Source organism: Pongo pygmaeus, chromosome 8 (assembly GCF_028885625.2).
Source record: "Pongo pygmaeus isolate AG05252 chromosome 8, NHGRI_mPonPyg2-v2.0_pri, whole genome shotgun sequence".
NCBI lineage: Eukaryota > Metazoa > Chordata > Mammalia > Primates > Hominidae > Pongo > Pongo pygmaeus.
The window spans coordinates 73,420,910-73,645,136 of record NC_072381.2 but is presented as its reverse complement, the minus strand read 5'-3'; the positions used below and the strand labels follow the sequence as shown (position 1 = coordinate 73,645,136).

The 224,227-nt window shown below is 42.9% G+C and overlaps 3 protein-coding genes, 1 long non-coding RNA gene, 1 other non-coding gene and 2 pseudogenes across 9 annotated transcripts; 5 read left to right on the top strand and 2 right to left on the bottom strand.

The window, feature by feature from the left end:
• Positions 1-4,413: 4,413 nt before the first annotated feature.
• LOC129006700 (uncharacterized) lies at positions 4,414-18,174 on the bottom strand. The gene is made up of 4 exons (XR_008492055.1): positions 17,436-18,174; positions 13,727-13,821; positions 8,598-8,646; positions 4,414-5,062 (listed from the first exon to the last, which is right to left on the bottom strand). It is a non-coding gene; the product is annotated as an uncharacterized LOC129006700 (long non-coding RNA).
• A 174-nt stretch (positions 18,175-18,348) lies between these two features.
• LOC129006698 (ATP-dependent RNA helicase DDX50) lies at positions 18,349-64,847 on the top strand. Of its 4 annotated transcripts, none has more exons than XM_054436645.1 (16): positions 18,476-18,614; positions 23,684-23,795; positions 24,166-24,462; positions 27,783-27,858; positions 28,538-28,716; positions 30,622-30,739; positions 30,851-31,036; positions 31,521-31,666; positions 37,247-37,396; positions 52,082-52,243; positions 52,682-52,801; positions 53,893-53,966; positions 54,835-54,994; positions 58,927-59,061; positions 61,072-61,116; positions 64,351-64,847. In XM_054436645.1, exons 3-16 carry the CDS (start codon positions 24,274-24,276, stop codon positions 64,627-64,629), a joined length of 2,019 nt encoding a protein of 672 aa, XP_054292620.1. In that variant the 5' UTR covers positions 18,476-18,614; positions 23,684-23,795; positions 24,166-24,273; the 3' UTR covers positions 64,630-64,847. The 4 variants fall into 4 exon arrangements, with proteins under 4 accessions (XP_054292619.1, XP_054292620.1, XP_054292621.1 ...); XM_054436646.2 differs by having other exon boundaries at positions 18,482-18,614; positions 23,742-23,795; XM_054436644.2 differs by lacking the exon at positions 23,684-23,795 and having other exon boundaries at positions 18,349-18,614.
• Positions 29,123-29,229, bottom strand: LOC129006934 (U6 spliceosomal RNA). Its single transcript, XR_008492127.1, has one exon. It is a non-coding gene; the product is annotated as a U6 spliceosomal RNA (small nuclear RNA).
• A 99-nt stretch (positions 64,848-64,946) lies between the features above and the next one.
• DDX21 (DExD-box helicase 21) lies at positions 64,947-103,155 on the top strand. 2 transcript variants are annotated; one of them, XM_054436642.2, is made up of 16 exons: positions 64,947-66,154; positions 73,980-74,296; positions 77,829-78,272; positions 80,067-80,142; positions 81,288-81,466; positions 83,434-83,551; positions 85,103-85,288; positions 87,065-87,210; positions 88,282-88,431; positions 89,967-90,128; positions 91,622-91,741; positions 92,744-92,817; positions 95,612-95,771; positions 96,916-97,050; positions 99,659-99,703; positions 100,655-103,155. In XM_054436642.2, the coding sequence occupies exons 2-16, from the start codon at positions 74,210-74,212 to the stop codon at positions 100,922-100,924; spliced, it is 2,352 nt and encodes a 783-aa protein (XP_054292617.1). In that variant the 5' UTR covers positions 64,947-66,154; positions 73,980-74,209; the 3' UTR covers positions 100,925-103,155. The 2 variants fall into 2 exon arrangements, with proteins under 2 accessions (XP_054292617.1, XP_054292618.1); XM_054436643.1 differs by having other exon boundaries at positions 65,956-66,154; positions 73,745-74,296.
• Positions 103,156-106,784: 3,629 nt separating this feature from the next.
• On the top strand, positions 106,785-134,995 carry KIFBP (kinesin family binding protein). The gene is made up of 7 exons (XM_054436641.2): positions 106,785-107,327; positions 118,456-118,554; positions 123,049-123,128; positions 123,731-123,914; positions 126,815-126,899; positions 128,861-128,976; positions 133,553-134,995. The coding sequence occupies exons 1-7, from the start codon at positions 106,902-106,904 to the stop codon at positions 134,426-134,428; spliced, it is 1,866 nt and encodes a 621-aa protein (XP_054292616.1). The 5' UTR covers positions 106,785-106,901; the 3' UTR covers positions 134,429-134,995.
• Positions 107,342-114,187, top strand: LOC134740203 (mediator of RNA polymerase II transcription subunit 28-like; annotated as a pseudogene).
• A 5,762-nt stretch (positions 134,996-140,757) lies between the features above and the next one.
• On the top strand, positions 140,758-141,820 carry LOC129045053 (actin, cytoplasmic 1-like; annotated as a pseudogene).
• The last annotated feature ends 82,407 nt before the right edge of the window (positions 141,821-224,227 follow it).

The following is a 224,227-nucleotide window of genomic DNA, read 5'->3' as shown; positions in this document are numbered from 1 at the left end:
ACTAGTTTTCCTTTAAACTTAATTTTTCAGGTTGATCCTGAAAAATCCGTTAAAATAGTAGCACAAGAGTCTGGCAAGTTGGTACTGCAGAGAAAAGGGGTTAATTGAGGCTTGTTTGGAGTTGGGATTCCCCTTTCCCAAACATGCGTCTCACCACTTGGACAGCAGCCATTTGTACTTGTATACTTTTTAAACTTTTTCTTGGAATACTATATTTTATTTGACTGGTAGTCTGACATTACTCCTAACTTGTTAAATTGATCTCTTTGCAGGTAACCAAGGAGCAATGAACAGCAGCTACTACAGTAGTGGAAGCCGTGCATCTATGGGCGTGAACAGAATGGGAGGGATGTCTAGCATGTCCAGTATGAGTGGTGGATGGGGAATGTAATTGATCAATCCTGATCACTGACTCTTTGTCAACTTTTTTTTTTTTTAAAAAAACTTCAGTTTAACAGTTTCTGCAATACAAGCTTATGATTTATGCTTACTCTCTAAGTGGAAATCAGGATTGTTATGAAGACTTAAGGCCCAGTATTTTTGCATACAATACTCATCTAGGATGTAACAGTGAAGCTGAGTAAATTATAACTGTTAAATTTAAGTTCCAGCTTTTCTCAAGTTAGTTATAGGATGTACTTAAGCAGTAAGCGTATTTAGGTAAAAGCAGTTGAATTATGTTAAATGTTGCCCTTTGTCAGGTTACATTGAACACTGTTTGGATGCATGTTGAAAGACATGCTTTTATTTTTTGGAAAACTCAATATAGGGGCTATGTCTACAATTAAAAGTGAAACATTTTGGCATGTTTGTTAATTCTAGTTTCATTTAATAACCTGTAAAGCATGTAAGTTTAAGCTTTTTTTTTTTTTAAGTTAATGGGGAAAATTTGAGACACAATACCAATACTTTCGGACTTTGGTCTTGGTGTTTGTATGAAATTCTGAGGCCTTGATTTAAATCTTTCACTGTATTGTGATTTCCTTTTAGGTATATTGCGCTAAGTGGAACTTGACAAATAAATCCTCCTTTTAAAAACTGCACTCCGTCTTGTCTGTGCTTCAGTGTCATGTGGACTGTTTTGGTGCTCTGTGCCCACCTGGGGCCTAGGGCCACATCTCTGGCTGTGGCAGAGTGGCTTGGCAGTTGAGGCTGTTGTATAGATGTCTTCAGACTTCCCTCCAGCGCAACTGAAGGTAAACTAGTCTTTGGGGCCCTTGTGGAAGGGCTGTATGTCATTTGGCTGCACAGGACCTGATCTGAACTGCCTGTAACTTGTTAAGCACTTGCACAAAGCAAAGGGGGAGGCACCAGTGCCCTCACTGCATGGCCTGCATGTCTATGAGACCTTCATGCATGGCTGGGAAGGTGCCAGAAGCAAGGGAGGTGTGATGAATATGTGGGTTTCTTCTAGCTCACAGATGGTTTTTTTTTTTTTGAGGCAGAGTCTTACTCTTGTCTCAGGCTGGATTACAGTGGCGTGATCTCGGCTCACCTGCAACTTCCACCTCAGGCTGAAGCCATTCTCCTGCCTCAGTTTCCCAAGTAGGTGGGGTTATAGGCGCCTGCCACCACTCCAGGCTAATTTTTTTGTATTTTCAGTAGACACGGGGTTTCACAATGTTGGCCAGGCTGGTCTCCAACTCCTGACCTCATGTGATCTGCCCACCTCGGCCTCCCAAAGTGCTGGGATTATAGGCTTGAGCCACTGTGCCCAGCCTTCACAGATGGTTTTCAAATTGAGGTTTTGAATTTTGTATTTTTGGCTCATTCCTAAAAAATCAGTTCCACTTGGAAGCAAAATTCCGTGTAAATCTCCTGAGGTAGAATGATAGGTAGTGGTTGAGAGCTAACATGACTAGTTTAAATGAACTCTAAATATATCCCCGTTTTGGTAGTTTGGAGCTCCAATATAATGCTAGGAAGTATTCAAGCTGCTTTAAAGCAGTCCTGAAAAGTGTGGTCCCAGAGTTCCTTCAGTAGATGCTTAGGGGCTCTGCAGTTTGGGAACTGCCGCTACTCTTTCATCCCATTAGATTCAAGTCCCTGATAATGAAATTAGAATGTAGTGTCTGAGCTAGGCTGTCACATGGGCTGGTGCCCTTTAAAGCAAAGTGTGGATAAGCTTTCTCTTTCCTGTGACTACACTGAAGCTTTTCTTGAGTTTGTTGTTGGGTTAGGGCTAGGTAGGATGGACAGAGTGGCTTAGTATCGGTCATTTCTAACCATCTGCCCATAGGAGCAGTGCATGCAGGAGACATGGAAGGAGGGCTTTGCAGATCCTACCTTGCTTGCCCTACCAGGTTGCCCTACTAGGACTGGACACTAGCACAGGGAAGGGTCTGGAAGGTGTATTGTTGGTTTTGTCTTCAGCAGGTCTAGAGAGAGCAGCAGTTTTCAGTGGGAAGGCAGTGTTGAGAGTTTTTGAGCTGTGTTCTAAGCCTGGTTACTGCCCTTGAGATCTTGTGTTTAATAGAGTTTGGTACTGAGGCCCAGTATTGAGAAGGCTTGAGGGTTCCTTCTCTGGGTCCTTTAGTTAACTGTGGTACATTTAGGGATAAAGCTTGCCCTGTTAGAGAAGAGACTAGAACTAGGAACTTAGAGTAAGGTTAAACTAAATCCAGAGCCATATGGCTTTTAAGAAGTGAGTCTAGGTCAGGCGTGGTGGCTCATGCCTGTAATTTCAGCACTTTGGGAGGCTGAGGCGGGTGGATCACCTGAGGTCAGGAGTTCGAGACCAGCCTGGCCAACGTGGTGAAACCCTGTCTCTACTAAAAAATACAAAAATTAGCTGGGCGTGGTGGTGCACACCTGTAATCCCAGCTACTGAGGCAGGGGAGAATCGCTTGAACCCAGGAGACAGAGGTTGCAGTGAGCCAAGATCGCGCCATTGCACTCTAGTCTGGGCAACAACAGTGAAATTCCTTTCTCCAAAAAAAAAAAGTCTAGAAGCATTATGGTTCTTTGGAATCTTGTGCTCCATAGCTTGTTTGCAGTGACTTAACCTCCTGACCTTGTCAGTTGGAATCTGCATTTTAAACAAAATCCTGACCACTCACCCCTACCTCAGTTGACTTGGGAACTGCTGCCTTAGAACATCTATCCTTCATTTCTCAGGCTGGGTAAAGGTGGTATGGTACCAGACCAGAGACTGGAGAGTCCAAATTTAGGGCTTGGAATATGTTTGAATTTCTGAGTAGGGAAGTTATCTTGACCAGATATTGCCAACTTTGAAAATGGGTATGATAAATTTTCACTTAAAAACAAGTGACAGGCACAGAGGTGGGAACCTCATGCATGTTTTGATTGAGCTGTCAGAACAGGCTTGAAGTAGGGGGAGGGATGGATTATTCTGCTTTTGTGTGTGCAGATGAGAGCTAAGACTCAAGTGAATTGACTTGCCTAAGGCTGCCCAGCAAGTTAGGGGTCCAAACCGGGTGTATTGAAAAGGCACAGATGTCATATATGCCAGTTGGGGGTAGTGAGTGATAGGCAGTTTTTTCTGAAAGTTTGGCCCTGTATGAGATGCAGCTGCTACGGTGAGGTGAGGGAAAGGGAGGGCTGCCAATGTGCTTCCCTAATAGGGTTGGAAACCTGCTAGGACATGGCTTTGGAGCAGGGCAGACCTCGTCTTGAAGTCTGGCCGCACAGTCCTAAGCTGTATAGGATAGAAGGTGAATCCTTGAGCCTTGCTCAAGTTCCCATCTTTTCCATCTTTAGAGCGGTCTGAGGAAGGGAGTGGCAGAGGAGGAATCTCGGTTGAGGGTGCCATGCAAGCATGTACCAGGGCTGACCAGGTCGTGGGGGAGCCTGCTTCGTGGGAAGAGCCCAGAGGAGGGATGGGATCCTGAGGACTGGATTTGGTGAGGGTAGGGAGCCTGTAGGAAGGGAAGGTAGGGTCGTGGACAAGGTGTATGTATAGAAGGTGGAGAAGGATGAGGCCTAGAAGACTGATTGACTGTTGGCTGTCTGGACTTGATAATGCTGTTATTTCTACCAGAAGAGAGCCCCGGGCCATTGGCTCTTTGGAGGGGGAGGGGCCTCTGAGGGAGGGACTGGAAGCCAGTCCCAGTACTGCATTTGAAATGTAAAAAATGGCTGCCTGGCAAGTGCCTTTCCACAGGTGTCTCCATCTCCATCTGTAACCTATCAGACTCCCAGTTATGTATGTGAACTACTCTTGCACTTTGGTGACAGGCTTGGGGTCACTTCCTCTGCCTGTTGATGGCAGGCTGACCCTGCAAACAGCCCTTGGCTCACCAGGCACAGCCCTGCAGGCTCTGGGGCAGCACCAGCAGCCTCCTGCCCACACTGGGCTCGGGCACGCGGGGTGCTCTGAGGCCTCCTCCAGTAGTGGGCTGGAGGTGAGGGTGTGGTGAGCTCTTTGGAAGTTGGCACAAGCTTCTGCATGTGCCAGAGTGAAAAATAAATGATTTTATTGCAGGGCCAATGATAGGTAGTCACAAGGGCATGAAATGGCGATCTCTTGACTGAAGCAGAGAAGGCACACTGACAGACCCCATGTGTGTCAAACGCTGTGCACAAATCAAGTTTTTAGAAGGTAGGTGGGAGAGGAAAACTACTCACTAGCAGAACTGAATTGCTGTAAAATAGGTTAAATTATTTGAAAAGTGAAAAATGATAGTAGCAAAATCATGAAGTTATATCTGAACCAGAGCCGTGATGTAACCAAGACAGAAGTTTCCATCCAGAGGAGTTAATTCTGAATGAATCACGGAAAGGTGAGAGCTTCTGGTTCCCGCACGCTATCTTCTGGAGTGCCAGTGGCCGGGCAAGAAATTTGATTCTTTCCTTTGATTCTCTTGGGAAGGAACACATTTCCCAAGCCCCTGGTTGGCGCCTGGAGACCCACAGGGCTTGGCACTGTCCGTGAGGCTGTGCTCCTGAGGATGGACGCTCAGAAGGCTGTGGAGGAGCAGCGCTACAGGAGCAGGGTGTGGCAGCTGTCGCACACTCGCACTGGCTTGGGGTAGTAGGGCAGGGCCAGCTCATTGCTGGAGCAGGTGTTGCAGAAGATGTGGCCACAGTTCTGGCAGTGGTGCTACAGGATGAGAAGAAGGCAGTCACAAGACACCCAGGGAAAAGCCATCCGCACACCCTCCCTGCTTCCTAGCCCAGAAGTGCATCATTTGTTTGGAATGGGTTCTTATGTTTCTGTGGAGTGGTGAGGGGGTGAGGGGCTGTGCAAATAAGGGTCTTTTTTTCTTTCTTTTTTTTTTTTTTTTTGAGTCTCTGTCGCCCAGGCTGGGGTGCAGTGGCACAATCTTGGCTTACTGCAACCTCTGCTGCCCGGGTTCAAGCGATTCTCCTGCCTCAGCCACCCAAGTAGCTGGGATTACAGGCGCCTGCCACCGTGCCCAGTTAGTTTTTATATTTTTTTAGTAGAGATGGAGTTTCACCATCTTGGCCAGGCTGGCCTTGAACTCCTGACCTCGTGATCCACCCGCCTTGGCCTCCCAAAGTGTTGGGATTACAGGCGTGAGCCACCACGCCCGGCCTAAGGGTCTTTTTAAGACAAAAAGTTTACTTTCGCTGTACTTCACTAAGCCAGTGAGCTGCTAGTCCATGTTACAGGAAGAGTCTGGCTCGTTCTCTTTGATTGCTGCATTCCAAGGGGGTGGGACTGGGTCTTTCACTTTCTAAACAGGTTCCCTGGATGCCTGATAAGACACCTAGATGAGCACCTGTGCAGCCTCTGCTTCTGTGGCTCCACAGATGGGGACAGCCAGGCCTTGTAGACACATGTGATCTCAAAGGCAGCCTCAGGACATGGTTTCTAGCTCTGAGCTTACTGCGAGGCACTGACTGAAACTCAGATGGCGGGTGGTGGGGTGGGGGTGGGGGTAGCTGTGGCTTCCTCTTTTCCACATAGCTAGGCTGTTGATGGGAGCAGACAGAACATGGCTGTGGCAGGAAGTGGGGTGGCCCTGGCAGTGTTTCCTTTAGCTCCCAGTTTTGCTTATACCAAACTCTTCCCCTACCCAGCTGGTCTTGGTGAGACTGTTTTTTTTTTTTTTTTTTTTTTGAGACATGGTCTCGTTCTGTTGCCCAAACTGGAGTGCAGTGGCGTGATCTCCGCTCACTGCAAGCTCCGCCCTCCGGGTTCACGCCATTCTCCTGCCTCAGTCTCCTGAGTGCTTGGGACTACAGGCGCCCGCCGCCACGCCCGGCTAATTTTTTTGTATTTTTAGTAGAGACAGGGTTTCACAGTGTTCGCCATGATGGTCTCGATCTCCTGACCTTGTGATCCACCTGCCTTGGCCTCCCAAAGTGCTGGGATTAAGGCGTGAGCCACTGTACCCAGCCGGTGAGACTGTTAATAAGGCCCTGTCAACCCTGGACCCAAGGGTGAGCCCAGGACCTTGTTTCCAGAATCTAAAAGGCAGGGGCAAGCACCCTGCCTAGATCACCAGTGATTTTTGGTGACCTGCTGCCCTGTAGGTTCCCCATAGACTCTGTTTTTGCCTAAGTTGGGGCAGATTTTGGTCCTGCCTCATACAGAGAATTTTCAGTGACATTCCCCTAGAGCAGCTCTGCACACGAGGAGCCACATCTCCCCAAAACTCATTGTCAATCACTGAAAGGATGTGCTGGAGACCAGGGGCCTATGAATGGCCAAGGCCTCCCAGAAAGAGGGTGCCAGGATGGAAAGCCATCTGCACAGGCAAGCAGGAGAGGCAGGGCTGCCCATCTGCCAACCAGTGAGCACAGTCACAGGGCAGTGAGCCTGGTCTGATGCGGGCTTCTGGAACCAGAGAAAGGGGAATCTAAGTGGGCAATGACTCAGGGCACTGAGAGGGTGGGTGGAGCCCCCACATACATTTCTCCGGGAAACGGAGAACTCCTTCTCACACTGCCTACAGTGTGTAGCTTCATCATCTTTCAGCCAGGCATGGCCCTGAAGAGGAAAGGACATTCTAGAATGTACTTTCTGTCTAAGCCCCTAATGAGTGGGTAGCTGTGTTCTGGCTGCATCCATTGTCCCTCATAGCACCTGTTTCCTGGTGAGGCCCTGTTTTTTCTCCATCAGATGTGGCCTCACAGGACTGTCATCAAGGGGCCCTTTCCCGGTCTGGCCGCAGCCAGCTGGGATTCCTGCGTCCTAGCTCCGCCCTCCACCTTCTGGCTTCTACAGGCTGCCCTGGGGCCTCAAGGCAGTCTCCAGCATCCGCTCACTCAGGCGCACTCCCACTTTCAATCAGTTCCCTTTGGCTGAAGTAAGCAGAATGAGCTTCTGGTGCCTGCAGCCCTAGACCTGCTTGAGACGCTGGCCAAAGTGACTAGTTGAACTGGCAGGTGCAGGAGAAGGGCCAAATCTGAATGAAACTAGGACACTTGCCGAAGCTGATCCCTGTGGAGAGACAGAAGGTGATGGACAGCGGGCACTGTGTCCCACACGCCTGAGGAAGCCCTTCTCCATGCAGGCCAAAACCCTGATTCTTGAACAGCCCTGGGGAGCAGATGGACTCCATTCCACAGGGGAGGTGGCTGAGGCTTTGAAAGGTGGCTCTTGGGAGGGCTTTCTCAGGGAGAAGCAGCACCTGTGATTTATTCAGGCTTAGAGACTGGAGTGTTCCAGAGAAGTCAAAGGCATGAGGTACTTTTCTGACCTGTTAGCGTCTGCTGGACGTGATTTTCTTGCTGACAACCAGATCCTCATGACTGACCTAGAGTCACACACCCTTGGGGCTGCCAGTGTGTGTCCAGGATGTTCATCCTGACATCAAAGTGCTCTGGCAGCTCTAGAGTCCTGTTTTATGATTTTTATCCTCCCTCTGATGCTATGAAACTGATGTTACCTAGAAGTCCAGGCTGCTGTTAGTTGCTGCCCCTGACCTGGCACTTGGAAGTTAGATGCCTAGAGACATTAGGGTCCCTGCTCTGCACCGCGTGGAAGAGTGTGGAAAGGGACTGCTTTTGTGTTGCTGCCACGGCACAGCTGAGGCCGAAGGGTGGACGCTCCTGCAGGCAAGGCCATCTTGAAGGCCAGGCTGCAGTGCCCCTGAATGTCTGCCTCCTCTCCCACGCTCTCTGCCCTGCAGCTCAGCCTGGCACTCGCACCCGCACCTGCACCGGGCCATCTGCAAGCTCCTGCTCTCAGTGGAATGTGTCATTCTGCCCTCCCCACAAGGGTGTGGAAACCTGGCCCAACTCAGGGCTTGGCTTGAGTGGTCCCTAACAATGGCACAGGGCACTGCAGTGGGGCTGGCTGGCCTCTGGCCCCACACTTCAACAGAAGGGCCTATTTTTCACGGTTTAAAGATATCCATGGGTCTGTTCTCTCTGCCACCTGCTTCCTTCTTTAGGAATACCCATCGGGCCTATTTTCAAAGGACAGCTGATGGCAGAAGAACTGGAGTCAGAAGACCTAGGTTCAGCTTTGGCCCTGCCACCTGTCAGCATCGCCCTCAGCCGAGGGACACGTTTCTGAGCAGCGTTTGGCTTCTCTGTAAATACATCATCACTACCACTGCCTCAACCACACACTCTCACCTGACTGTTGGGATACTTAAACGTATGAGCACACAGGCAATCAGCGCAAGCTGACAGCGAAGTGGTTCTTAGCAAGCCAGTACCTTCAGTGCCCAGTTCACTTCTTTTGTATCTTCCATCTTCAGTTTGGACCTAAGGGAAAAAAGGCCATTTCACAGCAGTGAGAGAGAGTGAGGCTCTGAATCCCTAACACAGCTGGCTCCCATGACTAGCTTTGTGAGGATAACGAACTTGTAAGGAGACCCAGAACATGAGTTTTTAAAATGCCTTCCGCTCCTGTGCAATCCCAGCGTCACCTCATCACACTGGCACCCGTCTGCTGAGGGCTGAGGCTGAGCCTGGTACTGGTACTGCATCTGGCACAGGAACACACTGCTTAGCCTGCAGGGGCTCAAAAAGACTTTGAGGGAGGCTGAGGTGAGAGGATGGACTAAAGCCAGAAGTCCAAGATCTGGCCCTGTTCTGCGCTAGTCTCTACCGCTCTCCCCAGCAGGAACCTGAGTCTGCAGGCTTCTCCCTGGCCACCATTCTGCTGCCTGCTGTCTGGAAGGAGCAGGCTCAGAGGGCACAGCCATTTGTTCTTGCTCCATTCTCGTTAGTGTCAGAAGAATTCCTTTGTTTACGTAAGAGACAGGACTGAACATGGTCTAAATTGGCAGAACTAAACCAAATAAAATGAAGAAGTTTGTGCAATTTGGGGAAACTGTCTGATCCTTTTTCTTTTTGAGACAGGGTCTCGCTCTATTGCCCAGGCTGGAATGCAGTGGTGCAATCATGGCTCACTGCAGCCTTGACCTCCTGGGCTCAAGTGATCCTCCCACTTTAGCCTCCCAAGTAGCTGGGACTACAGGTGCGTGCCATCATGCCTGGCTAATTTTTGTATTTTTTGTAGAGGTGGGGTTTCACCATGTTGCCCAGGCTGGTCTTGAACTCCTGACCTCAAGTGATCCACCTGCCTCAGCCTCCCAAAGTGCTGGGATTCTAGGCCTGAGCCTTTTCCTTTCTTTATTTTATTATTATTATTTTTTGAGATGGAGTCTCGCTGAGTCGCCCAGGCTGGAGTGCAGTGGTGTGATCTCGGCTCACTGCAACCTCTGCTTCCTGGGTTCAAGTGATTCTCCTGCCTCAGCTTCCCAAGTAGCTGGGATGACAGGCACCTGACACCATGCCCGGCTTATTTTCTTGTACTTTTACTAGAGACGGGGTTTCACCATATTGGCCTGGCTGGTTTTGTACTCCTGATCTCAAGTGATCCACCTGCCTTGGCCTCCTAAGTGCTGGGATTACAGGCATGAGCCACTGCGCCCAGCCTGGCCTGAGCCTTTCTTAAAAACTGAGATTAGTCTGAACTATCATCAGATTAGACTAATCTAAGTGACCAAATGGCAGGTCTCTGGAAAACACAGGCTAGACTTCTAAGGGAGGGATTAGAAAAGAGTATCAGGGCATTTAGAAAAATCTCTGTGCCTTTTACTAAAGATTGGGAGGTAGCTCCTTCCCTTCCTGGTCCAGCTGCAGAAATAGGAAATAGGCCAGCAGATTGACAGGATCAGAAGAGGCTGCCCAGATGGACAGACCTTGGGAAGCCAGGTCAAGATAGCAAACTGAACATACAAGAACTCTGGGAAACAAAATTTAGGAAGACTCCAGATGTTCCCAAGATAATGAAACTGGAGAACTGTTCCTGTAGCTAATGTAGGGTGTGCGAAGAGGCTTTGCCATCTCTGTCATCCGGTATAGGCTTGCAAGAGGAAGAAGGGAAGAGGTGAGAAAGCACAAAAGCAACTTCTCGGTAGTCCTGTCTGGGTTTGCATACATCTGATGCTGTGACACCCACAGCACTCTCTGGGAGGGAATGGTGGCCAGGCAGCTCACCCTGGGATTCAGAAGCTAGGTTAGCCAGTAGCGCCAGGTGGCCACAAAGTGCAACAATACATTTTTTTTGTTTTTGAGACAGAGTTTCACTCTTGTTGCCCAGGCTGGAGTGCAATGGCGCGATCTCAGCTCACCGCAACCTCCGCTTCCCAGGTTCAAGCGATTCTCCTGCCTCAGCCTTCTGAGTAGCTGGGATTACAGGTGCGCTCCACCATGCCCTGCTAATTTTATTTATTTATTTATTTATGAAGTATTTATTGATCATTCTTGGGTGTTTCTCGGAGAGGGGGATATGGCAGGGTCATAGGATGATAGTGCAGAGAAGGTCAGGAGATAAACACATGAACAAAGGTCTTTGGTTTTCCTAGGCAGAGGTCCCTGCGGCCTTCTGCAGTGTTTGTGCCCCTGGGTACTTGAGATTAGGGAGTGGTGATGACTCTTAAAGAGCATGCTGCCTTCAAGCATCTGTTTAACAAAGCACATCTTGCACCGCCCTTAATCCATTTAACCCTGAGTTGACACAGCACATGTTTCAGAGAGCACGGGGCTGGGGGAAAGGCCATAGATCAACAGCATCCCAAGGCAGAAGAATTTCTCCTAGTCAGAACAAAATGGAGTCTCCTATGCCCACCTCTTTCTACACAGACACAGCAACAATCTGATCTCTCCTTCCTTTCCCCACATTTCCCCCCCTTCTTTTCAACAAAACCGCCATCATCCTCATGGCCTGCTCCCGATGGTCGCTGTCTCTTTGGAGCTGTTGGGTACACCTCCCAGAAAGGGCGGCCGGGCAGAGGCGCTCCTCACCTCCCAGACAGGGCGGCCGGGCAGAGGCGCTCCTCACCTCCCAGACAGGGTGGCCAGGCAGAGGCGCTCCTCACTTCCCAGACAGGGCCGCCGGGCAGAGGCGCTCCTCACTTCCCAGATGGGGCGGCCGGGCAGAGGCGCTCCTCACTTCCCAGACGGGGCGGCCGGGCAGAGGCACTCCTCACTTCCCAGAGGGGGCAGCCAGGCAGAGATGCTCCTCACTTCCTCCTAGACGGGGTGGCAGCCAGGCAGAGGCACTCCTCACTTCCCAGAGGGGGCGGCTAGGCAGAGGCGCTCCTCACCTCCCAGACAGGGTGGCCGGGCAGAGGCGCTCCTCACTTCCCAGATGGGGCAGCCAGGCAGAGGCGCTCCTCACTTCCTCCCAGATGGGGTGGCGGCCAGGCAGAGGCACTCCTCACTTCTCAGACGGTGTGGCCGGGCAGAGGCGCTCCTCACTTCCCAGACGGGGCGGCCAGGCAGAGGTGCTCCTCACTTCCTCCCAGATGGGGTGACGGCCGATGCCCTGCTAATTTTATATTTTTAGTAGAGATGGGGTTTCTCCATGTTGGTCAGGCTGGTCTCGAACTCCCGACCTCAGGTGATCCACCCACTTTGGCCTCCCAAAGTGCTGGGATTATAGGCATGAGCCACCACACCCGGCCATAATGATACATTTTAAAGATCAGAGGTCTATGGTCCATTAGGAGGTGACCTATGACACTGCCTTGCTGTCCATCCAATGTAAAGGGGAAAACACTGGCTGCAAACCCCAGAAGCCAGCTCCACACCAGCCTCTGTTCCACGTCTGCTTCTGGTGAGTGCTCTTGAGATGCCCTCACAGCTTGTCCATGCTCTGAGCATGGGGACAGAAACTGGGCCTTGCTTCACTCCCTGGGGGTTGGGGAGGAACAGGGGCCAGAGCATGGCAAGTTGACAGGCCAGACAAGAGCAGCTGAGTGCAGCTGAGTTGGTGGCAGGCAGAGCGGAGGGTGGGAAGGGAGGGAGCAGTGGCCATGGGCTAGTCTAGGAAGGTAAGGGGCGTAGGAGAGATGGCAAGTGGACAGCACCTGCATCTGGGAGTGGGCAGACTGCATTCCCACCAGAGACATCAGATTCCTTGACCAGCTATTTTTTTTTTTTTTTGAGATGGATTCTTTTGTCACACAGGCTGGAGTGCAATGGTGCACTCTCGGCTTACTGCAACCTCTGCCTCCCGGGTTCAAGCAATTCTGCTGTCTCAGCCTCCCCAGTAGCTGGGATTACAGGTGCCTGCTACCATGCCTGGTTAATTTTTGTATTTTTAGTAGAGATGGGGTTTCACCATGTTGGCCAGGATGGTCTCGAACTCCTGACCTCAGGTGATCTGCCCACCTCAGTCTCCCAAAGTGCTGAGATTACAGGCGTGAGCCACTGCGCCCGACCTATTTTCTTAATAGTACTAGACTCTACAAATTTCCAGACTGCGAGAAAAATTCTAAGGCTGCACGCATCTATACACTAGTGTGTTTCGAGCTGATTCTCATTTTGGTCTCCATGTGTGGACCTTTTCTGGTCAAATATATGCAATGCCGGACCTGAGCCCAGGCTGTGCTGAGGTCGTGAGCCCCATCTCCTTGGTCATGGTGCTTATGTCAGGCATGGGTACTCGGGAGCAGAGAGTCAACCTCAGGTGATCTTGGGAGCTATGCAGAAAGAAGAGGGACTTTGTTCCTCTGATAGATGGCTTTGCTGAGCGCTGTTTTGCCCCTGCAAGGTCCAGACCCACCTGTGAGGTAGACAGGATAGCAGAGGTAGGAGACAGAGATTGATTCCTGATGGCTTCTTTTGCTTAAACCACTTTGAGTTGGATTTCTGTTACTTGCAACCATGAGTCCTGACTTGAGGAGAAAAAGCTACCCACTGTTGAAAATGCAATCATCACACCAATGGACAAGTTCCACAATCCACAGTGTGATCTACCCCAAGGCTCAGGTGTCTGCAGCAATGTGTCTAGACTGGGACACCAAGGAGGGGAGCTGTCAAGTCAGACGGGAGCAGAACTACCAAGGTCTGCACCCTATCAGCACCTGTAGCAGACAGACTCTGGCAGATACAGTGGCCAGTTCCCCGAAAGGAAGGGGGCTGTGCTGTGCAAAGCCGGTGAGTGCACCTCTACAATGCCAGGCTTCCATTCTCAAACCAGCCACGCTCCCTCTGGCCTGACTGTAGGCTGACCAAGAAATCTTCTCATTGCCCATCTATTCCCTAAGGACTTGGATATGAAGCTAAGGAATAGGAGTGTCCTGGTCACTAGGAATGAATGTACTTAATGAATTAACTAAGAGCTGACTGACATCCCCATGTGGTTAGCAGAAATCAGTGCTGGGTCCCTCTGAGGCCTGGCTTCCTTAGAGCTCATCCGTGTACAGCAGGCTGGGCTCCTAAATGGTCCACCCTCCGTTCTCCAAAAGGAGGTATGTTTGGGGCCTGAGGGATGTGGTGGGTAGACTGGTGTGCCTGCAGCAGCAGACGAGGGGAGTGGGGTTCTTACTGGCTGAGGTGCAGGCCCATTTCCTGGAGGGCTTTTTCCTGCTCCTGGCAGATCTTCTGCAGCTCTACCTTCTCTTCCTGAAGCTCCCGCAATTCCTAAAATGAACAAACCAATCAGATGCTGGACAGAGGATTTCGCGGTCCTTTTTTTTTTTTTTTTTTTTTAGAGACAGAGTCTTGCTCTCGATCTTGGCTCACTGCAACCTCTGCCTCCTGGGTTCAAGTGATTCTCCTACCTCAGCCTCCCAAGTAGCTGAGACTACAGGCGCATGCCACAATGCCCTGCTAATTTTTGTATTTTTAGTAGAGACGGGGTTTCACCATGTTGGCCAGGATGGTCTCGATCTCCTGACCTCGTGATCTGCCTGCCTCGGCCTCCCAAAGTGCTGGGATTACAGGCATGAGCCACCGCGCCGGCCTTTTTTTTTTTTTTTTTTAAAGATTTAGCAATGAGAGCAACAAGCAGATCAGAATGTTCTTCGTTTTTCTTTTTCTTTTTAGATGGAGTATCGCTCTGTCACCCAGGCTGGAGTGCAGTGGCGCGATCTTGGCTCACTGCAAGCTCCCCCTCCCAGGTTCATGCCATTCTCCTGCCTCGGCTTCCCGAGTAGCTGGGATTACAGGCATGAGCCACCGTGCCCGGCAAATTTTTTGTATTTTTAGTAGAGACGGGGTTTCACTGTGTTAGCCAGGATGGTCTCGATCTCCTGACCTCGTGATCCACCCGCCTCGGCCTCCGAAAGTGTTGGGATTACAGGCATGAGCCACCGCACCTGGCCAAGGCCTTCTTTATAGATGGCAGTGAGAAGTCAGATGGCGGAGATAGAATGTGGAAATAGAAGGGAAGCAGAATGGTTACCGAATGGCTTGGGAGTAAAAGGGAGGTTCTGATTGAGAGGTTTAGAGAAAGGTGGAAGGAGTCTGGTAGACATTTAGCAATTCATCTGCATTTTGACCACAGCGCCTGGCCCCAGATCTTTTTCATGTAGCAGTGCGCACACATACACACACACACACACCCCCCAAACCAAAATGTCAAGTCTATGAGGAAGAGCAATGGAAAGAGCCTGTAGAAGGGAAAAGATTGGGAACCATGGCATTTTGAGAACCTATCTACAGCTACTAAGGCTTTTTGGGTGTTGGGAAAACAGACTATTGCTTAACAGGGGTGGGGAAGAGAGACATGAATGTCATGAAACAAGAATGGGGGCATCAAAGACAAATTCATGATTACTTTGCTGGTGTCTTACAGGACTTTCTTCCCTTTGAAACCTTAGTAACATTTGGAAAAAATGTCAGAGGTCCTAAGAGCGGGCCTGAAAAAAGAAAGGAGTAGATGTCTGGAAGAAGCAGAAGCCGCTTCCAAACATTACTTGGATAATGGTGCCCTCTTCTGGGGTGACTGATGTGACGATGTGACTCTGAAACTCTCTCTCTTACTACTTGGTTCAAAACATCCAGAAAGTAATTGACTAAAGAAACAATGAGACTAAAGGTTAAGCACTTACAAAATCATTTAAAGGTTTGAATTTAGGAGCTAGATACATGCATAAACATACATATGATAAATGTACTCAAAGATGTCTGTTTTCCAATGCTGTCAAAACCTCAAGCTAACGTAAGCACCTCTGTACCTCATTTCCATGGTGCTGTTATATCAGTGGATCCAATTTCCTGTGCTATCAGCATTATTCTCCTCACTTTACTAGCAAGATTTTAGAACTGACTTGGTTTAGGTCCCATGGCAATGGGAAAAATACCCTCCTCCTTCCCTCCCATTCTCTTTGCCTTTACTTTCTTTCTGCTTTTCCATACTCAACACTATTTTGTGACCCCAATATGTCTTAAATCAGTTGTTAACTGCCACTTAAACTATTTCCATGTCACAGCATTTAAAAATGATGGTTCATGACGAAGCTGCTGCGGATAAAGTAAAACGTTCAATTCCTCTTGTCACGTAAGATTGACGTGCAGACGCAAACTGGTTATTTGATGACTTTTACCTTCAACTCTCTAACTAGAGAGTAAAACTAATCTAGTCCTGTAGTTCTAAAAAGATTAGAGAGAGGCAAGTTTGGAAATAGTCATCTTCTTTTTATATCTTTTTTTTTTTTTTGAGATGGACTTTCACTCTTGTTGCACAGGCTGGAGTGCAGTGGCTCGATCTCGGCTCACCACAATCTCCTCCTCCTGGGTTCAAGCGATTCTCCTGCCTCAGCCTCCTGAGTAGCTGGGATTACAGGCATGTGCCACCACGCACCGCTAATTTTCTATTTTTAGTAGAGATGGGTTTCTCCATGTTGGTCAGGCTAGTCTTGAACCCCTGACCTCAGGTGATCCGCCCACCCTGGCCTCCCAAAGTGCTGGCGTGAGCCACCGCTCCCGGCCCTTTTCTTTTTATATCTTAATGGTCAGTTTAAATAAGCTGAGGCAAAGGGCAAGGGAAATCTTTATAGGACCTTGTAACAGGAGTAGCAATTGAAGCACCCAACTATTAAGTGTTGTAAAAGAAAGTATATCAGTGACTCTGGTAAGATGTTTGGAAAATAAAGATGTTCTAATACGTTTGCATCTTGAATTATTGTGCATTTTAATTATTCATGCACAGTATGCCTCCCCCAACCCCAAATCTCATCAGACACAATCTCTTGAGATTTACAGAGGGAGCAAATACGAAGAAAACAAAGTTCTCCACTCCTGCATCCCATTCCCACGTTTTCTAGTTGATTGAGGCAAAATGATATCCCCGGAGAACACATGTGTAATGTGGTACATATTTTTTTCAGCTAAGCCACTCCTTGGTCAAATTACTGACACATCGGTTTATACTTGCCCTTTCTATCTGACACAGACAGCAGCCAGAGATTTGGTTCAGTGAATTTAGGGCTTAGAAAGGCAGAGTCTGTAGTGTCGCAAGTCACAGAAGGTCATTCTAAAACACTCGTATACTTGTTAATCACTTGAATAGGGAGATTTGAACAGTCTACTCCTTTCTTTTTTTCAGGCCCGCTCTTAGGACCTCTGATATACAAATGAATGCCAAAGAGTGCTCAGGAGCTCAACTTTTACTTCATCTGTTACTAACCTTCAACCACAAGACAATAACATCTGTTCCTTTTATCCCAATTTTACGTGCGGCATTCTTAGCCATATCTACACTGTGTTTTTATGCACATCATCATACCCTATTGTAGGGCTATAAAGACCCTACTATGGTAGAATTGGGAGTGGACTGAGGGATTAGGACAAAAGGATGTAGAAAACCACAGATCTAGAGATGCATAGCTATTCTCATAACCTAGGAAGAGAGGTGGATTTCTCCGTCATCAATAGCTGAACACTCCTTGTGTTTCTAAGTATTGAATCCATAAAGTTACATGCAAACATATAGCCCTTGCCTTCAGGCCAAGCCGTAGTTATGCAGAAGGCTTGAAGCAATCACAGATTTAACATTTGTGGTTCCAGCTATTCAGGACCAATTCCCAAACTCCACATGTAACAATTTGTAATTTTGCTAGGACACAGTTTGATGCTTAGGTTTTAAGGCTGGTGTGCTAGACGTTATCAAGTGGTTTGTGAGAGTAGCCCTGTGTCTCCATTGGGTAGAGTAGCTGGGTCGCAAGGGTCATGAAGAGATGAAGAAACATCTGTGAAAAGCCAACTAGCCTCGGTGATAGTAAGCAAAGGTACAGAAACACTAAGGAAGTTACCCTTTGTATTGTCAAAGGTTTCAGTTTTGTGTACGGTGGTGATTCACGGGCAGTTAATCCCCATCACTAAAATTAAATCCTTTTTTATTCACTGCAAATAGAGAATCTGTGCAAGACATTTTGGCTTTTCTCGCTAGCAGAAAATGTGAGGCTTCTTTAGGTTTTTCCTGTTCATTATTTCATGGGAGCATATTCCCCAAAACACTGCAAAACTCAAAGTTTTCAGACTGATGTGGCAGAAAGAGCACTGATCTCGGCTTCAGGAGCTAAATTCTCTAGTCCTGACTGTGCCACTAACAGATTGTGGGACTTCAGACAAGTACATTCCTTTCTCGGGTTTCTTTTTCTGTCAAATGGACAGCGTGAGAAGGATCACAATGAACCAGGGATCAACTTCACGATTAAAGCCTAAGACTTAAGAGACGGACATCTGTCCGTTCCTGGCTGCACCTCCGGCCCATCTGGCCCACCCGAAACTGCGCAAAGCCCCTCTCCACCGACGCCAGGCTTGTGGCCTCGCGCGAAGATGTTGGTCGTTAACATCTCCCCCGCAATGGGCGGGGCGGAGGGCTTCAGCTTCCGGCGGCAAATGGCGAGGCGGCGCGTGGCGTTGCCCACTGGCCTCGGCACGGGCCTGCCCACGCACCCTCCCAGCGCGCGCCTGACCCTGTCTACCGCCGTTGAAGGGCTTCCTAGCCCTAGCAGTACATACTGGGAAGCCCCCCAGAGGTTCTCTGGGGCGGAGGAGACCATTCGGAGTGGGGGAGGGGAAGATAAACCAAACTATTTATGTTAATCGTGCATGCTTCCTTTATGGAGATTGGCCAGTGTTTTACTCTAGTAACCAATCACTTCAGAACAAGGGTGGGTCCGTTGAGATCTCTCACACTCATTGGTTGAGAGGTTGCGGCGCAATGGAAGCCCTTAAACCGAGAGTATCCGGGATTATTTTTCCGCGCCGTGCGGTGCGTGTCCCGGAAGTGACGCATGGCCAAGGCCGGGCGGCCGCCCTGCCCCCGCTTCCTTTCACGCTGTCGCTGCACGTAGGTGGTTGTGGCCACTGTGCCCGGAGGGAGGCGGCGGTGGCCAGTAATGCCTGGGAAACTCCTCTGGGGGGACATTATGGAGCTGGAAGCACCCTTGGAGGAGTCCGAGAGCCAGAAGAAGGAGAGGCAAAAGGTGCGCTGAGCATGGGCCGCGCCTCCTTTTGGGCTGCGCCGGCTTGGGCGGGGAGGGGAACTGTCTGTCCCTGATGATGGCCTGTCAGAACCGGGCCGGAGCATCCGAGGGCCTCCCTTCGCGCCGCCCTCGGCCCTCTGAGGTCGCTCAGGGACCGTTTCCACCTCCACCCTCCCGACCTGGAGAAAGATGGCCCTGGGCCTTGGGCCTCTCCCCCGCGTGGCCCCTCAGCCCTTCCCGTTGGCGCCTGAATCTCAGACGGGCAGACTCAAGCTCCCATCACCATGGAATCTGTTCTTTCTCTCCTTAAGCAGTGACGCTTGTCATTTCATTTTCATTGGCCCTCTTAGAAGATGATTAAGAAAAAATGATTGCTTTGAATATGTGTTGCTTCTGTCACCCCGTCCCCTGTGCAAGAATCCTGGGGAAAGCGATCTTAGGTTTACAAACCTCGATAACTAGTCTATAGAGGCTTAAGAAAAAGTGTCACTGAGACTTGCCAGGATTTGTCAGTGATGGAGATCGTGTGGGTTGCATTATTAATAGCCTTTACTGTCAGTATTTTCATTCAATCCGCAGGTGTTTATTGAACCTAATTTGTACCATACTCTTTGCTGAGCACCAAGGAGGTTAAACTAAATAAGTAAAGAAATGGTCTCTGCTTTCAAGGAGCCTGTAGAGGAGTTGTAGTCTTTCCTGCTCCCACCCCCCCGCCCTCCAAAAAAAAAAAAAAAAGGGAAAAGAAAAAAACATCCCGAAAACTCAGAGGACTTAGAGGATCACAGGGTGCTGAAAAATGCCCAGGTAAAATTATCACTGGAGACATTTGACCTGGAAAAAAGAAAGCAGCTGAAGAGGCTAAGGTGGCAGTATTCGAAGGCTGACATTCAACAAAAGAATGAGACTTATTTTGTATAGCCTTAGAAAGCAGAATCTACCTCTCTGACCTTATCACTAAGGTAAACTTGCCATTCCAGCTAACACTTTTATTGTGCTAAAATACACATAACGTTTATCATTTTAACCATTTTTAAGTATATAGCTCTGTGACATTAAGTATATTTACATCGTTTTGCAGCTGTCACCACCATCCATCTCCAGAACTTTTCATTGTCCCAGACTGAAACTCTGTGCCCATTAAACACTCACTTCTCATTCCTCTCTCCTTCCACTCCTGGCAACTACCATTCTGCTTTCGCTCTGTGAATTTGACTACTGAAGGTACCTAGAGTGTAAGCAGAAAACCAAGCAGGTATTTTAAAAAAGGCGTCTTTTGAAATTCTTGTCTTTTGCATCCCAATCCTGTCCACCTGTCAAGGCCTAGTTTATGTCTTTCCTGACAACCCGAATGTACCGTTATCTAGTTTCAGTGGCTATCTTTATCATTTGATTGACATTTGTTATGCATTTCTATGTAAAATTAGTTCATTTTTCCTGTATGTATCCCACATATTTCCCAAAAGTTCTTGAGGAAAATGACCAAATCTTTGTCCATCCTTATGTTTCACTATCTTGTTTAAATTGGTGGCTTTCACATTGTAAATTCCCCAGAAATACATGTTGACTGCCCTTTAACTATGAAAGATAACCAGAGATTTGGAAACAAATTGGAATACCAACTAAAAGAAATAGAGCATCAGAATACAGGTCTGGTGGCTAGCTGCAGTGGCTCATGCCTGTAATCCTAGCACTTTGGGACGCTGAGATGGGAGGATCGCTTGAGCCCAGAAGTTTAGGTAGAGTTTTGTAGAGACCCTGTCTCTACAAAAAATGAAAAAATTAGCTGGGCGCGGTGGCTCACACCTGTAATCCCAGCACTTTGGGAGGCTGAGGCAGGTGGATCACCTGAGGTCAGAAGTTCAAGACCAGCCTGGCCAACGTGGTGAAATCCCATCTCTGCTAAAAATATAAAAATTAGGCCGGGCATGGTGGCTCAGTGCTGTAATCCCAGCACTTTGGGAGGCTGAGGCGGGTGGATCATGAGGTCAGGAGATCGAGACCATCACGGCCAACATGGTGAAACACAATCTCTACTACAAATACCAAAAAAGGCCAGGTGCAGTGGCTCACGTCTGTAATGCCAGCATTTTTGGAGGCTGAGGCAGGTGGATCACCTGAGGTCAGGAGTTCGAGACCAGCCTGGCCAACATGGTGAAACTCCGTCTCTACTAAAAATACAAAAATTAGCTGGGCATGATTGTGCATGTCTGCAATCCCAGCTACTCAGGAGGCTGAGGCAAGAGAATCGCACGAACTCGGGAGGCTGAGGTTACAGTGAGCTGAAATTGCACCACTGCACTGCAGCCTGGGTGACACAGGGAGACTCCATTTCAAAAAAAAAACCAAAAAACTCAAAAATTACCCAGGTGTGGTGGTGCATGCCTGTAATCCCAGCTACTCGGGAGGCTGAGGTACAGGAATCGCTTGAACCCGGGAGGCAGAGGTTGCAGTGAGCCGAGATTGCACCATTGCAGTCCAGCCTGGGCGACAGAGCAAGACTCCGTCTCAAAAAAAAAAAAAAAAAAAAAAAAAATTAGCTGGGCGTGGTGGCAGATACCTGTAATCCCAACTACTCAGGATGCTAACGCAGGAGAATTGCTGGAACCCAGGACGCAGAGGTTGCAGTGAGCCAAGATCACGCCATTGCACTCCAATCTGGGCAACAAGAGCAAAACTCTGTCTCAAAAAAAAAAAAAATTAGCCAGCCGTTGTAGCTCGTGCCTGTAGACTCAGCTACTCAGGAGGCTGAGGTGGGAGGATCACTTGAGCCAGGGAGGTTGAGGTTACAGTGAACCATGGTTGAGCTACTGCACTCCAGCCTGGGAGACGGAGTAAGACCTGTCTAAAAAAAAACAAAACTGAAATGAATGGTGGTCTGGTATTGAGGTGAGGATAACTTTGGTTCGGATGTGTTGAGATATGGAGCTGGTCCTTAGATTCTTAGAGTTGGAATGTAGGTGAGGAAGGGAGTCTGGAAGTACGTATTGAGCCAATAAATAGTAATAAAAGTGAACATAGAGAACAGATACTCAAGGAGCATCCACTGGAGGAGGAAGGAGAGGAACCATTGAAGAAGATATGTGGTAGAGGTAAGAAGATAGAGGTAAGAAGGGAATATAAAGTGTAACTGAAACCAAGTAGACGGAGAGTGCCAAGCATTGTGGGTCTAAAGTGGAATAATTTATTTAATCACCTTGAGATGTTACCGGGCTTAGACCGAGAGGTCTCCCTTTGCCTTGCTTCAACTTCTCCCTATAGTGTAGGGCCCAGAAGCAATTCAAGCCCCAAGACTGAATCGATAAATAATCTTTTTTTTTTTTTTTTTTTTTGAGACGGAGTCTCGCTCTGTCTCCCAGGCTGGAGTGCAGTGGCACAATCTCGGCTCACTGCAAGCTCCACCTCCCGGGTTCATGCCATTCTCCTGCCTCAGCCTCCCAAGCAGCTGGGACTACAGGCGCCCGCCACCATGCCCGGCTAATTTTTTGTATTTTTAGTAGAAACAGGGTTTCACCGGGTTAGCCAAGATGGTCTCGATCTCCTGACCTCGTGATCCACCCGCCTCGGCCTCCCAAAGTGCTGGGATTACAGGCGTGAGCCACCACGCCCGGCGATAAATAATCTTATTTTTCTGTAGAACGTATTGGTTTGGAAAGATGTGGGCTAGTGCAGTTAACTGCAGATCAGATGATGTAATGTGTAACTGCAAAGCATTTTCACACATATTGTTCAATTCTCACAGCAATTCCAGTTTTATGGATGAGAAAATTATATGTGAAAGAACTCTAAAAGTTGTGTAAGTTATGGTGAACATTTTGGTGGTAGTAGTTTTTACTATCACTAATCACTGCTATCTATTTTGAATATTTGACCAGGTAATTCATTTTTTTGAGAGTGGCCGAGATTATAGGCGTGTGCCACAACACGCAGCTAACTTTTGTATTTTTGTAGAGACGGGGTTTCGCCATGTTGGCCAGGCTGGTCTTGAACTCCTGACCTCAGGTGATCTGCCCAACCTTGGCCTCCCACAGTGCTGGGATTATAGGCGTGAGCCACCACGGCTAGCCACCAGGCTAAAGTCCTAAATTCCCAAATCATTTATTGTGTTCTGTAAATATCACACTGGCCACTAGTTTGACATTTTAAAATTGAAGTTGAAAAATAGTGCTTTTTAAAAAAATTAACTAAATTTAAAACGTAAAAAAAAAAAAAAAATTCCAGGATTACTGTCCTTCCGTGGAAGTATAACAATTGGACTTCTATATGAATTATATAGTTTCGTTTTGTTTTCCTTTAACCTGTGAATTGTCAAAGTGCAGGGGGGAAGCATAATGTGAAAAGAGAATGGGCTTTCAAGTCAGGCAGTGCTAGATTCAATTTCTAGTACTTACAGCTGCAGGAAATCCCACGTGTGGATCTTTGGCAAGTTGCTTAACCTCTTGGAACTTCTGTTTCCTTGTCTATAAAATGGCAAAGGTGGCTGGGCGCAGTGGCTCATGCCTGTAATCCCAGCACTTTGGGAGGCCAAGGCTGGTGGATCACCTGAGGTCAGGAGTTTGAGACCAGTCTGGCCAGCAGGGTGAAACCTCGTTTCTACTAAAAATACAAAAATTAGCTGGGCGTGGTGGTGTACGCCTGTAGTCCCAGCTACTTGGGAGACTGAGGCAGGAGAATCAGTTGAACCCGGGAGGTGGAGGCTGCAGTGAGCCAAGATTGCGCCACTGCACTCCAGCCTGGGTGACAGAGCAAAACTCTATCTCAAAAATAAATAAATAATTAAATAAAATGGCAAAGGTAATACAGGTTCACTATCCCTTATCCAAAATCCTTGGAACTAGTTGTATTTTGGAATTCAGAATTTTGGGGATTTTTAGAAGGGTAGCACCCTGGTAGGGTTTGGGGCCCGAAACCTGTAATCAAACACCTTAATATTAAATATGAGTGGTCATACTAAGCGGGATAAATAAAGACTATAAAGAGCCTCACATTAGTTCAAGTTAAATTTTGCCATCAAATGAGTTCAGGTAAGGTTTTGCCTCCAAATAAGTTACAAAAAAACTTTCGGTTTTCAGAGCTTTATGGATATCGCAATTTCGGATAAGGGATTATGGACCTGTACTTCCCTTATAGGGTTGTTGTGAAGATTTAAACAAGATAAGCTGAAAACACATTACACAGTGCTGGGTAGGTATTCCATAAGTATTAATTTTTTTCTCTTGCAAATGTTGGAAGTTTTTGCTTGTTTAGTAATTTATAATTCTGGGGTTGTCTTTCTTTCCCTAAGGAGAAACCGTCTTAATTTTCCTTAAATCTTATGATGGGATTAGAGAGGGGCTAGAGGCTGAGTCTTGAGAATGCTAGGAAGGGGATGAGAAAGATAGCAAGAGTTGAGGCTTAGAGCTTGGCATTAGTAAGCAGTCTGGATTTCTAGCAGGTAGGTTTTCAAAGTAACTGTAGATTGAGCTGAACTGGTGGGGGAGTCACACTCTAACTTCTCTAGAGTCTTAAAAGAAAACCTCTGACCATCTTGTCATGCTTCTTTGTTTGTTCACAGAGTGACAGAAGGAAGTCAAGGCACCATTATGACTCGGATGAGAAATCAGAAACAAGAGAAAATGGTGTTACAGATGACCTGGATGCTCCCAAGGCCAAAAAATCTAAAATGAAAGAGAAGCTAAATGGAGACACTGAAGAAGGATTTAATAGACTTTCAGATGAATTCTCCAAATCTCATAAGTCAAGAAGAAAAGATCTACCAAATGGAGATATTGATGAATATGAAAAAAAATCAAAGCGAGTATCATCCTTAGATACTTCTACTCATAAATCAAGTGATAATAAACTAGAGGAGGTATGGAAGCTTTTTATTTTGCATTTGACATTATCATTGAACTATAGGTTGATTTGATTTTTTTAGGCTAATTAGAATTGATTCTATAGTATTTCTTGATTAGTGTCTAGTACTCTTAGTTGCACTAGAGTGTGTACAGGTGAAGCCTGAGCCTTTTTTCCTTTGGCCCTTGTTTATTTCACTGTATGGCCTTTTTCTTGGGGCGAGGTGGGAGCAATAGTCAAATTTAAACCTTTTCTGTACATTTGGGTTCCTAAAGTTATTCGGAATTGCTTGATGGTTATCTACTTGAATTTCTTTTCTTTCTTTTTTCTTTTTTTTTTTTTTTTGAGTCAGAGTCTCACTCTGTTGCCCAGACTGGACTGGAATGGCACAATCTCGGCTCATGGCAACCTCTGTCTCCCGGGTTGAAGCGATTCTCCTGAGTCAGCCTCTCGAGTAGCTGGGATTACAGGCACGCACCACCATGCCTGGCTAATTTTTGTATTTTTAGTAGAGACTGTGTTTCTCCATGTTGGTCAGGCTGGACTTGAACTTCTGACCTCAAAGTGATCCACCTGTCTCGGCTTCCCAAAGTGCTGGGATTACAGGCGTGAGCCACCACACCAGGCCGATAATTAGTAATTCTTTATATTATATAAATATAATTGCTGATATTCATATACATTTGAGCTTAATGCATAATCTTTGGGGAGCATTGGGAAAAAATGTTGAATCCTTGTCTTATGGCCTTTTTTTTTTTATTTGTGAATTTGCTGTTTGGCAGGAAGCACATGTGTTTGTTGATCTAAATAAGGTCCTTTAAATCTGTATTGCTAGCAGTGGAATCTATGGCTTGCTTCTCACTTTGGTGGGATTTTGCCTGGTAAAATCTGTGTTATAATAGGTTTAACAGTTTATTATTTTGTTTAGATCACATGAGAGTTTAGGAATTCTACTTAAAGGAATTTATCCTATGGAGATGATCAAGAGGTGTGCAAAGCTGTATGAATAAGTATTCTTATCATAGTAATGTTGTTGATAATAGCAAAATATTTAAACATCCTAAATGTCTGATAGTAGACAGTTGGTTTAAATAAAACATACTATAGCTGTGTAATAGAATACAGCTATCCCAAAGGGTATACAATAGAAAAGGTAGTCATTGTATCTTGTTAAAAGAAAAAAATAGGCTGGGCGCAGTGGCTCACGCCTGTAATCTCAGCACTTTGGGAAGCTGAGGCAGGTGGATCACCTGAGGTCAGGAGTTCCAAGACCAGCCTGACCGACATGGTGAAACCTGTCTCTACTAAATACAAAAAAATTAGTTGGGTGTGGTGGCGCATGCCTGTAATCCCAGCTACTTGGGAGGCTGAGGCAGGAGAATCGCTTGAACCTGGTAAGCGGAGGTTGCAGTGAGCCGAGATCACTCCATTGCACTCCAACCTGGGGAACAAGAGCAAAACTCCATCTCAAAAAAAAAAAAAAAAAAAAAGATTATAAAATGGTATATACAGTGTGATTTAATTTCTATTTTAAAAATTTTATGTGCATAGAGCGAAGATTGGAGGAGTATGTTTCAAATGCGGCTTTAGCTGAGTGGATTATAAATAATTTTTAAATTTGTTTCTGTTTCCTCTGTAGTTTTTAAAGTTGCCTTTTTTTTTTTTTTTTTTTGAGATGGGGTCTCACTCTGTCACCTAGGATGGAGTGCAGTGGTGTGATCATGGCTCACTGCAGCCTCATCCTCCCTGGGCTCATGTGATCCTCCCACCTCAGCCTCCTGAGTAGCTGGGACTATAGGCGTGTAGCACGATGCCTGGCTAATTTGTGTATTTTTAGGAGAGATGGTGTTTCATTCACTATGTTGTCCAGACTGGTCTTGAACTCCTGGGCTCAAGTGATCCACCCACCTTGGCCTCCCAAAGTGCTGGGATTACAGACATAAACCACTGGGCCCTGCCAGTTTCAAAAGTTTCTACAATGACAGTGTATTGTTTATTTTTTGTTTGTTTGTTTGTTTTTTATAGAGACGAGGTCTCACTGTATTGCCCAGGCTAGTCTTGAACTCCTGGGCTTAAGTGATCCTACCACCTTGGCCTCCCAAAGTGCTGGAATTACAGGCATGAGCCACCACGCCTGGCCAACAGTGTATTATTTTTATAATTTTTTTTATCATAAAAAGGTAACAGCAGCATTGAGGTTTGTTTAAATGGCATGCCATTTGAATTTGAAATTATTTTTTATCTAATTCCAAGTTTGAAAATTGTTAGTGTGTGTTTCTTTAAACACATGAACAATAAAGCTTACTGGGTAGACATACTGTTTTTGTTCTATGTGCACATTAGTATACAAAGTTTTTAATAAATGTTAAATGATAATCTCATGCTAACTTGTATATATGTGAAAGAAATCTTGAAGTTTACAGTAACTTTCTCTTGTATTAGCAACCTAAATAAAAAAGCTTTCAAAAACTGTAGAATAAATTTTTAACTTATTTTCAGAAAAACTTTACATTCCTCATTCTATACTTTCTTTTAGCTTAGTTTATAGGCTTGTGTTAATCTTTATAATTTTGTCTACACCTGTATGATTTAGATTAATAAATAACCTTTTTGGCTGGGCATAGTGGCTTATGCTTGTAATCCCAGCAGTTTGGAGGCCAAGGTGGGAGGATCTTTTTTTTGTTGTTGTTCTTCTTTTGAGACGGAATTTCACTCTTGTTGCCCCAGCTGGAGTGCAATGGTGCAATCTCGGCTCACTACAACCTCTGCCTCCTGGGTTCAAGCGATTCTCCTGCCTCAGCCTCCCGAGTAGCTGGGATTACAGGCATGCGCCACCACACCTGGCTAATTTTGTATTGTTAGTAGAGACAGGGTTTCTCCATGTTGGTCAGGCTGGTCTTGAACTCCTGACCTCAGGTGATCCACCTGCCTTGGCCTCCCAAAGTGCTGGGATTACGGGCATGAGCCACCGCGCCTGGCCAAGAGGATCTCTTGAGGCCAGGAGTTTAAGATCAGCCTGGGTAACATGGTGAGACCCTGTCTCTACAAAAAATAAAAAACTAAGTGAGCATGGTGGCATGCGCCTGTGGTCCTAGCTGCTTGGGAGGCTGAGGTGGGTAGGATTTGAGCCCGGAGGTTGAGGCCACAGTGAGCTGTGATGGTGCCACTGCACTCCAACCTGGGCAACAGAGTGGGACCCTGTCTCAAAAAAAAAAAAAAAAAAAAAGTGTTCCACTAATTTTCCTTGTAAGTTAATCTGTACAAAATTAAAAACAGTAAATGAGGAAGAGTTGAGTATGAATTATATTATTTAGGCCATTGATTTCATTTTTACAGACCTTAACACGTGAACAGAAAGAAGGAGCCTTCTCCAATTTTCCTATTTCTGAAGAGACTATAAAGCTTCTGAAAGGTATGCAGTTTGGTTGTTGTTGTTGTTGTTTTGAGACGGAGCCTCGCTCTGTTGCCCAGGCTGGAGTGCAGTGGGGCAGTCTTGGCTCACTGCAACCTCTGCCTCCTGGGTTCAAGCGATTCTCCTACCTCAGCCTGCTGAGTAGTTGGGATTACAGGCGCGTGCCACCATGCCTGGCTAAGTTTCATATTTTTAGTAGAGACGCGGTTTCACTATGTTGGTCAGGCTGGTCTCAAACTCCTGACCTTGTGAACTGTCCAAGTTGGGTTACCAAAGTGCTGGGATTACAGGCGTGAGCCACCATGGCTGGCCCAAAGGTATGCAGATTTAATGGATATGCAATTAAAAATCTATCACTAGATTTTGTAAAACTCCTGTGCCTTTTCTGACCAAAAGGAGAACATAAAAAGCATAGAGAAGTAGCTCTTCTTTAATTGCACTTACTTTTACATCATCCTTTTCAATATTCTGGCTTGTTTTTAGCTTTAAGATTTATATGCATACGTCAGAAGTTTAGACTAATTTTTTAGTAATTCTTGTTTGTGGTAGGAATAACTGTGTCACCAGGTATTATGTCTTTAGGCAGACATAGAAGAATCATGATTGTCATTTTCAAATGAATATATTTTTTCCTAATGCTAGTTGTAAAGAAGTATTTTAATTAAATCTCATTTTACAGGTCGAGGGGTAACATATCTCTTTCCTATTCAAGTTAAGACCTTTGGTCCTGTATATGAAGGAAAAGATTTAATAGCTCAAGCACGGACAGGAACAGGAAAGACATTCTCTTTTGCCATCCCCTTAATTGAAAGACTCCAAAGAAATCAAGAAACAATTAAAAAAAGCCGCTCACCAAAGGTAATCGTTATAGGGGGTAAAAGCTTTAAATGTTACTCTAACAGAAAGGGAAAGAAAGTTACACGAGTCCTAAGTTCTAATACCCCCAAGGTAGAGAAGTTAGCGCTGTGGCATAAAGCAAAAATATGTTGTTTTTCACAAAAAGAAATTTCAAGCAAAGTTAAAGTGAAGTAGTTTTTGCACATGAATGTGATGTGCATGGATCCGTAGATGTCTTTGATAATTTCATGAATTATAAAGCCGGTATATCTTATTTACAATTTATATATTTAGTTGACCCTTTTCTTCTCTTTTCTTCCGTCCTGACCTTTGCTTTTAAGCAAATGAATTTTCTAAAGAGGTGTTCATTTATTTGTCATTCAGTAAATGTTCAGCATCATTTATTTCAGTGTTGCCTTTTTTTCCCTTTAGTATGGAATGCGTCGTGAATTTTCATGTCATCCTTGTGCAGGGGTCATGCTAATCTTCTCTGTGTCATTCCATTTTTAGTGTATGTGCTGCTGAAGTGAGCACACACAGATGGACTTTTTAAGAAGAGTATTATAGAAATGATATTGCTAGTTTATATATTATTGGGGTACTAGATATCTGTCTTATTTTATAAATGTAAAATCAACCAACAGAGGGGACTAGTAAAATGTAAGCCTAAAATTTGACTTAAAAAGCAGTGTGCACTCAAGGTTTGTAAAAGTGAAGAAAAAATCAGCATCATAATATGAACAGCTGCATGACTAAAAGTAATTTGTTCTTTGTAGGACTCCTGAGTGGTATTATAAGAGCAAATTAACACACATAAATAAATATAATTAAATCATAATAGTGTTGGATCAGCTATCCCAAATCAGGTTGGCTGTGTTGACTTACAGGATAAATATTTTTGGAGAGTTATGTTTTTGGGGTGAAATTAGGAAAAGACTGAAATAGGACATAGGATATAATCTCAACACTGCTTTTTTTTTTTTTTTTTTAAAGACAGGGTCTCACTCTGTTGCCCAGGATGGAGTACAGTGGGGTGATCATGGCTCATTGTAACCATGAACTCCTGGGCTCAAGCAATTCTCTCTTCCTCTCAGTCTCTCCAGTAGGTAGGACTGCAGGCAGGTGCCACTACACTTGGCTAATTTTTTATTTTTTGTAGAGTCGGGGTCTCATTATGTAGTCCAGGCTGGTTTTGAACTCCTGGCCTCAAGTGATCCTTCCACCTTGGCCTCCCAAAGTGTTGGGATTACAGGTGTGAACCTCCACGCCTGGCCCCAAAGCTGCCTTAAACAGCTTTTGTATTAGAAAGATGTTAATGGAGATTCCAGCTCTGCCATTTCTAGGTGTTTGATTTTGGGCAAGACTTTAATTCTCTGAGATACAAGTCTCTCATTTACGAAAATGGTGTAATAATGCCACTCATGGGTTTTTATGAGAATCAAATTAGATAATTCCTGTAAAGCATTAGTTCCTAGCACATGGTGAACATTCATTCGTTTAACAAACATTTTTGAGTTTCCTGTACTGTACCAGGCACTGTTTGAAGTGTTAAGGAATACAGTAACCCAACCTGACATAAATTCCTGCCTTCATGGAGCTTACATTTTATTGGGTGAGATAGACAATCAGCAAATAAGTAAAATATCAGTATCTTAGGTGGTTTAAGTGCTGAGGAGAAATGATAAAGAGGGGCAGGGGGATATGAAAATGGGCTTGGGAACCTCACTGAAGAGACCTGAAGGAAGTAAGGGAGGATATAATAAATATATGCTGCTGTTCCTTTTACTATTTGTGATGTGTCTTTAAATACTGCAATATTAACGTTGAGATTCCTAGTTTTAAATGCACCTAAAAAAAGTCTTCTCGGTTTTAATTTAGATATGTCTTTAGAAAAGTATCTTTTTGTTTTTTAAACCTCTCGCTCAGGTACTTGTTTTGGCTCCAACAAGGGAACTGGCAAACCAGGTAGCCAAAGACTTCAAAGATATAACTAGGAAACTCAGTGTGGCGTGTTTTTATGGTGGAACATCATATCAAAGCCAAAGTGAGTAAATATGTATGATAGACTTGCAAAGACATATTTGATACTCATATATAAATAAATAATGTGAAAGTGTGGATTTTACATATTGGTGGCATTTCTCTCTTCTCACAGTTAATCATATTCGAAATGGTATTGACATCTTGGTTGGAACACCTGGTCGTATCAAAGACCATCTGCAGAGTGGCCGATTGGATCTTTCTAAACTGCGACATGTTGTGCTTGATGAAGTGGATCAGATGTTAGATTTAGGTTTCGCTGAACAAGTTGAAGATATTATTCACGAATCCTACAAAACTGGTATATCCTAATTCAAAATAAGCACATTAGCAATTATTCTTCAATCTTAAATGCAAATGAGTTTTTATTTAATAATTTTTATTGCAGTGTCCCCTGCGTTCTAACAAAACTAAAATAATTTGGTATCTCTTCTGTCCTTGAAAAAGAAAGTATGATAGCATCATTTTAACTATTTGCTTAGCTTTCTATGCTTTATTCTATTTTTTTTTATAGTCAGTAGTTAGATTTACTAACTCATTTTATTGATTTCTTTGTTCATTGTTCCTTCTTAAATTCTCACTTTCCTTTTGGGTTCAGTTCTCTTCATACTGTCCCCCAGTTTTGCAAGTTGAAAGTTTTAATAATTGCAATGAAGTCTGTGTGTTAAAAATTCACCCCAAGTTTTACATTTTTCATTATTTTTTTGAAGCTTGGGAGGATTTTTAAGAGCTGGCTACATCGTGGGAAATTAATAAAACATTTGAATTCTTTTTGTTTATTTAAGATTCTGAAGACAATCCTCAGACTTTACTTTTTTCTGCAACTTGCCCACAGTGGGTATACAAAGTTGCAAAAAAATACATGAAATCCAGATATGAACAGGTTGACCTTGTTGGAAAAATGACTCAAAAGGCTGCAACTACTGTGGAAGTAAGTAGCTTTCCAGCATGATAGATTTTAGCTTTTAGTTGGTATTTACTTTTGACATTTGTTGAAGCTAAACTTAAGTTTTGGGTACCTCTTCACGCCTAGTCTTCCTTTTCTGCTCTTAGTAAGACACCTATATATTTTTATAGTCTGAGACTGAGTAGCAGAATAGAATAAATAGGGCGAAAAAAAGCGTACGAATAGGCAGGTCCTAATAGGAAACACACAAGCAGCCATAGAGACAGATTTGAAGTGTTTCTTTCTCTCTTTAAAGCTGCTCAAAAACAAAAACAAAAAACAAAATATTTACAACGTGACAAAGAAGGCGATTTATATTTACTAGAAAACAATAGTGCAGAGATAATTTGTTAAAGCTGAGGTGAAAAAAAGTTAGATCCTCATCCCATTCCCCCAAACCAAAAAAATTTCTCAAAGATTTAAAAAATTAAGCTGTAAAATAACTTAAAGCAGACATAGGTGAATAAAGAGTTTTTTGATTTCAGGAAAGGGAATACTTTTCTAACAAAGAAATTGGGCCGAGCATGGTGGCTCACGCCTGTAATCCCAGCACTTCGGGAGGCCAAGGCGGGCAGATCACTTGAGGTCAGGAGTGTGAGACCAGCCTGGCCAATATGGTGAAACCCTGTCTCTACTAAAAATAGAAAAATTAGCCAGCCTGGTGGCGGGCCCCTGTAGTCCCAGCTATTTGGGAGGCTGAGGCATGAGAATCACTAACCCGGGAGGTGGAGGTTGCAGTAAGCCGAGATTGCTCTGTTGTACTCCAGCCTGGGTGACAGAGGGAGACCCTGTCTCAAAAAAAAAAAAAACAAAAAAAACCCCACAGAAGTCAGAAGAAGAATCCATAAAGGAAAAGGGTTATAATTTTGACTCCATGAACGTTAAACCAATGGCATGTTTAAAAAAATAATTAGGGCCGGGCGTGGTGGCTCACGCCTGTAATCCCAGCATTTTGGGAGGCTGAGGCGGGCGGATCATGAGGTCAGGAGATCAAGACCATCCTAGCTAACACGGTGAAACCCCATCTCTACTAAAAATACAAAAAAATTAGCCGGTCACAGTGGCGGGCGCCTGTAGTTCCAGCTACTTGGGAGGCTGAGGCAGGAGAATGGCGTGAATCCAGGAGGTGAAGCTTGCAGTGAGCCGAGATCGCGCCACTGCACTCCAGCGTGGGTGACAGAGCGAGACTCTGTCTCAAAAAAAAAAAAGGAAAAAAAAAGGCTGGGTGCGGTGGCTCACGCCTGTATTCTGAACACTTTGGGAGGCTGAGGCGGGCAGATCACGAGGTCAGGAGATCGAGACCATCCTGGCCAACATGGTGATACCTCGTCTCTACTAAAAATACAAAAATTAGCTTGGTGTGGTGACCCGCACCTGTAATCCCAGCTACTTAGGAGGCTAAGGCAGGAGAATTGCCTGAACCCGGGAGGCGGAGGTTGCAGTGAGCCAAGATCGCGCCACTGCACTCCAGTCTGGAGACAGAGTGAGACAACATCTCAAAAAAAAAAAAAAAAAAAGAACTAAAGGTAATATTTACACTATTTATGACAGGCAACTAGGTAACATGTCATCTTTCTATTTAATAGTTGCATATGTATGCGTATGTAGGAAAGACTAGGTGACTAAGTGAATAGTAGTATCTGCAGAATGTAATGCAGTGGTTAAAAACAATTAGTGATAAAAACCAAATTATACAATGATGTATAGAAAAATTACACTATTTAAAAAAATACACAAATAGTGCTAAATGGATTCCTTAGGCATTTATGTAAATATACGAACACAGGTTGAAAGAATAAACATCAAAATAATGATTACTTCTGGGAAGGGGCATGCTGGATGGTAAAAAGAAGCTTTGTGGGCCGGGCATGGTAGCTCATGCCTGTAATCCCAGCACTCTGGGAGGCCGAGGCGGGTGGATCATGAGGTCAGGAGTTCTGAGACCAGCCTGGCCAACATAGTGAAACCCTGTCTCTACTAAAAATACAAAAATTGGCTGGGCATGGTTGCGCACACCTGTAGTCCCAGCTACTCAGCAGGCTGAGGCAGGAGAATTGCTTGAACCTAGGAGGTGGTAGTTGCGGTGAGCTGAGATTGCGCCACTGCACTCCAGCCTAGACAACGGATTGAAACTCTGTCTCAAAAAAAAAAAAAAAAGAATAAGAAAAAAGAAGCTTTTTATTTAGTAATGTTTGAAAGTTTTGCAGTAAGAATGTAAAATGTATAGTAAAAAACAGTTGATAAGGACATTTTCAAACTTATAAAATTGAATAGTAAATTGAATAGAAAGATTGAATAGTATAAAGAATATGATGTACCCATTACCTATTACCAGTCTTTAACAATGATCTTTTCTTCACCCCTGCATTTGAAACAATCCCAGTCATCATTTCATCTTCAAGTAATTGTATGTATTTCCAAAATGATAACTAAGGGCTCTTTAAAACCACAGTCAGTATCACAGTAGAAGAAAAACAGTGATTTTTTTTTGAGATGGAATTTCATTCTTGTTGCCCAGGCTGGAGTGCAATGGTGTGATCTCAGCATACTGCAACCTCCACCTCCCCGGTTCAAGTGATTCCACCTGCCTCAGCCTCCCGAGTAGCTGGGATTACAGGCGCCCACCACCACACCTGCCTAATTTTTTGTATTTTTAGTAGAGACTGGGTTTCGCCATGTTGGCCAGGCTGGTTTTGAAATCATGACCTCAAGTGATCCGCCTGCCTTGGTCTCTCGAAGTGCTGGGATTACAGGCGTGAGCCACTGCGCCTGGCATAGTAATTCTTTAATATCATTAAATACCTAGTGTGCACATTGCCCTCGCTGTCTTTTTTAAATAGTTTGTTTGAATCTGGATCCAAATACAATTCTTACGTTGCTACTGATTGATATACGTCTTAAACATTTTATAATCTATAGTTCCTTTTTTTTTTTTTTTGCAATTTTCTGTTGAAAAAACTCATTTGTTGGCCAGGCACGGTGGCTCACACCTATAATCCCAGCACTTTGGGAGGCCGAGGCTGGTAGATCACCTGAGGTCAGGAGTTCGAGACCAGCCTGACCAACATAGTGAAACCCCGTCTCTACTAAAAATACAAAAATTAGCAAGGCATGGTGGCACGTGCCTGTAGTCCCAGCTACTTGGGAGGCTGAGAAAGAAGAATCGCTTGAACCCAGGAGGCGGAGGTTGCGGTGAGCTGAGATCGTGCCACTGAACTCTAGCCTGGGCGACAGTGTGAGACTCCGTCTCAAAAAACAACAACAAAAAAACTCATTTGTTTTATGAGTTTCCCATAGTCTGTTTTGCTGATTTGCATCCCTGTGGTTTTTATTTTTACTTATTTTTTTACTGTTAACACCACTCAAAAGATGTGGTGGGTTTTCTTGTTTGTTCGTGTTGTGTTTTTGTTTTTGTTTTGAGACAGAGTCTTGTTCTGTCGCCCCGGCTGCAGTGCAGTGTGGCATGATCTCAGCTCATTACAGCCTCCATCTCCCAGGTTCAAGTGATCTCCTTTTAGTAGAGATGTAGTTTTGCCATGTTGGCCAGGCTAGTCTGGAAGTCCTCACCTCACATGATCCACCTGCCTCCGGCTCCCAAAATGCTGGGATTACAGGTGTGAGCCACTGTACCTGGCCTCCCCGTAAGTATTTTAACATACATATCTTTTTTTTTTTGAGACAGAATTTCACTCTTGTCGCCCAGGCTGAAGTGCAGTGGCACAGTCTCGGCTCACTGCAACCTCTACCTCCGAGGTTCAAGCGATTCTTCTGCCTCAGCCTCCTGAGTAGCTGGGATTACAGGTGCCTGCCACCATGCCCAGCTAATTTTTGTATTTTTAATAGAGATGGCGTTTCACCACGTTGGCCAGGCTGGTTCAAGCTCCTGACCTCAGGTGATCCACCTGTCTCGGCCTCTCAAAGTGGTGGGATTACAGGCATGAGCCACCGCGCCCTGCCTATATATATCTTTAAGTAGAGTGCCTTATTTACAATTGTTTAAATTGAGGTAAAATTCACATAACTAAAACTAACCATTTTAAAGTATACAATTCAGTGTCATATAGTACATTTAGAGTACACAGCCATCATTTCTATCTAGTTCCAAACATTTTCATCACCCCAGAAGGAAACCCAACACCATTAAAGTTACTCCCCATTCCCTCCTTTTTTTTTTTTTTTTTTGAGACAGAGTTTAGCTCTGTTGCCCAGGCTGGAGTGCAGTGGCCTAATTTTGGCTTACCGTAACCTCCACCTCCCGGGTTCAAGCAATTCTCCTTACTCAGCCTCCCGAGTAGCTGGGACTACAGGCGCCCATGACTAAGTTTTTGTATTTTGAGTAGAGATGGGGTTTCACCATGTTCCCTAGGCTGGTCTCAAACTCCTGACCTCAGGTGATCCGCTGGCCTTGGCCTCCCAAAGTGCTGGGATTACAGGCATGAGCCACTATTCCCAGCCTCCATTCCCTCCTTTCTTTATCCACTGTCAACCACTAGTCTGTTTTTTGTCTCTATGGATGTACCTGTTTTGGATATTTCACGTGCAGTCATGTGCTGCATAACGATGTTTTGGTCAGTGGTGGATCATATATATGATGGCACATGCTCGATGGTGGTCCCATAAGATTAAAATGAAGCTGTCCTATACAGGTGTATCAGTTTTTATCTTTTATACCATATTCTTACGGTGCCTTTTCTATGTTTAGATATGTTTAGAGACGCACATACTTACCATTGCCTACAGTGTTCAGTACAGTAACATGCTGTTTAGGTTTGTAGCCTAGGAGCAATAGGACATACCATATAGCCTAGGTGTGTGTAGTAGGCTATACCCTAGGTTTGTGTAAGTACACTCTTTGATGTTTGCGTAATGATGAAGCTGCCTAACAATACATTTCTCAGAACATATCCCTGTCATGAAACAATGCGTGACTGTAAATGTAATCATACAATATGTGACTTTTTATGTCTTGTTTCATTCACTTAGCATAATGTTTTTGAGGTTCATTCATATAATTTTTATTATGTACAATGAAATGTAAAATCTTGTGTACATTTGCCTATTTTTGAAAAATTCATATGTGTGTAACCCAAACGCTTATCATCATATCGAAAGTTGCCATCATCCCAGAAAGTTCCCTCATGCCCCGTCCCAGTCAGTATCCCCAGTTCAGAGACAACCACTGTTTGATTTTTCTTCCACAATTGATGGGTTTTGCCTATTCTAGAACTTCATATAAATGGAATGATACGATACTGTATGTGCTCATTTTCTGTAAGATTTTATTCGGCTTTTTTTTTAAGGTTCATATTGTTCCATGTATATCAATAGTTGGTTTCTTTTAGTTGTTGAATGGTATTCTGTTTGAATATACTGCAGTTTGTTTATTCTTTCGTCAGTTTATTGATGACCATTTGTCTGTATTGTTTTTAAGTGCTGTTGAGGAGACTCTTTGTCTTACAGTCTCCCAGGAAGGCTAATTCTTGACCAGATAGAAAAAATACACAAGAGAAATTTTTTAAAATAATTTTAATGAAACAAATAATGTGGTATTTTCATTCTTCAAAGCATTTGGCCATCCAGTGTCATTGGTCTCAGAGGCCAGCAGTTATTGGAGATGTCCTTCAAGTCTACAGTGGGTCTGAAGGGAGGGCTATTATTTTCTGTGAGACCAAGAAGAATGTAACTGAAATGGCCATGAATCCACACATAAAACAGGTAAGTCTTTTTTTCATGCTTTCTCTAATTGAAATTATGGGGATGAATCACTGAACGAAAATTATATTGTCCTTTGTGGACCAGATTTGATAGTCATTCTCAAAATTGAGTTGTAAGGCTGGGCATGGTGGCTAACACCTGTAATCCTGTGACCTGATAAGTCAGGATAGAATTTTATCAGTTTTGTTTGTTTGTCTTGAGACAGGGTCTCCCTCTTATGCCCAGGCTGGAGTGCAGTGGGACAATCATGGCTCACTGCATTCTTGACTTCCTGGGCTCAGGTGATTCTCCCACCCCAGCCTCTTGAGTAGCTGGGACTACAGGTGCATGCCACAATGCCCAGCTAATTTTTTGCATATTTTTTAGAGAGAAGATTTCACCATGTAGCCCAGGCTGGTCTTGAACTCCTGGGCTCAAGCAATTCCACCCTCCCCTTGGCCTGCTGAAGTGCTGGGATTACAGGTGTGAGCCATCACACCTGACCTCTATCAGATTTTATCAGGTTTTTTTTTAAGACTTTGAAAATGTGATCTGGAAAATATAAAAGTTGAAACAAAATGAATTTCTATGGGTAAGAGAGGGTAATATTTTAGAGTTGTGTTACAAAACTACAAATTTTTATTAAATTAATAAATCAGCATACTAAATCCATGTGTTTTTTTCTTTCTTAAAAAATATCTTTTGGCTGGGCGTGGTAGCTCATGGCTGTAATCCCAGCACTTTGGGAGGCCAAGGTGGGTGGATCGCCTGATGTCAGGAGTTCAAGACCAGCCTGGTCAACATGTTGTAACCCCATCTCTACTAAAAATATAAAAATTAGCCGGGTGTGGTGGTGGGCGCCTGTAATCCCAGCTACTCAGGAGGGTGAGGCAGGATAATCGCTTGAACCCAGGAGTTCAGTGATGTCACGGGGAGCTGAGATTGTGCCACTACACTCCAGCCTGGATGACAGAGTGAGACTCCATCTCAAAAAAAAAAAAAAAGGAAAAAAAAAACTTTTAAAGAAAATGTCAAACATGGAGAAAAGTTGATAGAATCATGTAAGGAACCCCTATGTATTCATCCACCAGCTTCAGTAATTATTTTATCTATATGCTAACCTACCTCTTCTTTCAGAAGTATTTTGATGCAAACCCTAGATATCATATTATTATATCCATAAATGTTTGGGTATGTATCTCCAAAAGAAAAGGATTTTCAAAAAAAAAAAATAACAATACTGTTATCACATCTAAAAAATTAATATTTAGAAATATTCATTTCACATTATCAATTTTCTTACAAATGGTTATTTTCTTTTATTGTTTGTTTTCTTGAATCTGAGTCCAAATAAGATTTTTACATTGTGTGATTATTAAGTTGCTTTTAATATATGGATTACTCCTTTATGTATTTTTTGTAGCTTTTTTTGTTTAAGAAACTACATTGCCATAAATCTAGAGTATTGCTTCCCCATGATGTCATTTAACATGTTCCTCTGTCTTCCATATTTTCTGAATATTCAGGTTTGTTTGTTTGTTTGTTTAGGGCAGAACTACTTCATAGGTGGTGTACTTCCAGCAGGAGGTATATATGTCTAGTTCTTTTTGTGATGCTAACATCCACCAATAATCAATGCCATCAGTCCTTATGTCAGTGTCTCTCCAGTCATTTTTGTTGTTTGTGACTTGTTATTAAGTAGATTCCTGAGAAAGGGCTTATGGAAACAGTATCGCCTATTGATAAAATCTTGTTGGTGACTTTATACCTGAAAATTATTTTGGCTGTATATAAAATTCTTGGTTCACATTTTCTTTCCTTCATTGTCTTAAATATGTTACTTTACTGTTTTTGGAATAAAGCATCGGTATAAAAAGTGAGATGCCAGTCTAATCTTTTTTCCTTATATGTGATTTTCTTAAAATCTTTTTTCTAAGTGATTTCCTTTAAAAGTCAGTAGTTTTACTAGAATATATTTTGGTGGTGTTCTTTGTCAGTTTTTCTGGGTATGCAGTGTACGCTTTCAATTTGTAGTTTCATATGTATTTTTTAAAAGTTTCAGCAAAATTTTCTTGAATTACAATTTTTAGCATTTGGTTTTACAGTTGCTTTGGTTTTCTTCTTTAAGGACTCTTGTTGTGCATATGTTGGCTGTCTTTTTTTGAATCTCCCTTGTCACATCAAATCTTTTCTCTCTTTTTCCTTATTCAGTTTTCAAAATTTCTCTCTTTTTTTTTTAAGAGACAGTATCTTGCTGTGTTGCCCACATGGGAGTGCAGTGGCTATTCACAGATGTAATCATGGCACTTGATAGCTTTGAGCTCCTCTAGCTGGAACTGTAGGCATGCACCACTACACATGCCTCAAAATTTCGCATTTTTAAGAAATCTGTTGTGTTTATTCAGTCTTTTACTCTTTCTAGTATAGTCTTAATTTGTGAAAAGTTATCTTTTATTTCTACTTCTTTCTTGAGTTATTTTATCTCATTGAAAAACTGAAAAGTTTTTCTTGATTTTTGTTCTTTACTATAGCATTAAAATTTTTTCTTTTAGCAGGCATGGTGGCTCACACCTGTAATCTCAGCACTCTGGGATGGTAAGTCTGGAGGATTGCTTGAGCCCAGGAGTTCAAGAAAAGCCTGGGCAATATAGTGAGACCCCGTCTCTACAAAAAATAAAAAAATTAGCCAGAGATGGTGGTGTGTGCCTGTACTCCCAGCTACTCAGGAGTCTGAGGTGGGAGAACTTCATGAGGCCAGGAGCTAGAGGTTACAATGAGCTATATGATCTTGACGCTGTACTCTATCTTGGGTGACAGAGTATGACCCTTTATCTCTCTCTCTTTTTTTTTTTTTTGAGAGTCTCCTTCTATTGCCCAGGCTGGAGTGCAGTGGTACAATCTCGGCTCACTGCCACCTCTGTCTGCCTCCTGGGTTCAAGCGATTCTCCTGCCTCAGCCTCCTGAGTAGCTGGGACTACAGGCGCATGCCACCACACCCGGCTAGTTTTTGTATTTTTAGTAGAGACGGGTTTCACCGTATTGGCCAGGCTGGTCTCAAACTCCTGACCTTGTGATCTGCCTGCTTTGGCCTCCCAAAGTGCTGGAATTACAGGTGTGAGCCACCACACCTGGCTGAGTATGACCCTTTCTCTTAAAAAAAAAAACAAAAAACTGTGTTTGTGTGTGTGTGTATATATATAACTTTAAAAACTTTTATATATTATTTATATATTTAATATATATAATATATATTTTATTTTTTTTTCTGAGATGGGGTCTCTGTCACCCAGGCTGAAGTGCAGTGGCATGATCTTGGCTCACTGCAGCCTTCACCTCCCAAGTTCAAGTGATCCTCCCACCTCAGCCTCCTGAGTACCTGAGACCACAGGTGCATTCTACCATGCCTGGCTAAGTTTCATTTTTGTAGAGATGGGATCTATGTTGCCCAGGCTGCTCTCAATCCTGAGCTCAAGCGATCCACTTGCCTCTGCCTCCCAAAGTGCTGGGATTACAGTCGAGAGCCACTGTGCCCAGCCAATACATGATATATATGTATATTTTATTTTATTTATAATTTTTTAATTTTTTGTTGAGACACAGTTTCACTCTATCACCCAGGCTGGAGTGCAGTGGCAAGATCTCGGCTCACTGCAACCTCCGCCTCTTAGGTTCAAGCGATTCTTATGCATCAGCCTCCAGAGTAGCTGGGATTACAGGTACACATCACCACACCCGGCTAATTTTTGTATATTTAGTAGAGATGGGGTTTCACCATGGTGGGCAGGCTGGTCTCGAACTGCTGACCTCAAGTGATCATTTTGCCTCGGATTCCCAAAGTGCTGGGATTATATACGTGAGCCACCATGCCCAGCCATATATGTTTGTTTGAGTTCATTCAAAATGGTATGCTTTTATTTGTTTTGTGGATAAGCTTTTCTAGATCACTTTATTTGTGGAGATAGTCTGCTTTTTTTTTTTTTTTTTTTTTTTTTTTTTGAGACAGAGTCAAGCTCTGTGGCCCAGGCTGGAGTGCAGTAGTGTGATGTCAGCTCACTGTGACCTCTGCCTCCCAGGTTCAAGTGATTCTCCTGCCTCAGCCTCCAGAATAGCTGGGATTAGAGTAGCTGGGATTAGAGTCGCTGGCACCATGCCCAGCTAATTTTTGTATTTTTAATAGAGATGGGGTTTCACCATTTTGGCCAGGCTGGTCTAGAACTCCTGACCTCAAATGATCCGCCTGCCTAGGCCTCCCAGAGTGCTGGGATTACAGGCATGAGCCACCCTGTCTGCCAATTTTTTTTTTTTTAAGAGACAGGGTCCCGCCATGTTGCCAGCGTTGGAGTGCCTTGGCTATTCACAGACACAATAATGGCACACTGCAGCCTCTAACTCCTGTCCTTAAGGGATCTTCTCTCATCAGCCTCCTGAGTAACTGGGACTACAGGCATGTGCCACTGTTCCCAGCTTATTCTGCTTCTTATTGTTTTTTTCCTTCCTAATTACTTTCTGTGAGATTTGACTGTGATCTCTTCTGTTGCTCATTGTTAAGTTAAACTTTGAACTTCAGATGGGAAGGCATTGGTGAGAATACTTCTGGCGTCACAGCTCTAGAGCTGCTGCTTCTGTTATTTTTGTTCGTGCTTAAAAATATAGTCTGTAAATTATATCTGAGTAGAGCTGTTAAAAAAAAAAGGTCTACTTTCTAGTTCTAGCTGTGTCTTTCCTCATTTTTCTCTGTATCTTTTTTTTTCTTTGATCCTGTTATTCTTGGCATCCTTAGTTTAGATCCTCTGTCCAGCAGTTTCTCCTCAGTGTGGTGCTTTGTCCTGGAAAGTGAGCATTGGCTGTTAGTTTGGAAAGTTTTTATAGGGCCCAGCTTGCTCCAATCCCTGCAGACCTTAACTCTGGCTCCTCACAATCACCCTCAAGTATATAAAAATCCTCCCAGGTTCAGCTGCTGTTGTCAACAATTTGAGAATATGCCTTCCACGTAGCTTTTCATTATGCTTTCAAGATGGCAGACCTGAAAGACTGGGTCCCTGAATCACCTGTTCTTAGGACTAGCAAATTCCCCCACATAGATACAAGAATTATCCTTCCCTGCTCATGTTTTTTTTTTTTTTTTTTTTTTGAGAAGGAGTTTTGCTCTTGTTGCCCAGATTGGAGTGCAATGGTGCAATCTTGGCTCACCACAACCTCTGCCTCCCGGGTTCAAGTGATTCTCCTGCCTGAGTCTCCCAAGTAGCTGGGATGGCAGGCATGCGCCACCATGCCCAACTAATTTTTTTTTTGTATTTTTAGTAGAGACAGGGTTTCTCCATGTTTGTCAGACTGGTCTTGAACTCTCGATCTCAGATGATCCACCCACCTCGGCCTCCCAAAGTGCTGGGATTACAGGCGTGAGCTACCGTGCGCCACCGTGCCCGGCCTCTGCTCATGTTTTAGAAATCATGAGACCATTTTGTCAGTTATTTGTTACATGTGTCGTCTGTGGAGTTTTAGTTTTGTTTTCCTAGTTGATGTGTGTTATGTGGGAACTAGAGACTCAAAGTCACTGTCTTCCCCAGTGTCATTTTAACTAATTGTATAGCATTAGCTTTGATGTTTAAATGTCCAATATAGGCCAGGCATGCCTGTAATTCTAGCACTTTGGGAGGCTGATGTGGGAGGATCATTTGAGGTCAGGAGTTTGAGACCAGCCTGGGCAGCATAATGAGACACCATCTCTATAAAAAGTTAAAAATTAGCCAAGGCCAGCTGCAATGGCTCACGCCTGTAATCCTAGCATTTTGGGAGGCCGAGGTAGGCAGATTGCCTGAGCTCAGAAGTTCGAGACCACCCTGTGCAACATGGGGAAACCCAGTCTCCACTAAAATATAAAAAATTAGCCAGGTGTGGTGGTGCACACCTGTAGTCCCAGCTACATGGGAGGCCGAGGCACGAGAATCACTTGAGCCAGGGAGGCGGAGGTTGCAGTGAGCCGAGATTGCGCCATTGCACTCCATCCTGGGCAACAAAACAAGACTCTGTCTCCAAAAAAAAAAAAAAAAAATTAGCCAGTTGTGGTGGCACGTTCCTGTATTCCTGTCTACTTGGGAGGCTGAGGCAAGAGGATTGCTTGAGCCCAGGAGTTAGAGGTTGCAGTGAGCTATGAACATGACACTGCATTCCAGCCTGGGTGACAAAGTGAGACCCTGTCTCTTTTTTTTTTTTTTTTTTGAGACAGAGTCTCACTGTCGCCCAGGCTGGAGTGCAGTGGCGCCATCTCGGCTCACTGCAAGCTCCACCTCCTGGGTTCACACCATTCTCCTGCCTCAGCCTCCTGAGTAGCTGGGACTGCAGGAGCCCACCACCACGCCTGGCTAATTTGTTGTATTTTTTAGTAGAGACAGGGTTTCACCATGTTAGCCAGGGTGGTCTTGATCTCCTGACCTTGTGATCCACCCGCCTCGGCCTCCGAAAGTGCTGGGATTACAGGCATGAGCCACTGCGCCCGGCCTTTATCTTTTTAAGAGACAGGTTCACCGGGAGCTGTGGCTTATGCCTGTAATCCCAGCACTTTTGGAGGCCAAGGCGGGCGGATCACAAGGTCAGGAGATCGAGACCATCCTGGCTAACATGGTGAAACCCCTTCTCTACTAAAAATACAAAAAATTAGCTGGGCGTGATGGTGGGCGCCTGTAGTCCTAGCTACTCAGGAGGCTGAGGCAGGAGAATGGCGTGAACCAGGGAGGCGGAGGTTGCAGTGAGCCGAGATGGCGCCGCTGAACTCCAGCCTGGGCGACAGAGCAAAACTCCATCTCAAAAAAAATAAATAACATAAAATAAAATAAATAAATAAAGTCCTCTATAAACAGATAGATGGTAAATAGTGAAAGAGTGGTAGAGGGTAATTGATTTACCTTTCTTTTCGTTGCTTTAAAATATTCAGTAGCAGTTCTCTTGCAGAAGCTATTGTTTAATCTTGAAGAAATTGTCTTGCTACAAAGACTGGGGGAGAATTCCCCTTTCAGTGGACAATAATCTGTTTCTGTGATTTGGAGAATGGAATTCTCCATCCTCCATTCTGCTGGGTGACTTTGCTATTTAGATAGAAAGTACTAGTAGTATCTCATTATGAGTTATATGGGATTTTATGGATTACAGAACCCGAATAGTTTTTTGTTTTTATTTTTAAATTGTAATTTACTTGTAAAAAGTCAAGTTTTACTTGGTTTCCCCCAGAAACAAATGCCTTCTAAATTCTAAACAGCTGGGTTTGGTGGTGCACCTGTAATCCCAGCTACTCAGGAGGTTGGGGCGGGAGGATCGATTAAGCTCCAGGCAACACAGCAAGAACCCCCTCTCTGAATGAAAGAATCATTAAACAGTCTCTGTCTCTCACACAGAGATACACACACACACACACACACACACACACACACACACACTTTTGGAAAAAATAAATTACTCAAAAGTTGGAGACCTGGAAACCATCACTGATATCATGAATGTAGTATGTTCCTCTTAGGACAAATTATCAAGTAAAAAAAAACCCTGTGTTCTTTTTTTTTTGAGACAGGGTCTTACTCTGTCACCCAGGCTGAAGTGCAGTGGTGTGATCACGGCTCACTGCAGTCTCAATCTCCCAGGCTCCAGTGGTTCTCCTACCTCAGCCTCCCAACCAGCTGGGACTACAGGCATGTGCCACCACACCTGGCTAATTTTTTATTTTTTGTAGAGACAAGATCTCCTTGTGTTACCCAGGCTGGTCTTGAACTCTTAGCCTCAAGCAGTCCTCCCACCTCGGCCTCCCAAAGTGCTGGGATTACAGGCATGAGAAAAAAACCTGTGTTGCAATTTAAAAATTCACTATGAAAAACCGTCCCACTTATTTAAATTATGTTTGTTTATAACTTTTTTTCAAAAATTAGATGTTTCTTCTCTTGAAATATTTTTCTTAACTTGGGTTATATGATAACCACGCAGGTTTATTTTCTTCTTTGGCTAACCTTTCCCAGTTTCTGCTGAGGTCTTTTTGTATTCTTTTCTGTACTTTAAATATTGGTATTCCTTACAGATCTGATTCTTACTCTACATATTTTTCATGGAGGAAAAAAGAATAGTAATTAATAGCACAGACTTGGGAGTCAGATTGGGGTTTAAATCTCAGTTGTGCTACTTACTAGCATAATTTTGTACCTACGTACATATGCACACATACTTACGTACATATATTGTCCTGCTTTTAAGAAGTGGTATTTCAAGTATCTGCTTTTGGTGAAGAAAAAGTAAATTAAAAAATATATATATTTGCCAAGCATGGTGGCCCATGCCTGTTATCCCAGTACTTTGGGAGGCCAAGGCAGAAAGATTGCTTGAGCCCAGGAATTTGAGACTAGCATGGGCATTTTATTTATATAGTAGATATGTTTTTAAAGGGAGTCTTATGCATGAATTAAACATCTTAAAATGTATTATGGAAATTGTATTAATTAAGCTTCCTATTTAAAGGGATACTTTTGAGCCGGCCGCCATGGTTCTTGCCTGTAATTCTAGCTACTCAGGAGACTGAGGTGGGAGGATCTCTTAGCCCAGTATTTTGAGGTTGTAATGAGCTGTGATTTTGCCATTGCACTGTAGGTTGGGCGACAGAGCAAGATTCCATCTCCTTAAAATAAATGAATAATAAAAGGATGTTTTTGTTAACAATTTCCCTGGGAAGCCAAGACAGGAAAAGTTCTTGAGGCCAGGCATTCAAAAGCAGCCTGGAAACATAGCAAGAATCTGTCTCTACAAAAAATAAAAAAATTGCCTAGGTGTGGTGGGACACACCTGTGGTCCAAGCTACTGAGCAGGCTGAGGTGGAAGCATTTCTTGAGTCCAGGAGGTCGAGGCTACAGTGAGCAATGATCATGCCACTGCACTCCACCCTGGGCGACAGAGTGAGACCCTGTCTCCAAAATATATAAATAAAATTAAAAAGGTGGTATTAAAAATTACTTTCTTTTTTAGCATTTTAAGATTTAGGTGGGCCAGGCACAATGGCTTACGTCTGTAATCCCAGCACTTTGGGAGGCCAAGGCAGGAGGGTCACTTGAGCTCAGGAGTTTAAAACCAGCCTGGGCAACATAGTGAGACTTCGTCTCTATATTATTTAAAAAGAAATTGTTTATTTAAAGCATTTTGCATAGTGCATTTCTTTTCTCGAAGCAAGGAGTCAATTAGTATAGGAATATGGAAGTATAGATATGTATAGATAGATCTAATCACTCCTGTGGCTCCAGTCATTGAGTATATGGTAATGATACCCAAATCTTTTTCTCACTGGGATCTGCCTCAAGAATACTAGACCTACTGGGTACAGACACACCAACCTTTATGTTCCTAAACCTAAATTAATTAACTTTCTACACTCCTATACCCACTCTGTCTCCAACATTCCCTAGGGCTAAATAATACATCTACCCATTGCTTAAACCAGAAATTTATGTATCACTCTTGAATTTATTCCTTACCATCCAGCCAACTGCATAATATTTTTGGATTATATCTCCTATGGTTTAAAGTGTTCCATTTATTTCCTTTTTCTTTCTTTTTTTTGAGATGGAATCTTGCTCTTTCACTAGGCTGGAGTGCAGTGGCGTGATCTCGGCTCACTGCAAACTCCGCCTCCTGGGTTCAAGCGATTCTCCTGCGTCAGCCTCCCGAAGCTTGTATTACAGGCGTGTGCCACCATGCCTCGCTAATTTTTGTATTGTTAGTGGAGGGGGGTTTTGCCATGTTGGCCAGGCTGGTCTGGAACTCCTGACCTCAAGCAGTCCACCCACCTCTGTCTCCCACAGTATTGGGATTACAGGTATGAGCCACTATGCCTAGCCTGGTCCCTTTCTTTCTTTCGTTTCTTTCTTTCTTTCCTTTCCTTTCTTTCTTTCTTTCTTTCCTTTCTTTCTTCCTTCCTTTCTTTCCTTCTTTTCTTTCTTTTCTTTCCAGATGGAGTTTCACTCTTGTTGCCCAGGCTGGAGTGCAATGTTGTGATCTCGGCTCACTGCAACCTCCACCTCCTGGGTTCAAGTGATTCTGCTGCCTCAGCCTCCTGAGAAGCTGGGACTACAGGCGTGCACCACCACACCCAGCTAATTTTTGTATTTTTGGTAGAGATGAGGTTTCACCATTTTGGCCAGGATAGTCTCAATCCCTTGACCTCATGATCCGCCCACCTTGCCCTCCCAAAGTGCTGGGATTACAGGCGTGAGCCACTGCGCCTGGCCTCTTTTTTTTTTTTTGAGATGGAGTCTCACTGTGTCACCCAGGCTGGAGTGCAGTGGTGCGATGTCGACTCACTGAAACCTCCATCCTCTGCCCCTGGGTTCAAGTGATTCTCCTGCCTCAGCTTCCCTAGTAGCTGGGATTACAGGTATGCAACACCATGCCCAGCTAATTTTTGTATTTTTAGTGGAGACGGGGTTTTGCCATGTTGGCCAGGCTGGTCTGGAACTCCTGACCTCAAGTGATCCGCCCACTTTGGCTTCCCAAAGTACTGGGATTACAGGTGTGAGCCACTGTGCCCAGCCTGGTCCCTTTCTTCCTTCCTTCCTTCCTTCGTTCCTTTTCCTTTCCTTTCCCTTCCCTTCCTTCCTTCCTTCCTTTCTTTCCTTTTTTTTTTTTTTTTGATGGAGTTTCACTCTTGTCACCCAAGCTGGAGTACCATGATGTGATCCCAGCTCACTGCAACTTCTGCCTCCCGGGTTCAAGCGATTCTCCTACCTCAGCCTCCTGAGTAGCTGGGATTACAGGTGCCTGCCACCATGCCGGGCTAATTTTTGTATTTTTAGTAGAGATGGGGTCTCACCACGTTGGCCAGGCTGGTCTCAAACTCCTGACCTCAGGTGATCCACCCGCCTTGCCCTCCCAAAGTGCTGGGATTACAGGCGTGAGCCACCGTGCTCAGCCTTCATTTATTTCTTACACCAGTTGCAGAAGCTAAACATCTGAGAATCATGTATAATGTCTCTCTTTCCTTTATACATCATTTCTGCTCCCTTGAGTATGTCCTTCCAATTTCATCAACTAGTTCTTGAATTCAGTTATGGTGTAACCTCTACTTACCTTTCCAGCCTCATCTTATACTTCCCTCTCATTTTTTCGTTTTGTGCACACACTCCATACATGCCATGGTTTTGTTTTTTTTTGTTTTTTTTGGGGGTGGGGAGACAGGGTCTCACTCTGTCCCCCAGCCTGGAGTACAGTGGCACAATGGCTTATTGGAGCCTCAACTGCTTGGGCCCAAGTGATCCTCCCACCTCAGCCTCCCAAGTAGCTGGGACGACACGTGTGTGTCCCTACACCTGGCTAACTTTTTATTTTTTATAGAGATGGAATATCCTTACATAGCCCAGGCTGGTATTGAACTCCTAGACTCCAGGCATCTCCCGCTTTGGCCTCCCAAAGTGCTGGGATTACAGGCATGAGCCACCATGCTGGTCAGCTCTTGAATTTGTAGTCTACCTTGCCTAGCAACTCCTACTCATCCTTCAGATCTCAGTCCAAAGCATCACTTTTTAGGGAATCCTTTCTTGCCCCAAGCTAGGTCAGATTGTGCTCTTATAAAGCCTCATTGCCTCTTAGACCCGTGCATCATCCATTACATTCATTGTCTAAATTTATTTGCATGCCTAATTATTTGATTAATGTCCATCTTTCTGACCGGGATATAAAGACTATGAGGACAGAAGCAGTCTTATTTTTGTTCACCTTTTTATCCCTAGTGCCCAACATGTTGTAGGTCATTATATATTTGTGGAGTAAATAGGTGGTCATTGTCACCATCTTAGTGAGGCCACTGATAACCTCTTTATTTCCTTTTTTAGAAACAGGGTCTTGCTGTGTCACCCAGGCTGGTGGGTGGGTGATGGATCATTAAAAAAAAATATATACCCACACACACACACACACACACACACACACACACAATTTTTTTTTTTTTTGAGATGGAATTTTGCTCTGTTCCCCAGGCTGGAGTGCAGTGGCACAATCTCGGGTCACTGCAACCTCCGCCTCCCGGGTTCCAGTGATTCTCCTGCCTCAGCCTCCCGAGTAGCTGGGATTACAGGCGCCCGCCACCACACCCGGCTACTTTTTTAGTAGAGATGGGGTTTCACCATGTTGGTCTCGAACTCCTGACCTCAGGTGATCCACCTACCTCGGCCTCCCAAAGTGCTAGGATTACAGGCATGAGCCACTGTGCCTGGTCATATAATTTAATATGTTCATGATATTTTTCTGCTTATAATCATTCAATTGTTTCATATTGTCCTCAGGGTGAAGTTCATATTCTATTCCAATCTCATCTCTCACTCCCTAACGCCTCACCCCCGCTCCCTTTTCACGCTGTTTCAGCAGTGCTCAAATATTTGTAGGTTCCACTCCCCATTCTTTATGTATGATATTTCTTCTACCAGGAACTCCCTAGCCTTCTGCTCCTTCTTTTACCTACTAGTTTCTTATGATGTCAGGTCTCAGCTTCAGTGCTGCTTTCCCCTCAAACAAGACTGAGTTAGATTTCCTCTTAAGTATTCCTGTAACACTCTGAACCTATACCTGTGATAGCACACATCATACGGTATTGAAGAGCCTGTCAGCTGGTTGTCCCAGAGCCGTTTCTTTATGAATGTTCTGGAACCAGGTATAATCCAGGCAGATAGCAAGTGCTCACTGAATTCATTCATGTATGCATTAAGCTATTTAGATACCAAGGCTGAAATACTGTTGGGGTTAAATTACTGTTTTGAACTTCTGTTTTTTGAGACGGAGTCTCACTCTGCCACCCAGGCTAGAGTGCAGTGGAGTGATTACGGCTCACTGCAGCCTTCACCTCCTGGGTTCAAATGATTCTCCTGCCTTAACCTCTCGAGTAGCTGGGATTACAGGCATGCACCACCACATCTGACTAATCTTTGTATTTTTAGTAGAGATGAGGTTTCACCATGTTGGCCAGGCTGGTCTTGAACTCCTGACTTCAGGTGATCCACCCACATCAGCCTCCCAAAGTGCTGGGATTACAGGCATGAGCCACTGAGCCTGGCCTGATCATTGTTATGAACTTTTTGACTTTAATATAGTGGCCAGGAATACTAGGAAGTGTATTTATAATACCAGGAAATTAGCAGCAGAGATGAAGATCTACCTAATATAAATAGGTTCAGTGTCACTAATGCAGCAGAGATGAAGCTCTATCTAATATAAATAGGTTCAATGTCACTAAAAATTACAGACATGTAAATTAAAACATCATTGGGAAATTATTTTTGCCTATTAAATTCACAAAGATTACAATGATTTATAATATACAAGCTGGGTAGGATATGTTGAAATAAATACTCATAGAGTATTGAAGAATAAAAGGTACACAACTTTTTTTATAATACAGTTTTTTAAATAATACAGTTTCTATTAAAATGCTACATGTTCATAATTTTTGACCCAGAAATTCAACTTCTAGATATGTATCCTACCGAAATATACAGATACTGAGGCATTCAGAGATACAAGTACAAAGTTACAAAGTTGTTCATTGCAACATTGTTTGTTTTTTTTTTTTGGGGGGATGAAGCTTCACTCTTGTCCCCCAGGCTGGAGTGCAATGGCACGATCTCAGCTCACTGCAACCTCCACCTCCCGGGTTCAAGCTATTCTCCTGTCTCAGCCTCCCAAGTAGCTGGGATTACAGGCGCCTGTCACCACGCCTAGCTAATTTTTTGTATTTTTAGTAGAGACAGAGTTTCACCATGTTGGCCAGGCTGGTCTCGAACTCCTGACCTCAGGTGATCTGCCTGTCTCGGCCTCCCAGAGTGCTGGGATTACAGGTGTGAGCCACCGTGCCCGGCCCATTGCAGCATTGTTTCTAAAGGTGAAAATGTGAATACAGCCCAAAAGTTCATCAGTAGGATATTGCTAAAATACATGCTGGTGCATCCATATGAATAAATTATATACAGTTTAAAAAAATTAAGTAGCATTTTATCTATAGATGTGGATAGCTAAGATACACTAAATTTATCAAGTAGGTTACAAAACCCTACCTATGTAATATCCGTGTTATAAATAAATACATAAAGTCATAGTATATGCTAGTGTAATGTGAGTATGTGTGTAGTAAAAAAAAAAGTGGCCGGGTGTGGTGGCTCACGCCTGTAATCCCAGCACTTTGGGAGGCCGAGGCCGGCGGATCACCTGAGGTCAGCGAGTTCAAGACCAGCCTGATCAACATGGTGAAACCCTGTTTCTACTAAAAATACAAAAATTAGCTGGGCATGGTGGCAGGCACCTGTAATCCCAGCTACTTGGGAGGCTGAGATAGGAGAATCGCTTGAACCTGGGAGGTAGAGGTTGCAGTGAGCCGAGATCGCTCCATTGCACTCTAGCCTGGGCAATAAGAGTGAAACTCTGTCTTAAAAAAAAAAAAAAAAAAAAAAAAAAACTGACAGAATATTTACCAAACTCTTAGCAGTGTATTATTTCTAAGTCACTAGTATTAGGGAAGCTTTTACATTTTATGTTAAATATTTTCTGTCATGTTTGACTTTTTTTTTTTAACAGTAAGCATGCATTGTTAAAATTATCAAAGTAAGATTTAAAAACATGCAAACAGAGCACAGACTAGATGATGTTGTGGTGCTATCAGTTGCATGAGCTGTACACTTAATTTTCTTCCCCTTTCTCAAATAGAATGCCCAGTGTTTACATGGGGACATTGCACAGTCACAAAGAGAAATTACACTAAAAGGCTTCAGAGAAGGTAGTTTTAAAGTTTTGGTGGCAACCAATGTGGCTGCCCGTGGTTTGGACATTCCTGAAGTTGACCTGGTGATTCAAAGTTCTCCTCCTCAGGTAGGAAATGGGATTTGATTTGGGAAAAATAAGAGCAATTTTATAAATTCCCATTTAATTTACAACATATTGCTTGGGATGTGAAAAATATGTCATCTCTTCTTGCTCTTAGCCATTTTTTGTTAGTGTGGTATTAAATTTATCAGATTCTGATATCTTTGCAGATGATTAACTCTATTGCTTGTATTTGAAGCATGGAGCTACAAAATCAGGCAGAGAATTACAAAAAGTTGCCATAAAGAAACCTGGGATGAGGTGGATTAAAAGGTTTTAAATCATGTTGCCTTTACCCCAAAATCCACACATATAAATTGTTTGGTATGTTGAAAAGGGCAACAGGATTGAAATAAATATATTATTATTAACATTATTATTTGGATTCCGGAATGACTGGAACTTGCTAGATTTTTTAAAAGTATTACCTTTTATAATCTTTAGGATGTTGAGTCCTATATCCATCGCTCTGGACGCACAGGTAGAGCTGGACGGACAGGGATTTGTATATGTTTTTATCAACCAAGAGAAAGAGGTCAACTAAGATATGTGGAACAAAAAGCAGTAAGTAGAGTTAAATTATTTCAGGCTTATTGTCTAAATGGTGCCTTAAAAGAGAGCTCTTCTTATATTTATTCTTACAAGTAGGTCTTCATAACTTTTCTCAGTTTAAGCTGCATTTGGATGTGAAGCCTGCGGAGATCTAAATTTATATTAGCTTCAAGACTTTAATAAAGCTTTTATTGTGAAGACAGTGGAGCTGACTTTCTCATCTTTTCCTTGAATTTCTCTCTTTATACTAAAATCAGAAGTGCATTGTGATTTCAGTACTTCTTAGTCCAGCATTGTAAATGGGTGACTAAAAGATTGTCTTGGTATAATAGTTAAGATTCTTTTAAGTATGGTACAATAGACAGTTTCTAAAGAAAGTGTACATTTTCTGTGGTCTGGATTTTTTGTGGTATTTCACATTTTTTCCTATTTTTATATGTGTTTTTATATGCTATTTCATATACTTTGTAAAATGAGATAGTGTAATAAGGAAAAAAGCTGATAAATTTAAAAACCTGTTTTTTTTTTTTTTTTTTTCCCAAATCAGGCTTGTTTTACAAGTGAAATTCCATGATTGTAACTAAGGGGCAATTCAAAAAATTGTTTTTCTCTTTCTGAAATTTGTAATTGATGATTTATGAGAAAAAAACAGATCTTGGCTGGGTGCAGTCACTCACGCCTGTAATCCCAGCACTTTGGGAGGCGGAGATGGGCAGATCACTTGAGGTCAGGAGTTTGAGACCAGCCTGCCCAACATGGTGAAACCCCATCTCTACTAAAAATACCAAAATTAGCTGCGCATGGTGGTAGACACCTGTAATCCCAGCTACTATGGAGGCTGAGGCAGGAGAATTGCTTGAGCCCGGGAGGTGGAGGTTGCAGTGAGCCAAGATCACGCCACTGCACTCCAGCCTGGGCGACAGAGCAAGACTGTCTCAAAACAAAAACAAACAAACAAAAAGATAAAACTGATCTTTTAATCTGCTAGGGCTGTGAAATATTTAAATGCAAGAAATAGAAATTCAACGAACTATTAAAATATTAATTTAGGAATTAATTGTAAAGACTTCCATTTTTCTTTAATGTAACTCTTTCATTTTCAGGGAATTACTTTTAAACGTGTAGGTGTTCCTTCTACAATGGATTTAGTTAAATCTAAAAGCATGGATGCCATCAGGTATGCTTTCCGAACTTGCTGAATAATTGTTTCTTTTGTATTAGGCTATTCATCTGTAAGCTCTCCCAGTTCAAATAGCAGAAAATTTTACCACCAGTTTTACCAGCAGACATTTAGTTATATTAAAATATAAAAATGTCAGCCGGGCACGGTGGCTCATGCCTGTAATTCCAGCACTTTGGGAGGCCGAGGCGGGCAGCTCATGAGGTCAGGAGATCGAGACCATCCTGGCTAACACGGTGAAACCCTATCTCTACTAAAAAATACAAAAAATTAGCCAGGCGTGGTGGTGGGCGCCTATAGTCCCAGCTACTTGGGAGGCTGAAGCAGGAGAATGGTGTGAACCCGGGGGGCGGAGCGTGCAGTGAGTCGCGATCGCACCACTGCACTCCAGCCTGGGCGACAGAGCAAGACTCCGTCTCAAAAAAAAAAAAAAAATATATATATATATATATATATATATATATATATATATATAAAAATAAATGTGGCTGAGCACTGTGGTGCATGCCTGTAATTCCAGCACTTCGGGAGGCTGAGGTGGGCAGATTGCTTGAGCTTAGGAGTTTGAGACTAGCTTGGCCAACATGGCGAAACCTTGTCTCTACAAAAAATACAAAGATTAGTCAGGAGTGGTGGCGTGTGCACCTGTAGTCCCAGCTACTTGGAAGGCTGAGGTGGGAGGATTGCTTGAGCCCGGGAGGTTGAGGCTGCAGTGAGCCAAGATCGTGCCAGTGCACTCCAGACTGGGTGACAGAGCAAGGCTCTGTCTCAAAAAAAAAAAAAAATTACTCCTTCTTTTTCCCATTTATCTTATCTTTTATTGTTTCCCTGTGTCTTGACCAAGAATACTATTTTTAAACCATAGGTCTCTGGCTTCCGTTTCTTATGCTGCTGTTGATTTTTTCCGACCATCAGCTCAGAGACTGATAGAAGAGAAAGGTGCAGTGGATGCATTGGCTGCAGCTTTAGCCCACATTTCTGGTGCATCAAGCTTTGAACCACGATCTTTGATCACCTCTGATAAGGTAGAAATCTGTGAGAAAATTGTACATGAGTGGGAAAAGGTTAAAATTGAACATAGTAAATATTGTATAGTGAATTATTGTGCTTTTTGTGCAGAAAAAAACTGTTTTGCTCTATGAGAAACTGGTCTCCTTATTTTGCTCTACTCCCTAATAAATCCTTTTTTGACAATCACCTCTTCCAAATTTTTCAAACCCACAGAAAAACTGAAAGAATAATGCAGTAACCACATATGATCCACCTAGATTCAACTGTTAAAAGTGTGTATCATTTGCTTTATATCCTTTTTTAGCTCTAATTTGTAATTTTTAAAAAAATATGACATGTAATAATTGTACATATTTATAGGGTATGTAGTGATGTTTCAGTACATCTGTACATACCATGTATAGGGATCAGATCAGGGTCATTAGCATATCCATCATCTAAACATTTATCATTTGTTTGTTTTAGGAACCATTCAATATCTTCCTTCTTGCTTTATAACTTTATAAGTATTTTTTTTTTTTTTTTTGAGATGGAGTCTTGTTCTGTTGCCCAGGCTGGAGTGCAATTACGTGATCTTGGCTCACTGCAACCTCTGCCTCCCGGGTTCAAGCAGTTCTCCTGTCTCAGCCTCCTGAGCAGCTGGGACTACAGGCGCACGCCACCACGCCTGGCTAATTTTTGTATTTTTAGTAGAGATGGGATTTCACCATATTGGTCAGGCTGGTCTCAAACTCCTGATCTCAGGTGATCTGCCCTCCTCAGCCTCCCAAAGTGCTGGGATTACAGGCGTGAGCCACCTCACCCGGCCTGTATTTTTTTTTCTAAACCATTTGAAAGTAAGTTGAAACACCGTGATATCATCCCTAAATATTTCAACATGCATCCTCTGACAATAAGGATATTCTGCTACATAACCACAATATAATACGCTCATCTGTGAAAATTAATGATAGTTCTGTATCATCATCTAATATTTAGTTTATATCCATTTTTTTCTCATTATCCTGAAAATGTCTGTCTGTCTGGGTATTTGGAGAGAAATATAGGAAATGCTCACTTTGCACAGACCTTTGTTAACTGAAACTTGTATCCCAGAACCTACATTTCATTTTGTAAGTTTCCATGGAATCCTGCAAAGTAAGAAATAGACTCTGCACAATTAACACAGTAGCATGCAAAGAAAGAAATGCCTGTGTGTGTGGAGGGGTTGTGTAAGTGTAACACCATCTGAACTGGCCTGCTGCCAGATTTGTATCACATGTCAAAACATACCACACCAGAACCATTGGTGCAGATAGCTCAGAGATTTTTTACTTATTCAAGTATAAGTGAGGGGAGTTTAAATAAGAGTTCTGTTATGTCTGAGTGGAGAGAGTGAGTGAGCGAACCTGGTCCTGGAGACATCTATAAGATTAGAGCCTGCTGGTGGATTTTCAAATAATAACAAAACAGACTAATTTTGGGCAGCACATTCCTGTGATGGGGAGGAGGAAACAAAAAGGGCAGGGCAGGTTCACTTGGATGTGACTTATTTGGTGTAGCACAAATGAATGTTGCTGGGGTATCTGATGGTTTCTACCTGGTAGGTGTTAATAGTTTAGCTAAATGTCATTTTGCTTCGAGTGACTTATTGGGCTCCATTCCATTTATCCATATGTATACATATACCTGTTTGTATGTATCTTTTTAAAAATTCAGGATCTAGTTAAGTTTTACATGTTACATTTGGTATTATGTCTCTTTAGTCTCTTTTAGTCTGGAACTGTTTTCTCATCTTTTTAATTTTTTCTGATATTGATTTGGTGAAGAGTCAAGGTCGTTTGTTTGGTGGAATATCTCACTGTCTGGATTTGTCCGAATCTCTTCAAGCATCATTTAACTTTTGCCTTTATCCTCTTTTAAACTGGAAGTAATATCAAAGCTTGACTTTTATATTTAGGTGAAATGTTTTTGGCAAGGGTACTTTATAGTTAATATGTACCTCATATTGCATCACATCAAGAGGCATAAAATGTTAGGTTGTTCCAGTACTAGTAATGCTTAATTTGCATTTGTTTAAGATGGAAACTGCCATATTGTAAAGGTGTATTTTACTCTCTGTAATTAGTAACTTGTGGGGTGATACTTTATCACTGAGCAAATATCCTATCCCTAATAACCCACCAAATGCTTCTTAAGACAATATTTAAAACATATTTCTTTAGAAAATATTGAGATTTGAGCTAAGAAGTACCTAAGAAGTTATTTAGTCTCAAACCTCATCCAATAAAGAGTCCCTCTTTGGCAGATGGGTCATTCAATCTCTGATTAAATATCTTAGAAACAGGGTGTTAGTGGCTTTAAATTTCTTTCATGGGTTAAACCAAAATCCAGTCTTTATCATGAATGTCCTATAGGCTTTTCTTCTTGCCATCTCCTTGACGTCATCTCTTATCACTCTCCCCTTTCTTATTTCAGCCATCCTAACCTATTTGGTTTTCCTCAGACATAAACTTAACTATTACACAAGGCCTTTGTACATACTTTCATTGTCTTGAATGTTTTTCCCCTCTAATAACCATGTTGCTTCCTCCTTCATTCTGGTCTCTGCTCAAATATCATACCAGAGAGGTCTTTCTTGATCACTCTAAAATAGCTTACTCCTCCCTATACTCTTTGTTCCCTAAGCCCTGCTTTATTCCTGTTCGTGACGCTTACTACTATATGATATTCCATATATTTGCTTATTTGTTTACTGTGTACCCCCCCACCCAACCCCATATACAGGTGTAGGTACATGCACATGCACTAGAATTTACTGTCCATGAGAGAAAGGACTACTTAACTGCTGAATCTCTAGCACCTAGTACAGTCTGTGGCACATATGTAGGGGGCACTCAATAAATATTTGTTTGCTGAATGCATCCCCATATCTTCTTAATGTTGATTCTTTTGCTATTAGTGAAGCTTTACAGAACAAATAATTTTTGCTTATGTAACACTCCTTCAAAAGTTTAAAGAAATTGGTCAGGCATGGTGGCTGATGCCTGTAATCCTAGCACTTTGGGAGGCTGAAGCAGGCAGATCACTTGAGTCCAGGGGTTCAAGACCAACCTGGGCAACACTGTCTCTATTAAAAATACAAAAATTAGCATGGCATGGTGGCACGCACCTGTAGTTCCAGATGCTTGTGGGGCTGAGGTGAGAGGACTGCTTGAGCCCAGAAGGTTGAGGGTGCAGTGAGCTGAGATTGTGCCACTGCATTCCAACCTGGGTGACAGAGCGAGACCCTGTCTTAAAAAAAAAAAAAAGTTAAAGAAATTTATGTTGTATTTATTTTTTATTTTTTTTGAGACAGGGTCTAGTTCTGTCACCCAGGCTGGAGTGCAGTGGTGCAATCTCGGCTCACTGCAACCTCTGCCTCCTGGGCTCAAGCCTCCCAAGTAGCTGGGACTGTAGGAGTGCGCCACCATGCCTGGCTAATTATTTTATTTTATTTTTTGTAGCAATGGTTATGTCACCATGTTGCCCAGGCTGGTCTTAAACTCCTGGTCTCAAGTGACCCTCCCGCCTCGGTTTCTTAAAGTGCTGAGATTACAGGTGTGAGCCACCACGCCCAGCCAAGGTTTTCATTCCAAGCTGACTTTGACTTCTTCAACATTTCCTTAATTCTTCACTACCTTGTTGTCTTTCTTGGCTCTGGTTTGCTTAATTCTTAATTCTCTCTTAAAGCATAATGGTTAGAATTAAATAGAGTCTTACAGCAATACATAGGATAGTACTTTCAATTATCTATAAACACTATTCTTCTAATAATGTAGTTTCAAAAAAATTTTTTAGCTGCAATGTTATACTTTTGGCTCATAAGAAATGCACAGTTAAGTCTTGAAGGATTATAGAGTTAGAATTTCATTGTACTGCTGCTGCTGATTTATTTCCAAACATAATGTGGTTTTTATTCCTTAAGGGGTTTGTGACCATGACTCTGGAAAGCCTAGAGGAAATACAGGATGTCAGCTGTGCTTGGAAAGAACTTAACAGAAAGCTGAGTAGTAATGCAGTGTCTCAGATTACCAGAATGTGCCTCCTGAAAGGAAATATGGTAGGCTTTTCTAGACAATTAAAAAGGTTTTTAATCAACTACCCCAAATGTTTACAAACACTAGCAAATTTTGTTCTTTCTCTTTGAAGCCTAATGGCATGAATAATGCTGTTTTTTCTCTGTGTTAGTTTGTTTCCAGTTATAAATTTGGGGCATTATATATGTAACCCATTCCTCCAGAACTGTAAGTCATTCTGTTCATTTTGACTATCTAATACCCAAGTTATCTAAGTTTCTGCCACATACTGTATGTGGTTGTGTACATGTGTTTATTCTCTTTTTATTTTTTAAATTTTATTTATTTATGACTTTATAGCGATGAGGTCTCACTATTTGCCCAGGCTGGTCTTGAACTCTGGGGCTCAAGTGATCCTCCTACCTTGGACTCCCAAAGTACTGGGATTATAGGTGTGAGCCACTGCACCTGGCCTTTTTGTATTATTATTATTTTTTTTATTTTTGAGACAGAGTTTCACTCTTGTCGCCCAGGCTAGAGTGCAGTGGCACAATCTCGGCTCACTGCAACCTATGCCTCCTGGGTTCAAGCAGTTCTCCTGCCTCAGCCTCCCAAGTAGCTGAGATTACAGGCACCCGCCACTATGCCCCGCTAATTTTTGTATTATTAGTAGGGATGGGATTTCAGCATGTTGGCCAGGCTGGTCTCACACTCCTGACCTCAGGTGATCCTCCCGCTTCTGCCTCCCAAAGTGCTGGGATTACAGGCGTGAGCCACTATACCCTGCCCATGTTATTATTATTATTATTATTTGGTAAAGACAGGATTTTGCCATGTTGCCCAGGCTGGTCTTGAACTCCTGAGCTCAAGGGATTCACCTGCCTCAGCCTCCCAAAGTGCTGGGATTACAGGCTTGAGCCACTGCACCTGGCATGTGTGTTTATTTTGTAAGACTAAGTAGCTTATGATTGCAGTAGTTAAACAGCTCTGTAATTTTGAGGACATGCAGTTTGGTTTTTAAATGGCCTGCTCTTCGTTGTTAATGAATTAATGATATGAATTAAATACTTTAATACATTTATATAGCAAAATTAAAACTGTAATCTTGTGATTGATTTCTTCTAATGGTTTTGAAAAATGATGTTATGTTATTAATTTAACTTTACTGCATAGGTTCATTCTAGCTTGGAATTTATTAACTAGATTGTTTATTGCAAATAATCATCTCTCTCAAAGTTTAATATTACTTGCCTTCTAAAAGGATGTGGGGCAAGTGTGAGACAAATATATACTTTCAGGAAAAAAATGTAGAGGGGAGGGAAAAAATAGCAAGATCCATAGGCCAAACTAGTTGCTATACTTGAGTATTAAATTAACTTTCAGCTTATTGACAACTAAGACCATAGAAGAAACATCTTGGGTTATATAATTCTTATTATCTAACAAACATTGCAGCTTTTTTCTTTTTTTTTTTTCAGACAGGGTCTCACCCTGTCACCCAGGCTGGAGTGCAGTGGCGTGATCTCAGCTCACTGCCACCTCCGCCTCCCAGGCCCAAGCGATCCTCCCACCTCAGCCTCCTGAGTAGCTGGGACTACAGTCATGCATCACCACACCTGGATAATTTTTGCATTTTTTTTGTAGAGATGGAGTTTTCCCTATGTTGCCCAGGCTGGTCTTGATCGAATTCCTGGACTCAAACAATCTGTCCACCTTGGCCTCCCAAAGTGCTGGGATTACAGGCATGAACTACCACACCTGGCCCATTGCAGCTCTTTGTAAATGAGACTTTGTCATTAAATTTTAAAAGAAATTTATTAGAAGGATCATTTTACAAGGGACATGGAACAACATATAGTGTCTACACAAACTCTTCTAGAGGATACTGTAGATTCTTAGCAGTAGTTGTAAATTCTTATTGGATACTGTGTTTAGTTACTTTTTAAATTTAGAAAATACATTAAGCAGCCACTGAGTCATGCATTATTAGTAAACCAAAAAAAATCTGCACATATGCATCTAATTTAAAATGTTCTGCTTTGTTTTGCTTTTAGGGTGTTTGCTTTGATGTTCCTACAACTGAGTCAGAAAGGTTACAGGTATTTTTAAAATTTTATCTTTTAAATAGTTGAATACATTCTCTAACATTTAGATTGGGATATTTTGGGAAACATAGTCACAATGTCATTATCATGCCTAAATCAATGAGGAATTCCTTAATATAAAATAACCAGTCTGTCTCAAACTTAAATTTATTTTTAAAGAGATGGAGTCTCTCTCAGGCTGGAGTGCAGTGGCACAATCATAGCTCATTTGCAACCTTGAATTCCTGGGCTCAAGTGATCCTCCCACCTCAGACTCCCAAGTAGCTAGGACTACAAGGCATGTGCCACTATGTCTGGCTAACATGTGCCACCATGCCCGGATAATTTTTTTTTTTTTTGTATTTTTAGTAAAAATGGGGTTTCTCCATGTTGGTCAGGCTAGGCTGAAACTCCCGACCTCAGGTGATCCACCCGCCTCGGCCTCCCAAAGTGCTGGGATTACAGGCATGAGCCACCGCTCTTGGCCCCATGCCTGGCTAATTTTTTAAAAAAATTTTTGTAGAGACAGAGTCTGTAGCACAGGTTGGTCTTGAACTCCTGGCCTCAAGTGATCCTCCCACTTTGACCTCCCAAAGTGTTGGGAATATTGGTGTGAGCCACCATATCCAGCAAAAAATTTGTTATTATAAATCATTTCAAACATATTTTTTAGATGGGGGACTTGTATAATGAATCTCCACATACCCAACACTCAGCTTCAACAATTATCAGTTCATAGCCAGTTTTGTTTCACTTCTGTGTCCATCTACTTACCCACTTTTCTGCATTCTTTTGAAATAAATTCTAGGCATTCTATCATTTCAAGCATAAGTATTTGCATATTTCTAAATATTAATGACTTTAAAAAAGACCTTATCATAATACCGTAATTAAACTCCCCCAAAATAATTCCTTAATACCATCCAATTTTATTTAAATTTTTCCATTTGTTTCCTAAACTTTTTAAATACAGGGTCCATAAAGCTCATAGATTGTAATTTGATGTTTCTTAAGTCTCTTTTAATCTATAGGTTCTTCCTCCTGCCTCTCTCTCTTTTAAAAAAGTATCCCTGTGTTTTATATGTTGAAGAAAGAAGTTGTCTACTGGATTCCCATAATGAAGAATTTGTCTATTGTATCTCAGTACATACTTATATACCTACTTTGAAACAAAAATGAGTATTTTGCTTTTGAAGTCTTTTTAAAAATTCAGAATATATTAAAGACACATTTTTGTGTCAATAACACAGTTCTTTTTTTCTTTTCTTTTTATATTTTAATTTTTTGTTTGTTTGTTTTGAGACAGAATCTTGCTCTGTTGCCAGGCTGCAGTGCAGTGGTGTGATCTCAGCTCACTGCAACCTCTGCCTCCCGGGTTCAAGCGATTTTCCTCCCTCAGCCTCCCGAGTAGCTGGGACTACAGGCAAATGCCACCACACCCAGCTAATTTTTGTATTTTTAGTAGAGACGGGGTTTCACCATGTTGGCCAGGATGGTCTTGATCTCTTGACCTCATGATCCGCCCGCCTCGGCCTCCCAAAGTGCTGGGATTACAGTCTTGAGCCACTGCGCCCGGTCTTTCTTTTTATATTTTTAAATAGAGATGGGGTCTTGCTATGTTGCCCAGGCTGGTCTCAAACTCTTGGTCTCAAGTGATCCTCCCACCTCAGCCTCCCAAAGTATTGGGTTCACAGGTGTGAGCCATTGCACCCAGCCACAGTTACTTATTTTTAATGACTGCCTGGCATTTGGCCATTTGGGTGGCTGGTTTTCTTAACCAGTGTCCTATTTTCTGAAATTTAGATTATTTCTAATAATTTACTATTATTAGGACTGCCCTAAACATTGGTATAGCGAATTCTTTATGCATTGCCATGTTTATCTCTTTAAGATGAGTTTTTAAATGTGATTGCTTGGCCAAAAGGTTTGTGCCTTTTTTTTTTTTACTTTGGTTATATATTGCCAAACCCACCAGTGGAATGTTCATTTGTCTTTTCCCAAAAAGTACCAGTATTGGAAAGAAAGATAGCCTTAGCAACAGGGTGTCTTAATAACATATATATATATATATTTTTTGACACAAGAGTCTCACTCTGTTGCCCAGGCTGGAGTGCAGTGGCACGATCTCGGCTCACTGCAACCTCTGCCTCCCAGGTTCAAGCAATTCTCCTGCCTCAGCTTCCCGAGTAACTGGGATTACAGGCGCCCACCACCACGCCCGGCTAATTTTTGTATTTCTGGTAGAGTTGGAGTGTCACCACGTTGGCCAGGCTGGTCTCGAACTTCTGACCTCAAGTGATCTGCCCGCCTCGGCCTCCCAAAGTGCTGGGATTACAGACATGAGCCACTCTGCCCGGCCAATAACAACTTTCCTCATGATCACAATAAAGAACAGTTAGTGTAGCAAGATGTAAAACAGTGATGCTCTTATGGGTTACTGATTTGTATATCTTCACTTGTTTACTCCAATATCAAAGTGTTTCCAGTGGCTACATTTTTTAGTCCTTGGCTGGTGTTGACTTGTATTTAATCTCCATCGTGGGCTCTTTTACTTTTTGCTTGTCAGTATACCTGCTGAAAACAATGCACTACTTATTAATGGCCTGTCTGCTTTGTGCTGAGATACCAAATAGTGCTGTTTTAGAATGTATAAACTGAGTATAATGTATACTTTTGTACATTTATTTAATTAGTATATTTATTTAGTAATACCTAGTATAATTTTAGAATGTATATTTATTTAGAATGTTAGAATTTATTAGATAAATGTGCTGAGATACCAAATAGTGCTGTTTTAGAATATATAAACTGAGTATAATGTATACTTTTATACATTAATTAGTATATTTATTTAATTAGTAATACATAGTATAGTTTTAGAATGTATATTTATTAAAATAGAATGTATATTTAGAATGTGAGAATTTATTAGCATAGAATGTATATTTAGAATGTTAGTATTTAGAATGTATATTTATTTAGAATGTATATTTATAAAATGTATTTAATTAGTACATTTAATTAGTAATACATAGTTTAATTTTAGAATGTATAAACTGAGTATGAATTTATGATCTCGAAAATTGAAAATATTTTTGCTTATTTTCTGGTTTTCATTTTTGTTCCAGATACTTCAACAGAATAGATGGCCTTTAGCTAACAGATATGAAAAAGGTGTCTTCTGTACTTACATGTTTGCTTATGGTTTCTATTTTGCATTTATATTAATCCTGTAAATTCCCCTAACAGGCAGAGTGGCATGATTCCGACTGGATACTCTCAGTGCCAGCCAAATTACCTGAAATTGAAGAATATTATGATGGAAACACATCTTCTAATTCCAGACAGAGGAGTGGCTGGTCAAGTGGTCGATCAGGCCGGTCAGGCCGGTCAGGTGGTCGATCTGGCGGCCGGTCAGGTAGACAGAGTCGACAAGGAAGTCGCTCAGGAAGTCGACAAGATGGTAGAAGACGAAGTGGGAATAGAAATCGATCAAGAAGTGGGGGCCACAAACGGAGTTTTGACTGAGTATTTGATAGTTAATCTACCAGTGTGAGCTTGCCTATTTCTGCCTAATCATGTACATTATCCACCAAAAATTAGGTCATCATAGTTGAGGTATGTGTCTGCTATTTGCAAAGAAGTTGGTCGTATTTTTTTAAAAAGTATTTCACAAGAATGGAACAAATCTACTTATCCAGTTATACCTTTGAATAAAAAAACCTCCTTTTATTGTCTCTTTTCAATTATGTGTTAAGAATTTTCTCAATGTAATCTCAAAAATTTCTTTAAAAACTTGGCAGTCAGGCCAGGTGCGGTGGCTCATGGCTGTAATCCCAGCACTTTGGGAGGCTGTGTTGGGCGGATCACTTGAGGTCAGGAGTTTGAGACCAGCCTGACCAACATGGTGAAACCCCAACTCTATTAAAAATACAAAAATTAGCTGGACATGGTGGCACATGCCTGTAATCCCAGCTACTTGGGAGGCTGAGGCAGGAGAATCGCTTGAACCCAGGAGGTGGAGGTTGCAGTGAGCCAAGATCGTGCCACTGCACTCCAGCCTGGGCAATAGAGTGAGACTCTATTACAAACAAAACTTGGTAGTCAAGCTAATCATAACATAAGATTACTTGTATTTTACAAAATGTGATGTATTTGTATTCATATCATTCCTCCCATAAGTTATGTGATAAAAATAAGAAATTCCCTTCTACATTAAAATGGGCTGTGTAAACTGTTGACATGGTTAGTTAGGTGTATCATTTTAGTCTAGACACAGTTAATTAAAAGGGTGTGCCAACAGTGCATACTCATTAATTTATTCCACAGATATTGAATTTCTACTGTTTCCATCACTATGCTAACCACTGGGGAGTATAGTTGTGAATAAGGCATAATCACTATCCTTAAGGAACTTAGAGTCAATTATTACAGACTAACAAATAAAAGCTAAGACAGTGGTAGGTATGGTATGCTAAGGACCTACTTGGGGTACACCTGACCAGTTTTAGGAGTCAGGAAGGCCTTTTAAAAGTGATACCCAACAGAGAAGTAAAGAAGTATCCATTTAGCCACATGTATGTACAGGTGGGAAGAGGAGTTTAGAAGGGAGAGGGCTTGCAGGCGGAGAGAACAGCATATGCGGACCCCAGAGGCAAAGAATAGCATGGTAAGTCTGAGGTTTCCATATGATAGAGAACAGGAATAAGAGACTGGTTTAGTATTTAACAGGGACAGATTTTAAAGGCCTTATGTACATTGTTAAGGAGTTTAAAGCTTTTCTTGAAGACAGTGGGTAATCATTTAAGGGCTTAAAGTAAGGAGTAACATGATTTGATTTACATTTTAGAAAGAATGCTGGCCACACTGAAGAGACTGGATTGGAGAAAAGCCAGACTGGAGGCCTGGAGACCTCTTAAGATGCCATAGGAGTAATCTGTGGTAGAGATGCTGGTGATCTGAACTAATGCTAAGTAACATATTTTGAGGGATGAGAATTGAGGCACTTGAGAGGTTGTTACTTGTCCAGAATCATGCAGCTGGATGATGTGAGGTAAATGAGGATTTGAACCCAGAAAAATGTCTAGCTTCTGAACCAGCACTCTTAACCACTGTACTAAATAGTGGCAGTGGACATTGAGAAACATGGATAGGTTTCAGAGGGTTTTTTTTCTTTTTTTAGACGGAGTCTCGCTGTGTCACCCAGGCTGGAGTGCAGTGGCGCGATCTTGGCTCACTGCAACCTCCACCTCCTGGGTTCAAGTGATTCTTCTGCCCCAGCCTCCCGAGTAGCTGGGACTACAGGCACGTGCCACTATGCCCGGCTGATTTTTTGTATTTTTAGTAGAGACGGGGTTTCACCGTGTTAGCCAGGATGGTCTCAATCTTCTGACCTCATGATTTACTGCCTGCCTTGGCCTCCCAAAGTGCTGCGATTACAGGTGTGACCCACCGTGCCCGGCCGGTTTCAGAGGTTTTTAGGAGACAGAATTCTTAGGACTCAGATAGTGGATTAAAAGATGAGAGGGAAACAGAATAAAACCTAGATTTTTTTTTTTTTTTTTTTTTAAGATGAGATCTCACTGTTGCCCTAGCTAGAGTGCAGTGGCTCAATCCAGGCTCACAGCAACCTCAACCTCCTAGGCTCAAGTGACTCTTCCCACCTCAGCCACTCTAGTAGCTGGGACTATAGGTGCATGCCACCAAGTCCAGCAAAAAACCTAGATTTTGTCCCTGAGATAGGGTACGAGGAGGAAGAGCAAGAAAAGTTAAGAGGGGTTGGGAATATGATTAGTTCAGGATTAGATATATTTTAATATTAAGTAGCTCATGAAATATGTAAAAGGAAATAAACAGTAGATAATTAGATTTGTAAGTCTGAAGCTCAGGAGAGATATTTGTTCTAGAGATAAAAGTTTGGGAATGATAGACCAAAAAATGATAATTGTAGTGAAGCTAGTAGATGAGATTATCCAAGTATGGTAAGAGCGGAGGACTGAGGAGGGAAGCCAGAGGGCTACCAATGTACTTAATTCATAGTAGAAGAAAGAGGACTCCATTGAGAAGAGATGAGGAGGACAGAAAGCCCAGGAGTGTGTGGCTTTTAGAGGAAACAGGACGAACTGGAAATGGTCATTGGATGTGGCAAAAGAAACTTCATAGGGAGCAACCATAGTAATAAGAGTATTGAGAATAGAAGCTAGTTAGCAGTGGGTTCAGTAGGAAATGGTAGATGAAGTGGTGAGAACAAACATGAAGATCTCATTCTGAAATTTGATTGTGAATAGGGAAGAATAAGCAAAAGCTTATTCTTTTGCTTACAAGGACATGAAATTCTGGCAAGGATTTTCTAAAAGTGTATGTGTGGGAGGTGGGGTATTTAAGCATGTTGAAATATGGTAGGAAGAAGCCCTAAAGGAGGGAGGGCAACATGAAGTTTCAGGACAAGGAATATATGGGATCAAGCACACAACTAGAGATTTTAGCTTTATTTATTTATTGTTTATTTTTTAAAAGTTTACTTATTAGGCCAGGCGCAGTGGCTTATGCCTATAATCCCAGCACTTTGGGAGGCTAAGGCTATAATCCCAGCACTTTGGGAGGCTAAGATCACCTGAGCTCAGGAGTTCGAGACCAGCCTGGCTAACATGGGGAAACCCTGTCTCTACTAAAAATACAAAAATTAGCCGGGTGTGGTGGCAGGTGCCTGTAATCCCAGCTACTCAGGAGGCTGAGGCAGGAGAATCGCTTGAACCTGGGAGGTGGAGGTTGCAGTGAATTGGGATTGTGCCAATGCACTCGCAGCCTGGGTGACAGAGCGAGACTCTGTCTCAAAAAAAAAAAATATATTTATTGATTGATAGGGTCTTGCACTGTTGCCCGGGCTGGTGTGCAGTGGTGCATTCATGGCTCACTGCAGCCTCGATCTCCCAGGCCCAACTGATCCTCTCACTTCAGGGACTACAGGTGTGTGCTACCATACCCAGCTAGTTTTTGTGTTTTGTTTTTTTTTGTAGGGATCGAGTCCCACTATGTTGCCCAGGCTGGTCTGAAACTCCAAGGCTCAAGCAGTCCTTCCATCTCAGCCTCCCAAAATGCTCAGTTACAGGTGTGAGCCATGTGAGCCACTGTGCCTAGGCATTTTTTTTTTTTTGGCTGTGTTGCCCAGGCTGGTCTTGAACTGGACTCAAGTGATTCTCTTGTCTCAACCTCCTGAGTAGCTAGGATTACAGGTGCATGCCACTGTTCCTGGCTAGAGATTTTAGCCTTAGATAGCATAACATTTTGTCAGGGAGAAAGTATGATTATCTTGCAGATGTTAAGGTAACAACTATAGGTGGAGCAATTGAGTGATTTCCTATATTAACACAGCATTCTGTTGTAGGAGTGGAGATGAGGGATAGTTGATTGACCCAGGATTGGAGTTTTACTTTGTGAGTGAAGGGATGACGAGGTAAAGATGCCGAAGACTCTGGCAAAAGTGATTGGAGTAATGGTCCATGGAGTCTAGACTGCCTAGGGATTGAAGTGGAGATGGGGTTGATAATGGAGAATGTAGAGGAGGCAAGGGACTGAAGGTCCATGAAGGCTGTCTGAACTTGAGATTTCAAGAATGGAGCAACTGGGGAGAAGCAAGTGCAGGGTATGACCTTTGTTTGTTGGGACAAAGGTCACTTCAGTTGCGGTGGTCAAAGCAGTGGGTATGTGGGTGGTACTCAAGGACAGTGAGGTCTCCTACGATGAAAACAAGCCAGGACTGCAGTGAGGAAGACTAACCCGATTCGAAAATATCAGTGAATGGTGGAGGCTAGGAAATTACCTGAATGAGGAGGGGTATAGGGTGACATTATGCCTTATCTTCAAAGGGATGAGAGCTTTTACATGAAAGTGGAGTAATGGTTTGGAAATGGATTTGAGGAAAAGAGGACGCTGACATCAACTGGGATATGTGGAATTTCAGGGAATGGGCAACATCTTGTGTGTGAATCCTGCAGAGGGTGGGTTTTCAGAAAGAGCCAGATTTCAGTTAAGCCAAGGAGGCAGGGAAGGACTTTCAGTGCTGGATTGTGGAAGGTGGAAGTTTTGATTTGGGGGGCTAGTGTTGCAGACAGACACAACTCGGGGGAAAATCGCAGTCTGCTTTGCATTTGAGCAACTGAGTTGTAGTATAACCAAGATGAAACGGGCTCCATTCATATTAAGTTGCATGAGTACTAGTATGTTCAGTCAGAATATGTTGTGTGCCTACAGTGTCCCAGGCAATATGTTTTGGGTTAATAAGCAGTGCCCAGTCTCTACTCTGGAGTTCAGAATCTAGTGAAATAAGTGGACAAATAAACCTATGTCCATGCGAATGACTAACTACAATGATTTGTGAATACTGAGCAAGGGCACCTGGCCCTGGAATGGGAGGGGGGGTTCAGGGAAGGCTTTTTAGACATGATGGCTGAGCATTAAGTAGGTAAAAGAAACAGGAAACCTTGCATCCAGGCAAAGGCATAGAAAAGCTGATGAAACAACATGGTCTTAAGTATGGGGAACTATGAGTAGCTCTTGTTGCTGGGATCGTGACTGTGAGGAAGGCAATGGTGAGAACAAGGCAAGATGTGTTATATCTTGGAGGGCTTTGTAGATCTTGTTTTGGATAGCCATTGGAGGGTTTCAGGGAAGAGTGAAAAAGATAAGTATGTAGGTAAATGCCAACAGGGTGGATGGGTTTAAGAGAGTCTACCTGCTAAAGGTCAGATGCCCTATTAGCAAGGGTCCTAACAAAATTAAATAATAGGTTTCCACATGTTTTGAAAGTAGGATGGGGCCAGGCAAATTTCTCATCAAATTCTCAGCTTTGGGCTGCACTCGGCCACTGGTATCTTTACTGTTCTTCCTTTTAGAAGCCAGTACCTTCATGGATCCCTTTTTTGGCTTTTGGCCTCCTGTTTGGTACTCTGTGCTCTAGTCATTTAACAGCTATTTGAACTAGAATCAGTTACTCTGATCTTCAGTTTTTGAATTTATAAATTAAATAACATCTGCTTTATTCTCTCCAGCTTTAGAATTATGAATTCACTTTTAGGTTTAAATATCTTGAGAGTCTTCTCATATTGTTTTTGTTTCCTATATTTTGGGGATAGTGCTTAACAGTAGTTTTTAAAAACCATATTCCTTTTTTTTTTCCTTATAAGTATACATGTCAGGCAGGGCGCAGTGACTCACGCCTGTAATCCCAACACTTGGGAGGCTGAGACAGGTGGATCACTGAAGGTCGGGAGTTCGAGACCAGCCTGGCCAACATGGTGAAACCCCATCTCTACTAAAAATACAAAAATTAGCTGGGCGTGGTGGCAGGCACCTGTAATCTCAGAGGCTGAGGCAGGAGAATTGCTTGAACTCAGCAGGTGGAGGTTGCAGTGAGCCAAGATCGCGCCACTGTACTCCAGCCTGGACGACAGAGTGAGACTTTGCCTCAAAAAAAAAAAAAGATACATTGTCCATTGTTGGGAATCTAAAAAAGTAGAGAAGCAAAGGGAAGAATATAAAAACCACCCACAGTCACATTACTCAGAAGTAATGACTGCTAACATTTTATTTTGTAGACTTTTGAATTCGTTGCGTGTGTGTGTATACATGCTTTTAAAAATACAAATTCTCCCTCTAATTTTGTGAAAACATTACATCATCCAGATCAGAGGAAATGGGCCTGGCAAAATATTGATATTTAAGCATTCAAGGATATTCAACATTTCCTATCAAATTTTTTCTCTATTTCCTTTCTTTTTTTTTTGGAGATAGGGTCTTGCTCTGTCACCCAGGCTGGAGTGCAATGGTGCAATCTTGGCTCACTGCAACCTCTGCCTCCCAGGTTCAAGCAATTCTTGTGCTTCAGCCTCCCAAGTAGCTGGGACTACAGGTATGCACCACCATATCCAGCTCCTATCAAATTTATATAAGCTATTCTTCCTCTTGTTATTGAATTTTATACTGATGACAAGATAATTAATTGGCCACCTTTTGTCAAATGGGCCTTTTGCATGTTTCCTGGTGGAAATTTGGGTTTGTCCCTATATGCAGGTTACAAAGGAACTTATTTTAGAAGCTTTGAGAAGTTTTCCATTTAGTACCATTCTGGGGCTTACTCTCTTGTTGAATATCTCTTGATAATAAACATGTCCCTGTACTGTATGCAGTAGTATCATGTATATAGCAGGATCATGTAGTGTTGTGGTTTGTCAACCAGACTGCAGGTTCTTTGAGGTGGGGACTGGGCCTCCACTTAGTATCTAAACTACATGATACAATGGTGAAACCAGAGATGTTAAGCATTTTGTTGGCTAATTAGTTGACTGCATTCATGCTTGCTCTCCTTTCTTCCACATCTAACACCAGGATGACTCAAGTACTTTTGCATATAGCTGGGCATATAGCTAAAATTTATTTCAAGGGGTTCCCCTCCAACACTGCCATGTTAACATTTATTAAACACTTAATTACAGATTACTATGTACCAGGCACTGTCTGAAATTTTGAGGACACAAAGATGAATAAATCAAGGCTCCTGGCTCAGGGATATCAGAATATAAGTTAAAGCACTGTTGCATATTTTCACAAATTGTTAAAAAAATTTGAGACCATGGCTGGGCGCGGTGGCTCACACCTGTAATCCCAGCACTTTGGGAGGCCAAGGCGGGTGGACCACCTGAGGTCAGGAGTTCGAGACCAGCCTGGCCAAGATGGTGAAACCTCGTCTCTACTAAAAATACAAAAATTAGCCAGGCGTGGGGGCGGGCGCCTGTAATCCCAGCTACTCAGGAGGCTGAGGCAGGAGAATTGCTTGAACCTGGGAGGCGGAGGTTGTGGTGAGCCGAGATCGCGCCACTGCACTCCAGCCTGGGCGAGAGAGTGAGACTCCATCTCAAAAAAAAAAAAAAAAAAAATTGAGACCATGAAACATCAAATAATAGTTTAGGTGAAACAAAATTTTTCCTTGAAACTCTCAGATTAAAAAATGTGCAGTAGACCGGGCGCAGTGGCTCGAGCCTGTAATCCCAGCACTTTGGGAGGCCGAGGCGGGAGGATCATGAGGTCAGGAGATCGAGACCATCCAGGCTAACATGGTGAAACCCTGTCTCTACTAAAAATACAAAAAATTAGCTGGGCGTGGTGGTGGGCGCCTGTAGTCCCAGCTACTTGGGAGGTTGAGGCAGGAGAATGGCATGAACCCGGGAGGCGGAGTTTGCAGTGAGCTGAGATCACGCCACTGCACTCCAGCCTGGTCCACAGAGCGAGACTGTCTCCAAAAAAAAAAATGTGCAGTAATCAGAAATACAGAAATACTTTTCCAGCATTTTCCTTTATCATAAAATGTAATATTTTAAATTGTGTTTTCAAATCCTTGTGACACACTAAGTTTTAACAGTTTTCATTGATTGTGCTCTATGTGTCAGGCACTGCCAGACCATTTTCTGCCATTATCTTATTTAATTTTCTCAATCGATGAAGTAGGTTTTGTTATCCTCATTTCATACAAGGGAAACTTGGGTTCAGATTAGGTAATGTGTCCAAAAATAACAGAGCAGACTGGGTATGGTGGCTCCTGCCTGTAATCCCAGTACTTTGGGAGGCGGAGGTGGGAAGATCACTTGAGCTCAGGAGTTCAAAATCAGCCTGGGCAACATGGCAAAACTCCATCTCTACAAAAAAAAAAAAAAATTAAAAAATTAGCCAGGCAGGGTGGCACATGCCTGTAGTCCCAGCTACTCAGGAGACTGAGGTGGGAGGATAGTTTAAGTCTGGGAGGTCAAGGCTGCAATGAGCCGTGATCACGTCCTTACACTCCACTCCAGCCTGGGCAACAGAGAGAGAACCTGTCTCAAAAAAAATGAAATAGATAAAGACTGGGCGCTGTGGCTCATGCCTATAGTCCCAGCACTTTGGAAGGCTGAGGCGGACGGGTGGATAACCTGAAGTCAGGAGTTCGAGACCAGCCTGGCGAAGATGGTGAAACCCCATCTCTACTAAAAATACAAAAATTAGCTGGGCGTCGTGGTGCAGCCCTGTAATCCCAGCTACTCAGGAGGCTGAAGGATGAGAATCGCTGGAGGTGGAGGTTGCAATGAGCTGAGATAGCACCACTTCATCCAGCTTGGGCAACAGAGCGAGACTCCGTCTCAAAAAAAAAAAGGCCGATTTTCAATGTCAGATATTATTCTATGATTCTATCCCATTTTTGAAATTTATTTTCTCTTTTATATATATGAAATATTTTATTTATATATAATATATGTGTGTATATATAGATATAGATATATAGACATAGGGGTTTTGCTATGTCGCCAGGGCTAGTCTTTAAGTCCTGGCCTCTGGAGGCTGAGGCAGGAGATTCGCTTGAACCCAGGAGGCAGAGGTTGCAGTGAGCCCAGGTCACGCCATGGCACTCTCCAGCCTGGATGACAGAGCGAGACTCTGTCTCAAACCCACAAGACACCTCTCTCTCGCTAGTCTATAAAGCTTCTTGAGGATAAGGCTTTTGTGCTTGTTAGTGAATACTAGTCCTGTTTCTCCTACCTGACACAGTGAACGCTCATAAGATGTCTGAGTGCTCGCATGAATGAACGACCAGACCCCACTGAATTATTTTTTTCTTCAGGCTCCTGAGTCTGGCCGACATTTTCAGAGTAGACGTTTCCAAGAGATGATTAAGGATACACATCCACGCGTCTGTACGTGCAAACTCGAGCAATACAACATAAAGCACTGAAGATGCGCCACTCAAAAGCAACTAGAAGCCTTCATTTATCAGGCTGGGGCTAGGGAAAATCTGGCCAGTGTTGGAGAATACAAAGCTAACCTTTGCAATTCCTTGCGGTTCTATCGTTCCGTAGGTGCCTTCTAGACCAAGGGCCGCAAGCGGTCAATTCACTAAATCCAACCAGTCACAGGCCGCTGCTTTGAATTTACCACGCGGAGAGCAGCTTTTCCTGTGCTTCCTGCTTCCCCCGGAAGTGCCTTGCTACGGGAAGTGACGAGAGCCGGGTGGGCCGAGGTTGGGGAAGTACCTTTTCCTCTCCACGCGGTTGAGAAGACCGGTCGGCCTGGGCAACCTTCGCTGAAGATGCCGGGAAAACTCCGTAGTGACGCTGGTTTGGAATCAGACACCGCAATGAAAAAAGGGGAGACACTGCGAAAGCAAACGGAGAAGGTGAAACGGAGGGACCTGGGGCCAGGAGGGACGCTGAGTGGAGCGGAACCCCGGGCTGCGGGAGAAGTGCCCGGGCTGGGATGGTGGGAGCGCGCGGCGGGTAACAGCGCGTCCAGACACCGGGCGTGGGTCTTGGCGGGCGGTCGCCCAGGAGTGGTGCGCTCCCCGGGCAGTGGACGCGTCGTTTGCCCGACCAAGCCAGGTCCGCCGCGCCCTGACCTCTTCCTTTGAGCTTATAGGCATCCACATGTCCCAGGAACTCTGGTAGAGAGGCCCTATTGGAGCTCGGGAAAGGGCCGGGTGTCCCACGTGGTCCCCGGCGACTTGGGCGCGCCTCACACAGTGCGCAGAGTTGGACCTTCAGTCAGGCTCCACGTTGTTGGCTAAGACATAACTCCCGGCATGAGCGTGCGCGAAGGCAATTACAAGTCAAGTCAAAGTGGGGACTGGAGGCCGGGTGCGGTGGCTCACGCCTGTAATCCCAACACTTTGGGAGGCCGAGGCGGGCGGATCATGAGGTCAGGAGTTCGAGACCAGCCTGGCCAACATTGTGAAACCCCGTCTCGACTAAAAAATACAAAAATTAGCCGGTCATGGTGGCGCGCGCCTGTAGTCCCAGCTACTCGGGAGGCTGAGGCAGGAGAATTGCTTGAACCCGGGAGGCGGAGGTTGTGGTGAGCCGAGATCGCGCCACTGCACGTCAGCCTGGGCAACAGAGCGAAACTCCATCTCAAAAAAAAAAAAAGAAAAAAAAATGTGGGCACTGGAGCTTTAGAGTAGACTGGAGAGATCTTAACTTCATCTGCGCACGTGGGCCGCGTCTTTAGTGACTTTTTAAACTCTAGTAAGGGAAGTAAAGTTTGTTTTCCGGTAAGCCGCCCTGAGATGACGTAATTCAGTTCTTCTTAAGAAAATCTGTTTTACAACTGTTTGACCCACATGAGTTGACTAGATTTCCCATGGAAATGTAAAGGCATGTGTTGCGGTGCTGAGTGTACACCATATTTTTTATATAGGCCAGCAGTGTGCAGTAGTTTTAACCTTGATAGCTGTCCGCTGCTTTGCTGTTGCTTCCTAGTGATTTAACTTGTGACTGAGTCTCTGTTCTGAGATCAAGTCAGTGGAAACAAAGATTGTCCTTGAACTTAGGTTGTACGCTGCTTAGAATTAACTTTCCTTGTTGGTTTCTCTGTCTTTTGATATGGAGTTCTTACAATAGCAATATTTTAGAATTGTAGGAAGCCGCGGCAGATTTGTACTCAGGTGCAAGAAGGTCGTGGTCCTGGTTTACATTGCATCAGTCAGTTGCGTTCAATTTGGCATGCTCAAATCCAGAGGTACATGACCAAACTCTGTTATATTCCAAAAGAGACCACCAGGATGGGAAACTCAGTCTTATTTGGTGGAACCAAGGGATGAAAACGAATAAAATTTTGGAAGGAGACTAGCTTGTTTTTTGTTGGCAAGGAGATTATTCTTAATCTATGATTTGAGAACAGAGACCAGGCCTGAAATTTCCAGGAGGCAGAATTCAGCGTAATATGTACTTCCAAGATTGTTCTGGGGCTCTGCCAGAACAGGCTTCTAAGGAGGCTACAACACATTTCTAATTGTTTTCAGTAGCATGAAAAGTTGTAGAGGGTCAGAAAGTTCAAATGGGAGCCACAGTCATCTGTCTTACTTAGTTCTAAGGTGTCACTCCTTCCATATTCTTGTTAACTTACTTATTTTATTTTAAATTAAATACATCTTTTTTACACATGGGTGATAGACTGTGAGTTTTTATAACTTTTTGTTTCATAAAGTGTCTCTTTATTTTATTATTTATTATTATTATTTTTTGAGATGGAGTTTTGCTGTCGTTGCCCAGGCGTGTTCTCCATGTTGGTCAGGCTGGTTTCAAACTCCCAACCTCAGGTGATCCGCCCACCTTGGCCTCCCAAAGTGTTGGGATTACAGGTGTGAGCCACTGTATCCTGCCCTTTTATTTTTTGTAGAGACAGAGTCTTACTGTCACCCAAGCTAGAGTGCAGTGGCATGATTATAGCTAACTGCAGCCTTGAATTCCTGGGCTCAAGCAATCCTCCCACCTCAGCCTCCTAAGTAGCTAGGAGTATAGGTGTGCCGCTACACCTGGCTAATTTAAAAAAAAAAATTTTTTTTTTTTTGAGACAGTCTTGCTGAGTCACCCAGGCTGGAGTGCAGCTCATTGCAACCTCCGCCTCCCGGGTTCAAGCAGTTCTCCTGCCTCAGCCTCCCGAGTAGCTGGGACTACAGGGGCGTGCCACCATGCCTGGCTAATTTTTTTGTATTTTTAGTAGAGATGAGATTTCACTATGTTAGCCAGGATGGTCTCCTTCTCCTGACCTCGTGATTCGCCCTCCTTGGCCTCCCAAAGTCCTGAGATTACAGGCATGAGCCACCTCGCCCGGCCTAATTTTTAAACTTTTTCAATAGTGATGGGGTCTCGCTGTATTGTCCATGCTTGCCTGGAACTGCTGGCCTCAAACAATCCTCGTGCCTTGGCCTCCCAGAGTGCTGGGATTACAGGCATGAACCACTGCACCTGGCCCTAAACTGTCTTTGTATAAATTCATTTGCTCTTGTGAGATAGGCAAAGCGCAGAATTCCTGTTTTGGAGTTAGAGGCTGCAGTGAGCTATGATCATGCCTCTGTACCACAACCTGGGTGAAAAAGTGAAATTGTCTCTTAAAAAAACAAAAAAAATCCCTGTTGTTTTACCTGGGATTTTAGCAGGAAGAAAGAAAAGAAACCTGCTTAACATCATCAATCTGTAGATACATGGCCTTATTCATTGGAATTGAATTTGGACTTTTTATAGTATTGAGTTTGGAGCCTGTTGGAGTATCCCATGAGCTTATCCAAATCCCTTATTTCAAATCCCTTATGAAAATCTCGTTTATAGGCCAAGCATGGTGGCTCATGTAATCCTGGCAGTTTGGGAGGCCGAGGTGGGTGGGTTGCCTGAGCTCAGGAGTTTGAGACCAGCCTGGGCAATGTGGGAAAACCCCACCTCTACTAAAAATAAAAAAATTAGCTGGGTGTGGTGGTGGGCACCTATAGTCCCAGGTACTCAGGAGGCTGAGGCATGAGAATCACTTGAACTCAGGAGTGGAGGTTTCAGTGAGCTGAGATTGTGCCACGTTCACTCCAGCCTGGGCGACAGAGCGAGCGAGACTCTGTCTCAAAAAGGAAAATCTGTTTTACAACTGTTTGACCCACATGAGTTGAATAGTTACTAAGGGGCACTCTTCATTTTCCAAGATAGTGAAACTACTGATATATACCCGTCTCTATATATAGCTAAGAAGTGATTTTAGAAAAAGCTTACTATTTTGATTTTTACCTTATCACAGCGTGAAAGTACAAATGTCGAAATGCCCCAAAATTGTATTTTTTAAAGTTGAAAATGATCTTGAAAATGATCTTGAAATAATCCAGAATTGATGAATGTTGCAAATGTATAAATGCCTTATTCAGTGTTTGTATTTTCCTTATGAATTTTTTTTAGAAAGAGAAAAAAGAGAAGCCAAAATCTGATAAGACTGAAGAGATAGCAGAAGAGGAAGAAACTGTTTTCCCCAAAGCTAAACAAGTTAAAAAGAAAGCAGAGCCTTCTGAAGTTGACATGAATTCTCCTAAATCCAAAAAGGCAAAAAAGAAAGAGGAGCCATCTCAAAATGACATTTCTCCTAAAACCAAAAGTTTGAGAAAGAAAAAGGAGCCCATTGAAAAGAAAGTGGTTTCTTCTAAAACCAAAAAAGTGACAAAAAATGAGGAGCCTTTTGAGGAAGAAATAGATGCTCCTAAGCCCAAGAAGATGAAGAAAGAAAAGGAAATGAATGGAGAAACTGGAGAGAAAAGCCCCAAACTGAAGAATGGATTTCCTCATCCTGAATCTGACTATAACCCCAGTGAAGCTGCCAGTGAAGAAAGTAACAGTGAGATAGAGCAGGTACATTTGTACTTCATTGGGTAGAAGATATCTTTCATTGTTGTTTCAGATAAATAAGTAGGTAACTGCTATATGTACTCTTTAATAGTAGGAGAAAATGTGATGTGTCAGCACCTTGTGGGTTGGGGGATACCTTAGGCTGAGTGGGACTTCATCTTAAAAATTAGCATACGACAGGGCATGGTGGCTCAGCTAAGAGTACTCTTTTTTTTTTTTTTTTTGAGACGGAGTCTCCGCTTTGTCACCTAGGCTGGAGTACAGTGGGCGATCTCAGCTCACTGCAACCTCTGCCTCCTGGGTTCAAGTGATTCTCCTACCTCAGCCTCCTCAGTAGCTGGGATTACGGGTGTGTGCCATCATGCCTGGCTAATTTTTTGTATTTTTAGTAGAGGCGGGCTTTCACCATGTTGGCCAGGCTGGTCTCGAACTCCCGACCTCAGGTGATCCACCCGCCTGGGCCTCCCAAAGTTTTGGGATTACAGGCATGAGCTACTGTTCCCAGCGGACTCTGTCTTTAAAAAAAAAAAAAAAAATTAGCATAGTGTCACAATGCCTCCTTTACAAATAAGCAGATACTGCTTAAGCTTAGGGAGAGTCTTGGTCTGCTTATTTGCAAGTCAGTCAACAGAAGAGATACAGTTTTGTAAATGGGCCCTAGTTTCTCTCTGAGGGGTTTAACCAAATAAATTATTGGAATTACTGAAAAGGTTGATTGCATAAGTCCTTTTGGTTAGGCCATTAAGTAATCATCCTGGAGTTGAACAGGATGATAAAATGTCTGTCCAGAACCTAATTCTGTTATCTTTCAGAAACTCAGTTATGAAAGAAAAATACTAATTGTATTAAAAAAATTTGTTTTAGACATGGGATCTCGCTGTGTGGCCCAGGCTGGTCTAGAGCTTGTGACCACAAGGGATAATCCTGCCTAAGCCTCCTGAGTAGCTGGGATTACAGGCACAAGCCACCACACCCAGCTGAAAAATACTAATTCTAATAGATTTTCTTTTTGCTATAGATCATGGTCAACATTTGTATCTTTTTTCCTGATTATAAAAAATACGTGATCCAGAGAAAATAGAAAATGCAGACATTTTGCAAAAAGAAAGAAATGCTTCCTGGAATTTCACCATTCATTTAGTAAATATTAATACCTGTACTTTTCAAGTACAGAAGTAATCTTGTTAATTTTTGGTGTTTCCTTGTAGTACTTTTAGTATATGCATCTATTATTTTAAATTAGATTAGGATTGTACTGTGCAATCTTGTATCTTTTCTGTTTCTATCTAAGCATTTTCCTCATTAAGTATGCTTAATGGTTACATAATCCTTCATATAAATGTCTTGGATCTACTTACTACTTTTATTGAGCATTCAGATATCTTACTATCAAATAATGCCACAGTGACTGCTACCTCATAAAATGTTTGTTCATTTTCTATGGATGTGTGTATACAAGAGATGCTGCTTTGGAAGAGGGCTAATGACATTTCCAACAGTATATTGTTGGTTATGGTTATGGAGTAGATCTTAGTTGAGATCTAGTCACACATAATATACCCAGTTTATATTTGCCTCAGATTTTTCTTTTGTTAAGGTTTTATAGATTTATGACAGTGTTTCCTTTTCAGATCTCGAGTTACCTATCAAGGTTTTTGTATATTTTTGGTTGATTTTTAAAGCAATGTGTTTAGAAGAATTGCTTTAGGATAGCTTGTTTTGTCTCTTTCTCAGAAGGTTCTCTATTAATTTGTGTAGGTGATTATTGATTTCTTTCTGTGGCCCTTTACTTGATAGGAAATACCTGTGGAACAAAAAGAAGGCGCTTTCTCTAATTTTCCCATATCTGAAGAAACTATTAAACTTCTCAAAGGTAATGTTCTTGGAAATATCGTATGACGTTAGAACATATTATTTTAACAGAAGCACTCCACTGTTTTTGTTAAGATGAACCAGGATGTATCCTTATTGTAGGCTGATATATGCGGAAGAAATGTATTCAATTTAGTACTATAGTAGTGATGGTACTTAAACAAGTGGTTTACTTGTTTAAGAAGTACCATGCTTCTTAAACAAGTGGTTAAAATTTCTTCAGGCCCTCTGTGGTGGCTCACACCTGTAATTGATTGAGGCCAGGAGTTTGAGATCTTCCTGGGTAACAGTGAGAACCTGTCCCGACAAAAAGTTTAAAAATTAGCTGGGCACGTGGTAACACACATCTATAGTCCTAACTACTCCAGAGGCTGAGGAAGGAAGATCGCTTGAGCCCAGGAGTTCAAGGCTTCAGTGAACTGTGATCACACCACTGCACGCCAGCCTGGGTGACAGAATGAAACCCTGTCTCAAAAAAAATTGTATTTAATACAGTATGTATTCAGAAGTGTAATGACTAATGGTGCTGGTGAAATTAAGCAATTAGGTGATGCCATGTTAATGTTTTATCCCTTTCACTTCTGAGGCATCTCTAGATTAATGAGCCTAATTTATAGGCGTAAACCCAGAATTCATTTAATAATCTGCTTCTGAAGTAGCTGGAGTCACAGTTACTCAAGTAGGTGCTTCCTAAATCAGGAGCAGCACAGTTGGATTGCAAAGCACCAGATTTTCAGGCTTATGGATGAGACTTCAAATATTTACTATAATTGGATGCTTTAAAGTTTGTTGATATTTTTCAGTCAAGCAGATTCTTTACTATCAGAATATTTCTGAGCCAGGTATGATGGCTTGCACCTGTAATCCCAGCTGTCCATCAGGCTGAGGCAGGAGGATCACTTGAGCCCAGGAGTTCAAGGCTGCAAGTGAGTTATGATCACACCACTGTACTCCAGCATGGGCGACAAAGCAAGACCTTGTCTCTTAAAAAATATATATATTTGAGCCTAACTTTGTAGATGTTGACCAGAAGGTAGAATTCCTTAATTCTGCAGGACCAGAAGCATGAGTAGTGTACTTCAGTATGTCAGTATGGCTAATATTTTAAGAATGCAGTGTGCGATAACACAGTTAATTTGTTCATAGGCCGAGGAGTGACCTTCCTATTTCCTATACAAGCAAAGACATTCCATCATGTTTACAGCGGGAAGGACTTAATTGCACAGGCGCGGACAGGAACTGGGAAGACATTCTCCTTTGCCATCCCTTTGATTGAGAAACTTCATGGGGAACTGCAAGACAGGAAGAGAGGCCGTCCCCCTCAGGTAACTGTCTTAAATACAAGGGCTCTCAGTCAGCACAGGAAAAACCACCACTTGGGCATTGTGTACATATCCTACTATTTTTTATTGAGTTCTTATAGTCTCCCATTCTATTTACTGTGGATCTTTATGTGAAAGTAATCCAGGACAATCCTTTTATATTTAATAATTAATATATACAGATCATTCTCTGTATATTTCAATATTTTAATCTTTCCCACAGTTTTGATCATCTATATAATTAATGCTCATCATATTTCCTTCAAACCATTAGATGTCCCTGGGGCTCATAGCTTTGGTCAAGTGTCTGACCATTTTTGCCTAGATGGAGAAAGCATTTTTGGTAGAAAAGCATGAATGGGCGGTGGCTCACACCTGTAATCCCAGCACTTTGGGAGGCCGAGGTGGGCAGATCACGAGGTCAGGAGATCGAGACCATCCTGGCTAACACGGTGAAACCCCGTCTCTAATAAAAATACAAAAAATTAGCCGGGCGTGGTGGCGGGCGCCTGTAGTCCCAGCTACTTGGGAGGCTGAGGCAGGAGAATGGCATGAACCCGGGAGGCAGAGCTTGCAGTGAGCCGAGATCGCATCACTGCACTCCAGCCTGGGCGACAGAGCAAGACTCCATCTCAAAAAAAAAAAAAAGAAAAGCATGAATGGAAAGAAGGGCAAGTCAGAGGTGAAAAGTCCATGCCCCCATATTAGGGTGAGTCCATTGGGTTCATTTCTAGAGAACTTGACATTTAACAAACATTAACCTCATTGAAATGACTGTAAATGACTGTGAATGCCCATGTTGTCACTTTGGCTGTGGGTTCTTGCAGTTGTCTTTCTGGCCTAACCTCCCTTGCTCACTGGCCTTCCAGTGTCCATGCTCCCCCTTTGTTAATTTGTTTACTGCTGTATCCCTAGCATATAGAATAGTGCTTGGCCAATAGTAGGTAGTCATTAAATATTTTTTAGATGAATGTATTAGGTGTTCTTGAATCATATTAGTTTCATACCGTTACCCTATTTTGAGGACCTGTAGCAGTTCAAGCAGTTCTCCTGCCTTAGCCTCCCAAGTAGCTGGGATTACAGGTGTGTACCACCATGCCCGACTAATTTTGTATATTTAGTAGAGATGCGGTTTCACCATGTTGGCCAGGCTGGTCTGGAACTCCTGACCTCAAGTGATCCACCCACCTCAGCCTCCCAAAGTGCTGGAATTATATATAGGCTTGAGCCACTGCACCTGGACTTTTTTTTTTTTTTTTTTTTTGAGACAAAGTCTCGCTTTGTCGCGCAGGTTGGAGTGCGGTGGTGCAATCTTAACCTCTGCCTCGCAGGTTTAAGTGATCCTCCCGCCTCAACATCCCAAGTAGTTGGGATTACAAGTGTGAGCCACCACACCTGGCTCATTTGTATTTTTAGTAGAGATAGACTTTCACCATGTTGGCCAGGCTGGTCTTGAACTCCTGACCTCAAGTAAGGCACCCACCTTGGCCTCCCAAAGTGCTGGGATTATAGGCATGAGCCATTGCGCCTGGCCAGCAGTTTCATGTTTTATATATATAGAGATGAAACTCATATTGCTTTAGGATTCAAAGCCCCTTACATTGTTGGCTCTACCTTACTTCTCTGATTTTGTTCTGCTTCAAATTTTCTCTACTGTAGAGGTTAAGACTATAGGTTTTGGAGCCCAACTGCTTGAAGGCTCTGCTCCTTCTTAGCCTTTGGGGTTTAGTCAAGTTATTTATCCTCTAATACCTAGCTTAAAAGGTTGCGAGAATTAAATCAGAATAATATATATAAAGAATTTAGTAGAGTCTAAGATCTATTAGACAAAAATATTAGATAATGTTATCGTCATCAACAGTGTTAGACCTTGTTCAAGTCGTTCTTTCCCTGGAATGCTGTTCTTTAAGGACTAGATTAAGAAACAAATACTACACAGTAATTTGAATTCAATTATTTTTCTTTATCAGGTACTGGTTCTTGCACCTACAAGAGAGTTGGCAAATCAAGTAAGCAAAGACTTCAGTGACATCACAAAAAAGCTGTCAGTGGCTTGTTTTTATGGTGGAACTCCCTATGGAGGTCAATGTGAGTACATTCAAAAAGTGAGGGAAGTATAATGCCACCCATTGTTGACTGCTCTGATTGGATTTCTTTTCACCTTGACATCTGGCTTCTCTACATAGGACAGTCGTTTATGGGGATTTTCTTTTGCCATTGTTTAAACGGGGTCAAGAACATGGTCCTGCTTGATGATAGGCAAATCCTGTATATGTTTCTTAGGACTTTTATCTATTTATATTTATCTAGGGGCTACAAAAGTAACTTATTATTGAACCCAAAAAGACAGTCCATTTGGGCTCTAGGAAATAGGAAGTCAGAATTCAAGGTTACTCTTGTCTGTCAGGACCTTGGGTCTGTCCCTCTTTCTGCATGGTTGCTTCTTTCTTGATGTAGGCAGGCTTTCTTTCCTTGGGGCTCAAGGGCCAAATGTTACAGTCTCTGCTCTTGTATTCCATTACTTCCCAGTTCAAGGCCTTGGAGCTTTATTATTAGAGCAGATGTATAAATTAGGAAGGGATTTAAGGAATTAAAAAAATCATAGTTTTGGCCGGGCGCAGTGGCTCATGCCTGTAATCCCAGCACTTTGGGAGGCTGAGGCGGGCGGATCACGAAGTCAGGAGATGGAGACCATCCTGGCTAACACAGTGAAACCCCGTCTCTACTAAAAATACAAAAAATTAGCCGGGCGTGGTGGCAGGCACCTGTAGTCCCAGCTACTCAGGAGGCTGAGGCAGGAGAGTGGTGTGAACCTGGGAGGCTACCACGCCCGGCTAATTTTTGTATTTTTAGTAGAGACAGGGTTTCACCTTATCGGCCAGGCTGATCTCGAACTGCTGACCTCATGATCTGTCAGTCTCAGCCTCCCAAAGTGCTGGGATTACAGGCGTGAGCCACCGTGCCCGGCTGGAAGTAATTTCTTTCCTGGTGCTGTCGTCTTCCAGTAGTGCATATTTCTTTCTTTTTCATTTATTTATTTATTTATTTATTTATTTATTTATTTATTTATTTTTATGTGTGAGACAGAGTCTCTCACTCTGTGGCCCAGGCTGGAGTGCAGTGGCGTGATCTTGGCTCACTGCAACCTCTGTTGCCCAGGTTCAAGCGATTCTCCTGCCTCAGCCTCTTGGGTAGCTGGGATTACAGGCGCCCGCCACTGTGCCTGGTTAATTTTTGTAGTTTTAGTAAAGATGGTGTTTCACCATGTTGGCCAGGCTGGTCTTGAACTCCTGATCTCATGATCCACCCACCTTGGCCTCCCAAAGTGCTGGGATTACAGGCGTGAGCCACCACGCCCGGCAGCATATTTCTTTTATGTCACTTTGTACACTAGACTGTCACTTCAAATATTTACTATAATTGGGTGCTTTAAATTTTGTTGATATTTTTCACTACTAATGTTTTTCCCACTAGATTAGGAGTGCCATGAGTATCTTTATCATTATTACTTAGCATATTACTTTGTACTTGTAGGTATTTAACAAATATTTTAGAGTAACAATACAGTTAACTGTGGTACCCCAGACAGATAAAAGTACTTACTAAAAACCCAGCAAATCTTGTCATTGTTTTTTATAGTTGAACGCATGAGGAATGGGATTGATATCCTGGTTGGAACACCAGGTCGTATCAAAGACCACATACAGAATGGCAAACTAGATCTCACCAAACTTAAGCATGTTGTCCTGGATGAAGTGGACCAGATGTTGGATATGGGATTTGCTGATCAAGTGGAAGAGATTTTAAGTGTGGCGTACAAGAAAGGTAATCCACAAATTCAAGAAGCCGATAAAAAAGACCAAAGGAAGGATGGTAACTCTGTCTCCTGGGTTCAAGTGATTCTCATGCCTCAGCCACCCTAGTAACTGGGATTACAGGCACCCGCCACTACGCCTGGCGGATTTTCGTATTTTTAGTAGAGATGGGGTTTTGCCATATTGCCCAGGCTGGTCTCAAACTCCCAGGCCCAAGTGATCCGACTGCCTCACCCTCCCAAAGTGTTGGGATTAGAGGCATGAGCCACTGCGCCTCGCCTGGTGACTAAGTAGTTTTCTAAGAGATGAGTAAAGCCTTGGGAAATTGGAAGGGGGCTTATTTTATCTAGAAACTTGGATTTAAAAAAAAAAGTCATTACTCTAGGATTAAAGCTGGTGAGGAAAAAAAAAGTTATGATTTATCATATTACCACAATGGGGAAAACTTGGGAAAGTAAAGAAAAATACCATCTTCTGTCATCTTGATGTGGTCTGCTTTTGGTTTATTCCTGATGTTTTGCATTTTATTGTATATATGTGTTGATTATACTCTTGACTATACATATAAAAATTCAGCAAAAATACTGTATGAAGTGGTTGGCCATGACTTAATTCTACCATCTGCCTATTTTGATTTTTATTCAATATAAATAGTTCTGTTTAGCCACTTTTATACAGATAGCTTCTCACCTCAATATCTAGAATTGTTTTTTTTTGAGACAGGGTCTAAATCTGTCACCCAGACTGGAATGCAGTGGTGGGATCTTGGCTCATTGCAGCTTCCACCTTCCAGGTTGAAGCGATCCTCCGAGTAGCTGGGACTATAGATGTGCGCCACCATGCCCAGCTAATTTTTCTGTTTTTTGTAGAGCTGGGTTTCACCATGCTGTCCAGGCTGGTCTTGAACTCTTGGACTCAAGTGATCCTCCCTCCCACTTTGGCCTCCCAGAGTGCTGGGATTACAGATGTACTCTACCGCGGCGCCCTTTTTTTTATTTTTAAGATAGGCCCTCACCCTGTACTGAGGCTGTAGTACAGTGGCACCATCATAGCTCACTGCATCCCTAAACTCCTGGGCCTCAGCTTCCTGAGTAGCTTAGGGCTACAGGCATGCGCCACCATGCCTGGCTAATGTTTTTATTATTCGTAGAGACAGGGTCTCACTGTGTTGCCCAGGCTTGTCTTGATTCCTGGCCTCAAGTGATCCTCCTGCCTCCACCTCTGAAAGCATTGGAATTACAGGCATGAGCCACTGTGCCTGGCCTGGAATTGGTTCTTTAGGATAGATTACCAGAAGTGGAATTACTGAGCTTGAAAGTGTAAATAATTCATGCTCCTCAATATACATTGTCAAATTCTCTCCAGAAGGGTTCTATCACACTTCTATTTGGAATGTTTGAGAATGTGATGACACTCTTAAGTAGAATTGAACAAACAAAAATAGTAGCTGGACTCAATGATTGGACAAGAATTCTAAATTCATAAAATATTGAGAATAGAAATCTTAGAATAGATTTCGTTTGTAATTCAAAAGCCTAATGGTCAGAAAGCAAAATAACTTTAAAGTACTTTCACTATTTTAAGGATCTTTTAGATAAATTACCTAGCGGTATTTCTTTGCCCATTGGGAAACCTCTGTCTTCCAGTTTTGTGTCCTCAGTGCCCGACTTGGCTTCAGGTGGTTGCTGGTGAACGTTGATGGACTGTGGAAGTATTAGGTTAGGTGGAATACTATGTAGGCTTGTTTGGATTATTCATACTGACTTTTTTTTCCCCCTCCTCAAAGATTCTGAAGACAATCCCCAAACATTGCTTTTTTCTGCAACTTGCCCTCATTGGGTATTTAATGTTGCCAAGAAATACATGAAATCTACATATGAACAGGTGGACCTGATTGGTAAAAAGACTCAGAAAACGGCAATAACTGTGGAGGTAAATTATTTACTTAGTTGCCAGAATATAAAATTGTATATATTTTTTTCTTGTCTGTTAATATTAGGACTGGTAAATACTCTTTTTCCAGATAAATACTAAATCCATGTGAAAAGCCAAGGAAAGATATTTCTATTTGAGCTGTATATGATATCTGTGTTTTTATTTTTATTTTTTGAGATGGAGTCTCGCTCTGTCGCCAGGCTGGGGTGCAGTGGCGCAACCTCACTGCAACCTCCACCTCCCAGGTTCAAGCGATTCTCCTGCCTCAGCCTCCTGAGTGGCTGGGACTACAGGCATGCGCCACCACGCCCAGCTAATTTTTGTATTTTTAGTAGAGACAGGGTTTCACCATGTTGGCCAGGATAGTCTTAATTGCTTGACCTTGTGATCCGCCCACCTCGGCCTCCCAAAGTGCTGGAATTACAGGTGTGAGCCACCACGCCCGGCCCGATATCTGTTTTTAAATTTTCATCATCGATGGCCTCATTTCGTTTCAGAATGATTTGGAACTTAAATCTATCTGAATTATGTAAACATAAATCACACTTAAAATTTAAACATTAGAGGGCAGCAGAGAAATCTAGTGCTTTGTGTTTAAGCTTAAAAGTGTTGAAGTTTAAAATTTCACCTTCGATTCTGATAATCTAGATGAATTAATTTCACTGAGGAACAGACCTGTATATTAATCTACTACAGATTGGGTTTTTAAGTAAATGAAAGGGCAAAACATACAGAAATTTGTTGGTTATTTGGTTTCCTGTAGAAAGCTAGGGAATGGCATTTCCTTTCCTGCATTTTTCTGGTTGTCAGAAAATAAAGAAGTTAGATGATCTTTAGAGAAAGGGGAGAGGCATGGGGAGATGGGCAGATCCTGTTGCTTTCTGCTTTACTGGCTTATTTAGGTTTTTTTCTCTCAGTGGTGGCTGCAGACAGCTCTTATCAGGCTTGAGTAGTTGTTTCCAGGAGCAAGACATTAGAACGTTAGTGTTGTGCTCACTGATCATTGTGTTGTGATTTTAGTTTCCAGCAAAGCTTTACTAAATAGATGTTTTTTTTCTTTTATATAAGCATCTGGCTATTAAGTGCCACTGGACTCAGAGGGCAGCAGTTATTGGGGATGTCATCCGAGTATACAGTGGTCATCAAGGACGCACTATCATCTTTTGTGAAACCAAGAAAGAAGCCCAGGAGCTGTCCCAGAATTCAGCTATAAAGCAGGTTGGTCCTTCCCCTTATGCCAGCAAAACTGGGGATATCAACAAATCTTCACCTTGGGCATAGCTGCTCTTGGTCTGATTTTCATTCATTCAGTGAATACCAGTTAGTTTAGTTTAGAAATGAGAGGGAGCTACTTCTTTTTTTTTTTTTTTTTTAATTGAGGCAGAGTCTCACTCTGTTACCCAGGCTGGAGTGCAGTGGTGTGATCTGGGCTCTCTGCCTCCTGAGTTCAAGTGATTCTCCCACCTCAGTCTCCCGAGTAGCTGGGATTACAAGTGGGCACCACCACGCCTTGTTAATTTTTTTTTTCTCTTTTTTTTTGAGAGGGAGTCTTGCTTCTTCGCCCAGGCTGGACTGCAGTGGTGCGATCTTGGCTCACTGAAACCTCCACTTCTTGGGTTCAAGCAATTCTCCTGCCTCAGCCTCCCGAGTAGCTGGGATTACAGGCACGTGCCAGCACGCCCAGCTAATTTTTGTATTTTTAGTAGAGATGGGATTTCACCATGTTGGTTAGGTTGGTCTCGAACTCCTGACCTCAAGTGATCCACCTGCCTTGGCCACTCAGAATGCTGGGATTATAGGCATGAGCCACTGCGCCCAGCCAACTTTTTTTTTTTTTTTTTTTTGGAGACAGGGTCTCACTTCCTTTGCCCAGGCTGAAGTGAAGTGCATTGGCGTGATCTTGGATCACTGTAGCCTCAACCTCCAGGTGGCATGCACCACCATACCTGGCTTTTTTTTTCTGGATGGTGTTTTATTATTGATATAATTCATGTGCCACATATTACCATTTTAAAATATACAGTTCAGTGGCTTTTAGCATAATCACGAGGTTGTGCCACAGTCACTACTATCTAATTGGGAAGACTTTTTTTATCTTCAACTTTTAGGTTCAGGGGTACATGTGAGGATGTGCAGGTTTGTTACATAGCTAAATGTATGCCAAGGTGGTTTGCTGCACAGATCATCCCATAACCTAGGTATTAAGCCCAGCATTTATTAGCTATTCTACCTGATGCTCTCCTACCCACCTTCTGCTAATTTTATTTTTTTAAATTTTTTTTAATTTTTAGTAGAGACCAAGTCTTGCCATATTGCCCAGGCTGGTCTCAAACCCCAGCCTAAAGCAATCTGCCTGTCTGGGCCTCCCAAAGTGCATGAGCTACTGCACCTGGCCTCACTTCTTTCTAATGACCAGAGTGTACATGTTAGAACTCACTTAATCTGTCATGGCATCTCATCGCACAAATGAGGAAAGGGTGGCTCAGACCTAAGGTTACACTGACAAAATAGGTTTGATCACTCTTGTCTCATTCTCAACTTCAATAAGTAAAGTCGGATACAGTTGGAATTGATAACTGAGGATTTGGAAATAATATTGAGGCTTATCCATTCAAGACACATTTTCCCCTTTGTAATGTTTTCAACAGGCATATCACCAAAATATGAATGTCTTTTATAGGCCTAACTGATGAAGAGAAAAAGTACTTGTATTGTTGGAGCTGGTGTTCTTACATCCGTTTATTTATTGGCAGGATGCTCAGTCCTTGCATGGAGACATTCCACAGAAGCAAAGGGAAATCACCCTGAAAGGTTTTAGAAATGGTAGTTTTGGAGTTTTGGTGGCAACCAATGTTGCTGCACGTGGGTTAGACATCCCTGAGGTTGATTTGGTTATACAAAGCTCTCCACCAAAGGTATGTGCTTTATGCTTAGATTTTATTTTGTTTTGTTTCTTTTGTGTATTAAAACAAATTGGAAATTGTATTATTTACTTTCATATCATTAGTATATAGCTATCTTTTGAGTGCTGGGATGCTAAGGGTGATTTTGAGAATGAACCTGTTATGAGACACCCACCTCAGAAGACACTTGAGTAGAAGTGCAGTCAGCAGACAGAGGTTCAAAAGGTGACTTTGGGATATAGTGTGATTTTTGAGCCAAACCTTGAGGATGGGTGGAAAGACTGAGATGGGATAGGGGTAAGTAAGATAGATAAATGCATGAGCCTAGAGGACAGGGGAGAGAAAGGGCCTGTAATTAACCTCTGTGGTTAGAGATGCTTAGGTTTGCGAGTTATAGGAACCTCTCAAGGAGGACCCTGAAGCATAGTTTACTTGATATGGATAGTTCTTCACGTAAATAAAGGTTGTTCTAAAGGTATTCCAATCACTTCCAACATGAGGACCCCAAAATCTCACCCAAATTGGCAAATCCCCCATGGTTAAAGGCTGCTTACAACAATGGGGAAAAATAACTAAGACTATGAATTCACCAATTCTTAAAAAGGAAGTCCCATGAGTGTGTGGTATAAACATTGTTTCATGAGCCTTTAGACTTTTTGATATGGTAGCCACTAGCTGTGTTGAGCCAGTAGCTGTGTTGAGCACTTGAAATGTAGGTGATCTGAATTGATCTGTGTACTGCAAGTGTAAAATACATACTGTATAACTTTTTATTATGCGGTCTGGATTTTGAAGACTTATGAAAAAATATAAAATATTGCATTGGTACCCTGGTTTGTATAGATAGTATATTGAAATGATAAGACTTGGATATTTTGACAGGCGTGGTGGCTCATGCCTGTAATCTCAGCACCTTGGGCGGCTGAGGCAAACAGATCACTTAAGGTCAGGAGTTCGAGACTAGCCTGGCCAACATGGTGAAACTCTGTCTATACTAAAAATACAAAAATTAGCCAGGCCTGGTGTCAGGTGCCTGTTGTCCCAGCTACTTGGGAGGCTGAGACAGCAAAATCACTTGAACCCGGGAGGCGGAGGTTGCAGTGAGCCGAGATCATGCCACTGCACTCCAGCCTGAGTGACAGAGCGAGACTCTGTCTCAAAAGAAAAAAAAAGACTTAATATATTGAGTTAAAATACATTAAGCTTCTTAAAGAAATCTTTTTGGTATGTCTACTGGAAGATTGAAAATTGGAATTACATATATGCCTCTAATGGACAAGCACTATTTAGACAATGCTCTTTGTAAATTTGCCTGCAGGACAGGGACCACTGTTCTAGAAGCTTTAAAAATTGCCAGAGGTCTTTAAATTGAAGTGCTAAGGGACCTTCTCCCTCATGTCCCCAGGTTTATAACCACAATTGCTAGTGTTCACTGAACTGCATAGGCTACTCAGGTGTTTGTCTCTTTTTTGGTTTAGTGTTACTCATGTATTTTACTTCAATAGGATGTAGAGTCCTACATTCATCGATCCGGGCGGACAGGCAGAGCTGGAAGGACGGGGGTGTGCATCTGCTTTTATCAGCACAAGGAAGAGTATCAATTAGTACAAGTGGAGCAAAAAGCGGTAAAACTATTCTTACCTTTCATTAAGCAAATGTTGAGTTCTAAAGTCAGTCTTTGGTTTCTTCAATTTTTATCCACTTTAAAATATTTTTATTTCTAGTGTGTGGCAATGACTGAAAGCTTATTGTTAGGTACATATGTTGTCCTGTGATAAAAGGCCCATTCTGAAGTAACTTTGCACTTGAAAACAGTGATTTTGTTTTCATATGTTTGAAAGGCAGTTTTCAGACAATGATAATATGAACCAGAGATAATTAAGATTGAGGGGCTGTAGGAATTGCTTGAAAATCAAATGAATGAGGGTATGTCAAAAGGATAAAGGGGAGAAGAGACTAATTTTTCCTCCAGGAGAATTGGAATAGTGTATGTAGATTCTTGCCCGTTCAGGAGCTTAACTCGTCTCCTTCCTCTTGAGTGGACTGCACTTAGGGACTTGCTTTCAAAGAATAGAGTAAGGTGGGGAGTGAGGACTTTACCGTGGAGAGATGAACAAACACTACCTAGGCCAGCTGATCGTGGGTCACATCATCAGTGATAGGCACATAGGCATGTGCCCCTGATAAGAGGTGGTGAGGCGAGCATTCACGTTGGGTATTCCTCCCCCAAATATATAACCCTGAGCATGAGGAAAACACAAGACAACCTCAAACTGAGGGACATTCTACAAAACTGTTGACCAGCACTCCTTAAAACTGTCAGTCATGAAAAACAAGCAAAGAAGGAAAGACAGACATGGAATAAAGTCTGGGGTTCGGTTAATAGTTTAGCAATGTTGGTTTCTTAGTTGAAACAAATGTACATTAACAGTGTAAGATGTTAACAATAGCAGAAACCTAGAGCTCTCTGTACTGTCTTTGTAGCTTTTCTGTAAGTCTAAAATTAAAAGTTCATTTTTTAATGTAATAAATACATTTGGCCTATATTAAAAAATTAGGGGACTGCTTATCTTATTGGAAACAATTGATGGCCGTTGTACATTAAACTGTGGTTCATTTTCCTGTAGGGAATTAAGTTCAAACGAATAGGTGTTCCTTCTGCAACAGAAATAATAAAAGCTTCCAGCAAAGATGCCATCAGGTATGTTCCCTACCACTGCTATGGTCTGTTTTAGTGTTTGTTCAAACACTGCATGTCTTTGTACAGTAATAAGATTTGACTTTAAAAAAAATTTTTTTTTAAATTTTTGAGACAGGGTCTCACTAGGTTGCCCAGGCTGGTCTCAACTCCTGATCTCAAGCAGTCCTCCCACCTCAGCCTCCCAAAGTGCTAAGATTACAGGCATAAGCCAGCATGCACAGCCTATTCTTTTTAACTGATAACCTGTTTTATCAAAAAAAAACCAGACCGTGCTGAAGTAGAATTTCACAAAGTGGATATCCTCGTTTCTACTCATTCCTGTCCTATCCTGTTTACCAGAGGAAACCACTATTAAAATAGTTTGCTTTGTCTAGGATATTTTAAGGGATAATATCTTAGGTATAGTATAAGTGCTTCTCACCCACTGGCTGATTAGACCACAGATTACATTCCAAATCTACGTTAATCCAGTTCCTTGCCTGGTAGGATGAAAGTTGATTGCTTCGTTAATAGTAAATGTCTAGATGGTGAGGATTGAGTTAATTAACAGTTTGTCAAATGGAGGTGCTGCTGGCATTGGAGGCAAGAGAATTATTTTTTATGGGATTGTCCTGCAAATGGAAGGATATTTAGCTGTTTAGGATCCGTAGCTGATTCCCCTGTGCCGCATACTCAGGGTAAGTAGGGTTGGCATTATAAAAACCAGAAACCATTTTCCAGATGCCTCCTGGTGGTGGCCTACATTCTCTGTTAAAGAACCACTGAGTTTGGGCATCATTTTTATAGTGGTTTCCACAATTACTGTAAATGCTTATTTAAAAAACAGACACAGGGAGTCCATGATCAAAGGAAATCCTGGATGTCAATCAGCATATTAATAGTTCAGGAAAGTTTTGTAAATGAAAGAGTTTTGGGCCAGGCATGGTGGCTCATGCCTGTAATCCCAGCACTTTGGGAGGCTGGGGTAGGCAGATTGCCTGGGCAACACGGTGAAACTCCATCTCTATAAAAAATACAAAAATTAGGCCGGGCGCGGTGGCTCACACCTGTAATCCCAGCATTTTGGGAGGCCGAGGCGGGTGGATTACCTGAGGTCAGGAGTTCAAGACCAGCTGGCTAACATGGAAAAACCCCGTTTCTACTAAAAATACAAAAAAATAGCCGGGCGTGGTTGTGCACACCTGTAATCCCAGGTACTCGGGAGGCTGAGGCAGGAGAATCGCTTGAACCCAGGAGGTGGAGGTTGCAGTGGGCCGAGATCACGCCATTGCACCCCAGCTTGGGCAACAAGAGCAGAACTCTGTCTCAAAAAAAAAAAAAAAAAAAATACAAAAATTAGATGTGGTGGTAAGTGCCTGTAGTCCCAGCTACTCTGGAGGCTGAGATGGGAGGATTGCATGAGCCCAGGAGGTTGAGGCTGCAGTGAGCTGTGGTTGTGCTAATGTACTGCACTCTGGGTGGCAGAGTGAGACTATCTCAAAAAAAAGAAAGAGAGGGAAGGAAGGAAGAAAGAAGACAGGGAAGGGAGGAAAGGAAGGATGAGTGTATTTTTTTTTTTTTTTTTTTTGAGACAGAGTCTCGCTCTGTTGCCCAGGCTGGAGTGGAATGGTGCGATCTCATCTCACTGCAAGCTCTGCCTCCCTGGTTCACACCATTCTCCTGCCTCAGCCTCCCGAGTAGCTGGGACTACAGGCGCCCGCCACCGCACCCAGCTAATTTTTTGTATTTTTAGTAGAGAGGGGTTTCACCGTGTTAGCCAGGATGGTCTCGATCTCCTGACCTCGTGATCCGCCTGCCTTGGCCTCCCAAAGTGCTGGGATTATAGGCGTGAGCCACTGCACCCGGCCTGGAAGAGTGTATTTCAACTGCATTTTTCAAATTTATTTTAGCATGGCATGTTTTTTTTAAGTGTCCTACAGACAGGGTTCCCTTGGGTGCCAGTTAAGGAGAGTTGGGGTTAGATGGCCAAGAAGGGGAATGGGACAAAGATGCTGGTGGTATACAACAAAACAGCCTCCAGAGCGCCAGCCCTGACACGGCTGCATGTCACTTTCTACCCTTTTACTGGGTGATCTTTTTCAACTTTGAATGGGACATTTATTATTGCCAAGATAATGGTGACCCCCTTAAAAATGTACAAATAGTCCCATAAAGGTCCTTATCATTTTTTAAACTGACTTTGGAGGTCTTTTTCTTATTTCTTTTATTTTCTTTTTTTTTTTAAAGAGACAGTTTCTTAAAATGATTGTGTGTGGCAGAGTCATAGCTCACTGCAGCCTCAAGCAATCCTCCCACCTCAGCCTCCCAAGTAGCTGGGACTACAGGCATGTGCCACCACACCCAGCTTTTTTTTTAAACTTCAGAATGGAAATAGGTTTTTTCTGATCCTAAAAGGTAACACATGCTTCTTGTATAAAAACTCTTGACATTATTCATCATCACATCTAATGGTAGTATGACATTTTATTATGTCTGTTTTGTGGCTTATATAAGCAGCCCAGATGATGCACATTTTAAAATTGTTTATACTTTTTGTATATTATAAGTAACATCGTGGTGAACTTCTTGTTTTATTATTTCCTTAGGATAAAATGGTGGGGTAGGTGATAAATTAGAATTACATACAGTCAAAGGAATGGATTTATTACTATAGAAATATGATTATTATACACTGCATCAAAATAAATATGTTGCACATGTGAAAGATTTGGAAAGTTACTCATTTATCTTGAGATGTCTTAGAAATGAAATCTGTCCACTTCTAGTATCCTTTCTCCTAACACACTCTCAACAGGCTTTTGGATTCCGTGCCTCCCACTGCCATTAGTCACTTCAAACAATCAGCTGAGAAGCTGATAGAGGAGAAGGGAGCTGTGGAAGCTCTGGCAGCAGCACTGGCCCATATTTCAGGTGCCACGTCCGTAGACCAGCGCTCCTTGATCAACTCAAATGTGGTAAGGTTCTGCAGCACATTTCTGACACTTCATAATTTGGGGTATGAGCAGGATATGAAAGAGTTTCATTTAAGCTTCCCAGTTGTTTTCATTTTCTCATGAAGGTAGTAAAGTATTAATTGTATTTTACAATTTCTGGCCAGACACAGTGGCTCATGCCTGTAATCCCAGCCCTTTGGGAGGCACAGGCGGGAGGATGGCTTGAGCCTACAAGTTTGAGATCAGCCTGGGCAACCTAGTGATACTCTGTCTCTACAAAAAAATCAAAATAAAAAATTAGCTGGGCGTGGTGACATGCTGTGGTCCCAGCTACCTGGGAGGCTGGGATGGGAGGAGGGAGGATCACCTGAGCCCAGGAGGTTGAGGCTGCAGAGATCCATGATGGTGCTACTGCACTCCAGCCTGGGTGACAGAGTGAGACTCTGTCTCAGAAAAGAACCAATAATTGCCATGTTTAAACACACACACACATACATGCAAATCCATAGAGGCAGAAAATATGAGTGGTCCTGACTGGCTGTGTGGAGGGAGGAATGGCAGTGGCTAGTAATGGATGCAGGATTCTTTTGGGTGGATTATGCCATGTTCTGAAATTTTAGATAGTGCTGAATGGTTGCAGATCTTACAAATATACTAAAACAAACAAAAAAAACACTGGATTGTATACTTTCAAATGGTGAATTTTGTGGTATGTGATTTTTAATTGTTTTAATCCTAAAGTAGACCAAACATATATATATGCATAAATGCATATCATACATTTAGCCAGCATACCTAGAAACTTTAGAAGGTATATGCTTTTTTTTTCCTGTAAATTCAAATTTTTATTGAGACAATTGTAGATTTACATGTAGCTGTAAGAAATAATACAGAGAGATCCTTTGTATACTCTGTCCAGCTTCCCTAAATGGCAATATTTTGGAAAACTATAATACCACAACCCAAGATATTGACATTGGTACAATCAACCAGTCTTACTCAGAGTTCCCCAAGTAAAACCAGGGACTGTTTGTACTAATTGTTTGTGTGAGGTGTATGTTGTTAGGAATAACTTTTCAAGAAATATTTTAGAATCACAAAAGCAGGTATTTATCAATTAGGTTTATTTTCAGCACTTTAATTTTATTCTCCTTTCTTGTGTAAGGGTTTTGTGACCATGATCTTGCAGTGCTCAATTGAAATGCCAAATATTAGTTATGCTTGGAAAGAACTTAAAGAGCAACTGGGCGAGGAGATTGATTCCAAAGTGAAGGGAATGGTTTTTCTCAAAGGAAAGCTGGTAAGGCTGGGGTCTCTGTTGTAACCTTGATGGGGCTTTATGTGGGCAGGAAAACAGTGTGGTGTGGGTTCTTCCTGTTCTGTGGGGATGCTGCGTCTCTTCACTCGCTCATCTTCCCTGGGTAATCTTATCCGTGATCCTCAGATGCCACTCTGCCACTGACAACTACTGTACCTCTATCTCCAGCCTGAACCGTTCTCACAATGCCAGACTTGATCCAGCTGCTTCCCTGACATCTGTACCTAAATAGCGTATTTAAAGTAACTTTTTCAGAATCTTTTTTTTTCTTAGCAATCCTATTCTAGCACTGGACTTATTCAGAATCTTGAATTCAAATTAAAAATGAAAAATTTTGCCTCCCAAACCTGGTGTTCTTTCTTCTGAGGCCTTCTCTTGGTTTATGCCATAGACTATCACAAGGATTCTCAAACATTTTGGTTTCACAATCCCTTTAGCAAATGTTAGGGACCCCCAAAAGCTTTTGTTTACATGGGTTATATCTATTGATACTTACTGTATTAGAAATTAAAACTGGAACTCTAAAACACAATATCATGTTCCATTAGCCGTCAGAGCAATGATTTTATCACGTCATATAGTGTCTAGGAAACTCCACTGTACCCTTAAGGGAATGAGTGTGGAAAGGGCTACATTATTATGAAAATAATTTTGACTTGGCGAAGCCCGTAAAAGATCTCAGGTTTCCAGGTTTCCACTGGCCTAGTGAACCAATCAGATTTATCTTCAACTTATTGCATGTCTAGCCATGTTGTTTACATGTCTAGCCATGTTGTTTATCTCCTTAAGCAACTCCACGAAACTTGCGGGATAAAGTCTCAATCCTTTCATAGGAGGATAAGATCCTTCATGTCCTGGCCTCTGCTAGCCTTACAGCTTAATTTCTACCTCATTGCTACCAACACCATTTACTCCAGCAGTGCCCAGTACACCACGCTTTATCTCATCCTCAGTGCATGCTGAACCTACTATTTATAGTAATCTTTAGGCTGGGCGCGGTGGCTCATGCCTGTAATCTCAGCACTTTGGGAGGCTGAGGTGGACGGATCACCTGAGGTCGGGAGTTTGAGATCAGCCTGACCAACATGGAGAAAACCTGTCTCTACTAAAAATACAAAATTAGCCGAGGATAATGGCGCATGCCTGTAATCCCAGCTACTCAGGAGGCTGAGGCAGGAGAATCACTTGAACCCAGGCGGCAGAGGTTGCGGTGAGCCGAGATCGCGCCATTGCACTCCAGCTTGGGCAACAAGAGTGAGACTCCGTCTCAAAAAAAAAAAAATATATATATATATATATATATATAATATAATATATATATAAATCTTTTCCTCCAAAGTAGCTTTTATGACTTTGCTTAGCCTTAAATCTTACCAGGCAATGTTAGGGGCGTCTTTATCTGTACTTCAGAGTCTTTAGGACACATGTTTATGCAGGTAAACTTTTACCTTGCTGTGTTTGCTAATGGAGAGGCTCAAGAACACTCAAAGGCAAAAACTGTTTTCTAATTACCTCTATACCCAGTGAATGCCTGGGATTATACTCTACTTCGTAAATATGTAAGCGAAGATTCCCATGAATGGCAAAATCCACCAGTAGGTGATGATACCTATGTTATGATTGGGTAAATTTTGGGGTGAAAGGGGTGTTCCTTATAAAATATCGCAGTTGAAGACAGCAGGGAGAGGAGTGCCTGTATTAGTTAACACATAGTTTGACTATATTTTTAGACGATTTCCTCGATTGGAGAGGATGGCACTTAATATTAAAGATGGTGTGCTGGCTAGGTGCCATGGCTCACACCTGTAATCTCAGTATTTTGGGAAGCTGAGCTGGGAAGATAATTCTTGAGACCAGCCTGGGCAATGTAGTGAGACCCTGTCTCTGCCAAAAAAAAAAAAAAGCCAGATGTAATGGCATGCACCTGTAGGAATTCAAAGTTACAGTGAGTTGTTAATTGCACCACTACACTCCAGCCTAGGCAGTAGAGCAAGACCCTATCTTAAGAGGGGAAAAAAAAAAGATGGTGTCCTGTACTATTTTTTTCATACTCTTACAGAAGGCTGAATTAAGAAAAACCAGAAAATCAACAATAGGAGATCACTTGTTTTTCTGCGTTTAATTAGGTCATTCTGAATAGCTGGCATTGCTTTTCTGATGGAGGCAGTATATAGTTTAGACTATAGGTTTTAGAGCCATACAGACTAGATTTTAAATACTTGCTCCATTTAATAGCTGTGGGGCCTTAGATGACAAGTCAGCTAACCTTTCCAAGCCTGTTTGCTCAGCAATAAAATGTAGCTAATAGCCACTAGGGGGTTAGCACAGTGTAGTAGCTAAGACTCTGTCTCTAGTAAGAAAGTTCTAAATCGTTTGGGGTTCTTTTTTTCAATATTCCTTGTCTTTCTGCAGTGTACTTTTGGCAGCTATAATGTATTAGCTTTGGTCTAAAGTTCATCTAAAATTATACCTGGTGGTTTTTTTGCTTTATGTTTTTTGTTTTCTTTTTTTTAAAGAATACGTGGTCTTTTAAAGGGAGTATTTTTCATGTGCGTTGGTTGGATTAACTTCCATTTGCTTTGATTTCCAGGGTGTTTGCTTTGATGTACCTACCGCATCAGTAACAGAAATACAGGTATTCTTTTCCCTTAGATTTTAAAGTTAACGTACCTAAATTGTAGAATGTTAATTACGAAAATAGAGAATAATAGATTGGGAAACAATAGTTCTGGTTCCTTTAGTAAGAGATAATCGATAATTAAATTTTGGAATATTCCCCCCTAACTTTTTAATTCTGATATTTTTGTAGTTGAACCCACCTGGTTTCTATATTTCCTTTATACAAAGTTGTGAACGATATCCAGATCTCCCCACCCTTTAACACTTATATATGGTATACAGATTTTGTGTGCGTGTGTGTGCGCGTGCGTGTGTGTTTTCAGAGTCTTGCTCTGTCACCCACGCTGGAGTGCAGTGGTGCAATCTCGGTTCACTGCAACCTCTGCCTCCCAGGTTCAAGCAATTCTCTTGCCTCAGCTTCCCAAGTAGCTGGGATTATAGGCCCACCACCACCCCCGGCTAATTTTTTGTATTTTTAGTAGAGACGGGGGTTTCGCCATGTTGGCCAGGCTGGTCTCGAACTCCTGACCGCGGGTGATCCACCCACCTCCCAAAGTGCTGGAATTACAGGCATGAGCCACAACGTCCAGCCTACAGGTTTTCATAGACATTTAAAATTGTTACATCTTTATTCAGTACTGTGAGAAATGTGTGCTTAATATATTTGTTTTATTACCTTTGGCTGTAGATACCCTGTAGCAATTGAGTTGAATAAATGGTTTAATAACTTAATAAATGAAGTAGTGATGAGGGCTATTTTTCATAATGAAACTATATTTTCCCACACTTCAGTGACACTGGCTTTTGGACCATGATGGTTGGCCAGTGTTATTTTTGACCAGTGACTTGTTAAGCACTTATGTTATCACCTTTTCTTTGAAGAAATGGCAAATATTTTGTTTTTCTCATGCTTTTTAAAAATTGAATACTAATTAAAGCACACAAAAACAAAACATTCTCTCAACAGGAGAAATGGCATGATTCACGACGCTGGCAGCTCTCTGTGGCCACAGAGCAACCAGAGCTGGAAGGACCACGGGAAGGATATGGAGGCTTCAGGGGACAGCGGGAAGGCAGTCGAGGCTTCAGGGGACAGCGGGACGGAAACAGAAGATTCAGAGGACAGCGGGAAGGCAGTAGAGGCCCAAGAGGACAGCGATCAGGAGGTGGCAACAAAAGTAACAGATCCCAAAACAAAGGCCAGAAGCGGAGTTTCAGTAAAGCATTTGGTCAATAATTAGAAATAGAAGATTTATATAGCAAAAAGAGAATGATGTTTGGCAATATAGAACTGAACATTATGCCTCCTTTTGACCACTTGCCGAGTGCCTGTCTCTTTCAGACACAGACAAGCTTCATTTAAATTATTTCATCTGATCATTATCATTTATAACTTTATTGCTACTTCTTCATCAGTTTTTCCTTTTGAAAGGTGTATGAATTCATTACATTTTTATTCTAATGCATTATCTGTAGATTAGAAGATAAAATCAAGCGTGTATCTGCCTATACTTTGTGAGTTCACTTGTCTTTATACTCAAAAGTGTCCCTTAATAGTGTCCTTTCCTGAAGTAAATACCTAAGGGAGTGTAACAGTCTCTGGAGGACCACTTTGAGCCTTTGGAAGTTAAGGTTTCCTCAGCCACCTGCCGAACAGTTTCTCATGTGGTCCTATTATTTGTCTACTGAGACTTAATACTGAGCGATGTTTTGAAACAAGATTTCAAGCTAATCTGGGTTGTAATACAGTTTATACCAGTGTATGCTCTAGACTTGGAAGATGTAGTATGTTTGATGTAGATTACCTATACTTATGTTCGTTTTGATACATTTTTAGCTTCTCATTATAAGGTGATTCATGCTTTAGTGAATTCTTCATAGATAGTATATATAAAAGTACATTTTAATAGAAAGCCAGGGTTTTAAGGAATTTCAAATGTATAAGGTGGCTCCATAGCTTTATTTGTAAGTAGGCTGGATAAATGGTGCTTAAACGATAATGTACTCCACTTCTTCCTATTGGAAGATTAACATTATTTACCAAGAAGGACTTAAGGAAGTAGGGGGCGCAGATTAGCATTGCTCAAGAGTATGTAAAAAAAAAAAAAAAGAACCAAACCAATGGAAATAATCAAATGCAAAAAGGTAACAAATTCATAACTGGAGAGCAAAGAGAAGAACAAGTGTGATTTGCATGATAAAGCATTGTTTTAATGGTGAAAACTTCACAGACCACTAATGTTTCTAGAGGTTAACTTCAAGTGGGCAAGCTGGGGTTTTTAGGTAGTCAGTGGCCTAGTTCCTAAAGCCACAGTATAGGATCTGTTTGTTAAACTGAATGTCTGTTGAAAGTTTGTTTTAGCTGCTTGGAGGCTTCCTTTTAAGACAAAGTGTATGTGATTAAGTTGTTTTGAGGGAACTGAAGAACCTGATGTAGCCCCTGGCCAGATAACTGCCTGATTTCTCAGATATTATTTCTCTGGGAAGCATTCTACATAGCACAGGAGCTTAAGAGTGGCATTATCTTCTCGCCTTAATTTCCAGAGATTATTTCTGTACTGAGAATCCTGGAACTACTATGCTAGGAAATTTAAAGCCGCATGGTCTGTCTTGTTTTCATTTAATAATTGTGAACACCTAGAATCTTTCTAGGTCCTGATTTCTCTTGCTTAATCCAGTCTTTATCTCTAACTGCCCCTTATTTGATCACCATGTACTAGACTAGGAGCTCTGATAGCCAGCTCAGCTCCTAATCCTTGAGGCAACATCCTTTTTCTATTTGAACTTCAGTTCTGTCCTTGAATCCTGACTAGATATTTCTTGCCCTCTGGTCTCAGAATTCTCTTGGCTTTTATTCCTTGATCCACTTGCCAGTTTTATCATTTACCCTTGTTCCTCATGGCTTCCCATCAAGCCATGGATATTAGGTGACAGTGTAATTTATTAGATTCTGGTTTTGCCCAAACACTGGGCATGCTTTAATAACAACTGAACCATTTCGTTATTTGGATAAGCATGGGTACCTTATCAAGCAGATTAAAAGGATATGGTACCCGTCCTTTAGAAAAGAACAGCTAAAACCTTGTTGTGGATTATGGATTTAGCCTAAAGAAAAATAATCTGGCATAAATTAAGAGTAAGAGGGAAGATTAATAGAAATTTTACTTCACATAACTTAAAAATGGCTATTTCAATAAATGAAACTAAAGTTTCTCTTGGATCCCAGAATTCAACCTGTATTTATAAATGTATAATGTATTTAGCTACTTTTTGGTTTAAATGAACTTGTTGGGTTAGCTTGGTAAGTGTTATAATTTTTACTATTTTCTACAAAGAAAATATTTTCTAATTTAAGTTGGAGCTATCTGTGCAGCAGTTTCTCTACAGTTGTACGTAAATGTTTTTACTATAAAATGAGCTAATGTATAAAATACTGATCTATACCATAATAAAGATAGTAATACTTGATTTTGGTGGCTTTTGTTTTCTAAAATGAAAATAGCTTGAAATATTTATTATAAAAATAATAAAAGCTAGATATAAAAATCTAAAGAAAAAAAAAACAGTCACCCTTATCTAATATTTTAGTGAGCAGTCTTCCACATGTTCATTTATAAAATTGGAATCATTTGATTTTGTGTATTGCTTTTCCCCCCTCAGCATGTTGTGCACAATTTTGTACAGGCTTACATGGACATTTTTGATGACATGTTATCTTGTATGGATATGCCACTACACATTTAACCAGTACTCGATGTCCATGTTGGTTATTTCTAATTTTTCACCATTATAAACAACCCTAAAGTTAATATCCTCATATATGTGTTTGCATACTTGTCTGTCACCTTAGGATACATTTTCTAAAGGTAGAACTACAGCTTTGAACTCCTAGGCTCAAGTGATCCTCCCTCTCAGCCTCCCAAGTAGCTGAGACTACAGTGGGGTACCAGCAAACCTGGCTAATATTTAAATTTTTTATAGAGATGGAGTCTCATTCTGTTGACCAAGCTGGTTGTGAACCCCTGGCCTCAAGCAATCGTGCTGCCTTGGCCTCCCAAAGTGCTGGGATTATAGGTGTGAGCCACCATGCCTGCCCTCTTCTAATTATCTGTCATGAGATGGATCTCCAGTCATTTTTGAGGTTTATGTATTTAATATATTTAGTGTTTTGCCTATACCGGGTCATGGATTTTTGTCTTTCTTTGAGACAGGGTCTCTATCTGTTACCCAGGATGGAGTTCAGTGGCATGATCATAGCTCACTGCAGCCTTGAACTCCTGGGCTCCAATGACCCTCTTACTTCAGTCTCCCACTTAGCTAAGACTATAGACATGTGCCGCCATGCCTGGCCAATATTTCTTTAAAAATGTTTTTTGTAGAAAAATTAGCTGGGCATGGTGGCTGGCGCCTGTAGTCCCAGCTACTTGGGAGGCTGAGGCAGGTGAATGGCATGAACCTGGGAGGTGGAGTTTGCAGTGAGCCGAGATCATGCCACTGCACTCCAGCCCGGGTGACAGAGCAAGACTCTGTCTCAAAAAAAAAAAAAGTTTTTTGTAGAGCCAGGGATCTCACTATATTGTCCAGGCTGGTGAATTTTTGTCCATTTTTTACTGCTGAATTCCCAGCACCTACAACAGTACTGGCAAATAATAGATACTAAATATTGAACAAGTGAACAAATTTTTGTTTTTTTTTTTTTTTTTTTTTTGAGACAGGGTCTCACTCTGCTACCCAGGTTGGTGTGCAGTGGCTTGATCACAGCTCACTGCAGCCTCCAACTGCCAGGTTCAGGTGATCTCCCATGTCAGCCTCCTGAGTAGCTGGGACTACAGGCATCCACCACCATGCCTGTCTAATTTTTGTATTTATTTATTTATTTTTTTGTAGATACAGGGTTTCGCCATGTTGCCCAGGCTGGTCTTGAACTCCTGGGCTCAATCGATCCTGTGACCTCGGTCTCCCAAAGTGCTAGGATTACAGGTGTGAGCCACTGCGCCTGGCCCAAATCATTTTAAATGTACTGGGAGATGCACTGATAGGAGGCCAAACTGGCAGCAGGACTGCCTGTTAGAAGTAATCAGATGATGGTGGCCTAAACTAATGGAGATAAAAAGATGTACACAGAGCTCTTTAGGAGGTGGACTAAGCAGTACTATTTGGTTTTAGGTTTAATGACAGAAGAGGCCTGGTGCAGTGGCTCACGCCTGTAATCACAGTACTTTGGAGGCCAAGGCGGGCAGATTACTTCAGGTCAGGAGTTCGAGACCAGTATGGCCAACATGGTGAACCCCCACCCCCACCCCGTCTCTACCAAAAATACAAAAATTAGCTAGGTGTGGTGGTGCACACCTGTAATCACAACTACTCAGGAGGTTGAGGTTGCAGTGAGCTGAGACCACGCCAGTGCACTCCAGCCTGGGCAACAAAGCAAGACTCCGTCTCAAAAAAAAAAAAAAAAGAATGACAGAACAGGCTGGGCTTGTTAATCCCAGCACTTTAGGGGGCGAGATGGGAGGATTGCTTGATAAGCCTGGGCAACATGGCAAGACCCCATCTCTACCAAAAAAAAAAAAAAAAAAAAAGTGCAGGAAATCAGCCTGGTGGATGGTGGTGCCATTCACTGACATGTAGAACTGCAAATGTGGCAAATTTGGTATGGGAAGGAAGGGGCATGTGAAGAGGAAGATCATTTAGACTTGAACATACTGATACACAGCAGCTATTGAAACATTCAGGTGTGATTGTTCTAGCTGTATGTTGGATATTCCAGTCTGGAGCTCTGGAGAGCCATCTGGTCTGGAGACAAAGTGGGAGTGAGCAGCGTGTGTAATGATAGACCTGGAAACGGATGAGATCTCCCAGGGATAAGGTTTAGGAAGGACTTTTTAGGAGCATTAACACTTAAAGGATAGACGTTTAATTTTATTTATTCTTCAGAATAATTCTGTCGAGGTAAGTAGTAGTATCATTCAGATTTTACTATGGGAAACCTGAAGCTTAAAAAAGTTAACTTGTCAATAAGAAAGCTGGTCGGTCTGAGGTTCAAACCGTATGTCTATGAGCTCCCAAAATCAATGCTCCTTTGTATGTCTCAAAGCATTGTACACAGCTGGTGCTTAATAGTTAAAATCTTCTATCACCCCTCCCCATTTGACTTGATAACTTGGGAAGGTAAAAGGCATGAGGTGGCTTTCACAGCTGTGGGACTTAGCTCTTGTTACCTTGGGCAGTTGTACAGATTCCTACAACTTGTATTTCAGGGTCGAAGTGAAAAATATTTGTCTATCACTGAGTGTTTTGTATATTTATGGCTCTCGATCAAGAGATTATGTGTTAATGATAATAATCAGCTCTTGGCTACATTTCAATTTTTTTTCTTTTATTTTACTTTAAGTTCTGGGATACATGTGCAGAACGTGCAGGTTTGTTACATAGGTATAACATGTGCCATGGTGGTTTGCTGCACCTATCGACCTGTCAGCTAGGTTTTATGCCCCGCATACATTAGGTATTTGTTCTAATGCTCGTGTTTTCTTTTTTTCTGAGGCAGTCTCGCTCACTGTAACCTCCACCTTTTGGGCTCAAGCCATCCTTCCGCCTCAGCCTCCATGGTAGCTGGGACTACAGTCGCGCGCCACCATGCCCGGCTAATTAAAAAAAAAAAAATTATGTAGAGATGGGTCTTGCTATGTTGCCCACTCCAGTGGGCATCCCAAAATGTTAGGATTACAGATGTGAGCCACTGCGCCTGGCCTTTTTTAAAAAAAGTTTTATCCAGTGACAGGCTGGGCTATACACTTAATGTCTAAAGGTTTTTGCCTTTCAGTTCATACCAACGCGAGTAGAGTTAGCTAGCTATGTTTGTAAACAATATTCCGATATGCTTCGTTAAAGTAAGCCGATATTAAACGTTTATATAAACCCATCCTCACAGGGTCAATCTGGAGATAAACTCACCGCTGCAGGGGGCGGGGAAGGAGGCGGGAACACGCTCATTGACAACTTCATTTCCATGAGAATGGTTGCTGTGGTGATTGCTACGTCTTCCCATTGGTCACTGCCGAGCGTATTGCGGTTCTCCGGAAGGGTTTTATTGGTTCCCATTCCACAGCGACCGCAACGTGTCGAGAGCCGTAAGTAAAGTGTCGCAAAGCAGAAGGAAGGCGGGAGTCCCGCCTGCAAACATTGAGGAAAGCCAGGCAGTAGAGGCCGCTATGGCGAACGTTCCGTGGGCAGAGGTCTGCGAGAAATTCCAGGCGGCGCTCGCTCTGTCGCGGGTGGAACTGCATAAAAATCCGGAGAAGGAACCGTACAAGTCCAAATACAGCGCCCGGGCGCTACTGGAAGAGGTCAAGGCGCTGCTCGGTCCCGCGCCTGAGGACGAGGATGAGCGGCCTGAGGCCGAGGACGGCCCGGGTGCTGGTGACCACGCCCTGGGGCTGCCGGCTGAGGTGGTGGAGCCCGAGGGGCCCGTCGCCCAGCGAGCGGTGAGGCTGGCAGTCATCGAGTTCCACCTCGGGGTGAACCACATCGACACGGAGGAGCTGTCGGCGGGGGAGGAGCACCTGGTGAAATGCCTGCGGCTGCTGCGCAGGTACCGGCTCTCGCACGACTGCATCTCTCTCTGCATCCAGGCGCAGGTGAGAGCGAGCCCGGCCAGGCCGGCCCCTGTCGGCAAATGGCGAGGGATGGGGAGGAGCCCCTGCCAAGGCCAAGGGCAGACGTTGTAAGGCTCAATTCGTCCCCACGTTTTGGAAGCTCTGGACTGAGTCCCAGAGAGCGTCTGTGGTCTTCAAAAAAGCCAGTCTTAAGGACTTATTGCCTTGTAACTAGATCTGCCGCAGTCGTCCGTCCCCAAACTCCGTGTCCACCCTCGTCGCCCACACCAACATCGCTTGCTGCTGCTTCACTTAGACGTGGCGATGCATTGGTGTCCGAGACCCTCCTACATCGTCATGCGCTTTCCTCTCCACCAGTCCAACTCCTGTTCATTCTGTTAAGAAAATCCAAAGTAATTTAAATCATAACGTCTCAAGGAAATGACAATGACCGGAGTACATTCTTTTTTGGTTTTGTTTTGTTTTTGTTTTTTTCTTAGAGATGGGGTCTCACTGTGTCGCCCAGGTTGGAGTTAAGTGGCACCATCATAGCTCATTGCAGCTTCCACCTCTTGGGCTCAAGCATTCCTCCTGCCTCAGCCTTCATAGTAGCTGGAACCACAGGCGCATGCCACCATTCTTGGTAATTTTTAAAATTTTCTGTAGATGGGGGTCTCACTATATTGCCCAGGCTGGTCTTGAACTCCTGGACTCAAGTGATCCTTCTGGCTCACCTCAAAGTGCTGGGATTACAGGCCTGAGCCGCTGTGCCTGGCTCGGAATACATTCTTAATTCAAAATAAAATGTCCAAAATTTTCAGCTTCCTTTCTTACCAAATTCATTTGTTTGCATCTTAGGGAATTCTTCCCCATTCTTGAAAACCTATCTCAAGAATCACTTCCTTTAGTATTAATAACTTTCTTGGGACCATTTTGGGCCAAACTGATCTCTCCTTCCTACCTTTGAATTCTTATAATACTTTTTGTTTCCCGTTTATATGGTACTTGGTTTATTAAATAAATCTGGGCAGGGCACAGTGGCTCCCATCTGTAATCCCAGCATTTTGGGGGGCTGAAGTGGGAGGATGGTGTGAGGTCAGGAGTTCAAGACCAGCCTGGGCAACAAAGTGAGATTCTGTCTCTTAAAAAAAAAAACCAAAAACCCACAAAACTAGCCAGGCGTGGTGGTACACGCCCGTAGTCCTAGCTACTGGGGAGGCTAGGCTGAGCTTGGGAGGCTCACTTGAGGCCCTGGAGGAGCCATGATCATGCCACTGCAACTCCAGTCTGGGTGACAGAGCAAGACCTTTTCTCAACAACAACAACAAAATCCACATCAATATTCTAAAGTAATATTGGTCAACACCTGTGAAAAGAAGGGATGAAAAAAAGAAAAATACTTTAAAAAGTTAAAATAATATTGAGATAGGTGAACATGGATGTTTATCACAGCAGTGTTGATTATTAAAGAAGGAAAATCGCAGGGCTGAGGCAGGAGGATCGCTTGAGCCCAGGAGGTCAAGGCTGCAGTGAGCCAAGATTGTGCCACTGCACTCCAGCCTGTGCAACAGAGTGAGACCCTGTCTCAAAAAGCAAAGAAAAGGAAAACAATATAAATGTCAGTAGGAATATGATTAAATTCCATTACATCCAAACAGAAGAACAGTACACAATTATTAAAAATAATAATTTATATTAACAAAAATTGGCAATATGAAGAGAGAGGGAGAAGACTATAGGCCATGTTTAGAATTATGTAGAAAAGGACGGGTGTGGTGGCTCACACTTGTAATCCTAGCACTTTGGGAGGCTGGGATGAGATGATCACTCGGGCTTAGGAGTTCAAGACCAGCCTGGGCACATAGTGACACCTTGTTGCTACTAAAAATAAGAAAAAAAAAATTATTCCAGGCATGGCTGCTTTGCTAGGCAGTATGTTCTTTGGGCAGCCATCGGGGCCCTGACCACAACTGGGGCTCTGGGGCCAGGCTTCCCTTACTTACCAGCAGCTCCGGGGGCTCTGAGACCTTCTAACAGTACTTTGGTGGACGACGTGGAGTCATCTTTCCAGACTTGCTTTGCCTCTCCGGTAAGTCAGGACTATGTCAATGGCAGCAATCAGGAAGAAATTGGAACTGCTGTTGATCAGTGTATACACAAGTTTCTGGATATTGCAAGACAGACAGAATATTTCTTTCCTACAAAAAAGATTGCAATTATCGTCCAGAAACCAGAGCAAGTTATCAGTGAGGATGTCGATGTCTCCAAACTAAGAAATGAATAACATTGGAGACACGCACTGGTCCAGAAGCACTTGACAAAGCTAAGACATTGGCAGCAAGTGCTGGAGGTCATCACGTGCAGTACAAAAAGCTAGCCGACATCCGTCAAGGCTCCTTGGTCTACCTTGAGCAGGCATTCAATATCCCTGCACTTCTGAAGTGCACCTGAGCAAAAGGGTAAAGGCTGTGGGCCTGAGAGTGGGCTGGTGTGGGAGAGCCCCATGCAGATGGTTTGCCACACATCCCTTCTCGTAGACTTGGCATTTTGGAAGAACTCTTTGACAGAGAATGAGTTGATTTTAGTTTTATGCTCCCACCTAAAATTTTGTCACTATTTTTATAAGATGTTAATTTCTTGAGTACTTTATTTATAACATGCCTGTACCTTGGGTAAACCAAGTAAACTTTTTGTCTTAGGCAAAGTTTAGACTGTTCGTATGATGATACACTTGCTTTTTTATGTGGGGGTTTTTTTTTTTTTTTGCTTGTGTTTTATTTTTGAGACAGACTCTTCCTCTGTTGCCCAGGCTACATAGCAGTGGCACCTTCGCAGCTCACTGCAACTTCCACCCTCCTGGCTTAAGCGATCCTTCCACCTCAGCCTCCCAAATAGCTGAGACCACAGGTGCATGCCACCATGCCCAGCTAATTTTTGTATTTTTAGAGAGACGGTGTTTCACCGTGTTGCTTGGGCTGGTCTCGAACTACTGAGCTCAGGCAATCTACCCACCCCAGCCTCCCAAAGTGTTGGGATTACCAGTATGAGCCACCGTGCCTGGCCTTTTAAAAATTTTTGCATGACTTTTCATCTTTTTATGTGTGTTTCCCATTTGTTTGATATGAGGGAAAAATTTCTAATAGCTTAAGAATCAAGAGGATGGGGATTTTGGTTGTAGGCATTTTATAATAATTACCCCTTAGCAGTGGTGTAGAAAAATAGGTAAATTTTTTTCTGTTTCAAGACTTAAAACTACCTCAAGAAGAACAATCTAATGCAACAGTATTTGTAATGCTTCCAGAGGTCTCAGTTGAGGAATTTTTTTGTAAATGGGTTGGAAGAAGATTAAAATATCCTGGGTTAGTGTAGTAATATTACGGTAGGATCCTTAGGTTGATGCTGACTTTTGTTTGGGGTAAGTTTATATTTTGTGTGGTGTTTATTTACTTTTTTTGAAGAGGAGGATGTAGTAGGAGCAGTGTTACAAATCAGTTTAAGTAATGGAGTAGACCCTGTTGTCAGTAGAGCATAGGTGAGTTATAAGGGCTAAAGCTTGCTCTGATGGTCTCTTTTTGTTTTGTTTTCTTTGCTTTTATCTTTTTTGTTTTACATTTGGGGAGGGGAGAGATTTTCCATTAAGGAAGGTTATTGCTAGTGGATTTGATTCCAAGGGCCTGGGGTATCACAGTAGGGTTGGGGAGGGGCTGCAGGGTGATCCTTGGCTACTGAACCTCCACAAAGAGCATGTGGTGCCCCTGTCCTTTGAAGATAATTTACTCTCTTTTTAGTTTTGCAGGCCACCTCAGATTCTCTGTTGAATTGCTGTTAAGAAATACAGACCAGTGTTGTTTCTGGGCTCTTGTTGGGTGAGGTTTTCCTGAGTTTTATGTCTCTTCTTAGTTCACATCGTGTTACCCAGAACACATGCTTCACTGTCTTCTGAACAGGCAGTACTCCTGTGGCTCTGTGTCTTGGCTCGTTTAGTTTTCTTCAGCCTTGAAGGCTCCTTCCCACACTTACTGACATCCACTCATGTTCCTGGTATGACCTGGATTGCTGCCTGGTCCCTGCAACCTCCCAGTGCCCTTTCTGCTGCATTCCCAGAGCACAGGACTTTTCTCTTTTCTACTGACCTTGCTTGGTTCTCCCTTGTGGGTTAGTAATTTCTGTCTGTCTCTTTGCCCCTCACTAATTGTTCATCCATGAGAATTAGGTATTATTCCTTTTAAATATACAGGGACCATATAGTCTTTATCTTTTATACATGATACTTATTACTCAATTTTGTATGTGCAAGGTATCTGGCACATGGACCTGTGATTAGTAGCCTGAGGTCAACAAATCTTAGTTAGAATGCATAGGTTAAACAAAGCTTTTTTTTTTTTAATTTAATTTAATTTTATCTTTATAGAGATGGGGTCTCACTATATTGACCAGGCTGGTCTCAAACTCCTGGCCTCAAGTGATCCTCACATCTTGGCTTCCCAAAGTGCAAGGATTACGGGCATGAGCCACTGAGCCCAGCCTAAACAAAGCTTTTAAAAGCTCCTGCAACCTCAAGGTTGTTAACCTGGTCATCTCATGGTAATTAGAAACTCTGATCGGCTGCTTTAGATTTCTTGATTAAAAACCTAAATAAACTGATTAAGTTTTAGGCATTCTTTCAAAGGTTTCTCAGTGAAAAGATTGGGAACTATTCTATTTGGTGCTTTGTGAAAATATTTTGAATTAGTATATGTGCCAGTTATTGCCATTTCTTAAGTCCAAAATGTTTTTCTGGTCAAATAAATAGCAGTTTTTCAAAAATAAAAATTAGCTGGATGTGGTGGCATGCATGTGTAGCCCCAGCTACTCAGGAGGCTGAGGTGGGAGGACTGCTTAAGCCTGGGAGATCAAGGCTGCAGTAAGCTAAGATGGTGTCACTGCACTCCAGCCTGGGCGACAGAGTGAGACCCTGTCTCAGAAAAAAAATAATAATTCGTAGAATGATCCTGTTTTTGTATAAGACTAAGTATACACACACACACACATTTACATTATATATACACATATAATAAAAAGTTTATATACATGTGAATATATACAAATACGTATATATGTGTGTGTATATGGAAGAGTTTTGCAAGTATCAGTTAATGGGAATTCATGATATTCTAACTGCTTTGTCTTAATCTGGTGTCTTCTCCTTGGGGAACTGCAGAACTTGGCTCTATATTATTTATCAAAAGAGATTGATATTACATTAGATTATCGAAAGAGACTTCTGTCTTCTCTGGGTTCCAGGTGACTTAGGAATAATTTTTATCTGGTATTCCTTCTGATTCTTGTTATCACCAGTACACACTGGCACTATCATCTTGATTACTTCACTTTAGTAAAATTTCCTAGGAAATTAGTAGATTGCTGTCCCCACTCCAGGTTATATACGCATAGGAGTACTTTTTGTTGTTATTGTTCACAGATTCATTGAGTTGCAATTGGCATATAATAAACTGCACATATTTTTAAGGGTACGGTTTGATGAGTTTTGACATATGTATTTATACCTGTGAAACAATCACTGCAATCAAGATACGAACATATCTGTCACCACCAAAAGTTTTCTTGTGCTCCTTTGTAGTCCCTCCCTCTCTGCTATATTCTTTTCCTCCCTTCTGCTTGCCCCCAACCCTGCGTTTTGTAGAATTTCATTTTATTTTAGAGACAGGGTCTTACTATGTTGCCTAGGCTGGCCTCAAACTCCTGGGATCATGTGAACCTTTCACCTCAGCCTCCTGAATAGCTGCGACTATGTAGAAATTTTATTTTTGGAGACAGGGTCTGGCTCTGTCACCCAGGCTGGAGTGCAGTAGCGGGATCTCGGCTCACTACAACCTCTGCTTTCTGGGCTCAAGCCATCCTCCCACCTCAGCCTCCTAAGTAGCTGAGACTACAGGGTCATGCCACCACGCCCAGCTAATTTTTGTATTTTTTGTAGAGGCAGGGTTTCGCCATGTTGCCCAGGCCTCAAGTGATTCGCCTGCCTTGGCCTCCCAAAGTGCTGGGATTACAGGTATGTGCCACTGTACCCAGCCTACATAGAATTTTATATAAATGAAATCATATTGTATATACTCTTGTTTTGGTATACCTTTTTTCCACTCAACATCGTTATTTCATTCTGTATCTACTGAGCTGATCGTGTCTTTTCATTTTCAGTCTGTCAATAGGGTGGATTACATTGATTTTTGTAAATGTTAAACTAATCTTGCATTCCTGGGATAAACTCCATTTGGTCATAACGTATTGTCCTTTTTATATATTGTTGAACTGAATTCACTAAATTTTTGTTTAAAATCTTTGCATCTGTGTTCATGAAGGATTTCAGTCTGTAGTTTTCTTGTTATATCTTTGGTTTAATATGAGATGGGAAGTGTTCTGTCCTTTTTTCTGGAAGTGTTTGTGTAGTGTTGGTGTTAAACTTCATTACATGTTTGGCAGAATTTACCAGTAATACTTTTTTAGCTGTTTTTATTTTATATTTTACTTTTCTCCTTACCTAGTTTGATAGTGGCAAGGATATGATATGTGAAAGATGCAAGACCTTCCATTGTAGCTTTTCTACCCTTAGTAGGATTTATATTGTATTTAAAGAATAATTCACATAAAGGCTGGGCACGGTACCTCATGGCTGTAATCCCAGCACTTTGGGAGGACGAGGCGGGTGGATCATTTGAGGTCAGGAGTTTGAGATCAGCCTGGCCAACATGATGAAACCCCCTCTCTACTAAAAATATAAAAATTAGACAGGTGTGGTGGCAGGTGCCTGTAATCCCAACTGCTCAGGAGGCTGAGGCACAAGAATCGCTTGAACCCAGGAGGCGGAGGTTGTAGTGAGCCGAGATCATGTCACGGCACTCCAGACTGGGCAACAGAGCAAGACTCTATCTCAAAAAAAAAAATGGTAATAATAATTCAAATAAAATGTCAATAGTGGTTATCTCTGTGGAGTCAAGCTTTAAAAAAAAAATCCAAGACACCAAACCTAATTTAATTTTAAAAATAAAGGTGGGCCGGGTTTGGTGGCTGACGCCTGTAATCCCAGCACTTTGGGAGGCTGAGGTGGGTGGATCACCTGAGGTCAGGAGTTCAAGACAAGCCTGGCCAACATGGCAAAACCCCGTCTCTTCTAAAAATACAAAAATTAGCTGGGCGTGATGTTGGGCGCTTGCAATCCCGGCTATTCTGGAGGCTGAGGCAGGAGAATAGCTTGAACCTGGGAGGTAGAGGTTGCAGTGAGCTGAGATTGCGCCACTGCACTCCAGCCTGGGCGACAAGAGGGAAACTGTCTCAAAAAAATAAATAGGCTGGGCGTGGTGGCTCACGCCTGTAATCCCAGCACTTTGGGAGGCCGAGGTAGGTGGATTGCCTGAGGTCAGCAGTTCGAGACCAGCCTGGCCAACATGATGAAACCCCGTCTCTACTAAAAATACAAAAATTAGCCGGCATGGTGGCGCACGTCTGTAATCCCAGTTACTCAGGAGGCTGAGGCAGGAGAATCGCTTGAACCCAGGAGGTGGAGGTTGCAGTGAGCCAAGATTGTGCCACTGCACTCCAGCCTGGGCAACAGAGTGAGAGACTGTCTCAAAAAATAAAACAAAAAATATTTTGGCCAGGCGCAGTGGCTCATGCCTGTAATCCCAAGACTTTGGGAGGCTGAGACTTGAGTCCAGGAGTTTGAGACCAGCCTGGGCAACATAGTGAGACTTTGTCTCTATTTGAAGAAAAATAAAATAAAAGTGATTTGATCATTCCACTGGAACATAGCACTTTGGTCTTCTGGCTTTACAAAATATATCCATTGTATATATATATTTTTAAGTGACTTGATCAGTCCTCAGTATCCAGGACTATAGGTCATACTGATAATGTTTTGAGATTGGATAGTTCTCTCCTCTATGTTACTTATGAGGTCCTTTCCAGGACCTCATTAAACTACATAAGTAATAGAGGCTTGACATAATAGAGGACGTTATTAAACCTCATAAGTAATAGAGACTTGAAGAGTGATATGGTTTGGCTCTGTGTCCCCACTCAAATCTCATGTTGAATTGTGATCTTCAGTCTTGGAGGAGAAGCCTGGTGAGAGGTGACTGGATCATGGGGGTGGATTTCCCCTTGCTGTTCTCATGAGATCTGGTTGTTTGAAAGTGTATAGCACTTCCCCCTTTGCTCTCTCCCCTTCCTGCTCCAGCCATGTAGGATGTTTGGGCTTCCCCTTCACCTTTTGCCATGATTGTAAGTTTCCCGAGGCCTCCCCAGCCATACCTCCTGTACAGCCTGTGGAACTGTGAGCCAATTAAACCTCTTTTCTTTATAAAGTATCTAGTCTCAGGTAGTTCTTTATAGCAATATGAGAATGAACTAATACAAAGGGCTCTGCCTTCCTAATAACTTGCTGATTATAATTTCCTGATCTTAGACCTACAAGCCACCTTTTCCTTACTTTTTAGTTCAACTTATTTCTCCTTTGATGATAGACAGTGCTTGGGAAACTCCTTTGACCATGACACCAGTAAGCCCCACTGCAGCACACTGCAACTAACCTAGGTAGTCTAGAGACTCACCTAGTACCAGAAACTGGTTAGTCACACTCTATTTTTGGGACAGGGTTGTGTTTGGCCTGCTATATCCAGGGTAGACTATGCCACAGAAAGCAACAATTCTTGGTATGTGACAAATCTGAAACCATGAAACCATGATTGTAAGTTTCCCGAGGCCTCCCCAGCCGTACCACCTGTACAGCCTGTGGAACTGTGAGCCAATTAAACCTCTTTTCTTTATAAAGTATCTAGTCTCAGGTAGTTCTTTATAGCAATATGAGAATGGACTAATACAAAGGGCTCTGCCTTCCTAATAACTTACTGATTGGTCATGTTACATGTTAGTCAGGCTGGTCTTGAGCTCCTGACCCCATGATCTGCCCGCTTCAGCCTCCCAAAGTGCTGGGATTACAGGCGTGAGCCACCGCACCCAGCCCAAAAGATTTTTAAAACAAAATGTATGATATAGTAATATATATGCTTCTTTATTAACACATTATATAATGTGTCTAATATCGATGATGATTTTAAAGTAATGATGAGCATAAATGATATTTTGAGATATCAGCAAACTAGCATAATAGAAAGGTTTTTTTTTTCATTTCTGTTGTTCACAAAGTCCCAGGTCCTATAATACTGCTACAATTTATTTCCTGTGTTCATAATGAAAATAAATGCTGTATTTTAATAGGAGATTGGTGAAAAGAAATTTGTATTTTTTTCCCTGTCCAAATTCATGGACTCTGAATTCTCTTTATGGATGCCTTGGGGATCCTTAGACTTGAGGTTAAGAATTTCTACATTAAAAACTTCCTTTCCTAGTGGCAAAAGATGGTAGAAGGCCAGCCTCAGAAGTATCCTTGTGCCTGAAGGACTGACTATTCCAAGGGAAGTGAGGTAGACTAACCCTACTACATACATATATATATATATATATATATATATTTTTTTTTTTTTTTTGAGACAGAGTCTCAATCTGTAGCCCAGGCTGGAGTGCAGCGGCACGATCTCGGCTCACTGTAACCTCCACCTCCTGGGTTCAAGCAATTCTTCTGCCTCAGCCTCCCAAGTAGTTGGGATTACAGGCGTCTGCCACCATACTCGGCTAAATTTTTTTTGTATTTTTCAGTAGAGATGGGGTTTCACCATGTTGGCCAGGCTGGTCTCGAACTCCTGACCTCAAGTGATCTGCCTACTTCAGCCTCCCAAAGTGCTGGGATTACAGGTGTGAGCCACTGTGCCGGGCCCATATATATAATTTTTTTGGTTTTGGTTTTGTTTTTGAGACAGAGTCTTGCTCCATCACCCAGGTAGGAGTGCAATGGCACGATCTCGGGTCAGTGCAACCTCTGCCTCCCAGGTTCAGGCAGTTCTCGTGCCTCAGCCCCCCAAGCAGCTGGGATTACGGGTGCACGCCACCACTCCTGGCTAATTTTTATGTTTTTAGTAAAGATGGGGTTTCACCATTTTGGCCAGGCTGGTCTTGAACTTCTCGCCTCAAGTGATCTACCTGCCTCGGCCTCCCAAAGTGCTAGAATTACAGGCGTGAGCTACCACGCCCGGCCTATTTCTTTTTTTTTAAAAAAAAGGTCTCTGGAAGAGTGTAGTATTTTGAAGGTATTATATGTTTCTGATCCATCTTTGTCTAATATCTCAGAAATCTCAGCATGACTTAGCTGATTGTTCCTTACTCAAAGGCCCACATCATATTGTTGACCTGCTGGGGCTCGCAGTAATACTTGAAGACTGGGACGCCGGGAGGATCCATGTCCAACTTACTCTCATGGTTGTTGGCAGGATTCAGTTCCTCACAGGCTTTTTGATTGAGGGCCTCAGACTGTTGACCTCTCTCATTTCCTTTCCATATGGGCCTCTCCATAGGGTGGCTCACAACATGGCAGTTGGCTTCCTTAAGAAAGAGCAGGCAATTGACCAGGTGCGGTGGCTGAAGCCTGTAATCCCAGCATTTTGGGAGGCTGAGGTGGGTGGATCATGAGGTCAGGAGATCGAGACCATCCTGGCTAAAACGGTGAAACCCCGTCTCTACTAAAAATACAAAAAATTAGCCGGGCATGATGGCAGGCGCCTGTAGTCCCAGCTACTTGGGAGGCTGAGGCAGAATGGTATGAACCCGGGAGGCGGAGCTCACAGTGAGCCGAGACCATGCCACTGCACTCCATCTTGGGTGACAGAGCAAGACTCCGTCTCAAAAAAAAAAAAAAAAAAAAAAGCAGGCAATAGATAGCATCCAAAATGGAAATCAAGGGTTTTGTTAACTAATCTTGGAAATGACTTTCCATCACTTCTGTGATAGTCTAGTCGTTAGAAGCACATTACTAAAACCAGCCTGTACTCAAGGGGAAGAGGTTACATAAGAGCATGAATACCCTGAAGCAGGGATCATTGGGGGTTAATTTTAGCAGCTATCTGCTGCTATACATGAGGTCAGTATCATTGTGAATAATTAATTCATTGGTAATCCAACTCTACTATTTGGTTGGTTATAAGTATTGACTTTAAAACTATGAAAGTTACTTTAATTGGAAGTCTTATATGATTGTTTGTTTCTCTTTTTCTTTATTTTCCAGAATAACCTGGGTATCTTGTGGTCTGAAAGAGAAGAAATTGAAACTGCACAGGCTTACCTAGAGTCATCAGAAGCACTATATAATCAGTATATGAAAGAGGTATATTACATGTCAGATAAGTTTTAAGTTTTGATTGAAACTAGTCAAGAATTGATAGTAAGAATCCCTCATTCGTAATATTGGTGTGACTCTTCACTGTGCCCTAGAACTTCTCTATAGAGCTATCTGGGAAGTCACCTAATAGCTGAAATTATTGCGTGTTAAAGACTTCAGGGTTTTAAAAAAATAATCCTTGGATAGGACATAATGGCAACCTAGTCTAAATACAATTATAAAGGAAATATTATTCTAGTGTTATCCTAAAATACTATTTGCATGTTTTTGTATTTATAATCTAAACATTCTATTTTAGTTTTCCATGAAAATAGCACTACTTGAAGGAAACAAGAACTACTATAACAAAACATCTGAAATCTTTGAAGCAATGGTTCTCAAATGTTAGCACCCGTCAAAATCTGGAGAGCTCGTGAAAGCACAGCAGACTGGGTATCCAGGCTCTGATTTAGTAGTTCTGGGGTGGGGCTTAGGAATTTGCATTTTTAATAAGATCCTGCATGGGTGATGCTTAAATGCTGCTGGTCTAAGTACCATACTGTACTTTGAGAACCACTGCTTCAGGGCAATGGTTTTTCAATGAATTTTTTTTTCTAACCCATGAAACACTTCAGAAAATGCAGCATATAAAAATTGATTGAGTTACTCTGGTTAAGCAGGTTAGAAGGACCCAGAGCCCAATCCACTACAGATTCTTCCTCCTCCCCACTGCAGTAGCACAAAAGAGATGCTGTAGAACTTTTAGGGGTCTGGGGAGCCAACATTGAAAACTCTCACTTTAGGGGTCACAGCCTGCAAAGGTGACAAGTCACTGTGTTACCATCTGTTTCCTTAATAAACTTTTTTTAATCTGAAAGGGAGATTATCAGGCACAATGTTTTCTTGTGGATTACTATTTGTCACAGCTGTCTGCTTTAAAGATCCATTAATACGGCTGAGCATGGTGGCTCATGCCTGTAATCCCAGCATTTTGGGAGGCCAAGGCAGGTGGATCACTTGAGATCAGGAGTTCGAAACCAGCTTGGGCAACATGGTGAAATCCCATCTCTACTAAAAATACAAAACAGCAGGTGTGGTGGCGCACGCCTGTAGTCCCAGCTACTTGGGAGACTGAGGCAGGAGAATCGTTTGAACCTGGGAGGCAGAGGCTGCAGTGAGCCGAGATCACGCCACTGCACTCTGGCCTGGGTGACAGTGAGACCCTATCTCAAAAAAAAAAAAAAAAAAAATCCATTAATAAAGTGCTTTTATAACATTAAAAAACTTGAAATAACATTAGATATCACATAAAAGAGACTAAACATACAAAATTATGTTTGCTAAATTCATGTGTCAGAATGCTTGACTGCAAAAGGATATAAGAAGCTCGGTATGCCTGTAATCCCAGCACTTTGGGAGGCTGAGGCTGGAGGATCACTTGAGCCCAGGAGTTTGAGACCAGCCTGGGTAACACAGGAAGACCTCGTCACTACAAAAAATTAAAAAATTTGCCAGATGTGGTGGCACACACCTGTAGTTTTAGCTACTTGGGAGACTGAGGCAGGAGGGTCGCTTGAGCCCAGGAGTTTGAGGTTGCAGTGAGCTATCATCGAACCACTGTATTCCAGCCTGGGTGACAGAGCAAGATTCTGTCTTTTTTTTTTTGAGATGGAGTCTCGCTCTGTTGCCCAGGCTGGAGTGAAGTGGCGTGATCTCGGCTCACTGCAAACTCTGCCTCTTGAGTTCAAGTAATTCTCCTGCCTCAGCCTCCCAAGTAGCTGAGATTATAAGTACCCGCCACCATTCCCAGCTAATTTTTGTATTTTTATAGAGACTGGGTTTCACCGTGTTGCCAGGTTGGTCTCAAACTCCTGACCTCAAGTGATCCGCCCACCTCAGCCTCCCAAAGTGCTGGGATTACAGGCATCAGCCACCATGCCCGGCCTCGCACCTTGGCATTTTAACTTTCTTCCTGAAGTACTAACAAGAGCAGAGTGCCACAAAACCAAATAGAGATATTAGTCTACCCTTTCTTGCTTTTAGGCTCACAGTCTTGTATGTGAAATTGTTAATTTAAAATGTAAAGTCTGAGGCCAGGCACAGTGGCTCACGCCTTTAATCCCAGCACTTTGGGAGGCTGAGGTTGGTGGATTGCTTGACATAGAAGTTCAAGATCAGCCTGGGCCACATAGTGATACGCTGTCTCTACAAAAACTAAAAAAAAAATTAGCTGGGTGTGGTGGTGTGTGCTTGTGGTCCCAGCTACTTGGGGGGCTGAGGTGGGAGGATGGCTTGAGTCCGGGAGGTCAGTCCAGGAGGTCAAAGCAGCAGTAAGCGAGGATTCTGCCACTGCACGCCAGCCTAGGTAACCAAACAAGACCCTGTCTCAAAAATAAGTAAAATAAAATGTAAAAGCTGAGTGCGGTGACTTACACTTATAATCCCAGCACTTTGGGAGGCCGAGGTGGGAAGATTGCTTGATGCCAGGAGTTCAAGACCAACATGAGCAACAAAGCAAGAACCCGTCTTTACAAAAAAAAAAAAAAAAAGTTACTGAGCATCAATAGTATTTCATTAAAAATAGTATTTATATGGAAACATAACACATACAGTGAAATTCCTTGTGCTTAGTTGTACCTCTGTTTCAGTTAAGAGACTGATTTGACTGTTAATATTACCTATGACATGTGAAAGCCATAACAGTGAAGTATGTACATAAAATAATATATTGATTAATTCCCCTCATCTAGACAGGGGTAAGCATGGTAAGCAGCCCTCGGAATTGTTGAAGAGTTCTCTGAAGAATTACTTATCTATTGTGTTTGCGTTGGGCCTTGCTTCCTGTCTTAGTTGTTTTTACTTTATGTGAATCCCAGGAGCCCACGTTGTGATGCTTTTAGTGTTTACATCCAGAATGTAAAATCATATTTTTATGAAAAGCATTGTTCCTTTTTGAGTTTAATGAATTCAGTTAAAAGCAAGAGTGTGTTTGTAGATGGGACTATCCTCATAGAAGTAGAATGAGGGAGAGGTTAGGTAGTTCTGCTCTTTTGGAAGACGTAAGAGGGGGGTTGTAAGTGATTTATAAATATTAACTCACTTAATCCTCATGAGATAGATACTGTTATTACCCTTATTTTACAGATGACTAAACAGAAACACAAGAGATCAAGTGACTTGCCCAAGGCAATAAATAATGGAATCTGGTTTTAATGTCCCTGTATTGAAAGGGGGTAATACACTTTTGTTATTTCCTTGAGAAAAAAATATTAGAATAAATATTAAAATCTCTCATTTGATTTTTATTAGTGGTCAGTTTAGAATAGTACTACTGTAGAAATATATACATTTTTCCTATTTGTTTTGCTTATGCATGTTTTTAAAAGAGCCCTTTTACCAGACAAAATTGCCATTTGAAATACTTAAAGAGGGGTCGGGCACAGTGTCTTACACCTGTAATCCCAGCACTTTGGGGGGCCGAGGCAGGTGGATCATGAGATCAAGAGATCGAGACCATCCTGGCCAACATGGAGAAACCCCATCTCTACTAAAAATACAAAAATTAGCTTGGGGTGGTGGCACATGTCTGTAATCCTAGCTACCCAGGAGGTTAAGGCAGGAGAATCGCTTGAAGCCGGGAGGCAGAGGTTGCAGTGAGCCGAGATCGCACCACTGCACTCCAGCCTGGCGAAAGAGTGAGACTCCATCTCCAAAAAAAAAAAAAAAAAAAACTTAAAGAGGCTGGGCACATTGGCTCATGCCTGTAGTTTCAGCACTTTGGGAGGCTGAGGCAGGAGGATCACTGGAGGCTAGGAGTTCAAGACCACCCTGGGCAACAGAGCAAGACCCCCATCTCTAAATAAATAAATAAGAATTAAAAAAAGAAAAAATACTTCAAGAATTATATATGTCTAAAAGCAGATTGGTGGATTTTTTGCATATTTGCAGTTTAACTGCAACAACAGTAAAATTTTGTCAAATGTGAACTTACAGGGTATCTTTTATTTGTTTGACTCAGATTTTATGGTTAAGAAAATTACTTGTTGAGCCGGGTGCAGTGGCTCACGCCTATAATCCTAGCACTTTGGGAGGCCAAGGCAGGTGGATTGCTTGAGCCCAGGAGTTTAAGACCAGTCTGGGCGACATAGCGAAACCCTGTCTCTGCAAAAAATATAAAAATTAGCCAGGACTGGTGGTGTACACCTGTGGTTCCAGCTACTTGGGAGGCTGAGGTAGGAGGATTGCTTGAGGTGGGAGGATCGGGAGACGGAGGTTACAGTAAGCTGAGATTGTGCCACTCCACTCCAGCCTGGGTGACAGAGACGCTGTCTCAATAAATAAATAAAAATTTAAAAAACAGAAAATTACTTCTTGAGTAACATAAAAATGAACTAGGAAAAAATGAAATGTATTTGGCTTGTAGAAGTTGATTTCTCCAGGTCCTCCAGAAGAGGGCACTTGGTGTTTACATTAAAGAGCTTTTGTTTTTCTTAATTGTAGGTTGGGAGTCCTCCTCTTGATCCTACTGAGTGTTTTCTTCCTGAAGAAGAGAAACTTACTGAACAAGAGAGATCAAAAAGGTGAGTAGGTATAGAAATCAGCCCTTGCAAATATTTCCACATATCATAGATTAGTGATTGTTCAAAAAGGCACTTATAAAGGTTATAGAATGTGGATTCTGACAGGAGTAAAACCTCCATTTACCACTTGTTACGTGACCTTGTTCAAACCTGAGACTCAGTTTCCTTATCTGTCAAATAGATACACTAAACAAATCCAACTCAAAGGGTTGGTGGGAGGATCAAAATAAATATATATGAAATTTACTTATAAAACGTAAACCATGGTCCGGACACGGTGGCTTACACCTGTAATTCCAGCACTTTGGGAGGCTGAGGCGGGTGGATCACAAGGTCAGGTGTTTGAGACTGGCCTGACTATTATAGTGAAACCCCGTCTCTACCAAAAATACAAAAATTAGCCAGGCACGGTGGCAGGCGCCTGTAGTCCCAGCTACTCGGGAGGCTGAGGCAGGAGAATTGCTTGAACCTAGGAGGCGGAGGCAGTGAGCCAAGATTGCGTCACTGTACTCCGGCCTGGGCAACAGAGCGAGACTCCGTCTCAGAAAAAAAAAAAAAAGGTAAACCATTACACAAATATTGGTTTATTTTTTTCTTTACAGATTTGAAAAGGTTTATACTCATAACTTATATTACCTAGCTCAAGTCTACCAGCATCTGGAAATGTTTGAGAAGGCTGCTCACTATTGCCATAGTACACTAAAACGCCAGCTCGAGCACAATGCCTACCATCCTATAGAGTGGGCTATCAATGCTGCTACCTTGTCACAGTTTTACATTAATAAGGTAAGCTTCTTGAAGTAGTTATCTAACAGAGTACCAATAGTGAGTATAAAAATAGAACCAGTAGTACCTTGAAAATACTATCTTTTAAAAACAGGTAGCTTGTATTTGATGATGTACAACTGAACCCGAAAATGCAGCCCAGTTTGCCCATGTACTACAATTTTGTAGCTTTTTGTTGTATGAATTATTTTGAGTTTTAAAATACCGAGTTTTATCATTGTTTTACATGTTACCTAAGACCAATTCTTTTTTTAACATAGGCACGCTATCTCAACTCATTTTAGTGAGATGTTACCTTAAATTGCAGATTTTACCTTGTAGATAGCTTTATCTTTATGTAATGGTAATCTCATAACTCTGAGAATTTGACTGAGGAAGTTGACTGTTAAATGTGGGCTTTGATAAAAGCATGTGACGCATTTCAGTTATTTTTCAGAATTAACTCTGTAATAATTTTTTAATGTTGGAAATATATCTGCTGAGTTCCAAAGTTCTAGGTCTTTATACCATACTTCTTTTGGATTGTTACACAGGGACAATGTTTTTGAGCTTCTTAGTTGTTTATCAGAATTTCTCATAAAAATTTTAAAAAGCATTGCTCACATCATGTTGGTGTACTCTTAATTGACCCATTTATTCCTTTAATCCCTGAGAGTTTTTAATGCTAAAATAATTTTACACCACCTTTTCTAACCAGATTTTCCTATTAATCCTTAATAAGACATCTCGGCAATATAAATTACTTTTATTTATATTTCGAATTCGCACCTCTCTGAAATTTTGGTAATTCTCTGCTTATCAGAGTTCCTTCTTTCATCTCTCTGGTAACTGCTGCCTTATCCTTGGGCCTTTATCCTTTTTGAGCATTTCGTTAGCGTTGGTTCTGTAAATGCGCCCGATGATTAAAGTATTGTCCCACAGAATTTCATTCAGAAAAGCTATTAGCAGGAGAGAAAGGGCTGTGGTGACTGCAGCATCGCTTCTAGGACTTTGGTCTAAGATCAAGTGTGTAAGTAACGCTACTGCATATATCAGAGCATTCAGTTAACTAATTCTCATGAATCCATTTCATTGTCCTCATCCAAAGTGTTATCCAGTGCCTCTGCTTGTGACGTCTTTTTTACAGCTGTTGGAGGCCCATTATTCATTCTGTTTAGCAACTTTAAAATTACATATTCACTGTGACTTTAATTTATACTTAAAACTCCATGGATATTGGCAGTACTAAGATATCTAGATATTAAAGTGTGATTAAAATTTAAAGTTGTTAAGCATTACTTACGTGGAGCATGCAGTAATTTTCATGATATCTCCCACACCCTGCACTTTTATTTTTTTACCAAAATCTTTTTTAAGTTTTTGTTGAAACCAACTAAGTCATGTTGCAAAAAGAGGGATTTGAACCATGTTTTTACAAATGCAATTGTCATTTATATCATTGTCATCTTCATCTGATTCCAGTGATGAGGTTTTGCTCCTTGGTGAATCCCTACCTGGCAGCTGCTAAAGTCCCACATTTACCAGCCACCTAGAGGGCATAAGACACTCACTGTTCTAGCAGTGGTTGCTCACAGGGAGCCAATCTGGACAAAGCTGAAATGACGATAATGATTAAGGGATCGGATTATAGAGAGATAATTAAAGTTTCATTATATAAACTCATTATATAACTTTCTTTTGGCTTTTAAGATTTAACACATTTTTATCTATAGATGTTGCTGGGCTAATACTATACGTGTCCAGCTATTCTCAAGATGGCTTCTGAATTTGCCATAATGGAAAGATACATTTAATGCTGCAATTTTAAAGTTATAGCCAACCATTTAAAGCCTTTCAGGTATTACTAATATTAAGTAGACATTCTATTTAATGAGGGTGGCTTCCAACTAAAAGTTGGACTTTAACTTTGAACTTCTGCTGGGTGGTCCTTTGACTTACATGACAAATACAAAACATTTCTATTAACAAGGAGATCTCTAATTGTTTGAGAAGTTTGCCATGCCCGGAATTGAATTATGAAGTCTTCAAGAGTGTTGGTAAAGCAGTTCCATAAGGTTAATCTGTGGAAGTCTGTTGACTTTAAAACTTGGTGGGAAGCCTTATTGTATGTAAAGTTTAAAGATTTTAGAACACAGGAATATCTTCTTACCTGAATTTATTCTATTTGCCTTTGTATAGTAGGATATAAAAGGGCTCTCTAAACCTAATAAAAATTAAATCCTCAAGCTGGGCAAGGTGGCTTACATCTATAACCCCAGCACCCTGGGAGGCCAGGGTGGGAGCATTGCTTGAGGCCGGGAGTTGGAGACCTGTTCAGGCAACATAGAGAAACCCCAGAATTAGTCAGGCTTGGAGGCTAAAGGTGGGAGGATCCCTTAAGACCAGGAGGTTGAGGCTGCAGTGAACTATGATTGTGCCACTGCACTCCAGCCTTGGGCCAGAGTGAGACCTCTGTCTTGTAAAAAAAAAAAAAAAAAAATCAGTCCTCTGACACAATGTAAATAGTCTAAGAATTTATTGTGCATGGGATTTTGGTTATTTAGACCGAACCTAAAGGACTTTTTGAGATAGTTTAAGTCTAGGATGACAGCTATTCCTGTATATCTATTGATTATATAAGGAGAGCTAACTTTCAGTTGGCAGTTGTCTTTCAATCTGAGTGGATTATTATTAAGAGTTTGGGGGCATTAATATTTTAACCTTTGAGGTTACATTTTAACCAGATAATATGATAATATATCTTTTATACCTTCTGAATGATCTGCAACTCTACAGGGCCTCCTTTGTAGTATTTTTATCTGATTTTATACCTTTTCCCATATTAAAAGAAATTATGCAAGTATCAGTTGCAAATAAAGCTATGTGATAGTTGCATTCACTGTTGTTTATTTCCCCAATAGCTATGCTTTATGGAGGCCAGGCACTGTTTATCAGCTGCTAATGTCATTTTTGGTCAAACTGGAAAGATCTCAGCCACAGAAGACAGTAAGTTTACCTTTGCATGTTTTACATAGCTTTTAAAAAAAAGTTTTATTTTGAAATTATTTTAAACTTTTGAAAAGTTGCAAGAACAGAAGAGCTATCATATGCCCTTCTCCTAAATGCACCAATTTTTAGTATTTTCCTTGCTTGGAATCAAATTTTATTTTTCTCTCTGAACCATTGGAGAGAAGGTTACATACATTAGGCTCTTTTACCCTTTCATACTTCAGTATATGTTTCCTAAGAAGAATATTTTCTTACATAATCATAGATCATTTATCAAATTCAAGAAATGTAACATTGGCCAGGCATGGTGGCCCATGCCTGTAATGCTAGATTTTGGGAGGCCAAGATGGGAGGGGCCAGGAGTTCAAGACAAGCCTGATCAACATAGTGAGACCCCATCTCTATGTTTTTAAAGAAATTAAAAAAAAAAAAGTAACATTGATACAATTCTTTTATCTACACTGCATATTTCTATTTCATCAGTTGTTGCCATAATATTCCTTCTAGCATTTGTTTGCCAGTACTGGATTATACGGTTCAAGATTGCATAATGCATTCAGTTGTCATATCTCTTCAGGCATTTTTCATCTGGAATTGTTCCTCAGCCTTTCCTTTTCATCACTTAACATTTTTGAAGAATATAGGCCAGTTATTTCATAGAATTACTGCCAGCTGGGATTTGTGTGATGTTTCCTTATGCCATGATTCAGATGATATATTTTTGGTTGGAATACTACATGCATAAGCGATGTAGCCAAATACCCATCTTTTTAAGTATAGTGTTTCCTTTAGTCTTAGAAAATCACAGTTAACATGTGTCTTTGAGTCATTTAACAGGTTTTGTAATAAGTTCATCATTTTCTTTAAAAATAGTTTGATTCTATTACTCACTGTTGAACAGTTTCCAGCCTTCTTATGATGTTTTGGATTTTGAAACATCTTGTCTTCCTTACAAATGGACATTCTAATTGTGGATCTGAAAAATGCAGAGACTCTTAAGAGCTAAAGGAATGTACATTATCAAAGTAAATAGTTGCTTTCTCCCCTAATATATTAACTACATTAATTATAGATTAGTTGAAGTCTAAGAGGCACTTGTCTCAAAAAATGAATAAAAACTAAATTGCTGAGATATTATTTAATAATTCACTTTATTTAAAGTAATATCGTAAGATATTATTTTGTTTTTACTCTTCGAAATAGCTGAAAAAATGACAGTGTCCAGTGTTTTCAAAATGTTCTTATTGAGCATTCTCATATATTGTTGGTTGGCGTATTTGTTGAAAATAATTTGGCTGTATGTTGTGAATTATTTAAAATTGTGTAAACTCTTTTACTCAGTAAATTCCACTTCTAGGAACCTGCCCTAAGGAAGAAATCCAAAATCCAGACAGATTTTTGCACAAATATATTCATGTTTCGAGTTTAAAAAAATGTGTGTATGTGTATAAACTTTACAAACCTTTGTGTTGACAGCTGACTTTCAATAGATTGCAGCAAGAAAGCTGCTCTGCTATGTATGACACTCTGACCCAGAAGCAGGTCATCTGAATAGTTTAGCACCAGGTTCTCCACAACCATTTGTTGTGTGACATAGAGGTTTTTGTGATAGTAAAGAATTGGAAACAACAAATTCCAGGTTAGAATTAGAAGAATGGTTAAATAATAGAATATCTATTTAATTGTATATAATGGTGTACTTAAAAATGAAGCTAAGAGTTGATAATGATATGAGTAAAGTGTTTGTGGTATGAGAAAGAAATATGCAAAAATAATAGTGAGTGCTTCTGGGTAGTAGGATTTGGGGGGGATCTTTCTTCCCTTTTCCCCAAGCCCCCTGCTTCAGTAAAGATCTGTTACTCTTATAGTCAGGAAAAAGTGATATTAAAAAAACTACAGTACCCAATGAAAATTACAGTTGTGACCCTTAACTTAAACAAATCACATGTATATTTTAGCTCCTGAAGCTGAAGGAGAAGTGCCAGAGCTTTATCATCAAAGAAAGGGGGAAATAGCAAGGTGCTGGATCAAATACTGTTTGACTCTCATGCAGAATGCCCAACTTTCCATGCAGGTAATGCAGTCAGAAATTGCCTTTTTCTTTCTTAAATGAGGAAATTGTAAGTAAAAACTCATAGTGGGGATTGTGCTCATTGGGGTCACATTGTGTTTAATATGAAAGGTGTGTAGAATGTTTTCATAAATATTTCTTTCTTGGTTTTAAATCGTACTCTTCGAATTGCTTGAATCCGGGAGGCAGAGGCTGCGTGAGCCGAGATTGGACCACTGCACTCCAGCCTGGGCAATAGAGCGAGACTCCATCTCTAAATAAATAAATAAATAAATAAAATAAATCTTACTCATCATTCAAGGCCTATCTTAAATACTACCTCTTCCTTGAAGACTTTTCTTTGGTTAGAATATAAGCTTCTTGAGAGCTGGGAACGATATCATATTCTTTTTTTTTTTTTTTTTTTTTTTAAAGACAGGCTCTTGCTCTGTTGCCCAGGCTGGAGTGTGGTGGCATGATCATGGGTCACTGCAACCTTGGTCTCCCCGGCTCATGCAGTCCTCCCACCTCATCCTTGGAGTACAGGCGTGTGCCACCATGTCCAGTTAATTTTTAAATTATTTTGTAGAGACTGGCTCTCACTATGTTGCCAAGGCTGGTCTTGAACTCCTGGGCTCAAGTGATCCTCCCGCCTTGGCCTCCCAAAGTGCTGGGATTACAGGTGTGAGCCACTGTGCCTGGCCTAACTAATCTTTTTTTTTTTTTTGAGACGGAGTTTTGCTCTGTCGCCTGTGCTGGAGTGCAGTGATGTGATCGCAGCTGCAACTTCTGCTTCCTGGGTTCAAAGGATTCTCCTGCCTCAGCCTCCCGAGTAGCTGGGATTACAGGTGCCTGCCACCATGTCTGGCTAATTTTTGTCTTTTTAGTGTAGATGGGGTTTCACCATGTTGGCCAAGCTGGTCTCGAACTCCTGACCTCAAGTGATCCACCCATCTCGGCCTCCCAAAGTGCTGGGATTACAGGTGCGAGCAACCACACCTGGCCAAGCCCTTACTGATCTTTATATACTTCTCAGTGTTATCTTACACACAGCATGGACTTGATAAAATCTAAAAGGGTAGACTTTTAAGAAATAGCTCATGTAATAGTTCAAAAATAGAAGCAGAACTGATGGCAGTGAAGAGCATGGACTCGAAATACACTAGGTAGGTATGAACTCCAGCTCTGCCGCTTCGTAGCTATGTCTTTGTGGCAATTTACTTAATATATTTTTGCCTCTATTCCCTCACAAGTAAGTTGGAGATAATAGTACTTAATACTGTTGTTATGAGAGTTAAATCAGTATATATTAAGGTCTCAGAAAAGTGCCTGAGACATACTAAGTCCTTAATAAATGTTAACTACCATCATCATTATTAATTTATGCCCAATCCTAGTTTCTAACCACTAGGGAGGATAATAAAATTAATCATTTAGATGTGATATACTAAGTGTAGATACATAGGAAGCTTTCCTGGGGGATTCATTGTGCTTTTGTTTTTTTATATTGTGTATTAAAGTATGATAATTTTTTTTTTTTTTTTTACATGGGACTCTGCTTGATAAAAGTATAATAATCTTTAGTGGTTGTATTAGTCCGTTCTCACACTGCTATAAAGAACTACTTGAGGCCAGGTACAGTGCCTCATGCCTATAATCCCAGCACTTTGGGAGGCCAAGGTGGGTGGATCACTTGAGCCCATGAGTTTGAGACCAGCCTGGACAACATGTTGAAACCCTGTCTCTACCAAAAATACAAAAAATTAGCCAGGCATGGTGGTGTGCACCTATAGTCCCAGCTACTGGGGAGGCTGAGGCAGGAGAATCACTTGAGCCCAGGAGGCAGAGGTTGCAGTGAGCCAAGACTGCACCACTGCACCCCAGCCTGGGTACTGCACTCCAGCCTGGGTAACAGAGTGAGACCCTGTCTCAAAAAAAAAGAACTACCTGAGACTGGGTAATTTATGAAGAAAAGAGGTTAATTGACTCACAGTTCCTCAGGCTTAACAGGAAGCATGACTGGGAGCCCTCAGGAAACTTAGAATCATGGCGGAAGGCAAAAGAGAAGCAAGCATGTCTTACCATGGCAAGCAGGAGAGAGAGAGAGGGCAAAGGGGGAAACGCCACACACTTCAAAACCATCAGATCTCATGAGAGAGCTCACTCACTACCACAGGAACAGCAAGGAGGAAATCTGCCCCCAGTGATCCAGTCACCTCCCACCAGGTCCCTCCTCCAATTTGATGTGAGATTTGGCCAGGGACACAAATCCAAACCATATCAGTGGTAAATAATATAGAACCTTGTGAAACTACTAAATGAAAGAAAACCAAACAAACCTCAACACATCAGAAGCATAGGTCTTGAAAAGATGAAGATAATTTTAGAGGTCAGAGGGTAAAGAGGAGGCATATTAAGGAAACACAGGAAGTAGGGAGAAGAACTATGGGGCTTTATGTCTAGAGAATTTGGAGCCAGGAAGAGCTGTCAAGTTTATTCTGGTCAGGTAAAGAAAGCTGGAAAAGGAGGGTTGCAGGGACTATTGGAGCAAAACAGTAGGCTAATTTAAGAAAGCATCCTAGAGAGAACATGTAAATAAACAAGCAGCCTAAGAAGGAAGGAAGTATACAAGATTTAGAGACTTATGATCTACATTTGAAGTAATTGTGTCAAGCAAAATGCACTATGATTTGACCCTTACCTTTCATTTAGTTGATGTTTCTAGTCTGGGAACTTAGAACTTCATCACTTGGTTAGTTTAAACTCATATATTTGCCATGCTACTAAATTACTCAGATTTTCCTTAAACCCAGTTTTGTTTTTTGAGATGGGGTTTCTGTCACCCGGGCTGGAGTGCAGTGGCATGATCTCCGCTCACTGCATCCTCCACCTCCCTGGCTCAAGCAATCCTCCTACATCAGCCTGCCAAGTAACTGGGACAACAGGTGTATGCCACTGTGCCCAGCTAATTCTTTGTATTTTTGTTAGAGATGATGTTTTACCATGTTGCCCAGGCTGGTCTTGAACTCTTGAGCTCAAGCGATCCACCCACGTCAGCCTCCCAAAGTGCTGGGATTACAGGTGTGAACCACTGCACTCACCCCTGACTTTCTTTTTTAACCTTAACTTCATCCTTTATCATCTGTATATTTATCTGAAAGACCTTCTTTGGTTCAAGCTTTAAGACATACACAAATTTATTCAATTAAGTATTTATGTATGCCAACCCTGTGCTAGTCATTGGCTAAGGATACTATGATGAACAAAAATGAACCTAGCCTTTGACTTCATGTAAAAGTACAATTTTGTTAAGTTCCACAAAGGAGAGACACATGATATGAGAAGGCACAATAGGAGGAAATAAAAAGCAAGCTCCGGGGATGAGTAAGTAGGAGTTACCTAGACTGAAGAAAAGAAGGCGCACCATGTCAAAGAGCTAAAGCAGCACGTTTAGAAGTTCTGTGGCGTAAGGGAGGATGATATCAGAAGGGATGGAGCAAAGGCTGTGAGGTCGGAGCTGAGGGAGAGGGAGTGTGATATAAGCTAAAGTTAGAGTTAGAAAGGGGCTGGAGCAATCAAGGCTTTGAAGCATTGTTGTCTTCATCTTCTGAGCATTTGGAAACCTTGAAGGGTTTGTGGAAAGATCATTGGTGAGACAGTGTCAAGTGAAAAGAAGAAAAGGCCTTGGGATCTATTATTTATTTTTATTGGCCAAGAAGAGCTTACCCTATTTCTTAACCACCTTAGTTATTCTTTCTTTTTTTATTTGCCCCCCCCCCCACCCCCAAGAGGTAGAGGAGATAAAACTTTAACTAGGAAGGTAGATTTAACTCTTTGTTCACTTTGATGTCTTTAAGAGACCTAGAGCATTTCTCTCTGATATATTTCACTAAATAACTAATAGCATAAACATGGTAGCATTAATCTTAATGGCATCCTTTTGAAACATTTTTATGATGTAGATTACAGTCTTTTTGTTTGTTTGTTTGTTTTTTGAGATGGAGTCTTGCACTGTCACCCAGGCTGGAGTGCAGTGGCGCAATCTCCACTCCCTGCAACCTCCGCCTCCTTGGTTCAAGCGATTCTCCTGCCTCAGCCTCCCAAGTAGCTGGGATTACAGGCGCCTGCCACCACGCCTGGCTAATTTTTTGTGTTTTTAGTAGAGACAGGGTTTCGCTATGTTGGCCAGGCTGGTCTTGAACTCCTGACCTCGTGATCCGCCTGCCTTGGCCTCCCAAAGTGCTGGGAGTAATGTATCACATGTATATAATGTTTCACAATTCCCAAAGTACTTTTACATGTAGCATTTATCTTATTGGAAGGAGTAACTGTAAATGAATTTCGGTTCCTCAGAATCAATGATATGTAAGCAGCTTGTCTATTTACATACTTTTTTTTTTTCACATTTCTTGAGTTTTTAATATAATTGGAAGAAAGAAAGAAGTTTTCAAAGGTGTTTAAGATTATGATACCCTTCTAAACCAGGCTGGAAAGTAAGAGACTTCTCTTTTCTAAAAAAACTCTGAAGTTTGCTTTAATATTATTTAACAGCAGGAGGTGAGTGTCCTACTTAACCATAATTTATTTTTTTTTCCTTCAGGACAACATAGGAGAGCTTGATCTTGATAAACAGTCTGAACTTAGAGCTTTAAGGAAAAAAGAACTAGATGAGGAGGAAAGCATTCGGAAAAAAGCTGTGCAGTTTGGAACCGGTGAACTGTGTGATGCCATCTCTGCAGTAGAAGAGAAAGTGAGCTACTTGAGACCTTTAGATTTTGAAGAAGCTAGAGAACTTTTCTTATTGGGTCAGCACTATGTCTTTGAGGCAAAAGAGTTCTTTCAGATTGATGGTTATGTCACTGACCATATTGAAGTTGTCCAAGACCACAGTGCTCTGTTTAAGGCGCTTGCATTCTTTGAAACTGACATGGAGAGACGGTGCAAGATGCATAAACGCAGAATAGCCATGCTAGAGCCCCTAACTGTAGACCTGAATCCACAGTATTATCTGTTGGTCAACAGACAGATCCAGTTTGAAATTGCACATGCTTACTATGATATGATGGATTTGAAGGTTGCCATTGCTGACAGGCTAAGGGATCCTGATTCACACATTGTAAAAAAAATAAATAATCTTAATAAGTCAGCATTGAAGTACTACCAGCTCTTCTTAGACTCCCTGAGAGACCCAAATAAAGTATTCCCTGAGCATATAGGGGAAGATGTTCTTCGCCCTGCCATGTTAGCTAAGTTTCGAGTTGCCCGTCTCTATGGCAAAATCATTACTGCAGATCCCAAGAAAGAGCTGGAAAATTTGGCAACATCATTGGAACATTACAAATTTATTGTTGATTACTGTGAAAAGCATCCTGAGGCTGCCCAGGAAATAGAAGTTGAGCTAGAACTTAGTAAAGAGATGGTTAGTCTTCTCCCAACAAAAATGGAGAGATTCAGAACCAAGATGGCCCTGACTTAATCCTTGTTTTTAAAGAAAGGAAATGTGCAACATTGAAGTGATCTTTTTCCCTAGTCAAACAGGCCCAATTCCATTGTGATATTTACCTTTATAGCCAGGTGAGTGCAGTTTGAACTTGAGATACAGTCAACTGAGTGTTTGCTAGGATCCTAAGGAACATAAAGTTAATTAAAAACTTACACCTAATTATGTAAATTGCCTTGTTAAAGACATGTGATTTGTATTTTAGATGCTTGTTTCCTATTAAAATATAGACATTTCTACCCTCAGTTTCTAAATGTAGATTATTTGTTGGCTGGTACTTGATAGATTCCTTGTAAGAAAAAATGCTGGGTAACGTACCTGGTAGACAAGCCTGTTAATATATTAAGATTGAAAAAGTAACTTCTATAGTTACTCCTTCTAAAATATTTGATTTCCTAAATTCCCCCCACCCAAAATCTTTCCCTTTTGAAAATACTAAAAACTAAGTTATGTTATTATTAAGTGTAAAATGGTTTGTCTTAATTATAGGAGAAAAAGGCCTTGTTGGAAATAAAATAAACTGACTTATTTCACTAATGAAAACTTCCATTTCTTCTTTTGTTTTCTTGTGAGCATTGGTTTTATTTTTTGATACCTCAAAGATATTAGCTTATTTGAAGCTAGAGAAGAATATTTCTTCAATAACATTGCACAGTTAGAAAACATTAAAATATCATTCATAGGCCAAGTGCTGTGTCTCATGCCTGTAATCCCAGCACTTTGGGAGGCCGAGGCAGGCGGATCCCAAGGTCAGGAGATCAAGACCATCCTGGCTAACATGGTGAAACCCCGTCTCTACTAAAAATAAAAAAATTAGCCGGGTGTGGCTGCGTGCGCCTGTAGTCCCAGCTACTTGGGAGGCTGAGGCAGGAGAATGGCATGAACCCGGGAGGCGGAGCTTGCAGTGAGCCGAGATTGCACCACTGCACTCCAGCCTGGGTGACAGAGCGAGACTGTGTCTCAAAAAAAATATATCATTCATGGCTGAGTGTGGTGGCTTATGCCTGTAATCCCAGCACTTTGGGAGGTCGAGGTAGGAGGATCACTTGAGGCCAGGAGTTTGAGACCAGCCTGGGCAACATAGTGAGACCCCATCTCTACAAAACATACAAAAATTAGCTGGGGCATGGTGCCACCTGTCTGTGATCCCAGCTACTTGGGAGGCTAAGGTGGGAGGATTGCTTGAGCCCAGGAGGCCAAGGCTGTAGTGAACCATAATTGCCACCACACTCCAGCCTGGGTGACAATGAGACCCTGTCTCAAAATAAAATAAAAAGATATTCACTTAGTAAATATTTATTGAGCTACTACTGTGTCCCAGGAAACCTTACTGACTGATTTCTCATCAGAGGATCCTGGCATGTTTATAAACTTTTAAGCACTGTTGAGAAGGGATATATGTGTCATAATTAAACCTTGTTAATATGTGTTAGTCATGTTAAGAAGTGCAGGAATGGAGTTCCTATCCGGTGTATTGTCAAGATCAGTCGTAACATTTAATATAGAGAATAGCTCTGTGCTTTAGCTTGCCTGTTACTTTGCTTCTCAAAGCTTAGGTCTGGGTCAATGCTAAGATCCTGTAACATTTATATAAAAAAACACACACATATGAAAATCACCTTGCTTTCCCTTTGAGATGAATTTTCCAGGAAGAAAAATCTTTGAGTATAACAGTCAGAAATGTGTAATTCACTCAATATTTAACTGATACTTATTCAAGTCTTTACTAAGGTCAGGCCCTGCTCTCACTTTTCTAATCATAGAGGATATGGTGATAAAGAAGATAAACAAGGACCTGTTCTCACAGAGTGAATGAACAACTAAGATAATTTCAGGCCATAAATGCTGTTAAGAAAGGAAAACTGAAATGGTAATCTTTTTTTTTTTTTTTTTGGGATGGAGTCTTACTCTGTCGCCCAGGCTGGAGTGCAGTGGCGTGATCTCAGCTCGCTGCAACTTCTGCCTCCCGGATTCAAGCGATTCTCCTCCATCAGCCCCCCGAGTAGCTGGGATTACAGATGCACAACACCACACCTGGCTGATTTTTTGTATCTTTAGTAGAGGCGGGGTTTCACCATGTTGGCCAGGCTGGTCTTGAACTTCTGACCTCAAGTGATCCGCCTGCCTCGGCTTCCCGAAGTGCTGGGATTACAGGTGTGAGCCACCACGCCCAGCCTGAAATGGTAAACTTTTAATGGAAGGGGTGCTGTCTTAGTTGTGGTGATCTGGAAAGGTCTTTGAGAAGGTGGGAGGTGACACTGAGCTGAGAATGAAATGGGGGAAGAAAGCAGCCAAGTCATCTTTAGGTAGGGTGTTCCCGGGAAGCCAGGCTGGAACAAGCTCAGGAAGGAGTTTGGCGTGAGACAGACCAGTGTGGCTGGAGCAGATAAGGGTGAGGAGTGGGGGCAGCAGTGGGGAGTCCAGATGGAGAGGGCTTTGTAGATCAGGGTAAGGAGTTTGGATTTTATTCGAGGTAGAGTGGGAAACTTCATGGAATTTTAAAAAGGGAAGCAGCATGATCTGATTGGAATTTTTTATTTATTTTATTTTATTTATTTATTTATTTTTTTTGAGACAGAGTCTTGCTCTGTGGCCCAGGCCGGAGTGTAGTGGCGGCTCACTGCAAGCTCCGCCTCCCAGGTTCACGCCATTCTCCTGCCTCAGCCTTCCGAGTAGCTGGGACTACAGGTGCCCGCCGCCACGCCAGGCTAATTTTTTCCATGTTAGCTAGGATGGTCTTGATCTCCTGGCCTTGTGATCTGGCCGCCTCGGCCTCCCAAAGTGCTGGGATTACAGGCGTGAGCCACCGCGCCCAGCCAATCTGATTGGAATTTTTAAGAAACTACTCTGACTGTTAGGGCAAGGAAAGGGGAAGGGACAGCCAAGAACCAGAGGAAGAAGAGAGACAAGTGAGATTCTGTTAAGATTAATCCAAGTGAGAGATGAAAGTGGTTTGGAATAGGATGAGGGAGTAGAGATGGAGAAAAGTGGATAAATTCTGGATGTGTTTTGAACACGCTGGAGGGTAAAGTGTAGAGCATGAGGGGAAAAGAAGAACCATGTTAAGTTGAGGAAGTATGGAGGCAAAGCATGTTTTTATGGGGGATATGTGGATTTAAAATTAAGAATTTTGTTTAGGTCATGTTGAGTTTAGGATGTTAAGCTTGAGATGAAATGATTGCTATTTAATAATATCTGCTCATCAGGCTTTAAAAGGAAAGCGAGGAGGATCAAGAGGAGGCAAAGAAGGGAGGGAAGTTTCTTGAGGATAGTGATATATGGCACTTCAGCTCTCTTAAGAACTGATTCTAAGACAAATCCCCCTGTTAAAAGCCTTCCTTCATATAGCCATTTTCCTCTCAACCTTAATCAACTTCTTGACTTCATTTATATATCCATTCATTTATTTAAGAAGTACTTAGCCCTTTTTTTCCCCACAAGTATATCTAATGTGTATCTTTATTTGTAATGGAAGATAAAAAATATTGGGGAGTAAAAAACAGGTCTGAGCCAGGCACGGTGGCTCATGCCCATAATCCCAGCACTTTGGGAGGCTGAGGTGGGTGGATCACCTGAGGTCAGGAGTTTGAGACCAGCCTGACCAACATGGTGAAACCTCGCCTCTACTAAAAATACAAAAAAAATTGGCCAGGCCTGGTGGCAAGCACCTGTAGTCCCAGCTACTCAGAAGGCTGAGGCAGGACAATCGCTTGAACCAGGGAGGCGGAGGTTGCAGTGAGCCAAGATTGCATCAGTGCGCTCCAGCCTGGTGACAGAGCAAGACCCTGTCTCAAAACAAAACAACAACAACAACAACAACAAAAAACAGGTCTTATATTAAGGGGGATAAAGATAGCTATATCAATACAATGGAATATTACATACATTTGTACATATTACAGCATTACAAGTACAAGTAATTATAAAATGTAAAAGCATGGAAAATGCATGGCTAAATGTCAAAAGGATAGCAACATATTAATTTATAGATATACATTTAACATCTAATTTCAACAATTAAAAATGTGTATTTAGCAGGGGGTGGTCATGTGCATCTGTAGTCCCAGCTACTCAGGAAGCTGAGGTGGGAGGATCACCTCAGCCTGGGAGGTTGAAGCTGCAGTGAGCTGGCTGGGCACGGTATCTCATGCCTGTAATCCCAGCACTTTGGGAGGTCAAGGCGGGCAGAGGTCAGGAGATCAAGACCATCCTGGTCAACATGGTGAAACCCCATCTCTACTAAAAATACAAAAATTAGCCAAGCGTGGTGGCGCACACTTGTAATCCCAGCTACTTGGGAGGCTGAAGCAGGAAAATCACTTGAACCTGGGAGGCGAAGGTTGCAGTGAGCCAAGATCGTGCCACTGCACTCCAGCCTGAACAACAGAGCGAGTCTCCATCTCAAAAAAAAAAAGCTGCAGTGAGCCATGATTGCACCACTGTACTCTATCCTGGGTGATAAAATGAGACCCTGTCTCTCAATAAATAAATAAATATTTAAAAATATAAAAATGTAAGGCTGGGCGTGGTGGCTCAAACCTGTAATCCCAGCACTTTGGGAGACCGAGTCAGGTGGATCATCTGAGGTCAGGAGTTCCAGACCAGTCTGGCCAACATGGTGAAACCTCGTCTCTACTAAAAGTACAAAAATTAGTCAGGCATGGCAGGGCGTGGTGGCTCACGCCTGTAATCCCAGCACTTTGGGAGGCCGAGGCAGCCAGATCACGAGGGCAGGAGATCGAGACCATCCTGGCTAATACAGTGAAACCCCGTCTCTACTAAAAATACAAGAAATTAGCTGGGTGTGGTGGCCGGCGCCTGTAGTCCCAGCTACTCGGGAGGCTGAGGCAGAAGAATGGCGTGAACCCAAGAGGCGGAGTTTGCAATGAGCTGAGATTGTGCCACTGCACTCCAGCCTGGGTGACAGAGCGAGACTCTGTCTCAAAAAAAAAAAAAAAAAAAAAAAGGCATGGTGGTGCATGTGTTGTTCCAGCTACTTAGGAGGCTGAGGCAGGAGAATCGCTTGAACCCAGGAGATGGAGACTGCAGTGAGCCAAGATTGTGCCACTGCACTCCAGCCTACGCAACAGCAAAACCCTGTCTCAAAAAAATAAATAAATAAAATAAAAATAAATAAAAATGTATACTTAGTCAGAGGTGGCGTCATGTGCCTGTGGTCCCAGCTACTCAGGAGGCTGAGACAGGAGGATCGCTTGAGCCCAGGATTTGAGGTCAGCCTGGGCAACACAGTGAGATCCTATCTCTTTAAAAAAAAAAAAAAAAAGGTATACCTGTTAGTGGAAATGTAAAAAATGGACATAGTCATATTGTAATGGAATTATAAACTTTGTTTTTAAGATGGAATTTCGCTCTGTTGCCCAGGCTGGAGGGCAGTGGCATGATCTGGGCTCACTGCAACCTCCGCCTCCTGGGTTCAAGTGATTGTTGTGCCTCAGCCTCCCAAGTAGCTGGGACTACAGGCATGTGCCACCGTGCCTGGCTAATTTTTGTATTTTTAGTAGAGACAAGGTTTCACCATATTGGCCAGGCTGATCTTGAACTCCTGACCTCAGGCAATCTGCCTGCCTTGGCCTCCCAAAGTGTTGGGATTACAGGTGTGAGCCATCGCGCCTGGCCAGAATTAAAAGCATTTTGTTATTATTTCCTTAATATTGTGATCTTTATCTTTCCAATGAACATTTGAAAATTCTTAGACAACATACTAGGTTTTCATTAGAGGTTTTTTTACTGAGCACTTTTTGTGTGCTAGGCACCCTGAGGACATGATCTCTAAGTCACTGTCTCTTAAATCTTAGCTTTTATTCTTCTTGACTGTGTTATTCAACTTGAATTCAAAAGATAAAATTCAATCGGCTGGGCTCAGTGGCTTACGCCTGTAATCCTAGCACTTTGGGAGGCCAAGGCAGGTGGATTGCCTGAGCTCAGGAGTTTGAGACCAGCCTGGACAACAGTGTGAAACCCCGTATCTACTAAAATACAAAAAATTAGCCGGGCATGGTGGCATGCGCCTGTAATCCCATCTACTCAGGAGGCTGAGGCAGGAGAATTGCTAGAACCTGGGAGGCAGAGGTTGCAGTGAGCCAAGATCGCGCCACTGCACTCCAGCCAGGGCGACAGAGTGAGACTCCATCTCTTAAAGAAAGAAACAAAAAAGATAAAATGCAGACCGCCAAGACTGCATCTGCCCCCCTCCCCCGCCCCGCCCTGCACAGAGCCTCGCCCTTGCCACTCCACAGCCGGTCCACACACGCCGCCAGCTCACCAGGGTGATATCACTGGGCTCCAGCATGGGCAAGGCCAGCTTCGCAGGCGACGATGCCCCCTGGGCCGCCTTCCCCTCCATCGTGGGGCACCCGCGACACCAGGGCATGATGGTTGGCATGGGCAAGAAGGACTCCAATGTGGGCGATGAGGCCCAGAGCAAGAGAGGCATCCTGACCCTGAAGTACCCCATCTAGCATGGCATGGTCATCTACTGGGATGACATGGAGAAGATCTGGCACCACACCTACAATGAGCTGCATGTGGCTTTTGAGGAGTACCCTGTGCTGCTGACCAAAGGCTCCCTGAATCCCAAGGCCAACCATGAGAAGATGGCCCAGATTATGTTTGAGACCTTCAACCCCCCAGCCATGCACGTGGCCATCCAGGTCGTGCTGTCCCTGTACGCCTCTGGCCATACCACTGGCATCGTGATGGACTCTGGCAACAGGTCACCCACATGGTGTGCATCTATGAGGGGCACGCCCTCCCCCACACCATCCTGCATCTGGACCTCGCTGGCCAGGACCTGACTGATCGCCTTATGAAGATCCTCACATTGCGCGGCTACAGCTTCACCACCTGCAGAGGGAGAGATCCTGTGTGACATCATCAAGGAGAAGCTGTGCTAAGTCGCCCTGGACTTTGAGCAGGAGATGGCCCCCACGGGTCCTCCTGGGAGAAGAGCTATGAGCTGCCAGATGGCCAGGTCATCACCAGCAGCAACAAGCAGTTCCACTGCCCTGAGGCGCTCTTCCAGCCTTCTTTCCTGGGCATGGAATCCTGTGGCATCCGCAAAACTACCTTCAAATCCATCGTGAAGTGTGACGTGGACATCCACAAAGACCTGTACGCCAACACAGTGCTATCCGGCAGCACCACCATGTACCCCGGCATCGCCCTGCAGGATGCAGAGGGGGATCACCACCCTGGCTCCCAGCATGAGGAGGATCAAGATCATTGCTCCTTCTGAGTGCACATACTCTGTGGATGCGTGGCTCCATCCTGACCTCATTGTCCACCTTCCAGCAGTTGTGGATGAGCAAGCAGGAATATGATGACTCCAGTCCTTCCATTGTCCACTGAAAATGCTCCTAGGCAGACTGTTCCTTAGTTGCGTTACACCCTTTCTTGACAAAAACCTAATGCGCAGAAAACAAGAAGAGATTGGCATGGCTTTGTGTGTGTGTGTGTGTGTGTGTGTGTTTGTGTTTGTGTTTGTTTTTGGCTTGACTCTGGATTTAAAAACTGAAACTGTGAAGGAGACAGCAGTCGGTTGGAGTGAGCATCCTCCAAAGTTCTACAATGTGGCCAAGGACTTTGACTGTACATTGTTCTTTTTTTTCTTTTTTTTAATATTTATTTTATTTATTTATTTATTTTGGGACAGAGTCTCACTCTGTTGCCCAGGCTGGAGTGCAGTGACGTGATCTTGGCTCGCTGCAACCCCCACCTCCCAGGTTCAAGTGATTCTCCTGCCTCTTGGTAGCTGGGACTACAGGCATGTGCCACCACACCCAGCTAATTTTTTTTTTTTTGTATTTTTTTTAGTAGGTACGGGGTTTCACCATGTTGGTCAGGTTTTTTATTTTTTTTGTATTTTTTTTAGTAGAGATGGAGTTTCACCATGTTGGTCAGGTTTTTTTGTCTTTTTTTTAGTAGAGACAGAGTTTCACCATGTTGGTCAGGCTGGTCTCAAACTCTTGACCTCAAATGATCTGCTTGCCTCATCCCGCAAAGTGCTGGGATTACAGGCGTGGGCCACCATGTCAGGCCACATTGTTCTTTTTTAAATAGTCATTCTAAATATCGTAAGGTGTATTGTTACAGGAAGTCCCTTGCCCTCCCAAAATCCAGCCCACTTCTGTCTAAGGAGAATGGCCCAGTCCACTCTCAAGTCCACACAGGGGAGGTGATAGATTGCTTTCGTGTAAATTATGTAATGCAAATTTTAAAAATCTCCCCCTTATACTTTTTTATTTTGTTTTATTTTGAATGATCAGCCACCGTGGCCCCCCTTTTTTGTCCCCCAGCTTCAGACGTTTGAAGGCTTTTGGTCTCCCTGGGAGTGGGTGGAGGTGTGGAGGCACTCAGGACTTACCTGTAGAGACCAGTTGAATAAAAATGCACACCTTAAAAAAAAAAAAAGATAAAATTCAAGTATAACAGGCAGTGGTCTTAAAACCAGTCTTTATCCCAATAGCCATCAACATACTCTGCTGATTGTCATTTGTTCTCTGTAGTGACTTGTTACATTTTAAGACTGTATTTTTAGTTATCAGAAGAAAATCTCATTGGCTGCTTTGCAGTCCTGCCCTCTGTTCACATAGCCTATGCCACAAACACTGCTTTCCCTGAGCCTGGCTTCCCAGAGACAGCTGTCTTCCAAGACCTCAAGGCCCCTTTGCACTTAAAGTTATTGAGGACACCAAAGATCTTTTGTTTATGTACGTTATATATTTCTATATTTACCCCATTTGAAATTTAAGTGGATACATTTTAATAATTTATGTTAAAATGACAATAATAAACCCATTGCATTTAAAGATAACTTTTTTTTTTTGAGATGGAGTCTCTCTCTGTTGCCCAGGCTGGAGTGTAGTGGCACAATCTTGACTCACTGCAACCTCTGCCTCCCAAGTTTAAGTGAGTCTCCTGCCTCAGCCTCTGGAGTAGCTGGAATTACAGGCATTTGCCACCACGCCCGGCTAATTTTTGTATTTTGACTAGAGACGGTGGTTTCACTGTGTTGGCCAGGCTAGTCTTGAACCGCTGACCTCAGGTGATCTGCCTGCCTGGGCCTCCCAAAGTGCTGGGGTTACAGGCGAACCTGTAATCACCTTACAATGTGTTTATACAGGCTGACATTATTGAGTGCTAACTAATCTATTCCAGGCACTCTGCTAAGCAGTTTATATACATTATCTCAAGTAATTGTCTCAAAACTCTATGACATTGATACTATTACCCTCCTACAGAATGTGAAACTTTGGCTTAGGGAGAGCTTCAATGACTTGCCCAAGGTCAGATAGCTAGTAAATGGCAGAGCTGTTTGAACCAATGTCAACATGAATATCTTTTATAAAGTTAACAAGAAGTTGGTTCTATCAATTTTAGTTTGAATGGACTGTAAGAAGGGACAACTACACCTCAATAAAATTGCTGACAAGCCACTAAGCCAGACAGAAGCGACAAAGGAAATCAACCTCAAATCACACAATGTCCAAATCAGAATTATAGCTGTATCTATACAGATAGAGATTTTTAAAAATTATCCATTTTGTTTCTAAGTAGTTGTAGCAATGTTTCTTCTTTTTAATTAAAAAAAAAAAAATACTGGCCGGGTGCAGTGGCTCACGCCTGTTATCCCAGCACTTTGGGGGGCCAAGGTGGGTGGATCACTGAGGCCAGGAGTTTGAGACCAGCCTGGCTAACATGGCAAGACCCTGTCTTTACTAAAAATACAAAAATTAGCCAGGCATGGTGGCACACACCTGTAATCCCAGTCACTCAGGAGGCTGGGGCATGAGAATTGCTTGAACCCGGGAGGTGGAGGTTGGAGTGAGCCAAAATTGCACCACTGTACTCCAGCCTGGGCGACAGAGTGAGATGCTTCTCAAAAAATAAAAAAAAGATATATTTATTTATATAAAAAAGAGAGGGAAAAAAATATATTTATATATAAATATATTTATATAATATATTATATGTGTATGTATTTTTCCTCTTCTTTTTTATAGAGATGGGGGTCTTGCCATGTTGCCCAGACTGGTCTCAAACTCCTGGGCTCAAGCAATCCTCCCACCTCAGCCTCCCAAAATTCTGGGATTACAGGCGTGAGCCTGTAACTAAACTTGAGGCATCAGTCTGTTTCTAAGCTTGCCATAGACATCTTCAGTGCATGTCTGCTTTTTGATTACCACAGTCGCTAATCATGGGTTATAAAAATATAGAATTCAAATATGTTAGGGCAATAATAAATTATATATAGATGCATTGATGTTGCAGTACATAAATGAGCCTTTCAGTCACTTTGCATTCTAGATAGATGTAATCCTTTTTAAAAAAAATTAATTGCTTTCATCTTGAGCCTGGGATGTCAAGGCTGCAGTGAGCCATGATTGCATTACTGCACTGCAGCCTGGGTGACAGAGAGAGACCCTGTGTCATAAACATAAATAAATAAATAAATAAATATTTTAAAAAAGATTCTAAGGCTGAGCATGGTGGCTCACACCTATAATCCCAGCACTTTGGGAGGCTGAGGCAGGAGGATTGCTTGAGACTAGGAGTTCGAGACCAACCTGGGCAACATAGAGAGACTCCTGTCTCTACAAATAAAAATTAAGAAAAATTTATTGGAGGCTGCAATGTCTATTACTATTTTTAAATTATTTATTATTATTAGGGTTTGAAAAAAATCTAGGATGAGAAAACAAAATTCAAGAATGCGACCAGGAACTATGTGTCAAGGAGAAATCCCAGAGAAAGTATAGCTTTCGTTAAGCCTCGCCCATATAACTCATAATGCAACCAGAGTCTTTTTTTTTTTTTTTTTTTGAGATGGAGTTTCGCTCTGTTGCCCAGGCTGGAGTGCAGTGGCGTGATCTCGGCTGACTGCAACCTCTGCCTCCCATGTCCAAACTATTCTCCTGCCTCAGCCTCCTGAGTAGCTGGGATTACAGGTGCCCGTGACTATGCCTGGCTAATTTTTGTATTTTTGGTACAGACGGGGATTTCACTGTGTTGGCCAGGCTAGTTGAGAACTCCTGACCTCAGGTGATCCTCCAGCCTCAGCCTCCCAAAGTGCTGGGATTACAGGCATAAGCCACCTCGCCTGGCCCCAACCAGACTCTTTAAGCCAGTAACCTCTTTCTCAGGAGGATCATGACCCAATATTAATTTTTCACCTACAGGAAGTGACAAGAAGGCTTTATACATGTGCTGTGTAAAAATGGGGTTCAAAATGTAGTTAATAGAAATGGACCTGAGAATGTGCTAGATGATTATGAGTTGCTGAATCTGACATGACCTACAGCAGCCACACACCAACTCTACCAGTACGGAGCTCTTTCTCCCCACTTCCTTCTGAATTATCTCACCCGCTTTTTCTCCACTGGTTATCTTAATCATTTTGCCTTTCCTGTTACCGCTCTAAGTCAGGTTTTGTTATCAGAAGAACTCATCACCCTTCAGTTATCTATACTTTTGTGTGGATGATTTTTATGCTTTAAATTTACCCAAAACCTATTGCTTAGACACTAAGAAAATGGAACAAACATGCAAGAAATGTTAACAATGAAAACAGAATAATTTCCAATCTGCTCCACTGATTGTGCAAAACTGTAGGATGGCTTTATGTTCAGAATCATTGCCCTTTTAGACTCAAGAGTTTTGAACTCTGCTTCCTAAGAGTTAATCCTTCATCCGTGTTTTCTGTGCATGGAGCCGATAAAATCTAATTACATTCCGCTTCTAAATAAGGAGAAATGACTCCCAAATTCGTCTGGAAAAGTAGCTTTTTTTTTTTTTTTTTTTTTTGAGACAGAGTCTCGCTCTGCTGCCCAGGCTAGAGAGCAGTGGTGTGATCTTGGTTCACTGCAACCTCCATCTCCCAGGTTCAAGTGATTCTCCTGCCTCGGCTGAGTAGCTGGGACTACAGGTGTGCACCACTGCATCTATCTAATTTTTAAATTTTTAGTAGAGATGAGGTTTCACCATGTTGGCCAGGCTGGTCTCAAACCCCTGACCTCAAGTGATCTACCTGCCTTGGCCTCCCAAAGTGCTGGGATTACAGGTGTGAGCCACTGAGCCCGGCCAGGTTTTGTTCACTGAGGATGTGCCAGTGTCCCAAGTTGTAAAAAGTTAATTCCATAGGCTTGCTTCTTACCTTCTTAGTTTGAAAATCATATATATCTTATCATAGGAATACACTAAGGCATGGATACTAAATATAGAAAGTATGTTTGGGATGATCTGACTTGAAATATGGTTGTGTTATAAATGGAAATCACTTTGTGTTACACTGGGGTGCATAGAGAACTAGGCAGAACTCTCAGAGCAGCTGATAAGGTGCTAGAGAAGCAGGGTGTCGTGGCTCACACCTGTAATCCCAGCACTCTGGGAGGCAGAGGCAGGTGGATCACTTGAGGTCATGAGTTCGAGACCAGCCTGGCCAACATGGTGAAACTCCATCTCTACTAAAAATACAAAAACTAGCCAAGCGTGGTTGTGGGCACCTGTAATCCCAGCTACTCAGGAGGCTGAGGCAGGAGAATTGCTTGACCCGGGAGGCAGAGGTTGCAGTGAGCCAAGATTGTACCACTGTACTCCAGCCTGGGTGACAGAGTGAGACTCTGTCTCAAAAAAAAAAAAAAAAAAAAAAAGAAAAGAAAAGAAAAGAAGGTGCAAGAGGCAGAAATGCTACAATGCTACTAAGCTGACACAGAAAACAAATAGGTCTCAGCTATGAGCTCTAAATTTAAGTATTGATTACTAATTAATCTGCTTCTCACATGAGCAACTCTGTGTTCCTGGGTCAGCAGCAGGGATTTGTTTGTATCATTTAATTATTTAATGATAGTTACAAATTTAACTCAATATACAATGATATGCTGAATAATGGGGGTAAGTATACTTAACATCATAATTTTAATATAGATTGTATCCGCATTCAATGTAAGGCATTGTTTCCTAGAGTCAAGTCCCAGGACTATGTGCATCAGAAACATTTAGTGATACTTATTAAAACGCAGATTTCTAGGCTCTGGCCCAAACCTGATCAGAAACTCTGGGAGGTGAGGTCCAGGAATCTACGTTTTAGCAGAACCCCATGTGATATTTATGTACATTAAGGTGCTAGAACCCCATGCTTCTGTAATTAAGGAAGCTCAAACTACAGAGTATTGGAAAAGCTTTTACAGGGAGAAGCATCTGAACCAGAAAGTTATTCCCAAGGGGAATCCAGCCTGGGGACAGAGGGACACAATAAGTGTTCCCAGCTGCCTTAGGAGCCTAGGAGCTGCAACCCTCTCCTTCCCTGGAGTTCCCTGTACTGGGAGGAGAATTCTGCTGTGTGGACCCCAGCTAGGGGCTGAGCCTGGTAACCAACAGCACTGGGTCTCTCAGGGATCTAAGGGGAGATCTCCCAGATGAAAGGTAGGCACTCTCTAATGACCTTTGAAGAATATTCTAGATTGCTTCAAGGAAGGTGAGAAAAAGAAAAGAGAGATTGTTTGACTAGGAACACAGACTGGGCAGGAGTCATTCCTGGGGCATTTGAATGGAATTACCCAAATGGTTGTCCCAGGGCTGTGGTAATTAACTATTTCCCCGGCAATCTAGAGCCAGGACCATCTCTCAGGAACTCTGCAAGTTTGGAGTAGAGCAAATATTCCAGGATTCCCCCACTTTTGTTCCTGGACCAAACTGAGGGTTGGGCTGCTATTTCTCGTGGCCCAATAATGAGACCCAGATGAAACTGGGGAGGAAGAGAGTTTTTATTTCTGCAACCAGTGACAGGGAGAAGGCCTAGAAATTATCACAAGACCAACTCAAAACTACAAAGTTTTCCAGAGCTTATATGCCTTTTAAGCTATATGTCTATGTGTAAGTGTGCATTCATCTGAAGACATAAGTGATTAATTTCTTTTAATCTGTAACTAAGGTGTGAGTCCTGAAGACCTTCCTCTGGAGCCTCAGTAGGTTTACTTAATCTAAATGAGTCCAGGTGCTGGGGTGATTACCTTTATCTTGTCTCCTGCTAAATCATAGAGGTTTGGGGAGTTCCTTCAGACCCCCAGTAAACTTGTTTGTGGACACCGGGGGGGTTTCTTCAGATCCACAATAAAACTTGTTTAATCCTAAATGGGTCCTGTTAAGAATTCCTTCCTTATTTTGTGATGCTTCAAGGCCTAGGAAAGGCATAGGCAATACTCTTGATGGGCTTTTGTTACATCCCAGCCTTTGTATAAGAAAACCGGCTTCTAATATTCAACTTAACCACTCATTCAGTACTCAAACAGTTGTTATGGAGGCCTGCATTAGTGAGACCTGGCCTGCCACACTTTAACACCCCAAGAAGGGTTACATTCTGGTGATGTCTGGTTAAAATAAAAACTGAATGCCTGCTTATAGAGAAGCAATCTTTCCTCCTATAGCAGACAGAGCATGCCTTCCCCGGGGAAATCCGCATCTGCAGGATAGAGACATTTTGTATCTAAAACCTACCGTTAGTGCTATCTTCCTTTGTTTTTTGTTGTTTGTTTGGTTTTCTTTTGAGACAGAGTTTCACTCCACCACCCAGGCTGGAGTACAGTGCCTGGATCTTGGCTCATTGCAACCTCTGCCTCCTGGGTTCAAGTGATTCTCACGCCTCAGCCTCCAAGTAGCTGGAATTACAGATGCGTGCCATCATGCCTGGCTAATTTTTGTAGTTTTAGTAGAGACAGGGTTTCGCCATATTGGCCAGGCTGGTCTCAAACTCCTGACCTCAAGTGATCTGCCTGCCTCGGCCTCCCAAAGTTCTGGGATTACAGGTGTGAGCCACCGTGCCTAGCCAGTACTATCTTCCTTTGAAGGGGATAAAAGTCACATGCCAGGTGGATGAGAGCTTGGAACTTGGTGAATGAGAAAAATGCAGTTCTCTCCTCATATCTCTGCAGCCAGGCAGCCCAATTTATTAATATATGCACATACAGTGCATACAGCACATAGTGGACTTAGCCATTGACTGGAGGTCCAGGGACCTCCTTGCTGCTGTCCTAATGCTAACTTTTCAGTCCTCACGATTCCTGACCTCTTGATAGGATGGCATTTAATTGACTGACTGCTTCCTCCTTTCCTTTTTCTTCCTTTTGAGACAGAGTTTCGCTCTTGTTGCCCAGGCTGGAGTGCGGTGGCGTGATCTCGGCTTACTGCAATCTCCACCTCCCGGGTTCAAGCAATTCTCCTGCCTCAGCCTCCCAAGTAGCTGGAATTATAGGCATCTGCCACTACGCTCGGCTAATTTTTTTGCATTTTTAGTAGAGACAGGGTTTCACCATGTTGGCCAGGCTGGTTTTGAACTCCTGACCTCAAGTGATCCGCTTGCTTTGGCCTCCCAATGTGCAAGGATTACAGGTGTGAGCCACTGCACCTGGCTGACTGTTTCCTCCTTGAAGCTCCTTCCTCCTTTTCCGTCTGCAACACTGCACTTTTCTATTCTTCTATCTTACCAGCCTTTCCTTATGTTTCCTATAGGGCCTTTTCAATCTATCACTTGACTATAATGATCCTTAGGATTGTGATGTAGGCTTCTAGTCTCTCCAGGCACCCCAGGGCAGTGTTGTTCATTCCTTTTTTCTTCTTCTTTTTCTTTTGAGACGGGGTCTCACTCTGTCATCTAGGCTGGAGTGCAGTGGCGCGAACTTGGCTCACTGCAGCTTTGACCTTCCAGGCTTAAGCAATCTTCCCACCTCAGCCTCCAGAATAGCTGAGACTACAGGTGCATGCCACAATGCCTGGCTAATTTTGTTCACTTTTTGTAGAGAGGGGGTCTCACTATATTGCCCAGGCTGCTCTTGAACTCCTGGGTTTAAGGGATCCTTCTGCCTCAGCCTCCCAAAGTGCTGGGATTACAGACATGTGCCACCTCGCCTGGCCTCATACTTAAGACATATTATTTACCATCTGTATCTAATTCTTCATCTTAAAAAAAAATTGTTTTAGAGATGGGGGTCTCACTATATTGCCCTGGATTCCTGGGTTCAAGCAATCCTCCCTCCCCAGGCTGCCAAGTAGCTGGGATTATATTTTCAAGCCACTGTGACTGGCTTTTATTTATTTATTTTTCATTAGTTCTTCATCTGTTTAGCTTACTTATCCTTAAATTAGAATTTATTGAATGCTACTGTCTCTTTCTCTCTCTCTCTCACATGTGCACACATACATATACTTTTATTCATTTCCTTTTTAAAGTTGTTATAAATAAGTACATATATACTTAATTTTTAAATTTATTATTATTATTTTGAGTTGGAGTCTTGCTCTGTCGCCCAGGCTGGAGTGCAGTGGCACGATCTCCACTCACTGCAACCTCTGCCTCCCAGGTTCAAGCGATTCTCCTTCCTCAGCCTCCCGAGTAGCTGGGACTACAGGTGTGTGCCACCATGCCTGGCTAATTTTTTGTATTTTTAGTAGAGATAGGGTTTCACCATGTTAGCCAGGATGGTCTTGATCTCCTGACTTCATGATCCACCCGCCTCGGCCTCCCAAAGTGCTGGGATTATAGGTGTGAGCCACCATGCCTGGGCAAGATCCATCTCTTAAAAAAAAATTTAAGAAACACCCCAAATTTGGCCAGGCACGGTGGCTCATGCCTGTAATCCCAGCACTTTGGGAGGCCGAGGCAGGTGGATCACCTGAGGTCAGGAGTTTGAGACCAGCCTGGCCAACATGGTGAAACCCTGTCTCTACTAAAAATACAAAAATTAGCTGGGCATGGTGGTGTGTGCCTGTAATCCCAGCTACTCAGGAGGCTGAGGCAGGAGAATCGCTTGAACCCAGGAGGGGGAGGTTGCAGTGAGCCAAGATCGTGCCATCACACTCCAGCCTGGGGGACAAGAGCAAGACTGTCTCAAAAAAGAAAAAAAAAAAAAAAGAAACACCCCAATTTGAAAATAATAGTTGCAAGGAGTTTAAAATGAAAGTGCCAGTCCCAGTCCCTAGTACTATCGTTCCCTACTCATTCCCCTCCACCACTCCCAGGAGAAAATCTGTTTAACCATCTTTTGGTGGTTACCTGGACATGTTGTAATAACATGTTCATATCACTATTTCTTGATTTAGCAATTTAAAACATTATCTGTTGATTTCTCCAATGATGGCAAATAATTTAATTCACTTACAACACCCCACTTCCCCTCCTCACTTCTTTCAATATATCTCCCAATATAACACTTTTTTGTTAAACCATATATGTAATATATATATATCTACCTGCATATGTATAATACATATAGTAAATTTGTAGACATAGGTGTGTGTTGTTCTATTTCTTGACCACCCACTAAGATAAGAATATTAGTGCCCCTACCCTTCAAATTTCCCTTTCTTCATCAACCTCACAAATCCTCTGTATTCTCATTTATACATTGTCAGGGGTTAAGCATACATTCTATTACGTAGTTATAATTATTAGTGTATCTCTTAGCTGGGCATTGTGGCGGGCACCTATAATCACAGCTACTTGGAGGCTGAGGCAGGAGAATCGTGTGAACCTGGGAGGTGGAGGTGGCAGTGAGCCGAGATCGTGCCACTGCCCTCCAGCCTGGGCAACAGAGTGAGACTCCTTCTCAAGAAAAAAAAAAATTATTACTGTATCTCTGTCTGTAGGGAGACCCTGAAGGTTAGTAATCAATCAACAAATATTATCTACATTATGACTGTGTATATATATATTGCCCACTGCAGAATCAAGTAAAATATACGTCACCATTATTGTTGTTGATTTGAGACAGGGTCTGTCTCTGTTACCCAGGCTGGAGTGCAGTGAGGTGATCATGGCACACTCACTGCAACCTCAACCTCCCAGGCTCAAGTGATCTTCCCACCTCAGTCTCCCACATAGCTGAGACTATAGGCACGCGCCACCACACCCGGCTAATTTATTTTTATTTTTTGTAGAGATAAATGTCTCCCTATGTTGCACAGGCTGGTCCCCAACTCCTAGGCTCAGGCAATCCTCCCACCTTGGCCTCCCAAAGTGCTGGGATTACAGGCATGAGCCACTGTGCCCAGCCTGAAATATTCTTTGATTATGTTCCTTTCCTGCACAGATTTGTGTTCTTCCTGGAGTTCCTAACTTTGCTCTTTTTCTCTTCAGTATTTGCCCTTAATACCTTCAGATTGTCAAACTCACCATCATCATAACCAATTCTGTAGAGTTATTTTCTCCCCCAAAGACCTCCCTCCAGGAGCTCCCCTTCCTACTCCAGTCCAGGCTGATTGTTCTCTGACTGCTGCTCAGCTACCACCCTGGGATGTGGAGGTGGAGGTGAGGTGCCTCTCTAAGAAGATGAGCTGGGGCTGGGCGAGGTGGCTCATGCTTGTAATCCCAGAACTTTGGGAGGCCAAGGCGGGCAGATCACTTGAGGTCAGAAGTTCGAGACCAGCCTGGCCAACATGGTGAAACACCTGTGTCTATAAAAATACAAAAATTAGCAGGGCATGGTGGCAGGCACCTGTGGTCCCTGTTACTTGGGAGGCTGAGGCATGAAAATTGCTTGAACCTGGGAGGTGGAGGTTGCAGCGAGGTGAGATCACGCCAGCCTGGGTGACAGAACGAGACTCTGTCTCAAAAAAAAAAAAAAAAAAAAAAGATGAGCTGGGAGGTGAGGTGCACAGTTTGGGAAGGAGGCAAGCCCTCTTGGATCTGCAAGCCAGCAGGCTCACCCAAAATGAGTCTTGTGTGTCGACACTGAGGAATGAAGTTCACCTGGCCGAGCTGGGATGAAGGAAGAGACACATGCAGTTACAATAGGCAGAGGAAGCATGGCATGTTTTGCGGGGGAAGAGATGGAAAGACGGGTTAGTTTTAGCACCAAACGCTCAGAGAGAAAAATAAGGAGATCAATCCTGGCTGAAGACACTGAAAGAAGTACTGACAAGACACAAGGCCCGGCTTGGCGCAGTGGCTGACGCCTGTCATCACAGCATTTTGAGAGGCTGAGGCAGGAGGATCATTTGAGCATAGAAGTTCAAGACCAGCCTTGGCAACATAGGGAGACCCCCATCTTGGAAAAAAAAGATTAATTAATTAGCCAGGCATGTTGGCACATGCCTGTAGACCCAGCTACTCGGGAGACTGAGGTGGGAGGATTACTTGAGCCTGGGAGACTGCACTATGAGGCCGGAGGGTAGATTGGGGCCAGACATAGCAGCCCATGAAGGACCTGAATTCCGGGTGAGGAGTGTGGGCTTGTCCTGCAGGCAGGCAGGTGGAGTCACTGGCTATGCTTTAACAGAGGTATGTTATGAACCAACTGGTGAAATACTGGATGTTTTAGTTTTCCATTTGCTGTAACAAATTACCACAAGCTTGGTGGTTAAAACTACATGAATTTATTATTTTACAGTTCCGTAGGTCTGTAAGTCTGACATGAGTCTCAGTGGCATAAAACTTAGGTGTTGACAGGGCTGCAGTCCTCTCTGGAGGTTCTAGAGAGAGTTTTCTTACCTTCTCCAGCCTCCAGAAGCTGCCCACATTGCTTGGCTTGTGGCCCCTTCTGTCGTCTTCAAGCTAGCAAAGGCAAGTCCAGCCCCTCTCACATCATATCATTCGGACCTTATCTTTCGTCTTCCTCTTCCACTTCTGTGAGGAAGGACCTCTGTGATGACGTTGGGCCCACCTGGGTGATCCAGGAGAATCTCTCTTTTTTAAGGGCATATGATTGGCTGGGCGCGGTGGCTCATGCTTGTAATCCCAGCACTTTGGGAGGCCAAGGTGGGTGGATCACGAGGTCAGGAGATCGAGACCACGGTGAAACCCCGTCTCTACTAAAAATATAAAAAATTAGCCGGGTGTGGTGGCGGGCGCCCATAGTCACAGCTACCCAGGAGGCTGAGGCAGGAGAAGGCGTGAACCCAGGAGGCGGAGCTTGCAGTGAGCTGAGATCGTGCCACTGCACTCCAGCCTGGGTGACAGAGCGAGACTCCGTCTCAAAAAAAAAAAAAAAAAGAAAAAAAAAAAAGGGCATATGATTAGCAGCCTTAATCCATCTGCATCCCCAATTTCCCTTTGCTGTGTAAGGCAACAGTCACCATTTCAGGAATTAGGACAATTAAGACATGGACATCCTTGGGGAGGTGGTGATGCTATTATTCTCCCTACTACATTGTATTAGTCAGGTCTCTTTGCAAGAAAAAAAGAAAGAAAGAAAGAAAAAAGAAGAGAAAAGAGCCATGTATTGACTTAAATAACCGAGTGCTCAGCATCTTTCTCGTTTTACCTCTTGGATCTGCTTTCCTTGCTGTTGATTTTGGGCAGTCTCCTTCCATGAGTGGCCCTGGAGCCCCAGGCTTACATCCTACCAGCTTAGCAATGTTAATGAAGGGTCCCCTGTCCTGGTAATTTTAGCATGACCCAGGATGATGAGTATTGACTCTCACTAACCCAGCTTCTGTCCAGGGCTGTCCCTGGACCAAACCCTGTGGCCTAGGATAAATTCTCATGGGTCAGGCATGAATTTCATATGCATCCCTGAAGCTGAAACTTCAGAAGCCCCCCTAAACCACAGGGAATGAGACCTGGGGGCTGGTGATTCCTTAGAAGAAAACTGGCAGATTGCTATCCCCAAAACAACAATGGTGGTGATAATTGCACAACAGCGTGAATATACTTAATGCCACAGAACGGTACACTTACAGATGATTAAGGCTGGGCGTGGTGGCTCATGCCTGTAATCCCAGCACTTTGGGAGGCCGAGGGGGATGGATCACTTGAGCCCAGGAGTTCAAGACCAGCCTGGTCAACATGGTGAAACCCCGACTCTACTAAAAATATAAAAATTAGCTGGGTGTGGCAGTGCGTGCCTATAGTCCCAGCTACTCAGGAGGCTGAGGCAGGAGAATCGCTTGAATCTGGGGGGCAGAGATTGCAGTAAGCCATGATCATATCACTGCACTCCAGCCTGGGTGACAGAGCGAGACCTTGTCTCAAAAAAATAAAAAATTGATTAAAATGCTACACTTTATGTTATGTGTATTTTACCACACACAAAAACACAGAATCAATCTAGGCTATAGCATCAACCCATGGACTTTTGATGAACCTGCTAAAAAAGAGGATCCTCCTCTTTCTCCTGAGGATGCTAGGCTGGTCTGAGCCTAGGATGGAGCTGTTGGGGCCATCATGTCCCCAGTTGAGGAAAGAACCCGCCTGAGAGCAAAGACAACATGAGGAAAGCGGAGCCCAGAGATGCAGGCAGGCAGATTCCTCATGATGACTGGGACACCTGGACCCAGCTGTGCCTGAAGCCCTCATCTATCCAATAAAGTCCTTCTTATGCTTAGATCAATTCAATTTGAATTTGAACTGGCCATTAAAAGAGTCCAGACTTATAAAAACAAAAAGTACAAGGGATGGTGGGTGGGAAGCAGCAAGATAAATCCACAAACAGCCATTCCTGGACAAGGGTGAAGCAAGGACAGTCTAAAGGCCAGAAGACATCAAAATGTTCTTAAACAAATGTAGATGTGAGATATCCAGAAAATGGAAAGGAAAGATGGTAAGAGAAGGTTTAAATCAGCAATCCTCAAACTTTCTGGTCTTAGGACCCCCTTACACTTTTAAAAATTATCAAATTTTGGGCCGGGCATGTTGGCTTATGCCTGTAATCCCAACACTTTGGGAGGCTGAGGCAGGAAGAGCACTTGCATCCAGGAATTCCAGACCAGCCTGGAAAACATAGAGAGACCTCATCTCTACAAAATCAATCAATACATACATAAAAATTATTGAATTTTCTTTATGTGGGATATATCTACTGATGTTTGCCATGTTAGAAATTAAAACAATAATTTTATTTTTCTTGTTATTTATTTATTTTGAGACAGAGTCTGGCTCTGTCGCACAGGCTGGAGTGCAGCTGTGCTATCACGGCTCACTGCAGCCTCCAACTTCTGGGCTCAAGCAATCTTCCCGACTCAGCCTCCTGAGTAGCTGGGACTACAGGCACGCATCACCATGCCCAGCTAATTTTTTGTATTTTTTGGTAGAGATGGGGTCTTGCCATGTTGCCCAGGATGGACTTGAACCCCTGGACTCAAGTGATCTGCCTGCCTTTGCCTCTCAAAGTGCTGAGATTACAGGCATGAGCCACTGTGCCTGGCTGAGAATAATTTTAAATGGCAATGATAAACCGATTACATGTTAACATGATTAATATATTTTATGACAAATAGCTATACAGTCTTTCTTTTCTTTTTTTTTTTTTTTTTGAGACAGAGTCTCACTCTATCACACAGGCTGTAGTGCAGTGGCGTGATCTCGGCTCACTGCAACCTCCACTTTCTGGGTCCAAGCGATTCTTAGGCCTCAGCCTTCCAAGTAGCTGGGATTACAGGCGCATGCCACGATGCCTGGCTAATTTTTCTATTTTCAGTAGAGACGGGGTTTCACAATGTTGGCCAGGCTGGTCTTGAACTCCTGACCTCAAGTGATCTGCCTGCCTCGGCCTCCCATGCACAGGCATGAGCCACTGTGTCCAGCCCATATACATTCTAAAATTTTTAAAAATTAATGAGAAGAGTGGCATTATATTTTATAATCTTTCTTTCTTTTTCTTTCTTTTTCTTTCTTTCTTTCTTTCTTTCTTTCTTTCTTTCTTTCTTTCTTTCTTTCTTTCCTTCTTTCTTTCTTTTTTTCTTTCTTTCTTTCTTTTTTTTTTTTCAGACAGTGTCTAGCTCTGTCGCCCAGGCTGGAGTGCAGTGGCGCAATCTTGGCTCACTGCAACCTCCACCTCCCAGGTTCAAGCGATTCTCCTGCCTCAGCCTCCCAAGTAGCTGAAATTATAGGTGCCTGCCACCATGCCCAGCTAATTTTTGTATTTTTAGTAGAGAAGGGGTTTCACTGTGTTGCCAGGCTGGTCTCGAACTCCTGACCTTGTGATCCACCTGCCTCGGCCTCCCAAAGTGCTGGGATTACAAGCGTGAGCCACTGCACCCGGCCTGTTTTATATTTTTTCAAGTCTCTTTGATGTCCGACTTAAGAGACAAGACAGCTTGCTGGATTTTCTTATCTGTCTCTTCATTCAAGCTATTTTGACACCACCAATCACAAAGCTTCTGAAACTCTACTGTACCCTTTTGAGAGAAAAAGACTAAAATAACATCTTAGTATTATTGTGAAAATAGTTTTGGCCTTATGAACACCCTGAGAAGGTCTTGGGGATCCCAAGGGTCCCCAGACTCACTGAAAAAACCCATGTTCATTGGAAAGGGACCTGGATTTGAGTTCTGGCTATGTGGCTTTCTAGCTGTGTGACCTTGGGCAAATTATTTAACCTTTCTGAGCTTCTCTTTTCTCCTCTGTAATGAAGCCCATCTCATAGATTTGTGTTGAGGGTTAAATTAGACAATATTCGTGCCAGGTTCATGTTCAGCACTCAGTAGATGGGATTTGATCCTATTGTTATTGAGGTCTGGGGCTGGGGTGGCAGGGTGAATGGCAGTGCCATTGACAGTAATAGGGACATAAAGGGCCGGAGCTGGTGAGGGGGTAAGAAAAATTCGGTTGGGTCGTGGTGAGCTAGAGCTGATGATGGGCCACCCAGGTGGAGCAGCTGGGCTAGAGCTCTGGGATCGGGTCTCAACTGGAGATCAAGATTTGTGAGTGGTAGGTTTTCAGGTGGAAATGAAGGATGTGAGTGCCAAGAATGTTAGTGCTGTGAGGGCAGGAAGGGTCTTGGAGCCCCGGGTCTGAGAACAGTGCCTGGCACAAAGTAGGTTCTTACTTATTTGCCTATATTTTTTAAGAGATAGAGATCTTGTTCTGTTGCCCAGGCTGGAGTGCAGTGGTGCGATCACAGCTCACTGCAGCCTCCAATTCCTGGGCTTGATCAAACGATCCTCCCACCTCAGCCTCCCTAGTAGCTGGGACTACAGGCACAGGCCACCAACTTGGCTTATTTATTTATTTATTTATTTTTGAGATGGGGTCTCGCTCTGTCACCCAGGCTGGAGTGCAGTGGCGCAATCTCGGCTCACTCTAACCTCCTCCTCCCAGGTTCAAGGGATTCTCCTGCCTCAGCCTCCCGAGTAGCTGGGCTTACAGGTGCCCACCACCATACCTGGCTAATTTTTGTATTTTTTAGTAGAGACAGGGTTTCACCATGTTGGCCAAGTTGGTCTCGACCTCAGGTGATCCACCCTCCTCAGCCTCCCAGAGTGCTGGGAATACAGGTGTGAGCCACCGTGCCTGGCCTAATTTTTATTTATTTTTTGTTTTTAAAGACAGGGACTCACTATGTCGCCCAGGCTGGTCTTAAACTCCTGGCCTTAAGCAATCCCCCTCTGCCTCCATGTGTATCTGGGGTTACAGGCGTGAGCTAGGCCCTCAGTAACTGTTGAAGTGGAAATGAAATCAGGGAAAGAGACAACTAGTCCTGGGGCCATGGGCATGAAGGGCAGGGTCTGAGACAAAGCTGTTCTGAGACTCACAGGGATGCCAATTTCCTTTGGAAACATTTGCTTTTAACCACCAGGGAATCCTTCCTGAAGCATTTGCTTGAGACATCGTCTTTTTTTTTTTTTTTTTTTGAGGTAGGGTCTTGCTCTGTTGCCCAGGTTGGAGTGCAGTGGTATGATCACGGCTCACTGCAGCCTCAACCTCCTGAACTCAAGCAATACCCCCACCTCAGCCTCCCAAGTAGCTGGAACTACAGGTGCACACTACCATGGCCAGCTAATTAATTTTTTTGGTAGAGATGAGGTCTTGCTATGTTGCCCAGGCTGGTCTCAAACTCCTGAACTCAAACAATCCTCCTGCCTCAGCCTCCCAAAGTGCTGGGATTACAGATGTGAGCCACTGTGCCCGGTCAAGACAGACACCCATCTTTTAAACTGGGACCACTTAACCAGCTCAACCATTTGATTTGGCTCGAGCTGGAGTTCAGAGAGAGGTCCCTGCTGTCTGCTGGTCCTTCAGGCACCGTTTCACATTTAGTTGCCCTTTTACACAGGTTACCTTGACCTTGAGTTGTCTTGTTTCACCTTGTGGAAGGGAGAGAAGGTGTGTGATTCTTGTGACTGGGACTTGTGGTAGACGTTCATCAATATTCAAGTCCTTCTTTACTGTCTCACAGAAGAATGAAGAGGAGCTGCAGGACAAGCTCCAACATCTCTTTTCCATCTTCGTCCACTCCTGCCATGGGTGTGCAGAGGATGCACAGAGTGGGAGACCCTCTGCTCCCCCTCCCCATGGCCCAGTGCATTCCTATTCTGGATACGCATGAAGCCCACTGTCTTGGAAGCAGCAGTGCACATGTCCCCATCATTCTTCCGTCAAGCCTGGAATGGACATTTTTTTTTTTTTTGAGAAGGAGCCTTGCTTTGTCGCCCAGGCTGAAGTGCAGTGGTGCGATCTCGGCTCACTGCAACCTCCACCTCCCCAGTTCAAGCAATTCTCCTGCCTCAGCCTCCTGAGTAGCTGGGATTACAGGCGTTCGCCACCATGCCCGGCTAATTTTTGTGTTTTTAGTAGAGACGAGGTTTTACCAGGCTGGTCTTGAACTCCTGACCTGAGGTAATCCACCCACCTCAGCCTCCGAAAGTGCTGGGATTACAGGTGTGAGTCACCTCGCCCAGCTGGAAAGGACATTTTTAAGGTGAGTATGATTTCAACAAAGTCATCCTTTCTCAATTTTAAATTTTGTTTCAGGTGTTTTAAGTCAGTGTCAATGGTTGAAAACTATTGGATAGAGGAGATCTGGGAACCTACACAGACTGCACATGAATGCTTAGGGATATAATTCTCCTTTGTCCATGCTTTTGCTGTAAGCTGTGCTCTTTTATGTTTAACCTCGTCATATACAACATGGACTCTCTGCCAAGGGCCTCTTGGTGATCTGCAAAGCGTTCTCAGATGGCTGTCTCTGAGGGCCTGGTCCCTCCTTTAGCTTGTCAAAGGACACAGAGATGGGTCACTGGAGCTGGCTCATTGGGATACAACCCAGTCCCCTCAGCTAGGGCATTTGTATCACTGCCCTTGGGTGGAGCTCAACAGTGACCCCATGGTTAGGCCATCTGGAAACAGGCTGCTGACACCCAGGACTTCTGTGCTGCCAGGAGGAACAAGGCAGGAGGATGTGTCCCTGCACCCAGGCTGCCCTCCAAGCCTGTGGAATGCAGGCCTGGTCAGAGAGGCGGCCCAACTGTTGCTGACACATATGGGAATCCAGAGGCTGGGCTCCCCTTCATACAGCCAGGGCCCCACGCAGACCTGAGCCGACCCATCATATGCCAGACGGGACAGAGTGCTCACATGGGCCACTTGCCAGACCCTCTGATGCCTTTAGGAAGCAGGTATTTTCACCATGGCCACACCCGATACTAGTAAGTGCCTGTGATGGTTAATTTTATGTGTCAGTGTGGCTAGGCTCTGGTGCCCAGTTGTTGGTCAAACATTGTTCTAGATGTTGCTATGAGGGTATTTTTTTGAATGAGAGTAACATTTAAATAAGTAGACTCTGAGTAAAGCAGATTACCCCCCACAGTGTGGGTGGGCCTCACCCAATCAGTTGAAGTCCTTAAGAGAAAAGACAGAGGTCCCCCGAGGAGAAAGGAATTTGTCTCTAGACCACCTTAGGATTGAAGGCCACATCAACTTCTGCTAGAATTTCCAGCCTCCTGGCCTGCCCTGAAGATTTCAGACTTGCCTGACCAGATCATCGCATGAGCCGATTCCTTAAAGTCTCTCCCGCTGTTTTTCTGGAAAACCTGACTACTACAGTGCCTGAGGTGGGACCCGATTACCCCATTCTGCCTTCCAGCTGCTGGCGGTGCGTGTGTTTGCCTGGAAGGGTGATCCAGGGCTTGATCAGGCAAAGCATTGGGGATGGAAAGTCCGGTGACTCTCGTGGCCTCGCCTGGTGAGGGGCACCCCTGGGGCGAACCCCGTTCCCTACTGATTCCACATCAGCACTGCTTTTCCTGCTGGCAGAAATCAAATCAAGCCAGTTGCCGTGGCTCACACCTGTAATCCCAGCACTTTCAGAGGCCGAGGCGGGTGGACCACCTGAGGTCAGGAGTTCAAGACTAGCCTGGCCATCGTGACAAAACCCTGCCTCTACTAAAAATTCAAAAAAAAAAAAATAGCTTGGTGTGGTGGCGGACGCCTGTAATTCCAGCTACTCAGGAGGCTGAGGCAGGAGAGTCATTTGAACCCAGAAGGCGGAGGCTGCAGTGAGCCGAGATTGTGCCACTGCACTCCAGCCCGTGCAACAGAGAGAGACTGTCTCAAAGAAAAAAAAAATGTTCCCGCCATCTAGGCATGAACTGTTTGCTGAAGCCCCTCAAATCTCCTGCCTTGCCCTGGATGGAGACCTGTTTTTATTTTGTTATTTCTGTCTATAAAAGCAGCTAGGTTACTATATCTTTCCTTTTGATTGAAATTTGAAAAACTGCACACCACTTATGTGAGCCACGTTATAATGGAAAAGGCAGGTGCCTCCAGAGGAGACACACAGGGCGGCATGTGTCTGCGTGATGTGTGTCATTAGAATACACATGTGTGGGTTTTTGTCTAGCTCCCTTCATCTGCACGGCGCCAGCAATTATTGTGAAGTATCTGTGAGCCATGCGTTCCTTTACTAACACAGCACATGCTACACAGGGCCTCCTCTGTGCCAGGCACCACATTGGGTTCTGGGGACCGAACAGGGAACAAGACACAGTACCTGCCCGCAGGGAACGTGCAGCCTAAGTGTCATCCCTGAGGCTGGGTTCAAAGGGAAGTGAGGAGCGTTAGAATTGGGGCCTGCAGCCTCTTAACTACTTAGCTATTTCTCATTACAACAGGGCTCTATGAACCTAGTGATATTTTCTGTTTGAGTTAAAGACATTAGCATTTTTTTAGAGCCAGCCAGCTGGAAGTGGGCTCTCCAACCTTCCCTCCACAGCCTCTCTGTGCATCTCACCGTGGCACCTTCACTTTCTGCCCCTACCATGTGATTTTGTAGATGTGGTGCCCACGGGTTGCGCTTTGGCCTCACCCAGACCTGGGATTGGGTCCCAGCCACACCATTTCTAGCCATGTGATCTTGGCCTCACGACTTAGCCCCTCTAAGCTTCCCTTTCCTCATCTATAATACTAATTTGGGGGAAAATAATAGTTCTGTACTTTTACTGGTGGGGCTGTTAGGGAAGTTAGTGAGATGATACATACCACAGTCCCTTGCATAAGTGCCAAATAAATGTTACCTGCCACAGTCCCTTGCAAAAGTGCTAAAGGCAAGTCCCTTGCAAAAGTGCTAAATAAATGTTAACTTCCTTTTTTTTAAGTTTTTTTTTTTTTTTTTTTTTTGAGACCAAGTCTCACTCTGTCACCCAAGCTGGAGTGCAGTGGCGTGATATCAGCTCACTGCAATCTTCGCCTTCCTGGTTCGAATGATTTTCCTGCCTCAGCCTCCTGAGTAGCTGGGATTACAGGCACCTGCCACCACACCCAGCTAATTTTTGTATTTTTAGTAGAGACAGGGTTTCACCATGTTGGCCAGGCTGGTCTCAAATGTCTGACCTCAGGTGATCGGCCTGCCTCAGCCTCCCAAAGTGCTGGGATTACAGGGGTGAGCTGCCGTGCCCAGCCATAAATGTTAACTTCTATAATATTATTTTTGTTATTGTTACTTATCTCCTTACTTATGTATTTTTCATTATTCAAGGGCAAGGACCATTTTTCCCCTTCTCCTCTTACCCTCCTCCTTATTCTAAATAGGACTTATGGCAAATTTCAGCAGGTTGATGAGAAAAATAGAGGGAAAATCAAGATATAAACATAAAATGGAGCCAGCAGAGACTAATACAGAAAGTACAGCCTTACTTTAGTGGGTCACAGGATTGGCTCTGAGCTTCCTAGCACCCAATGAGATGAAAGAAACTGAATTAGTTACATAGTGTAACACTGTTGTCCATGAAATAAAACAAGCAAATAGCTCAGGAGAAACACACCTGGGCAGCATTCTTTTGTTCCTTCTCACTTCCTTCTTGACCATGTGATTCATTTTGCTGAAGGGAAGACCATTTGTTGGAAAGTGTTTCTGAATGTGATGGGAGTCCTGGCCCTTGGTAGAGGCCCACCCCTCACTGTCTTCAGCTGATCTGTTAGTAATAGAGAAGATCTAGTTCCTGGCCCAGAGAACTAATCTTGCAATAGGGCTGTGTTTTTGAAACCAAAAGCGTCATACAGATAACAAAGGAGATGTGTCTCACTGTGGTTAGGCTATTTTGTAGCAACACTTGTTTCCACTCTTTTGCAATTTCAGGTTCCGTCCGACCGGATCTAAACATGAATGTGCAAGTCCAGTGCTCAGGCTGATATAGCCACTGTCTGGGCCATGAGTTGATTTGAATTTCCACTTCTAGTCTGTGGTGCAATATATGTAACACAGCAATCAGTAAGGCTTTATCAAGGACTTTCTTTGTGCAAGGGCCCTGTCCCAGGCCCTGCCTGGGAACTCTGATTCCAGCTTGCAGTAATGGGGGTCAAGAAGGAGGGGCAGGTAACCCTGGTTTTGAGAACTCAGGAGGGAGCTTGCAAACTCAGGAAGCTAGAGAGGCCTAGAAACTTCATGGTGGAGGTAGGACTTGAAGGATGAGGGGTGTAGGAAGGAGAAGAGGCTGCGCATGACGACAAGGACTCCAGCTGCCACAGTCCAGTGGTGTTCAGACTCCAGGAAGAGCCTGACCTACTTGGAGTGGAGGGGAGGAGAGAGGGAGGGTGTGGACGTCAGGATGTCCTGGAGCCCAGGGCTGCTACAGCTGCTCCCTGCTCCCCACATCAGCTACCTGACATGGGAGTCAGGGAAATCCTTGCTCCTCCTGTTGCCCACCTCAGGGGATCCTGGGGAAGAATCCAATATGAGACTTTTTTTTTTTTTTTTTTTTTTTGGTGAGACAGAGTTTCGCTCTGTTACCCAGGCTGGAGTGCAATGGCACGATCTTGGTTCACTGCAACCTCTGCCTCCCGAGTTCAAGTGATTCTCTTGCCTCAGTCTCCTGAGTATCTGGGATTACAGGCATGCGCCACCATGCCTGCTTAATTTTTGTATTTTTAGTAGAGATGGGATTTCACCATTTTGGCCAGGCTGGTCTTGAACTCCTGACCTCAAGTGTTCCACCCACCTTGGCCTCCCAAAGTGCTGGGATTCCAAGTGTGAGCCAATGTGCCCAGCCCAACATGGGACTTTTTGAAACAATTTGCTACTTAGGGATTTATGAACTTTTAAATATATATCATCTGGCCAGGTGTGGTGGCTCACATGTGTAATCCTAGCACTTTTGGAGCCAAGACGGGAGGATCACTTAAACCCAGGAGTTCGAGCTCAGCCTGGGCAATAGCTGCTAAGTATGGTGAAACGCCATCTCTACAAAAAATACAAAAATTAGACAGGTGTGATGGTGCATGCCTGTAGACCCAGCTACTCTGGAGGCTAAGATAGGAAGATCGCTTGAGTCTGGGAGGCGGAGGTTGCAGTGAACTGCGATTGTACCACTGCACTCCAACCTGGGTGACAGAGCGAGACTCTGCCACAAAAAAAAAAAATCATCTCTAAGTGAGTGTGGCTAGTGGTCAACATTCACATTTCTGTCCAGTGGAAATTGCTAGATCCCAGCTACTAGCTTTGTAGAAAACCTGCAGGTCAGCATTGCATTCCAGGTTTGCAGGTAGAACTAGACCATGACCTTCACTTGGGATCATGTCAAGATCCTAAAATTGGTTGCAGAAATATTTCTTTTTCCATCCGTTGAAGAAAATAACTCTACTGTGGTTATCTTTATTTTGGCATCTTGGGAGAAACTTAAGGAAGAATGTTGACCCCAAATGTGCTGGTATCTGAAACATTTGGTTACTCTTCAAACCACTAGACCACATGTCCCTCACAGATGGTGGGGCCACTGAGGAGGAGGCTGGGGGCATGCGGAGCAGCAGGGGGCCCAGTGGGCTGGCAGGGCTCTTGCATCTGTGAGTTGTTTAACCTCATCTCTATTCTGCATATAAGGGGATGGAGACTCAAGAAGTTAAAGAAAATTTACCCAAGGTCACAGAGCTAGAAAGTGGCAGGAGTCCAGCTTCAAAATTCAGATGACTGCAAACCCCAGTTCCCTCTCAGCCAGGCCACCTTCCTTAGAGAACAACCAAACCCACACCAAAAGGCGAACACAAGCTGGATCGCCAGGACTCATCAGCAGCGAGACTTCCTTGGTCCTTTCCCTAGAGATTCAGGTTAGTGGCTCTGGGGCCCAGGCACCTGGGTTTCCACCCTCTCCCCTCTCCCCAGGTGATTCTCATGACCAGCCAGATCCTGGGACCACCTTGTAAAGAGCCTTCACTCTAGGTCCCTAGAGACCTAGAGGGAGTTTCACTCTTGTTGCCCAGGCTGGAGTGCAATGGCGCAATCTCGGCTCACTTGAACCTCTGTGTCCCGGGTTCAAGTGTTTCCGTGTCCCATGCCTCAGCCTCTCAAGCAACTGGGATTACAGGCGCCTGCCACCACACCCTGTACAAAATCCGCCTGCCTCAGCCTCCCAAAGTGCTGGGATTACAGGCATAAGCCACTGCGCTCGGCCTGGGATGAAGGATTTCTACTGGGAGCCTCTCTCTGAGTGGCAGGGTGGAGGCTCTGGTCAATGGTAGAGTCAGATGGGGAAGAGCAAGCAAGAGGAAGTTGTGTCCTTTCTGTGGAAACTTCTTTGAGAACTGAGTAGACAGCAGCATGTGTCACTCTCGTAGGTGCAAGAAGCTGTGGAAACTGCTGCTAGTTGACTTCAGCTCCCCCACACCCTCCGCCCTCCAGCTGCTGATGTCAACAAAGAATCTTAAGGCTGGGCACGGTGGTTCATGCCTGTAATCCCAGCACTTTGGGAGGCCGAGGTGGGTGGATCACTTGAGGTCAGGAGTTTGAGACCAGCCTGGCCAACATGGCTAAACCCCATCTCTAGTAAAAATACAAAAATTAGCCAGACATGATGGCACGAGCCTATAATTTCAGCTACTTGGGAGGCTGAGGCAGGAGAATCGCTTGAACCTGGGAGGCGGAGGTTGCAGTGAGCCTACATCGTGCCACTGCACTCAGCCTGGCGACGGAGCGAGACTCTGTCTCAAAAAAGAAAAAAAAAGAATCTTAGCTGCCCTCCAGGGCTGGGGGCAGTGAAGGGAACTGATTGAGTCCTGAAGCAGGGGGCTTCAAGTGCAAGCTGTGCCTCGAATCAACGGTGATCCCTTGAGTAAGACACCCTGCCTCTCCTCTGTCCACAGGCTCCTGTACTGAAAAAAATGAAGGAGCTGGAAGCAGTCTTCAGCCCATAAATCTGTACCCACTGCAGGGGTCCTGAACCTTTTGTTGGGGGCAGACCCCTTTGAAAATCTAATAAAATGATCAACCCTCTCCTGGGGAAAAAATGCAGACATCCAAATTTTGGCTGACAATTTCAGGGAAATGAATGGACTTCCCCAAGCTCATTCAGGAAGCTCTGGGGGTCACTGGCCTATGTTAAGCACTGCTGGTCTGTCCAGAAGCCTCTATGACTGCACCGTTCAGTGCTGCAGCCCCTCATCACATGAGGCCCTGAGCTTGTGCAGTATGGCAGGTGTGAACAGAAAGGTGCTATAGACATGGAGTGCACACTGGATTTTGAAGACTTAATAGGAAAGAAGAACGTAAAATATCTCATGACTAATTTTTACACTAATTATATATTAAAAGATAAATTGGGACTGGACACGGTGGCTCATGCCTATAATCCCAGCACTTTGGGAGGCCGAGGTGGGCGGATCACAAGGTCAAGAGTTCAACACCAGCCTGACCAACATGGTGAAACCCCATCTCTACTAAAAATACAAAAATTAGCTGGGCATGATGGCATGTGCCTGTAATTCTAGCTACTCAGGAGGCTGAGGCAGGAGAATCGCTTGAACCTAGGAGGTGGAGGATGCAGTGAGCCAAGATCGCACCACTGCTCTCCAGCCTGGGTGACAGAGCGAGCCTTGGTCTCAAAAAAAAAAAAAAGAAAAAAAGATAAGTTGGATATTTGGGGTCAAATAAAATATGTTGTTAAAATTAATTTCACCTGTTTCTCTTTACTTTTTAAAAGTGTGGCTAGAACATTTGAAATGCAGTATGTGACCAGCATTATGTATGGACTGGACCCCGCTGCTCTGTGATGACACCCTGGAGGCATGGCCTCATGGCTGGACCTCTCAAGTCAGTGTAGGCCCTTCACGGAAAGCCCAGCACTTCCTCTTTCTGGAAGATGTAATTACGAGAATGGGCGGGGAAATCTTCGCCAGAACAAGCTGTAAGTTGTGTTTTCCTGACAAGATCGCAAGCTCTAGCCAGGCACAGTGGCGCGTGCCTAAAGTCTCAGCTACTGGGAAGGTTGAGGCAGGAGGATTATTTGAGCCCAGCAATCTGAGTAGGCAGTGAGCCAAGATTGTGCCACTACAATCATGCATCTCAACAGAGCAAGACCCTTCATTAAAAAAAAACAAAAATAAGCCCGGGCGCAGTGGCTCATGCCTGTAATCCCAGCATTTTGGGAGGCAGAGGTGGGTGGATCACAAGGTCAAGATATGGAGACCATCCTGGCCAACATGGTGAAACCCCGTCTCTACTAAAAATACAAAAATTAGCTGGGCGTGGTGGTGTGTGCCTGTAGTCCCAGCTACTTGGGAGGCTGAGGCTGGAGAATCACTTGAACCCGGGAGGTGGAGGTTGTAGTGAGCTGAGATCACGCCACTGCACTCCAGCCTGGTGACAAAGCAAGACTCCGTTTCAAAACAAAACAAAACAAAACAAAACAAAACAAAAGGCCGGGTGCGGTGGCTCACGACTGTAATCTCAGCACTTTGGGAGGCCAAGTCGGGCGGATCATGAGATCGAGACCATCCTGGCTAACACGGTGAAACCCCGTCTCTACTAAAAATACAAAAAATTAGCTGGGCGTGGTGGCGGGCGCCTGTAGTCCCAGCTACTCGGGAGGCTGAGGCGGGAGAATGGCGTGAACCTGGGAGGCAGAGCTTGCAGTGAGCTGAGATCGCACCACTGCACTGCAGCCTAGGTGACAGAGCGAGACTTCGTCTCAAAAAAAAAAAAAAAAAAAAAAAAAAAAAAAGTTGAAAGCTCCTAGCTGGATGTAATGGTGCACACCTATAATCCCAGCACTTGGGAGGCTGAGGCAGGAGGATTGCTTGAGTCTAGGAGTTGGAGTCTAGCCTGGGGAACATAGCAGGACCCCCATCTCTTAAAAAAACTGGGGGTGGGGGGCGTCAGGTGCGGTGGCTCGTGCCTGTAATCCCAGCACTTTGGGAGGCTGAGGCTGGTGGATCATGAGGTCAGGAAATCGAGACCATCCTGGCTAACACAGTGAAACCCCGTCTCTACTAAAAATACAAAAAAAATAAAAATTAGCTGGGTGTGGTGGCACGCACCTGTAGTCTCAGCTACTCGGGAGGCTGAGGCAAGGGAATCACTTGAACCCGAGAGGGGAGGTTGCAGTGAGCCGAGATCGCACCACTGCACTCTCACCTGGGCTACAGAGTGAGACGCCATCTCAAAAAAAAAAAAAAAGGCAATTTTCGGGCAAAGACATGTCTAATGTGTAAGGCTTTTGGGTCCTCTCCAGGGACAGGCACCCGGCAGATGGAGTGACCTATCTTTGGCCACTTGTGGGACTGGAGCTCCAGGTAACATTGTCATATTATTTTCCTAGGGCTGATCCAACAAAGTGCCACAAACTGGGTGGCTTACAGTGACATCCCTCACAGTTCTAGAGGCGAGAAGTCTGAAATCAAATTGCTGGCAGGGCCATGCTGCTGCTGAAGGCTCTGGGGGAGGCACGTCCTTTCCTCCTCCTGGCTTCTGGAGTTGCCGGCAATCTTTGGTGCTCCTCAGCCTGCGGATGCACTGCCCTCATCGTGGCCCCCGTGGTCACTTGGTGTCATCCCTCTGTCTCACATCCTCTTCCTTCTGTGTTCAAATTTCCCTCTTGCTAACAGGTCATCAGCTACTGGATTAGGGCCCATCCTCATCCATTATTACCTCATTTTAACTTGATGACATCTGCAAATAGCCTATTTCCAAATAAGGTCACATTCTGAGGTTCCAGTACACATGAATTTTGGGGGGACACTGTTCAATCCAGTATGATTGATGAGTATATTTTGTGAGAAAGATATTTCCAAAGAGTTTGGGTAGATCTTAGGTAATTTCTCCAGCATCTTCTAACCCCAAATAGGGACAGAACAGAGTGCTTATGTGTGCCAGGCAATGGTCTCGATGCCAGTGACACGATGATGGACATGACACAGTCTTTGCCCCCATGGAGCTCACATCCTAGTGACGGAGGCAGACAATCAATATGTGGATATCTGTCAGTACGTAATATGATGTTGGGTTGTGTCAGCAGAGTAGAGGCATGGAGAGAACAGGCCGGTAGAGGTGGTAGGCTATTTTGGATAGGAAAGAATGGCAGGGAAGACCACTGTCACCTTTGAGGTGACATTGAGTTGCAGAAGTAACTGGTTTAGTGATTCAGTGATGAGAAAAAGCGCCAAGCCCCTGAGGCAGGAATATGATTGGTAAGTTCAAAGCACACGGAAGGGGACAGATGACATGTCTCACCCGCCATGACCTGGGCTGGGAGCTGGGTATCGGGCCTCTTGGCCCAGAGCTGCTGGTCTGGAATGGGGAAGGTGGTGGGGAGGAGCTTTCTCCCGCTTCTGGTCAAGGGTTTCATTTCCTTCAGCTCTGCTTCCCCCATTGTTCGGCTGGGGTGGAGGCCAGTTACCCCTGGCTCTGGCTGGAGCAGTCCAATGCCCGTTGTCATTGTCTTTTCCAGACAATAAGAACAGAATTCGGTCTTTTCTTTGCTGCTGGCTTTAAACCTCCAGGTCCTAAAGCCCCTTCTCTCACTTCTTTGTTAATCTCAGGGTGTGCCTGAGGCTTTTCACTCTGCCTCCACTTTCACCACAGCCTGGTGGCTGGTGCGTGGGCTTCTTACCTGGCTTCCTCCTTCACCTCCTGCAAGTCTTCCTTCTTGGATGAGTGCCCCGACCACCTTACTGAAGGAGCATGCACTCCTCTCCCAGCTGCCTCTGTACCTTGCTCCTTTCCCCCACGGCATGCTGTAGAATTTCCTTAGGCATTATGTATTGTTTGGGGTCTCTGTCACCCTCACTGCTATCTACTAGATTGTAAGATCCACAAGGGCAAAGATAGGTACCTTTTGTTCATGGATACAGCCCAAGCACCTAGAGCAATGCCTGCCACACAGTAGGTACTCAAAAAGTATTTGTGGACTGAAATGAATAAACAAATGAATGGGTTATGGGGTAGCATCCTAAATGGCTTAACTGGAAGATCTCGGCACAGGAATTCCCCTGCGCCACCCCTATGAGAGAACTGAGATGCAGAGAACAGAAAGGAATTCTTTAGAGAATCAGGTGGGAGGCTGGACACAGAGCTTGCCCTCAGGAAATTTACACGAATTGGGGGTGGGGTGGGCAGTGCCACCTCCTTGCACAACTCCAGGGGGTGTCATTTTCATTGAACACAGTATAGGTGGTGCTCCTGGAGTGGTGCCTGGCCTGGGGGTGAGGTAGTTGAGGAGAGACTGTGGCTGGACCATGGCGTGGGGCTCAGAAGAGAGAGTGCAGGTGTGACAGCTCAAAGGGCCCAACCCAAGAGAGAACATCACCAGCCCAGGGCCAGGAAGGGTGCGATGGAGGATGGGCGCCATGGTCAACACACAGAGATCCAACACACACACTCCCAACACCATCTCTGGTGTTTTCTGTGCCCAGCACAAGGCCTGGCCAACCCAGTAGGTGAAGTCGCCCAAGGTGCCCAGTAGGTGAAGTCTTTTTTTCTTGTTGTTTTGAGACAGGGTCTTGCTCTACCGCCCAGGGTGGAGTGTAGCAATGCTACTTGCACTGGGCTCACTGAAGCCTCAATAGGGCTCACTGAATCCTCGATCTCCCAGGCTCAAGTGATCCTCCCACCTCAGCCTCCAGAATCTCTGGAACAACAGCCGCAGGCCACTACGCCCAGCTAATTTAAAAAATTTTTTTTTTATAGAGATGAGATTTCACCATCTTGCCCACGCTGGTCTTGAACTCCTGGACTCAAGCAATTCTCCCACCTCAGCCTCCCAAAGCGCTGGATTACAGGCATGAGCCACCGTGCTGGGCCTACGAGGTGAAGTCTTGATGAGGGGCTGTGATGGTTTAGCTTGGGAGCAGAGCTGAGGTTTGCTCTAGCACCTGGCCCTCTTGTCCAGTGGGGCTCGCTCCTCTTGACTCTGTTCCCCTTGCTGCTGGCTCTTCACTTTGCTGCCTGGTAGAATCTAAAATCCCCTGGGGAATTTTAGAAAACATGGGATGTGAGGGGACTCTGGGGGCACATCCTCGGGGATTTCCATTCAGGTGGTGAGAAGCGGGACTGGACATCCCCTCACCACGTGATACTTGTGTTAGCCAGGCTTCAGAACCCCTGCTCTAGAAGCTGTCCTGGTGATGTGGAAGGACCCAGGTAAAAGATTCATAACCCGTAGTGTTATCCACACAACTGGTGGGTTCGGCTGCTTGGTGGGTATCAGTTCAATGACCACCACCAGAGAGGATGTAGCAACGGAAGATTTTATGACTTGTAACAAGTCCCAAAGCAGCGCCTCCCTGAGCCGGGGACTGGGTCACGTTTTATAATTATAGGGTAATGATCCGACTGGATCCTGCCATGGGTTGATGCCAAAGGTTGAGCTGATTAGATCCTGGATCCTGCCATGCAGTGCCTGCTCCTTTTTTTTTTTCTTTTTTTTTTTTTTTAAGAGGGAGTCTCACTCTGTCACCCAGGTTGGAGTGCAGTGGCGCGATCTCAGCTCACTCTGCAACTTCCATCCACCAAGCTCAAGCGATTTTTTTTTTTTTTTTTTTGAGATGGAGTCTGGCTCTGTTGCCCAGTCTGGAGTTCAGTGGCGCGATCTCGGCTCACCGCAAGCTTCGCCTACTGGGTTCACGCCATTCTCCTGCCTCAGCCTCCTGAGTAGCTGTGACTACAGGCGCCCGCCACCACACCCGGCTAATTTTTTGTACTTTTAGTAGAGATGGGGTTTCACCGTGTTAGCCAGGATGGTCTCAATCTCCTGACCTCATGATCCCCCCGCCTCAGCCTCCCAGAGTGCTGGGATTATAGGCGTGAGCCACCAAGCCCAGCCTCAAGTGATTCTTGTGCTTCAGCTAGCTGGGATTACAGACATGCACCACCACACCTGGCTACTTTTTGTATTTTCAGTAGATACAGGGTTTCGCCATGTGAGCCAAGCTGGTCTCGAACCCCTGGCCTCATGTGATCCACCCACCTCAGCCTCCCAAAGTGCTGGGATTACAGGTATGAGCCACCACGCCTGGCCCAGTGTCTGATTCTTCATTCAGCCCCCACTTGGGTTCCCCCTGTAGTTGTAGGCTTGGTTCATCTGGGCATGCTCAGGTTATGTGACCCGAGGGTCCGAGGCAACTGGGAAACAACTCACATCTTTGTTACATAAAAGCTGAACCAGATTGGTCTGATGCAGTTACAGTGGCTCCTCAGAGAACATTCAAAGGAATTGGTGAACTTGAATGGGAATAAATGACACCTTAATTTTCATGAACCTCCAACTGAAATTGAGTGTTTTCTTCCGTTATGAATGTAAATGTCAAACCACAGCAGTGTCAACAGTACCTGTGACTTTGTCACCCTAGAAATCAGATCTTCTCATATCATTTTATGGTTGTTGTGGGTGTCTTGAAATATCATTTAAGCTCATCTGCACTTAAAAAGTAAGATGATTATTAGATTCCTCCTAGATTTTGTTATTTAGTGCATTAATGAAGATGCACATATATCACCATATCACAAATTTTACAATATTTTGGCTACTGGCATTCAACATAATTGTTTCAATAGAAATCCTATGTGTCTTAGATTTTTTTCTCTGTTTTTTTTTTAAGATGGAGTCTCGCTCTATTGCCCAGGCTGGAGTGCAGTGGCATGATTTTGGCTCACTGCAACCTCTGCCTCCTGGGTTCATGCCATTCTCCTGCCTCAGCCTCCCAAGTAGCTGAGAGTACAGGCGCCCGCCACCATGCCCGGGTAATTTTTTGTATTTTTAGTAGAGACGGGGTTTCACCGTGTTAGCCAGAATGGTCTGGATCTCCTGACCTTGTGATCCACCCACCTTGGCCTCTCAAAGTGCTGGGATTACAGGCGTGAGCCACTGTGCCCAGCTATGTTAGATGTATTTTAAGACAGCATTCTGAGAAGGGGGTCTGTAGGCTTGTCAGATGGCCAAAAGGGCCCCTGATCAAAGCAAAGATCTTCGGAAGGTAAAGAACATTCAGAGGAAGCTCCTTGTTGTCCCCAGAGAAGGCAGAGTGGTGTGTAGTGGACACAGTAACTCCCTCTCTCTTCCTGTGTGGCCTGCAGGCAAAGGTCACACCACTCACGGTCAGGGCTGTCTCACTTCCCTTTGGGGTGAGAGCACCCTCTCACTTACTCATTTCTCGTTTTTTGGCAGAAGTGCCCCTTGGCCTCCCATGGCAGCCCTGGAGGAGGGCAGTAGGGCTTTTTTCCAGCCTTGTTAACCCAAGGGGGAGGAGGCAACCCAAACAGCGAGGGAATGAGAAGAGCTTGGACTGGAGGAGAGCAGTCGTTCCCTGAGCCTCGACAGGTAGATGCTGACCGCCAGCTCCTTGCTGCCCCTCACAGTTCCTTCCTGCCCTGATTGTTAGTATTCCCGCCAGAGGAGGGACCTGGGAGACCCACTGATGCCTGCTGGTGCTCCTTTAGAGCCCTTCTGCAGCTCAGCAGACGCTTGGCCCCTGTGATCCAAGCCTGACCCAGGCACAGTCTCCCACCCTCAGGGAGCTCACAATCTGGCCAGGGGATCTGAGCCAAGAACTCAGAGTAGGAAGAGGTTTGCAGCTGGGGCCTGGTACAGGTGTGTAGAGCAAACCAGAAACAAATGGGTTAACTTCAGACGATGCTTCTACTCTCTCACACCCACCCTGGGTTGTCTGGTGCATGGCTGAGCTGAGTCTTAAAGGCTAGATAGAGTCTTAGCTGCCCAGCTCACAGCAGTACCCTTTGGATCCACCTGCCCTTGTGGATGGGCACACATGCTGTGTGGGGCGTGCACAACAGTGACCAGTTGGCGAGAGGTGGTGGTGTCACCACAGGGGAACTTGACCTCCTGGCCCAGCAGCCTAAAACAGAGGTTGATTAAAGCAAAAAGAATCATAGTTGTGGGTGGCTGGAGACCTGGGCGTCTGAGGAGATGTCTGAGCTGCGAGTGAGAGGTGCCTGAAGTAAACAACAGACCCAGGAAGTGGCTGCCGTGCCGCTCAGAGCCACGGAACAGGGCCCTTAGACTGGATGTTTTTTCCCTTAGAGTCCGGGAACTCTTTCAGTCCTCTGGTGAAAGCTGCAGAGCCATCTCCCCAGGAAAATACACATGTATCATCCAAATTCTGTACCCCATTGTAGAGGTTCTCTTCCCCATGTTTGGAGGAGGGAGAGGCAAAGTTAGAGAGGTGGATGAATTTCCCACGATCGATGGCTCGGCAGCAGGGGGGCAGCAGAGCCAGGACCTCAGGTCCCTGGCAGGTTTAGTGTGCCACGCTTTCCCTTCCCCTTATTGTCTCCCTGGAGAGGAGGAAGTGGGATGGAGCCGGGGGGAGCCCACATGCACTTCCAGTTCCACACCATGCTGGGGAAACTAACTGGTGGATAAATAAACACGGGACAGCGCAGGTACAAAAGGCGGCAGAGGCCTTGGGTCCACCCCAGTTCTCACCCTCTCCCTGACTTCTTGATTCCAGTGCAAAAGATCAGCAGCTCTTCTCCCTGAGGCCTAACCTGTGACTTCCTCCTCCTGGGGAAGGTAGAAAGACTTGTCTTCTGACCTCTTCTCTAAGACCTCCCTTTTCAAGCAATGGAAGCATTCAGAACTTTAACAAGAACCAACCACAGTGACCCCACAGTGTCTGTCCTTGCTGAAATCTGAAAGCAAAGTGGTCAGAGTCATTTGTGCCCAGGCTTCCTGGAAGTGGTGTCTTCTCAGCACGAGTCGAGCAGCCCAGGACAGACCCTTCTCCCCGACTCCTCTTGGCTTTAGAGGAGAGACTGCTGGTGACAAAAGGAACCTACTGGAAATAAGTGGAGGATCACCCACAATCTCCCAGCTGCCTCCACCTACAGATAAGGAGGAAAGGGTGGGGGACGTGCTTCTAGTGAGCTGAATCCCAGCCCGGACTCAGGGCTGATCCCCATCCCCAAAAGGCTCAGAAGTGATTCAGGCTGCGGGCATCCCAGGTTGAGGTTCAAGAGAGTTATGCCCAGGAGCCCTGGATTTTCTGAGTTGGTATTCATTTCATATATATAGTTACCCTTTTGTTGTTGGGTCTTGGTTACTGATTTGAAAAAATTTGTCATTATTAAGGGTGTAGGGCACAGTCCTGGGGTGCCTGGTACGGGCAGGAGTTAGTAGTTTCCTGGCGAGTATACGGCTTTGAGAGTTCCCCAGCCTTCCCTCTTGGGACTACACTGGTTTCTGTTAATATCACTTCACTGTGGGCTTCACTATCATTCTTCTCTGTTTTTTGTTTTCCTTCTTGCCCAACTTTAGCAACCACCAAAAGGATGCCAACTCCTCGTACCTGCCTCCAATTTTTATTTCATGGTCAAATTTTACTAGTTTGGAGCAAACACACTGAATTTGGACTGAACAGTGAAGAGTTTGTTCTTTTAAATTTTCTTAAGTCATTAAGAAATACTCCCCAGCCACGCATGGTGGCTCATACCTGTAATCCTAGCACTTTGGGAGGCTGAGGCAGGAGGATCGCTTGAGCCCAGGAGTTTGAGACCAGCCTGGGCAACGTGTCAAAAACCCATCTCTAACAACAACAACAAAAAAAATTAGCTGGGCGTGGTGGTGCATACCTGTAGTCTCAGCTATTTGGGAGTCTGAGGCAGGCAGATCATGAGTTCAAGAGTTTGAGACCAGCCTGGCCAACATAGTGAAACTCCTACTCTACTAAACAAAAAAAAAAAAAAAAAAAAAAAAAAAAATACAGCCGGGCATGGTGGCTCACGCCTGCAAACCCAGCACTTTGGGAGGCCAAGGTAGGTGGATCACCTGAGGTCAGGAGTTCAAGACCAGCCTGGCCAACATGGCGAAACCCCATCTCTACTAAAACATACAAAAATTAGCTGGGCACGGTGGCAGGCACCTGTAATCCCAGCTACTCAGGAGGCTGAGGCAGGAGAATCACTTGAAGCTGGGAGGCAGAGGTTACAGTGAGCTGAGATCGTGCCACTGCACTCCAGCCTGGGTGACAGAGCGAGACATCTCAAAAAAAAAAAAAAAAAAAAAAGCCCCATTTTGATCTTTGCACAATTCATTTGCCCTATCTGAGGAGTATGCTAACTAAAGGTAAATTTCAGCTGCATCCCTGCCAAGAGGAGCAAGAATTTCCTGAGTCTTGGGTTATATCTGGGGACTCCTTTTGCACATAATTCTCCTAGTTTATAAGTGCCTCTGAAATAAAAATTAAAGATGAAGTGGGAGCTGCCACCACCTATTTTCATTTTATTATTACTATTATTATTATTATTATGTTTGAGACAAGGTCTCACTCTGTCACCCATGTTGGAGTACAGTGGCATGACCATAGCTCACTGCAGCCTGGAACTCCTAGGCTCAAGTGATCCTCCCACCTTGGCCTTCTAAAGTGTTGGCATTACAGGTGTGAGCCACTGCGCCCAGCCCCATGGCCTCTTTTTTTTTTTTTTTTTTTTTTGTGAGACAGAGTCGCTTGTTGCCCAGGCTGGAGTGCAATGGCACGATCTCAGCTCACTGCAACCTCTGCCTCCTGGTTTCAAGCAATTCTTCTGCCTCAGCCTCCCAAGTAGCTGAGACTACAGGCACCCGTCACTACGCGCGGCTAATTTTTTTGTATTTTAGTAGAGACGGGGTTTCACCATGTTGGTCAAACTGGTCTTGAACTCCTGACCTCAGGTGATCCGCCCACCTCAGCCTCCCAAAGTGCTGGGATTACAGGCGTGAGCCACCGCACCCAGTCCCATGGCCTTTTTTTTTAATACCCAAGAAAGCTCAGGGATAATAACACACCATGCCTCTTGAAATTGCCACAGAAAGAAAATGGAAAGCCACTTTTAAAAATAAAAAGGCTCAGACCGGGCTCAGTGGCTCACGCCTGTAATCCCAGCATTTTGGGAGTCCAAGGCGGGCGGATCATGAGGTCAGGAAATTGAGACCATCTTGGCTAACATGGTGAAACCCCGTCTCTACAAAAAAATACGAAAAATTTTTGACAGGTTGACAAATTATACAACCTGCATCTTTACTATATTGAACACATTTATATTGAAGTATTGTGATTATAAAAATGTTTATCTTGAATATATAATTTTCTTCTCTTGTATAAGATGTATAATGTATGTAGTACCATTCATATTAGTATGTTTCTTCCTTGTTAACAATACAAAAAAGGTATGTACATGATTAAGTCTTTTTCTTTAAGAGAACATTCAGAAAGCCTAAAAATAAATTTTAAGTGAAACACTAGCAAAACTTTGGCCTTTATTAAAATTGTACTTCTGTCCCCACTTTAACCTGGTTCTGTAGTTTAGATTCTGATTTTATTTGTCCAAAGGGATGCCTATGTACTCAATTCAAGTGACATAACATCCTTCATTCAATAAGAATACAAATGCATGAATAAATACATGTCTATTGCAAATAAAATAAAAATAGGAGAGCAGATAATTATTGAGGTATAATTTTTTTTACTAAAGTACAACACTCTCTAGTCATAAGAGCAGAAATATATTTACCAGTATAGCATGTTAATAATGGGTATTTATAAATGCTGCCAACCATATTTCTAATCAAACACACATTTGGTAGAACTTAAGTTTAGCTGCATAAATGAGAGTAATGAACTTAGTTACAGACTTTTTGGACACATTTGCCACTTTCATTAAAAAGATTAGTAATAGTAACATTTAATGCTGCTTTATATTTTCAAAAGGATTAGTTCAGTAATGATTATAAATTTCCCTGGCATCATTGCAATTATCATCATCCTCAAATTTATAGATGAGGGAATTTTCAGAAGAAAGTTAAGTACTAGGAATAGATTTTGAATCCAGTGGGTTTCAGTTACAAGACCGTTACAAGAGTATGAGTTTATAAATAGTTTCCAAGTGCCAATAAATGCCAGTGGTGGAGATAAACAGAAAAAGGTGATTTTATCACACCTGATTTAATGCTGTTTTTCTTTTATATTTCAACAGTCAGTGGAATCTTGGCAGTAACAAAGAGAGAAACAAAATTTACATTGCTAACAGTACCAATAGAGTGACACTCTTTATCATAGTTTGAGAGAAACTTCAAGAAGTAAAAATAGGAGATGTAGTCTACAGATACTTAAGAAATTCACATTGTGCCAGAAAGACTAAGTATCCATTCATCTAGAAATTGAAGAAAAATAGAAACTGGGTTTGATTAAATGACAGTATGAGTGCTACATATAAGATATTTTCTAGCCTTTCAGAGAAGGAAGTTAAGAGTACATGAAAAGATTATTACTGTTCCCGTTTGCCTTTGAAGATTAGAGAGGATTACAGTGAGCATGCAGAGACAATACTGTTGTAACTTACAGTTTTAACAATGAATTCTATTGCTAGAATTTCCTTTTTTAAATGTTTTCTATAAGAGAATTCCTACAGTTCTGATTATTATTTCCAGCAAGAACCTTAGAACCTTATGTTTCTGTTGGGTTCTTCTTAATCATGTACACTAGGAGGAGATGGAGGGAATTTCATTATTCTGTTCTAAGACATACCCCCTTCCAGTTTAAAAATGGAATGTTTGAATACTGGCATGTAAATGATTCATGATATTGTCAGCCTCAGCTTACTTGGGAAAATAATAAAATGATCAGTCATCTAAACCATGATTAATAGATTCTCTAGAACTTAGCTTCTTCTCTTACTTCCTCTGATTACCTTCCTTTGGGCATGTCACAGCTCCTGATGAACATAGACAATAGATAAGACAACCACATTACTGTTTCAAAACACTTTATTATTTGTTTAAAATTACAGTTTGAAGTTGAGTTGGGGAACCAGGTGCCACTTTTACAAGGGTAAATAATAAATGGTGTGTTTTAATTATGTATGTGGCCCAATTATCATGAGTAATAAGTGAAGCAGTATTTTTAAAGGTTAAAGAAGTTCTGTATATATTAGAGTGGAGAAACTTTAACGTTCTGAAACTGAATAAAATCTTTCCTTAAGAAGAAAGATTTTGTATTCAATTAAATGTTATAATTAGTTACAATATATGGTGTATCTGTAGGAAAAAAATTGAGTAATCTACTTTCTCAAGGTTTTATTTAAGGATATTTCTTTCCACGTTAGGTAGTTCACAGATAATAGTGGTTTTGTTTTCACAGTCTTTCTTGTCAAATCGAAATTCATACAGAAACTCATGTGAAAAGTGATTGACTATCCTTTTACAATTTACTTGATAAAATCTAAGTAGCCAAGAATTCAAGCCTAGAAGACTCTGACCAATATTATCCTTTATGCTAAGAAATAATATTCCAAACCTATTTCTTAGGCTATTACTGCCATTTGACCCTTTATAAGCTGTTATGTTTCAATTTATTCAAATAACATATAATTGTTCAATAAGTTTGGATTGCCTCAGTAACAGATCTATAAAAGGTAAATGGGCTTTAAAAAAGGAAGAAATCTTGTCATGTGCAACGACACGGATGAACCTGGGAGACTTTATGTCAGGTGAAATAAGCCAGGCACTTAAAAACAAATATGACATAATCTCACTTATATATAGAGTTTAGATAAGTAAAACTCATAGAAACAGAGAGTTAATTGGTAGTCATCAGAAGCTAGGGCATGGGGAAATTGCAGAGATGTTGGTCAAAAGACACACAATTCCAGTTAGCCAGGAGGAGTAAGTTCAAAAAATTGATTGCACATCATGGTGACTACAGTGAATAACAATACATTTATATTTGAAAATTGCCAATAGAGTAGATTTTAAGTATTCTCACCACCCACACAAAAAAATAGTAAGTAGGTGAAGATGTTGTAGGGGGCCAAATTCGGGCTCATGTACCTGATGCTCGGTTGAAACCAAACACTGACACGCCAATGCTTGGGGATAGATAAAAGTTTATTCCATTTGGCCAAAGTGAGAACGGGGCAAGATCTCTCAGATATGTCTTAACAATAAGACAAAGCAGAGGGGGCCGGGCGTGGTGGCTCACGCCTGTAATCCCAGCACTTTGGGAGACCGAGGCGGGCGGATTATGAGGTCAGGAGATCGAGACCATCCCGGCTAACACGGTGAAACCCTGTCTCTACTAAAAATACAAAAAATCAGCCAGGCGTGGTGGTGGGCGCCTGTAGTCCCAGCTACTCGGGAGGCTGAGGCAGGAGAATGGCATGAACCCGGGAGGCGGAGGTTGCAGTGAGCCGAGATCGTGCCACTCCGTTCCAGCCTGGGCCACAGAGCGAGACTCTGTCTCAAAAAAAAAAAAAAAAAAAAAAATGCAGAGAGGATATTTTTGCAGCTAGACAGTAAGGGGGGAGTTTTAGGGAACCAAGGGGAAAGTCTGTGTTTCTTTAATCTCTGATAATATCCTGAGCAACCAGACTTCCGGGCCTCAGCAGTTAGTTGCAACATGCTTATAGGCATTCATTCCTTCTGCAAATGTTTTTTGTTACCTTAAAGTTATCTTCTCCTGGTTGACAAAGAAATAGTAAATCAGCAGTTTGCAATTGTATTGTGAGAACAAGGGATGTTGGCTTTTGTGCAAGCAAGCAAGGGCCTATTCGAATTTTTGTTATCTCAGTCACTAAAAATGCTGAGGTACTGACAATGACATCTCAAGGGGTCCGATTACAAGGTAATGCATATAATGCGTATGTTTAGCTTGATTTAGCCATTCCACAATGTATGTATACTTTAAGACATCATGTGGTACACCTTAAATATATGCAATTTATTTTCAATTAAAAAATAAATAATTCAAAAGAAAAAACATTAATGGGAAGACTCACAAAGATGAGATAACAGGGAATGATAAAGAAAGAAGAGGAAAAATGTCAATATAGTTTCAAATAATGAAACATAAAAAACGGAATCAACAGTGGTACTTTTTGATATGATCTTGAAAGTTAGCAAAGGAAAAAAAATACATGAACAATCTAGATTTATAAATATTGATCTAGAGACACAGCAGAAAATAGTTCAGAATATGTTTGAATGTAAGAGAATGTTGTTAAATATCAGTTTGGAAACTTTATTTGGAAAATATTAACATATACTGAATAGTTCAACACTTCGTAACAGAAAATTTCTCTAGAAGAAAAATATAGACAGAAAGCAGCCAAAAACTAGTATTTTAACCTTTTGAAGTATCATTACAACTAATGTTTTGTGTACTATTTTGTTTTTGGAAATGCTGGGCCTAAGGAGAATCAGAGGAGAAACATATGAAGCCTTTTTACTTTTGTTTTGTTTTGTTTTTTGAGATGGAGTCTCGCTCTGTCGCCCAGGCTGGAGTGCAGTGGCGCGATCTCAGCTCACTGCAAGCTCCGCCTCCCGGGTTCACGCCATTCTCCTGCCTCAGCCTCCTGAGTAGCTGCGACTACAGGTGCCCGCCACCACGCCCGGCTAATTTTTTTTTTGTATTTTTAGTAGAGACGGGGTTTCACCATGTTAGCCAGGATGGTCTCAATCTCCTGACCTCGTGATCCGCCCTTCTCGGCCTCCCAAAGGGCTGGGATCACAGGCGTGAGCCACCGCGCCCGGCCACCATTTTACTTTTAAGCCAGGTGAGAAAAAATCTGCCTTTTACTTTGTCGTGGGTCCCAAAGGGGACGAGAATTTAAAAAAAAAAAAAAAAAAAAAAAAGGGAGACCTGATCATCAGCATATACAGTGTTGTGAAGGCAGATGTAGTAAAATATATTATCTAAAAAAGGACTGAAGAAACTGAGATGCAACCTGCTAATGAAGATAGGTGTGGAAAAGAGATATGAAATAAGTGCTTTTGGAAAAGAAGATCACAATAAAAGGATTTCTGTGAAAAGACTAAAAACACAAAGTCAAATAAAATACATCACAGAATGTAAATAATAGACACCAGCTGCATGGGTTTTAAGACTTTGCTGAAGGAAAAATATAAAACTATAATTAAGAATGAGATTCTAGAAAAGTAAGAAACATACAGACATTCAGCAATATCTAATGGTTTAATTTCACAGAAAAAAATTAGGCATTTATTAGAAAGTGTATTTATAAGGAAACCATAGAATGAGAAGAATCCTTAACCCTACTCAACTTTAACAATTATGATACATCAAATTCACTTTTGATGGCAGAAGTGATGATATATTTTTTTAAAGTAACCTAGCCTAAAGTACGTCCTTAACCACTATCATTTAGACAATTTTTTACAAGCCCTTGTGTTGTGTACAGTAGCAAGCTCATAAGTGGAAACTTATTGGGCATTCAGAAGCAAACTGGTGATATGGAATTTGATTCTCTTTTTTTCTGTTTTTATTCTAAACAGAATTTTACTTCTACCTCCTACTAACAAAGATCTGCTTATATTCATTGCCTGCATGGTTTGGTTTATGAATAAAGTGTGATAACAAATATAAACTAAAAGATGGGTAAATTTTTACATACACTTTCATAGCATTTATAGAGTGAGAAAAATAAAGAAAAGCAAAAAAACTACAAACAAAACAATTGAGAAGTGAAAAGTCAGGGGCTTTGACTCAGAGGAGCAGAATGCTGGGGTGAGAATCCTCATGACATATGAAAAGAAGGAACCCAGGACACAGAGTAGACAATTGGCAATTGAGAAAAGGAGAAACATCTCCATGGAAACAGTACAGAATGATTCTTTCCTTGACCTTATGAGAAAGACATCTACCTTAATTTTGTCAGATTAAGTAAGGATTTCTGCGGCCATATAAAAATGTGTAATGCAATATGAGAAAGTACTTTCCTCACATGTAGTTAAAGATGGATGATTGTTTCAATCAAAAATATGCTTCCAGCCAGAGTTTCAGAAAAATAAGTGCCAGGCACTAGACTAAACCAAGGTGCTCATGCCATCACTGGCAAATGGTAAGCTCACAGTCATCTCAAATAACTGCAAGATTAATAGATGTTTCAGGAAACAATAGATAAGTAAATTAGAGAAATGGATAAATGTGTAAAGCTTCTGTGCTAGGTTATGAGTGTTTTAGCTTAGAGAGAGTTAGGTCACGTCAGTCTGTCAGGTACTTCTCTCAATTGAAACTGTATAAAATTAAAATACTCAGATTTCAGATTTCAGAAAAAAATGTGTACAGTGAGATGTGATGTACAGAATAAAATCCTTCTATTTGAAGGAATATATAATGGGAATACCTAGAAAATGGTCTGGAAAGAATGATAATAAATTAATGCTACTCTTTTATTTGGCTACTCTTTTATTTGACTACTCCAGGTCAGAGAGCATGGATCATCCGTAAGCATGTCTACAAAGAGGACAAAGCGGGTAGTACTATGACACTATAGTCTATGTGAATGCTGCTCACCGGAATCATGTAGTGTACAATCTTCCCTTTGGCAATGGGATGGGTAATGGTTATGATGTGAAGCAAACTTTTTCTTTATACCCTATATATATTTTTTTGTTTTTACAGCAAGATTTTTTTCAGATACCAATTTTATAATGAGTGAGAATGATAATGAGGGACAGAACTACCAGGTAAATATTCCACCACTTCTTCTTGTTGTATTACCTAGACATCCTGCATTAGTTTTAAAAAGAATGATGACTTTTTTTTCTTCTCACAATGCTATTATTTTAAGGAGGAAGGCATGTGAAGACTTTGTATATAGAGTCAATAAGAAGATTTTAAACACATGCATGTAAACTCGGCCGACGAGGCACTTGCATCTAGAGAGACTGGCAGCATATGGCAGAACTTTAGCATAGCTTAGAGCTCTGTTACAGAAATTACGAGTTGGGAGAAGAGACAACGGTGAGCTGATGGAAGTCAGAGCAGCCAGGTTAATTAATTAGGACTCTCAATAAACACTAGAACAAAAATAAAGAAGACAGTAATCCACTGGAACAAAATAGAAACCAAGCAGTCACTACCCACCCATAGACCCAATAGCAATAGATGACAATTTGTGATAAGAAAATTACAAGCAGGAGAGAAATTAGCATTTTATGAAAGAGCTTGTAGTCAGTTGGACAGATGGATGTTTAATTCTTGAATCCTCTATTTACACATGCTAGTGTATCTTCCTCTCTGGATCTGTTTCCGTATAAGGGATATAATAATTATTATTTCATACAGACATTTTGTTGTGTTGTTGATACATGTGTGTGAGTTACATGAATAATATATCTAAGTGCCTTGTACATTTCCTGGCACATAGATGTTCATTAAATGATGGGTCTCTACCAACATCTAATATGAAAAAATATTTCCATTTCCCAGGGGCTTCAGAAGATGAGTATGAACTCATCTTAGAGTTGAAGAATGTATCAGACAGGAACAGGTCAGGAAAAGATCCCAATCTATGTATGTCATGTGTTTAATATAGGGACTAAGAAGGAGACTTATCTCATGATTAGATGGTGTGCATGGGCAAAGAAACGAAAAAAAATGCTGCTATTTTCATAAAGGCTGAAAACGCAATAATTATGGGAAAGTTGCTAACAATGATTTTAGATGCTTGTCAAACCTAAACAGGAGGTCACCAGAAAAATGCTCTAAACCTCTTCACTGTGACATCCACATCTTACACTCATGCCCTTATTTAGCATAATTTCACCTGGAGCTCTATTGTCCTGAGATCCTAGAAAATGAAGTGTCTACATTTCTCCCTTGTAATTTAAACAATACTTCAGAAGTTAGAAGACATGCGTGGATAACAGGAAACCTGTTACAGGATACAACTTGATTGATTTAGATATAATAAATAATGGCGCTTCCTAACCACAGTTAGGATAATAAATAATACGTGTTGCAGTTAAATAATAAATGTTGTAGTCTTTATTACTTGAATTTCTTACAAGACATTTAAACTTCATGAAGACAGATAGTAGATCTATGTATTTTAATCATTTTTTAAGCATCCAGAACTTCAGTTAATCAAATTAATAAATATTTCTTTTCTTAAAATGAAACAATCTGCACATATACAACTGCATTCTGAAGAAAGGCAATTATTTTCATAATTATAGGAATTTCTGCATAATTATGTCAATAATTGCCTTTCTTGAGAGTGGAATTGTATATGTGCAGATTGTTTCATTTTAAAAAAACATGTATTTATTATAATTAAAAAAGGCTATATATATAATATATAATATATTATATTATATATTATATTATAATATTATATTATATTATAATATGATATTATATATATTTTAAAAAGATATATATATATATATATATATATCTCCTTTAAGGCCTTTTATTTTTTTTTAAAAGAAGTCTATCCCTCCAAAAGTGGCATGTAGTTCTACCTGTTGTATAATCAACACTTTACTAATTTATGGATTTAATCCACTGTTTATCCCCAAGATTTCCGAGATCCCAAGTCCAATATAGTCAAGGCTCAAGATCAAAGTACTTACACTTTACCCTCGCTACACCCCTTGCCTTTTATACTCCACCAAATACCACCTCCCAGAAGTTGCTGTAAAAAGAATAATTTACCTACATACATGACCATTAGGATTCAGCCTTGAAGCAGACATGCAGGAAAATATAATATTCCATCCCATGGCAACTTTTCTTTACTTGTTTTGTTTTAATATTTTTCTGTACCCTAAGAAATAGTCATTTTAATAGATTTTCAATTATAGACTAATATTTATCAGGGATTCATTATAAAATATGCTATTAATTCCCTTGATGGTGGGAGCAGATAGAGAGGAATATACGGTTCCATCTCTTGAATCTCCTCTGTGCTCTCTTATCTCAAGTTTATTTCATCAGTCAATTAATCTGCTTCTGTTACTGTGTCTCTAGGTTCCCCTGCCTTTCCCTGTCTCTCAGTCACTGTGGTTTATTATTCCTTATCACTCTAATAATAAATGCCAGAAGCTATGTTTCCTCACTAAGACATATCCTGGGAAGTCAATAAATACACGTTAAGAAGACAAGATTTCTCAACTTTGTTAAGATACAGATTTCTATCATTAACAATTCTGATTTAGCAAACATTTATTCACCCCCAATCTTTCTAACTTAGTTTGTCTCACTGAATTCTGCGGCCACAGTTTGGTGTGTGAATAACTTATTGAACTTGCAACAGGTGGTGAATCATTAATGGCAACGTCAAGGCTTAAATCTTGCTCCACTGGTTCACCCATGGCTCCTCTCACATACCAAGCTAGAGTTCAATTAGAAAGTTGCGGATCAGTAACTCCAGAACACCGGCCAGAGGGTCAGAAGAGCTGACTCATGGACATTCTCATTGTAGATAAAGGATTCATTGGATTTAATAGTAGTTCTTATGTCTTTCTTTTCTAAAAATTAGCAGTACCAGTAGTCTCACGATTTAGGTAAATTTGCTGTTGATTGGGGTAGAATAGTAGAAGTATATTAATAAAAATGCCTTTTTAAAATTACAAAGTATTCTTTGCACTGCTGAAGTGATTCATGAACAAGAAATTTTGAATTACTACACGTTAATATTTTTTCTAGCTCTCATACCTGTATGAGTCTCAGAAAGGACAGAAGTGAACAGAGATGAGAATGCAACCCTCTCTTAGCAAATGATCAGGCGATTGTGTATTGTTCAATGATTAATTGATATTTTAAAATGTTTCCAGGAAGACTAAAACACTTTTTGTGAATTATGTTCTTAATTTTATACTCACAGCTACTAAAGCAAGAGGGCTTCTTAGTAACAAATGATTTTTATAGTAATCAAAGAAAGGTTAAAATAAGAGAGTAAGATACCTAAGGCCACATGGAGAGTAAATGTCATAGCTGGAAATTTGGCAATGGTTTTGTGATTCTCATCATTTTGTATTTTGTTTTATTTTGTCTTGTAATATAGACTTCTCTGAATTATTTTATTTCTGACAGAGAGTAATATTAGACTAGGCCTTTATTTTTACAAAGCATACGATTTGTATTGTTTAATAAATAGGTAGATAAATAAATATGGACCAAAATAATGAGCAGTTATCGTAAATGTTTACATATATAGAAAATTGTTTTTTAATGAATAACCTATATAAAATAATTTTTTAATAAACATGTATGGTTCAAGAAGGGCATTTTAAATTAAATGTTCAATGCCATTTTAAGAATTTGATTCTCTAAATTAAAGAATATCCACAAAATTTGATTCCACATTAAAAAAATAGATGCCAAATAAATATATCTAGACTCCTCTAGAATTTATTTATTGATGAAATCATAAGGAAAATAATTTTCATATGTAATTTATTAAATGATAAGTGACTTGTCATTTCATTTACTTGAGAAGTAGTATAATAAAGTTTTTAGGAGGTTTTCCTCTAGCTGGTAATTTTCGACAATTAAAAAAATTGACCCAGTTTTGAAAATATTTTACCTCCTGCCCAAAAGCCACCTGCAAATAGCTTATTTGCATGAGCATTAAACACAAGGGCTTTCATGTTCCTTTTACTTATTACTGGGATAACAAACCTCCATTCATTAAGCACAGGATCGTTTTTGTTGTGAATGAAAAATCAGCCAACTTTCTGCCACATCTGGCTGCTAATCTATAAGCTTTGAATGAACAGTAGACAGTCAATTGCCGGCATCCATTCTCTTAAACCACGTGAAGTTTTTTTTTTTTTCTCCCCAGTCAAAATGCCATTTAATACAATTTCATTTCATTTTTCAGAACAACCAAGGCTTTAAAAATAGATCAGGTTTCATGGTGCAGGGTGCAAAGCATGTATTAGGTAATCTAAGGATACATCTGTTCATATACTGAATCTCTCAGCGTCCAATTGCCGATAAAAGTTCAAACAGTCACTACAGACAGAATAATTCCACTGTAGCAAAAACTGGCATTTGCATTGAAAAGTCATTTCTACTCATTTCTGAGAAACCAGTAGCAAAGTTATTAATTTTATAAAAAACCTAGAATCAATCTCAGTGAAGATCTTAATGGGTTTTTTGCTGGGCAAAAAGATGAGGGCAGTTTAACTGCAATAGCTACAAAACATGGCATATAAAACATTTATTTAATTGAAAAATAGCAGCTACAGTATCCATAAAATTCAAAGGCCAGCATTAGCATTTTTTCCCACTGCTTCCAAATGAACCCCATCCTCCTTACTTTAAACCTTCAGAACAGTTGCCTATAAATAGAGTTATTAGTCAGACATTTGGGAATATCTTTCGGTGTAGCCATATGAAAGTCTACCAGAGCACACATAAGAAAACTCGTTCGGTAATGGAACAGACAGCTATGCCTCATTAAAATGCTTCACCAGATAAACTATAATAAGACTATTTGTTCTCATAATTTGTTACTTTTATTAATGAAGCCTCCCAATATGATGCCCCTCCCTTTTTTGTTAGCAGCAATATCAAATTTTGTCCTCAGATTTATGCATATTTGGGTTCATTTCTTATCTTTCTTAAACTTCAAGTTTATTTAGCCCCCTGTTTCAACTAACATTTTGCTGAATTCTTATACATATTTATGCTATGTATTTATTCCCAGCTTTAAAATTCCCATTTTTAAATTGATTAACTCCTCTTCTAAGCCATTTTTTCTATATGTAATTTATATATATATATAAAATGGATACAGAATTTCCTTATGTCTCAAATTTTTGTTTATTCCCTATTAAATGATGAGTATCCCTAAATTATAGGAGAACAGTTAAGTCTTTGTAGGTTTTAATAAAAAGTAGCCAGACCAGTTCTGTAACTAAAACCTTCACTGACCTCAATTACCTGTACTCTATGTAAAGAGAGGACTAGACATTCTAAGAATTATCATATAGAAAGTGAATTAGTTACCTAAGTGAGAGTGCTTTTAATTATTTTCTCTTTTGTAAGGAGAACTAAACTTGCTTTAGTTCTCCTTCCAAATAGGAAGAGAGCTCAAAAAGACTGGGAGCAATTTCAAGAAGGAAAAAATGGGATATCCCTCTCCTGCTGGCACTCAGCATTGCACCCGTCCTGCAATGAAACCATACATGATGAGGCAGTTTTGGGAAAGTTTGATAGGTGCCCTCAAGAGTTTCAAGATGAAGCTAAACATGGCCAGTTGTTACCTGCTTCTTGCTTTCAAAATTCTGAAGCTTACATGCTCATTGAGGCAGCTTTTGATGGCAAGATGGGGAAAGAGAAAAGATGCCAGATTCTTCTTCCCACTTTAGATGAGTGAATATGCTAAATATAGGCCAAGTCCATGCCACAGAAGATGTAAGAGGCTTCAGGTACCCACTGGCAAGTGTTTGCAAGAAGTCAGCAGGAGAACAAATTACACAGGTTAACAAATAGGTAGCACAGAGTTACAAAGAATTTACAGATTCACTCCCCGACAGAAGCAGCATTTGGGTGCCTGCCTCTCAATAGAAATAAAGATCAGATTATTTAAAAAAAAAAAAAAAAAAAAAAAAAAAAAGCTTTTCTCTTTTCTTTTTTTTTTTTTTTGAGACGGAGTCTCGCTCTTTCACCCAGGCTGGAGTGCAGTGGCACGATCTCGGCTCACTGCAGGCTCCGGCCCCCAGGGTTCACGCCATTCTTCTGCCTCAGCCTCCCGCATAGCTGGGACTACAGACACCCGCCACCTCGCCCGGCTAATTTTTTGTATTTTTACTAGAGAAGGGGTTTCACCGTGTTAGCCAGGATGGTCTTGATCTCCTGACCTCGTGATCCGCCCGACTCGGCCTCCCAAAGTGCTGGGATTACAGGCATGAGCCACCGTGCCCAACCTTCTCTTTTCTTTTAATTCTTCCTGCTACAATTCTTGTTTTCCCCATTACAGTCCGAAGGGACCCATAGACAGCACTTCAAGTGTGTCTTGTCACCCTCTCCTGGCTGTAAGGTTTCCACTGGAAGTCTGCTGCCAGATATACTGAAGCTCCATTGTATGTTATGTGTTTGTTTGTTTGTTCTCTTGGTGTTTTTGGGATACTGTCTTTTTCCTTGACCTTTGGGAGTTTGATTATCAAATGCCTCAATGCCTATTGGCTCTGAGATGAATACTTGTTTTCTGGGACGCACTTATAAGGAAACAAAGAAGGGAGGTCTGGGCATACCGACATGCTTACCTACCATGCAGATGCAACTAACGAAAAGCTCCCAGATTTACCAAGTAAAAGTACAAGTTGCCCAGTTGAACTTAAATTTCAGATAAATCATGAATAATGTTTAGTATATGTAATTCCTAAATATTTAATGGGACATACTCATAGTAAACAATGTAAATTCAGCTGGGCGTGGTGTACTTTATTTGACAACTTTGAACTGAGTCATCAGCCAATCCTACTGGGCCTCTTTCAGAGTTGTCCCAAATTGATGCAAAGCAGTTGCATGTTTGTATCACTACATTAGCCAGCCATGGGTCAATGGCTGCTCTCTGAAAGGAGGCACCACTTTGGGCGGGTTAGTTCATTTTAGTTTGTCTTAGGGCAATATTTAGTGAAAGGTACAGGTGTGAATGGTCAGCTGCTGATATTCCCTATGAGTGTGGGCTTGATGTGTTCCCATGAAGATGGGGTCTGGATGATGAAACACAGTGTCTAGTACAATAATTTCTCTTATGCCAGCTTCAAGAGGGATATTTAGTTAATCTTTCTATATCCTACTTTTTTGTTTTGTTGTTTTGTTTTGACTTTGTTCTCCTAACAATTAATTTTCCACCTTAGTGTTTCTTATACTGAGGAATTGTAGATACTTATACTGCAGAGGAATACTGAGGAATTGAAGCTACACATGATGATTGCAATTTCAAGGAAAGGGAATTTATGCTGAAATATTTTAATAACTTCCCCTCTTAGTTTTTACTATGTCAAAAAAATTCATATAAATGTATCCCTTTACACAATTGGTCTACTGAAATTTTTGGTGAAACTAAAACACAGTATTGCCTTTTTACTGTAAAAGAGAAAAAATCAAATAGATTTATGTACAGAGACACCTATTACAAAAAATATTTTTAAATGACCCTACACTGTATTTGCATAAAAGACTTAATTTGTCATTTCCTTAGAAATGAGAGGTTAGGGGCCAGGCTCGGTGGCTCATGCCTGTAATCCCAGCACTTTGGGAGGCTGAGGCAGGCGGATCACCTGAGGTCAGGAGTTCGAGACCATCCTGACCAACATGGAGAAACCCTGTCTCTACTAAAAATACAAAATTAGCTGGACGTGGTGGCACATACCCGTAATCCCAGCTACTCAGGAGGCTGAGGCAGGAGAATCACTTGAACCCAGGAGGCAGAGGTTGTGATGAGCCGAGATCATGCCATTGCACTCCAGCCTGGGCAACAAGAGTGCAACTCTGTCTCAAAAAAAAAGAAGAAAAGAAATGAGAGGATAAGTCTGAAGAAATAAGGAGAAATAAGATAGCTTGCTTGAGAAAGAAACACACACACACAAACTTGATAGCTATGGAGTATACTAGATAATCCATAATATGAACACTCAGGTTTGAGGAGATTCTATATAGCGCAAAAGGCCTATCTTCACAAAACTGCTAATTTGATAGAAAGTCTAACCTTATCTTTATATGGTTATTAATGTTAAAGCATGGAACTTTTAAAAGACCTTTTATTCTGTCAAACGTTTACTTAAGCAAAGCACACTGTGCACTGCCTGACACTTTAAAAAACAAATATTGCTTTTATTGTTCTTTTTTTAATATACTCATGGGAAAACTGCTATTTTAAATAATCTGTAATTGTTTACTATGTATTTTCAAGTTAAAGTATCTAAATGTAGATAGATTTTGATAATTGAAGATAAAATAATAGCCCTAAAACAGGAAAAGTGAATGTAAAGCTGATGTCTTACAGGGCTAGAGAGGTATGATATAAGACAGTAGGGGCTGCGTAAAAGTGGAGACTATGTATTCAACATAAAGATATTCAAATTCACTTTTAAAAAATAATCGAATTTTCAGGTAGCCGGACTTGAGACAAACAGTGGATCTGAAAGGCCATGAGAGACGTGTGGAAATGTTATAATGTAAAACAGGGGTCCCAACCCCCAGGCCACAAACTGGTACCGGGCCTGTTAGGAACTGGGCCACACAGCAGAATGGGAGAGATGGATGAGTGAGCATTACTCCTGAGCTCTGCCTCCTATCAGATCATTGGCAGCATTTGATTCTCATAGAAGCACCAGCTCTACTGTGAACCGCGCATGTGAGTGATCTAGGTTGATCCTTATGAGAATCTAGTGCTTGATGATCTGAGTAGTGGAACAGTTTTATCCCGAAACCTTCCCCACAACCCTGTCCATGGAAATATTGTCTTCCACAAAATGAATCCCTGGTACCAAAGAGGTTGGGGACCACTGGTGTAAACAAAATTAAGGCAGTATTAAATACAAAGATGTCTTAGATGTTATTTTCTTGCAAGAGACAGAATCTTATTTAAATTTCCTTAGTAAAACAGGTTTAACTGAAAGGATACAAGAATATCTTGGGCTCAGAGTAAATAAGGAATCATTAGATAGCTGTTTGTTTTATATCTAGTTCCAAGTCTGCATGGTTTCTAGTTCCCATTCATCTGTTTATCATCTTCTCCAGTACAGATTAATTTGGAAGGCTGTTAGTATTTGTTCCCTTTAACTTAAGTTTATCCATGGCTTTGGACTGCTGCGACAATTCTGGCCCAACGCTATTAGACTTCTCAGTTGAAATGCCTATAATTAACATACTAGAATACTTCATTTTCTAAACCAAATTTTGAGAAAAAGCCTCATGTATTATATGCTTCTCCTTGAGTTACGCATCCATTCCTATTTTTCTGAACTGTAACCAGAAAGAATGGTCATGCGGCACAAATAGGATTGGGTTTAAACTCCCTGCTTCATCACAATGCCAGACTGATATTTAGAGCCTCTACATGTGGAAAAGCTTATGACACTCCTTCATTGTACAGTTCAAAACAAAATTATTTTGAATCTGTAAAAAAAAATACATACTGAAGCTAAACAGCCAATTCTAGTTTACAAAGTTCTGGATAAGACAATTGTCTTAGTCCATTTTCTGTTGCTTATAGCAGTATACCTAAAACTGAGTAATTTACAAAGACCTGAATTTATTTTCTACAGCTAAGGAGGCTTGGAAATCCAGGGTCAATGGGGCATATCTTTTGAGAGGCTTCTTGCTTGTGGGGACTCTCAGAAGAGTCCCAAGGTAGCACAGGGTATCATGTGGCAAGAGGGCTGAGTATGCTAACATGCTAGCTCAGGTCTATCTTCCCCTTCTTATAAATCCAACAGTTTCCCTCCCAAGATAACCTATTAATCCACTGACTTATCAATGGATTAATCCACTCATGAGGAAAGAACTTTCATGATCCAATCCCTTCTTTAAAAAGCTCATTCTCTATATTGTCATATTTTGGATTAAGTTTCAACATGGGTTTTGGAGGGAACTTTCAAACCATAGCAACCATGAAAGCTGAACCTTTCTAATTCTGTGCATGGATGTTTATATCTGGTATCCTAAATGCTGAAGCACAGTTTCAACTCACCTGTTGAAAGAGTCCATTTGCAACCCAGCACAAGTCGATCACTTGCTCGAGCTAAACCTCATTTTGTCTTTCAAACGTTTTTCCCAAATTCATGTCATCCCTCTGCTAACAAAGAGAACAAAAGGTTTGTAGCTATTTCCTCTCCCAAAGATAGGGTGAATAACTGCTTTTTTAGGCAGAGAAGATCAAAGTATGACCACTTTTATTGGCTTCAGACTAGGGTTTCAACAAGTTCAGACTCCTGTGGCTGCCTCACCATGTCTAAAGAAATTATGAATGATCCATCTCCTTAGTGTGATTCCCTACCCACCCACTCCAATCCAACCCTTCTCTCTACCTCTTTTCAAAATATTTCTCTAAGACTTTTCTTAAACCATATGACTTCCCTCTTACCTAACACCCTTTCTTTAGCAAGTTATATTATGTCAGATTCTTAATCCATTCAAAGGGAATGATGGTAAAGAATAAAAGAATAATAGTAAGTATTAAACTGTGCCATCTTGCCCTTCTCTCTCCCTGAGAATTTTTGCTAATTTAGTAACCAGGGGAAATGATTGCAATATCTCCTAGTGATCTGGTGGCAGGGGAAGCATCTGGTTTGGGTGAGTCAATCCCTGACTTTGTAATATGACCTGGTGAATAATTCAATATCAATAAATTTCAACCTGCTGCAGGTTGCTGAAGTTTTATAGAAACTTAGAAGAGCTATAAGCCACCATAAATTTGAGAAGCAACTTTAGGCTTAGAGAAAAAACTGGCTGTTATCTAGCTGTGAAACAAAACACATAATACTTATATAGTGAAACAGGACTTCAAAAGAGAACTTAGGCAAATGAGATTTATGTTCAACATTTTTGTGGTTAATTATTCCATGTTGCTGCTTAATAAATTTTCTAATTTTTAAGAAATACAATTCAAAAATGAAAGTTTTGATTATATTATAGGGTATTAGCACATGTTCAGAATTTTCAGAATTGGAGTTCTCTGCTGCCCTAACTGACAATGACAAAATCAAGGGTATAAACTTAAGCTTATGCTTATTTCATAATGCTGGTCAAATTCAATTAAAATTAGTAATGTAATCTTTGAGTGGTTACTTTATATTTGTGGTTCTCAAGCAGGGACAATTTTACTTTTCAGGGGATAGTTGTCAATGTCTGGAAGCCTTTGTGATTGTCAAAACTTGGAGAGGAGGAAGTACACTACTGGCCAGAGACACTGCTAAACATCCTATAGCCCCCTCTGCATTAAATAATTGTCCGACCCAAAATGTCATAGTGCCAATGTTGAGAAGCTGTGCTCTACATTCTTCTTATTCCTTTATTAAATCATTATTATGTGTGAAGTGACTGTTACATAACTAGTAGTAAACAATATTTTATTGACCACTTATCATGTGCCGTGCTCTATTCTAAGAGCTACATATATTCATTCAATTTACCCTCACTATACTACATAATAGGGTAGGCTAGAATTCCACTTCACAGATGAGGAAATTGAAGCATAGAAGAGGTAACATCCACAATCACGTAGCCTGCAAAAGATAGATCTGGATTTATAGTCAGGTAATTTGGTTTTAGAAGCCCACCACTGTGGTAAAGGAAATCAAGTGCTGCTTATTATTTCCCTTGACTTTCTCCTATGCTCTTGCAACTCTAAGAAAAGGACCTTGGCAAATCTCAATCTACAGAATAATTCATAATTCTGGGAGCTCCACAGAAAATAAAAGTTTATTTATTTATTTATTTATAGCTGTTGCAGTATTCTGCCGCAGGTATAATTAACTTTGTCTGCAAAGTTAAAATTTTTAAAATGAAAGAATTAACAATTCCTCCCCTAATTTTATATATATATACATATATATACGTATATATGTATATATATACACATATATACGTATATGTGTGTGTATATATACACGTATATATGTGTATATATATATACGTATATATATGTGTATGTATATATATATAAAAAAATGTAGGCCTTAACATTAACACAAATCATTGAAGTTTCATGGGTCAAAAATTTAGGCAGATATGTAGTTCGTAGGCATCTTATACTAATTAGTTAACATACTACTTCTTTTATTTTTATTATAATATAAACTATATTCATTTTATAATATACACAAATAAAAATCAAATGCTAAATATAATAAAGTTTATTTTATATAGTCCAGCTCACTAATGTACACTAATGCTTCAATGATAATATTAAACTTTCTTTTATTTTGTTACCTTTAGATGCAAACTCCAGCCAGGGTTCACATATTGATTTCATGTTCTAGTAAAAACTACAAATAAAAAACTATAAAGTCAGAGATTATTTCTTAATATATTGCATATACTTTCATCCAATTTAAGTCATTTCATAACATGTTTAGCTTTTTTTGTCATAGTGATCTCATGTTTTAATGGAAAATAGTATGCAACAATTTTGTTTTGTTTTAGATGTGATATTGAAGTTTAAAACTTACTAATAATTGCTGCAAATATAATACAACAAGAGAAAGCACTATAATCTATTGAGGCAAAACATAGTATTAAGTAACTGAAAATGGCAGAAAACTATAGGGTATGATAACAATGCAACATGAAAAGCAAAGAGCTTTTTTTGTGGTATTCCAGGTTGAGGGAGACATTCAAATGCCTATTAATTCCTATCTCTACCAATGATCACATTTATATGGTTCTGTACTGGCATGTTCCCTGAAGTCTACTCGTGCCCCACTGGTGGTAAAAGAATTAAATATTTAAAAATATTTACGCATATTATATTTATTAGAAAAAAATACTGATTTCCATTTATGTTGAGAATGTCAGCAAATCCAATCAACTCTTCTCAGTATTTCCTTTTTTCTTTATTTGTTGCTATAACCAGAGTCCAAGCCAACATCATTTCTTGCTTATAAATGTGCAATTATTTCCTACTATCTCCCTTTGCTTTCATTTCTGCTACTTTATGTTCTATTCTCCCCAGAGTAATCAAAGGGATCTCTTAAGAACTTGTCAAATCATGTCACTCCTCTCCTTAAAACAACTCATGCCGCCCATTCATTTAGACCATACCCAAACACCCTAGTGTGACCTGCCCCATGAATCACATTCAGACCTCATCATTTATATCTGTACTCCCAATTCACTTTTCTTGAGTGAAATAATATTTTTTTGCTGTTGTTCCTCAATCATTGTGAGCTCCTTCTTGCCTAAGGACATTTATACTAGCTCGTTCTTTTTCTGGAAACATCTTTTTCCGGAAACATCTTTTTCCCAAATATTCTGGCTAATTGTGCTGGAGGTTTCAGTTTAAATGACATCTCCTTGGCATTTCTCATGAAGTAAAATACAAGCTCCACAAGACAAGGCTGCAGGGGAAGTTAGGAAGGAACTACTTTTTTGGTTTTGCATTCTTTGAAATAAAGCATTATGGGCAACATATTAACAAAATAAAATATAAAAGGAATACCATACATCTTCATTTCACATTTTTTTCCTACAATTATTTTCTATATACCTGCCATCTGTCATTTTCTATCTATTTGCTAAAAATTTCTCAACATTTCCATGTAAGCAACGTGCATATTAACTGGGTTGAATTCTCTGTGTCAGATTCTATTTTATAATCCAGAGTGCTTCACTTGCACCTTTTACTCCTTAAAGTCCTAAGATAAACAGTTGCAGAGTCAGACTCTTTGAAGCTCCTAAACATACTTCTGCTCTCTCTGTCCTAATAGCCAAAGGAGGGCTTTTCTGCATTTTCTCTATTCAAGTTCCTTTTGCTTTTCCTAAGCTTTGTAGTAAAAATTTGCACTCATGTTCTGCCATCTGCTTTTAGTATATTTTTAATTCACCCACCAATTGCCATTTTACTGATTATCCCCAGAAGGATAAAGCCATTTTTAGTAAAATTCTGCTTTAAGGGGAATTGATAGTTGTGGAGAAATAACTGCACATTGTTGAAGAGTATTTATTAGAACACAGTTCCATTGTATTTAAGGAGAGAAATGCATTACTGACTGGAATGTCTTGAGTCAAGAATTTAGCAAGTTTTTAGAAAAGACTTTCATAAGGTGGAACAGGAATCCACATTAAGTTCTTGAACACAAAAGATTGAGTTGAGCAAATCAATCAGAGTTTGACAAAGTAAAGCAATGAATCTAGTTAAGATAATGAAATAAATTAATCCCACTTGCCTCATATAAGGGTTTGAAAGCAGAAATAAATGCAAATAAAGGAATTAGAGGTAGAGTTACATGTAGAATTGCTGGCTCTATAATGGAGAAAAGTCAAGAAGATTTTGAGATAAATTTAATTGTTGGACAAAACACTACTTACAAAAGAATTGGAATTGGATTGGAGTTGTTAATATATAGGTATGAATGTGTGTGTGTATATGTATGTATATATGTATATGTATATGTGGATTCTAGAGGTCTAGAACTTAAATTGTTTGGACAAAGAATATAGATTTTTACCAAGTGTTTATTTAATTGCATTCTAACAAAATAATATTCTTATAAGTGTATGAGAAAGCCCTTCTCCTATATATTTGCTTGGAAGATTACCAATTGTATTGATCTTTCCTAATTTAATAGATAAAAAACTACTACAATCAAATTTTATTGATGTACTTACAGATTAAACAGTTTTAATATTTGTTTTTATGTGTTTGTAAATTGTCTCTCATAGCTATTGCCACTCCTCACCTTTTTCAATGTTTATTAATTTGTAAAAATTCTCTAAGGACATCAACCCATGAAGTAAGTGTTGCAAATATTTCCCAATGCATATTATTGTCTTTTAGCTTTATTTATAATGAATTTTTACATTTTTAACTATAAGACTTACAAATATTTGTTGCATCAAACTTATTTATGATTTCCATGTTGGTCATTTTTCAATAGGCCTTCTCACCCCCAAATTATTATTATTTTAATAATGGTCTTTAAAAATATTAAATAATGTATGTATTCACTATTAAGTACAGTTAGACTTTTTTGACTAATATAATAAAAAAGTTGCAAAATGATAAATAATAAAGTAATGGATGATTGTACAATGTTATGCCAATTTTCCATAATGTTGTTCTAATATTGTAATTTGCTTTCTGTCATACAGAATGTAATTTTACTTACACTACAAATTTTAGATAAGAGTAGATTCGAGTGAATGAAGGCTGGATGAACAGTGATACTGTACCTAAACACATGTTCTGTACATTTTAAGAATAATTGCGGGCATTTGACTACTGGCAAATCTTTGTTATATTTAAATAAAATTAATATGAATATCTATACATTTAGCTTATATTACTTTTTTCTTTTATTTTTATTTATACATATATGTATATCATATGACTACAGTCAAAATAATATAACCAATGCCCACATACACACCATTTAGTACAAACGATAAGCATTATCTGTACCATTCAAGTACTCTGTGCACCCTGTCTTAATTTATTTTACCTTCTTCCCCCTCAAAATATTATCTTGATTTTCTCTAACCTGTTATCTTAAACAGTTCTTGAAAAAACTGATTGTTGCCAGGCACACTGGTACACCTGCAATTCCAGCTACTCAGAAAGCTAAGCCAGATTGCTTCAGGCCAGTAGTTTGAAGACAAAAAGTGCCGTGGAAAATGTTGGCTAGGCAAAGGGGTTTGGGAATACTGGGGAAAATGTTAGACTACTAAATGGGTGGTTCTGACAGGCTTCATTCATTTTTAACTTTTAAGTTCAGGGGTACAAGTGCAGGTTCCTTACATAGGTAAACTTGTATCATGGTGGTTTGTTGTACAGATTATTTCATCATCCCAGTATTAAGCCTAGTAACCACTAGTTATTCTTTTTTATCTTCTCCCTCTTCCAATTCTCCACCCTCCAAAAAGCCCCAGTGTGCTTTGTCCCCTACACTATGTGTCCATGTGTTCTCGTCATTTAGCTCCCACCTATGAGTGAGAACATGCAGTGTCTGGTCTTCTGTTCCTGTGTTAGTTTGCTAAGGATAATGGTCTCCAACTACATCCACATCCCTGCAAAGAACAAGATCTTGTTCTTTTTTATGGCTGCATAGTATCCCATGGTGTTTATATACCACATTTTCTTTATCCAGCAGACCACTGATGGGCATTTAGGTTGATTCCATGTCTTTGCTTAGAGAAGGAAATAAAAGGGTATTCCAGAGGGAATAGCCAGTGCCAAGCTCTGGTTCAGGAGTGTGGCTGGCATCCTCTAAAATTGCAAGCAGTTACAATTGAGAGTTCTTGCTTAAAGTGTGGTTTATGTTCACCCATACGGGACTATACTTTTGAAGTCTTTACTTTCGGAAGGATAGATGTTTGATGTTTTTTTTTTCTTTTAAAACTAGTAAGTCATTTTTGTTCAGTTTTTTTAAGTGTCTTTATTTTATATATTCAAAAGTAAGTTGATAATGTTTTCTCGTGCTCATTATGGCTTAAATTTCTACTACGTTTATAAGTGCTGACCCTCTTTTCATCATCATCTTGTGTCTTTGGATCTATCTCCTTCTTTTCTCTTTACTTGGTAAACAATCTGGCTGGAAATCTGTCTATTTAACTATGGTTTTTAAAGAATCAACTTTATTTTTTATTGTACTACTTCCTTTTTTCTCTTTCATATATTTTTACTTCATTATAATTTGCACTTATTTTGTGTTTATATTTATATTTCCTATATAATTCCAGCTTTTGCTGTATTCAACAGTCTTCCTTTTCATGTGTAATTTTTCACTGTCATTAAGTTCTAAATAAAGTATAACTTCTATTTTTATTTTTCTTTGAGTCATAAATTACATGCAAGCTTCTGTTTAAGTTTACAAACAACAGCATTATCTGGCTGCCTCTTTTTATTGGGTTCTTTCTTGCATTTGGGTCAGAAAACATAGTCAGTCTAAAACAGTTTTTAGAAGTTTTTAACTGACCAACTTGCCTGAGGTTACACAGCAAAAGGGAGGTTTAACCAGGCCTGGAATCCAAGCCTTGACAAACAGAGGGACCATTCTGGAACCTTAGCCATGCTTTCCCTGCCAAGGTGATCAGGTGTGATGAATCCACAGCACATGATTCTGTAATGACAGTCAGATGTCACTTAATGATGGAAATACATTCTAAGAAATGCATCATTAGGCGATTTCGTCATTGTCCGAACATCATAGAGTGGACTTGCACAAACCTAGATGGTACACCCTCCTACACACCTAGGCTATACCATATTGCTCCCAGGCTACAAACCTGTACAGCAAGTCACTGTATGGAATACTGCAAGCAATGGCAACACAATGGTAAGAATTTGTATATCTAGGCTGGGTGCGGTGGCTCACGCCTGTAATCCCAGCACTTTGGGAGGCCAAGACGGGTGGATCATGAGGTCAGGAGATCCAGACCATCTTGGCTAACACGGTGAAACCCTGTCTCCACTAAAAATACAAAAAAAAAATTAGCCAGGCATTTTTTTTAGTGGTGGGCGCCTGTAGTCCCAGCTACTCGGGAGGCTGAGGCAGGAGAATGGCGTGAACCCGGGAGACGGAGCTTGCAGTGAGCCAAGATGATGCCACTGCATGCCAGCCTGGGTGACAGAATGAGACTCCGTCTCAAAAAAAAAAAGAATTTGTATATCTAAACATAGAAAAGGTAATACATTTTGCTGTGATGTTACAACATCACTAGGCAATAGGAAGTTTTCAGTTCCATTATCATCTTACGGGACCACCATCAAATATGCGGTTTGTCGTTGACTGAAACGTCATTATGTGGCGCACAACTATAATGGAGTAACTTGATCAAGACTCACGGCAAAGCTGGCCTGACACTAACTCCTTTCAAATCCTCCTTCTCCTCATCATCGACATTTATCAAGCCCTTCGTAAGTGTCAGACACTGTGCTCAGCCCTTTCATGTATAATTTCATTTAATCCTCACATGAACGCCATAGGGTATTATTACTATCCCTGTTTTTCAGATGAGGAAACTGAGGCTCAGAAAGATTAACTCCCTACAGGTCACCTTTCCAGGACCACTAGGCTATACAGCCTCTCTTGAGAAGAACCCACATCATCGGACCCAATCTTCCCACTGAAAGGGAAACTGAGGACTTGCCCAAAGTCACTTAGTTTATAAGTGGCCTCAAACTCATGGCTTCTGATTCCATGTTCAGCAAAGGCCCCTTTGACCTCATCAAATACCCATCCTCTCTGCTTTACTCCAGGCCTCCTGCCCAACTTACCACCCTTCCTTTCTTGTGGGGCCAGGCCCCCAGCTTCCTGAGCCACGCTAAACAGCCCCTTTATTAAAACTTAGCCCAGACTTGGGAGTCAGACAGACCCAGGTTGAAATTCTACTCTACATTTTGTGCTATGGTTCTTGGAAAAGCCACTCCCCCTAGCAGAGCCTCAATTTCTTCATCTGGCAAATAAAAACGCACCCCATGGGACATTTGTGAGAACTAAATATGTGCTCTAAGCACTTAGCCCAATGTCTGGCACATCATATAATGCACTCAATAATAGTATCATTAGGGTAAGGGTTCCATCTGGCCAGGAATATCCTCCTTCCTTCTACACCCAGCAATTGCAGTGCCCGTCCTCAGGAGGGTCTTCCCAACACCTCCCCCCAGTTAGAATTGAGACAGAAAAGCTCTGGAGGACACTAGATGCTGGAACAGAGCCCTCTCCACCCAGGGGGTGTGTGAGAGCTGCCTTTCGGGCTGCGGGCTAATTAATTGTGCAGGGCTGACAGCAAAGGGGGGCTACGCTTCTTGCTGGCAAGTCCAGAGCAATGATGGAATAATGGGCTCTAATGCACTGGGCTTCTCCAGGGACCTGTCTTTCATCCCCAACAAAACTAATTAATGATAGCAATAAATAAACCAATCCAGCCCCCACTACCCGGAGCAGCCAGGGCTCCTGGAGAAAAGCCTGTTGCTGGCTAGGGCAGGGAGTGCTGTGGCCCAGGGTTTTCTGCACGGTTCAGGATGGGGTGAGGGCCCTATGATGTCAGGTGGGCTGGGGTAAGGGGAATCAGGTCCAAAAGATCCACTTGACTGCAGGCTGAAAACTGGGAAGATGTGAGTTCTAATTCCAGAGAAACTACCACACTGCCGTGTGACCATGCCAGGTCATTCCACATATCTGAGCTTGGGGTTGTCAACCTCATTGAGATAAAACACATGTAGCCTATAAACCAGGAGGGGTCATGTTTCCTCTTACGGCTTAGAAAACAGGGTATTGCCAGGCACATCTCAGGAAGGGCCTCATTCACAGGCCTCCAGTCAGTGAATGCTGAAACACAAAAGCCCTCTGGTTGGTGGTTCTCAGCTTTAGCGCACATCAGAATCCCCCAGAGGACTCAATGGAACCCAGACTATGGGCCCTGTCCCCAGAGTTTCAGAGTCAGTGGGGCCTGAGAAGGTACATTTCCAACAAGTTTCCAGGGCTTGCTGAGGCTGCTGGTGGGGGACCCCACTCCGAGAACCACTGCCCTAGACTAAGTGTCAAAGACTTGGGTTCTCATCCCATTCCACTTCCAGCTGCCTTGGGGACCCTTGCTTCCCCTCTCTGCACCTCAGTTTCTCCATTGGTAAGCTAGAGTGTGCACGTGTGTAGAGGCACAGGACTGTGTTGGGGGCAGGATTCTTTATGACCCTGGGGCTCTTCTCTACCTTTCGAGGCAGCTCAAGGCACCCCATTTAAAATCAGGCCACTTTCTGTGGATCTCTGTCCTCTTGGCCGAAAGCTCAAAGCAGAGGGACAACAGAGATCACAAGACAGGCATTTTTCAGGAAGCCTTCAGCTCTGTTTATAGAGACCCACTGGCCCCCAGGAGACGGCAGCCCCTATAGTCAGTAGAAATCCTTGCCCCTCCGTGCATCCTCACCCAGTGGTTCCCACCTCTTCACCTTTCCTTACATACCTCCACTAACAGGGAGCTCACCTTCTGCCATGGCAGGGTGCCCCATTCCAAAGTCATAAGAGAGTATTTTGGGGGGTCTTTTGTTCATTTTTAATGAAAGTTCAAAATCTGAGTCCCTGTAATAGGCTCCCTTGGCCACCCCTGTCCTGGGCCTCGGTGTCCTCAAACATTCCTTTCAGCCTTGATATTAAACACCTGGATTGGGACTGGTCTCTACTTCTCATTGCTATGGGACCTTGGGAAAGCCAGTGTGAGCCTCTGAGCTCCCACTTCCCCTCTGTAGGATGGGCAGAAATGAGAAAAGGAGGGGAAAAGGTACAGCTGAGTGTAAACACCAGAGGCTTCCATCACTGTTCTGTGATAACACGGCCCTTGCTCAGGCTGGAGTTAGGCAGGAATTCTACTCCTAGGCCAGCTGCCTTTCCCAAGGTCTCTCTGTCTGCAGGTGGTCGTGAGCTACAGCCCCTTCCTGGATTCAGGGCATTTTTAATCGTAAGTGACCCCCTTATGTTGGAGTTTGTGCCTGACCCTTCTGGGGGCCATGGCCAGTGCTCTGGAGTGGCCTCCACTGGGTTCCTCTGATGGATGTGCAGGGTGGCCACAGATGTGGTGCTCACACCATCAGCAGTGCGTGTCCTGGCTCTGGCTTCCCTCAGCCGCAGCTGAGCCTGCGGGGCCTGGTCCAGGATCTCACCAGTGTCTGAGTCCAGCAATGGGTATGATAGAGACTCCACCCTCCTCTGAATAATGTAGAGTCCTAGATGCAGCCAGAAGAAATCAACACCGATTGAGCAGAAATAGGATGTACTGAACGGAATCCAGGGACTCACAGAATCACTGGGAAGGACTGGAAAGCACTGTGGCCAGACCGAAGGCCAAACAGCCATGCCACTAAACCAGTCTAAGGACATTGCCAGCCTCCAGGGGAAGCCACCCCCTGCTCTGCCTCCAGGGCCATGGGAGCTGCACGTGCTGCCCACTGCCATGCTGCCCTGGAGGCTCAGGGAGCTGCTCTGCTGCCTACCACCAGAACGGCTTTTCCAGGGGCCCGCTGGTGTGCATCCTGGCCCACTCAACAGGCAGACCTCAGGGAACGGGTCTGCACCTGTGCTATAAGGGAGGCTGGGAAACCGAGGAGCAGGAATTTTCTATAGCAGCAGATAGGCATGGAATAGCCTCCAAATACAGAAGGAGGGCTCAGATCTGGGGCAGGAAAAACATCCTAGTGGTCACTCCTATTCACTGCAGCCCACCTTTGGCAAGCATCCACGTGCAGAAAGTTCACGGGCAAGATGCAGAGAAAAATACTAGCTTGCCCTGAGCGCTTGCCCTGTGTCAGCCACTCTTCTGAGCAATTGTTGAGGATCACCCCCTCCACGCCTCTCAGCACCCTCATGGGGGAGGAGTTTTATCATTATAATCATCTCTCTTTTACCAACAAGAAAACTGAGGCCCAGAGAGGTTGCTCACAGTCACGCAGCTAGTAGAAAGCAGAACCTGGCTTGAACCTGGCTGTCCAGTCCCTGGGCTTGTGGTCCCGACACTCTCTGCTCTTCCCTGTCTGTCTCACACACAGAAGACCCAGCTGCCATCTTCAGGGAGCAGAAGCGGCACAAACTCCTGGAATATGAGCCAAATGGTGCCAGGGACCAGAACCACTGAGCAGCCAAGGATGTGGGTGCAAAGGGGTATCAGCCATTGCCCCTGGGATACTCGGGAGGTTCTGTGGGCAGGGGGCAGGGAGCTGGCTGGGAAGGGGTCCTTCTGCCCATCCTGCTCATGGGCTTTCCCAGCTCAGAGCTTAGCCCAACCTCAGAGACTGGTTCACAACAAGGATGCTCAGGGTAGCAGGAGCTGTCAACACTGGGAAGTAAGGGATGCCTTCCTACAGGGCCACCATAGGCAAAGCTGAACCAGCCCTGTGCAGCCCATGCCAGCTGTCCTTTAGACAGAGAAGCACTTCTGAGATCACCTGTGAGCAAATGGGATCCAGGGTCGGCCTGGGGTGCAATTTCCAGTGGTTTCTAACCCCAGCTCTATGAGTGAGTCAGCAGGACATCAAGTGTATGTCTATATATCTGTGTCTGGGCCCCGCTCACAGGGGTCAGAATTTAGTTCAACAGGCCAAGGTAGGTCTTTGGCATGTGTTATTTGAAAGGCCCCCGGGTGACTCTAATGTGGAGCCAGGGGGAGGCCCTCCAGCCCCTGGGAATCTGGGCCTCCCCCAGGCCTGGGGAGACGGGGAAGGGATTTCTTGTCATGCTCCACCCACTGGTGTGTCCCAGGAGTGGATGGAATCTCCCAGGTAGTTGGCTAGATGCCTTCATGTGAACTTAGAACAGAAGTCTGGGAAACAACCGTCTCTCACCAGAAATGAATCCAAGGCACTTGGTGCTACAAAGCAGCCTGGAGGAAAGGCTAAGGGCTCTTGGCAGGGCCAGAGCTGACAAAAGTAGCCACACTCAGGTGGGGAAACTCTGAACCCATAAAAGGCCACCTCCCCTAGGAAGCCCTGGTTTACGGGCTTCCCCACTGAGCTCCCCCAGCCCTGACTGAGAGTCTGGTAGCATAACAGGTGGGCAACAGCTCCGATTAGACAATGTCCTGCTCAAAAAACTTCTGTAGCTCCTCCTTGCCCTCAAGATAGAGTCCCAGTGCCTTAACCAGGTGGTCAAGGCTCCCCTAAGAGTTGGCCACCTCCTATCAGTCACTTGCCACTCTCCTTTACATGGATGGAAAGAGCCTGGCAGCTCCGGGCCTACACTGACCCTGGTGCCCGATAGAGTTGTTACGTGAACTTAATAATGTGGAGGATGTAAAATGCCTGGCACAGCTCATGGTGCACAGAAAGTCCTTTAGAAAGTGACAGCTACCAGCCAGGTGCAGTGGCTCACGCCTACAATCCCAGCATTTTGGGAGGCGGAGGTGGGCAGATCACCTGAGGTCCGGAGTTCAAGACCAGCCTGACCAACATGGTGAAACCCCGTCTCTACAAAAATACAAAAATTAGCTGGGCCTGATGGCAGGTGCCTGTAATCCCAGCTACTCAGGCAGGTGCCTGTAATCCCAGCTACTCAGGAGGCTGAGGCGTGAGAATCACTTGAACCTGGGAGGCAGAGGTTGCAGTGAGTCAAGATCGTGGCCATTGCACACCAGCCTGGGTGACAGAGCGAGACTCTGTCTCAAAAAAAACAAAAAAGTGAGAGCTACCATCATCATCATCATCATCATCACCATTATTATCATCACCATAATCACCATCACCATCATCATCACCATCATTATCATCTTCATCATCACCACCATGTTCATCATTATTATCATCTTCATCAGCACCATCATCCCCACTCTCATCACCACCACCACCACCACCATCACCACCACCATACTATCATCACCATCATTATCATCATCTTTATCACCATTACCATCATTATCACCACCACCATCATCATTATCATCTTCATCACCACCACCATCATTGCCATCACCAACATCATCACTACCACCATTGATGCCTTTGCTTATTCTGGCCCTTCCTCCTGGATTGCCCTTCATTCCTTTCTGCTCCATGTATAGAGAGGGTTAAGTGAACATAGATCCTACTCATTCTCCATGGCCCAGCTCAAGTTACTCATCCCCATGGCCCAGCTTAAATGCAGCCTCCGTGATGTCCACAGTGAAGGAATGCAGGAAGCCTACCAGTTCCCCCTGTCTGCTGTGTATGTGTGCGTGCGTGTGTGTGTGTGTGTGTGTGTGTGTGTGTCTTTATATTCTTCTGTCTTGTATCAAACTACCAAACTTCCCAGTTCACCAGCCCCTGCTCACCTAACACTGTCTTTCCTTCACCTCATCTCCCCCCAGCTCCTTTAAGCAGCTTTCTTTCCCTGGGTTCATTGCTATATCCCAGTCCTGTCTCCCTGGACCCTATTAACTGCCTCACCCTCTATGTCCCTTCCCTACCTGTGCACCATAATTCCTCTTCTGTCTTAGATGATGGCACAGTTCATAGGCCATACATCTGGGTTTGAGTCTGGATTCTGCTGCTTTCTGGGCATATCTTCTTGGATGAGTTGCCCCCACTTTGGGCCCCTGAGTTGTCTCTGCAACCACAGAATATGTAGGTGCATGGATGGATTTCTCAGCCCCTTTCCGACTGAAGCATTCTGTTTCAGCCTAGGTAGGTAAAGGGTTTGTGCCATACTCACGTGGCTCTCCTCCTTTCCTAAATAATAGATGCTGCATGGTGGTTTGAGGGCTCCTTTAATTTGGTTCTGCATGGATCAGGTCTCCTCTCTACCCAGAAAGGTAGTGGCAGTCTCTCCTCTGTTCTGGGGTGGTGGGCTGGGCTGGGGTGTAAGGCAGACTGCATATGAGGCACCCTCGGCACCCCTCTCAGCTGAGAGGCTCAGAGCTCTTGGCCCAAGAGCCTGAGGGGAGGGATATTTACAGTTTAATAACTGGCCTATTGATTCTCATTTATATGCTGCCAGTAGGGCTTACAGAGGAAGAGAAGGCAAAAGGGCTATGTTTGTAAATAAGTCTGCAGTTGGCCCCATCACTCAGCCTGCCATGCTTGCTTCTGGACAGGGAGGTGAGCTGGGTTAATATACTGCACTGCCCTCTGCTTAGCAGAGCCCTGACATGCAGCTGCAGGGACATCTGCCCTCGGGCCAATCCCTGGACCCTCCTAAGCCCAGCCCCTTTTTATGCTCCTTCTAGTTAGTAATGTACTTCCCTATCTATTACTTTTGACTGCCTCCTTTGAAGGAGGAAGAGCAGGATTTAGTAGCCCCACTTAACAGATGAGAACATGGAGACTTCCAGAGACTCTATGGTTTATTTGAAGTCACACTGCTAGGAAAGGGGGAAACAAGGCTGAACCTTGGAGAGTTTTGAGTGTCTTTCTTAGTGATCTATTGCTGTGTAACGAACTGCCTCTAAATTTGGTCGCTGAAAATAACAACTGTTATTTCTCATGAGTCTCTGGGTCAGCTGGGCAGTTTGGCTAACCTGAACCAGCCTCAGTTGATATGGATTGGGCTCACTCAGGTGTCTGTGGTGAGCTGGAGGATGAGCTGGCACTGGCTGCTGTAGGATGACTTTGGCTGGGACAGATGAGCTCTTCTCTGTGTGTCTCTCGCATCCCTCGAGCAGGCTGTCCAGGGCTTGTTCTCAGGAGGTGGTCGGGGTCCAGGAGAGAATGTGGAAAATATCAGGCATCTTTACAAGCTTCTGCTTACATCAAGTTTGCTGCTATCCCACTGCCCAAAGTAAGTCAATGTTGGAGGGTGCTACTTAGACCCATAGACAGAGCAAGGCATTCTAAACTAAGCCACTAGTGCCAGCAGTCTACCACACTGACCCAAGAGCCTTGCTCTTTCTTTCCACTCCTCCAGCATTCTGTCTTTTCCCTTGCACACAACTGAAACAACTGACAAATAGGAAATCCTGTTGTCTTTCCCCAAGTCTGAATAGCAGGGCAGCCCTCTTAAGAAGCATGAGGCTTAATCTGGGTGGCACCAAAACGCAGGACTGAGACCTAAAGGTGTGGGCCTAGGATGTGGAGTGACTTTACAAGGGCCGAGGCTGCCCCATAATAGAAAAGGCTCCTTGGAGAGGTAGGGAGCTACCTGTCACTGGGAATGTATAAGCACAGATAGGTGCTAACTACATGGTTGCAGGAAAGATTTTGCTTCTGATGAGACTGGATGCAGACCAAGTAAGCGTCAAGCTCCCTTCGGCTCCATAAGTCTAGAAGCTTATAACAGAGTGGGCTCATTACCCCAGACTCAAGGCCACGGAACGCTGCTCTCCAGCCCCTACCTCTGCTTCTGGTCTGGCCCCAGGCATAGCATGTCCCAACAGCAAGTTCATAAGAGAACATACGTCCTGCAGAAAACATTAGAGCATGAGAGACCTCAGAAATGTCCTCTCCAGCCCCATGGAAAAGAAGGGGAGAGTGCAGCTAGGCATGGAAAGCCCTCTGCCAGCACTGGAGAGGCAGCCCAGTAAGGAGAAGTTGTGCACGCTGGGGTCACGCGCACCTGGATGGAATCCACCTGGGGCAAACGCTTCTCTTTCCGAACCTCAGTGCATACAGGGGGATGCTGCTACCTTTCAGGAGGCTGTGATCTGAAATAAAATCGCAGACGGGAACTTCCACGAACCGAAAAGTAGACTCTGCAACTGTGTTTTCTCCTTTCTTTTTGAGTCACAGCAGATAAACACAAGAGCTGACATCAAATCCCTGTGCCCTGTGTGGACCTTAGCTGCACGCCCACCACCTGGCTTGTTCAGAGACAGCAGCTCAGAAGGGGACACAGACCCTGAAGGCAGGCAGGTCCAGGCCAGGGAGAAGCGGCTCCTGTTCAGTCCCCACTCCCACCCACCCCCGCATGGGGATGGCAGCAGGGCTGACTGGAACCACTCCCCCACCCCCTGCCTCCTCCTCCAGTTCTGGCCTCCGGGAAGCGCCCCTTCTCTGTGGCAGGAACCTCATTAATGGAGAGAGAGGTGTGGAGGGGGAAGCAGGGCAGGTCTGTTGATGGCCTTTTCCACTTTCCGGAGCCTCTGGAGCGCTCTTCGCTAATAATAGTAACAGAGCCTCACTGCTGTTGAACAGGGCCTTGGAGTTCTCCCCAGTCTGCAGGATTCTTAATGAACTGGCTCAGCGTGGAGAGGGTGAGCTGGCCCTGCAGCTGCCTGGCTTGCTGGCTGGGGTGCGGCCTGACTCACAGCTACCTGCATGACAGACATACAGACAGACAGCCAGACCTACCGTGCAGGGACTGTGGGCAGAGCATGTCTGAGTGAAGCCCTGGGCATCAACTAAGGCTGTCTCCCCAACTGGCGGAGGCACTGGCGTGGTGACTGGCCCATTCATTGACTGACTGTTGGATAGTGCAGCTAACTGCCAGCCTGGGGCTGCTCAACCCACGTGTGAGACCTGGCTGTCTCATACGACTCAGGCCTGCCAAGTTATCTGTCTGACTAGGGTCTGACTGACAGACTCAGGGGTTTCCTGACTAAAGACTGTCTCACCAACAGGCTGGCTGAAGTAGAGAAAGTCTGTCTGGCAGGCTGCTGGCAGGCTGCTGGCTGGTTGCTTCATTGCTGACTGACTCTCTCACCAACTGCCATTCTGACTGACCTACTGACTGGCTGACCGTCTGACATGCCAACGACTGAGCCCTCCATGGACCCATGGGGCCTTTCCCACCAACCCTTGCAACCACAGTTAACAGTGGGGTTGGGTAGTGGTAACTCCCCGATACCTGACAACAATGACTACACGTTGACGGACAGAGCAACAACCACCGTCCTAACAAGCGGATGCCCTGGCTGACTGGGAACAGGAAGAACTAACTGCTCAGGGACTCAAACTGACTTGCTGGCTGCTGGACTGACCCACAGCTTAACTTACTGTGCTGTTGCCTGGCTGACCCTGACTATCACAGATAGGGAGCTGACTGGCCAACAACACAATGGCTGCCGGCTGTGCCGACCAATAGGCCTAACAGCCGACAGGATTCTTTGCTGTGGACTAAAGTGGTTTTTAAGAATCTTGTTAATTTTTTATTATTTGAGATGGGATCTCGCTCTGTTGCCCAGGCTGGAGTGCAGTGGCGCCATCACAGCTCACAGCAGCCTCAAACTCCCCAGACTTAGGTGATCCTCCTGCTTCAGCCTCCCAGGTAGCTGGGACTGCAGGTGCACGCCACCACACCCGGCTAATTTTTAATTTTTTTGTAGAGATGAGGTTTTGGCATGTTGCCCAGACTGGTCTTGAACTCCTGGGCTCAAGTGATCCGCCCGCCTCAGCCTCCCGAAGTGTTGGGATTATAGGAATGAGCCACTGTGCCTGGCCTAAGAATCCTTTTTAGTTGCTTGTTCTTTTTCCTCCCTGACCCCATAGATCTGGATTATTTTTTTTTAATTTGCACTCTTTTTAAAAACATTTTATATTTTGTGTGTGCCTTATACATACAAAGGAACACAGATAGCATACATGAAAAGCCTAAAAGACGAAGAGAAAATGAACACCTGTATATCCCCCAGTCCAGACTGGAGTAGGGGCCTCCACCTGCTGCACCGTGCAGCCCCTGGGAGCTGTTCACACAGCCACGCCTGGGCTCTGTGCCCAGGGCTGCTCATATTACTGGTCTCCAGGGGACCTGGCATCAGTGCTTTTGAGAAGCTCCTGGAGTGATTCTGATGTGTGGTGAGGGTCAAGCATCCCCAGGCTGGGCCATCGTCGCCTCTTGGCTCATCCTCACTACCCAAAATGTGGTCTGGATCCACAGGGTCAACCTCACCTGGAAGCCTGTAGAAGACACAGACTCTCAGGCCCTACCTGAGACTCACCGAATGAGAATCGAATCGCATGTTAACCAACCCCTGTGTGATGTGTGCCCATTAAACGTTTGAGAAGCACTGCTTAGACAGTCCCTTTCTGCTTCTGCCCAGCTGCCCTGCAGAGGTGGCCACGGTCTCCAGTTTGGCCTGTCATTCCCTTGCCTTTCTTTCCAAACCCCTAAACCATCATGTTGCACTCACCCACGCGGATTCTTTACATCAACAAGATCACTGCATGTATTCTTCTACAGTACCTTTCCTGCCCACATTGTATTTTGTAGACTTTTTCCATCTTGTATGCAGTTATGACTCCATCTTTCACTTCCATATGATATTCCAGTGTGTGGCTATACCACCATTATTTACCCATCCTCAAAATGCACAAGGGTTGTTTCTGATGGTTGTTATTAGGAGCTATTGGATGGTTTGCTTGCTGCTACATACATTCCTATACATCTCTCTTGGTGCCCACATGGCTAGTGGGAAGACATATCCAGCAGGATATGCAAACCCCTGGCTTGTTCAGGAAGGGCAAACTACTCCCCCCACAACACACACACACAGAACATTTGCTCCACCTCTCCCTGTTGGTGACAGCCTGGTTTAGAAGCCACAGCCTTCATCCCTTCCTGACACCCCTTCCAGTGGGACAAGTGAAACCACAGAGGAAGGAGCGACTCTCCCCAAGAGGCCTGGGAGCGTGTCACAGAGAAGGTCAACCCTGAGTATGGTAGTTTTCTGTAGCTGCTGTAACTAGTTCAGAAACTCAGTGGCTTCAAACAATGGCTATTTATTATCTTGTGGTTTTAGAGGCCAGAGGTCTGAAATCGAGGTGTCAGCAAGGCAGTGCTCCTTTGGTGGCTCAGGGGCAGAATTCTCCCTTGACTCTTCCAGCTTTCTCCACTCTTCCAGTGGTGGTTGGCAGTCCTTGACTTGTGGCCACGTCACTCCAGCCCTTGCCTCTGAAGTCATATTGCCTCCTCCCCATCTCTGTCAAATCTCCCTCTGCTTCATCTTACAAGGATACTTGTTATTGGATTTAGGGCCCACCTGGATAATCCAGATCGATGTCTTTATCTGGAGATCTTATTTTAATTACACCTCCAAAGGCTTTTTCTCCCCCATTCATAGGTTCTAGGGATTAGGTATGGAGCCCAGCATTCTGCCCACCACCTGGGGATTAGCCAGGCAAGAGCAGGCGGGTGAGGGATGAGGAGAGCATCCCGATGGAAAGTAGCTGCATGCGCAGGGCTCCATCAGGAGTAGCCAGGCAGTGTGGGGTAAATGGCAAAGCTGGAGCTACAGGCTGGGGCCAGGCAGCAAAGGCCTGATTGACGGAAGTAAAGACATTGGCCATTTTCTCACCAAGCAAGGACGAGTCCAGATGGGTTCACCTGCAGGGAGAGGCGCCATGAGATCATGTTTTGGTGGTCCTGTGGAGGACAGGCCAGAGTCCAGGGCACCTCCCATAAGTAGTGAGGACTAGACCTCAGCAGTGGCTGCAAGGACGCGAAAAAGGAAATGCATTCAAGAGCGTTTCCAGAAGCAGATCTGGCTGTGGAGGGAGAGGTGGGGGGAATCCAGGTGGGCTTCAGGTTTCTGACGTAGGAGACAGAAATAATGGGGAACAGGGGAAGGGGCAGGTGATTTCAAGGAAAGAAGAGATCAGTTTGGAGCGGATTGGTTTTGAAGATCTTGGGGAATCTCCCAGTGCAACTGTCTAGCCCTATAGGTCTGGAGCATAAAAGTGATTGGTGGAAAAGAGAAGTTAGGGGAGCTATCGGCATGAAAGTGACTCTTATTAAACAAGGGGGGAAACACTAAATAGCATCCTGGAGCCTGGAGGTGGGGGACAGGGGAGTGGAGCAAACCTGCTTATGAGTGCTGATGGGAATGGTCCCACCTTTCAGGTCAGGGTGCTGGCTTCCAGTCCTGATCCTTCCATTAACTTCCAGAATAACAGGGCATCCTTCTGAGCCTTGATCTCCCAATCTTTCCACTGGGGTGACTGAGCAAGAAGATTCAGAGACATTTATTATCTCCCACAGTGGCTGTGTCCAAGTCAGCCACTGCCCACTTCCCAGGTCATATGGAGGGGACCCAGGCCTGGAAGACAAGATGAGCTCCTGGTTGAGCATCTTCCTGGGGAGCGCTCCCATAAAGGAAAGAAAGAAAGAAAGAATGGAAGGAACCAAGGGAGGAAGGAAGGAAAAAAAAAAAAAGAAAAAGAGGGAGGATCTGAGAGTAGCCATGGAGCCACAGAAGCCCAAGAATCCTGGCCTTTACCTTCGAGAAACTTTTGTTTTGATTTGGGAGCTCAAAGTGTGATTGGTGGAAAGGCCCAAGCTTTGTTGCTAAGCTACAGGTGAGTACTGAACTCAGGAATGCAGCCATCAAACTGTGATGCTTGGACCACCTGAGAGGTTTTTTTCTTTTTTAATTCATTTTACTTTAAAATTATCATACGTAGAATTGGTGTGCAGTTCTGTAATTTTTTTCCAGCTTTATTAAGGTATAATTGGCAATTAAAATCATTATATGTTTAAGCTTTATAACTTGATAATTTGATATATCTATGCATTGTGAAATAATCACCAGTTTTGTGAATTTTCACATATATAGATTCGTGTAACCATCACCACAATCAGAGTACAGAACAGTCCTATCACTCCCCAAAACCCCTTCATGCTACGCCTTTATAGTCACAACCCTATGGCAGCCACAATCTGCCCTCCAACACTATACTCTTGGCTTTTCGAGAAGATAGTATAGATAAAATCATGCAGAAGGTAACCTTGTGATAGTGGCTTCTCCTGCTCAGCATAAGCCTTTGTGATTCATACAAGTTGCTGCATGCAGTTCAAGTAGCCTAGTCCTTTTTATTGCTGACTAGTGTTCTACTGCTTGGCTCTACGGCAGTTTGTTTATCCATTCCGCCACTGCAGAATATTTGGACTGAGTCCAGTTTGGGCAATTGTGAAGTAGAGTTTCTACCAATATTCACATACAGGTTTTTCTGTGAACATAAGTTTCCATTTCTGTAGGGTAAAGGCTCAAGTGTCAGCTTGCTTGGTGAAATGGCTGTTGTATGTTTCCCTTCATAAGACCATACCACACTGTTTTCTGGAGTGGCTGCACTATTTTGTATTCTCACTAGAATTGTATAAGAATTCCAGTTGCTCCACATCCCTGTCAGGACTTGGTATGGTTGTTTTTTTAAATTATTTTACTCATTCTTATAGATGTTGTCCATTTCATGTTGTTATCACAGAACATAGACCGGGTGGTTTATAAAAAAAAAAAAATTTATTTCTTACAATTTTTTTTAGTTCTGGAGCCTGAGAAGTCCAATACCAAGGTGACAGCATCTGAGGAGGGCCTTTTTGCTGTGTCATCCCATGTAGAAGGTGGAAAGGCAGAGGAGCACACATGAAAGAGAAAGCAAGAGGGACTCATACTCACTTTTTATAACAAACCCAGTCTCACAATAACTAACCCACTCCTGTGATAACAGCATTAGTCCATTCATAAGGGCAGAGCCCCCATGACCTAATCATCTCTTAACGGTCTTGCTTCTCAACACGGTTGCACTGGGGATTGTTTCCAGCACATGAATTAGGTGGGGAGGGGGACACATTCTTCTTCTTTTGTTTGTTTGTTTGAGACAGGGTCTCACTCTGTTGCCCAGGCTGGCATGCAGTGGCATGATAACAGCTCACTGTAGCCTCAACCTTCTGGGTTCAAGCAATCCTTCCACCTCAGCCTCCTGAGTAGCTGAGACCACAGGCATGTGCCACCATGCCCGGCTAATTTTTTTATTTTTGTAGAGATGAGCTCTCATTATGTATCCCAGGTTGGTCTCGAACTCCTATGCTCAAGCAATCTGCCCTCAGCCTCCCAAAGTGTTGGGATTACAGGCGTGAGCCACCATGCATGGCTGTTTGTATTTCTTTAATGACTAGAGACGTTGAACATCTTTTCATTCCTTTATTTGACACTGTGTGGGTTAATACTGAGCGTCAGCCTGATTGGATGGAAGGACAGAAGGTATTCATCTTGGGTGTGTCTGTGAGGGTGTTGCCCAAAGGAGATTTGCATTTGAGTCAGTGGGCTGGGAAAGGCAAAGCCACCTTTAATCTGGGTGGGCACAATGTAATCAGCTGCCAGCACTGCTAGAATATAAGCAGACAGAAACATGTGAAAAGGGAGACTGGCCTAGCCGCCTAGCCTACTTCTTTCTTCCGTGCTGGATGCTTCCTGCCCTGAACATCAGACTCCAAGTTCTTCAGTTTTGGAACATGGACTGGCTCTCCTTGCACCTCAGCCTGCAGATGGCCTATTGTGGGACCTTGTGATAATATAATATATATATATATAAAAAATATTATATATACAATATTATATGTAAATATATAATGTATATTTTTATATATATTTATAAATAGATATATTTATAAATTTATAATATATATTTATAAATATATATTATAAATTTATAAATATATCTATTTATAAATATATATAAAATATAAAATATATATAAACATAAATATATACATATAAATATATAAAAATAAATATATATAAAATACAAATGTATAATATATTTACAAATATAATATATTTGTATTTTAATATATATTAATATATAATATATAATATATAATCTATAATATATATAATATATATAATATATAATATATATAATATAAAATATATAATATACATAATATAAAATAATATATTATATATTATATTATATATAATATATATGAAATATATAAATATATACATATATTTATATTTACAAATATATATACGTATTTATATATATATTTACAATATATTTATATAGATATAAATTTATATATTCACAATGCCTTGTGAAATATATATACACATCATATATATATTCTGTTAGTTCTATCCCTCTAGAAAACCCTGACAAATACAGATTTTGGTGCCAGGAGGGTTCTAGAGGAACAGAACTTTAACGATGGAGTTCTTTCATTGGTTTGGGGGCTCCTGGAGTTGGCTACTTCATATGACTAGACCCCAAAATGCTAAGGATTCTACTTCTAATAGTATAGAGAACACTGATAGTCCTTGGTGTGAACTGTTTAGAGAGTTATGCAAAGTAAATGCATTTGACACTCCTAATTCCTCACTTGTGAGAGGCAAGGAGTTTAGTGAATTATACATAATATCTTTGACATATGTGGAGAACTAAGGAACATAGTGAAGCTAAATTCAGTGCACAAAGTGATGAAAAAAAATGATAAACTCAGGGATTCTATCTCCCAGCTTCAGAAGCAGTTACTGAGCCACAAATCTGCTAAGATTGTCCTGAGTGAGCGTCTTCCCTCCTGTAGGGAAAGAGCTGAAATTGTGGAAAAACAGACACAAGCTTTTACCACGCAAGTGGCTGACCTGCAACAAAAGTGCATGCACAGCCTCGCCAGGTGTCTACTGTTAAAGTGAGGGCATTGATTGGAAAAGAATGGGACCCTGCAACTTGGAATGGGGATGTGTGGGAGGACCCTGATGAAGCTGGGGACGCTGAGTTTGTAAACTCTGATGAAGCTTTTTTGCCAGAAGAAACAGCTTCCCCATCCCCAGTAGCAGCAACATCCCCTCCCCAATCCATGCTGCCATTAGCCTTTCCACCTTTGTCTGAGGAGATAAACCTTGCACTGCCTAAGGCAACAGTGATGGCCTCCCCTGGGGCAGTTGCCAGGCAAAATGATGTTGATTCTCCTCAGGGCCACCCCCAACACCCTTGTTTGCTTCTGGACTTATAACTAAAGTCCCTGTGGGCCCCTAGAGGTGAGGTTGAGAGTGTGACCCATGAGGAGGTGTGTTACACTTAAAAAGAACTGCTTGAGTTTTCTAATTTATATAAACAGAAATCTGGAAAACAAGCATGGGAATGGATATTAAGGGTGTGGGATAATGGTAGAAGGAACACAGAGTTGGATCAGGCTGAATTTAATTGATTTGGGCCCACTAAGTAGGGACTCTGCATTTAATGTTGTAGCTCAAGGAGTTAAAAAAAGGTTCTAATAGTTTATTTGCTTGGTTAGCTGAAATATGGATTAAAAGATGGCCCACTGTGAGCGAGCTGGAACTGCCTGATCTCCCTTGGTTTAATGTAGAGGAAGGGATCCAAGGGCTTAGGCAGATTGGGATGGTGGAGTGGATTAGTCAGTTTAGACCTACTCATCCCAGCTGGGAGGATCCAGAAGATATACTCTTGACCAATGCTTTGTGAAATAATTTTGTGAGGGTAGCACCTGCATCTTTGAAGAGCCCTATAATTGCTCTTCTCTTATATGTCAGATCTAATGGTGGGAACCGCAGTCACTCAACTACAAAGTGGAGTTGCCAGGCAGTTGCCAGGCAAAATAATGTTGATTTTCCTCAGGGCCACCCCCAACACCCCTGTTTGCTTCTGGACTTATAACTAGACTAAAGTCCCCGCAGGCCCCTGGAAGTGAGGTTGAGAGTGTGACCTATGAGGAGGTGTGCTACACTTAAATAGCCCTTAAATACAATGCGAATAATTGGATCTTGAGGTAGAAGGAGCCAAGTGACAACACTCAACTGTCAAAGGCAAGGTGGGCATACCTACTGTGATGGACAGCAGAGGAAAAGTGGCAATCAGAATAGTCTGACTCATGTAGAGCTCTGGCATTGGCTAACTAATCACTGTGTTCCTAGAAGTGAAATTGATAGGAAGCCTACTGCATTCCTACTTAAATTATACAAACAGAAAACTTCTAGGTCAAATGGACAAAAGACTAATTTGAATTATAAAAACAGAGAATAATGGCCCCTCAATCAATTTCCAGACTTGGCCACTTTACAGACCCAGAACCCCTTGAATGAAGTGGAGGCCGTTTCCTTGAGGAAGGACCCCACTACATTACTGACAATTTATACAGTGAATCTTTCTCCCATCCTTCCCCAAGGAGACCTCTGGCCTTTTACCAGGGTAACTGTGCACTGGGGAAAGGGAAATGATCTGACATTTTGGGGACTGCTGGACACCAGCTCTGAGCTGACATTGATTCCAGAGGACCCAAAACATGATTGTGGTCCTCCAGTTAAAGTAGGTGCTTACAGAGGTCAGTTAATTAATGGAGTTTTAACTCAGGTCTGACTTACAGTGGGTCCAGTGGGTTCCCGGACTCATCCTATGATCATTTCCTTGGTGCCAGAATGCATAATTGGCATAGACATGCTTAGCAGCTGGCAGAACCCCCACATTGGCCCCCTGACTGGTAGGGTGAGGGCTATTACAGTGGAAAAGGCCAAATGGAAGCCATTAGAGCTGCCTCTACCTAGAAAAATAGTAAATCAAAAAAATTTATATATCGCATCCCTGGAGGGATTGCGGAGATTAGTGCCACCATCAAGGACTTGAAGGACACAGGGGTGATGACTCCCACCACATGCATTTTCAACTCTCCCATTCAGCCTGTGAAAAAGACAGATGGATCTTGGAGAATGACCATGGATTATCATAAGCGTAACCAAGTGGTGACTCCAATTGCAGCTGCTGTACCAGATGTGGTTTCATTGCCTCAGCAAATTTAACACATCTCCTGGTATGCAGCCATTGACTTGGCAAATGCCTTTTTCTCCATTTCTGCCCATAAGGCCCACCAGAAGCAATTTGTCTTCAGCTGGCAAGGCCAGCAATATACCTTCACTGTCCTACCTCAGGGGTATATCAACTCTCCAGCTTTGTGTCATAATCTTGTTTGGAGAGACCTCGATCGCTTTTCACTTCTGAAAGATATCACACTGGTCCATTACATTGATGACATTATGCTGATTGGATCCAGTCAGCAAGAAGTAGCAAACACATTGGACTTATTGGTGAGACATTTGTGTGTCAGAGGATGGGAAATAAATCTGACTAAAATTCAGGGAACTTCTACCTAAGTAAAATTTCTAGGGGTCCAGTGGTGTGGAGACTGTCGAGATATTCCTTCTAAGGTAAAGAATAAGTCGCTGCATTTGGCCCCTCCTACAACCAAGAAAGAGGCACAATGCCTACTGGGCCTATTTGGATTTTGGAGGCAACACATTCCTCATTGGGTGTGTTCCCCTAGCCCCTTTATCAGGTGACCCGAAAGGCTGCTGGTTTTGAGTGAGGTCCAGAAGAGGAGAAGGCTCTGCAACAGGTACAGGCTGCTATACAAGCTGCTCTGCCACTTGGACCATAAGATCCAGCAGATCCAATGGTGCTTGAGGTGTGGCAGATAGGGATGCTGTTTGGAGCCTTTGGCAGGCCCCCATAGGTGAATCACAGCGGAGGCCTCTAGGATTTTGGAGTGAGGCCCTGCCATCTTCTGCAGATAACTATTCTCCTTTTGAGAGACAGCTCTTGGCCTGTTACTGGGCTTTGGTGGAAACTGAACATTTGACTATGGGTCATCAAGTCATCATGTGACCTGAACTGCCCGTCATGAACTGGGTGCTTTCTGAGCCATCTAGCCATAAAGTGGGTCATGCACAGTAGCATTCCATCATCAAATGGAAGTGGTAGATACATGACTGGGCTCGAGAAGGTCCTGAGGCACAAGTAAGTTACATGAAGAAGTGGCTCAAATGGCCATGGTCTCCACTCATGCCACCCTGCCTTCTCTCCTCTAGCCTGCACTGATAGCCTCATGGGGAGCTCCCTATGATCAGTTGACAGAGGAAGAGAAGACTGGGGCCTGGTTCACAGGTGGATCTGCATGATATGCAGGCACCACCTGAAAGTGGACAGCTGCAGCACTACAGCCCCTTTCCGGAACATCCCTGAAGAACAGTCATGAAGAAAAATCTTCCTAGTGGGCAGAACTTCGAGCAGTGCACCTGGCTGAGCGCTTTGCATGGAAGGAGAAATGGCCAGATGTGCGATTATGTACTGATTCATGGGCTGTAATCAATGATTTGGCTGGATGGTTAGGGACTTGGAAGAAGCATGATCGGAAAATTGGTGACAAAGAAATTTTGGGAAGAGGTATGTGGATGGACCTCTCTGAGTGGTCAAAAACTGTGAAGATATTTGTATCCCATGTGAGTGCTCAGCAACGGGTGACCTCGGTAGAGAAATGTTTAATAATCAAGTGGATAGGATGACCCATTCTGTGGATACCACTTGGCCCTTTTCCCCAGCCACCCCTGTCATCACACAATGGGCCCATGAACAAAGTGGCCGTGGTGACAGGGATGGAGTTTATGCATGGGCTCAGCAACATGGACTTCCACTCACCAAGGATGACCTGGCTACAGCCACTGCTGAGCGCCCAATTTGCCAGCAGCAGAGATCAACACTGAGCCCTCTGTGTTGCACCATTCCCCGGGGTGATCAGCCAGCTACCTGGTGGCAGATTGATTATGTTGGACCTCTTCCATTATGAAAGGGGCAGAGGTTTGTCCTCACTGGAATAGACACTTACTCCAGATATGGGTTTGCCTATCCTGCACAAAATGCTTCTGCCAAGACTACCATCCATAGACTCAAGGAATGCCTTATCCACCATCATGATATTCCACACAGCATTGCCTCTGACCAAGGCACTTGCTTTACAGCTAAAGAAGTTCAGCAGCTGGCTCATGCTCATGGAATTCACTGGTCTTACTATGTTCCCCATCATCCCGAAGCACCTGGATTGATGGAACGGTGGAGTGGCCTTTTGAAATCACAATTACAATGCCAACTAGGTGACAGTACTTTGCAGGGCTGGAGCAAAGTTCTCCAGAAGGCCATGTATGCTCTGAATCAACGTCCAATATACGGTATTGTTTCTCCCATAGCCAGGATTCACGGGTCCAGGAATCAAGGAGTGGAAGTGGAAGTGGCACCACCCAGCATCACCCCTAGTTATCCACTAGCAAAATGTTCGCTTCCTCTTCCCACAGCATTATGTTCTGCTGGCCTGGAGGTCTTAGTTTCAGAGGGAGGAACATTCCCACCAGGGGACACAACAACGATTCCATTGAACTGGAAATTAAGGTTGCCACCTGGACAGTTTGGGATCCTCCCACCTTTAAGTCAACAGGCTGAGAAGGGAGTTACAGTGTTGGCTGAGGTGACTGATCCAGACTATCAAGTAGAAATCAGTCTATTACTCCACAATGGAGGTAGGGAAGAGTATGCATGGAATACAGGAGATCCATTAGGGCGTCTCTTAGTATTACCATGCCCTGTGATTAAGGTCGAAAGGAAACTACAACATCCCAATCCAGGCAGGACTACAAATGACCCAGACTCTTCAGAAATGAAGGTTTGTGTCACTCCACCAGGAAAAAAAACAAGACCTGCTGAGGTGCTTGCTAAAGGCAAAGGGAATACAGAATGGGTAGTAGAAGAAGGTAGTCATCAATAACAGCCACAACCAAGTGACCAGTTGCAGAAACGGGGACTGTAATTGTCCTTCTTTTGTTAAAAACATGTTTGTGCATGTATACACTTGTACTAAGAAAATATCTTCATTTTATCTCCTTTCTCCTATATCATGTGACATAGGATTTGTTGACTTCGCATCAGCATTTAGTATCGTTCACTTTATGTAATGGTATTTGGGTTGGGGATTTGTGTGTTTCCAGTTGTACAAAGGATAGTTGTATTATGTTAGGCATAATTAAGACCTCATTATTGTCTTTCTTTGAAGATTACGTATGATCTCAGGAGATGTGTATGGGTTCAAATTGACAAAGGGTGGACTTGTGATGGTTAATACTGAGTGTCAACTTGATTGGATTGAAAGATACAAAGTATTAATCCTGGGAGTATCTGTGGGGGTGTTGCCAAAGGAGATTAACATTTGATTCAGTGGGCTGGGAAAGGCCTACCCACCCTTAATATGGGTGGGCATGACCTAATCAGGTGCCAGAATGGCTACAATAGAAGCAGGCAGAAAGATGTGAAAAGAGACTGGCTCAGCCTGCTAGCCTACATCTTTCTCCCATGCTGGATGCTTCCTGCCCTCGATCATCAGACTCCAAGTTCTTCAGTTTTGGAACTTGTACTGGCTCTCCTTTCTCCTCAGCCTGCAGATGGCCTATTGTGGGACTTTGTGATTGTGTGAGTTGATACTTAATAAACACCCATGAATATATATATATATATATATATTCACCTAATATATATAATATATAATGAATATATATATTCATTATATATAATTGTATATATAATTCATATATATATATACACATTAGTTCTGTCCCTCTAGAGAACCCTGACTAATACAGCCAGGCTCATGTCCTTTTTAGTGATGTGTCTCTTCAATTCTTTTATCCATTTCTTAGTTGTCTGTTTATTTTCTTACTGTGGAGTTTTTAGAGCTTTTTAAATATATTCTGGACATAGATCCTTTGGCAAGTACTATATGTGATTTCTCTCAGTCTGTAGTATGTCTTTGAATTCTTTTAACAGTGCCTCTTTAATTCTGACGCCATCCAAGTTATCGGCTTTTGCTGTTCTAGATGTTTCTTTGGGCATCGTGTCTAAGAGCTCTTTGGCTATTCCTAGATCACCTATGTTTTCTCCTATGTTTTATTTTTCTAAACATTTTAGATTAGATCTATGATCTCTTTGAGTTAATTTTGGTATA

Coding starts and splice junctions, on each gene's coding strand:
- DDX21 (XM_054436642.2), top strand. CDS start 74,210: ATGCCGGGAAAACTCCGTAGTGACGCTGGTTTGGAATCAGACACCGCA. Junction 87,211..88,281: donor AAACGGCAATAACTGTGGAG/GTAAATTATTTA, acceptor CTTTTATATAAG/CATCTGGCTATTAAGTGCCA. Junction 90,129..91,621: donor TACAAAGCTCTCCACCAAAG/GTATGTGCTTTA, acceptor TTACTTCAATAG/GATGTAGAGTCCTACATTCA.
- LOC129006698 (XM_054436644.2), top strand. CDS start 18,528: ATGCCTGGGAAACTCCTCTGGGGGGACATTATGGAGCTGGAAGCACCC. Junction 27,859..28,537: donor GACTATAAAGCTTCTGAAAG/GTATGCAGTTTG, acceptor CTCATTTTACAG/GTCGAGGGGTAACATATCTC. Junction 37,397..52,081: donor TGAATCCACACATAAAACAG/GTAAGTCTTTTT, acceptor TTTCTCAAATAG/AATGCCCAGTGTTTACATGG.
- KIFBP (XM_054436641.2), top strand. CDS start 106,902: ATGGCGAACGTTCCGTGGGCAGAGGTCTGCGAGAAATTCCAGGCGGCG. Junction 123,129..123,730: donor GAACAAGAGAGATCAAAAAG/GTGAGTAGGTAT, acceptor TTTTCTTTACAG/ATTTGAAAAGGTTTATACTC. Junction 128,977..133,552: donor ATGCCCAACTTTCCATGCAG/GTAATGCAGTCA, acceptor TTTTTCCTTCAG/GACAACATAGGAGAGCTTGA.